This window comes from Hesperophylax consimilis, chromosome 10 (assembly GCF_061612785.1).
Source record: "Hesperophylax consimilis isolate HC1 chromosome 10, BYU_Hcon_1.0, whole genome shotgun sequence".
Lineage (NCBI taxonomy): Eukaryota > Metazoa > Arthropoda > Insecta > Trichoptera > Limnephilidae > Hesperophylax > Hesperophylax consimilis.
In genome coordinates this window covers 28,091,348-28,355,354 of record NC_142845.1, presented here as the reverse complement: position 1 = coordinate 28,355,354, position 264,007 = coordinate 28,091,348, and the positions used below count along the sequence as shown (strand labels likewise).

At 35.9% G+C, this 264,007-nt stretch overlaps 3 protein-coding genes across 7 annotated transcripts; 2 read left to right on the top strand and 1 right to left on the bottom strand.

The window, feature by feature from the left end:
- Positions 1 to 3,995: 3,995 nt before the first annotated feature.
- On the top strand, positions 3,996 to 14,415 carry ais (DExD-box helicase 52). The gene is made up of 11 exons (XM_089636212.1): positions 3,996 to 4,263; positions 4,458 to 4,718; positions 6,004 to 6,189; positions 7,398 to 7,650; positions 8,361 to 8,433; positions 8,512 to 8,721; positions 9,267 to 9,379; positions 10,222 to 10,468; positions 11,200 to 11,280; positions 11,725 to 11,874; positions 14,154 to 14,415. The coding sequence occupies exons 1-11, from the start codon at positions 4,180 to 4,182 to the stop codon at positions 14,380 to 14,382; spliced, it is 1,887 nt and encodes a 628-aa protein (XP_089492338.1). The 5' UTR covers positions 3,996 to 4,179; the 3' UTR covers positions 14,383 to 14,415.
- An 11,459-nt stretch (positions 14,416 to 25,874) lies between these two features.
- Positions 25,875 to 172,210, bottom strand: Ubr3 (Ubr3 ubiquitin ligase). Of its 2 annotated transcripts, none has more exons than XM_089636807.1 (30): positions 171,698 to 172,210; positions 78,221 to 78,434; positions 70,812 to 70,940; positions 68,827 to 68,965; positions 68,187 to 68,308; positions 66,758 to 66,899; positions 66,175 to 66,403; positions 65,184 to 65,363; positions 64,629 to 64,861; positions 63,338 to 63,493; positions 62,671 to 62,852; positions 62,132 to 62,399; positions 61,761 to 61,924; positions 60,309 to 60,561; positions 55,230 to 55,407; positions 49,179 to 49,351; positions 43,345 to 43,504; positions 42,890 to 43,092; positions 42,130 to 42,355; positions 41,328 to 41,576; positions 40,771 to 40,898; positions 39,895 to 40,050; positions 39,257 to 39,565; positions 38,335 to 38,554; positions 36,596 to 36,865; positions 35,197 to 35,586; positions 33,933 to 34,144; positions 32,990 to 33,121; positions 32,137 to 32,276; positions 25,875 to 29,411 (listed from the first exon to the last, which is right to left on the bottom strand). In XM_089636807.1, the coding sequence occupies exons 1-30, from the start codon at positions 171,912 to 171,914 to the stop codon at positions 29,294 to 29,296; spliced, it is 5,892 nt and encodes a 1,963-aa protein (XP_089492933.1). In that variant the 5' UTR covers positions 171,915 to 172,210; the 3' UTR covers positions 25,875 to 29,293. The 2 variants fall into 2 exon arrangements, with proteins under 2 accessions (XP_089492933.1, XP_089492934.1); XM_089636808.1 differs by having other exon boundaries at positions 49,191 to 49,351.
- A 2,026-nt stretch (positions 172,211 to 174,236) lies between these two features.
- orion (chemokine-like protein orion) lies at positions 174,237 to 256,473 on the top strand. 4 transcript variants are annotated; one of them, XM_089636804.1, is made up of 9 exons: positions 174,237 to 174,747; positions 181,852 to 182,110; positions 215,095 to 215,236; positions 216,405 to 216,542; positions 242,437 to 242,654; positions 244,707 to 244,799; positions 249,475 to 249,602; positions 254,068 to 254,454; positions 255,034 to 256,473. In XM_089636804.1, the coding sequence occupies exons 1-9, from the start codon at positions 174,452 to 174,454 to the stop codon at positions 255,356 to 255,358; spliced, it is 1,986 nt and encodes a 661-aa protein (XP_089492930.1). In that variant the 5' UTR covers positions 174,237 to 174,451; the 3' UTR covers positions 255,359 to 256,473. The 4 variants fall into 4 exon arrangements, with proteins under 4 accessions (XP_089492930.1, XP_089492931.1, XP_089492929.1 ...); XM_089636805.1 differs by lacking the exon at positions 249,475 to 249,602 and adding an exon at positions 246,230 to 246,354; XM_089636803.1 differs by lacking the exon at positions 249,475 to 249,602 and adding an exon at positions 246,230 to 246,354 and having other exon boundaries at positions 254,065 to 254,454.
- Positions 256,474 to 264,007: the final 7,534 nt, after the last annotated feature.

Genomic DNA, 264,007 nt, shown 5'->3' with positions numbered 1-264,007 from the left:
ATCATTTATATAGATTAAAAAGAGTAGCGGCCCTAATACAGTCCCTTGTGGAACACCGTGTTTTACTGTATCAAAATTGCTCAAACACATTCCAATTTTTGTACATTGTTGTCGATTCGAAATGTAATTTTGTAAAAGCATGAGACATTTATTTTTAATTCCAATGTTGGATATTTTATTTAAGAGAGTACTATGGTTGACTGTGTCAAAGGCTTTCTTCAAATCTAAAAAAATTGTTAGGGTTTTAATATTTGAGTCTAGGTTAGAATAAATTCTATTGGTTAAATTAAATATAGCATCGTCAGTGCCGAGTTTGGTTCTAAAGCCATATTGGTTAACTGATAGGAGTGCATGAGATTCCAGAAAATCGATGATTCGTTTTTTTATAAATTTTTCTAATATCTTGGACAATTGAGAAGTTAAGGTGATTGGTCTGTAGTTGTCTGTTTTACATCGAGGTCCTGATTTGTGTATTGGAATGATATTCGCAAGTTTAAATAAATCCGGGAAAATACTCTTACTGATACATGCGTTAAATATATGATGTAGTGGTTTGATTATATGTTGTTTTATGGATTTAATTGTAGCATTACTTAAGTTATCAGGACCATTTGCAGACCTAACGCTTATGTTATCAATATGGTTTGAGATTTCAACTTCTGTAATTTCCATGAATTCAGATAGTTCAGAGGTAGAATTTTTAGTCTCTAAATAGTCTGAGAATACATTCTGAGAGTGTAAGCTAAGAGAAGGGTTATTGTCTATTAGGGTAGATGCAATGTTTGTGAAAAAGTGATTGAAATTGTTTGCAATATCTTCAGCATTCTCTAAGATTATATTATGTTCGGTTACAATTTTTTGGGGAATTTTGTGATCCTTTTGTTTCCTGTTTGAGATCTCATTTAAGATGTTCCATGTTTTTCGTGAGTCGTTTTGTGCTTTTTGGAATTGTTCAGAATAGTACTGTTGTTTGCATTTTTTTATAAGAGTATTAAGGTAATTTCTATATATAATATAATGGTTCCTTTTGCTGTAATTTTGTGTTTCATTGTTGGTTATGCAATGGTTTTCGTTAGTTTTGTAAGATTTGAACAGTTTATTTCTATGATGTATTGATATTATTAGACCACGTGTGATCCATGGTTTTATGTGTCTATGTTTACTTTTAGGTGGTTTTCTTTGTTCATAACATTTTTCAATGTGGTTTTGAATAATTTCATAAAAGTTATTTAGAGACAGATTAGGGTCGTTATTAGAAAGCACCGAATCCCATGTTTCGGTTGTTAGTGATATGTCTAGGTCTAGTGATAGGTAATTAATTTTTGTTTTTATTTCCTGCTGGTTATTGGGATCGATGTTTCTGGGAGAATTTATAACGCAATGACCGTAGAAGGTGGGATAGTGGTCTGTAATGTCAATTTTTAAGGTAGCAGATCTATTTGGGTATTTTTTTTTGCTTTCAAAAATATGTGATCAAGACATGAATCATTAGGATGATTGGGCCTAGTAGTACTGTTCAGGTAAGATAGGTAACCTTTGGTGTACAGTAAGTTTAAGTATTCGTTTGCAGATGGATTTAGTATTGCGTTTTGTATATTTATATTAATGTCTCCCATTAAAAATGAAAAATCAAATTGATTTGAGCTATGTTCGTCAATAAAAGTTTTAATTTCGTGTATGAACAAATTTGTGGATAATGAGGGAGAGCGGTATGCTGACAAAATAGAATACTTTTTTCCTTGAGAGGTAAAGGTTGCATGGATAGCATTTGAATATTTGAAATTTGGGCTGACAATGTTAATATTAGATATAGAGTGTACATTATAAACTATGGTAATGCCATCATGAGAGGTGTGTCTAGCTGGAATTGAAAAAGAAATATAGTTTGGTAGGCTGAAAGGGATACATTCGCGCATTTGCGTTTCGGTAAGAGATATAAAATCAATTTGGAAAGATAACGAGTTTAAAAGGATACAGAACTCATCAAAATGTTTCCTAATACTTCTGATGTTCATATTTAGTACATTGAAAGATGTGTCTTCGAAGATTGAGTTTAGGTCTTGATAATTTTCGCATTCATGGTTTTCCGGGATGCTATATACTTCTAAGGAGGCCATTTTTATTGAGTCCGGGAGGTATCCAAAGAAGTTGTAGAAGTGAGGCACGGTTACTGGAGTGGAATGTCGCTCGCATCTTTGACATATATTATTGGTGAATCCTTATTTTTACGGAGAAGGACGTTCCCGTTAATATTCATGACTTGAATTCACAGAAAGACCAAAGCGAACACGTGCTCCAGCATTTGTCTCTGTGATTTTACACGCAGATGGAGGCGGCAGTTCAGATATTATTAGACCTTAATATTTAGTCAATAGCCTGGCCGGAAATCGCAATAAAAAAATTAGAAAGCCAACTTAGAAATACACCCATTAGTCGGCAGATTTAGCTCTAGACCCTCATCAAGTAGTAATTCTGAAATGGGTGTATCGTTAAGCCAGCGACCCGGCAATAAAAAAAACCTTCGCCCAAGGCTAGGCTAAATTGTAATTGTTTGAAGGTCATATTTAAAAACGTAATTTTAAAATATTTAACATTAAGTATAAATCTAAATGTAAGAGTAATTGTCAACTTAGATTAGAAATTTAATTGCAACCAGATATTAATTAAGTGTATGCATGCATAATGTTAAGATACTTAAATATATATTAAGATTTTGAACCGTAAGTTAGTCCAAATCAGCCAGACAGCGCAATCTAGCGGTGAGAATGGCGATGCCAGCGCCACGGACTCAGCCAACGCACCGAAGTGGTGTAAAGCGGAACCACTTTAGTTCCAGCACCCCACGAGAGGTGCGCTACGGTCGCCGGATTGCGCAGCTCAACAGATTCCGCAACCAAAACAGTACCCAGTCGGAGAGTGATCATCTCGCCCGCCCCTTGGGGCGGTCGCCGAGGAAGCTGCCCTCTCGGCAGTTCTCATCTCGCCTCAACAGCTGAAGACAGATTCCGCAACCAACAGTTGATTTTTTGGCACTGGAGAGTGATCATCTCGCCCCCCCTTGGGGCGGTCGCCGAGGAAGCTGCCCTCTCGGCAGTTCTCATCTCGCCTCAACAGTTAACAGTTCCCAGTCAGCACTCGACAGTTCCCATTCCGCACTCGACAGTCATCATCTTGGGAGTCATTATCCTGCCCTCCCCCTTGGAGCGGCGCCGAGGCTCTGCCGACCAGGAAACTGCCCTAGCAGAAGTTACCGTCTCTCCTCCGCCGAGAAACTTCCTGCTCTCCCCCCCTGGAGCGGCGCTGAGGCGCTTCCGACCAGGGAGCTGCCCTAGCAGGAGTTACCGTCTCGCCTCCGCCGAGAAACTTCCTGCTCTCCCCCTTAGAGCGGCGCCGAGGATCTTCCTACTAGGGCGCTCTCGCCTCTCAAGAGTCGCTGCCTGCCGACTCCGCCCTTCGGAGCCTTGGCCCAGGCTGAACTAATTCCGCTCTTCGGATCCAACCCAAGTTGCCGCTTGTGTGATGTCGGTGATAAGTGCGAACGTGGAGATCCGCGGTTCAAGATAAGAACTATAATTTACGACTAGATTAAGACTAACCCTTCTTTATACATTTTTTAAAAAATGTATAAAGAAGGGTTTTGTAACTAAGTAAATTCTTTTTTTTTTCGTTCCTCCTTTTCTTTAGCTTGAATATTATTATTATTAACTTCCCTTGAGTAGAGTTGTAACAAGCTTCTTAGCTCGTTTTTCATATAATCTAGCTACTTTTTTTAAATAAAACTCATCAACGAAAAATGACAATTCAAGAGTCATTTCTTTAGGATACGGTTATTTTTGTGTTGAAATTTTGTTTTTATACCTCAAAAATCCCTACCACCAGGATTGTGAATTTTTGGTTGGCTATACAAGGTTTTAGCTTTTTTTTTGCAACTTTTCGGGTGACGTCTTGCGCCTGGAATTTATTTTAAAAATCGAGTTGGCAAATATATGGGCAAATGGCAACACTGCAAACAAAGTACACGTGAAATTTGACAGTTGCTACTGCCGTAATTCGGTGTTTATATTGATATTTCTAGGTTATTCTGTGCACAAAAGATAATAACTGAGTCAATATAGTTGGTTGGATCAACGTAAATGAATAAACAACTAAGGTGTCGATTTTTCAACATATTGTGTGACAATGGACGCCTATGACATATTCAAAAAGCTTACTAAAGGTCTTACCTTCAAGTCGAAACTTCTCGGTAAAACCCCAATCCTACAGGTATATTTGAATGTATTTACATAGATATTTAAATCTGAAACAACACATTATTCTCAATACGCGTTATGTAAATTTTTGTTTGTACTCGACCTTATTTGTCTTCAGAAATTTTGTTTTGGGTAAACATTAACACCTACCTAGGCATTTATTATAGAAATAGTAACCTTATTTAATCACACGTGTCTCGCTCTTAGAAAACCAAGACTATTATCCCAGAATTGGAAATAAAAAAGGAAGATCCAATCAATTCAAATGGATTGGACAATGAAGATAACGATTCAATCAATGACGACATTGAAGAAATACAAACTAACAAGAAGGAAGATGAAGACGACTATGAACTTAATCTAATGGATGGCTTAACAGTCACCGAAGCCGGAGTGAAAAAGAAAAATAAGAAGAGACGGACCAAAAAAGTCACAGAAAAAAAACTTTCAGCTATTGAGAGAGAGCAGGTAAACAAGCGTACTTTTAAATCTTTATTAATATGACGTTACAATCTATACATATATATAATCTTTATTACAATATATAATATAGGTGTGCTGTAGAAATCTTACAGTGGCAAGCAAAAAGTATGTTGTATTTGGGAGGCGGGTATGGGAACCGCTGCCCCAGAAACCATTTATTGAATAACCAACACCTCTGCCACAGAACACCCCAAGTGGTTCGCTACGTTTGGTGACTTAGCAGGGGTGCGCGGGTTCTTGGGGGTGAGGTTTGTTTAGGTCTGGGCGGCGGATGCGTCTGCCCACCTACTGCGCGGCGGGCCGGATCAAGAGAGACCGGTTTTGAGACGCCTTTTGACCTCTCCGGCCGGGCTCTCTCGACCCATCGCTTTGCACCACAGTTGGATACATTGACCCCCAGATTCCTACCCACCCCTCATACCTTTTCCTCCCCAGAACTTCTTCTCCCCAGAACTTCTTCTCCTTCCTTTCCTCACAGACGAAAGACGTAAAAAGGGAAAAAATTTGCAAAGCTCATATTTGGCACGACTCGCATATTTTATGACAATTTAACACACTGATGGATAGCAGTGTTTACATTGCCGACTAAGGTAGTGCCATTAAAATATGAATCTCTCCCTAACGGGATAGGAAATTCCCGCCATCCGCTGTTGTCCACCGGGCAGCTAACCGCCGTGCTACACAACTCCTTTGTTCGTTACTACTTACTTCGAGAATAATTCGGAATTATTAGTTTTTTTTCAGACCCAACGACCATTCAGGTTTTCAGAAATTGTGTTGACAAAATTATTAGCTCGTTATATCAGTGAATCGACCTCGCTATAACAGCCAATAATTATAGAAGATAAGCCTGAATTAAAATATCGTTTTGTTATTGCTCATTATAGCCGTGATCGTTACAACCAAGTTCGACTGTATAGTATATTTGCAGCACGTTCCAGAGTGGAAAATACTCTCAGTATCACCCTGGTGTAGGACCACTCTTCCTCATCTACTTCCCCTTCCCACTACCTTAGCCTCACAACATACCCCAATTGAGGATGCCATAATCTAGCTGGCTCCAAATGATAGGGAGCAGTTGAGACTCTTGTGTGGTATTCACATTTAAAAGTATGTATATGTATTACGCCACCTTGTTTGTGAAAAAGGTAATTTGGCTTGGTCTGCCCATGGGAGTGAATGGCTCCTGGGAAGACAACATTGCCACTCCCATGGGAGTGATCGAAAAGCACAATTAGAATTTTCGATAATAATATTTTATTTTTTTTAGGCTCGTCATTTCAGAAGCGAACATGGAATCCGCGTGGTGGGTCCAGAGCCCCCGAGTCCCCTGAAGAACTTCTTCTCCCTAGTGGACAACTACGGGATACCCCAGGGGCTGGTTGACAACCTGGTTCAGTGCGGGTACATGGAACCCACCCCTGTACAGAGGCAGGCCGTTCCCTGTATGCTGGAGGTAATTATTCAATTATGTTTTGCCTGATTAGATATTGTTATCGACCGATTAGTAACTGAGTGGACACCAACATTGGTATCAAACAATTTTGGTATTTGAAAAAGTTAAATGAATTTGCGAATTATGTTTTCTGAGAGATAGGGTAGAGGAAGGGTGATAGAGATATTGAAAGAAAAGTAAATGCAGGTACCTCCATTAATGGAGGACTGAACGCGGTTGGCGCTACCAAAAACTGTCCAAAGAAGCGAAGCTAACGGTCCACAATGGAGTGCTGGTACCTGTATGGCAGTGAGGCATGGAACTGGCAGAGAACGGATGAAAGTAGATTGAATGCTGTAAACCACTGAACCATGTATGATCGTGTGTGAAACATGGAGATCTGCAAAGAATGCAAGGCTGATGTAAGCGTAAAGAGTAGGATTAAGAAAGGGTTACTCAAATGGTTTTGGGCATTTAGAGCGAATGAACAAAGAAAGGAATGCAAAGAGAATATATGACGCAAATGTGAATCGTAGTAAGTCGGGGACATCCAAGGAAGACATGGCACGATCAAGTGAATCAGATACTTTAGTCGGGCCATGTCACAAGAGTCAGAATAATAGAAGAGTATGAATGAGACGATGTATGAATATGAATGAGGCAAGGAGTGTGTGCCAAGACCGAGTTGTGTGATGGTCCATCCTCTCCGCCTACCCCTGCGGAAACAGTTAACAGTAAGGTCAATCCCACTCGGGTCGGATTTGTTGATTTTTTTTTAAGCCTATATTTTTTACTCTAGTTCCTTATTGTAGTGACTGGGTTATCATCAAAATGACAATTCAACACACCTCCAAAAAGTGATGAAACAAAAACTAGGTTAAATAGGTTACATAGGTAACTATTAAACCTAGTTTTTGTTTCATCGCTTTTAATGACTATATATCACTTTTTAAAATTGTGTGAATTTTAATTTCGATTGGAAATTCAAGGCCACATGGCATTTTATGTGTTCTTCTTTATTCTACGACTATCATCATTGGATCGATAAAGTGATTGAAGTGTTTGTGGGCGTGTCTGTTGTGTCCGAAGTGAGGTAAAATTTTCCTTAGTTTGGACACACCAGACACGCCTAAAACACACTTCTATCGGTTTTTCTCTGTAGTGTTCTTACTAGAAACTAGCATACAAATGGACAAGTGTATAATATTTCTTATATTTTAAATCTCTAGAATCGTCAGATCCTAGCCTGCGCCCCTACCGGCTCGGGTAAGACTGCAGCCTTCCTCCTGCCCCTCCTGCACGCCCTGAAGGCGCCCCAGCGGTGGCCACGAGCCCTGGTGCTCTGCCCCACCAGGGAGCTGGCCAAGCAGATATACCGGGAGGCGTTGCGTCTCAGCGCGGGGACAAACATTGTGGTCAACTTTGTGCCCAAGATCAGTCCCGAGAAGCTTGACAGCAAAAAGGCTATCCTGAAAAAGACAGGTGGGCATTATCTATGGAATTCGATGATTAATTTGTTGTATTAATAGACTAACTGCTTCCCATGTCTATGCTTAACCTTTTCACCACGTTAATTAGTTCAAAAGTTTTCAGTATGCACGCCAACACCTACATAAAATTTGTTTAAGAGAGTTGGATTAGTACTGGTCATATTTATGACGTAATACTACAATAAAACAATTCCATATTTGTAGTTTGGAAGCCAGAATTTTAATATTTTTACTGTCTCTAAGTTTAGCATTATACTAGCACAGACACATGAAAATTCAAGGGATAGTCTGAAATTTTAACAAATCAGTTCCAATTTTGAAAATGGCACTTAAATTCAAAGCGAATTTGAGTACATTGAACCAGATTTCACGCAGGTCTAACGCACAGCACAGACAACCGAAATTAGTATGCTTCATAATAAGAATGAAATTAAAACGTATAAAATTTGAAGAGATTGAACTGAAACTGGGGGAAAAGTTGTATGAACTAATTTAGTGAATTTTTGTTGCCGAAATACGTAAATTTTGGCAGATTTATAAAAAAGATTTTTTACAGATTCTCGAAAAATAGATGTGATTTTACACCAATTAAATAAAAAATTTTAAATATTGCTTTTGCTGTGGAGCACTAAACCGAAAGGACTCCAATATTTGCAATTATGTTTTCTTAATATATAATGGTAATGTTTTTTCTTTTTTCAGATTTATTAATCAGCACACCAAACAGACTGTGCTTCCTTTTAGATCATGAAACTTCTCCTCTCAATTTAGAAAGGTATAACAAAAGCAATTTAACTTAAATTTCATAAAGAACCAATAAATTAATATTATAACGTAACAAAATTATTTCTAGAGTGAAATGGCTCATTATTGACGAGGCAGACAAGCTGTTTGAGGGGAAAGAGGGAAACGAATCAGACTTCAGGCCGCAATTGGAAAAGGTTATGAATGCCTGCAGTATTGACAGGTCGCTGTCACTCTTCAGCGCCACCCAAACACCCACCGTTGTGGACTGGTGTAGGAGAAACATGGATCAGTTTCTTAATATCACAGTTGGACAGAGGTAACGCTGAAAATTTCAAAGTAATAAATTATCATAATGTTATTACAATAACCTAATTCCAAATAATTGTAGGAGTTAATGAGTTGGTAATTAAGCACTCTTCATAAATAATATTTTATGCTGCTATTGTAATACATTACATGGTAACACCAAAACAATTCCAAGTTTGAATTTGAAAGTTCTGACCATAAACAAACCACTCACTAGATTGATAACGTCGGGTTTTTTGTATGAAACAAATTGGTCCTAAAAAACCATAGATATGCCAATATATAGACAGTAAAATTCTCATTCGGAGCCTACTTATTATACTATTCACCAATGAAAAACTTTGAAAGTTTATTCCATAGACTTTCAGACTTTTTTATTGGTGGTTATAGTTAGGCAATTATATGACATCATCACAATATTTCAGTTCAAATTTTCGATCGAAGTTATACCACCCTGGTTCTGACTTCTGACAAATGGGTGGAAAGTTGGATTATTTTTATTTAATAACCTAAAGATTTTTTTATTAAATAGCTTATTATTGTATTGTATTTCAGAAATGCAGCAACAGAACTTGTAAAACAGGAGCTTCTTTATGTTGGTAATGAAAGCGGCAAATTGGTAGCATTCCGGCAGCTTGTTCAACAAGGACTCAAACCACCAGTGTTAGGTAAACCATTTTCCTATAAAATACATTACTAATCCACTAAACTCAACCCGCCCTTGAGGTGATTTTGCACAAAAACGGCACTATATAAATCATCCAAATATTATTATATCGCCAACAAGCTGTAAAAAACCAATAGATTTGGTATTTTCAAAGTATTTTTGATTGTCTGAAAAAAATTACAATGATGATGGAATTTTTATGTTGACAAATAAATCTGTTGGCTAAAGGAGCAACGGAATGAGTCAATCAGTTGACAGTCAACAACATCTGAGTACTCATTCTGCATACACTAAATATTGACTCAATCTGTTGTTCCTTTCGTCCACAGAAATAACGATTTGAAATGTGCCATTTTTGATTTTTCGCCTAAACAACATCGTTTATGTCTGTTCATATGGCGTTGTTGACGTCACGCCGGCCAACTTCGGTGACAGCCGTTTTACAAGCCAGTAGTGTTTTCTACATCATAATGACGTAGCTTGTAGCCAGTTCGAACCATTTAGGAATGTGTGGTTTTAGATCATTTTTAAAATCAATGGTTATGAAAATACTTAAATTGATCAGAATCAGAAAAATAAACATTAAATCTGTCACATGTTTTTAACGGTAACCTAGTTTGTGAAAATACCCTAATGCGACAACATTAAAACCTTACAATAGAGTGCAAAGGGAGTAAGTGAAAGAGGAAGGTTGAGAATTACCTGGCTATTTAGATCTCGCCACAAACATGGTGAAAGCCATTTCAAGCAATATTTCGTTTCTTAATGGTGGTCTTTCACCAGGGCGATACTGAGAGTACCCACCAATTTATATTATTTCAACATTGTGTTTTTTTATTTCAGTTTTTGTCCAAAGCAAAGACAGGGCTAAACAGCTCTTCAAAGAGCTATTGTACGACGGAATAAACGTTGACGTAATACACGCTGACCGAACTCAGTTGCAGAGGGACAATGTAGTCAAGAGTTTCCGCCTCGGTAAAATATGGGTCCTGATTTGCACGGAGCTGATGGGACGAGGTATCGACTTCCGCGGAGTCAATCTGGTCATCAACTATGACTTCCCACCGAGTTCAATCTCATATGTACACAGGTAACCCATTATATTATAAATGAATACTACATATAAAGGGTTTTCCAATAAGAGGTGTTATTTTAAATAGCCCGCTATTTCGGTAGATGTTACTTTTGAAGCTGTCATTTTTAATTTATATACATAATAAAATAAAAGAAGTGATAAGTGATGTGTAGTTTGTGGCAAGTGTGTGTTTATGTATGTAAAATAAATAAAAATAATAAAATAACACCTCTTATTAGAAAACCCTGTTGTTAAGTGGCGCAAAATATTGATACTGCGCATGGTTGGTTATGGAGGTGCAGAATTTCTTAATGATGCATAGCCGGTTATTTTTTAATCAGTATTGTGCAATTACGGTTAAACATGTGTATATTGTCGAGTTTATGCCCAATTCCTTGTATTTACTTAGGAAGTAATGCATTCCTTAAAGAAGGCTCGTCCCCTTTGAAATAGCCAATGTTGAACACGGATAGGAAAAAGGGATATAGAATTAATTGATTTTATATCAGTGTTTAAAGCATTGTATATTTTAGGAGCGATGAACCGGAATTGTCGTTGAGCGAATGTGTTCAGGTTATTTTTCCGCATGTAGCAAATTTAATTTTTGCCAGAGCTTTTGCTGTTTCAGCATGCAGATTTTCCACTTTATAGTTAAGATAATTAGACATAAAATTTTCTTCTTGTTAGTCTGCTTATTCTAGTTCTATATGTATTTACTGATTAAATCATCATCAATGTAATTTTAGGATCGGACGAGCTGGCAGAGCAGGACAGACCGGGAGAGCAGTAACTTTTTTCTCCGAAGATGATATTCCAAATTTAAAAAGGTAAGCCATTTAAAAAAATGTAAAATTGCTTTGCTATAACTGATTTCTTTCTGTCCGGAGCCGGTGGAACTATGGCATCTTCAATTGGGGGATGTTGAAAGGATTGGGGAAGAAGAAGGTTGGGAAGTTCCTGACTATTCAGATCTAATCACCCTCATTCAAGCAATGTTTCGATTCTGAATTACTGAGAGTATCTACTACTCTGGAACAAAGTGAGAAGTTGTTTTGACAATCTTACGAGAATTTATTTCAGATGACCAGCTCTCTACTGTTGTTGAATTCACTATGTATACTCTTGAAATGGCCTGACCTGACTAGAAAACTTATAAAATTTTTATTGGATTTTTACTGTGCCAATTTAGAATCCAAACATTGCCTTTTTATGAATAAATACAGTTTTATTTCATTTTTACATAAATATGTATACTAATTATTATTTGACAGTATCGTAGTGGTCATGAGGCAATCGGGATGTGAAGTTCCGGAATACATGTTGACTCTCAAGCAAACCAGAAAGAACAGAAAACAGATGCTCAAGTTCGCACCCAAACGGCAGGACATTTCTACCGAACTTCCCGAGAGGAGGGGTTTTAAGTAAGTACATACATGGATTATTACTTAACCCTTTCCCTGCGGGAGACGCACGCCTGCGACGCACTGTACATGCCCTGTACGCGGGTGGCACATCTGTGCGACGCAAAGTTTCTTCGGCGTTATGGGTATGAAACATGCTTGAGCACGGTAAAACTTATACTCCTAAAAAATCTCACATCTTTGCACTACTGACATCTTACGATATTTACCCATAATACGTATCCTAATCATCGATACAAAGATTTGAAGGGATCTTCCAACTCAGAGCGAAAAATGAATCAGTTTGAATTCTTCCCGCGTCTTTACACACGTTATTGCGCAGGCGCATTTTATAAGATTCTCAAACAGAGACGCTCGCCGTGTAGATTACATTGTTTTATCGAATAATTGTTTGCTTTTTCGTGGATATGAACTATTTTAATTACAGTGTACATTAATCTGTTTTATCATATTTTAAAATAAGTTCAGTTACATACATTCATTCAAACTATTGAAGAAATATAAAATTTCGTCAGTGTTAGATTATTTTCAAATAAAGATACGTGGTTAAAACTTTTTTATAGTGAAAAATCAAGTGTAAAGTTGTACAAGTTTGACTTTTTATCAATTTTTGAAAGTATTTTTATTGCCAAAATATAAAATGTCGGGTCGTGGTCTTAATGACGAAGAAATATTTGGCGCTACTTTAGAAATAGATTCAGATTTTGAAATTAGTGACAGTGACGTCGATAATAATTGCTAAGCTGCTGAAATACATGACAGCCATGATTCTGCCGTTATGCGTTGAGAACTGTTTCAAAATCACAATAAAAAAATATATTAAGTGATACATATTTACGGTGACATAATAACAGAAAAATTATTTCATTATTTTTGTAAATTTAAGTGTAGTTATTTTTTATTATATGAACCTTTTTAAGTGTGTCAATATTTCATGTATCCAGTCAAACGCGACATCGCACCCATAAATCAACCACTTACATCGCACCACAGTTGAAGAGCTCTACTCCGGTTTGTTTATAATCATGTGTATCGTTATCCTTGAAATATTAACATGGCCGCCCGGGCATACCATATCAGTTACATTATGAATATATACTTCGAATTTTTATCAAGTCCCATTGATGTGCGGATTGTTTATTTATACTTGAAAAGATAATTCAAGACATAAGCGACGTATTTTTTAAAACAAATTTTAAAATCCATGCGTGATTATTGTTTAAAGTCATAAATTAGATTGATGATAAATAGCCCCGCGTGTGAACGAAGTGATACAAATTAATGACGCATAGAAAAGGTTAAAAGCGATAAAATTTTCTTTACCTGTAAAGTATACTTAACCTTTCAGCCCTAAAATATGAATCGAGAAAATTCAACAATTTATGCTTTGCGATTTATTTTTGCGATAATATGCCGTTTTGCACTTCCTGCTTCATTATTAGCCAACTTTTCGGACAGCGTTACTGTGTTCATCATCAGAGCAGATGCGATGATGGACATCACATTTTGGCTGTGAAAATCTCAAATCATATATACCCTTTCTTTCAGAAAACGTAACTGCACAATCTTGAGCTCCTGGGCTGTTGTACCTTTGCATATGTTTTGTCCTGAACGTAACAAGTGATTGTATTAATCTGTGCTGTGTGAATTTGTTGCCGAGTATGATAAATTTATTATGAACCACGATTACTTCTATTCTATAAAACTGTCTGCATAACTCTCTGAAGCACTCAGATCGTAGGTCCAATGTACTATATCCAATGAATCAAGTTTCTTGAATGAAGTTCGTCATTGAATATGCCTCCTGGTTCCACAATATGGTATCCCTTCAAGGCGGGACATTGACACCATCAATGCATTGGCATTTCTTCGTTTCTTTTACATTACCTACAGCTTTTGGTGCTTTCGACTCAACAACTGCATGCGTCTCCTGAGGTGGCAGTGTCCTATTTATAGACCTACTAGTAGCTTCCTTTGAACAGTGACTTTCTAACCACAGTGACCACAAGTTCTATACATTGCCTAATTTCTGTTGCTATCTCCCAATCATTCGAGATTCAATTATAAAGTTACTTTTTCTCCCATATTTTGTGACTCATTAACCCTTGAAATGTTACTGTTGCGACCTATTACTGGTGTGTCAAGTGTAAAAATCCCCTAAACAGAAAGTGTTGTTTTCAGATTAGCAATTGGATACCCTGGCTCTCATCAGATATAATTTTTTTATATCCAATGGATTTGGCGCTTGAGTTGTTAAATAATCTTGGTTTTTTTTATAGGAGAAAATTTGGTGATAAACCAGACAACAAAGAATTCAAAAAGAGGAAACCAAATGAAGGAGACAACAAAAGCCCTAAAAAGGGAGACTTCAAACCCAGAAAAGTGTTGACTCAGAAAAAACCAGAATTTATGAAAAAGGCAATGGGAAACAAAAATAAAGGCGACAAGGGACTCAACAAGAATAAAAAATTTAAAAACAAGAAACAATTCAATAAGAAAGATGTATAAAATAAGATGTAAAGAAATTCATAAATAAATACAAATTTCAATTTTTAGCACATTTATTATAATTATAATTTTTGATACAAAACAACACCAAGGCACAAATTTTAAGGCCACTTAAAAAAATTATAAATTAACCACTTACAAATATTTAATCATTATTCTAAGATATTTTTATGTGACCCTATTAAATTTATAATGAACAGCCATTTTGATATAATTTCAACGGTGACCGGGTATCTCATCAAAATCACAGTTCAACACACCTACAAAAAGTGTTATAAAGTCATGAAAAGTGATGAAACAAAAACTAGGTTACATAGGTAACTATTTAACCTAGTTTGTGTTTCATGACTTTTAATGACTATATCACTTTTTAAAGGTGTGTTTAATTGTCATTTTGATTTTATATCATGGAACCAATTTCAACAATGATTTTTTAAATTTGTTCTGAAATTTTAGTTTTTAGATAAATAAGAATTCTTAATTTTTCACAAAATACAATCGGTTTTATACATTTAAATACGGATAGAAAAATACAATCACATATGCCATCATCCTGCCAAATGAAGTATGAATTTGTGTCTTACCGGTAGATTGACACAACATTGAAGAATTATATATTATCTTTACATAAACATTATGTGTAAAAATTCAAACACAGATAGAGAGAGAGAGAGAAAACAAATACATACCTAACTATACAACTCCTTCCATACAAATAGTTCTGTAGAGTATGTAACTAACATAAAAGGAAAACAGAATATAAAATGAGCTAACTTTCTTCTCCGTTTCTACATAAATCTCACCTTGTGACCAACTTCCCACAAGTGCTCTCCTCAAATTCCTATTTCTGGCTATTCTTCTGCAGTACCCTGACCTTCCCATCCTGCGTCTTCTACCATAATCAGCTCATATTGAGTTCACTTGATCATTATCTTTGTAACCCTGTCATCCAGCGTTTTTTCTCCGGCACCTACAGAATCTTTAAATGGTTTCATGCTTAGTAAATTTACATTGATATCCAAATTGATAGACTTGCCCCAAAATGAAATCTGGGCATCATTCCGGCAAGCTGGAGGCAAACCACGTGACCATATATTTGGCAATAGGTGGGTTCGAGAATGCTTTGAATAATCTACTACAGCAGTTGTACATTGACCGTTGAAGAGAGCACAAATGTTACGCTTATTTTGTCATTATGCACAATGAAATAACCAGATCTTGCGCAGATAGGTAAAGTTTGCTACGCAGCACAGTCCATTGTGGGACTGAATGTTCTTTTTAAATAATTCTCTGTCGGTGGCCGAGTTGACCTCGCGTTTGGGTCCCACTCAGGCGTAGTGTGTTCAATTCCTCGGCTGGCTAAGTCCTCCATCACAACACAAGCAACATTTTCAGCTTACTGTGGTGGTAATAGGAGATTTTCAAATATTGTCAGGTTATTCGTAACCCGGGAATGTTTGTTTTTGAAAAAAAAAAAAAAATATATGAGTGATGTGGGTAAATTATAACACATTTATAAAAGTGTCTCAACTAAATATTTTAACAAAATATTCAATTTTGGAGACAAGCCTGAAATTTTTCTTTACCTGATTTCGGATTTGTAGTTAAGTTTTTACGCAGCCAGCAATTTGCATGCCATTGTAAAAAGGACTAGTAATTCGTAAGCAGATTTTATTTTCGAGGACTGAATCGTGATATTAGAACGCGAGTTGCCTGTATACTGTCAGATTCAATAGTGACAAATCACAGAAAGGCAAATGGTCACGCCGCCTACTGCGTCCTTCGCAACTTGGTTTGTTGCCATTTCCCTGGTCTATCAATTTGAATGTGTAAGATCCATTTTCTAGTTAAGTTAAAAACATTTATTTGTTGGGCTTAAAGTCTGCTAATTTAGTTTCTTCTTTTTGATTAAGGGACAACGTCTCACTATCGTAGTAATTCTAAAATAGTTAATGATCACTTTATCTTAAATAAATAAAATATTTATATTAAATTAATACATATACCACATTACAATGAATGAAAAGCATTAAACCTACAGAACACCTGGAATTGCCTACATGCGCCTCCAATCAACACCAGCTTAAAGTATTCTTGAGGAAAACAACAAAAATAGATAAGGTAGGAAAGGCATTTTAAAATGAAAAACATTTATAGAAAAAAAGGCACCTTCTAATTTACTGCGAGATGCAGATTTTTATATCCAATATTAAGGACAAATATAAAACCATTCATAAACTGCTTGTTCATAGATGGCGCCCATTTAATTATTTTGGGAGAGAAACACGTTTCCAAGTATTCCTGAAAATATTATGATGACTTGTTTGTTTACACCTGTATATGAATATGAATAAATAGTCTGTACAAAAACTTTATTCTTTCAAGAAAGGCATACAAATACAATATTGTATCGGTGATTCAATGCAATATTCAATTTGTATGCCTTTCGTTAATGAATTGAGTTTTTATGCGAACAAAATTATTTATTTATATTCCGTATATTAATATTTTAAAGCATAACTTGTAAAAGTGTTTTTTCCTGAAATAATTAATTTAACTAAAATGCTAACTACTACTTATTTAAATTACTTTCAGTCCATTTTCATGTTCATCTGAATATGTAAATATTCTTAATTAATTAAAATGGTTTTTCAGAAATTATCGGTACTTGAAAGGAGATGATTCATACATATTCTAGAATTTAATATTCAAAGTTGTTATTTTTTAACACTGTATGTAACAAATAAACCATTTGTGTATTTATTAAATTTTCAGATCATTTGTAAGTGTATGTGCAGTGAGCAGGGGTGGTCGTGCCTCCTCTAAAATATAGTGGAAAAAAGGTGAAAAAGATGCATGTATCCATACATCCAAAATATAGGGTAACTTTAATTTAAATGTCACCATTTTATAATTTGTATGAGCCTTTGAGTTACCTACTTCAATTCAAATATTACCCATTCATATATTCATTTCTCACTAGGACTGGTTAAATAAATTGAACAAATTATTGTCTTTATATTATGTAACTCATTACACCAGTGTACAACAATACAATACAGCGATAGGGCCCGCCTTCGAGAGCCGCTGATTTCATGTAGGTGGAGGAGAGTGGGGAAGTCATACGGAATTGAAATGAACGATAGCGGATAATACATTTCCCCCCACTCGAAGAATGAAGAATGCTATATTTCACTGGTACTGTGGCGTTATACATCATATCCAATTATTCTTATTAATGACACGTGACTGGCATGTGTGAATGGACCTTTATAGTTAAGGAAGTTAACCTCGTGAATAACTTCCACCTGCCGGATGGGGACCAGTTCTGTTTTGTTGAACCAGTGAAAGGTCTTAGACGACGTGCAGAATGTTGTGTTCACGTTTATGAAATTCAGGTGTCCTTTACTGTAATCTCTCTAATGAGTCTAGGACACTTTTGAAGAGCATCTCGTTATTACCTGAAAATCAAAAAATAAATTATTTATAAGATAAAACTGGGTGATGACCAGATGAAAGTTTTCCGTTAATCATAGATTTTGGTCCATTTCAGGTTTTCAACAAATTTTAATCAGCTGATAAGCATGCTTTTCTGCTGAACACGATTTGTTCATGTATTATTTGTAAATAAATCAATCATCTTACTTCCGTCTGTTAACAGAAGATACCAAAAAAAACTTACAAACAAATACATATAAAAGTAAAGTAATTGTGGCACCCTTTATGTCGTAAGTGAAATGGCTTTGCCGTCCGTTGAAGTTGGGCATCACATTGAGGTTGTTCTTGGACGTGTAAAAAGTGGTCAAATTGTACAGATTGACCGGTGCACGGGGGGCTGTGATAATCTGTATTCCGTTGTTTGATATGTTCAGGTAACTGGCCGGGAAATTTCTCAAGAATGCGCCTGCAAATAAAACAAATCACAGCTTGAATTTTCTCTCGTTACAATTTTTTTTTTTTTTTTTGTTTTTTTTATTATTTTTTTTTTATTTATTGGACAACAGATAGATTATCCAATTACTGTACAATTCTCAATTTGACAATCTTAACACCTATGAAGATAATTATTTAACAAAAAAAACTTTAGGCTATTTAAAGAAGAATTATATATATCTAGTGCTTCTGAGATTTCATTCAATAGCACCATTCCTCTTGTCATGCTATGTTGTGCTAGAATATCTGTTCTGCCGTATGGTATTTATTCTTATTCTTCGTATGGTGGAGGTCAAAGTGGGTTGCAGAGGTTATTCAGCCGGTCGACGGCATTGTGAGTCACTTGGTTCAGCATAGAACTTTTTTTTTTTTCCATTATTTCTGGCTTTCACCCTTCAAGGGTGTTCTTGGCCATCATTTAAAATTATTGAGAAATGAAAGGTGAATTTAAATATTAATTTTATTTAAATAGGCAAATTTCAAAATTATAATGAAAATTGGAGTCGAGTTCAGACTTAGAAGAGATGAGATGTTGAATAGAGGGGAGGCAATTTTAGATAAGGCTTGATAGAAGAGAGGATATTTGTTTAGAGAGGGACAACCAAAAAATATGTGATCTAAAGTTCCCACTTCTAGACCACAGAATGTACAATCTGGGGAGTCAACAACGTGAATTTTAAAAAGATGGGAAGGAACGGAACAATGTCCGATCCTCATTCGAATGAGTGAAGAAATTTCTTTTTTGGAAAAATGAGGGAATTGCTGAAACCACGGTTTTGATGGAATAGTCCTTTGTATTGAGGTATAGCAGGCTCCCTTGGATTGACTAGCAATGTGCCAATACTCCGACCAAACATTGCGGGATCTATCTTTGATGATGGAAAAAATGTCAGATAGGGGAATGTGGTTTACGAGGGTAACAACAGGGTTGGACGCTCCTTGTTTTGCCAAGGCATCCGCAATATTATTACCCATGATACCAACATGTCCAGGAATCCAAATCAGAGTTACAGTTTTACCAGAGCTTTGAATGGAGGCTATCATCTCTCGAATAAGGCATACAAAGTGATCATCAGGATGAAGAAGAGGACTGGATTTAAGTTTTTGGAGGGAACTGAGAGAGTCGGAGAGAACGAGGGAATGTTCAAAATTATTTTTGATTATATATTTGAGAGATTCTATTATTGCAATGCACTCGGCTGAAAATATTGAAAATTGATTTGAAATTGAATGAAATATTCTGTCATTAGAATTATTGTGGTAAACGTTAATACCTATACCACAGTTAGGAGAGTCGGGAGATTTGGATCCATCAGTAAATAAAAGAGAAAAGTTGGGCCATTTAGATGAAATAATGTCATTGAACATATTGTTGACAGTTCGGGCCGGGAGATTGGAATGACTTTTAAGGATTCCGATCCCTTCTATTATTGTTGGGGATAGGGTGACGTGACTATATTTTAATTTGTATAAGGGAAGTAGATCATTTTGGATGATGTGAAGCTCTGAGAGAGACTTAAAATTTTTACAGATGTCAGGAAGAGGTTTAGTTGAAGCTCTGATTGTAGATGAATGGGTTGAGTCAATGAACAACGAGACGCTGGGGATAACCTGATGACATTTAGAATTTAAACATTTAAGAACAAATTTGTCAGCAAATAGTTGACGCCTTAAATAAAGAGGAGGATCAGAACATTCTACTTGAAGGGAATTGATGGGTGACGATTGCATCGCTCCAGTTATAATTCGCAAAGATTTAGATTGAATTTTGTCTAATTTATCAAGTACATTTTTTGAGGCAGTACTAAAAAGTGGGCAGGCATAGTCAAGATGGCTTCGAATAAGTGCGTTGTAAAGCAACTTAATGCAAGTAGGGTGAGCACCCCACCAAACGCCAGATAATGATCTGATGATATTTAAATTTTTTTCGCATTTAGTAACTAAATTATTAATATGGGAAGACCATTTAAGTTTCCTATCAAATGTTACTCCCAAAAATTTTACTTCAGAAGCGTTGGGGATGGGAGAATTTTTAAATAAAATTTGAACGGGGGGGTTTTTATGGCGGTTTGAGAAGGTGACACACTGAGTCTTTTGGATTGAAAGTTCAAGACCATTTAACGTGAGCCATGTGCAAAGGGCATTCATGGCTTCGTTAAGATATTTGACGGCGAGAGGAATGATTTTGGATGATAAGAAGAAAGCTATGTCATCTGCGAACTCAATAACTTTTACTTGTGGGGGAATAGCGACATGCATATCATATGTGTATATATTATACAGTAAGGGGGACAATACATCGCCTTGTGGTAAACCCTTCCAAATAGACCTACTTTGAGGAGAAATATCTGGAAGTTCAATGAAAATTTTTCTATCTAGAAATAGATTAATAATAGATTGGACAAACATGGGGGGGAGGCCAAGGCCTAGAAGTTTTTTTTTCAAGATTGGGATGGAAACATTGTCAAAGGCGCCTTCTATATCTATAAAGACGGCAAGACAAACTTCCTGTTTAGAAATTGATAAATTAATATCAGTACTGATGATGGCAAGGTTATCTTGAGTGGATTTTTTTTTCCTAAATCCAAATTGAGATGGAGAGAGAAGCTGTTTACTCTCGACGAAAAATTCTAATCGGTTTTTAATTAATTTTTTATAAAGTTTACTGAGGGTGGATGAAAGAGCGATCGGCCTGTAGTTGGATCCAGAATTTGGTGATTTGTTTGTTTTTAAAATAGGGATGATTATTTGACAACTCCAGTCATCAGGCATTATACCAGTCTGGAAGATTTTATTTAAGATGCTTAAGAAGTGGTTTAGAACATTATCATTACTATTTTTGATTATGCTGTAAGGTATACCATCTCTGCCTGGAGATGAGTCCTTAAATGTTGATAAACAATTTTTTAGCTCAATTAAGGTGAACGGAGAGTCTAGCCAATGATTAGACATAGGAGTATTATAGATGGGCGTTATTTCATCTAAGTTAGGTACAGAAGGGGGGGCAATTTTGTCCAAGAATTCATCGATCCATTTAGAATGAGACGCTCGAGGAGATGGTGAACTAAAGGAGGATCGAAATCTTCGGATCATAGACCAAACTTCCGAAATTGGAGTGTTCGGAGATACTGAACTGCAGAAGTTGTACCATCCGGATCTTTTTTTTGACCTCAATACCCTTTTGGCATTGGATTCAGCGTTTTTGTATATAAGATAGTACTCCATAGTCATATTGTAACGATAGGTAAGAGATTTAGCTTTCCGAATTCTTACTACTTTGGAGCATTCCTCATCCCACCAGGGAGTTGGAGGGAGTTTTTTGAGAGATTTAGTTTTAGGGGGAGGATTTGATTTATTTATTGCAGTTATGAGCATTGATTTGAAGTTATTATAATCATCTTTGACGGAAAATATATCGGTGGCGGGTAAATTGAGTAGGAACTTGTCCATATGAGATTTAAATTCATCCCATTTGGTGTGTTTTGTTTTAACCTTTGTCGAAATATGAGACTTGTCTGATTGGAAAGAAGTTTGATAAGTAATGGTGATCGGGAAATGATCACTGGAGCAAGGGTCGGGGGACACCACCCACGAGGTGAGAGAAGCTAAACTAGTAGAGCATATCGAGAGATCCACTGCACTGGGGTTTGTGCTGGGCCGTGAGATCCTAGTAGGAGATCCGTCATTCAAAAGGAAAAGGTTGGATTGATCTAGGAAATCCATCACACTTCGACCATCTTGGTCGGAGAAAGCAGAACCCCAGACGGGGGAATGGGCATTAAAATCGCCTAATATAAAGAAAGGAGGGCTTAGTTGACTTACAATTTGCAACCAAATTTGTTTATTGAAGTGGGCTGTTGGGGGAAGATAGACTGAAATAAAGGATGTATCCTTTATTTTAGCTGCAACCATTTGGAAGTCAGCATTGGGGGGTTTGATATTATTTATTGGGGAAAATGATATTGATTTTTTAATAAAAAGGGCAGCACCGCCGCCCGTACCTCCTGGGCGGTCGTCGCGGAGACAGGAATACCCTCCCACATTAAAGTGGGTGGATGAAGTAAACCAAGTCTCCGAGATAGCAGCCAAAGAAATAAAGTTGGAATTTAATAGGTTAAGGAGATCAGATTTGTTAGAAATAGCACTTCGGCTATTCCACTGAAGTATTCTGACATCCTGAAGAGTCATTTTGAATAAATGATTTCAATGTGGAAATAATAGTAGCAGCGTTGGACGGTAGATTAGTTTGAGAAGAAATGAGGTCAATTAGAAGCATAATAAGAGTTTGGATAAATGAAGAATTGTCTTGGGAGAGTTTTTCAGAAAGTTTATGAGAGTTCATTGAGGAGGGATTATAATTATTTGCACACCCATTTGTGGCATTTGAAAGAGATGAACCATTGGGATTTAAGAGCAGTGAGTTGTGTTGTTGCTGATCGTATCCAGGAGCCGGTTTAGAGATAGCATTTTTGTATGTGAATTTAGTTGAACGAGAAGAAGTTGTTGTAGAGGAGGGAAGAGGGTTGGATGAGGAGTTGCTGGATAAAGCCTCAGCAAATGATTTTTTGACAGGCGGGAATAGTTTAGAAGCCTGCAGAAAAGACAAGTTCTGAGAGGCCATAGAAATTTTGATATTTTTTTGGCGAGATTGTTCTGGGCAAGAAGTGTTGATGGCTGTATGTGAGCCTGAGCAGTTAAAACATTTAGGTGAGGAGGAAGAAGGACATTGGTCAGCTGCATGGTTTTCTCCACATTTAAAACATCTGGGTTGAGATCTGCATGCAGCTTTGGTATGACCAAAACGGCAGCAATTGAAGCATTGAGTGGTGGGATAAGTATACATTTCAACTGGTAATGAGTTGAAGAATAAATATATATGGGAGGGAAGAGATTGACCTTCAAAGGTGATAACGACAGATTGGGAGGGCTTCCAAGAAATTATACCCTCAGAGGAGTCCTTGTAATTTAGCCTCCTGGCTTTTATGGGATTGCCAATGTGTTGGGGGGTTGAAAGTGAAGACAGAATTTCTGCGATGGACAGATCGGTCGAGATACCTCTGACCAGGCCCATGCGAGTGACATTGAAAGTAGGGATATATGCCTTGAACTTTGAATTAGATGAAATGAAGATATTTTTGATGAAACTATTGGCAGCTGACCCTGAGAGGAATTCGACGGAGATTCGGAAGCGACCCTCGGCTTTTACACCTCCAGGCTTGATTGAAAGATTCTTGCTATTTGATAGGAATTTGCCAAATTCAAGAGGGTGGATGGTTTTTCCTTGCTCAGTTTTTTGGGCGTATACTATGAATGGGCCACGGGAATGAGGAGAATAAAAGTTTGTTGGAGGAAGTTGAGAAAGTGCTGGTGGGGACTGTGAAGTCGAAGGCGAGTCAAGTTTTATTGGGGAAGAAGGAGTAAATTTCCTTTTTTTGGTAGAAGTCAAAATGACAGAATCACTGTCAGAAATTTCTACATTTTCCCCGTCTGGGGGGTCCGGAGAGGGATCTGGGGGCTTTGTAGGGGGTCCAGGAGGGAAATCTTCCTCCATTATTCACAACAGTAAACAACTACAACAATAGTATGGAAAATGACAGAAGTAAAAAAGTTTATAAATATCTGGAAATCAGCAGCGAAAAGTGACTCCTGGAAGATCAGGAGGGAGAAGAAACCTCAAGGCACAACACACTACACTTTTTTTTTTGCCAGAAAGCAAAAAAGAATGGTATAAAATTATTTTTAGATAGAGCAAAACAAAACAACTGATGACAGCCAAATGTTATTGTTGCAATCTCTCTCAGCATAGAACTGCCACCAGGAAACTGATGAAGGGGACATTCTTCTACAATGTGTTCTGTTTGAATATGTCCACATATTCACAGATAAGAATCACAGTTAAGAATCCTTTTAAAAGGTCCCATTTATGCATCATATACATACAACGGATGTGACCACACTAGATGCGGTTTAATGAGATTCACGTCTTTTAGGGAGAGAAAACCCTGGCAGTTTAGAAGTTGGATCCACAAAAAGGTGTTTGTTTCCATAGTCTGCTACTGAGTTTGCCAGAGACTGTCATGATAGAAGCAGATTTTTGCTTTCAGTCCAATAGGTTTTCCTGGGGCGGCTGGCCAGGCTGTTCTCACCAGGACATGTCTCATAGACTTAACGTATGCGCAAAAGGAAAGTAGAAAGGAAAGTCAACCATGTTAGGCGCAGGTTTAGCGTGTTTTTTTTTTTTTTAAATTTTTTACATTATTCCCACACAGGAGGCAATTTCCCTCACGGCCAATGTCATCTTTGGGGATGCTTTGTGCAGGGTCTTTTGAAGGAAAGGAAGGATAAGAATTTTGAATTCGTATTATGAATTATGGTCTGAAGCAAAATCAATAAAATCTGTTAAAAAAAAAAAAAAAAAATCATCGTTCTTACGGGCACAAATGCAAGACTTGGGTTAGAACTTTCAAAGCCGCTTTCTCAGGCTCTATGTGCCCATAAGAATGATAATTTTTCCATAAATGCTACCTCTTGCAGATTTTATTATTGATTTCGTTTTAGAACATAATTCTTAGGACGATTCCAAAATTTCAAACCATCTTGCACCATATAGAGCCTGAGAAAACGGCTTTCAAAGTTCAAACGCAAGTCTTATGTTTGTTGAGTTCATTCACTGTCAGGAGGATTCGGGCGACATCGACAGCTGCCACACCTACCCCTTCCTGCTTCCTGCACAGGAACAACGTTTTACACTGATTTTGTAAGGCATATAAACTATCTATATACCTGAAATGTCTATAGCTTAGCTTGGAAATGACATTGTAAGCTGAGAGTAGTCTCATTGTAAATTTCTATTTTGATAAAATTAAAATTTTGTAAGAATCACTAGTGTTTTGAGAACTTCTTGCACAAGGATATGCAAGCATCTGATTCTCACGTCACAAACAACTAGTCGCTCGCAGCTGCCAATCATTGTAGAATTCTCGAAACGTCAAAATTAGAATGCTTTTATAACCTCACTTACAAACGAACAGTTGCTGTAGCTGTCATTCTTTGTCGACTCTTTTGTTCCTAGCATTGATCTAAAGCACCTGCAATGCTAGAAAATGTCTGACACAAGTAACGCCATGTTTAAAGTCTCGACGACGTGAGTTGCGACAACCTCGTCCAACTGGTTGTGGGAGACTGGCGTCACTGACTATTTTACAAAATGACAGCAACGTGTGCTTGTGTACGAACCTGCGCAGATGTACGGCAGTAGTTGTCTAGACACTTGATTATCTGATATATACTCCCACAGCATAATAATGTGCTCTTCATGCCATAACTAGCTCCGGGCAGTAGGCATAAGTGGAAATGATATCCATTGTGGTGGTTTAACCCTAGGAATGCAGGACTTTTTCCACGTACTATGAATATAATTTCAATTAGCCAATAAACATGCTCCATTTACTGGCATTGTCTCTGAACCAACCGTAACTTCGAAAGTAGTTCATAATTTCAACAAACCAGTGGCTTTCATTGGGACTGGAATTATGGGGGTGAAAATAAAAGCGGAGAGATAAATAGTTATGCTTTATTTGACATATTAATTTACAAAGACAAGCCAACATCGCCGGACCGCAAGCCTCGCCTCGCCTCGCCTGACTCCGCTAAACTCGTATAAAATCTTCAAATGCTCAACAACCTGGCCAACATTTTGGGCAAAATATTTCATTTTTACAATATTTAAACAATTCCTAACTCATCGGCAGTTCTGAATTACATACAATATTAATTATTTTTAACTCATGTATTTACAAATATTACTTTAACTAAACTTATAGAGTATCGCCATCGTACGCATCTGTATTACTTATCTACTCTTCCCGCCCGCCTCTAGAAACAACGCTAGCTGCACGGGACAACCCCGCTTTTACTTCATTGACTCTGACTATGTTCGCTAAATGAGTTTATTACTATGAATAAATATTATGCTGATTAAATATTACGTTAAAACTACCAAACTTCCCGTATAGTTCGTCGACGTTGAGGAAGCGGCAGAATTATTTTTTCAAGTAGTATATTTTGGGATCATTATTTCAATATTCAGCAAACAGATAACTTAAAAGTACCCATCGGATACGAACATGTTGTATCCATTGAACACCGGCGACATCGGCATAGTAATCTGAAATTTGATTTCTGTTTGTGGGATTTTTATCCTCGACACATTAGAGAGGTATTAGATCGCAGGAGCTTGGCATTTCAAAGGTTAAAATTAAAAGTTAGTTAAAACAGTATTCACAAAATATGTATTGAATAAAATAAGATTAACAAGGGTAATATTATTTCAAATTATAAAAAATGTTTATGCCCGTATCTAGGATACAATATTTACAAAAAACGTTTTAACAGCAAAGACAGCGTGGCAGGACTAAACTAATACCTTTCTAAATTGACTTGGCTCGCGATAAGCGAGATAAATGACGACAGTTAGGCGAGACAACATCTTATAGGATCTGAGCAGAGAACACGAGAAGCATTTCAGCCAATTTTCACAAAGTGAAATGAAACGTAAATTAGCCGAGAGATGCACATTTTACGTTGGCAAATACAATACATAATAGTAATAAATAAACCCTGATGATTATATTTACAGTGTTTTCGGTTTTGTCACCCATCTTCTGGATGATCAACACTCGATAATAGAGGCAGATAACTGGCACTACAGGGCAGGTTACATTACAGATTTCTCATTTTGCAAATTGTTTTATATTTACAGTGAAACTCTCTTATAAAGTTTCCTAGGGGACAGAAGTGAATAAAACCTTATAAGTGGGATAAATTGGCCCATTTTTCAATTTCAGTCGATGGACCAAAAAAATAAAACTTCTTAACAGAAACGGCTGCACGGCCTTTTCATACAAAGGTTAAATTTTTGATCGGTCGAAATTCCCAACAAAACTATATAATTATTTCTTTAATCAAAAGGTATAGCAAATATAGAGTCCGGAATACACAAATAAATAAAATAGCACATATCTGTAGTATATAGTTGCTATATATTTTAATTTAAAATATGATTATATAGTTTGGTTGGGTATTTTGGCTTCAAAACACAAATTTAAGTTTTGTATGAAAAAGTCACGCAGCCGTTCCTCATAAGCGTGAAAACTTCTTATGTGGGAACCTTTGTAAGAGGGTTTCACTGTAAATGTACCTACTTAAGTTACCTGCATAGATAATATGAAATTACAGTGATGTACGTTAGTTGCACAGATTAGTTTAGGTGTCCCTAAATATACAGAGAACAACATGGTCACAGATTGGGAAACTTTGATTAATTAAAGAGTCCATCAAGTCAAGCGACACCCCTACGGCATTACCTCCCTCGAGCAATTTGTTAATTCTTTATTTACCTAGCTAAGCTAATATCAATTAATTATTATTATTATTACATCATGTTATCATGCTAACTCCCTCCCGCTTTCACAGTGATGATGAAAAGTAAAAGCAATTCTTCAAAAAGGCCAATTTAATTATAATACATTCACAAAAAAAACGTAAAAAAAATTTTTTTTTTTCAGATTCTTCAAGAAATAATAACAGTCGACTCCACAATTTCATCGCTCATAGATATAGAATACAAAACAATATTATCTGTATAATTGTTTTTACATTAACAAATGCAAAATAGTGATGTTTCTTTTAATGCATTTATTTTTATATAACTCCACACATTAAATAAAGGAAATAATTTCTCTCAGGGCTTACATCATCTTTGTGGGGCTGTGTGGAGATTTAATTAAGAGATCAGTTATCAAGAACATGTAATGGCAATTTTATAAATTGTACTTCCTAGTTGGCGGCAAGTGACCGATGATGACATATAGTAGTATTCCCAGTTAAAGGTTGTACGTGACATCATCGTTCTAGTTTTTTGGGTCTTTTTCGTTTTCATAATAGATTTATGAGAAAGAAGATTTTTCGTCGATGACGTACATAAGACCTCTCTCTGGGACAACTATTATAATGGTAGTTTAGTTTTTATACTAACAAGACCTTACCGAGGTGTAATTTTTTGCCAATATGACAAAAGCAAAAGTCAAAATTGTGTGATTTAAGTAATATCGACACAACCTTAACGTTTTTAGACAACGGGAGCAAACTTTGAAGTTTGTCATAAAATATTCAGAAGTATGTTATTTATAATAAGTGTAAATTATATACATATTTATAAACCTTTTGGCCGCGCTAACAGCTAAGGTTTTTCAATACCCCTACACGGGACATTATCAGCAAAAAAATTTTTAAGTATTAAAAGTTGATAAGGACGTGTATTAATGCTGATTTCTTGCCATATCAACTGTTGTAACGATGGAAAAAAGGTTAAAAATATCAAGTTTTTAGAACACTTTATGACAAAACTACAAAGTTAGCAATTACAAAGTAACAGATAAATTAGCGTAGGATATAACAATGAGTTGTGATGACTTATTCATTAAATTAATTATTAATTACGACTGCAGTGAAGCAATTGTAGTAAGGTTTTAAACTTATTCAGATTATTTATTAATGCTAACAATTCTTTTTATTTTGACTGTTATATGTTGCATGAGTCGATCTGATTTTAAACCTACAATCAAAAAAGTTACTTCGTCGATAGCTCCATTGTAACACGTCTCTCTCTTTCGCATAAATGCAGCATGTAACAGAAAGAGAGGTTACAACAGAAGCATGACCATTGGCAAAACACAACATAATATATTTTTAAATCAACAATTATTCGATTTAACATATCACAAGAGAAGCTAAAACTTATAAAACTTTTATTTTAGGTATTCGAGCTGCCTCCAGATAAAATAATAATAGTGGTTAAAAGCCACGATTGGTTTGATTAGTGACACTGAAGAGATATGTGGATAGTCTGGGCTCGAATCAGTTAATCTCTTCAATGATAAGATATAACAGTATGGTGTCTAATAGCTGGCGGGGGTGTCTACAGAGAGTCCCGGTGCCAGACCCAGGTGCGCTTGGTGTGGTCGAAGCGGTGTGCCAGCCACTGTTGCTCGAGGAGCTCAAAGCGATCTTCTGACAGGTAGAGGGGCTTGCCACGTCTGAAAACAAGATCACAAAGTTAGATTGGAGCAAGATTAGAGATAAAGCTATTGGATTCAACCACTGAATATTTAATACACACTAGAAATGCCTTCCACGTAGATTTGAATGTAAAACGATATCACCACTGACTCAATACCTTTTGGTTCCTACCATTTACCATTACAATTAATAGGTCTGGATTTAGCTACACTGTTCATTACCCGAGGGTTGGTAATTCTCCAGTTCGAGAAGCTTGTTCCATGTCAATATCATCTCACAATTACTTGTTACACTCTAGCGACATCTGACGGACTCTAGAGTAAGCTTTGTGACTAGCGCCATCTATCGATTAAATACTCAACCTTATAACCATACATCACATGTACACTACAACACTGAAATAAATGTAAAGATAAAAACGAAATGTTACCGTTATGTTATTGTGTTTCAAGTGCATGTTTTATGATCACAGTCCAAGTGCATGTTTTATGACCACAGTCTGCCACCCGGCAATAATTCTACGAGTTCAATCATTCTACGAATTGCCAGGTACCTAGTACACGTCTCACGAGATCTGACACCTAATTCTTACTTCACAGAATAAAAACAAGTTTTGATGTTTCCCGCCGTCTACCAATACAGTAGAACCTCGTTAATTCGAAATCCAGCGGACATCAAAAATCAAATTAACGAATTAACGAATTCCCACGTAATTCGAAATTTTATGAAAAAAAAAAAAAAAAAAATACGCCGAAAATCGATTTTCTCAGCCGCCTCTTCAAGTCCGGGTGGTATTTTAGTTAATAAATAAATAAGTAAATTCGTATTAATACCAATTATTTCTTTATTTTCGCGTTCGATTACCGTAGCGGCCGGCCCTGTAAATTCAGATATTCGCAATAAATTCGTAAAAATGCTATATATTTACGCGTAAATCGAGATTTTGCTGCCGTTTTCGGTCGCGGCATACCCTTTAAATTGAGATATTTGTAAAAATACGATATATTTCCGCGTAAATCGAGATTACGCGGTAATTTTCTGTCGCGGCCGGCCCTTTATTTCAAATATCTGAATTTGAATTCGTAAAAATATGATATATTTCCGCGTAAAACGAGAATTCGCGGCCGTATTCCGTCGCGGCCGGCTCTTCAAATTCAGATATTCGAAATAAATTCGTAAAAATATGATATATTTCGACGTAAATCGAATTTTGTCGGCAGTTTTTCGTCGCGGCCGGCCTTTTAAGTTCAGATATTTGAAGTAAATTAAAATTAAAAATATGTCATATTTCGGCATGGATCGAAATTTTTCGGCCGATTTCCGTCGCGCCGTATTTTTTCAACGCGGATATTCGAAGTAAAGTTAGTAAAAATACGATATATTTACGCGTAAATCGAAATTACGCGGCTGAGTTTCGTTGCGGCTGACCCTTTAAATGCAGATATTTGGCGTAAACTCGTAAAACTACAACATATATCCGCGTAAAATGTATTTTCTCGGCCCTTTAAACTCCGATATTCGAAATAAATTTGAAAAAATACGACATTCCAGTGTAAATCGATTCAGATTTACAAAATAATAATACTAATTAGGACGATGTATAACCACGTAAAAATACATTTTTCGGCGTTTTACCGCCACGGCTGACTTTTAGATTCAGATTTACGAAATATTATGATTTATTTTCGAAAATCAAATTTTTTCGAATTCCACAAACAAATTTTCGTGCGCGGACAAAAATAAATTTCGAATTACGAATTAACGAATTTCGAATTAAAAAAAATTTTGTATGAAAAAATTTTTCTGCTGAAATTTTTTTGGCGAAAATTTTGAATTACGCGTTTTTTCGAATTATCGGGGTTCGAATTAACGGGGTTCTACTGTAGCACGAAAATAGAAAAAAGGCTTTTAAGCGTCTCCCGCTATCTACCAACAGTACGCAAAAGGCAGTGTCTCCCGCAAACAATGTGTTAAAAAAAACCATCATTTGGAACACACCAGTTATTAAGTAAATAAACATTGTTTTGAATCACAAGCTCGAGATCATTAGCAAATAAGTATGTACATTAATAAATAACAAAAATCATAGCGTGACATGGTACCAGTCACGTCTAGTTAAGAAGTGCTCCCGAGTGCTGAATAACCTACAACATTTCCGACATGGCTAATCACATTACAAAATTCGGTTTGGTTATAACTGTTATTATCACAATCTTCGATTACACATCTGCCCTGATGATGGAAACTGTAATAATGCTGTCTGAAACGTTGACATACCTAACATATTATATGTAATTTTGGTGCTTGCGAGAAGACTCCATTTTGTAAACTTATTCAAACAAAAAACGTGGCACAACGAAAGGAACAGCAAAACATGTAACAGTTACTAGAATACCCAGAGAAGATAATGAAAATGTCCTAAAACTATAATAATTAACCCTTGTATCTGGTAAAATGGTCAGCTCTAGCAAGCTAGATGGTGATTTAGTACCTTATTGTATGAGAGTAAGATAACTGTCAGTGTACAAGGCTTGGCGCTCGAGTCTGGGCAAGCGGCAGACTACTGAATTTGACATACGAATTCCGGCGAATTATACAGCTTGATTTTGAGCATTCAACTAGTAAAAATAACGGCAGATAGTAGTTGTTGAATAATCGATCGGCGAATTACTGAGAGAGTACTGTACATAGTTTGCAGCAGTAGATTAATTGGACCAGTAAAAGTCTAGTGTTTGGGCTTACTTGAGATCCCTGTCCTCTTCGTCATAGTCGTCTAGGTACAGTGAGCCCCACAGGCAGGCCCTTCTACCCCGCACTATGATGATGTAGGTGCTGGTCACCACCAGGAAGATGCCCGTGCCACCACCGCAGTCAATGGAGTGCTGGAATGCAAAGTTAATTTATAATTATCCAAAAAGATAAGAGAGGAGCCAGCAATCAATCCTGAAGAACACCTTTTTGTAATATGATTAGTTCTGTAACTGTTTCATAATCTAAAGGTAAAAACTACAAACAGAGATAAGATCGTCGGATCTTGATCTCTCTACATTTAAATACATAAATGAAGATTTATAATTACTATCCAAAAATAAGATAATAGAGGACCCATTAGTCAACCTTGAGGAACACCCGTTTGTAATATGATTTGTTCAATAACTGTTCAACAATCAAGTTTACAAACATAGAGGGTCATCAGATTTTGAACTCTTTACTATCACAAATTCAGGTCTGATCAATTGTTTGAATGCTTCTTTTAAAAATGTCACAATAAACATCTTGTTGCAATGGCTTTAACAATGACTACAAGTAATACTTTATTATGTTATTAACACTAGACTCTCAACAATGGTGCATTGTTCTGCCTTGATGGGAAAAAGGCTCAGGCACCCGGGGGAGCTGAATTCACAATTTGGAACAAAGAGACATCAGTAAACACCTAATTACAACGCTGATGAGCATTGAGACAGACAATGGACGTATGGTTCAAGTGCTTACGGAAGCTGTGCAGACTGTCTATGAATCAAAAATATAAGTAGTAATTCACCAGTTCTTATTGTAAAGTCCCGAGAGTCTGATAGGATTGAGAGATATTTACCTGGACAGCCTCACAAACATCCTGTTGCCTGCAGCACTGCTGCTTGAGGCACACAACCGTCCCGCAGAGCAGGCAGACGGAAGCTTCCTTAGGCACGGCACCGCATTGGGAGCAGATCCTCTCATGGTAGTACTGAAACAGAAGAATAAGTTAGACAGTGAAATATTATTATGTAATGAACAACCATTCTGCTGATGCGCTCATATCTGATTTCAGAATAAATTTAACAGTAATTGAGTTACTTTAAATTTTAAAATAAGGTAACCCTTTCTTCTCTCCAAATAAGAATCCAATCGAGCTTTAAATTGGTTTATATAAGTAGCATCGATTACATGATAAGGAAGTTTGTTCCATGCTTTCACTACTGGAAGTGTTTCCTAGGATTATTATGTAAAAGGTGTTTTGTTCATTTTTTGAGTGTCCACAGAGAATTACACTTTTGTGCGTGGTGAAGAATTCTTGAATGCCAGGGCAACTATAATGACCAGATAATATTCTGAAAGTCTCAATCAAGACATATCTTTCCTTTATTTTTGTTAATATTAGTTCCTATTGCCTTCATATTGCCGGTCTTCCAAAGCCCTTGGTATTTTTGTAAATCGTCTCTGTACTCTTACTATTAGATCTATCCTTGGCAAAATATGGACTCCATATTTGAAAAGCATATACCAGGAGAGGTCGCATATATGTTTTGTATATTTTTAGCATCATGTCTTTTGTTAGTTCAAGGAAGGCTTTCCTGATTAAATATGTTATTGAATTTGCTCTTTTGATAATGCCAGCGAAATGCGGTTCCCGTTTCAATACTTGTGATATGGTAAACTTTATGTTAATATTACTTTTCAATTGGCAGTAACTCAAAATAGTTGATAAATAAGGCAACAATGAAGGCTGCGCCCGACACCATGCCGGCCAGGGTAGTTAGTTAGTTAGCTGTACTCACTGTGAAGAGGCGGTCGTACTCGCGGGGCAGGCGCAGCAGGGCGGGCTGTTCCCAGGAGTGGTGCTGGGGGAGCAGGCGGCGGCAGGGGGAGGGACAGCGCGCCGCCGCGCCCCCCACCTGCAGCGCCCAACGCTCCACCAGCTGCTGCTCCAGGCCGCCTGAGCCCCACCAGTGGAGGCCCGCGCCTGACACCACGCCAACCAGGGTGGTTTCTGTGGAACACACAAGAAGTAGGTATAAGACAACTATCTTTCTAACGCTGGGGTGTTTCAAAGTTTACCACATTTAATTGATGATGACTTTTGATCAAACTGTGAATAGCTGACAAATATAACATAACTGTATATAAGAACAAATTGATCAAAAGCTAAAACGAATCAGTAAATGTTGTTCAAGCCTTGGAAGGATATTACTAGCCACAAACATCATATATTCATATTCATCCAATCATTATAGGCTTTGAAGGACAGATCTGACCCGGGCGTCCATACTTTTTTTCATACATGTGATTTGTTCGTCGTTGGAAAGATAAATAATTATTCTTCACAGTTTGTCTCAAATATTTACACATTGTTACATGGATAAAATTGTCAAATTATATGAAAAAAAATTGGCAAGATTTTTTCATTGAAAGTAAAAAAATTATTTATATTTTTTATTGTATAAAAGCATAAAAAGTGAAGATACAGTTTTCTTACTAATTCCCTCCACAAAAGCAAGGTCTTTTCTAAATATTGAATGCTTTCAAAATTATTTTCCTTTTTGAGTCAAAATGTCTCAGTAAGTTTTTTGTTAACATTTTCATGTTTTAAATGATTTCAAATACAAAAAATTTCAAAGATAATTTTATCTGGTTTCTAAAATGGTATGTCTTTTTATGACAATCTCAAAAATAAGAAATATGTAGCATATTCATGGAGTATTCAGAAAATTCACTGTAGGTAAAAATATTTTAAAAACCTGAAGGGTTGACAAGTAAGCTAATCAATTAACCCCATCATAATATTACATGCCACCATATTAAGATTATTTTTCTAGACGTGATTATCAAAAAAATGTGTTTGTACCTATTTTTTGTTGAGGAAGTCATCCAATAATTCATTGTGGATGTTTAAAAATACTTCAATCTCTACACATGTTTCATTTTTACTCAGTGTAAACTTATGAAAACAACAATGCATGTGATCTGCAGCTTAAGAGTTTACAGGGACCGATACTGAATTGTCTCATCTGACATCAATGTTTACATTTATGGAGGACTCACCAGGTTTGATAAACTCCAGATAGCGGAACAGGCTCTCAAATTCCAGTTCTTCCATGGCTATCTTTGGCAGTTCCTCGCCGCACAGGTGGTGACGCAGCAAGGCGGCTATCCGCAGGTATGGCAGCAGCTGCCGCTGGACATCCATCTCAGCGGCGTCCCAGTCCACGGCCGCCGGCTGGGCATCCTGGCCGGACGTCGACGGTTCCGGGGCGTCGTCATCGTCCAGCAGAGGGGACGGCAGGCAGGACAGCAGCAGCTGGGCGGAGCGGGCAAGGGCGCCCCCAGGCAGCGGGAGAGCTCTCTGCTGGCGGGAGAGGCCGAGCAGCACTCCTGCCACCACCTGGTAGTAGGTTAGGTTGTAGAGGGCGCGGATCACGCAGGTCAAGTAGGCTGGAAGGAAACGAATTATCATTATTGTAGTATGCAATTATTTAAAAGGTCTATATTTAACTGCTTGAGCCTTAATCTTATCTCCCGAGTTATGGAGATTTCCGGGCATCCGATTTCAGAATCGACTGCACTCGTTAAAAAAATTATACCTTGAATATTAATATGGAAACATAAACTGATTACTGTGGTTTAACGCTAATGAATATAACTATTTTTTATCATTTATCCCATATTTGTAAATTTAGGTAGCCATCGTTCAACTTGATAAATAAAATATCTCTTAGAAGAAATTATGAATCACGAGAATATTTCACAATCATTACGAATGTAAATATGTCATGGGACACTTTTCAACACGTTTTATTGAAACTTCATGGCACACACGATTTTTTTATTGGTGGGGGGGAAAGGGTTAGTTAAAATTGAGGTAGTTTCTGTCTCATAGGATGAGTCGTTCATCAATCAAATTTAAAAGTTTCAAGTTATGTAAAGTCTTATTCATGTATTGTTATTTACAAAGTTCGTTGAAAAAACTGACCGATGATGAAATAATAACAGAACTTGAATTTCAACTTTCAAATTTGACGAATTGTTCAAATTCTGGTGAATATTTATCAAAAATTTCAAGAAGATTGTTTAGTCCCTTGGGACAATGGTTCCTGAACTTATGTTACGGACACGGAACCCTAAACAGCCACTTGGATGTTATCGGAATGCAAGTTCCTCGCAAAAACATATTATCAATTTTATATAAAATTTTTGAGTACCACTTCCTTTTTTCATTTTGAATATCGCGCATAACACAAATTGTATCAAATTTTTAATCCAAAACCATAAAACAAGTAAAAAAATAAATAAAAACAAACATTCCGGGATTACAATTAATATACCAATATTTCATTTCATCTTACTACCATCAATACAAGCGTAACATGTTGCTATCCCACAACACCTGGATGGGAACCCAAAGCATTTGTCTACTAACCGGTCCTACAGAATAAGTACTCACATTGCTCGAGGTGGAGCGGCGCCAGCAACAGGAAGTGTATCAGCATGGCCACGGGATCCTTGAGCAACAGCGGCAGCTCCCGGTCGCCATCCCCATCGGGGGCTTGCCGGCTCGATGCCAGCGCGCTGACCAGCTGCTGCGAAGTGGCGGCAGGCGATGCCGGCCCGGCCGCAGAGGCTGACCGCCCCACGGTCAGCTGCTCCCACCACGAGGAGGCAGACCACTGGGCCAAAACGCGAGCATGCACCGCCAGTACGTGCAGAAGAGGAACTGAAATGTCATAACAATAAAGTCAATTCTGTTTTTACACAGTCAACTCGATTAACGGTAATATCCACTCTTAGGTTTAGTCGGAGTAGGAAAAAGTCAAAACTGTCAGGTGAGAATTTGTAAAACTGTGCGAAAATTATCGTGACGAGTTTTGATCAAATGTCAGAATAAAAACTATGATTTATGCATTTGTTTTCTGTTTAGCAGAAAATATATCTTATTATTCATATATATTCCCAGAATAGTCAACTTTATCTAATAAATAAATAAAAATCTCTGATTTCAGAGACAGCCGTAAAAAATATATATTTATAAGAATATATAAAGTAGTTTTATTATTTCTACATATACCTGAATACATAACCGACACAAAACACAACAATCAAAAGGTATTTTCAAAGAAATAATAAAAGTTAATGAAAGTTAGAAGCTACATTAATGAAATAGACAGTAGAATCTACAGTGACATAAGCGCAAGCAATTCTGATTTTTTCTCTTTACAGTTTTCAAAGCATAAACGTTAAAATCACATAGGAAAAAATTTCAGCATGGACCGTATTAGAGCTCACACATTTGTTAATTTTTTAAAACTATGACTTTGTTTTAGCTTCATTACTAGAGACAATTATTCTGCCGTCGTAAGCAAAACAGCAATGGGAAATTTTAAATGGTCACTTTAGGAGAATACGTGACCTTTCATGTTTATCAACCTATTATAATGAAAAATCCACCAGAATGTGACCATTTCCAGCTGCCTTTTTGCTTGTGACAGCAAATTTTTATGTCCGGGGGAAATGAAAAGATGCAGTTCCATTTTTATCAATCAAAATTCAAAATTTCAAGTGTTTTGACAGTTCGGCAGCCATTTTTTTTTTGCTTTTTCTTGTTTGTGTGAACTGAGTTAAATTTGTAGGTTAGAAAATGAACATAAATTATTCAAATAACCCAAACTAAGAACCTATTAAACTATGTTGTGCATGTTTTCCCTATCTTTGTCATTTCATTTCTTGTAGTAATTAGGTTGAAATTAAGTGAAATTTTTATAATTTGTGCATTTAAAGCGTGAAGCGGAATTCTGCAACATACTTATTCTTATTGAAGTCTCCCATTTTCTAATACATAATATATTGAAATCGGTTAAAAAGATATTTTATTTACAAGGTATTCTGTGGAACATATCCCGTGTCAAAACAGGAATTAATTTATAGTGGATTGAGAAAGAATTTGAAGAAGCTTTGGTATGCCAGAGTTGTCAATTGCAATTCCATATGGCTACTACGGTATACAGCAGCATTATATTTTCATTGTCATTGAGTCCAAACAAGCCAATTGAACTAAAGGGGAAGCTGCCCCTAGAATATAGTATAATTTTTATTTAAAAAATTTAAAATAAAGTAACGAAAATTTTTAATTCCATTTTAATAAATTTCCACACTTTCTTGGATTCAATTAGTATAATGATAAGAGACCTATGCAGTCAGGGCGGGGTTTGTATCTGGGCGGGATGGCAGCGAGGGATCCCCCTCTCTGGACCAGCTCCGCCTCGAGATTGGTGCGCGCTACTGACGCTACGAACAGGAACAGCGCCTGAGGGCCCGGCGCGCCGCCTCGCTGCTTGAAGCGCAGGGCCGTCGAGTTGGTCATGTCCTCCATGGCCTTGCCCATCGCTTCCGACAGATTGGAGGACGTCTGAAATTAATGCATTCATGTTAGTCAAGATAGTTGAGATTTTTAAAGAAGCTGATGCCTTAGTTAGAATACCGGACCCATTCGCCCCATTGATAAGCTTTTAAATATGTCAAAACAGGATATAGAACGTGGGGTGAGGTTTGTCCGGGTCTTGGTGATAGATGCGTCTGCCCACCAACAGGCAGGCCGGATCGGGAGAGACTGGTTGAGGAGACCTTATGACCTTTCCAGCAGGACTCTCAGAACATCACCTTGCAGCACCGCAGTGGGAGGGATGGATTCATACATCCGTCACTCCTGGATATACTGACCCCAGATTCCTACCCAACCCTCATACCTTTTTCCTTCCCAGAATTTCCTTCTATTCCTTAAAAGACCCTCCACACAACATCCCCAAGGATGACAAAGGCCCTGAGGGGAATTATATGCTTCTGGGTCTCCTGTGTGTAGTTAATGTTAAAAAACAAAAGATCTAATAGACGATTCACAAAAATTCTTTGAAAGACCGGTAATATGAAGATAGACTCAAGAAACTAAAATAACTTCTGCAAAGGCAGAGCAGAAAATCTTCAGAATACACATGAAAATACGCAGAGCTATACGAAAATTATCTTGATGATTGAAACAATAAAGGTGACTTGAAGGCGAATGAATCACTAAACATAACTTATAATAAATTAGCGTAATCATAGTGGTACTTACGGGCGGCCGCTGGTGATCCTTGAGGAAGTTGTGTATATCGTTGATGAGTATGTCCTGCGAGGGGGGCGAGAAGCGTGCGGGTGCCCCGCCGCCGCCCAGCCCCGGGCACAGCGGCAGCACCGAGTTGGCCAGCTGGCGGCACACGGGGCACAGGAACTCCCCCCGGTCAATGTGCAGGTTGTGAGGGCGCTGTGGGTTGGTCAGCGAGCGCAGGTAGGCCTGCAGGCACGCCAGATGCACATGGTGCCCACACGACTGCACGTGCACGCCACCCTCCCAACCCACATTGACGGATACCAACCAGGATTCCTGCAACGCACAGAATATAATATTACGTCATGGATTGGACAGTATAATGACAGCAACAATATTTTACTTGCCACTGGTAGACGTGGCAGGCATATAGTAATGTATGGATATTTCAGGCGAGTAATAATAATTTGTTATCCTTTGTTTTGTTTTTATATATTTGGCACAAAGACTGCTAAAATAATACATAGTCATAGACCGTATTGCGAAACGTTGAATTCATATTTAGTTATATCAATTATATCCAACTGATTTAGTAGTTTAATAGTGATGGACGTTTAGCTTATTTTCAAACAGCTCGTATTTTATCAGAACTTATGTATGCTCACGCTGTCGAAATGCTGATCCATCTCATGGTGGCGGCGAAAGTGGTGCGCGGCGAGTGTGGTGTCCCGCGCAGGCAGCTGGCGAACTCGCTCTGTATCGTTCAGCGCCAGCGCACCGCGGTCCTTGTCCCGGCGCCGGTGGCCCACCACCGAACTCGACTAAACACAAACAAAACAGTCAGTACACGAGTCTAGATATTATTTTAACAATCTGAAGGTGGAGAGATAAGTACATATATCAACCCTTCCTACGTAAAATATTGTATCTTCAAAATCCTGATTGTTGAGAATAGCTTTTTTAGGTGATACAGCACAAAGGAGTTATAATAAATGACAGTGTAAAAAAACTTGTTTACATATTTTTTTTGTTGATTCCCACATAAAATTTGAACAGCATCCAAACTATATACATTAAAAACTCAAAATTGCCATTTTGTGGGTTACAATAGTTTATGTAGGAGGGGTAGATATGTTGATATTAAATCACATAGCAACCCTAACGTAAACCAATAAGGATAATCTTTAACACCTATGCGGAGCTGCATTCGTGCCAGTCACCTAGTTTTGTTTAGTGGCAATTGTGCAAAATAGAACATGATGAATGAATAGGTTAGGTCAAATTTGGTGTTTGTTCTTTTTCTAACGCTCTGTTTTGTTATGGAACTAGTGTTGAGTACTTCAATCCCATACAAAAATGTAAAATGTCCCACCACCTCACAAAATACATTCTTATGAGGTGCTTAGCGCTTAGATTATAGATAAGTTTACTACGTGTGTGTATGTTATGTAGGTCTGTTTGTCCCCCCCCACCCGAAATTAATCGAGCGGATGTGACTTAGTTGCAACAGGAGAGATTAATAGAGTGTGTGTGTGGCTCACTTGTAATAGGACAACCAGGCCGATGGGATTGGTCTCTGTGCTGGGGGAGGTGGTGTTGCAGATGATGCAGTCGTACTCCCTTTCCAGGAGACACTCCTCTTCCTCTTGCCACTCCATGCTCGCTCCTTCTAAGGGATTAAATAACATTACGTTAGGAGAGGAACAATATCACAAGAGTTATAACTGCTACCGATTGTCCTGTCCCAGTGGAGATATGGCACCCTTTACTGACTTATCTTGTGAGACTGGAGAAAGTGAGGAAGGGAAGGAGATGGAAGGTTTCGAAGTATTTTGGTTATTCAGATCTGGTCATCAAACGCAAATGGAGCCATTTCTAGCAACGTTTCAATTCTGAATGGTGGTCTGTCGCCGGGGTGATACTTATCGCGTATCTACCACTCTGACTCAGTATGTTTTGTTACATTTAACAATTTGACATGGTTAGGCGTATTCCAAAGATTTAAATACAAATTAACAAATGGCGAACTAAACAGCATTCATAACCAAACAGCCTTATGGTAAATTGATATGGATAGGTTAGATTAGGTCATATTTACCCGTTTCCATTGCGCGCTTCATGAAATTATTCTGTCGCGTGGCAAAGTCCTGCATGAGCGTGCGCTGGCGCTCACGCGCCCTTCGAGTGCGCTCCTCGCGCTCTCTCTGCTCGCGCGCACGTTGCTCAGCTTGGCGCTCGCGCTGCCGTGGCCACAGCGCCGCGCGGATCGTGCCCACAGCGGCCGCACATCCAGCATCCAGCGCGCACAGCTTGCGCAGGACCACGCCGATGAAGTAGGGACCATCACCTACCACAAACATCGTACATTGAAAATACAAATAGAAAATATAAACCAACTAAAATAAATTCAGGCGTTTAGCCCAATAATCATCATCAAATATACTAATTTCAGTTATGGTCTGTGATTGTGAACTCGGAATTGTTTTGAATTTGGGAAATTGGAACAGATTGTGTCAAGAATTCAGACAAGCGATTAAGTACCTATCTATAGTATTTTAACAGAAAATTATTTTAACTCTCACTTTCAAAATTGGAACTGATGTCTCAAGTATTCAGACTACCCTGTGATTTTTCACGGGTAGTTAGCTAGTTACCCAAGCATTAGCAGCACATCTTTACTAATTTTAGATAATAAAATTTCTTTTAGCACACTCAATCTCACTGTACAATCAACACATTTGAGACAAAAGGTTAAAATACACAATACTATTTTCGAATGTGTTCAGATGAAATGTGCATTTCAAACTGTAAAAATTATTAAACATAATTTTTTTTGAATACTGCTACAACCATGTATTATTTTATGTAGACATTAAATAAATCGATTTGAAAGTTTTTACCTATCCTGTTTTCTCCAATCTTGTTCTCGCCAGAAGCCTGTCCTTCTGGCGGTCCCGGGCTCGGGGGCCCCTGGTCGGGGGCCTCCCCCTCCATGGGCTCCGGCTGGCCGTCGTCCTCCAGGCTGAAGGAGTCCAGGCAGCCCGACAGCTGTGAGTGCAGCTTCAGCAGGAGGGAGATGATGCTCTCGTTCACAGGTATCAGATTAGGTTCTTGGCCGGCGGGCGCCTGGAAATGGAAGAATGTATCATAATATGATCAATCAATCATTGGTCATCTTATTTTTTTAATTTTAATCAACTCAATTATTTGAGAACTTATCGTGAAATTACATATAAGCACATCAGTAGAATGCTGCCTGCTCATATAACTATCTCAATGACAATTCAATTTTTAAACATTCTTCAGGTATGTAGGTATCATAATATTTATAATTAAAAAAATTAAAAATCCTCCCTCCCCCTAGCTTCCCCAAAGGCCCTAAGTTTTTTTCTTTAAATGTTTCATTATTGGCCCCTAGAGTATCTAGGGAAATAGAAGTTCCACCCCAGCAGAGAATTGCTGGGATGCTGGGTTATGGTCTGAATACTCCACGATGCGATCCTATGTCTCGGAGGCACTGTTTGTGACACTGTTCCCCGATGTTATTTAGCCTGAGCAAGGTAGCTCACATCTTGGCTTGGGATGGCTATTTGTATTTCCACTCCCTTAGCGATGGGTTCGCCACACTCGCTAATGTCCGTAGAGAAAAAGATTACTCACAGCTATGGTCTTGTTGGCCTGCTGCTTAGTGGCACGGGAGCGTGGCGGCGCGGCCAGCTGCGGGGGTGTTGCCGGCGGGGGGACAGGCTGCACGCGCGCATACGGCAGGCACAGTGCTCCCCCGGCCGCACTCCCCACCCCCCCGCTCACCGTTCCTCCCGCACCCGTGCTCGGCCCGTCCTCCACGGAGAACATCTCGGAAACTGGAATTCATTAGTCATTTGAGTTTAGGTTAAGAATTGATAAGACAATGAGATTAGATCATATTTACATGACGCACCGCCCCTTTTCCAACAATAATTCTAAAATGGCTTTATTTCAGTTTTATGGCCACAAATATGTTGGTAAACATGTTGGAACTGAATTTTTAAAGGAAAATATTAATTTGTGTAGGTCGAAACCCTCCCTGGAATGTAGTGCCTTTATGTTATCATCTGATATAGATAAATGCTTACCTTCGTGTGTTGTGGTCACCATGGTCATGTCTCCAGGGGTTACCATGGTCATGTCGGTTGGATTGACCATGGTCATGTCTCCAGGGATGGCCACGGCCATCTGGGTATTGTCCGCCTCATCTGACTCGGCTGGCGGTAAGGCTAACTGATAAGCTTCCTCCTGGAAACCAAAAAAAATTATACATTATTTACTGCTATTTTTCCCTTCTTTAATCAATGACATGCCACACTGGCGGGTCAATCCGCACCAAATCATCCAGAAAATTTTGGATTTGTCACCCACCATCTCAGATTTTGATGAAACTTTAAATTTTTAATCCTTCCATATAGATAAGAAAATATACCAAATTTTACCTTCCTACCTCAACTCGTTTTTTTTTTATGGGCAGTTGAAGTTTGGGCAAAATAAGCGTTTTTACATATTCCGAGCACTCCGGAAGAGCTTGTACCTTCAATGAAAAAAAATTGTATCTTTGTCATTTATAGTGCTAATGCAATGAAAATTTTCAATATTATCAAGAAAACTATGCTGATTGCAGAAAAAAATAAATAAACCCTTTACATTTATCTACTTGACTTTTTGGGACGGAAAAGGTACTTTACAAAAAAGCAATATCTCGGGAAGGTACAGTGTTAATGAAGTAATTTTTTTTTTTATTCATATCTACAAATAGCATAGAATCACATACAAAAATAAAATTCATGGCATTTTACTTGCTTCAATAAATAAAATCCATTTTAAACTTTTTTCAAACTTTTTGTAATTTTTTTTTTATTCTTATCTACAATAAACATAGTACAACCTAAAAAAATAAAACTCCTGGTATTTTGTGTGCTTCACAGTGTAGAAACGTTTTTAAAATGAGAAATCTTAATCATACAGAATTGTTCCAAGTTTTTTAAAATCTAGATACTGTATTTGCAAATAAAAAAAGTCAAACTTATTCGGTCCTTTACAACATGCTGGTAAGCTTGCAATGTAAGCTTAAGGCACCAACAAAATAATGTACCTTGTTCCTTACCCTGAATGCATACACCATAGCAATATTTTATAACAAGATCAACTTTTTAACTCTTTTCAATACAAAGTTAACTCTTTAAAAAACAAATACAATAAAAATAAAACAGGCAATGTAGGATTAGGTTAAATGAAAGTACATTACAATAATATTGTTTACAAATAAATGTTCAAGTTCATTTTTTACTTTTATCCTTGATCTGACCCATAAGATGGTTGAACTTTTGATCAGCATGATGAACGTCTTTTTCAAGAAAGTAGTAAGCTCTTCCTGAACCTTTTGTTGTGGGAGGGTCAACGATATTAAAAATATTTTGTAGTGGAACAAAACAAATATCTTCTTTTTGATGTGGCCAGTAAAAGGATGGAGCTGGGCCAAAAGGATGCATAAACTTGATTGATACATCACACTCGTCTTCATCTTTGGAAACCACAAGTCCAAAAAACCAATGGTTGTCATATACGCAAGCTACATAAGAGTTTGTACAAATTTGTACCATACTTAGTTGCTCAGAGCGATTTCGTTCCCCACTGAAGTTAAAAATCAAAGCATAATCTGAATCTGAACTTATCCTTTTTGTGCCAACTTCATTTTCAGACAGAGGAACAAAGCAGTGGAAACCTCGAGTGCCTGGTATTGTTTTAGCTTGTGAAAAACGCTGCTGTAATTGTTGCCTGCAAGTGAATAAGCTTTCTTTTCTCAGCAAGTAAAAATATATATTTTCTACTCTCGACTGACAAAACTTAAAAGTTTTGTCTACAGTTGTGATAGTGTTGCCAGGGCCAAGTTGCAAACTTTCTCTAGTTAGAAGACGTTTTACTGTTCCACCTATTCCATCACAGGGAGATTTCCCATGACTCGTAGCAAAAAACCACCAACATGCTTTCAAGTTGAAGTCTTTTTGATGGTGACACAGATTTAAAAAGTTTTTGCAGTTTTTATATTGCGCTGCGCAACCATCAGTAAAATAATGAACACTTTGAATTTGGGGAAATTTTTGATTTAAAAATTGAGCAACAATTTTTTGAGTTTCGTAAACGAAACTTACATCATGTTCCAAGTCATCTGAAATTACACACAAGCTTGACACTGTGAGATCTTTGCCAGGCTCTTCACAAGTGTAAATTACCACTGGGTGGAGTGAACAACTGTCTTGCGTCCAGTGGTAACCCTGGACTTCATTCTGGATAACATAGGAGAAGTTTTCACTGAAGTCTAATAACACAACAGCTTCATTTATCTGAAGCTGTGCTTTTAGGGACTCTTTGAGATATTTTGATTGAGACTTTGTTATAAAAGAATGAGGAAGAAGTTTTACAAGACCAGTAGTTACCCATGCACTGTATGTAATTTCATCTTCTTGGTCCCATTCTTCAAATTTTTCTAACAAATGTTTCTTAAGATTTTCACTAGATGTTGAACACTTGTTCTTGTTCACTTGTTCACTCTATTGTTCTTTGAGCACACTAAGTAGTCCATTAAATCATTGTACGTTTCTTCACTGTCACAAGCATTAAGAAGCAACACTACATTTTGATGAATTGCACAAACGCAGACAGAATGAGAGCCTGGAGAACCTACTGGCACACACCATTTGGGACGCAACCAACAAAATTTCGAAATCCCAATTTTTGAAGCAGGGTATTCAAACTTGAAGGTAGCATAAAGTTCATTCAGTTTACAAAGCAATAGTCTTTTTTGTTCATAAACATTTTTGGTTATGCTAACTTTATCTTTTTTCCCTGGCATAACACGAGAAAATTCATCGTTTTGGTAGAAATTTTTAACCAAAGTAACTGTTCCTTGGTCTAATGGTTTTCCTTTTTTTGGATCAGGTAAAGCAATGATACCATTTTCATTTAGTAGCTCTTGTGCTTTACGAACTGAGTATTCACCAACACTGAATTCTTCAGCAACCTTTTTTCTACTCCACGAAGTTGGAGCGAGAGTTAGAAGCTGAATTCTCTCACGGCGTGTAACTTGTGTTTCCAATTTTTTTTAACCAACTCAACAAGCCTGTCCATGTCATTAGCTTTTTCTTGAATACATCTTGGTATTTTTGCATCACATTTTACTGGGGAAAATTCTTTTTCTAAAACTTTACTTACTTTTTTCTTTAAGGTTGAACAAGCAGAATCTAACTTCCGTTTAGCGTAACTAGACTTACTGTGGGATGGTATTGCATGTAGTTTAAATGGAGATTCTCCAATGTCAGTTAAAGAAGTGTTGATTTCTTGTAAAAAAATTTCTTTGTTTAAAACATTTTCAACTTCACTTATGTCTTCTTGAAAAGTGTTAAGCTCTTCAATTTCATTGTTAAGGTTTTGGCTCTTACTAATTTTTGCTCTGCATGCATTACAAATTTTTTGTCCAGGGATTGCTTTATTAGTTACTTTTAGAATGGTATTAATGTTCTCTGAAAATTCCAAGGATACTGTTCTTAAAGTTTTTGTAATTTTCCTTTTGTGGCTTTGGAACGGGTCAAAACAAGCTTTTTGAAATGTTTCATATTTATTTAAGTTAAATATTCTGTGGTGCTCACAAATGTTGAAAACCAAGTCTGTAGATACAAAACTTCTTTGTTGAATAAGCTTTTTTTCAAATTCACTTAACAAATCCACACTCGTTAATTTCTCTGACTTAGTATAACTTTTTTTGTGACATTCAGTACCATTATGTTGTCCCACACTACATTTAACTAAACTTGTTTCGATTAGAGACATTTTAACAACGTACACCATAACATGAAACAACTACTGTATTTATATAGATGATCACTGCTTTGAAGCTGACTCAGAACTAAGCATGTCAGAGGAAACAAAGCATGTAGTATCCTGCAAACTTAGTGATGAGGCAGATAGTAATTTTCATGTTCTGTCTTGTTCTTGTTGCAGATACATCATTTCCATGTAGTGACTTGTCTCTAGGACTGTTTCTTTGATATTAGTCCATTCATTCAACCTATATTACTAGCTATATACCTAAACTATAACTTGCCCAATTACAAACTAAAAATAGATATAAAAAAAATCACAAAAAGTTTAAAATGGATTTTATTTATTTTTGTATCTAGATTTAAAAAAACCTAGAACAATTCTGTATGATAAAGATTTCTTATTTTAAAAACGTTTCTACACTGTGAAGCACACAAAATACCAGGAGTTTTATTTTTTTAGGTTGTACTATGTTTATTGTAGATAAGAATAAAAAAAAATTACAAAAAGTTTAAAATGGATTTTATTTATTGAAGCAAGTAAAATGCCATGAATTTTATTTTTGTATGTGATTCTATGCTATTTGTAGATATGAATAAAAAAAAAAATTACTTCATTAACACTGTACCTTCCCGAGATATTGCTTTTTTGTAAAGTACCTTTTCCGTCCCAAAAATTACTTAAATAATTACTTTTGGTAATTTTTTAAAGTCAAGTAGATAAATGTAAAGGGTTTATTTATTTTTTTCTGCAATCAGCATAGTTTTCTTGATAATATTGAAAATTTTCATTGCATTAGCACTATAAATGACAAAGATACAATTTTTTTTCATTGAAGGTACAAGCTCTTCCGGAGTGCTCGGAATATGTAAAAACGCTTATTTTGCCCAAACTTCAACTGCCCATAAAAAAAAAACGAGTTGAGGTAGGAAGGTAAAATTTGGTATATTTTCTTATCTATATGGAAGGATTAAAAATTTAAAGTTTCATCAAAATCTGAGATGGTGGGTGACATGGCCTGGATGATTTGGTGCGGATTGACCCTGGCGGTATTTATAAATTACTTAAAAATGTGTATTGCAAATTGATTCAATAATAATTTAAGACTTATGCTATGCAATTCCACACGTCCCAAATAGATATACACATTGATTGTACAATAGATGTGAATAAAGCTTCTTTTTTTTTTTTTGTAATACAAGAAAGTCTGAAAATTCATAAAAATAAACATGTAATTCCGTGAAAAGAGCAATTTTTTAAGACATACAAGAGATCTAAAAATAAACAGTACAATGAACTTTACGAGATACAAGAAAATCAAAAAATAGATTAAAAAAATAAGCAACTAAGGACAATTATGTAAAGCGTGTTCTTGAGTGAGGAGTGGTAGGCTGCGGTAACCACCGTGTTGGCGGAGGCCATTAGCCGCATCCTGGCTCCAGTGACCCGGTGTCTCATCAGGCCGGCAAATCCTTTCGGTTGTAGTTCCATAAAATGTGCTGCTATATCTTCTGTATCCAAAAATGATTCTGTAGGCATCATTATATTGGATTCGGAGTCATGTCATCCAGCAAGTTCGGTAGTGACACCATGTCTCATAAGTATACAGGCCGGTACAAAATGCATTGAACAATGGTTTTTTTTAACATTATTGCTGCATTTGCAAAATCTGCGGGCAATCATATTAGACACTATGTTGAGGCTTCTCCTTTGTCATTCGATATCGTCATTGTCCGATAGGTCTTGATTAATAATGTGCCAAGTATTTTACATTCGTACATGTATTTATTCTCGCCTCATTAAGGTGTACGGGGACCATTTACTCGTATCTGGATTAATTCTGGCACCATTTGACACTAGTTTGTTTGACATTGGCTCATTTGACATTAGCTTGATTGACAATGGCTCATTTAAAGCCTACTCATTAACATTGGCTCATTTTGACATTTCCTCATATGAAATTGGCTCTTTCAACAATAGATCTTTGGACAATGGTTCCTTTGACAATGCTCATTTTAAAACAGCTCCTTCGATAATGGCTCCTCCAAGATTGTTTGATATCGGCACCTTATTATTAACATCAATTAATTAGTGTAATTACCTGCAGGCTCACCTCATCATCTTCCCGCATGACATAGTCGTGATGCAGCAGGATCTCCCCGGCCTGTGTGTTCACCTGCCCTTCCCCTTCCCCATCTCCAGATGGGGGCAGGGGGGAGCGCACCATCACTCCGCTGACGTCCACCACCTCGGAGGCGTCCCAGTCGGTGTCACCTGGGTAAGGACATAATAGCAAATTACTTCCAAATTCTTCATTAGAAAATTTTCACTTGGAACAGAGAACTTTTGGATAATATTATTCTTCCATTGAAGCACACATTGATGTTGCTATTTAAAACCATTTAACGATCGCAGAGCCCTCAATTCTTATCTGCTTTATTTTTACAGACTGTAAGTTCTTTGATCATTGAAGAAGATAATAATAATAAGAATATATCAAAAATCACGAAGTACCTACGAAGCGTCGTGCTCTGTCAAGCTATCGTTAATAATAGTAAACAACTTTATAATAAATCCGACGGAAGAAAAAACGTAATCGTCGTTAAAAACAACGAAAGTTTAACACGTGGTAGTGTTCTCCAGTGACTTTTTAACATTTTACCACTGTTTTTTTAATAATATAAACTATAAAATTCACTGCATCCCAAACCAAAGTGTTGTGTACAACGGATAAAGTGCGCGGATTGGCCGCTTTAATTATGAGCTCACCTTTCAGGGCTCCTATTGGTTGCGTTTGTGTTGTGAATTTGTGATACCCCTTGTTTACAATCGAAACTATCTAAATTCTCTGTATTAAATCCTTTTAAAGTGACAATTGTGCGTCGAAAGAGATTACTCTCATCTCGCAAAATACTTTTTAGTATACATTTGTGTATTTTTTCTTTTAAATAAAATTATCCAAAACCTACAAAAAAACATATCCGATAATTTCGTGAATAAAACAGAAACTTTTCGGTAAAACCGATAGTGGATTTCGTAGATACATTCATAGTGATAAACTGTTTAAAGTTATTTGTGCTCAATTAGTGCAAATATAAAAAAAATCGTGATATAAAAACTCCATACGGCGACTTTTGTTTTGATTTACATAGAGCTAGACCGATTGCCCACCTACGAATTTTCAGGCGCAAAGCTGAACAGAACTAATACTTTGTTTCAAACATTGTTTTTTTTTTATGTGTCCTTATAAAGTAGTGTTTAATAATGAATCGTCCTAAAAAACGACACATAAGCACCATGATGTCTCCTAGTCCAGAGGATATAGGAGGAAAGTGCGTCACGATTGAGGATGCGGATGAAAACAGCTCGGTTACGTCATCCAAAGGCTCGGACGTCACCGAAGCGGAATATCCTTGCGCTTCAGGAGTAGATGTGCTCAATGAAACCCAAGCACATTTGACAGCTCTTCAACTTGTGTTAGCAGAGAAGCAATCTAAGGTCTCAAAAGACCAGCAGCTGAGGATCGCTAGAAACGTATCGGAAGTTTTCAGATCCGTATCTCAGCTGTTGTTGGAGCGCGAGACGATGCGTGCGGATTTAGCTACAGTTACAGCACAACTTAGAATGGCAGAAATAAAAATACGCCACGAGAAGAGGGAAAAAAGGCACCTTGAGCAAAAAATCATACAATTAGAGTCTGATCTCGGGCCTGTAATGCGGAGAGTGGCAGTGGCAACGGAGGCTACCCTCTCTTTTGCTGACATCGCCCGAAAACAGCCATATGATGCTCACAAACCCCCACCAATCACTCAACAAGGACATCGCGTCGGACCACCAAGACCTGCCGTTTGCATCTTTCCAACGGATGCGGACGCCACAAAGGACAGTGACGGTACGAAAAAAATGATTGAAGATACAATTCGGCCATCTGAACTAGGCGTTCGGGTCACGGGAATAAAAAAAATAAGAAATAAAGGTATCTTGATCAATACGGCAACCACGGGCGAACAACAAAAGCTATTAAATGCACCTTGCTTCGACAACTCGAGCAAACTGAAGGCCCGACTACCGTCAAAGCGTCTACCGAGACTGATATTCTTTAATGTTCCCCGGGACCTGACCGACGAAGATTTTTTAAGGATGGCTCTCACTGGTATTCCCAACGTTGAAGACATTGAAGAAACTATTGCAGGCTGTAAACTAAGTCACCTGGCTGGTGCTCGCACAGGTAACGCTTGTCACCGTATCTACGCAGTACCCGCTACCGTACGTAAATTTCTAGTCGAGCAAGAGAAAGTATTTATAAGCTGGACTATTTGCCGCGTCGGAGATTTTATTGGCCTTACTGTCTGCACCAAATGCCACATGATTGGTCACTCATACAAGTATTGCAGAGATACCAAACCCACATGTGGACATTGTGCTCAACAGAATCATACTGGTGAGTCCTGCCCAAATTCCACCATCAAACCAGTTTGCGCGACATGCACCAGATTTGGTAAGCCTGCTGATCACTCAACTGGAGATAGGGACAACTGCCCGGCCTACATTGCTGCTCTCAAGAACGACCTTGCAACTATAGATTATGGAGTGTAACATACATGAGCATAAGTGCCTCACCATCGAGAATTATAATCCCGTGACGAACTCTCTACGAATAATGTATATGAACGCGAGAAGCATCCGTAATAAGTTTGATGAGATCGAAGAAAAAGTAAGAAGTTCGCGGTACATTGTACACGTGCTCGTCATTACGGAAACGTGGCTTAAGATTGGAGAGGAAAAGTTTTACTCCCTGAATGGTTACAAAAGTGTTTTTGCTTCTCGCCCCAACGAAGGAGGAGGAGGAGGAGGAGGAACAACGGCGTAGCAATATATGTGATTGATGAAGTGTGCAATTATTGAAAATTTCTCAAATGAAAATTCCTTTTTAGGTATAACGCTTAGTAGCAGTGATAGGAAACCAGTTAACATCTATGCTATCTATCGAAAACCCAACACAAATATGCAGGATTTTCTAATACATCTAGAAAAAATACTGAACGAAAGTAGACAAGATACATTAATATTCGGAGACTTTAACATTGACATATCCATATCCACACACTCTTCATTAAATTTTTGCAACATCTTACAATCTTACAATTTTTCAATACATAACAAAACATTTCCCACGAGAGTCACTGATACAAGCTGCACCTTAATAGATCACATCTTATCAAATAGGCAAAACATTCAGACTACTATATTGAATATTGATGATCCACTTAGTGACCATAATATACTTATTGTTGATTATAAGAACAACTTAAAAAAATGTTTTAATAATAGAACCAAATCCCGGATTACGAGACCTATCATCAACAGTATGTCAGTAAAATCCTATCTTCTTGATAACAATTTCACGATCAACTTAAGCAACTCAGAAGACCCTTTTAAAAGTTTCAATTATCACATTAAAAAGGCAATAGAATCAGGTACAACTACACCAAAAACAGGATTAAGAAGTCGGGTACAACTGAATACTCCGTGGTTTGATTCCAAATTAAATACATTAATCAAAGAACGAAACCAGATTCACAAGCAGTGGAAACAAGACCCTGGTAATCTTACTCTTGTAACACTTAAAAAGAGATTGAGAAATACCATTACTAATTATAGGCGAAATCTAAAACACAAATATTATGCGAACAGCTTTCAACAAAACCAAAATAACCCCACTAAAACCTGGAAAATCATAAACTCTATTCTATCAAACCGAACACATAAACCAACTAACGAAATAGAATCCCTCGTGGTAAATGACTGCGTAATTAAGGATCCGAGCCAAATAGCATCCGCATTTAATGAGTTTTTTTTCTCAATAGGAAAAAAGCTAGCAGCTACCATTCCGTCATTCCCGGATGACTGTAATACCGTATTTGTGGAACCGAAGGCTTGCCAATCCTTGTACATGGCTAGGACAAACAAAGATGAGGTACTGAGGATCATCTCTAAAACTAAGCTGAAAGCAGCACCGGGACTCGATGGAGTAACACCATCAGTTCTTAAGACTTGTAAAGAAGAATTAGCGGGTCACCTTACAGAACTTTTTAATTGGTCACTGTCCTCGGGAAAGTTTCCAAATGAATTAAAGTTAGCGAAGATAATACCTATACACAAAGGATACTGTAAAACATGTATCTCTAACTACCGTCCTATATCACTTCTATCGGTTTTTTCAAAAGTATTTGAGACCATAATCAAAGATAGACTCCTAAAATACATATCTGCGAATAATATCCTTACACCACAACAATATGGCTTTCGGAAAAATTCTAGTACTCAATGTGCCGCCTTTGATTTTATCTCCAACCTTCAACAGTATATAGACCAGGGTGAATATGTGGCAGCCATATTTATAGATCTCAAAAAAGCCTTTGATACGGTCGATCATGAAATACTCTTAAAGAAATTGGAATATTTGGGAATTGTTGGGAAGCCCCTAAATCTCCTCCGAAGCTACTTAGATGATAGATTTTGTCTTGTTGAAGTCAAAGGTGTCTCGAGTGGCTTAGGTAAAATCACATGTGGAGTGCCACAGGGATCAATTCTTGGGCCTCTGCTTTTCTTGCTATATGTCAATGACATAACTAAATGTGGTATCTCTGGAAACCTCCAACTTTATGCGGATGACACTGTAATCTATTATCACAGTACAAGCCTGAGTGACCTGGAGTCTCAAATGAATGTAGATGTCTCAATTCTAGCTAATTGGCTGCGTATTAATAAATTGAGCCTCAATATAAAAAAAACGCACTACCTAACTTTCGGTAATAAGGATTATGTGCCCATGAATATCACACTTGGAATTGAGAAGCTCCAAAATATAGAAGTCACGAAATATTTAGGGCTATTAATAGACTCTAAACTTTCGTGGAATTCCCATGTTGAGCATGTGAAATCTAAAATATCCCCAATAACCGGCGTACTGTACCGACTCCAAGGTCTTCTCTCTACATCTCTACTACGGGCCACATACTATGTGATGATTCACTCCCATCTGAGTTATTTAGTTAGTATCTGGGGCACTATTACTAAAAAACAAATATCAGAAATACAAGTGATTCAAAATCGAGCAATAAGGAATATCTACCGTCTACCGTGGGATACACATATCAAAGATATATATTTAAAGACAAACATACTTCCTTTTACGGTTCTACCTAAATACAATATCACTTGTAGAATATTACAAATCATACATAGATCCTCACACACTAACATCAAACCAGCATTTAATTCAGACATACACCAGCACAAAACACGGTCCCAAAATCTTATACACCTAGCATCGTCTACCCACACAACAAAATTTGGTATTAACTCATTACAATATATTGCATATAGACAATACAATGCATTACCTAATGAAATAAAGCAATCAGTAACTAACAAAAAAATATTAGTTAAAACGCTTAAAGATTATTTCCTGAAAATGTTTTTAAACCAGTGAATTTTCGCTCGCTTTCATATGTTGGTTTACTATGTTTCATGTGTATAGATGTCTCTCAGTATTTCTAAAATCTCTATTCTTAACAATGTATTTTTCCTTTTTTATTTATTTTTCTTTTCCTTTTCAATATGTTGTATTTTTTTAAAAGTGTAATATCCTTGTAAAATGTATTTTATGTGTCTGTACTTCCCGTAATGAGTTTTATCTCAACTCATTGGGAATAATGTCTTACTTACCATGTTTTTTGTAATACATTATAAATAAATAAATAAAAATAAAAAATAAAATAATACTAATAAATCTAAACGAAACGAATCGGCTGCAACTGGGAATCGTACCCAGGATCTTTGTCTTACCGGAACAATGGCTTTAATCACTCGGCCATTAAGACCTGATTATTTTACATAATTTTTGACAATCCCATATCTCAATTATACAATTACCATTATTATCCTAAAGTAATTCTTATTTTTTTGGCTGCTATCCATCTTGCAAGACAGAGATTCTGGATTCCATTGCGACCGTTATCTTTTTATTTTCTGTGTCTTTTTCTGTTTTATTATGATTAAATGTAACATTAATGGGTACAACTTTATTCCAATAAATGAAATGTAAGTTCTTTATAAATTGTAACAAAGCATTACGGCTAGCACTTACTGTCCGAGTTGTACTGCGCGGGGAAGTTGTCCTGGGGCGGCGGGGGGTGCGGGGGCGGGGGCACCACGCTGCCGAGGGTGGTGCGGGCGTTCTCCGCCAGACTGTCTCCGGGGAAGCTGTCCAGCAGAGTGCGCCCCCCCACCTGACTCTGCATCGAGTTCCACTGGCACAGGGATGACTAGACAAACACACACAAATTCATAAGATATAGAAGATCATTCAATATTTGCTCAGATCAAATATATAACCAATACAAAAATTCAACAAAAAATTAAATGCTTTTAACTTCTCGTATGCCGGGCCCGCATATGTGAGTGCCATACATTATTTTCGAACTTTAAAAAACAAAAACAAAAAAAAAAATTTATGTGCGATTTTAACCCTTATGTACAAAGAATTTGTATGAAGAACAAGGTCTCAATCGCTTGCGCTATTCTCGTTATTTATCCAGCAAATACCGGAAAGACTTCAAACTTCTTAAGTTAAATTTAATAAATTTTTCTGTGGAATGTCAAAACATCAATTTTGACGAGATTTTAACGGTCGTAGTTTCACAGCGCGGTTCTATTTTAAAGTGCCAAAACGAAGTAATTCATCAATAAAACGTAAGTAATGTTTTTTTTATACATAGTTAATTGTTCACGGCATATGTTTCGGTAAATTTAAAATGCGATAACTCAATATAACTGACAAAATATTACGTCAAATGTATACGCGATGTTTTGTATTGAAAAATGTCGTTTTATTTCTAGCTATGTTGCATCATATATTGTGTTATTTGATTTGTTTTGTATCTCATTTTGCAGATAAATCAATTGAGAACATATACCACAGCCTTCGATTTGTCCATATTTAGTTAATATTTTACAAAAAATAATATTCCAATGTCCCCCGCGCTAAAAAACTGTCCGAGAAATATTTTGACGTTTCTCCATCGATATTCACGTAAATATTGCCTAATCTTATAAGCATTGTACATCATTATGCAAAGAAAACTATTGAGATTGTGTATAAAAGCCCTAGTTTCGTCAATATTTAGTTAATATTTTTTAATTAAATAAATACGACACATCGGAAACCTGCACAAATACATGTGTACTGTTTATATGTATGTGTGAGAGGCCATATTGAAATAACATTCACGCATGCTTAAAATGCACGTCAAACTGCGCGAGCAGATATCAACGTTTTTTACACATTTAAATTTTGTATGGGAGGTACAGGGTTCTTACAAAGTACATTATTTATTAGAAATATTTATTTCTAATAATATTTATTAGAAATATTATTTTTTATTTATAAAAATGGTAATAAATATCACAAAATTAGATCAGTTATATAGGGTGTGCAAAAAAGTACTAACAAACTTTTTTTTTGTTTAGGTATAAAATATTTATACGCGTATTGATGATTATATTATATAATGATATACATGATTGTTTCTATTGTTATAGAATGGAGATTCCAAGACCGTCGACGGAGGAAGACACCACAGAAGAAAGATTTTCAGTCATTGCGACAGTATGTTGTGTATTAGTAGTAGTTCTATAGTGGTTGTACGCTTCATCCTTTCCAAAATTGAAAGACATTCGTGTAACAATTAATGTTTACAGTTTCAGATTCCGGGATGGCAGGCTGACCCAAGACCATCAACATCCTCTACGCATCGGGCTCCAAATACTCAGGTAATTATAATAACACTTGGCTAACTTTTACAGCGCCATTTTTGTCTTGTATTACCTCAAGGACGCTTTACATAGCTGTATATATATTTTTTTTCTTTTCTTTCTGTCTATAGGAAACCGACCACGTCGTTGCGGAGTTCTACGGATTCACTGATAGCGAGGATGAATCCCTCGCCGGTGATGTAGAACTTCCGTCAATGGTGGATATGGATGTTCCTGAGGATGAGTTGGAGCCTTTGGAGGAGGGGGAGGAGGAGAATCCAGAGGAGCAGACCTTCACCTGGTCCGAGGATTTCTCCACCTTCACGGGTCAGCGTGAGCATTTTGCCATCCTTCAGCCTGGCCCATCACCCGACGTGTTCCCTGGTTTTGGTTATTTGTTGAATGTGTATTATCATTTGTTACTTGGATTTTGTTATCTGTGATTGTAATTTGGTACTGTTTGTTGTTATTTATGGTTTTAATTATTTATTGAATGGGTGTATTTGTGCATTATTTGAATTAAAATGTTTACTGAAACAAGTGCATTGTGCATCTTTGCATTGTTTGAATTTTCGTTTCCATTCATTGTATCTTCCACTTTTGAGGAGGACAGAAACAGTGTCTAAAAATTTGAATATTATAATAATAAATTTATGTATGTGAAAAATGATTTTTTTCGCAGTCTCTCGACCAAAGATTAAAAAAACGTGTTTCATGTACCTGTTCTAAAACTGAAATAAATATGATGATTTTTTTTTTCTTATTTATTTTGAACCACACAGTATCTGAATTTAAAAAAAACGTATTTAAATAAATAAATAAATATTAACCCATTGGCCTCCGAATTGTGTACCGAAGTTTTAAATCTGCAGTGGTGTACTAAATCTTACCTAACTTTTAAACTAAACATGCAAACGAAACAATTTTTTTAAATTTACTCGTTCATTGAATTAAGGTATGCAAAAAATATATGCAGTTTTAAAAAAAATAATAATAATATGATTAAACGAGGATATAAAAATATTTTTTTTATAAAAACCATTTTTTTTCTTCTTTTTTTATAATTGGATTAAGAAAAGTTTTACATTAATCATACTTATGACCATAATATATTTTATTTCAATTTGAGCTGATGTTAGCCGCCCACCACGCATTTTACGAACAAGCTTGTCAATTCCCGAACCACACGCTATTTTAAAAAAAATTCAATGACGCTGAAATATAACAAAATTTCAATCGTAAATATCAGGAAAAAACTGTACCAACGGAGTCCTGCCAATTACTACGAAATGAATGCTTTATTATCTACAGAGCGATTGGCATTTAAAATTTTAAACACAGATGTCAATAATGTATCCCTTTTTCGTTTTTAAGCCGACGACACCAGACCCGCCGGGACGGCGTCGTTTGAGGCCAATGGGTTAATAAAAAAATATTAGCAAATTTTATTTTTATTCCTAGAGTCATGATTTTTTTGTCACCCTGTTCTTTAAAAACACATCTGTACACGGATGCCGGCGGCCATTTATAGCGGGCGAATTGACAACAATGCAGAAACGTCGCGAATTTTTATAAGGTAACCTCTTACTTCTTTCATTATTTTTTATATAAATTGATTGTGGAAATAATAGATTTGAGGTATCATCAGAAAGATAGTTTTATCTATATTATTTTAATGTAATTTTTATAATATTTCACCCAAGAAAAGTGATGAAAATTAGCTTTGTAAGTTTATCGTAGAAATGTCAAAATTTTTACGTCCCAATGAATATTTTTATTTTTAGCATTATTTATTTACAGGTTTCTTGTACAAAATAATATTATTAGTAACAACAGTTGTATAAACTACCGAAATCTGGAAGAATTGTTATCATATACTTATAAAATACGACACAAAAAAATTTTAAGTGGACACTTGACGTTTGATTTTTTTTTTGAATAAATGAAAATATTTTACATTTTCAAAGAAGTGTCAATGGCATTACTTCTTCGAAAAACCTTTGGATTATTTTTTTTCACGAGGGGTGTCTATTCAGGTTTGTGTAGAAATAAAAAAATCAGTTAATTTTCTTATGAATATATTTTTTTACATTTGTTTGCCGAATGGGAAAATTTTTACACATTTTTTTTGTTAAAGTTAGCTATTCTGGGAAAACTTGTAACAATATTATCATGTAATATATATGAATAATAAGATACATTATCTGATAAACAGAAAACAATCGCTAAATAAACAATTTCTTTGTTTTTAAACGGATGTTTGACCAAAAGGCAGGAGAGTAATATGCGCGCGGTTTTTTTCAAAAAAGCTTGGAATTTCCTGGCATACAACAGGTTAAAGATGCGCAGCCGAAGTGTTTGGTATTTTCACCAAAATACAAAGACCACAGGCTAATCGTCGCTCTAGTTCATTTTTATCCAACAGACCAAAACATAAATCGGGAGAAACAGCGCTTCAAAGATTTTTTTATGAAAAACGCATATCCAATGAAATTAGCTCATTCTAAGCATACTAAAAGGATTTAAAGTGATAGAAATTATTATTAAATGCAGAAAACACGTTTTTAATTTGGATGTAAGACAAATTGTTGGATAAACACGCTCGGAAAGTTGTTTAATTTTGGTGGACTTAAGACAAACTGCGTCTTAAAAACACATAATTTTTTTTTTTTGTTTCACAACTAACTAACTAACGATCACGCCGTTTCCTAGCAGGGGTAGGCAGAGAGGACGGACCGCCAAGCAACTCGGTCTTGGCAGACACTTCTTGCCTCATTCACATTCATACATACTCTTCTATTCTTCTGACTCTTGACATGGCCCGACTCGAGTATCTGATTCACTTGATCGTGCCATGTCTTCCTTGGGCGTCCCCGACTTCTGCTACCATTAGCATTTGCATCATATATCCTCCTTACACTCCTATCTTCGCTCATTCGCTCTATCATCCCGACATGCCCAAACCATCTAAGCGTCCCTTTCTTAATCTTACTCATTACGCTTACATCAGCCTTGCACTCTTTGCGGATCTCCACATTCCTCACACGATCAAACATGGTTTTACCACACATACGCCTCAGGGATCTCATTTCAACAGCATTCAATCTACTTTCCTCCTTTCTTTGCCAGTGCCATGCCTCACTTCCATACATCAGGGTAGGTACCAGCACTCCATTGTGGACTGCTAACTTCGCTTCTTTGGACAGTTTTTTGTTAGCACCACCTGCATTCAGTCCTCCATTAACGGAGTTATAAATAAATATATGTATAGTAAAAATAAATGCTTTCTGAGAACAACTGCATACTTAACTCAATTTCGCCAGAAATGGTCTGTTGGACAAAAACGAACTAGAGGGACGTAATGTAGCATCTACCACCAGCGCATAGAAAATTCAGTTATTATGTGTCTTACCTGAGTCCGCTCCTCCAGCTCCAAGTCGGCGGCCGCCTCCAGCAGATAGAGTGCAAGGGCCAGCAGGTGCTCCGGAGGCGGGCGGCGCCGGTGTGCGGCGCGGTGCAGCACGGCAAGCAGCGCAGCATGCAGGCGGCCACAGCGCACGAGACGACGCGGATCCAGCGCGCCTGGGGGCGGGGGGCCCGCCTGGCGCAGCGGTGGCCACAGCGCCCCGGTCTTGCAAGAGGACAGCTGGCCGGAGGATTTCACACTGGAATGACGGTTGATGTTGTCAAAATATTGTCAATGCATATTGAAGCCTTTTTGGTCTTAAGTGACTATTTAAAAATTCTTAAAACAGAAAAGGTTGATACTCTTCTCATTTCTGAGGAACCAGAGCTTTTTTGAATCAGTTTCTTTTGGAAACTTTTATCACAAAGAGATTGTAATAGAGATGGTTGTGTTAGAAATTAGGTTATTTTCCTACAGAATCTCACTCTTTCACTTCCCAATGCATTTTTTTTAACTTCCGATTTAGTTGTCCGGGTTAAATCTTCCCAAAGGAAAAACTTAACCCTTCCACTCACTTTTCCACAAATGATCATCTAGTCCAGGGGTCTCCAAACTTTTCAGCCGGAGGGCCACATTGACTACTCCAGTGAGTTCGGAGGGCCAAAACCGTTTTAATTTCTAGACACCCATATTTTCTGTCCTAGGGTGGGGGGGGGTAGACAATAGAATTTTCAGGGATGAAAATATAGCTTAAGATAACGTAGCTTTGAAGATAATTTTTGATACTCGTTTCTCAGACCTTGATATCATTGCGAATCAAATAAAGATTTTTCAAAAAAATCCTCTTGATATATTCGCGCGATACTTGTGGACGCAATGTATTGGTGCCAAGTACCTCGCCAACAAGCATATTTATTTATTCGCACGAAAAAATTCGCGGAGTTTTCGCCCCTTCTGAGCAAGGTCTTAGCCATTAGCTGTCGCGGGTCCTTGATGACACTGGTCATAAGATGTCGCGGGCCGGATGGAAGACACTGGCGGGCCGGATACGGCCCGCGGGCCGTAGTTTGGAGACCCCTGATCTAGTCAATCAACATCATGTAAATGCATTATATAAGCAAAATAAAATACAAAACAATACAAGAACAACACGTCAACTCACCAGAGATCAAATGGGAAAATAATTCACCGACTCCAGATATTTTCATATCAAGTTATGTACATATTTATTTTAAAAGAAAGAAATATTTCCATATTGTCAATATTTCAAAAACTCATATTATCATCATTGGAAAATGTTGCTTGTGCAACTATGGAAAACATAGCGAGCAGAGGAACTGAATCAACCATACCTGGATGGGAACCTGACGTATTCGTCTACTCGGCTAATAACTGGTCTATTGATTGAATAAATAATATATATATAATAAAGCTTTAAAAAGTCAAATAGAAACTTACTATGCGCTGAACCTGTCCATGGAACTCTGGAAGTCTCTCCGGTGGACGGCCCTCTGCAGGACGTGGAGCGGGTCATAGTGGGTGCTCCACACAGCGGCCTTAGGAGCAAACTGCCCCTGCTCCAGAGTCTCGGAGCCCCGCGGCGGGGCCTTGTAATACGACAGCTACAGAATACAAACAGATACAGAATTAATGAAAAGTATATTTTAGCGGATATAGAGTACACCCTGTTTGTTCTCCTCAATTTACACCAATTCTCATTCGAGTCACATATTCTCCTTACACTCCTTTCTTCATTCATTAGCTCTACATGCGCAAGCTCTCTCTCTCATAATGGACTCTAAGCAAAATAATACGATAAGTTAACAAACCTCTGTGAGCACAGTCTCAAAATTCCTAGTGTGTGCATTCCCCGATCGCTCCGGCATTAATTCCAGCAGCTGGCTGTGGGTCTTGTCCCCGGTTGCGAGCAGCGTGGACACCTCGAGGCGGGACTGCGTCAGCTCGTCGTGGCCAAGGTTGGTGCGTGACGACACCAGGGTGGCCAGCAGCGTGAGGACGCCTTCCAGCATGGCGTCCTGCTCTTGCTCCCGAACCACTGGGAGTTTGAGGAGGCTGAGCCATTCCGATACGCCGAACCTGGGAAAGTAAAGATGGATTTTTGAACACAAATTTAGTTTACTGAAGAGAAGATCTATGACGCAAGTAGTGTGTGCAGACAGACTTTTTTGTTTTCCATCCTCATCGAAGCTCCATAAGATTCAGATGGATACCATGGGACTGCATGTTTTGACACAATGTAGGGTGGTGTTTTGGAGAAACTTTATGAATCACCCATTGTCACATATACTACTTCCGTGTTCGTACCGAGTAGATGAGGTTAAGAGGTAACGTGGCTTTTAGTTCTTACGTGTTAATGCAGATGTCGAGGAACTGGTGCGTGGGCAGATGCGAGGCACACACCTGCAGGAAGTAGATGTCCATGTCCACCATGGAGTTACAGAAATTGGCCTGGATGTAGGTCATGGCCTGGCCCTTGATCTGCAGCCCGTTGCGCACCCAGATGCCACTCAGGATCTCATAGAAGAGGCTCTGCAAAAGAGATTTCATTGACATTTTAGTTTCTGATAAAACAAACAGACACCTTAGAAGCATTAAATATAACTATTGCAACATTTTGCATTTTGCCTTTGAAACAATAGACAGGAAAATGTGTCGAAAAATTCCCTCAATTCCATTTTAAGAGCTTATTATTATTATTGGACAATTTGATATTATATTTATTAATGTGAATTGTTCTTTCTTGGTAAAAGGATCATTTCATCATATTGTAGTCCTCGATCATAGCTTAATTCTGAGCAAAAGGGCTTGTTATAATCATTTAGATCCTTAAACTTAGAAAGGAATATCGTACACAAGGAAAGCTACCAAATTCCTCTTGCCGTTGGTATGATTTGATCTGGTAACCACGTAAAACAGAATGTGATACAAGAATAGTTAGGTTTGTTTCTTATTCTTCTTCAATGTTTTGTTTTATCATGGAACTGATTTGGCAAAGAAATGTGTGTGTAACCAACCTGGACCCTTAGCGGATGCATCATGAGCAGCAGAAGGGTGTCTGTATCCGGCAGCAGCTCACTGACAGACACCCCCATGTGTCGGACCGCCTGGCCAATGAAGGCGGCCAGGTAACGGTGAAGGGGGAAGTGGAAGGATGCCCTCATCACCTCCCACTAGAATAGAATAGATGATGAATTAGATAACACAGAATAATTGTAACAATACATTGAGTCATCATCACGCCGCTACATCCCAGGGCGAGATTTGACCTCCTCCACAAAATGATCCCCGCTGAACATTGCCATTCGCCTCTAATAATCAGTCCTTCAATGCTTTAGCCTACTTCAATACTCTTTCACGCAATCAGTCCACTTTTTTGAATTAAACAAAATTTAACAATTACTTTACTTCATTGAAAGCAACAAATATATTCAGAAAAGAGACATGAGTCCATTTTTCATATTTTAATGTTCCACATTTAAAATGCCGAAGTTATTGTGACACCATAAGGTGCAGAAATTCTATTTGCTTTAACTCTCCCGCACCAGAGAGGGATAATATTGCCGCTGTAACTAAAAACACAGTGTCTTCCTCGGGAGTTTCAAGGAAGACGCTGTGTTTTTAGTTACCGCGACAGAATAAACATCCCACAAATGAAAGTTTTGTGTGATATCTATACTGTTTTTTACATCACGTACACTATAATTTAGGTTATCCTAGAAAAACTATTCGGTAATCGATCCATATTAAAAAAAAAAAAATTTCTTTACAATTTTTTAAGATATTTTAAGCCCCGTACCAATAAACACGTTTTAAATTTTGAACAACTGATGGTTTCAAAATTTCAAACACATTTATTAGTAAGGCACATTTTTTAAATTCCCTACCCGAAAGGGCTACAATAATACATAAATATTTTTTACCATTTTGCATTAACAAATATTTACTGTGCTGGGTAAAGATGGGGAATGTTCGGTCAAAATCAAAATGGTAGGTATCAAAAATGATTGTAACTAATATCTGAGTGTTACTAGAAAGGGCAAAAGGATATTAAGAGATGATCGCACCGCGATATATGGGGGACCCTAGTGATCCCCTTTCGAGTGATTTACCTTTACCTTTACCTTTAGGTACATAAAGGTTAAGACCCCATTTAGCTCAGGGCCGGGCCTGCTTGAAATAGCATCCTTGAAGTCAGAATGATGAATATTAACCAGTCGAAGCTGAGTCCCGCACCGGTGCGGGAATCTCCAACATGGTGAGAGACCGATGCTCGGTATTTTATAAGCGGGCTTCCAACTATTGTACCCGCTGAATGTTGGGCGAGGTGAAGTTGATGTCCTGCAGCCAGGAGCGCAAGTAGTGCAGGCAGCAGTGGATGAGCTTGCGGGCCAATGGGGCGTGCTCGGGTCCCGTCAGGTGGGAGATGATGGACCACATGGGGTAGGCCGATGCCTCCAGTTCGCACGAGAACGCCGCATAGTACGAAGACGGCTCAAACTCCACATGGCTGCCCAGTTCACGCTCGTTCACGTTCATACCTATAAATTACATAATAATCTGAGTTTTGTACACATGGATGACATAGAAACATCACGTGATCTGTATAGTGACAGTGTTATTAGCGCAAGCGATTCTGATTTTGTTCTATCTAGAGTTTAAAGCATAAAGGTTAAATTTGCATCGCAAATAATTCCATTGTGGATGGTACTAGAACGGGTCTCCGAAGCACCATCGGCACTACACAGGACACAATTACAGAATATTTTTTTACATCAAGTTTGGTCTCTAAGGACTTTTCAAATTCATTATAGATATAATTAAGCAAAACTAATAAGATTATAACGGCGTTTGCCCGCTTACCCTGTAGCATGGAGAGGAACTGAAACCACATATTGATGAGCGTGTCGTCGCGGAGGAAGACGAGTGCCACGCTGCGGTGCGACAAGACGTTGTTGAAGTCCGACACCAGCGGCCAGTAGCAGTGCTCCTTCATCACGCGGCGGGCGCAGTCGATCACGCTGTGGCGATTGTTGTACTGGTCTGGAAAGGTTAACAACAGTTAAAGGTTAAACTTTAATGGCAGTCTGTACCAAAATCTGTACGCTGTACTAGAATAAGTTGCATGAATTTTGTTTGTTTTCAGAATCGTAACAGTACTTTATAACAAGTCCTTGATTGAGCTGCAACAAAGTCCTTGATTGAGCCTAAGGTAAGTCTTGGACATTTTGTGTACTGAATAAATCGAAAACTTGTTGCAGGTGGGATTGATTGTATGCTCATATTCATCAAATTAAAACACTTATTGGTTAACAACAACTTTCGTATTATGTACATTATATGTATTGTTTTATTAATACCTAATGAAATTTCTGAACAAAGTAGTAACGGACCAAAACTAAATTTCAGCCGAAACCAAATTTGGACTTGTTAAAAAACACTCTATACCCCAAAATCGACATTTTCATTGTTAACTTGTAAGAGTTCATTATAGATAGGTGTTAAATCCATCAATATAACAAGTAAATTGGTTTAGTTTCAGTGCTTTTTGGTTCGTTGTTATGTAACAGTTGTTCAATGTACGCTATAGATATAGGTTTCGGCTAATTTTTGGCCTAACTCGTTAGTTGGCCGAAACTGGCTGAAACCGAAACTTCAATCGGTACTGAAACAAAGCTGGTGAATGTTACTGATTTATAAGTTGGGAGAAAAGAGATGGAACGAGTTAGTGCATTTGTTTCTACACAGAGTAAAACTGGACAATCTACTTTAAAAGTGTGCAGCCAAAAAAAGGTGCTAAACAGAAATTAATATTGGTTAAATAATAAGACAAAAAAATCAAAGTTTCACAAACCGTGTAGCGTGTTCCGCACCAGTATCTTAGTCATCATGAGTTTCAGCGAGATGACCATCACGTGCAGCAGGGACAGCTGGTTGACCATGCGCAGGGCCAGCGCCTCGTTGGAGAATAGCTGCACCGACATGTGTACCACTCGGTTGCTGAGCATGTCCGGGTCAGAGGACATCTCCAGCACCAGCGGTATGCGGGCGTAATGCATCACAAATGTGCGCGTCAGGTGTTCCTGGAACATTTAATAACTATCAGTAACCTTGATAGAAGAAGTCGGGGATGCCCGAGTCAATTGAATCAAGTGAATCAAATATTTGAATCGGGTCATGTCGAGATTCAGAATAACAGAAGATTTTAGTTGAAAGAGATGATGTAATATCTCACTTTATCTAACACGAATGAAAACCCTATGACTATGAAAGAAGGGATTAGAAAGGACTACGCTATATGTAAGTCTGAATGATGGCCATTGAAGGCTGTTGTAATATCATCCAAAATTAATTTAAATACATAAAACATAACAAATTATCTGTTTGAAGAGGTTTAGTAGAACTCATACTAAAAAATATATTACGCAAGTGCATACCTTATAATCCTGGTCAGGTAACATATTGAGCAAAAAGCAGACAACGTTCTGAGGAAATTCATATTTAAATGTCCAGAAGATGAATTCTTCCAGTAGAGTAGTGTGCGTTATCTTCATGCCCAGTGCTGGAAGGTGCTTGTACCTACAAAACCAAACAAAGACACATTACATACTTAGACGAGTCCAAAACAATTCTAATAATTATGACAGTTATTATAGATATTATGTACTTTTACGTTATCTTAATGGTTACATAAAACAAATAGCTTTGTAAGGTACAATTTAATTGGGTTGGTATGGGCCATATTATAATATTATGTATACAGGGTGTATCGGCACGTACCCGACAAACTTTAACCAGCTATTCCTTAGCATATTTGGAGTAAAAAATCTTATGTGCACTTTGCTGTCCGGTAACGTTTTTTTTTAATAAAAAATTTATTATTCATATTTTCACCACATGTCACCACTGTTTTATCCTTTGATAAAGTTTGAAAACCCATCTGGCAAATATTTTATTCGAATTCCGTTGAATAATGCACGTGTGTACCTATATTGGCGCACGTTTACAGTCACAACGAAATAGCACGGCACCATTCGCCTCATTTTTAACTATTATTATTTAGTGTGTGCGAAAGAGCGAAGACGCTTTTTGACACACTTGCTTATAACAGCTGTTTAACACGAAACGCAATGCCAATGACAGTGATGTAGTGTGGAAATTTTAAATTTTTTTGTTTTTAATTGAAAAAAAAATGCTACCGGACAGCAAAGTGCCCATAACATTTTTTACTCCAAATGTGCTAAGGAATAGCTGGTTAAAGTTTGTCGGGTTAGTGCCGATACACCCTGTATAGAGAGGAACAGTTTGTGGGTAAAATATTATGTAACACCTCAAAAGAGTGCCTGAAGAGAAGTGTGTGCCAAGACAGAGTTCTGTGGTAGTCCGTCCTCTCTGCCTACCCCTTCAGTAAACGGCGTGATAGTTAGTTAGGAAGATAATATTGATAGCTCAGAAAGAAGCCAAATAGAAAATATTGAAGGGAAAGGACAGGGACCTACACCTCAAAAAACGGTACACCAGAGCCTACGTAACAATTTAATTAGTGTATTTAAGTCATATCATAGCATATAGGGAATAACTACAGCTTAGACATTTAGGAAATTCATGAATAAATAAAACAAAAGTGGACCAAGATCAAATCCTTGGAGAACACCGGAATTAGCTAAATTTGTACTTCTTGAGCCAAAGTTGCGGACAGCCTTTGATTGTCAGGTGGTCCATCATCAGGTCAGATGTGTAGAGTGTAAAGTAAGACAATTTATTACAGCAGCAAATTGACAAGAACAGGTTCATAGTAACTTTAAAGTGGAAAAATACGGGCTGGTGATGTGTGATACGGGAAGAAGGGTGAAGAATGGTACTTACTCAGGGGGTGGATCAGGGGCGGGGAAGGACTTGACGGCCACCTCGTATATCAGGTGCGACATGGCCATGTAGGTCCCGTACTCAGTCTCGGGGAATGGGGGCTCCACCATATTTCTGTACATCTGCAACAACAAACAAACAAGCAAATCAGTCACTACAAATGCAGGACTGCTAGTCAATAGCACGAAACAAGTCTTTACAAGGAATACAAAGAGAAGTGTTGCCATCTATCATCTAAGATACCATAAGTGATGGTACAATTAGTCATCGTTACAGAATCAAGGGTCAATATTCTAGGAGGTGCAGACGACTGAAATCAACAGAAGGCAGCTATGCAGCTGTGATTTGTACAGCGCCAACAGTTGTGTACTTTAATAGTATCTGTGAGCTCTGTTCAATACGCCCAGCATTTGAAAGACTAACTCCTACTTTGTGCTGTGGAGTCATTTAAGATCACACCGGTTTTATCGCATGGAAGGCCTGTTGGAATGATTCCTGTGAAGCAAAACTGAATCGTACACTTTAGGCAGGTCATTTCAAGAGTCGGAATAATAAATCAGACAGGACAGATGATGTTTCATCCTTTCTGCCAGTCAGGCTTTCCACCATACACAAGAGAAGTAAAACTTGTTATATTTACCAGAGGGTTAATGAGAGCTTTGGTCATGGCTTTTCTCATCAGCTCTCCCATATTGTTGAACTCCATCAGCATGGATACGTAACCCTCGCACTCCTGCACCGTCCTTCTGTAAGTGTCCGAATTGAACTCCGAACCCCAGCTAGAAGCAAAACATTACAGACAATCATATAGCAAACATTATAAAACTAAAGAAAGTTCGAGAGTTCTTCGTCATCTAATTAATCCATTTGAGAAACAATTATTCTAAAAATTATTATTTTTTTTTTTAATAAATTATTGTTATTTTTTTTATAAAATATTGCTGAAGTCAGCAATTAGACATAACACACTCAATGAGGACTGAACATACTCAATGTATTGGAAATTCAATACGGGTTCATTCTACAACATAAAACTAAGCTACTACACTGAAATTGATCGATTATTTTCAAACTAAAAATAAAATATTAAATAATGTGTACGCAAATCACCCGCTAGATTGCTACAAGTCAAAATTCCATCAGTGTAGCGCAAGAAGTTATTAAACCGCAGGAGCCAGCAACAGTATTCAAGAAATAAAAATACATTTTTCTTAAGGCCAACATGTAGACCAGTCTTTCTCAAAGTGGGTGATAACGCCCCCTTGAAAGAAAATTAGGGGGCGTTAAGGAAATCTAGAGGGGAGCCGGCAGACAAATTCTATCTATTAAAATCTAATGTTGCTAACTAAAAAGAGAAATTTTACTTAACGAAAGTTACTGAACGCAGCGACTTACGGCTGTTTTTAAGTGAAGTCGTCGAAATGCATCAGATTCATCCTTCACATTAGATAAGTTTTAAATTCAAAGCCTTCTTTTAATGTTAATAAAAATACTTGTAAATATGGTTTTAAGTATAAATTTTATTTAATCTAAGAATTTTGTTTTAGTATAAATTTTATTTAATCTCATTGAAACATTCTTTGATCTCAGAAATAGGATATGGGTCACACCCTATTTATTCTATCCTTATAAAAATGCATGTTTAAGAATTATAATTCCAAAAACTGTTTTTAAGATACGCAACAGATGGTAAAAAGGTAAGTAAAAAAAAAAAAAAAATATGGGGGCACAAGATTTTTTCTATCTCAAAGTGGGCGGTGGTCGAAATATGTTTGAAAACCTATGATGTAGACAATATCATACTTGATAAAGTGCCATTTTGATTTTTGTATGTAATAACCCCAGTAGAAGTAATATCCAAAGACAAAATGAATTTCTTTTTTTTTTTGGTAAACTAATGTTTTAAGACAAGGTTTTCTTATGCATAGCACAAAGGGTAACAATTATTTTACAAGCAATAATTATAACTGAAGTTTGACATATAGTCAAAAGTCCGGACTTTGAAGCTTTGTATCTTTAGTATGTACATGAATGAACAAATGTGAATTAAAATTTTGATAGAGTATGTATAATATATTATAATAATGTTATCTAGTATTGAAACCTTAGCAGAATTATAAAAAGATTTGTCTAAAAATACTGCGTTAATTTATTTTAATACCTAACCATATTTTTTTGAGATTTGGCATTTTTGCTGGGTGTTCTTTAACCTTTTCAATGCAATTTATCCCATCACAAAGATCGTTTTCACACAATGCTATGTGTTTTAGAGAAACTTTTTGGATTTCATATGCGACATCTGCATACGAAGATAGCCGCCAACAGATTGCATATTATGCGACAGGTCAAAAGGTATATGCACTATTATTATTACTATGCATTTAATGTAGTAACGGGAGTGTGAAATAAGGTCTAAGCAAGTTGATAGTAAAAATAATAACATAACATTTATATAGCACAATTTTGTGTTACTTTGGTTCAAAATAGCTCATTTAAAAACCTAGAAAGAAAAATAAAAACTCCTTTAAAGTACTGACGTAGACATAGATAAAATTTTTGCGAGATAATGGACAAAAAAAAAACCTTTGGATTTATTGGGACTTTGAGATGAGATTTGCAGCTTACCTATTTTCCCTAAAGTGCTGCAGCAACCTCAGTATGACCCGAGGCATCATGGCTTCTGCCACACACATCAGGTCGGAGGGTGCGGGGCTCTTATTGGCGCAGTTGTTGATGCCGTGGTTGCTGCAAAATCTGAAAACCAAATTTACTTTCAAACAGACGCAGATGATAGACGGGTGGATGGAGCAAATGGTACTGAAAAAAAGACAACAGACAAAGCCCTTTTTAGGGGCTTCAAAATTATGTCCTGTGTGTGCGAACCGTATCTAATTTTCTCTAATAAACAATAAAAAGTGTTAATCTCAAGTATACCAGGTAATTATGGTACAGTATATTATGTGCCTGTATGAAATATAAATAAATAAGAATAAAAACATATGTAGGTACATTTGAATCCTATAATTTCTATAAGTACCCGCTATATCCGATTTTTTTTACAAAATGATCTGAGTATGACATCTTGTTCACATTTTTGCGAGCAACAAGAGGAGCCTAAAATTGAATTTCAAAACCCTCCTTATCACGACCAAAAACCATGTTAAAACTGTGAGTGAGAAACCAAATCCGCTATATCATACAGAAAGTTACTATCAAAACGCGCTATATCGGATTCAACCAATCACAAGCAGTTATTTTGTCAAAATACAATATGGCCGCCGCTCTGACGCCACGCTCGTGTCAAAATGATCTACGCGTGTGTTTCTAAACCCGCCATGTCGGCTCAGTTGACTTTCAAAAGCCTCTATATCACGAAATGAGTATCAAAATCCGCTTTATCCATTTTATTTATCGAAATTACTTAATTATTGCTAGACATATATAGAAAAATAAATGCTTTTCGAAATTTTATTACTCCAATTCATTATATAAAAAATTGTAATGCAATTACTTATGTACGCTAGAGATGTGACAGTTTTTTGCGGTTTTCTCCAAATCAATGAAAGTTGATATAGCGGGTATAGAAATTACACGACTCATTTGTAGAAATGTATTATATATTTGTAAAGCTTTCTTGAGGTGATTTTGCACAAGAACAATGCTATACAAATCATCCAAATATTATTATTAATTGTTTTTATTGAATAACTAATTTAATTACTTCAACTTTCAATTTTATTTATTAATTTAATTACTTTAAGGCGAAGCTTAATGTCAAATTACTATTTTGATTAATCTTTATAACGAATTGGTGTACATTATGAATACAAAAAAATATGCTTTGGATAAATTGAAGGTTTTTCTATCGTTTCGCTTGAGTAGAATACAATAAAAAAATAAATTACTCAATAAAAAATATAAATGTAAACTACTAAAAAAAATATTTTTCAATAGAAATGTGTGAACACGTGAAGGAAATAACTTTAAAAAAATACAGTATTATAGCTAAGATTATCTGTGACAGTTTCACTTGATTAACTTTTTTGATTACTTTACTTTAAATAAATTTCAACATATTACAATATTACATATAACTTTGGTAAAATAATATACTCTTACCAAAAGACTGTCAAAGTAATTACATTTTTTTTAAATATATTAAGAATTATTTTATTGGGATAAGTCCTAAAAATCTACATATTTGGGTGAAATAATATTACGCTCTTACCTAACGATTGTCAAAGTAAATACACCAAAACTCTCTTAATTCGCGAAAACCTTACAGGTGGGATAAATTGAGTCATTTTCATTTCAAGGGACACAAAAAACAAAACTTTTTAAGCAAGTACAATTTATTATACACTTTCATTAGGAAAAAATCTCTTTATAAACAATATTATCCGTATACCAATCAGTCAGAATTTGTATAAATAACGATGACTGCGCTCAAACTGTCCATAAGAAAATACTGGTTCAGGAAGTAACAGTCCACCCCGTTCAAAAGTTTGTCCTTGAGATTTATTTAATTTAATTTGACTGGAAAGTGTTTCCTGCACATATTGAATTATATTGTAACATCCGACAAAGTGTTTTAAATTCTAGGAATGAAATATACTGTACCTTTTCTGTTCCCTGTAATGATTTTGGCTTGAATTAAGTTACAGCTGAAATTTTTATAGCACCGCTTTTGTGAGATATCACCTCAGGGGCGCTTTCCGTTGAAGTACATCCTCATTGATTGCATAAACATGACTATTTTTAGGGCACAATATGGTACGTTGACTCAACCCTAAGGCATCAGCAGTTGTATGTGTCTCACCGTATATATAGTGAATCTTGACAAATATTTACATTGGGAATAAGCACAGATGACTCTAATGTTCCTTCTACAAAAGGAAGTTTGCCATCTTCCAAGTCCAAAAGCCATTTAGAAAATATATTTTCACTTTCTAAAGCTCTGACATTTGTTTTTAATTGAAAAGTTTTGAAATGGTACCAAAGTGTGCTGCTTTTATGCAAGCGGCAATTAATTGTCCTCGTGAAGCACGTCGACACACTGGAAGGATCTGACGAAAGTCTCCGCCCAAAACAATAACTTTGTTACCAAAGACAGAATCACTTCCCATGATATCACGTATAGTACGCTCAATTACTTCTAAAGCTACACCTGTCATCGGTGCTTCATCCCATATTATAATATCTGCTTCCGTTATAATTTTCCGATTCTTTGATGTGACCTTACATGTTGTATTGTCCTGTAAATTGAGGGGTAAATTAAAAGCAGTATGACACGTTACCCCACCTGGAAGCAAGAGTGCTGCAATGCCTGTCCAAGCGACTGATAAAACTCTTTTACCTTTTCGTCTTAGAGTGTGAATTAAAGTTTAGTAAAGGTATGTTTTCCCTGTTTCGCCTGGGCCATCAATGAAGAAAAATTTATTGTCATCATTTTCATGTGAAAAAAACTTATTCAAAATAGAATTATATGCTTGAAGTTGTACGTCATTGAGTTTGGCAGCCATCAATTCACCTAAAGTGTTTTCAGAAATTACATTAAAATCAGATACTTGTCCAAAACTGCAACTTTCATCAGGTTCAGGTAAGCCCTGCATTCTGCAAGATGAATTCTCCTTCATGAGAATATCCTGTATGTTTAAAAGACAAAGATTAATAGCTGTTTCTTCAGCAACACCATGATGAAAAAAATCTTCAGCCGAAGATCGAAGGGATACATTGTATTAAAATTAAAACAAATAGATGTCTAAGAATTTTAGGCGTCAAATACAATGAAGCCTCCGTCATACTGCGACCATTCTCGTATGTCATCAATGAGCTTCAGTTCACGCGCCGCATCATGAAAAGTAGCTACATAGTAAATTGCCATCAACAGTTCGCAAAGATTCAAAGGATGTAGCTCCAGCCACCTTTATAAGAATCAGCCGTAAATGATACAGTTCTATATTTCTAGGAGAAATTGAAGGTATTCATCCAATGATGTTTCCGCCTCCCCGCTGTCGCCTCGTCCACTTTTTACCAGCTGTAAAGACATAGTTATTTGGTACATCTTGATAGAGAATAGAGCGTCCCTCAATATCTTGAAGATTAAATTGGAACCACGCTGTTAAATAGGTGTTCGCCCAGAGGGGAGGGAGGAACAGGTTTATTTTGTAGAGACAAAATAAACAGATTGGCTGTCGGGTAAATGTAAAGCCAGAAGTAAAATTGAGTGAGATTGATCATGTATAGATAAATAAATACTATCCAAAGAGGAACAAATTTTAACATTAATATGAGCATCATATTTTTTGCTAAGGAATGCATTATATGGAACAACAAATCGATTGTCGATACGTATATCCCGAATAACGTGATTTTCAGAAAAATTATCACGTCTCCTGTAATCTGGGTAGCCTGCGGAATTATTATCAGTAGCATCTTTAAATGATTTGGGGAATTTTTTAGAGCACTTATCGTCTACCATGCAGACTGACCTTGGATTAAGTACGCCACATGGTCCATGAATGTTATTTTTTTAAATAATACGGTACAAAGCCGAATTCTTCGGATGGGGTAGTTCTGCATATACGGCATTATCAATATCAGAAGCTGTATACAGCTTATCTTCGCTGCAAAGTGTAAACACACCATGTAGATGAGGTAGTCCTCTTTTTTGCTGTTCAATTGTATACACCCAACAAATTACCTTTCCAAAAACATGTTTCTCAGTCATATCATGAATAAATTCCTTGACTTTTAGATGGAAAACCTTGGCTACTATATCAGGCCTGTCCGCGGCCGATTGATAATGTTCCAATTCGGTTGGTATTTCTGGCCATTTGGGATTGCATGTAAAAGTTATGACGACGACAGGACGACCAAATTTACGTACCATAGCCATTGAAACTTGATAAAGTTTATTCACATGGCGTGGTCCACCAGTAAATGAAGATGGAAGAATGACTGTATTACCTGCACATACTCCTCTATCAGTGGCTAAATTTCTTACATGGTTTTGCAAACCTTGATAGCATTCCACTCTGAGGTGTCGTTGGTTTTTCCTAATGTAATCTAGGCGACCAGATTCATAAATAATGATAATAGATAAATAATGTAAGCATGAATTAAATACTGTTGAAAAAGTTTACCCGCATAATGGATTGGATTAAATATGTTTCTTCGCACTGCTAATTTACTTGCATAAAACTACATAGCAGTTACAGTATGACATTGAGCAGTACAGAAATCAGCATGATGCTTAAAGCCGGGGGTCCAACCACATTCACCTGATGGAAATAGTAGTGGGAAAACCATAGGATCTAAATGCTTTGATAAAGTTGCCATCCTTTGAAGTCCTTAACATTTTTAGGTTAAACAGCGATATCTATACCCGATGGCAAATTCCCGTCTCTGCTACGTATACCATGGCGATATCGTGAGAACTGGTTGGAGCATTTTACCTCTGATGAACGTGTAAATAATAGACGTATATCTCTCACCTGCCCACCCTCAGCCGCAATGCGTATTTCTTCTTCCTCGACAGATTCTTTTAGTTTCTTATACTGATGAGGGTTTATTTGGCGTAGTTCACTATCAATTATTTGCATTATATTTTTATAGCAATCGGCATTAGATGGATGACTCATACGCACTCTAACAGCCTCATCAGGATCGTATAGATAAAGCTGAGCATAGGAAGGTATTTCACCTGCAACTTGTATACTTCTGGAAGTGAGATGATAAACCTAACCAGAAATTTTTAAACAATATGGACCATTACCTGGGACATTAGCTATTTGCGCTTCAAATGAGGCAAATCTATTAGCACTCTTGTATTGACAAATAAAATTCCTAAAGTTTTTAGATTGACTACAATCTCCTGTCAATAATTCGGTGCTGGATAATAAGCTAAAATTTGTGGTATTATTTTTCCAGTATGACAGCAAGAATGTAACAGTTTACCTTTTTATATGACACTCTTTTGATATGACGCCGAAATAATTCTGTTCTAGAAGCACATAATTAGGATTATTGAGCACACTTCAAGAATACACTACTATCGCTTCGCTTGGTAAATTTCCCTCTCATTCGAACATTCCGAAATTCGACCAATTCTGGTAAAATATTGTCCACATTCCTTTTAGCCATAGTAATTAAATTGAAATAATAATCTGAAAACAAAATATTTCTTTTTAGCGATTCACAGGTAGTTTGTAAACAAATTTCTTGGTTATCACGTCAATAATTCTATAATTATCACATATGACACATATCAAACATTGACAGCGCATAGTGGCGCATGGGGTCGGTGTTGTAATATCAAAAAATAATTAATTACGTATTTAAGTATCGAGTGGAACTGGTTATTTTAGCAGCCGGCTTTTTAATGGTGGATTTAAATATATTATATTTATAATTATATATTTGTATATGTATATATCTAAACATTGTACATTGCTTGACACTAACTGGCTATAAAGACTTTTTGCATTGATTGGAAATCGATATACGCTGGCAGCACTGAACAATGTGTCTTTCGCGTGAATAATGATAAACGTCAAATTTCAATACGTAATTGTGGATAATTTTTACTGTAATGTAATTAATCCAATGGATTGTGAACTTTCTAAAACATATTTTCTTCGATATTATCCAAAAATTATATGAGCATCGTGTCTTAATATTCAAATCGTGTCATAATTTTCAAATCGTGTTAATTTTCAAGTTAGCGGAATTTAACCGAAACAGACAATTTAAATTTGACCAATCAGAGGGCCTACACCGTCCAGACGTTGGAGTATTAATACTATCAGATACCAAGAATATACACATTTTTGGCTTGTAGCTTCCTCTTAACTAGCCATGTGTCAGCTGATTCTATTTTCGAAATAACTTTAACTGTTTTTTGAAAAGTGTTGTTTATGTAAATTGTACTGTCTTACCAGATAATGTGTTTATATATTTATAAAAATAGTATATAATCTACCTAAGTAGTTTCCCTAGAATAGCTACATATACAGGGTTTTCCAATAAGAGGTGTTATTTTGAATAGTCTGCTATTTCGATAGATGTTACTTTTAAAGCTGTCATTTTTTGACATTTGACAAGTAGAAACTAAGCCATTAATAAAAATGGAACGATACACGTTTCAACAACGCATTGAAATTATTAAAATTCACTTGAGTGAATCAAATGCAAATCATCTTGAGTGATGAGGCCCATTTCCACCTCGGTGGCTTCGTCAACAAGCAACATTGTCGCATTTGGGGCTCGGAAAACCCAAGAGTTATTGTTGAAAAGCCTCTCTATCCTCAACGTGTGACTGTTTGGTGCGGTTTATGGTCCAGCGGAGTCATTGGACCTTACTTTTTCGAAAATGGGGCTGGAGCAACAGTTACGGTGAATGGATTGCGCTATTGAGAGATGATTAATGATTTTTTATGGCCGGAATTGGATGGTATTGATCTGGACAACGTTTACTTTCAACAACGTTTACTTTCAACAAGGCGACACTACATGCCACACAAGCAACGAAACCATTGATCTTTTACGATTGAATATCAAAATAACACCTCTTATTAGAAAACCCTGTATTTAGAGAAACAATTTTTTTTTATTGTGTCTATCGGCAATGGTAGAGCACAAGAGGTTAATTTGTGAATATGTTGCTTTGTATAAAATATTATAGGCATTTGTTATTCTGTGATATAAAATGGAGTTTAACCATTGACCTTTTCAATGCAATCTCAAGCAGCACGTTTTGACATTATGTATGTGTTTTCCTGAAACTTCATGGATAATATATGCAACATCCGTGTAAGAGGATAGCCGCCGATGATAATCAAACAGTATAAACATCGACCTAGAGCCATTGAAAGATTTTGGTTCAATAGCTTCATCAGAAGGATTAGTCACATTATGGGACAGTTGCTTCACAGAACTGATATAATAACAGAACTTGAAAATGAACTTTGAAATTTAATGAACAGTTCAAACAGCTGGCCCTTAATGAGTTGGTGAAAGAAGGTAGGACTCACCCATCTTCCTTCATGACCGAAGTGTCGCCGCAGTCGCACGCTCCCCCCGCCTGCGAGAGGAACATGTTGAAGTCGTGCGTGGAGTGGTCACCGCGCCGGAAGCAGTCACGGCAGATGCTCATGCACGGGGAGATCCCGCACGTGCGGCAGCGGTACGCCACCACGTGCGGGATCCACACCAGCCCGCACTTGGCATGGTTGTCGTAGCTCCGCACTGGAACAACCAAACAACACAACTGTTGAAATAAAGTGCCAAAATAACTGGATAAAATTACAATAAACAGTTAAGAACAAAATAAACTATGAAAAACGAGATAATGTGCCCATAAAACAATACCAGGTAAATAACGAGAATATGAGTAGAAAGTTGACAAATCATTAATGACCATGTCATTTAATAGGTATATTGTATTTATTTTTAATTCAAATTAAATAAATAAGTTTGTATACACCACTATTTAATCACAAGAATCGACATGTTTAACAAAAAATGGTTTCTTCGTCAGGATAAACATATAATAAAAATTAACAAATTATATTTATTGACGCCCTTTTTAGGGGCTTTTACATATGAATAGTAATTATACATAAGTATTATGCATAGTTATTAAGCATAGTTAATAATTATACATAGTTATTACACAACTGAACTGCCTCAGTAACAACATTTTGTCTTTGTTTAGTGATAAATTGAAACCGTCCACAGACTCGGTACCGTTTTTCTAAGTTTTTTTTCTACGCATAAATGTTAAAATACGATATAATATATTTTACACTTACATATACCTCAAATTTGTAATCTTTTCCGTAATATATTTGTGTATAACCGTTTTATACTATGTAAAACATTCATTTATGTCTTTCAGACGATATACTGCATAAGTTAGGTACATGTATAATGTTATACATGGTTTCCGGAAACTAGTGGTATTAGTGGAAAACTGGTAAAAACTACATAACGTCAACCCAGAAATTCTTGTTTTGTTAATCTAAGCATTTCGTTTTTTTGGCATTTAAAGGGTTAAAAATAACTTTTGGAGCCGGGTCTATTTTAACGCCGATATGATATCAACCCCTAGCAACCGACCTTTTAAACGCCAATATGATATTAGCCCCTAACAACTGACTTTTTAAACGCCAATATGATATTAACCCCTAGCAACCGACTTTTTAAACGCCAATATGATATTAACCCCTAGCAGTTGACTGTTTAAACGCCAATATGATATAAACTCCTAACAACCGACTTTTTAAACGCCAATATGTTATTAAGCCCTAGCAGCCGAATTTTTAAACGCCAATATGATATTAACCCCTAGCAACCGACTTATTAAACGCCAATATGATATTAACCCCTAGCAACCGACTTTTTAAATGCCAATATGATATTAACCCCTAGCTACTGAATTTTTTCAAATTTAACGTAAAAAATTCCGAATTCGAACTCGATTTTATGAAAACGAAAACACACATTAAAAATAAAGTTTTACCACAAAATCGACTTCAATCTACTCCATTCACCAGTTTCCAACTATTTTCCGGACGCCATGTATAATCCGCGCATCGCGCTAATCGACTTGACCTTGAGTGACCCCTGACGAATCTATCTCGAATTTTGACATCCCGAAACTTACTTTATTATTACTACTTTATTGGATGGCATCAATAATTGAACAGTCACTCATTTGGCTTCTCATTCTCATATAATCGCAGAGAGCGCTATAAGTCAAGACAAAGAAGACGAAAACCAGGAAGCAATCTAGTCATTTAAAAAACGTGTTTTCATTCAGGTCGAGTTTCAGGTATCGTCAAATTCCACAATATCAGAAATTCTGTTTATATGTAAACTTTTTAACTGCAAAACCACTAGGAAAAAAGAGCTTTGGCGTCATGATATTTTTAAACAAACTATTTTTATCTGGCTACGTCACTTCCATCATGAACTTTATTTAGACTACTAGAATTGAAAAAAAATGTGTTCAGTTTTGCGACTCACTAAAAACACGCGAACGGTGAACTGTGCCGTCATGAAATTTGCATAAATGTATCTGTCTGAAATTTCCAGGTCAACGCAACTATTTTCACACTATGTATAATGCCATTTCCATCATGAGCTAAGGCGCTGTGAAATATCCCATAATATAAATGCCTAAAAATAAGGATTTTGTTATTTGTTCCAAAATGTTTTGGGTGTTAAAATTCGGGCGAAACCGAATAGTAACTAAGTATTTTTTCTTGTACCATAAATTTCATAATACTTTTACTGGATAGATTTGGTTCAATCGAGGATTTAACGCGAACACTAGGATTGCAGACAGCAGTGCAAAAACCATCGTATTTATTCTATTTTGGAGACTATAAAAATATATTATAATGGCGAACGTGACTTGCCAAAACGGGAGAATCTATTTAGTCATTGCCTAAAACGTGTTTAAATCACGAAATATCGGATCGAACGAACATTCTTCTAGAAATCTAGAGAATCAGGACAAATTAATGGCGAATGCTTCTAATTCTACATTATGTTACGATAAATCGTGAGAGAATTACAAAAATATTAATATTACGTATTAGTTTCATGTCAATTCTAATATCTCATAGGTATAATGACTTTAAATATTGTGGTATGATGAAGTATAATGACTTTAAATATTGTGGTATGATGAAGTATAATGACTTTAAATATTGTGGTATGATGAAGTATAATGACTTTAAATGTTGCGGTATGATGAAGTATAATGACTTTAAATATTGTGGTATGATGAAGTATAATGACTTTAAATATTGTGGTATGATGAAGTATAATGACTTTAAATATTGTGGTATGATGAAGTATAATGACTTTAAATATTGTGGTATGATGAAGTATAATGACTTTAAATGTTGCGGTATGATGAAGTATAATGACTTTAAATATTGTGGTATAATGACTTTAAATATTGTGGTATGATGAAGTATAATGACTTTAAATATTGTGGTATGATGAAGTATAATGACTTTAAATGTTGCGGTATGAAGTATAATGACTTTAAATGTTGCGGTATGATGAAGTATAATGACTTTAAATGTTGCGGTATGATGAAGTATAATGACTTCAAATGTTGTGGTGTGATGAGGCATAATGACTTTAAATGTTGTGGTATTGCGATCATTCATACGAAAACCACTGCATATTATAAAAAAATAATATTATTATTAATTTATTAACTTTAACGTGAAATTAGAATTGCGTAAGTAATAATGAGCCTTCATGAGTGTATAAAACAGCAAAGGATAGTAAATATAAGTTAAGAACATGTGTTAATAACTACGCAAAATGAGATCCTTTTTAATTAATACAATATTGGAATGGCAAAAAATATGTATTAAAAATGTATGTAACTAACTTAAGATAGATTGTAAATGCTTATGGGTAAGTACATATTATATAAATAAATAAAGTATATTTCAAGTTGAAAAGATGTCCAAATGAGAATTGTGTAAGTGATAAACAGCTCTTATGAGCGTGCAAAAAAGCAAATAACAGAAAATAGAAGTTAAGTCATTGTATTATTTATAACAATGTAGGTAATTATTATTTTTAATCACAAAATAATTATTATTTATAAACAAAAAAAAACAATAATTATTTATAATGTTGTTTATAACAAAGTAGGTAATCATTATATGTTGTTTATAACAAAGTAGGTAATTCGTAAGGGAATTTAATGATAAACGAATAATGAAAATGTTCATCAGTGTGCAATATTATAGTGTAAATATCACAAATCGATTATCGATCAATATACAGAAAAAAGAGACATGCTTAAAACGCACATTTTATGTTAGAAATGCTTTGTAACAATGATAAGTAAGTATTTCAGTTAACGGAAACGGAAAATAATGCCACTTTACTAACAACCTAATAACCTATTTTAGGACGATAGGTTCATATTATGGTTTAAATAAGAGAAGAAAAAACTAACATTAAAACGTTGACATCTCAATAACAATGCCGCCAAGTTAACAATCATTTTAATTTTATGGAAATAACTATTAAAATTCATTATTTCCCATTTCCGGAAACTGAATTAATTACTTCTCATTATTATCTAACTACTACAAAGTTGTTAAAATAAAATGTGCGTACGTAAGCGTGTCGCTATTTTCTGTATATTTACCCGATTATTTATACATATAGCGTCGTTTGCTGAAAAATCACATTAAGGCGGTGGTGTCCATCAAAATGCACAATATTAAAAGACACGAATAAAATGATTACATACCCACTTACAAGAAATCAATTCAATTTAGAAAAAATGTAATGACTACTTTTGTATCAACCCAATATTTCTTTAACAGAAAATTTTATGAATATTTATAGAAATGTAGTGGTACGCCACTACTTGACTCGAACGTTATTCTAGAAGTTTCCAAACAAGCTTCTTGGATTTTCTTTTATTTTTTTATTTGTTTCTGTAGCAACTGGAATGTTCGAGAATGTTTTATTTTCCACCTAGATAAGCGACAACGTGAACGAAATGGTCAGTACAGTACCAGCAACCGCGACATCGATATTGAATTATTTTGCCTGCGTGACGCGCTTCGGAACATTCTCGAACCTTCCTTTCGTAAATCATTTTGCTGTAGTTTCTACGTTTAATTATTGTTTTCGGATGTATTATTAAAAACTGCTTCAGCCAAATTTCGTAGTAATTTATTAATAAAAAGAATACCGAACATAACTACAGAAATTGCTACATATACGACATGTTGTTTTGGGCGTAATAAATTAACAAGACAATGTTCAAGGTAAATTATCTCCCATTGAATCCCAAGAAAACGCCGTTATTAAAATGAAATTAACATTTTCCCAAACATGTTATTAATAATAATTAAAATACTGGCAAACCAAACTTCAATAATGAAACATAAGGTTTCGGAACTTATGAATGTTTATCGAAATTGCTACATATACGACAAGTTGTTTTAGGGGTAATAAATTAACAAGACAACATTCGAGGTGAATTATCTCCCATTGAATCCCATGAAAACACTGTTATTAAAATGAAATTAACATTTTCCCAAACATGTCATCAATAAGAATTAAAATGCTGGAATGCCAAACTTCAATAATAAAAATAAGGTTTCGGAAACAAAGGGTTTCTGGAATCCCACTGAACCCTGGATGACAGCACTCGTCTCAAGTGCGAATTACAATTATATAAATGAGAAAATCGTCAAAGAAACTTAAAAAAACAACTAGGCAAAGAATTTATAAGACCCCAAATAGGTACCTAACACATATTACACATTAGTTTCGTGAAAATTCTCCCAAGGAAAATAGACATTAGTGGCAGAAAAGGCATATGCACTATATCCACTAACGACCAAAAAAGGGTCAAATATGCATTATGCATATAATCCGATGTCTAATAGGCAACAGTGAATTAAGTGAGAATATGTTAATCCCCTAGTATACGCATTGGGCCAACGTTGGCGCCATTGTGTGAACCCTGTTGGTGGGTTGGCGCCAAGATCCTTTGATGTGTGCACAAAAACCGACGATAATCGGGTTGGCCGGTCGACGTTGGCGGCCAACGCATGCAACGAGCAATATACGCCAAGTGGTCCATACATGTTGGGTGATACACCAGCGCATTGGCCCAACGTGTACTAGGGGCATAAAGTGCTTTGTCACGGGACATTGAATAGCAAACATTAAAAGGTAGCTTAGTGAGCTTCCACTGCCGCAGGAGTCACGGTGCAAGGAACACCATCAAGCATGCCTTGTGGTTACTACTGAGGGTAAATGAGATAGGTTAAGGGAAGCTAAACGATTAGGAAATTATGACTAACGAGGATAATATTATATATTATAATACTAGCTGTACCCCGCCACGCGTTTCTGTGGCTCTGTCTGTGCAGATAGATAAACAATAGCCCATGTTGCTTTTACATCCTACAGATGACGCTGTTTAAAAAAAAACATGTTTGTCCAACAAATGGCGCTGTTTTTAAAAAAAAACATGTTTTTACCTATCACAGGTGACATCTATACAGGGTGTATCGGCAAGTACCCGACAAACTTTAACCAGCTATTCCTCAGCACATTTGGAGTAAAAAAAATTATGGGCGCTTTGTTGTCCGGTAACATTTTTTTTTAATAAAAAAATTATTATTCATATTTTCACCACATGTCACCAATGTTTTATCCTTTGTCAAAGTTTGAAAACTAGACTGGAAAACCTAAAAAGAGTGTACTATGCGATTGTTCAATCTATATTACAATATGGTATTATTGGTTGGGGAGGAACATATAATAAAATTTTGAATCCACTTAAAGTAGTTCAAAGATTGGTAATCAAAGTAATTTTGAAAAAACCATCAAAACTTTCTACCGAAATTCTTTTTACAATTTTCAAAGTACCTACAGTAAAATCCCAAAATTTAACACTTAGCTCATTCAAAATACCTATTTTTATCTAGGCATAATTTATTCTAATAACCTTCCATTAAATTTAAAAAATATCGAAAATATTCAGGAATTTCACCTTAAATTAAAAAATTACCTTAAACTATTATAAGTCCAAAATACGTTTACTACTTACATCTAGAAGTAATATTGTTTAAATCTTGTGTTGTTTCTTTATAAATTATTTACCTTAATACTAACATGTACATAATTGAACTAGAATTCCCTCACCAAACACAAGAGCATTGTCTCTTTATGATCCTGTATACTTATCTATGTAAAAATATATTTTTTCAAATATTAAATAAAAAAATTTAAAAAAATAAAAATTTAAAAAAATATATATATGTCTATCATCAAAGGGGTCATTGCATCTCATAGATACTTCACATACCGGTTTAGTACCTGACGTCACTATCGCTACATTAAATAAACTTATAATTTGATCATTTAAATCTCTTCTGCAGAATAGTGGAGAAATAAAGATACCAAGAGACCAGAATAAGATATAGGTAGCAGATGTTCTGTCTTGAACAAGACTTAACTATACGGAAGCACGCCCGCCGCTAATGCGGTAAGTCTAACGACAATTCATTGTACTACTCAGTTCAGCCATTTATATTCCATTCAATTACACGCCAACAATTATCATTATTGTATCCAAGGGAACTACCAAGTACTCGGCAACAACTACAAATACTAATAACAAAGAAATTTCAAATACTATTTTATTTAATTCAGCCGAAAACAAAGGTAAATTCAACGAGAAGTTGCGATAACAATAAATTATTATTATTTTGGCTCTTTGTCGGGTATTTCATTTTAAAAGTACATTAATTTTCATTATATTTGTAGTTGAATAGCTCGGGGCATGAACGTTGGATGTCCAACTTTGGCAGACCTAATGCAGAGCTGATTGCTCTATAATCGTAAACCGTTGATAAATAATGCACTAGGAGCGCTATCATTACATACACTGAATATTATATGTACGAGAAGAGTGTAAGACGCTTTCAGTATTGCCCTGGCGGCAGATCATCATTTTTTTTTTAAAGAAAGACAAACATTTTCGGATTACGAATAACTCGACAATATTTGAAAATCTTCTACTACCATCACAGTAAGCGGAAAATGTTGCTTGTGTTGTGATGGAGGACTTAGCCAGCCGAGGAATTGAACACGGGACGCCTGGGTGGGACCCAAACGGGATGCCAACTCAGCCACTGACCGGTTAAAACATTGCTTAAATTATCAATCTTATAAATTAAAATCGGAACATTGCTTGAAGTGCTACATATGTTTAATGAATAGATCTGAGCAGCCTTACACAACATTTAACCTTTACTACCCTGCCTCCATCCTTCAGTTTCACTATATTTCCCAAGGTGACCGGATAATTCATCAAAATGACAATTCATCACACCTTTTATAAGTGATGAAACAAAAACTAGGTTAAATAGGTTTGGTATATAGATTAGTTTTTCATCGCGTTTATTACCTTTACATCACATTTTAAAGGTCTTTCGAATTGTCATTGTGTTAAGTTATCATGAAAGCATTTCCCATAATGGTGTTGCCTTAATTCTAGAGGTTCCAATTCGGATTATTGTGTGTAGTATTACTAAAAAATGTGTAATATCACATTATATGAATAAAGCAAGCAAGAACGACTATAAAGAATATTGAAATAATTTTTAAAAATACAGTTATGGCCATAGGTTGTGGCCAATACAAATGTCAATTACCCAAGTGGATATTTCAAATATTTATTTAGTGTGTCGCACAAGATTCCTAAAATAATTCTTACGATAAACAACATTTAACGATAAACAACATTCCGTTAGAATACGAATGAATTTGAGAATTTTTAAATATGTCAAAGCCAAATATAATATTGAAAATTATATTTGAAATAATTGACAGCCATGTACAATGTCAACGTTTTACTTAGGAATTTTCTTGGACAGTTTTCGTTCAAAACTTCTAAAACCAAGCTCTGTACACTGCACATTGATTTCACTGAACTGCTATTGTAGTTGGTCATTTCCTAAGGGTTGAAAATAGAATTTTGGGCTAAACCAATATAAATAATAAAGTTTTTTCCAACTCTGCTCTTCTAGTGTGTACCAAAATTATCGGCCGCCAAAGCTTCAAAGATTGATTGGACAATGACCTATCTAGCATATTAAATAACACTGCCTAGAAGGCAAGGCATACAAGCTTGATTCATTAAATATAATAAATGATAAAGCTTTTTGTCAATCCTGCAATAAGTGCTCTTTAGTACTAAAAATTATTCGGCCGCCAATGCTTCAAAGATTGACCAATGACCAATCTAGCATATTCTATAACACTGCATACAAGACATACACACTTGATTGATCTTTAATAGTAATACATCGAGATAATGAATATGGCAGGCGCCCCCCAAATACAGGCACTGGTTAATTACAAATATCCACATGACCACCATACAGGGCACGTGATGCAGTCATAAACGAAACGTATAAATACATGGTGTGCGGAAACTAGTGGTAAAAGCAGGAAACTTGTGAATCTACATCAATCAAAGAATAAAAAATAAAATAAAAATTTCCATTTAAGCATTTCGATTTTTTTTCTTCGGCAACTTTAGTTGACTTTAACCCTTTAGGTTAAAACATTTCGGAGTCGGCTATATACAGGGTGTATCGGCACGTACCCGGCAAACTTTAACCAGCTTTTCCTTAGCACATTTGGAGTAAAAAATGTTATTGGCACTTTGCTGTCCGGTAACATTTTTTTTAATAAATTTTTTTTCATTCATAGTGACTGTTTTATCCTTTGTCAAAGTTTGAAAACCCATCGCGCAATATTTTATTCGAGTTTCGTTGAATAATATACGTACGTACCTACCTACATTGGCGCGCTTTTACAATCACAACGAAATGGCATGGCACTATTTTTAACTATTCTTATTTAGTGTGTATGAAAGAGCGAAGACGCTTTTTGACACACTTGCTAATAACAGCTATTGAACACGAGAAACAATGCCAATGACAGTGACGAAGTGTGGATTTTAATTTTTTTTTTGTTTTTTAATTAAAAAAAAATGTTACCGGACAGCAAAGTGCCCATAACATTTTTTACTCCAAATGTGCTAAGGAAAAGCTGGTTAAAGTTTGCCGGGTACGTGCCGATACACCCTGTATATACGCATTTAAAATAATAATAATAACCTAGCATTTATATAGCGCAGTTTAGTGTCATTTCACTTCAAGTGCGCTTTACGATAACAAACTCAAAAACGGTAAGTATTAGTGGTCATGTTCTTAAAATTACTCCTACAGTGAATATACATAACACATAATATACAGTTTATACAAAGCGATAACAATAACAACATGACAGGACAAAACAAAAAACATTAAAACTAAAACATAATATTGTTTTATATATAGATTCTTCTCAGAAATTAGAATCTTATGAGCAGACATTTAAAAAAGGCACAATAAGGAGGTAACCGAAACCAAATTGTTTGGAGATCAATGAGAACAATCTATATTGATCAATAATGTATCAATATAGATTGTTCTCAGAAATGAGAATCTTATGAGCAGACATTTAAAAAAGGCACAATAAGGAGGTAATCGAAACCAAACAATTACCGGAAGTTTGAGAATATGACTTTATATAAAATATTGAAATGAAGTTAAGATTTATGAATGGTAAGATTTTTTAAATACTTTTGTCTTTAAAGCCCGTTTAAATTCAGCAAAATTCTGGAGATTAGTAAGAGCTGAGGGAAGTCTATTCCAGCGGGCCTGTTATACTTAAAGAGCGATCATAGTAAACGGATAGATTTTTTCTAGGAAGTTCGATTAGACGATTACAAATATCTAGATCTGCTGACTTACATAGTAGTTGTCTACCGCTTAAGTTTTGTCGGACACATAGATCCGATATATAGGCTGGTGCCATTTCTTGCAATGCTTTGAAGGTCATTAAGCAGATCTCAAACTCTATTATATCAGGGCATCGAAGCCAGTGAAGGCGATCCCTTAGAAACGGGGTTATACGACAATACTCGTAGATGACAGTAAACCGTTGATAGGAATCATGTCGTGACCAATTTTGTTAAAATTTGACAAAAACAATTTTTGGACCCGATTTACTCGAAAACGAAAGATCAAATAAATAAAAATGTTACACAAAATCCCAAATAGACTTATCAGATTCCCGCTTGTACCATGAGTTTCCGGACACCACATAGGTGTCCGGTGGTTAAGTGCACAACCTTCGGGAGGTGATTCTACATGATGGTAGAAGTAAATAAGATAAGAAAAGTTAGTGCACTTTACCCCCGGACACCTTGTATATTATGCTGATAAATGCGGTATCGAAGAAGGTAAACTTACCTGGCCAAACGGGTTACCTGATAAAGGCTTTTAATTAATACGGCTTTTGAGCCAACGGTCATTAAAAAAAAGTTGACAGTATTTACGATAGAATAGATAATAGTATATGGGGACAATAAACTTTGTTCAGTTTTTATTTTTTTATTATTTTTCTTTTGAGAATGATAACGGCGACTTCCAAGGCAAAATAGTAAGCACTTCGGCTCTGGAACTAGAGTGCTAGGAGAAGATACGATGCGCAAGGAAATGGAAAATGTTGGGGACCCCACTAGGAAGGTATGGCACAATCGTTTGAATCAAATACTTGAGGTCATGTCAAAAATCGGAATAACAGAATACATAGTATAATTTTCTCATGTTAATACCGCAGTCCCAACCGCTCCCCGCGGTACAGTGCCAGTGGAACCATTGCATCCTCAAAAATTCTGACCACTGCTCTAAAAATGTATAATTTTAATATTTTCATTTATTTATTTAAAAAAAAAACCTCGGCTTATGACGTAGAAAACGCTACTGGCTGGTAAGACGGTTGTTACCGACGTAAGTCGGCGTTACGTCAACAACACCATATTAATTAACAAAAACGAACATGTCGCTTTGGCGGCAAATGAAAAATGACACAAATAAAACACGGGAAAAATACACTATTAGGGAATGTTGAGAGACGGGAGGGGGTGCGAAAGTGAAGGAGATGGGGATGAGGAAAATTGGGAAGTACCTATATCTTCAGGTCTACATATAAATTATGAATTAGACCATTATTCTAGTAAAATGTTTCGCAAAATCTCAATTACAAACCTGAAAAAAGATAATGAAAATACCTGACAAATTCGGTAGCACGTATTATAAGCAGGATGTTCAAGGATAAAAATCCTTCGGGGTGGTCAGCAGGGCCTTGAAGCCTATAGCTTTAACTTCCCTGAGAATCTGGTAATTTACCATCCAAACCCTAGTTTTCTAATAAGTCATAAATTAATAAGATATAGTCATAATATATATTTATGTAAATATTAGGAATTTGCCTAGTAACAACTTACACATTTGGTATCACATGATCTAGGCATTACGAATACATATATGTATATAACACGTTTCGGAGATTATTCCACACACGATGATTACACACAAGATGATTCCGCACATTGAAAACACAGATTTTACATCTCAATTTACAAACAAAAATCATATTATAAAAGTCATTTAATAACAAGACTCCAGAAATATTATTATGAACAATCACTATTATTTAAATGTTTTCAATCCTCGGGTATTTAAAATATAACAATCCAATTTCGAACACAGTTTACAATATGGATATAGTCATTAGGTTATTAGAATCTTTGTGTGCGGTATCGTTGTGTTCGGAAACGTAGTGTGCAGCATCGGAGTGCAGTCGTTAAATGCGGGCTCGTCGTGTGCGGAATCGTGATCGGAATAATCCGATCACCCCTAACACAGTGCGGTGAGATACAGACGTTCTGCCGCACTAGACCTGAGCTTGATATCCCTATACATATTCCACTAGCGGTCGGTCGGCCGGCGCGGTCCAGTGAACCCGAGGATTTGAATTATGATAATAAACTTCGGCCCGTCGCAGCCTGTCTGACCAGCTAACCAGTCAGTCACCCATCCGTGCTAATTCTTCACTCGCACTATAATTCTAAACTCTATATCGCGCTGTGTGACGTGCTACAGGCTAGGGGCTATGGCAGTGATTGCCAAACTAAGAAGTGGTCATCTCAGGGACATTCCCAAAGAGTTGGTGATCTCAGGAACGAAAGGACGACAATGGAGGGCTAAGGGGCGACGATTGCAATGAGAAGGCACTGGAAACTTCACATCGTGTGGCCATACCGCCCCCTGGGGGTGCTTGTTATACAGGGGCGGTGATGGCCTCAGAAGGAAGAAAGGAGGTTTTGAAGGGCAGCAAGACGACCGCGACATTAAAGTGGTAGAAAAACACCGACTATAACAAACAAATGTACGCATTATTATTTCAATAAAAAAATATTTCATATTAATCAACTAATCGTTTTAGTGTAATGTTTCTCCTGTATTTGAACTTAGAAAATCTAAAAATCTTTGTTAATACAAGGAGAAAAATGAGTATTGCTGATTTATTAAAATCCGGTTAAAATTGCAGGCCGTTTCTTGTAAAAGTTTTAGTACATTCCTAATAAATCGGAACACTTGCGTTTGTCCTGATAATATACAAGGATAAAATATGAAAATATTAGATTTGAAAACGTGATCCGACATTGCGATGGTACATTCGTGTTTAACTGAAAGTTAATTGGGAAACCTATCAATTTATTCGTTAAAGCAATAATTAAATGAAATCCCGTTTTTAACCGGATTACGAATAATTTTAATAGATTTTTAATAAATTAGCAATATTTTAAACACCGAGAAAACTTACTGATATAAAATACTGTCAATTTATTAAAAACCTTGTCAAATTATTCGTCTTCCTGTTAAGATTTTATATTTTTTATTTTTATATTAACTCCACACAGGAGGCCCTGAAGAAAATAATTTCCCTCAGGGCCTATGTCATCTTTGGGGATGCTGTGTGGGATTGGGACTGCAGGCCTATAACGAATGAATTGAAAGCGTTCCTGACAAAATATCAGTCAAAGTGAATGTTTTATGAGGACGGCGTGACACGTGTTCATACAAATATTGATATTGACATACTGATTTTGTCGCACTCTGTCATCATATTTATAAGGAAAAGAACACGTGTTCTCGATATATTCTGAATGACTAATATTTTTTAACAGGATTATTTTTCTCCGTGTATCAGTAAGTTCTCTTCGTATAGTAATATCACTACGAAGTGCCTGAAAATTTGGGCAATAAGTGATTGAAAAACTAGCTGAATAATTCCCCACATTTATATATGTGTAAAGCATGCGCAAGCGAAGTTTTTTTTTATTGAGTAAATTTTTTATTTATTTGTATTCTACTCAAGCGAAACGCTAGGAAAATCTTCAATTTATCTAAGGATATTTTTGGGTATTCATAATGTACACCAATTCGTTATAAAGATTAATCAAAATAGTTATTTAGCATTAAGCTTCGCCTTAATATAAGAAGCGATAATTCCCTAGAGGCAGGAAGTACGTATGAAAAATGTATATATAGTATATTTTAAAGGGGGTGGCGAGCCAAGTAAGTTTGAGAAACTCTGGGTTACAGTGTTGTGTTCATCATCTGCAGAAGATGGCGTGTGACTTTGACTCGTGTGCTGTCATGTCGCCGGAATCTAAACAACCGATGATAGCGAGTCGCTCACACAGCATTGGGTAATCGTAATCACCCAATCACGGTCAATTAGCGACTGGCACGATTCCGCTCCTTGGTACCGTCTACCATCGAGAAGTTGAATGTTTAGATATTAACGAGGTAAATAAACATGTAACCGATTCGACCTAACTCATCTAATTTATTGTGTCGGGAAGCATTAATAACTAGATCAAGTACTACAGATAGCTCGGATTGCTTTCAAGAAACCGAAACGTTTTAAAAATAACGGTAAGCGGCGAAAATATTCGGATTTTCGTGAACACGTGTTTCGACATAACGATGTATGTATATAAGTAATATAATATGTATAACGGTTCCATGATAAATCAACACATCGACAATTCAACACACCTTTAAAAAGTAATATAAAGTCATTAGAAACGATGAACAAAAATTTAAACCTAACCTAACCTACTTAACCCAGTTTCAATAAAGTTTTTGTTTCATAACCTTCCATGACTTTATATAACTTTTTAAAGATGTGATGAATTATCATTTTGATGATTTATCCGGTCACCATGTATAGTATACAAACTTTAACCAGCTATTCCTTAGCACATTTGGAGTCAAAAATGTTATGGGCACTTTGCTGTCCGGTAGCATTTTTTTTTCAATTAAAAACAAAAAAAATAAAAATTTCCACACTACATCACTGTCATTGGCATTGCTTTTCGTGTTCAACAGCTGTTATAAGCAAGTATGTCGAAAAGCGTCTTCGCTCTTTCGCACACACTAAATAATAATAGTTAAAAATGAGACGAATGGTGCCATGCCATTTCGTTGTGATTGTAAAAGCGCGCCAATATAGACACACGTACATTATTCAACGGAATTCGAATAAAATATTGCCAGATGGGATTCAAACTTTGACAAAGGATAAAACAGTGGTGACATGTGGTGAAAATATGAATAATAATTTTTTTATTAAAAAAAAACGTTACCGGACAGCAAAGTGCACATAAGATTTTTTACTTCAAATATGCTAAGGAATAGCTGGTTAAAGTTTGTCGGGTTAGTGCCGATACACCCTGTATAATAATAATATGTATGTCTCTTTTTTTACATTAATCCCACAAATTATTTTCCTCAGGACCTATTTCATCTTTGGGGATGCTGTGTGGAGTGTCTTTTTAAGGAGGGGAAGCTCTCGAACGGTAAAACGATTGCGGACTGGGCAGGAATTTAGGGATCAGTGTGTACAGGAGTGACATATGTATATATCCCTCCCACTGCGGCGCAAGGCGATGGGTCGAGAGACCAGTTGGAGAGGTCAGAGGGTCTCCCCAAACCTACCTCTCCCGATCTGGCATGACACGCAGGTGGTGAGTAGGCGCATCCTGAACACACTTCACCCGATGAACCCGGGCACTCCTTCTATATCACCAAACGTAGCGAACCACTTGGGGTGAACTGTGGCAGAGGTGTTGGTTATCTAATAAATGGTTACCGGGGCGGCGGTACGCAAACCCGCCTCCCAAATTGAAATCATGTCGAAATGCGAAAATATTCGGATTTTCATGAACACGTGTTCGGACATCGTTATAATATATTCGTAATTTACTAAAAGTTTATCAGAAAAACCTTCATTCATTCGTTAAGGCCTGCAATCCGTTTTTTAACCGAATTATCAATAATTTGAAGAGATTTTCATCATTCGTTCTTCATTTTCTCCGTGTAAAGAAAAAAAAACAAGTACAATGTACGTTCCAGATGTCAATAAAAGCTGTAATAAGAATTGTCATTGTACGTACTTCCATAGGCAAGAGGGAAAAAAACGAAGCCTGCTCTAACCCATAAGTAATTGCCACTCAAACCTAAAGTCTTTAATCAAATTCTATCTTTGATATAAATCATTGTAAATATAAACATGGAATGGATTAAAATCTTCACAACCGCCATGAAGTGTGTATTAATGGAGTAAAATATTTTAAACTTCACCTGGCTTACAACAGATAATATGAGATTATAATATCATTATGGAGATACAAACAAAGACGTGGACAGCAATCACGATACCATCAATAATGGAGTAGCAGCAAATTACAGCTAAATCACGACGCTCTCTTCTGCGACCCGGGGCGGGGTGACGATCAACATAACTAGATAATATATTGTGTTTCTTGGACACTATCATCTGCAGTAGCTGGCAATCAGGTGGTGGAAGAAAAGCCTGCCATTCTGCAACCTCAGTTAAACATGTAAGATAAAAACGATTTCTTTTTTCATTAAAAAGAAAGTCATATATTTGAAAATCTCCTACTTCCATCACAGTAAGCGGAAAATTTTGCTTGGGTCGTGATGGTGGACTTAGCCAGCCGAGTAATTGAACTCTCGACGCTTGGGTGGGAACCAGATGCGATGCCAACTCAGCCACTGACCGGACAAAGATCCATAATCCATATAAGTTATGCACATTCAACGATAAACCGAGCAGAAGGTGATGCATATTATAAAACGATCCTACAATTCTGGAGTGGCCAGTCACACACTTTACACTTACGTCTCAGCTGTCACCGTGAAGTCTATATCAAGGGCGTATTATATAAGGGGGGTTAGGGGGCTCAACTCCTCCCTCCCCATCGGCTTCAGCATTGCGTAGGAAAAAAAGAGAATAGTACTTACAAATTACATTCCTGGAAAGTACAACAATATTGTTTGTACCATCTATTTTAGTGGTCATCTAAGTTATGTTAAGAAAAGCTAAAAAAAAAAACTCTCTAGTAAATTTTCTAACCCCTTAGGAGAGTCAAACCCCCCTCCCCCCTACCATGTGATTGCTATAGATACGCCACTGGTCTACTATAATAATATATATGTAGGTATAATTACTGACAATTCTTAAATTTATTATTAGTTATAGTTTACTGAAAACTCAATAGCCATAACTATGCGTAATCATTGTTAACTTACCGGGTAAGCGGTAAGGGCAAACCCCAATTACCTAATTTACTTCACCTGGCTAATGCGTATACAAGATACGTAGCAGATAAGTTAGACAATTTAATTACTACTTCATTCTCCCGTCTCACATGATGTAATTATGTAAATAAAAGGCTGTTACATCCAAAGAATCAGTCAAACTTATATTTGCTATGTAAGCTAAGTGTTCTTCGTTTTAACATCTAAATATAAATAATATTTGATATCTTCATGGTATAATCTTTATCCAAGATCGGACAATAGGAACCGACTTGAATCTTGATAATATCTCAGCTGATATATTATTCTACTAATGCCAGTATAGTGGAACACCTCCAAAACGATACGTCTTCCTAAAAGTAATAATGAAATGGAAAACAGAAGCAAATAATATCTCGACTGCTTCTAATAATTGATCTGTTTTTACTCTAGTTAGTCAGACGTTCAGAATTCGATTTATTTCGTATTTCCTAAGTGCCGATAACAATAAATCACATTGACAACTACAGAAGCATTAATCAATAAAACTGTTGGTTGGATGTTAAAATAATCTAATCGAGGAATTTATCTAAGACTGATTTTCTCTGGGCGGCCACAAACAAACGTCAACATTTCATAGACGATTCACCTATTTCTATTTCCGGCAGCGATATCATCCCAAAAACAACAGTCAAACTTCTCGGTGTCCATATAGATTCAGACTTTTCATTTAAAAGTCAAATAAATAGGACTGTAAGCACCGGTTTTTTCACCTAAGACAACTCAAGTCTGTACGAAGAAATCTTCCTACATAAGCAATAAAACTACTTATCAACTCTTACGTAGTCTCACGTCTCGATTAGGTACTGCAACGGTATTTATGCCAGCCTTACAAAATATCAAACTGACAAACTTCGATCCGTATTTAATGCAGCAGCACGGCTCGTAACCGGGTTTTCAAAATATTCGCACATTTCAGAACACCTTTGTAACCTTCACTGGCTCAAGTGCCCTGAAAGAATCCAGTACAAATTGTGCTGGATGGTGTTTAAATCCATCAATGAAATGGCCCCACCCTACATCTCTGAACTATGCGTCCCGGAAAACACTGGTCTGAGGCAGTCAACTATTAGATCAGCAACATCATTAGCTATATGCAGACTGATGGAACCTAAGCGAAAGCCAAATAATAAGTTTTGAGTTTCGCGCTTTCGGAGTATCTGGGCCGAAGACTTGGAATAAACTCCCTTCGGAACTAAGATGCATAACAAACCCGACAGAATTCAGGTCCAAACTAAAAACTTACATTTTAGGCTCTCATACCCTTAAATTAAATATACGTCTGAGAGTAGCATTCTTGTATTGCCTTACACATTTCTTATTGGATTTACATTCGAAGCCTAGCTCCTCAATCTGTCTCATACCGAGGGACGAATCACGTTTAGGAAGATAAATTGTTATCAAATCCATGTACTGTTTTACAACATAAAATTTACTTTTCCTCTCCTAAACACGCTCATTAAAGAACATAAATATATATTATTAAAATAAATACCGAAATTAATAATGCCATTTCCAATTACATGTGTTTCAAGTATGTCATCTGCGTGCCAACTGTATCTAAATTTATTTTACAAACAGTTTTAATCTCAAGTGACCTCCCAAGTAATCATGGTCCTGTATACATATTATATTATCTGATTGTACAGAATATATACATTCTAATGCAGCATCACGTTCGTTAATCAAATGCATTGTATATATACAGGGTTTTCCAATAGGAGGTGTTATTTTGAATAGCCCGCTATTTCGGTAGATGTTACTTTTGAAGCTGTCATTTTTTGACATTTGACAAGTAGAAACTACGCCATTAATAAAAATGGAACGATACACGCTTCAACAACACATTGAAATTATTAAAATCATCTTGAGTGACGAGGCCCATTTCCACCTCGGTGGTTTCGTTAACAAGCAAAATTGTCGCATCTGGGGCTCGGAAAACCCAAGAGTTATTGTTGAAAAGCCTCTCTATCCTCAACGTGTGACTGTTTGGTGCGGTTTATGGTCCGGCGGAGTCATTGGACTTTACTTTTTCGAAAATGAGGCTGGAGCAACCGTTACGGTGAATGGATTGCGCTATCGAGAGATAATTCATTATTTTTTATGGCCGGAATTGGATGGTATTGATCTGGACAACGTTTACTTTCAACAAGACGGCGCTACGTGCTACACAAGCAACGAAACCATTGATCTTTTACGGTTGAATATCAAAATAACACCTCTTATTGGAAAACCCTGTAGTTTTGTATTAGTGATCGAAGAACTGGTACATGATGTAGGCGACAATATTTTATAATGCCATGATTGGAATCCTATTTTATGGTGATAAGATATTCAAGCAACATAAACAATATGATTGGGTAAGTATATAAATGGACGAAGAACGTTCGCTAATAGAAGCAATCTTTTATGGATCGAATGAAACCAACAACTTTACCGGCTGCGTGATATTTTGCCAATGACTGTCGGTTACCATGTGATATCGCTAAAGAAATATTATTGAAAATATTAATTTCGGTTGCGTTTCTGTCTGTAACTATCGTTCAATAAACTTTAGAACTTTGATTTGCTTTGAATATTCATTTTCAAAATTGAAACTAATTGTGGGAATAATTTTCAGACAAAGACAAACATTATTTTACTATAATTAATTCGTTAATAATTCAGTACATGTCTTTATTTCAGAACAGTCTATCTAATGCCTAAGCATTATTGATAAACCGTATAAATTCCTGAACCAAATCTTTATAAAACTAATTAAGGCGATGCACTACGTCGTATAATATTTTAAATTGAGCCGCTATCAATAACAACCCTTACGTAGATGGCGATAAGGTTTAAATTCCCGCTTAACGCCATCCGCCTGTTTTGATTTATGCAAGAACAAAAACATGGCCAAAAAGTGCCTTTTATTTTATTTTGTGGATGTTCAGGCATAAATTTTTTTTTTTCGATCATTTTATAAATAACTTAATTTGCCACATTATACAATAAAATCATAACCGAAAATGGGCTCGTAAGTAGGAGATTTTAAACTTTAAAGCAGTTTTCATATGCCTTATACATTATTTTTTTCTAGGCTTATAAAAAGACTTATCTGAAAAATACTCGATTATTTCAAAGGCCAGGATGTATTCTACTCGCAGTATTTAATTAAAGCATCTGAAACATTTCTAGGAGACCAAATTTTCAAACCAAAAACACATGATTTTGCATTACTAAGTATGGCATCGCCTTAAGCTTGAATTTTATAATTATTACCTAATCACAATATCAACTAAGCACGAGGAGATAAAATTGTGGTTAAGATAATATTTTTGATAGGAATCTCTAATGGTGGGTAGGTGGTTTGTTCGGCAAAATAATAGTTGACCTCCACCTCCGATGGTGAAGGTCACCATCAGCTGTGACCTCACTCATCGCCAAGTGTTGGTCACCAATACATAATATTATTATCAACACTCACAATATCCGCAGTTTGCTTTGCAGATTTGCACAATACACGACCAAGAGGAAAACAGTAACCGAAAACAGGTTTGGTGAGGTGAGGGGACTCTATTTTAGCTAAAAAATAAATAAATCTGTTTTATAAAGCACCCAACAACAAAATGACAATAATACTGGAACGGTGAGCTCTGGCGTCGTGTGATTTGAACAGCTTTTTCAATCATTAATGTCTAGCTCAACACAATAAGTCTTGAAGAGCTTTGAAAGATTAAGAGACGCCATTTGTTTTTTTTGAGTATTTAAAATCGGTTACTTCCAGTTGGCCATCATGAGCTATGGAGCTTTGAATACGCCTTCATTGTTCTAAGATTTAACTATAGAAACTAAGTAGCTCTGTTTATCTTACCAAAGTTTTGTAATTTTCCATTATATTTTTCCATCTTGCATGGCGGAGTGTTTAGTTTCCACTTTATTTAGTTTTGACATTGTTTCTGTTTAAGAGGTTGTGTTTTATTATGTCTTCTATTTTCTTTTTGATTTTGATTTTACTTTGACTTTGTTTTCTTTTTGATTTGGTTGTGTTCTTTGTAAAAAAATAAGAAAATAACATGTCAAGACCCAGCCGGGCGTGAATTTACAGATAAATAAATAAAATGTTTTTAAGCATCAATTAATTTTCAGAGTTTTTGAAATTAATATTGAAGTAATAGAAATGACCGCCGAAGCGGTGTAATAAAATTAAGTGGATATTATAACAATGAATTCACATATAAATTGAAAAATATTAAAAATATTGATGATGATTAAAAACGATGAACTCGTGCATCCAAATATAAAAAAATAACGATTGAATGACAACGAGCAGCAAGTAGGCACTGGAATAATTAGATTGTATGGAGCATTCCTCATCTGATATTATATCAACACTTGAGTCGGCCCGTCAGCGCTTGGCACAAAAGCCGTCCTGTGTTGTGGGTTCAGGTGATCAGCTGAGCGGTGACAGACTGACAGCAGCTGTGCAACGCCGGAGAATATAACAATATAATCCACATGATAATAATACGTATAGAACTACTGCGCTGGTAACTGCAGTCCGCACCAATGCATACACAACCTGCAAGCTGCAAGTAGTGTGCGAGTATCAAGTACGAACATGTATGTGTGTGTTTGTTCATCGGGTGTGTTCTAGGGTGGGCTGTCTATTTATATTTTTTTTAAATTTTAATTATTGAGGAATACGAGACTCAAAAGTCACGCTTTGGAATACGGATTGCATAAAAAGTGAATTGTTACTTTTGGCCATATATCACAGACCAATGTTATGAAGTACTATCTATTTTTATTTATTTATTTCCACTGATATTTAAATTACATTTTCAATTAATTAATTCCTAGCCAGGTGTACCTATAGCCTGTTTCAGGGAATTAAATGTGTATATGTGTTCGATATTAACATCGAATGTTAATTTAATTATTATTTAAGAGCCCAGAGGGCTTTTACATATAATGTAATAATAATTATAAAGACGCGCTACAGATAGAAAGAGAAAATATGTAACACAAAGAGAGATAAGGTAAGATTAAAGTAATGGGGAAAATATTCACATGTGGCAGGTATATCTTACTGGCAGTTGGATTTGAGCCTTTGAGGTGATTTTGCACAAAAACGGCGCTATACAAGTCATCCAATTATTATTATTTATTATTATTATTATTGGTAATGTACGTCTCAAAATCCTGCATTGAAATTATTGATCATAAAATCCAATCTTAGTCAAATAAATAAATCTCTAATATTGGCCATACCCTATGCATATAAATAACATATTTCATAACCAACACAAACTTAAAAATTATTTTGAGTACATACATTAGAATGACAATATAAATTTGTGACTTTTGATAATATTCTAAAATTGTTCCATGTTCAATCCTCCATACACTTGCGAGAATCATAATATCTCAAAAACAAACGAACAAAAAAACAATCTCTATACATTGACGGCCCACCCTAATATCATTCAATGAATGTATGAGCTTAGTTCATCAGGTGTGGTGCAGAGAAGCAATAAGAGGGGGGGAACCCATCGGTCAAGAACCCCTCGCCCAAAACGAATCATCCACAAGCTTTCAGTCGTTTGACACACGTGGCAAAAGGTACAAAACCGTCAAAGTAATTTAAAAAAAAGTGTCGCTATGATTATTGTATTCTTTTTCATGTGGTGCCAGGTGAATTGTTGGGTGGTTCGCTTGAGGCTTGGGGACCGGACTAAAGCACAGCGACCTTGGTTCCCCGCTTACCTTCTGCCACCTCTTCTAATACAGGCCAGGTATAATAATCTCCTAGCAGTGGCCAGTGGCTCGAACACTCTGTCTAGGATTATGGAGTGATTTCTGAATACGGTGATGTCAATTCCTCGCTGCTTTTGTGGAATTTATCTATGATGTGAAACTTATTATTTTTAACGCGTTTTTAGAGGCCGACTAGTTTTCGATATTATAATAATAATAATCATAATATTTGGATGATTTGTATAGCGCCGTTTTTGTGAAAAATCAATCTCAAGGGCGCTGTAACTGTTATGCACATAATGCTGTTGTGCGTAAAAAGCAATTTAACTGTAGTAGGGATAACGCGGGGTACAAATCCCGCAGTACCCGAAGCCAATAATGATACATCTCTTCTGTATACATAAATGGGTAAATTTGTATATTTTGTGTAGTTTTCGTTAACTTTGAAAGATTTGGTAGATACTTTCAGTATCGCCTTGGTGAAAGATCACCGTTCAGAATCGAAACGTTGCTTGAAATGACTTTAGACTTGATTGGTGACCATATCTGAATAGCCAGGTACCTACTTACCAATCTTCCTCTTCCATATCTACTCCTTTATAAATTTAGCTAAACCGAGGCATTCGCTAAAACCCGGATAAAAGAAAGGGGCTTGCATGTTTAATGTAATTTTAACCATAACAGTTGTAAGTTATTTTCTAGTTCTAGCTTTGTCAAAACTGCGCTATAAAAGATAACCAAACATTCTAATTATCGTTTATTAGTATTTTATTATCTTTCGTCTTCATCAAATACCAAACAGGGGCGTTTTCAATCAGCAGGGAGCGCCCTGCCCAGGAATTCAATTACAGACTAGATCTGATAATCCGGGAGATCACAGATAATGTCCTGCCGCTAAGAGAGCCGTTGGAACCCCACTATCTTTTAAACGTGTCTTTTATGCGAAAGAGGGAGAGGTTACAACGGAATTGTCAGCGGTATGCCTATAGAGGCACGTAGGATAAGTGAAATACCATGATCAATAAGGCAAACAACTAAAAAATCTGTTAACAAGATGTGGGTGTCAGGAATGTGAGTGACACTGTTAGAGAAACAATAAAATATGAAATCTATATTCGATGAATTAATGCGGTAGGCATTGTAGAATTAATGTAGTATGCATTGTAGAATTATGACGCCTACGTTCGATGAATTAATTTAGTAGGAAATGTAGGAATTACAGTATTTTTAATTATTATTTGGATTATTTGTATTGCACTATTTTGGTGAGAAATCACCTCAGGGGCACTGTAAAATTACGATATGTGGGTTCTGTCCTGGGCTCTATATAATTGTATTATTAACAACAGATACAGAAAACATACTTACCTGGGAGATTACTTCAGATAAACACACTTTTATTATTTTATTAGAAAGTTTGAGCTTGGAGAAGATAAAAAATTTGCATGCAGAGGACACTATATGAATTTATTTTCTATAAATCTATTGCTACTAGCGGTGTCCCCCAAGGTTCGCGCCTAGGACCTTTATTATTTATACTATTCATAGAAGACGAAGTTTTACTCGTTGCCGACCTATGTTCGACAAATTAATGTACATTAATTTACCTATTTTATATACATTATTTGATGTGACCACACATCAACGACCTACACCTAAATCATCATAAATGTTTTTCACAAAAATCGCATCGAGTCATAAAATAACAACATAACTTCTTTGATATTTCTATGTTTGATGCTGATAATTCGTGGTCGACTTCCATTATAATGATATATTGAAACACATTTAAAACTTTTTTACACTTATTTTATTTTTTGACCGTGACCAGTTTCAGCTGATTATAGCCATGTTCAGACTGGTACAATTATTCCTTTAACTATGAAACACTAAATATATGAGAAAATCCATGTAATTACAATAAAATCATTGTACACCATTCCCACTCATTCCCCAAACGTTGTATATGATCCATAGTAGCAGTCTGGAGATGGCTACTATAAGCTGAAACCGGTCACGGTCAAAAAATAAAATAAGCGGGAAAAAGTTTTAAATTTGTTTAAAAATATCATTATAACTCCTTTGGCCTGGAAAGTCGGAATAAAAGTCTCGACACGTCCCTCGGGTACAGGGGGTTCCATTGTGTGAATCAAAACTGACTGAATGTGGGAAATTTGTATCAGCCGTGAGAAAAAAGCCACTGTAGGAAGTTAATTTCCAACTGGTGGCTATTAGTAAGTCATGTTTAAGCCGAGACATCACCCTTAAATAAAGCCAGAATCTTAACGACGTAAGTGAAGCAGCCGTGCACAAAAATATGCAACACGCGGCACTGGTGGATTGGACAAACCTGCGGTTGAATTTGTCCTATCAAATATCTAAAATTATGTGGGAATCTTAACGACGTAAGTAATGAAGTGGCGTAAAAACAATATTCGGCGAAACGCTCGGCATAATGGAAGGACCTACGGTCGACTTTGCCACAGCAGGCCTAGAAAATCGATCTTTACGTGGGGTTTATTTTAATTATTTCTGATGAACGTATTACTAAAATCTTAAATGGTTCTAAAGGGATCCCTCGGGATGTTACTAATTCATCGTCTAGAAAAATAAAATCTGAAGCTTACCGCTAAGTTTATAGTTGAAATACGTTTATAAATTATCAAACCGTTTTACATAAAATATTTTAAAGAATGTCCTGTTTTTATTAACCTTAAATATAAATACATTGCATCCGTGGGGATCCCTCTAGAAACAATTGAGATTTTAGTAATACGTTCAATAGAAATAATTAAAATGTGAGCGTCGAGCAAACCCCTGTTTGTCGCCTTAAACATTGAGAAAACGTAATCTTTAGATCTGTACGTTCATCAAGATTACTAACAGTCGATTTATATCTATAACTCACTTCATTCACGGTTCTTGTCACAGTGTGAGTGTGTTATAAAGTACAATACCGCTGATAGCTCCATTGAAACTCGTCTTTCTCATAGAGACGAGTAACAGCAACAGAAAGAGAAGTGGCAACGGAGCCCTAATTGAGGAAGAGAGCTTCCTTTGAGTGTCATATCTGATTGGCGCCATGAAAATTGCATTAATAAAATTAATTTATCACAGACATAAAAATAAGGTGTGCCAATACCGGTACATAAAATATCAATGGTAATATAAAGAATCAATGATTTGATTGATTAAGGCGATTTTCAAATATAGTCAGGATATTCGTAATCCGGGGATGTTTGTCTTTCTTTAAAAAAAATGAAAATAAGAAAATTCAAGAAGATTATGTTGTATTAAGTTGATATATTACGAAATTTATGAATGTAATAGGTACGTATATAATATACGATGCAAATGTGAATGGTATCAGAAGTCAGGGACGCCCGAGGAAGACTAGTTGGTTACTAGGTACGTAACAACTTGCAATTATTATGACGGTTACAGAAATAATATCACTGTGAGCAGAAAACAGAAAGATATTACAATACAGATTAAAAAATACAAACTTCAGTTGTGTCTGTTTGCGTAACTCTGGTTCAATGAACTCAAATTTGCTTTGAATTTAAGTGTCACTTTCAAAATTGCAACCGATTGTGTGAAGAATTCAGACTAGCGATATATTACCCAGTACTTACCTATGGTAACTTTGTCATCAAAATTGGATATGATTTCCTAAGAATTCAGATTATCCCGTGATTTCTGAGTTCTGAGCTAATACATAAATAATAAGTGTCGTAAGAAAGTTACGATAATAATACTGGAACAATGCCCAGCCAATGATTAAGCTAGATAGATAAATAAATTAGTAACTCACGTTACTAATGTTCTTTTATTATCTTAAACATGAAGTTATAAATATTTAATCCAACCGAAGAATAACTAACTCACTTCAATGGAATTGGCAGAGGTAAGCACAAAATTGAAGTTGTTGAAATAAAAATGTGGTCCTGGGAGATAAAATTAACACATTCTTTGCGGGAAACGAGAAAACTCGTCATACGCCTTTTTACAGTAAGACGTTTTGTTGCGCAAAGCGGTAAGGAGCGGGAAACTTGTAAACAAGGGGTTCTAAATGGGTGCGGGGTCATGTGTTTTCTATTGTCGGCGGTACCCGATCTATTTACCTGTCAATACAATGAGTTTGAAACATAACAAAAAAAATTAATAAAATCGTTGTATGTTCCGCTCACAAATTACGCAGTTAAACGCGGTACATGCGTAAGTTTTGCAATTTGCCCCTGCATAAAGGAAAGTGTTTCGAACGCTATCACACATTGAAGCACTATCAGGTTATCGTTTTTTTTATATGTATTGAAAATTACTAAATAATCTTGAAATTTTGTATGAATAAATTTCGATATGTTATTTCGATTGTGAATTTTTTTTTTAAATTCCCAAAAATGTAGAAAGTTTTTGTTCATAAAAAAAGGAATTATACATACATTGCTAAGTAAATAAATAGAGACATCTTTTTAAAGTAAAACACTGAAAGTTTCATCGAACAATATCAAATGGATCATAAGATATGAATATTTTGCGGAAAGTCTAATTTTGGCGCTAAAAACACCCGCGCTTCGCCCCCAATTTGGCGGTAAAATGCCCGACCATATAGTGTTAAGATAATTTTCACAAAATACACATGTTTTTAAATATATGTACATAGTTGCGGTTGACATTTATTTTTATTGTATACACATTTCAGTTCTTAACAATAAAAAAATTGTTATAAACTTAATTTTTATTTTATGTCTGAACTTGCAGACGAGTAGAGTAGAGTAAAGTATGTACTACAAATTATTTACCTTGAAATGTACGTTGTTTTTACATTTTAAATTAATATTCACTCGCGTTCGTTTAGTTTATAAAAAGCGGCCCGATCCATTCGAGCCGGAATGGCTTTGATTTCGTCTTTTTGCACCAATATTGGACGGTTGGTTTGGGTGTTGGGAAAACTAGACTAGCCCGGTCACACGGAATCGGGGTAAAGATTCTCCAATCCATGCTCACAATCGCCGTCGAGAGTACATACATTGATCGAAATTCTTATTCTCGAGTCTCGTCGACGGTACATACTTACATACGTCAAAAGTCATTCCACTCGAATAACGATTGGGTCGAACCACTCGTTGTTCGAGTGGAATGACTTCGTCGAGAATCGAGGCACAGGGCGAACACTTCTTACACGTTAGGAAACTAACTCTAATTAAGTTGAAAGCCGTGGATAATAGAAATAAGGGAGACGGGCCATAAACCACTATTAGTGTGAATTAGTTCACCCATACTACTGCAAGTCCGTGCTCAGCGGTAGTCTGCCTGTTTCCATTCTATTTATAACTTTGTTTCTATCATCCGTATCTATTCCCTTTAGATATGTATCCATCAAGCCACATTTTTGGGGAAAGTTACTTTTCAGTGGTTTCATATAGAATAGTCTTCAAAGTACAAAACACTGAAAATACATTTTTATTGATTAAGGTAGGCGACACATTACACTATACGCATCATGGCTTGGGTCGTGCGCTACACCACTGCCATAAAAGATTCCGTAATAATAAATTATGGGACTGACAGTTACGCTATACAGCATAAAGTCCAATTATATCCAATTTTCCAATTATGTCCTAAATCCTGGTTCTAAATTTAGCTAATAAACAATTAGTTAATGTTAAATAAGTGTTAATCTTAAGTGACCTACCAGGTAAGTATGGTACTGTATATTATCTTGATATATAGTGTTACGTAATACAAGTTACCCTATAAAAAGGATGCACACTAGCCCCAATTTCCCCTCACTAGTTGCGACACACGCGACCAGATGGTCGAAATACGTGATCGACTTGGACCACCCACACTGCTCGCGGTCAACACGGGCGGCCCTAAGCGCGCTTCGCCAGTGCAAATCCGACCTTGGTCTTAGCAACACGGTCGCTCACGATGGCGAAAACCCCTCGCGGGCATGGCTTGCATGATTACGCAATAACGGACGCGATCTCGTTCCAGTTTAACTAGATACATTTCGCCATCAAACTAGCAATCATGTTTATTATCTCGGTTCGAACTAAACTCAATGGAGTCCCGTTCTCGTGTAAAATCCTGAGTGCATATTACCACACCATCAGTACCGCTGCTTTTTAAGCGCGGGAAACCTGGGTCAACATGATGTACCACATCTCAAGGCGAATCGTAAGCTTTCAACCTTCCCCCTTTTTCTTGTGTTCAATTCTCGTAAATTCATGTAGAATCCACGCTTTATCTGGTCGTCACAAATTAGTAGAGAGAGTTAGTAGGGAGATCTATGTCAACCTGTATTTCTCGAGACAATTAATATACCTTGTGCCTTACTACCCATGTGTTATTATTGTGTGATAAACCTACCCTTTGACCTCCTAACCGATGGACGAGCCTGATGACCAAAGAAGCTGCCCGCCCCTGATAGTACACGAGCCTCATCTCTCTACCATTTTATCTGAGCTTAGCCAATTTAATAACCAGGTTCGATTCCCGGTTTAACCAATACTTAGCACTGGCGCAAAAACGTGGTTTTTTTTGGTAATTAATCGTCCATCGGGAGGTCAAATTGGAAATAATCTTGTACTCCTTCACTCTGTTTTCATGCCTTGTTTTGTATTAACCTTTGAATAACAATGTTTTCTTCCAATAAATCTTAGCTATTCTACAAACCATCGCGTCAAATTTAAAACAACCGTGTCACATTAAAACCATTCGGTGTTAAATTACAAGTTTTACGAATCGTCACTCGACAAAATTTTAAGTACCGGTATTCCATCACAAGGTGCGCAACCAACATTTACTTCTTTTCGTACATCTCAAACATCACATAGTGATCCAAAACCACAATGGTTTACTTTCCAAGTGCAACTATTAGAGAGAATGAACTACAATAATCTACAATTCAACAGTTTCAAATCTTGTACATGATACAAAATAAATTCCTTGTTAGTGGAGCCATAAGCCAGCATCGTTCTGCAAAATACATAGACAAGGAAAACTAACGCCCTTCTGTCATTTGATAATTCCGCTTTATATGTAATAAAGGTGGGTAGAGTATCCTTTTTGAAAGAAAAGTCTTGAAAGCCGACTTACCCTTTACATATAATTGAGATTCGCGATTGACGTAAACCCGGACCCTCGGCGCTTCTCCGCAATGGCCTGTCGATTGTCCAAGGGAAAGGGAATCTTTACGAGTAAATAACCAAACACTGGTTCTGCTTAAATTCAGACAATTTGTCTCGAATCACAAACAACCCTCCAATTAATTGTTGAAAGAAACAAACAATACTCTCTCGAAATCTGCACTTTGAAATTTTTTTCGGAAGAAATTTTTTTCAAAAATTTCCTTCACTCATCTAGGACTTTGAACTTTTTCGGAAATTTTTTTCAAAACGCACAATCTCAGGGACTTTTCCACTAAAATTGCAAGGAGACCCCTGGCCGTTTTTTTTTTCTCAAATCAAAGACTTGGAAATTTTTTTCAAAAATTTTCTTCACTCATCTAGGACTTTGAAATTTTTCGGAAATTTTTCAAAACGCACAATCTCAGGGACTTTTCCATTAAAATTGCAAGGAGACCCCTGGCCGTTTTTTTTCTCAAATCAAAGACTTGGAAATTTTTTTCAAAAATTTCCTTCACTCATCTAGGACTTTGAAATTTTTCGGAAATTTTTCAAAAACGCACAATCTCAGGGATTTTTCCATCAAAAACACAAGGAAACCGCTGGCCATTTTTTTTCCATACTAGGACTTTGAAAAATTTCACAAAATTCTTCACCAACCATCACAAGCAAACCCCTGGTATTTTTTTTGAAAAACAACCAGCCACACACTCAGACAATTCTTTTTCTTCTCACAAAGTCTAAACCAACTTCCACAAAATGAATCCTCAAAACAACACCTTAGGCATAATAGCCAACATCTGCTCTCAAAGTACTCAAAGTTTAGAAAAGGAATTAAAAGACAGGAATATTTCTCCTTTCAACAAAACCAAAAACGTCCTGATTAAGTACGCAACATTCTACAACAGGAAATATATTAGGGGACTGCAATTTCAACCCGGCAGTATAATCTCTGACGCAAACAGATACAATCTACGCAGGAAACATGTTACCTTTAAGGAAAACGACACAGTTTGGAGACGCAACAACACACTTTCACAAGGTGCTTTGTACTTCTCTGCAAAACTAGCTCCTCGCTTTGTTAAAGCAAAAGTGCTGAGAAAAATCTCAGATGTAGTGTATACCCTATCAGACGCCTCTGGTAAACACATCGGTAACTACCATGTGAAAGATATTGTCAAACTAGGAAGCGTGGACACAATAGACACCACCTTCACTAGGTCACACACACATAGCTAACAAACTTTTGGCTCTACCTTTGTCCCACGAGATTTGGCCCTCGTGCAGACAAACAGCATGTCTTATCGCGTTAGTTTCATATAAAAACTCGCATTTCGACCTCTGCAAGGTAACCTTCTCATTTTTTCTAAAAACACAGAAGTGTCAACTGTGGCCTTTAATCATTTCTCACCCATACATGTACTACTATGCTCTTTTGTATAAACCTTTTGTTATTTTTGTTTCTTTGTCACACCTCACCGTGTAATGTATATAAATTGTACTCATATTTTGTACGTATCTTCTCTGGAACTGATCATTCCAGTCAAGAGACTTTTTCCACCTCCAAAACGATTGATGCTCCCGGAGTCATGACCCTGGACATCAGTTGTCAGTCGTCACCATTCTGACACTTACGACACTAAATACATAACTATTTTTTGTCATAACTACCACAAAAGTCACGTACAACATTATATGTAAATGTTTTTTTAATTCTCTCATGTTCTTTGTTCTTCACATTGTTTTTTCACATTGTTTTTTCACATTGTTTTTTCACATTGTTTTTTCACATTGTTTTTTCACATTGTTCTTTCACATTTGTTCGTCACATTTGTTCCATTGGGCTCCATCGTACATAAAACAATGACCCTTTGCAACATACACCCAATTGAGGTGAATTTTCTACCCCTGTAACTTGTAATCATAATGCGTGTGTAAATTCCAGTTTGGTATCGTCATTTGATTCATGTTTACAAAGGTGTAACAAATAAAAGTTACAATTACCTTTTTTTAAAGTTTTTTCAGTTTTGTCTAAAAAATTGAATGGCGCTCAATATTCCCATTTGCTCTAATTTGTTGTTTTTTCAGAATTTGATATTGACACGTCAATTCTGAAAAAGGTTGTTGTAAAGGAGAACAAACGCCGTTTTGTCCTCCTCATCAATAACAATAACACCTTTCGGTCACATTGAGTATGTAAAATCTTAAGATCTCAACTTTCTGACCCCAATTTGTTATATTATGTACTATATTTTGACTTAAATGACATTAATTTGCCTTGTCAAATACACCGAGCCAGGTCACTTATATTAAGTCATCCTGTGTCTCTAGGTGCCTCTTGTATCTACTTGTAACATAAAGTTCACAACATTCGTGTTTGTGGCAATTTTGGCAACACCAAGTGTGTTCCCCGTTTTGTGTTTGGTCATTTTAAGTAAGTAAAACCCTAAAAGGTCTTAAATAAACCACTACAAACCTTTTTGTAAGCAAAGAGTGAGTAAAACCGAGTAGGTCTCTTTTGCTATATGTATGTCTTGTCTAAGACATCCTTATAGGCATATGTTTTGTATTATTGCCAACTTAAAGCATAAACCCAACCAAAGGTTATGCCATCTCAACATTTTGTAAGCAAAGAGTTAGTAAAACCAAATAGGTCTCTTCTGCTATACTGTGTGTCTCGCGTAAGACATCTTTAGGCATATGTCTCGTATTATTGCCAACTAAACGCATAAACCCAACCAAAGGTTATGCCATCGTCTTTTTGATAATACCAATAGCCACTACTTGATTGTTTTTGACATTGTGTATGTATCTTTTTTCCGGTATTGAAATGGTACTTTTTTATTATTGAACGTTGATATGTTATTTTCATGATACATGAGAATGTTACAATATCCACCATGAGACGAGGGATCGTTATAAAATCTAACGCTATACATGAGAATGTTATAATATCTACCGTGATACGAGAAGTTCGTTATAATTACTTTTTTTACTGGCTTACATATACTGTGGCCAAAGAGATAATTTGTTCCATAAATGGTTATAAATATCTATGTTGTACCGTCCTTTCAATACTAGGGTTCTTTCGTAATTCGTTCAATTTCTACATGAGACGTGGAAACGTTATAATATTTACCATGATTCGTGCGAACGATACAATATCTTGTTGTTGTTTTCTTTAAATAAGTTGACACTATGTACTTGTTCTACCAGACGTAGATCATTTTACCCTGACTTGTCGCCCTTAATTGGGACCCTTTTGTATTACTCATGACACTGAGGGAAATGTCCTTCACTGTAGTGAGAAATTTTTTTGTTCTCTTCAAACAAACATGAAGCTGTGCATTCAGCAATTTTTTACGCTAACTGATACCTGTGGACTTCTTGTCAAGCGGACCCAAGAACCATCCACTATCCATTGACCATGGACTAGCCATCAGCTTCACTGTTGGTTATGAGGTATCGTGTCGTGGGAGTTAATTGAGACAGTGACACAAAACCACCTAACTCGTTGTCTGGGAGACGAATAAGAAAAACTCCCAGGTTTGTGAAGCTTGAGCAAGGGTCTGTCATGTTCTCACAAACTGTAGAAGATTAAAAACGACCCCTAATCTTTCACCAAATACACGTGAAAGATTAGATTGTTATTACTGTGTATTCTCCTTCACCTTTTCATCAAATTCATGTATATGTGTAAAGAGTTAGGAAATTTGCTGGTTGATATATTTCGTCCTCACATAGAGATCGAATTGAGAATTAGCTCAGTCACTATCAATTTTCGCTACTCAAACCCTCCATCCTTCACCCTTCCATCAAATTCATGTATATTTGTAAAGAGCTAAGAAATCTGCTGGTTGACCACATTTCGTTCTCTGAAAGAGATCGAACGGAGAATTAGCTCCATCACCAGCAGACCTTCTCGCTCAACGCCATTTTTTCCTTATCCCTCATTATTCTTGAGGTTGATTTCATGAATCTGGAAGGTGTACCCTACGCACATAGCGTATCGTCTGTCTTTAAGACAATCTTTATCCATGAAATTTGCTTCAAATATTTCCTTTTTCACCCCATTCCTAGGTAATCAACACATTTCTTGTAATTTTGAAAGTCGTAAGTTTATTTTTATTTATTTATTATTGGATAATTTGTATAGCGCCGCTTTTGTGAGATATCACCTCAGGGGCGCTTTAGTTGTTATCGCTCAAGCGCTAACACCGGCCATGGAAGGCCAACTTCTTTCAGAAACTTGGTGTTACTACGGCACAACCACCTACCTGTACCTTGTAAATCAAATAGGTAACCTCACGCCAGTCGTGATAGTTTTTTTGTCTCCCCAATCTCGGGATACTCATGGTATAGTCAGCATAATAGATCTCTCTCTACTCTCTCCTCTCTAACCAACAACGTTTTTTTGTCTTTTTGTCTTTTCTCTTGAACACAATTTGTTTCTCTCCAAACGTTTTTTTCATCATTGGTCTACCAGGCAGGTAAACTTCAAGAATTTTGACTATAATAATAACCTGTCCCCGGATTAAAAAGAAGACCAGCAGCCCTCCTCATCACCTGCAAGCTGAGCTTCACTTCTTTGCCGCCTTCACTTCCATCACTCACTTCTCTCCAATCTCTGCGTACCAAAAACACCCGACCGCACCCAAATTAGGTGTGAGTCGTGCGTGCAGTAGCAAATCAAGTTGTCTCATCATTCAAACCACATTCAAAAGAACCAACCTCAGAGCATGCCAGCTCAAGGTTAGTTATGTTCCTGCAATCAACTACCTGCCGTTGTGCAATCAACTATTTGCCGTTTGAGCAACAACCACTTGCCGTTGTGCAATCAACTATTTGCCGTTGTGCAATCAACCACTTGCCATTGTGCAATCAACTACTTGCCATTATGCAATCAACCACCTGCCGGTTGTACAAATCAACCACTTGCCATTGTGCAATCAACTACTTGCCATTGTGCAATCAACCACCTGCCGTTTGTACAAATCAACCACTTGCCATTGTGCAATCAACTACTTGCCATTGTGCAATCAACCACCTGCCGTTTGTACAAATCAACCACTTGCCATTGTGCAATCAACTACTTGCCATTTGTACAAATCAACTACTTGCCGTCGTACAATCAACTACGGGCCATTGTACAAATCAACCACTTGCCGATGCGCAAACTCAACATAATAGCCATCACACGCATCGATCATCAATCAACTTACTGGTATTACTCCATGTCTTTACCAACTTCACTTCACCTTGACAACCACTGCCCCACCACATCAGCATAATGGAATTCACGCTGGTACAACATCAGAACCCGGATACTTCTGGCCCTCAGCATCACCATCTCTCAACCACAACCAAGAAGCACAGTTCAATTTCTATGGCCCTAGTGATACTTGAGTGCAATCTCAAATGGGTCAAGTTACAGTGAAAGTGTAACTTAAATAACTTCAGTGAAATTACGTCTACTTGGTACTCAACGAACACTACGCTCTTCAAACTTAGCTTACAGACCAATGAAATTTTAGAGTCAGGTTGTTGTCTTTTCATCACTGCATAACCTTGTATGTTGTTCTTGTCATCACTGCATAACCTTGTATGTTGTCTTTTCATCACTGCATAAACTTGTATGTTGTTCTTGTCATCTCTGCATAACCTTGTATGTTGTCTTTTCATCACTGCATAAACTTGTATGTTGTTCTTGTCATCTCTGCATAACCTTGTATGTTGTTCTTGTCATCACTGCATAACCTTGTATTTTGTCTTTTCACCATTGCATAACCATATTTTTTTTTTCTCTTTGTTTTTTTGCAAATCAACACTGTTTTTTTCTCTCTCTACTCACCTCACGACAAGATGAAGAGGATTTTTAGTGCCTAAAGCTTCATTACCACGTCGCCTTTTACTGGCGGAGGGGGAATGTGTTACGTAATACAAGTTACCCTATAAAAAGGATGCACACTAGCCCCAATTTCCCCTCACTAGTTGCGACACACGCGACCAGATGGTCGAAATACGTGATCGACTTGGACCACCCACACTGCTCGCGGTCAACACGGGCGGCCCTAAGCGCGCTTCGCCAGTGCAAATCCGACCTTGGTCTTAGCAACACGGTCGCTCACGATGGCGAAAACCCCTCGCGGGCATGGCTTGCATGATTACGCAATAACGGACGCGATCTCGTTCCAGTTTAACTAGATACATTTCGCCATCAAACTAGCAATCATGTTTATTATCTCGGTTCGAACTAAACTCAATGGAGTCCCGTTCTCGTGTAAAATCCCGAGTGCATATTACCACACCATCAGTACCGCTGCTTTTTAAGCGCGGGAAACCTGGGTCAACATGATGTACCACATCTCAAGGCGAATCGTAAGCTTTCAACCTTCCCCCTTTTTCTTGTGTTCAATTCTCGTAAATTCATGTAGAATCCACGCTTTATCTGGTCGTCACAAATTAGTAGAGAGAGTTAGTAGGGAGATCTATGTCAACCTGTATTTCTCGAGACAATTAATATACCTTGTGCCTTACTACCCATGTGTTATTATTGTGTGATAAACCTACCCTTTGACCTCCTAACCGATGGACGAGCCTGATGACCAAAGAAGCTGCCCGCCCCTGATAGTACACGAGCCTCATCTCTCTACCATTTTATCTGAGCTTAGCCAATTTAATAACCAGGTTCGATTCCCGGTTTAACCATATCTTAGCAATAGTTAGTAATAACATAGATCATTGTAGAAATGTATTACATATTTGTACAGCGCCCTTGAGGTGATTTTGAACAAAAACGCCGCTATACAAATCATCCAAACATTATTATTATTATTTATACACTATAAATGAAAATGCATGGTGAGCGATATTCTGAAATAGGAAAATCCACGAACATATAGCGCGCTTATAGCGTGGTCTGTCGCAGGCTTTACGCTTTTTTAATAGTAAAAATGAAATTTGTGGTTTTTTAGGTTATTTCGAGAAAACCGTAGATGAAATTACTCAATCTTCAAATCTTTTATAATGCATATATATTTTACATCAAAATTTAAATGCATTTTACGAATTTGTAAATATTTTTGTGACCTGTAGTTTCCATTTAATTGCTTGAAGGATTTTACCGAACCACAGTTGGTATGGAATAAATAATTCTATATCTATGTTTTTATAATTTCTATTGAAGTATGTAGTAACATAAACAATATTAACTATGCATTGAGACCAGAGATGTGCTTTATTTCAAATAAATCCATTTCAAATGGAAATGCAAAATGCAAAATGGGTATTTTCCATTTTGCATTTTAAATGCTTTTCTAAAAACCATTTCGCATTTAAAATGCTTTTCTCAATGCATTTTCCATTTTAAATGCTTTTTTGCAACATTCTTCCTACTATCTCCACTCATCTTTGTTTCATAAGCCCCAAATATCAGTCGGTCCTCAACCTCGATATGAGAGATAATTTACATTTGTCAAGTTGCTCCCTGGTAGGAGCCCTGGCAATTGAGTGATACCATTACAAAAAAATACTGATTCAAATACTGAACATGGGGCCATGACGCTGTAATATTAAATGTTAGATAGCAGTTTCTATGTTTTTACGTTGGCAACATTAATCCCGGTAAGTTTTTAGATTCTCACGGCCAAAAGCATTTTTGTTGTTTGTTTTTGGGGTGTTATGCCGTGTTGCGCTAACTCCTTCTTTAGCCGACGTTTCGGACAGCGTTGCAGTGTCCATCATCAGGGCAGATCCGGTAGATCTGAAGATCTAAACAAAAAAACATTAATCCCGCTCAAATTTTTTGTAGTTTCATAATCTGTAGTCACATGAAACACCATGTTTTTGGATTTACCATCATGCAATATGTTTGTTCTACATTGATGTCCATTATTAAATGACAAAATTGTTTAAAATTTCTATAATTATTCTAATTGTTTGACCTGAGAAACCATTTTGCATTTTCAATGCATTTTGAAAATAGGTATTTTGCATTTGAAATGCTTTTCTAAAAACCATTTTGCATTTTGCATTTTCAAATGGAAAAGTTTTGACCCATTTCCATTTTGCATTTCAAATGGTTTTGGGTACCTATTTTGCACATCTCTGATTGAGACTATCTCCGTGGGGCCAAAACACCTCCCCAGTTTTCAGACGGCCATTTCGGGTTTAGGATGGTCCGTTAAATATAATCACAGAAAGACAATGATGACTGACAAGGCACTAATACAACCACAATCTTGTGTATAAACAATAATAGGAAACTGAAGACACGGAACACTAAATAATTACTTAATCAAGGTAGGTAGCTAGTAGCTACGTACGGCAATTAATAATATGGGAACTAAGAAAATGTGCTGTTTCACGAACAAATTAAACAGAGTGTGCAAAACATGAAGGAGATTGATTGGAAAGATGGTGTCTGATATATCAGGGCTAATCTCAGAAGGTACAGGAGTTGTAAGGTGGTGCGTTGATTGTCAAAGTGAGGGATATTGTCGCCTAGGAGACCTAAGTGTGCTTGAGAGATCCAAAGGGAATGTGCTGTTTCACGAACAAATTAAACAGAGTGTGCAAAAAATGAAGGAGATTGATTGGAAAGATGGTGTCTGATATATCTGGGCTAATCTCAGAAGGTACAGGAGTTTTAAGGTGGTGCGTTGATTCTCAAAGTGAGGGATATTGTCGCCTAGGAGACCTAGGTGTGCTTGAGAGATCCAAGGGCGCTCGCTAGGCACTAGTGCTGGCTTCACCCGGAGAAAAATTAATCCGGTTATAAACGGGATTGCATCGCATTGCAATCCGGTTATAAACTTTTAGTAAAATCTTAATATATCGAAACACATGGTCGTGCACTTGCATTGCCTTGGTGCTGGCCTATATAACGACGAAATGCGAAAATATGATTTTTATGAACACATGTTCCGACATCGTGGTATTATCGAGTTTCATTTTTAGGAGATGAAATGGAAAATAAATCAAAGTATAATAAATAAAACAAGTATGTTCGTTCATGCATACAGTCATTAATATGGGTGTTAAAACAAAATAAACTAAAGAGGAGTGAGTACGCGATGCACTCGTAGGAAAGTATAGAGACAAGATTTTTTAAAAAGACAAGAAATAATACAAGTTAATTATTATTAACACCAAATATATCACACTAAGTTCACGGCGTTTATTTGCAAGGTGATGAATTCTTAAAATTGGTGAGGAAATAGAGTAGTTAGTAAGTATTGAGGTTATTGTTACATTTAACAGTGGTCTTTGCTTCGAGTTTGTATGGCTTCATATGAATTAATGCCAATAATTCAGGGCTGTCAATTACAGATTTAATAATTTAGAATCGGTCTCTGTAAATAATAGTTGGATTTTGTTAAAAAATTTCTAATTTTTTCGCAATCAGCTTCAAAATATCTACATATGTAAATTATTGTAATGTCTTTGTATATTCAATAAAAATAAATTAAAAAAATGTGGGATTCACAATTAGTGGCACTTTTTTTCATTAAAAAGAAAGAAAAACATTACCGAGTTACGAATATTTAAAAAATCTCCTACCACTATTATAAGCGGAAGATGTTTGTGCAATTCATTCACCCGAGTATAAATGGTATAAGTGGGAATTCGACGCATCTGCCAACTCAGTCCACCGACCTGTCTTCACACATTTCCACGTGGGAAGGCCAGTCTGCCACTGGATTCGCTCATTGTCAATGTTGTTAATACCGAAAATAAGCATTAACAATAACGGAGGGGTGATTAAAGGGGAAAGGGGGAATCTTAAAATAATTTCTTTTAAAAAAAGGCGGCGAAATGAGCCCAAATAAATTTGAGAAGCTCCGGGGTAGATGAACTCGCCCAGCGTGACGATAAGATAAACAAATACAGACACAAAACACCGCCAACTGGCACTGTCGATATTCGTTCCAGCAGCTTTAATGAATAATATTATATTATTATCTTGTGTATCTATCATAATAATAAATATGTTTACTGAATGCATGACTGGACTGACCGGTGCTATCGGCGAAATGGTGATGCTTACAGCAGCGGTCACATTGGTGACGGGTGCTCCGGGTGACTGGATATTTTCAATCGTCTGGGCGACCATCTCGACCGTCGCCGTGTTCCGAGAGTGAATAAATGTAATAATTGGATCCAAATTAAAAACCAATAACCGTTCCATAAATCAAATATGTTTTTATTGTGATATCGCGATGGTGTCCCCACTGTCTCTATAACGATGGTGGCATAATCCTTAAGGCGAAGCTTAATGCTAAATCACTATTTTGATTAATCTTTATAGCGAATTGGAGTACATTATGAATACCAAAAAAATATGCTTAAGATAAATTGAGTAGAATACAAATAAAAAAATAAATTACTCAAAAAAAATTGGGTAGGTACTAGCACTCCATTGTGGACTGCTAACTTCGCTACTTTGGACAATTTTTTGTTAGCGCCAACTACGTTCAGTCCTCCATTAATGGAGTTACCTGCATTTACCCTTCTTTCAATATCTCTGTCAGCCTTCCCATCTCTCGTAAACATGCTTCCTAAATACACAAATTCATCTACCTGCTCCAAGTATTCCTCATTCACAGCTATATTGCACACTCTTTTCGTACTCTCTCTTTCAAACACCATTACTTTAGACTTACTTACATTCATCTTTAACTCATTCTTCATGCATACTTCGTTCATCCTAGACACGAGAGACTGCAGATCATCCATTATATTAGCAATCAGCACCGCATCATCAGCATACAACAGGCAACATACTTTCAGATTATTCAATTTTAATGCCTATTACCTATAATATAAGGTATACGAAGAATATACACATTTTGGCTTGTAGCTTCCTCTTAAGGAATTTTGGTTGGAAATAACGAAGTTTTCTCCCTCCGAGAAGCAAGGAGGGAAAGGATATGGAGGTTTAGAAGGGTGACTATTCAGATCTGGTCATTATGTTCGCTCACCAAAGCGATAGAGTACCTCATACTCTGGAACGATGTTCAAATACGCATTTTTTAACAGAAAGACAAACATTTCCGTATAATCAGTATTTCCGAAATCTAAAAATATTTTAATTTCTCGTACATCGATCATTTAAGGAGTATACTGTCCGTATACAAAATCAATATTTCATGAAGGGTGTACAATACAAATACAGAATTGTATTGAATCACCGATACAATATTGTATTTGTATGCCTTTCTTGAAAGAACTCAGTTTGTATACAAAAACAATCTATTCAAAATATTAATATTGCATACGAACGGGTGCAAACAAATAATTCATCTTAATATTTTAAAGCATAACTTGAAAAACGTGTTTTTTCCTAAATAATTCAACTAGCGCCATCTATTAACGAGCACTTTATCGATAACTATAAGTTTACCCTAAAAAGCAATAAATGTTGCTTGTGCAATATTGTAGGTCTTACCTCTACCAGAAACCAAAATATAACAAGCAGAGAAATTTAATAATCTTAATCGTACTCGCCGAGTAACGCTAAGAGATGAAAAAGCTTACCGGTCTACGAAAATCATATCAAACAATAAGGTGACAAGTTCAGAAGATAATAATATGTATGTTTGAATTAACATCTACGGACTTTCTTGGTGTACCGTAGATTAGCGCGAAAATAATAAAGTAGAACACACGAGGTCACCTTTTCAATAATGCAACGGAAAATGATACAAATTTGTATTCCTCATGACGTCAGGCGTCACGCGGCACACCGTGTCCGGAGTGCCAGTAAAGTTGCTTTCGCGGAAATTCTAAAATCATAATAACACGCGACGAACTCTGACAGATGGGTGTTATCAAGATACCAGATGCCAGTCTGTCGACAGTGCAACAATTAACAAAATGTACGTTATTATCGGAAATCAATTAATTTAGGTTTTAATAATGTACCTATTTACTTCTAAAATAACTTTTTGTTATTATTATTATTATATACTTAATCTACTTATTATTATTATGTACTTATTACTATCTACTTCATTCTCGTATTATTATTTACTTTAATTATTATCTAGCTAATTTATTTACTTCCTGTTTATTATTGTTATTTTTAATATTATTTACTTACCTATCGGTTATTATTTACCTATTTTTATTTAGTTATTTTATTTTTTCTTATAATTTATTATTCATACTATCCATCTTGTAATTGTTAGTATGGTTACCCTATGCTTGTGCCTGATAAGCCAGCACAGGTATCTTGTACTTTGGTTAACAGAAGAATATTATTCTTGCAAACTTACTATAAACGTACTGCCCAATGCTTCTTTTGTTGACAGTTTTGTTTTATTTTTCGTACATTTGTTACTATTTTTTTGTTTTGTCTACCGGTCTCGAAACGACCGTGTCATTAACTTTTCTTTTTTGGGTTTAAATTTAATGTTATTATTATACATATAAGTTTACATATATGTAATTTTTTAAATGATGTAATTGTAAAGCTGCACATCTTGATACAGGAATGCCCTAGTGAGATGTGTATGTTTTTTATGTTAAAAACTGTTTTTTGAATAAATAAATAAAAAATAAACCCTTTATACAAATAAGTCCCACATAACAGTGTAGGTGCATGTTTCTTTTTAACCTTTGGAATACACAAAAGCGATATTTGATTATAAATATTACATTCACATAGTTGATTTCAACCCAGTAGGCAATTTAGATAGTAAAATTAATTTGTTATTAACATTTATTCAAAGGCAATTAACAAAGTAGAAACTAAAGCAAAATGTCTTAAAATAAGTTGACAAAATTGACCTAACAACAAAGCACGTGACAGGTTTGCTTGTAGCAGTAATATTAATGCAATTTGTTTACCGGTATAAAGACACAGAAAAAAATCATAGAAACATTCTACAGAACAAACCTACAAGTGCTAAAAATAATCAACAACACCACAGCTAATTGCAAATGAGCGATAATTAAAATCCATCCTTGAAGTAGACCTTATCAAAAAGCAAACAATTAGCCACAATTATATTGATTGCGTTCCATTACCTACTACACGTGTTAAAATAATCAACAATCCTAGACCTCGTTAAATATCGTAAACCAGCGATAATAAAATTTCATCCTTGAAGTAGATGTTATCAAAACGCAAGCCAAAAGCAATAAGCAACAAGTCATCAGTGTATTGTATACTGTGTTCTTAAAAAGTTGTCGAGACAGACATGAAGTTAGTGACAATACCGACGAGCATCGAGCCCTTGCAGAGGTTAATGACAGGTGAGTCAGTGGTAGAGCGGTGTACCGAGCAGATTGAATGCTCCACCCAATTAGCGATGACTTCACGGCTTCCACACCTGAGCTCCTCCCTATCTATACCCTCCCTACCTGCTGCCGGTGATTCGTAATTAAGTATTTCATCATCTGCCCACGAGAATTATCTAAGTAGACATCCATCAGTAGTAGATATAATAGCGAGTGTTATGTCGATTAAGAAAAAAGGTGCGCGGAGGTAAACTCCAGCACCTTCCCGTGTAATGCCAAAACACTGAGATAAAGATGGCCGCTGTTGATGAAATGTGGCACGGTTGATTAAGGCGAAGCTTAATGCCAAATCACTATTTTGATTAATCTTTATAGCAAATTGGTGTACATTATTAATACCAAAAAATATGCTTTAGATAAATTGAAGGTTTTCCTATATTTTCGCTTGAGTAAAATACAAATAAAAAAATAAATTACTCAATAAAAAATATATATGTAAGCTACTAAAAAAAATTTTTTTCAATACAAATGAAATAAGTCTAGATCTATGGACAAGTGAAAACAACAGCTGATTCTGACAGATCCATATTTAATGACAAAAGTAGTGAAATTTAAGTAAATTTAGCAAATAATCAAAGTTGAAACATATAAACTAGTGAAAAATTTATCAAAATAATAGTGTATTTCGTGGTGACAGTGCGAAACAACTTTACATATTGCCCTGAAAAATTACGCATAACGAATTCACTGTCATTGTAAACCACAACCACAGACAATTTATGTTTTTGAATTTTTGAATTTGTGAAGAGGTTTTTTTTTTTGTCATAGACAAATAAGTTAAATTATTTTTAACTCAATAAGGGGTATTTCTGAACAACTGTAAGAAACCTACCTACAAACTAAGAAATAAATCAACCAAAATGTCTAAAACTCGCAAGGTTTGCAGTGCAAAGAAAGATACATCTTCACCTTTAGCAACCACGTCTGGCCCTATTGATTCACCGTCGGCGCATCAGTCAATGATTAACATTGACACTGACTCATTAATCAATTTTTTTGAGTCGAAACTTGAAATCATGCGCAATGAAAACAAGAAAGCAATTGACGCTGTTCAGTTAAAATTAGATGCGCTGTCTAACGAGTGGAAGGATCAATATACAAAAATTCTGGGATGTGTGAGCGTTCTCCAAGAAGAAAACTCAAACCTCCGGCAAGAAGTCCAGTCACTCCGAGATGCACAAGATGAGATGGAGCAGCGCAGCAGAATATGCAATGTAGACATCCATGGGATTCCCGAAGCAAAGGGCGAAAATTTGATGACATTAATAGAAAAAATAGGATCCAACATTAACGTCCCGCTTCCAAGTAGCTGTGTGGTTTCTGCGCATCGCGTCGCTCGCGGCCACTCCTCGCCCTCCAACCGTCCACGCAATATAGTCGTCCAGCTCTCCACAAAGCGACTTCGTGATGATGTCATCGCTGCAGCAAGGACTCGCCGCGGCCTTACCACGGAACAATTAGGATTTGGTGCTCCCACCACCAATTTTTATATAAACGAGCACCTTACATTGAAAAATAAAATCCTATTTGCCAAAACACGAGCCGCCGGAAAAGCTAACGGCTTTAAATACATATGGGTGCGGAACGGCAGTATTCTGGCGAAGAGGAACGATCTCTCTCGGGTTTTCACCATTCGCCGTGAAGGAGACCTTCAAAAGATAACCACACATGAAAACATGTGACTACAAACATGTTACTGCTGTCTTCGGTATCCGCTTTCTCACAGTATTCTGTATCCTGTAATTTGTTTCTTTCAAAGCTACTTTATATTTTTGTTTACCGCGCAATATCCCTATAACTTTAAACCAATACCATGTTTCTCACATATTCATTCACATTCTAAAATGTCAACATATTTCACATTCCTTGATCTAATAAGTAGTCTATGTTTTTTATGTAATTTCGAAGCCTCATATGCCCTGCATAATGTATCACTCGTGCGATTGTGGAATATGTCAAACGGCACTCCTACTCTGTTAAAATGATCTCATCATCATCTATATCCGTTTATTACCAGAACTGTGGTGGTATTAGGACCAAAACCCAGGAGCTACTAATTAATGTATTATCGAATAACTACGACGTTATAGTTCTAGTTGAAACATGGCTTGTAGCAAGTATAAATACGGCTGAATTCATAGATTCGCGTTACACGGTGTTCCGACGTGATAGGGACCGTACACTCACTGGTAAAATGGACGGAGGCGGTGTGTTGGTAGCAGTGCGCAAGGAGCTTGCATCTTCCCGGCTCGATGACTGGGAAAATGGTCAAATCGAACAAATCTTCATTTCTATTCCGGTAAGGTCTTTCAATCTCATCATATGTGCAGTATACATACCTCCTGCCTCACAACCTACGGTCTATGATACGTTCTCCGAAAACCTGGAATCTGTATATTCATCACAACCAAATAATACTTTTTGTGTACTAGGAGATATGAATCTACCAACTCTGACTTGGTCATTTTCCGAAGACAGCAGTCAAGGTCTCCCCTCCTCAAATACGGCTGCATCGAAAACTTTGCTTCAAGCAATGTCATTGATGGACTTACTCCAATATAACTGTATACCAAACCATAATGAAAAATACTTAGACCTCGTATTCTACAGTCGCGAAACAAATGTTAAACGTAGCAACAACCCTCTCCTCTCAGAGGATAGACACCACCCAGCCCTTGAATTTGATATATCCTTCGTAATTCAACCAAAAATCAAAAACAAAATACAGCGTAGGCGCAATTTCAGGAAAGCTAATTATGCTCAGATTAATGAGGACATTAATTGTATTGATTGGTTATCTGAAATCGCAAATTTACCAGCCGAAAAAGCAGTAGATCGATTCTATTTAAAAATAAACAGTGTAATTGATAAGCTTATTCCAGTATTGGCACGACGAAATGACAAATTCCCCATATGGTTTACTCCAGAACTTATTAGGTTATCAAGGAAAAAAGATAAAGTCTGGCTCAAATGGAAGACATATAAAGGTCTTTCTGACTATCGTGAATTTTCCTTCTTACGTGCTACATACAAAAAATTGACTTATGAAACCCGAAGGTTATTTTTTGACAACATCGAAAGTTCATTGCAAAATAATATCAAAAGCTTTTGGTCATACATATCCTCATTAAAATCATCTGATGGATACCCTGCTGCAATGTCTTTCGAAGGGCGCAAATCTAACGATGCCCAGGAAATTTGTGATATGTTCTCTGAATTCTTTAAGTCAACATTTGAACCTTCCTCTATCAATGATCCAATTATTAACATTGACCAACTCGAGGAAGTTCAGGACTCTGGACTTGCGCACATTCACACAATTAAACTAACGGAAAAAGAAGTGCAATCGAGTTTAAAATCGATAGACATAAACAAGGGTGCGGGTCACGATGGAATACCGGCGTTTTTCCTTAGATCTGCTGCGTCGTCACTGTGTGTGCCGCTTACCATAATATTTAATAAATGCCTGAGTGATGGGGTTTTCCCTGATAGGTGGAAGTTGGCCTATATTATACCGGTCCACAAGGGTGACTCGCGTCAAAGAGTGGAAAACTATAGGCCAATATCCATTCTCTCGGCGATCCCTAAACTATTGGAAAGACTTGTCCATGACAATATATATCCCCAGCTTGCTGCCAAAATTACTGAACAACAACACGGGTTTGTAAAAGGCAAATCTACCACGAGTAATTTACTTATTTACTCAAATTTCTTATTTACTAGCATGGATCGAGGCCACCGGGTAGATGCAATATATTGCGATTTCAAAAAAGCTTTCGACAAGGTTGACCACCTTATTCTTATTAAAAAAATTATGTACAACGGAATTAGAGGAAATTTATTACGTTGGTTTATCTCATATTTAACAAAAAGACAACAAGCCGTATCATTACGAGGACACACTTCTACATGGGAACCAGTTACTTCTGGCGTGCCACAGGGGTCAATCCTGGGTCCGCTGTTGTTTATTCTTTTTATTAACACTGTAACTAAATGTTTCATGCATTGTTTATATCTTTTGTACGCTGACGACATAAAAATATTTGCCATTGTTCGAAATTTAAACGATTGTCTTCTCATACAAAGCGACTTAGTAAGGTTCGAAACGTTTTGCAATGAAAACAAAATTTACCTAAGTTACAATAAATGTAAACAAATAAGTTTTACTAAAAATCACAACGCTATCAAACACAACTATTGTATTGGTAATTATTTACTCGAGCGCGTTTACTGTATAAGAGATCTAGGCGTACTTTTTGATTCCAAACTCCACTTCGATGCGCACATAGATAATATTGTGAATAAAGCTTACAGCATGCTAGGATTTGTCATCAGAAACAGCCGTGAATTTCGAAAACCTGAAACATATCTTCTTCTTTACCACACTCTGGTCCGTTCTCAACTTGAATACTGCACCTCCATATGGAATCCACTTTACGATATCTATAAACAAAATATTGAAAATATTCAAAAGAAATTTCTGCGATGCCTCAATTACAGAATGAGCGCACCCAAACGTGGGTACATAAATATGCTCTCGAGTTATAACGTCTCCACTCTATCTAACCGGCGAACATACCTTGATCTCATGACTCTGTATAAAATCTGTAACAACGTTATTGACTGTCCCGACTTACTGAAATTGATAAACTTCAAAGTACCACCCAGAGTAACAAGGCTTAACGACTTATTCCACATTAGCAGGACGCGTACAAATGCTGGTGTCAGAGATCCAATCAGAAGAATGTGCGAATCACTTAATCAAAATCAAAACCTCAAGGACTCTGACTTATTTTTTGATACACGCACTACTTTTAGTAGGAAAATAAAGACTGTTTTCCTACAAAGTTCAAAGTAAACAACTTAGACATACTTCGTTTAAATATATTTATATATTTTTTACTTTCTGTTTAACATTGTTTATCTATTTATATATATATATTTTTTGTTTTACCCTCTAAATTTTTTCAAAAATAATTTGTAAATTCTTAAAAGGATATTGCGCATTTCTTTCATATCTCTATTTGTAAAATAATATTCTTATGTATATATTTTTCCCCTATTTATAAGTGAAAATATTTGTAAATGTTTTCTGCTGTTTAAGTTAATTCGTGAGAAATAGTTTGGATGCAGGTGAATTCTCTAGTTGATGTTTCGTATATATTTTTGTCAATTGATATCTGTATCTGTTTTTTCTCCTTAATAAAAAAAAAAAAAAAAAAAAAAAAAAAAAAAAAAATGTATGAACGCAAAACGGAAACAAATTTTAAAAATACAGTATTATAGCCAAGATTATCTGTGATAGTTTCACTAGATTAACGATTTTGTACTTGAAATCGAAAGTTTCTAGACTCCGTTTGTCAAGCGATTTTAATGCCTATTACATACAATATAAGGTATACCAAGAATATACATATGTTTGGCTTGTAGCTTCCTCTTAAGGTTAAACGTTACGTTACAATTTACGCGTTCATAGATGACGTTAATTTAACAACTTTATGAAAATACACTTTTGCAAGTTATGCTTTAAAATATTAGAATGAATTATTATTTGCGCCCGTACATACGCTATATAAATATGAATAAATAGTGTTGTCCGACAAATTCAATATTGGATTGAATCACCGATACAATATTGTATTTGTATCCTTTGTATATCTATGAACGCTTTGATTATAACGTACGTTACGTTTACCCATAAGGCTCGTTTTAATCAATGAATTAATTAATAAAAAAATTGTTTATTGAAGGTTTTTAAAGATGGAATGGCATCGTAAATTAATCATTATTCCGTCCCAGTTACCTTCCAGCCCCTTACAGCGGGCTAGAGAGAAGAACGGAAATGGTTATTAAAGCAAGTCGTGACATCGTGTTCTATCCGTCCACTGCAATGTGAACAAAACGGGGAATCCAATGCTAAATGCCGCGAATAAAATTAATTTCGCTCATGCAATCCCGGCTGTGATCTTAGCGGTGACTTGGCAATGGAGGGAATTTGAGAGCTTGCCAGAAACGAAATGGGAAAAATGGCAGAATTGCGCATAGCGATTATAAGAATCGTAGTAGGTGGTCTGAAGAGTCGGGGACGTTCCGGGAAGAAGGGAATACAGATATCATGCAATATGACGAATAGAAAGATGATTTATAGAAAGTATGGCGAACATTGCTTGGTCAGCATCAGCCGTTTTTAGCGACCAGATTTTACTTCCAACCATATTCTATAGAGGGGAGATAGACTGTACCCCATCTCCTTCCTCTCCCCTCTTTCTTCAGCCTTACAATATAACCATAAATGATTCCGCAGTCCATCTGACTCCAAGAGAGGAAGATTCTCTCAGTATAGCAATGGTGAAAGACCACCATTCAGAATTAAAACGTTGCTTGAAATGGCTTTAGCCGTGTTTGGTGATCAGGTCTAAATAGCCAGGTACTTCCCACACACATTCCCATTCTCTATCTCCTTCCCCTTCCCGCTTTCTTCAACCTCACGACTTACCCCAATTGGGGATAGCAGTCTCACTGTCTCCAAACAGTTTAGGAGAATTTGGAACGCTAGTGCGGTATTCACATAAAAAAGGTAAGAAAACTTTCTGCTAGTAATGCTTAAAAATATTAAGATGTATTATTTGTTTGCGCCGGTACAGGCACAATACGAATAAATAGTTTCGTCCGTAGAAAAACTCAATTCTAAGAAAGGCATACAAATACAATATTATATCGATGATTGTATGGCGTTCTTGAAAGAATTGTGTTTTTATCCCGACAAAACTATTTATTCACCGTAAGTACAGGCGCAAATAAATAATTTATCTTAATATTTTTAAGTATAACTTTCTTCACAAATTAGCGCAATCTATGAATGAGCAGTTTATGAATAATTTCAAGTTTACCCTTAAAACGGTAAATATGATTACCTACGTAGAAAAAAAGGTCAAATTTTGTTTAAGGCGATGCACTACGTCGTGTAATATTTTGAATCGAGCCGCTATCAATAACACACCTTACGTAGATGGCGATAAGGTTTAAATTCCCGGTTAACACCATCCACCTGTTTTGATTTATGCAAGAAAAAAACATGGCCAAAAAGTGCCTTTTATTTTATTTTGTGGATGTTCAGGCATAAATATTAATTTTTTCCGATCATTTTATAAATAACTTAATTTGCCACATTATACAATAAAATTATAACCAAAAATAGGTTCGTAAGTAAGGGATTTTGAACTTTAAAGCAGTTTTCATAGGCCTTATACATTATTTTTTTCTGGGCTTATAAAAAGACTAATCTAAAAAATACTCGATTATTGCATGTGAATTAAAGCATCTGAAACATTTCTAGCCGACCAAATTTTCAAATCAAAAACACATGATTTTGCATTACTACGTAGTGCATCGCCTTAATAATATATTTTGTAATAGATCTTTTGATGGTTCAAGTCGCGGACTTTGCCTTCTACTACGTGCGGTGAACTTATCAGTCTTTATTGAAGTCTTATTACGTGCGTGCAAACAAGATATAGGTGTACCTAGAGGCGTATATTCATTTTCAAATTACATACCCAACACGCAAGACTTTTAAAAGAATTAGACATATTCTTTGACACACGTGCCATCCCTGGATTATATCTTCTCTGGCTTCCCTTGCAGAGCGACGACGATGGATATTCAATCAGTGTTGATAGCTTATGCGTACAATGTATGAATTAATGAACCCATCTGGGGAGATGAAGTATTCCGATGCCCACACGCGAGAGACGCGACAGATCCCTTTGTGTGCGACATCAGCCATCAGCCATTAGTCAATTACCATATCGCCTCTGGGCTGTGACAGGCGGGCGGCAGTCGCGCGTCGACCCGGCCCGGGTCATCGGCTTCCCAAAACACCGCACTACACTGCCGCGCCGCAACACAGCAGTGTGACAGTGACACATCTTTTGACAACCACCAAACGACTACCAACTGACCACCAATCGACCAACAAACCACGACAAGATACTCGTACTTCAAGCACAATACAGTAAAAACAATGACAGATTCACAGAAACGTAGAAAACTTACTGATAAAATACAGGGTTTTCCAATAAGAGCTGTTATTTTGATATTCAAAGAAAAATGCCATTTTTTAATATAAATGATCGAATGTTTATTTCATTATAAAGAGGAAGTTATGCCGTTAATAGTGAAAAATAACATCAGTCGAATGACCACCACGACCACGCCTACAGGACCATATCATTTTCATGAAATTTTCCATAACCAAATCGCAAAGTGGCTGCCTTATGTCCTCGATAGCCTCACGAATTCCATCTTTGAGGTCTTGAATCGACGCTGGACTGTTGGCGTAGATCTTCTCTTTCACGTGGCCCCAAAGGAAGAAGTCGCAAGGTGTTAAATCACAAGATCTCGGTGGCCAATTGTGATCACCTCTTCGAGAGATAACACGGTCCGTAAACTTTTCCCGCAAAAGATCAATGGTTTCGTTGCTTGTGTGGCATGTAGCGCCGTCTTGTTGAAAGAAAACGTTGTCCAGATCAATACCATCCAATTCCGGCCATAAAAAATCATTAATTCCTTAATTGATATTCAAAATAACACCTCTTATTGGAAAAACCTATATATTGCTAATTTAAAATATCTCTATAAATGGGATTGCGGGCCCTTAACGAAGGAATTGATAGGTTTCCTGATATTTTTATAGTAAAATACCAATGTATTGTCACGATGTCGGAACCCGTGTTCATATACATACACAACCAACTATCAGACACACTCACTGACCAATAGGACGTATGATCTGGGCAACAAGTAAGGGGGTACTATTGATATATTTACTGACTCCATTTATAGAATTAAGCGTAATCTATCAGCACATTGTCGAATCCTACAAATTAGAGTAGCGTTGGTAATGTAGTTTTAGTGATTTGTCATATCATACATGTAGTATTGTTCTAGTTTCTATAATATTTTATGTTACTGTTACACGTTTTACTAATATTATTTATATTCTACAGCTTTAAATTATTATTATTTTGTTTTTGTACAATTTTCGATATCTTACTAGATATATTCTGTTTTAAAATACGTGTAAAAGCCCGGTTGGGCGTAAAACCAAATAAAATAAACAAATAACCAAATATTCTCCATAAACGGCTGCTCGCATAAATTTATGTGCTCAACTTTTTTCGCTTCTTTTTTGTGCCCTTCTATATATATAGAATGTATATTGTTATTATAACAAATAAAAATATACATTCTGGAATAAAGTATCATTATTATTATAAACTTTTTCGCATTTCGTCATTACATATTATCAAGACAAACGTAGGTGCATGAACACGTGTTCCGATATTATTACGAACTTACTCAAACTTTATCAGGAAACGGCCTACAGTCCCGTTTTAAACAGGATTACCAATAATTTAATGAGATTCTTAATAAATAGGCAATTTTTATTTTTCTTCTTGCATGGTCAATCGCTAAGTATGCCATTTTGCACGTATATTTAGCTACATCGAAAAGAAAATCAAGTAATTTTTATAAAAACATATTTGTTTGTGCGATATCCGAATTAAAAAAAGTGCTTGTCTATCACAGATTGGTGGGTCGGTGGTTGCAATTTGTCGGTTACTTGCTAAATACCTAATCACTACGCTTCTCCCAGCAGGGGTAAGCAGAATGGATAGACCGCCAAAAAAACTGTGTTTGGCACACACTTCTCGTTTCATTCACATTTAAACATCGTCTCGTAAAAGTACTCTTCTGTTATTCTGACCTTTGTTACAAGACTGACAAGTATTTGATCCACTTGTCATGTACACTTCGGCATCCTTGACTTGTTCTACCGTTCACTTTCGCGTCATATATTCTATTGACACTTCACTCACCGTCCTTTCGTTATTAATGTCCAAACCATCTAATCATCCCTCTGTTTTCCTAGCCCTACATGATTATCACATATTATACTTCAGGGATCTCATTCACTGTATCATTTCTTCTTTATATTAGTAATCTGAAGATGACGATGTAATCGAAAACATTTCAAAAGCGCTATTTTCGAGGAAAATTAATGATTTCCATAATTTTGAACTTTATCGAAGAATTATAATATTTAAAAATCAAACAAAAAATTTGAAACAGAAGCACAGAAATTCGGTTGCATCCGGGAACTGAACCAGGGACCCCTGCATTACTCTGACCATCGAGCTATTCGACCAGGCAGGTAAGTATGTTTTTCTGTATCTGTTTTTGAATAATTATTAGAGACTAGGAATTCGTAATAAATTGTACAGCGCTTTTGAGGTGATTTATCACAAAAACGGCGCTATACAAACAAATTATTACTATCAACTTCGAAACTTTTTTAACTGTATCATACTTGAACTTCGACTAAGAACTAATTACATTATCTACATTTTTAACGCATATTTTTTTGCCGCTATCTTTGTATGCAAGATTCTACCTGAATTAAATTGAAATTTGTTTCTTGGATAAATATATCATTTTTTTATTTTAATATGCGACTCCTACTAACATAGTTTTTATAAGCCTAGGATGAATATTCAACATTTTTATAGTGGAATAATAAAAAAAAATATTGAAGAATTATTATTACGTAATTGCAAATTTGTCACTACGGATGATGACACCTAAAATACTACTATTCTATTATTCAATTGAAAATCACGGGGGAAATACGTTGGCAATTCAATCCATTATACACAATACCAGTTTGAGAAGCTCTAATTGGACACGAGTTAAAGTGAATACAACGGTGGTGAACCTTATCATGACGTAAGATTCTCTTTGTCCCGGCTGCTTTGTGCTTTAAATTTAAATAATGCAACTACTGATGTCATTCTATGTGCATTTACTAATGATACGTATTTTGTTATGCATTTTATTCCAAGATCAACTAAACATGATTCGAATTGCGTATAAAACAATGCACATATAAAACTATGTATACATATACAGTGGTACCTCGACATACGAGTGCCCCAACATACGAGTTTTTCGAGATACGAGCCGGCGAGCGAGTGATTTTTTGCTTTGAGTTACGAGCGAAATTCGAGATACGAGTTCGGTTTAGCAGGTCGGCCGGTAGCGGAAAAAGCTGTGGCCTGAAGCTGTAGCTGAAAGGATCTACGAAGAATTGGAACCCGGTATATCAGTAGAGGAGGAGATTGTGTCTCTGGAGAAATCCATGGGTCTAGGGGTGGAAGAGAGATGTGAACGAACTCGTCGAAGAGCACACCCAGGAACTGAGGACTGAGGAGATACAAGAGTTACAGTCACAAATAAATTAACATAAAGAAAAGGAGGAAAAGAATAGCCAAAGCCACAATCTGCATGCAAAATCGATAAAATAATCCCACGCGTGCAAAATCGTAGTTTTTAATAAAACTTCTGTGTTTATATGAAGTGACCTGCCAGGTAAGTATTTTTTCTGTACCTGTTTGTACATAATAAGGAATTTGAGTCCATTTAAAAAATATGTATCAACATCCACATTCAAACTTAAATACTGTATTTTTTTAAACTTCGTTTTCATGGTGAAATTAATTCCCTAAGTTTGAATATTTTTTACCCCGCCAAAACAATCACAATCCGATCGGTAAGAAGCGAGAGGGTGCGTGACGTCATCCGTACCCTGAACGTCCTGAGGTTAGTGCATTTTGTATTGGGATTTTATTCTTTAGTAAGAAATTCCAGTACATTTCTTTATCGATGTTTACTGACTAACTGAAATAAGGATTTTTTTTATATCAAAATTTCATACTGAAATTAATTGAAAACTTCAAAATTTGTGATTCTCGTCTAAACATCGCCAGACAAAGCACGTACACTGAAGTCTACACGGTATCCATTTGTGTGCCTACGTAGCTCACGCCGCGGCAGTACGGCGGGCTCTCGCCAGCGGGGCTATTGTCATTACTTTTACGTAAATTTAAATGAGTTTCTACTTACACATTTTTACAAAACAGTTAAATTGGCATGTAGGTGATTTTAATCGCGGTCGAGCTAATAATATTATTATTAATATTATTTTGTGTTGCGTTATATTATGGAATATCTTCAATTTTAGAAAACCTTCTAAAATCTCACTAGATACTACGATATAAGTTAAAACAATCGATACAACTAAAAAGACAATCAAAAATCATCTCAAAAACTCATATCAACATACCTAACCAAACAATATAAAACTATGTACAACGCCCTTGTAAGTGATTTTGCACAAAAACGGCGCTATACAAATCATCCAAATATTATTATTATTACCTATGTACCGACTTCTCCCTCTTATTATCAAAGTACGCAGGTAACAGAAAGATATGTTTAATTAATACGTTGGACTAACTTAACACGAGGTACATTTGACGTCAGATTTCTTTCGACCAATCATGGAGCGTATACATAGTAAAGCTTTTAAATCGTTTTTAAAGAACAATTTATTAATCCGGAGAGTAAAAAATATAGAAATACGTAAGTATATTCAGAATCGGTGTTTTTTGATCTATAGGAATATTAAAAATATTCTTTATTGGATTAAAAATTATTTTAAAAACTGTCTGCTTTATTATTAATAATAATAATCATTAGATAAGCGCCGTTTCTGTGAAAAAACACCTCGCTCGGGCTGAACAAATATGACTTCTTAGGCTAAGAAGCCAAGCTAAGGTAGGTCAATAAATTAATTTTCAATTAGCAGCCGTATCATGTCCAGGTTTGTCATATTTAATAATATATTTTTTTGATGATTTGTATAGCGTTTTTGGATTATTTGTACGCCGTTTTTGTGCAAACTCACCTCAAACCCGCTCGCTTATCTTCGATCTAAACTTATAAAGTAGACGTTTTCTAAAGCATAACAACTTAAAAGCTGTTCTTTTCAGAAGCACCGAGCTCTCGGAAGGGTGAGTTCTGAACTATTTCCATTTTGCTACGTGATTCCTATCTTGAGTTTCGAAATATCATAAATAAACAAAATGCCATATATTTGATCAATAAGGAAAAAATAGTGTAGAAAACAGCAGTAAAACTACTACAAACATAATAGAAGTTTCATGTATACACCACCCTGCTTACATGAACATAACAAAATAGAAAAATGGCATAAATATGCAGCAATATTTGTTATCCGCACGTTTATTGCACGGGTTTTATACCTGCCAACTTTACGGTCGTAAACAATAACAACACATTCAAAGGCCCGGTATAAAAGTCAGTCCGCATCTTCGCTATGTACGACATTCTTTGCTCAAATTTAAGCGAATGCCGCTCAAGCCTTGATAAGCTGCTTAGCTGATAGTTCTTATTTAAGACGCCGATAATAATAATAACATAGCATTTATATAGCGCAGTTTAGTATCATTTCACTTCAAGTGCGCTTTACTACAACAAACTTAAAAACGATAATTTAGTATGAATGGTCATTTTCTTAAAATTATCCCTACGGCGCGCGCGCCTTATCCAATACAGATCTAATAATGTACAGTTTATACAAAGCGATGACAAAACAAAGAGTAACAAATATCGTTGAGGCGCTAGCATCAGCATATATACACCACTCACACAGACAGTAGTTAGGTTTTACAAAGAAAAAAGAAGCACAATCCTAAATTAGAATCATAGACAATAGTGGAATATTGGTGATATCTAGGCTTAGGCCTACATAGGATTATCTCACAAGCCGCGCTAAGCTCGACATTCCAACCAAGCCGAGCTTAAAGTCAACTGATGTAGCGGGCCATAATCAGAGGGAGGTTCTTTCTTAGAATTTATTTGGAGATTCCGCGAATAACAACTGCACAGCTGTTGTACCTCGGGGTACCTGGGACAGCACGATATCACTCGGGCACTTCCCCCGACCGTGCAGACGCAGGTACCAGACGGACCATGCGCACAATGGGCACAATGGCGTCCGAAGATGCGCGCGCATAACGTGTATAAATATATGATTATAATATAATAGCGTAGTTCTTTGTCTCGCCCACTCTAGGGGGATTAGGGTTAGGATTAGGACCAGGACTAGAACTAGGGGGATTCATTTCTTCAAATATAAACCATTGAAGTGTAGAATAAAACCATCTTTCCAACATTGCCAAATCATTGTCTTTTTCGTCATTGCTAATCTTTTTGGGTAAATCCCTTTGAAACATAAACGAACATGTGCTTGTTCATAAATTCATAACCTTGAGTTTGCGTTTCTAGCTAAATAAGGAGATAAGCGCAAAAGTATTGAGTTTTAAAATTGTTAGGACATGTGAATGTGTTCAGTTTTGTGGAAGATTTTAAGAATATTTTTTGCTGATTAAGATTATCATACTAAAAATATGCAATTTTAATAAATTCATTCGTAATTTTTGATCTAAAACCGCACATTCCGAAACGGTTCCAACTGGTTACAACTTAATTCTGACATAGAAACGCCAATGTTTGTTAAGACGTATGTCACTAACATCGCCGGCGTGACGTCAACGCCGCCGAATTCACGAATAAAAACGAGAATGTCGTTTGAAACACATTTTAAAAAGTTATTCGTGAACATAAAAATACGAAAATACCTTATTGAATAAATCAAAAATGTGGAAAATATAAAATTGCATATTGACTTATTTTCCGATTCAATTTTATTTCATAGCTCAGATGTGGTGGAAATGACATCGAAAGCTGAAAATAGTTTACCTAAAAAATTCAAAAGCTTTGTAACTTCAGAGTCTTCGCTTCCTAGGTGCACAGATTTTCAGAGCTATGTAGTTAAAAAAATATACACATACATCTGTGTGATGAAATATTATCATCCAAAACCCTTGCAATTGTTCCAACAGCTCCAATTTGCTATATTTGTAGGCTTAACTAATAGTTTCAAAGTGTCTAATGTATGCGGCATGAAAATACCCTAATTATAAAGAAATTCTTGACATCAGTTCGATTTTCCACGCTGTACGGTGCGCGGTATGAAAAGCCCTAATGTTTACACAGTTCAATTATTTATTTATTTTGTATGAAACAAACAGCTTTTATATAATATACAATGATAGATATAAATATACAAGTTAACTGAAGTCAAGCCACAGAAGTTTCTTATGTTAAAGTTCATTATAAATGAAGTTTTAGTATCTTAAAATTAATTTGGTGTTAAAGGAAGGGGAGAGGAAGAGGAAAATAGGAAGAGGATAGGAGATGCTGCCGATACATTCCATACTCTCATATTAATAATCGATCGTACGCATTACTTCATATCGATATTTCTTTAGGTTATTACCAAAAATGTCAATGCTGTAAAATTTTGTATTATATTGTGCACTGTTGGGAATTTTTTCGAATGTTTGTTCTGCACGAGGGTAGATAAAATATATCAGATTGTCGGGTTGATCTAGACGGAATATGAAGATTTATTAAATTGGTAAGTTCTGGTGATTCCAGACCATTATTTTTATCCACACTGTATGGCGTGAATAAAAACTAAAATAATCACATATTTTTTATAACGATAAACTAATGTTTATAAGACAAGGTTTTTTTGTGCATGGCACAACAAATTATTATAAGCAATAATTAGTCGCCTGAAATATCCATAAAAATTGAAAAAATCTCCCGAATGTAGATGTAATGTCTCGACGCCATCTAGTGAGAAATTGAGCACTAACAAAGCCTTTCATACAAAAATAAATTTGGTTGTTTACAGGTGAAAAAATATAATAAGCAGTAATTGTTATATTGAATTATTTGGCGTGTTGGAAATAAGCCGACGTAGCTCAGTGGTCCAGAGCACCTGACCGGACATCAGAAGGCGCGGGGTCAATTCCCGTCGGCGGCATTTATTTTTACTCGGGAATTTTTTTGATTTGTATGGATATTTCAGGCGACTAATTATTGTTATAATAATTTAACAATAATCCCAACAAAATCTTTTACAAGGCATCAAAATCTCAACCGATAAAACCGCTTTCCATTATAAAAATTAAATCGTGCCGTTTAAAATCGGGTAAGCAGCCGCGACACTCTGATTAAAAATGCTGCACTTTATAAACCTGGACGCAAAAAACACGCCGCTTCAATGCAGAACTCAAAAAATTATACAGGGTGTTAAGAAGCGTACCTGATTTACTTTTTAACCTTCAATTCTAGAGTTTATTTAGAGTAAAAATGTAGATGGCCTTTTTGGTGACAGGGTATGTCATCAAAATGACAATTCAACACACCTCCAAAAAGTGATGAAACAAAAAGTACGTTAAATAGGTTACATAGGTAATTTTTAAACCTTTTTTTTCATCACTTTTAATGACTGTATCATTTTTTAAAGGTTTGTTGAATTTTCATTTTGATGAAATATCATGGAACCGGCATTATTGTCTCCGATGACTTCATCAAGGTATTGGACAGTTATGATCGGGGTGGGGTGGGGGGGGGGGTCGGGCGGTTGTTCGACTGAGTGACCATAATTTCATCCTCTGAGTACAGCGGGGGCGTGCGCTACCCCACTGCCATAAAAGATTTCGTAATAATTAATTACGGGGATGAAAAATCTATATGCATCATGGCTTGGCCTATTTTAGCATATCGCTCGCCATACAATCCCAATAGGAATGTATAACGAGCGAAATAGGCCAAGCCACGAGAATATAGCGTGGTGTGTCACAGGCTATAGTGAATTGATTGAGAATCTCGTCCAGCCATCAAAGATTGGCGGTTCCGTTGTTCATTCAATCAAGTGTCACGAAATTCAGTCGATAATGGACCGTGGTGCAGTTCCCGACAGTAGAGAATTCGGTCAAATTGATTCTCGGAGTGTTGCGACCGAAAATACAAGAATATCTCGCCCGGAACTTCGGATCGGTGACCCCGATTCAGTCAATGATGATTTATTAATCAACGATTTCCCTTATGAAGCCATTTAAGTAAAATGTTTCTATTTTATTAACCAGCTATTTACTAGTTATTGTGGGAGTACAAATACGCCGATTTGTTCAATCTCGAGGGTGAAGATGATTAGCAAGCCATATGTGAGTAAAAAGAAGAAGAAGACTACGTAACTGAAAGGAAACGTATGTCTTAATGTATGAAGGAGATAACAGTGTATGAATGAGACAGAATGATTGTGATTGCTGGGTTGCTCGTCTTTACCATAGTACCTTCCGAGTACATATAAAGCGAAACTTTGGGGGATGATATGGTTAATGAAAAACTTGACAAACAAAGTCAATATTATTTTTAATTAATTAGTTAATCAAAAAGTGTCATTCCCAAAAAGATGTGACTTAAAGGCAGTGGCGGTTCGTGGTCTTTTTAACAGGGGGTTCAGAAATTCAAGAGAAGATAAACATATCTAATTAAAATTTACTTACTGTTGTCCTTCATCAAATAGTCGAATACGGCAGCAGTCACACAACTTAAATAAAGTTAGTGGGAGGGGTACCTACATATTATTGTTTTTAAATCACTTCACTAGACACAAATATTAGATAATGAGAAAAGTTTTATAGGAATTAAATTGTTTAATGTTTTTACAGCACTCAATGTATGTTGCTAATTATTATTGTTTTTTCGAGAAGAATAATTTCGTAGAATATACATATAATAGATATTTAAAACATAAAAAAAAAAACAAATAAAGGTGGCACGAAATAAATTTACTAAGTCTACTTCAATAGGTAGTAGATTTGCAAATGCCATAAGCAAACGGTTGGAGAAATGCAGAAACAAGAAAACAAAAATATGTACAAAAATGACTACAAAGTTAAATACCATAATATAACATAAAAAATAACACTTGCTTCCCTAAAGGTCAAACGTCGACCGCGAAGTTCTCGGGTTTCTTCGGTTACATTCGTCAATGTTCGGAGGTCACGTGATAACATAACGCGTGTTCGGCGCACACAATTTGTCTTACTTTTGCAAAGAAAGACCAAATTTTGTATATGTCACCGTCATAGGGATCTGTACCGGCTAAAATTCTTTTGTATGAAGAGTTTGGCGCGGATTTCAACTCGCACAAAATTTGGAATATGTATCGTATTTTTCGGTGGCGCGGGTTTTGAAGGCGAAATTTTAATAGCGTGCTATCTATAATGTGCTTATATTATTATAAAACAAGTTTGTTTTATTTTCTCATCTTTTTAATGGGGGTTCGCCGCACAAACGCACTTTAGAGAAAACCGCCACTGCTTAAAGGGCTCTTGTTGACCCCCGTTTACATCTCATGCACCCCATTTTTTTTCTCTACGACATGGACCCCAGGCAGGTCGATATAGACCACTTTGGAAATGACTGGTATAAACAAACCTTTATAATTATTATTTCTTCCCACTCTGTCAGCTGTTCTATTTAAGATTTGAAATGAGGGTGGCCATTTTGTTATCCGAAGACGAGCATTACTCGCAAAAACAAAAATACGATTACATCGAATTTTGTTTTATTAAGCTTTTTTCTTGGAGATTATCATTTATTTATTTATTTATTTATTTAAACGCCCATTGGGCTTTTACATACATTGTTATTAGTGTTATTACATTAACTATGTGACATTGAAAAGTTTACGTACATATATAAATAAAATAGTTATTATATCTGTAGTACATAAATGTTTTACAAATAATACAGAATACCATTATGGAGAACAGTTTTTTTTCTTCTTTTTTTACTTACTTAGAAAAATAAATGGATTGAAATTAATCAGCATTTATAGGGACTTAAAATCATATTCGAATTGTTATTTAAATTACAATATTAATTTGTAAAGTTAAAACATATATATTGAAGTTAAAAAGTCATAAAAGAAAAGAGTGAAAAAACAGAAGCTAAAAAATGGGTTTTTTACTATGGAGTGGAGAAGTCATACATATCAGCAAAGTGTTTATGTAGATTTCGTTTGAGCACTGCTACGGAATCTCTAAATATATCAACAACATTACCAAATTTATTACCAAAATTTTGTATTCGATTTAACGATATGTGCGCATGATAATTAGATTTGAAATTGTTACAGAAAAAGGTGGAATTTTGTCTCGTATTTTTGGAAGGTACAAATAATTTTATTGTGGCAAGAATTTCAGGGCTGTCGATTCTATAATTAATAATTTTATTTAGTAGAACAAGGTCGGAGATAATTCGCCTATCTGATAGCGTAATCAAATTTAGTTGATGCATGAGTTGGATATAATTTATATTTTGGATTGGAATATTTAGTTTAAAGTTAATAAATCTTAAAAATTTGTGTTGTACCCTTTCAATATTGTTGGAATGTACTTTATAAAACGGGGACCAAATAGGCGAATTATACTCTACTTGACTTCTTACTAAAGATGTGTACAGTGTGTTCAAACATTCTAGTGACTTGAAGTCACATGCGGTTCTACATATAAACCCAAGCATTTTTAGGGCTTTATTTGTGATTTCATTTATATGCGGATTGAATGTTAACTGTTCATCAAATATAACACCCAAGTCCCTGATTTGAGTGACAGCTGTCAATTTTACATTATTAAGCGAATATTCATAAATTGTATGATTTCGTATTTTACAAAAACGAATGACCTGACATTTTTTAATATTAAGAAACAGAGAGTTGATGATGCACCAACGATATAGTTTATTTAAATTAAGTTGCAAAGTATAACAATCGTCTAAACTGCGTATTGTTTTATATATTTTCAAATCATCTGCGAAAAGAAGAACTTCTACATCTTTAAATATGCTAACAATATCATTAATAAATAACAAAAAAAGAATTGGTCAATCATGTATAACCTTCTCCCATAGTTTCGCGGTATGAGCGTGGAACACAGTGTACATCGTAGTACAAATAATACCAGTCATAATTACACCCACAAGAACAATTATTTACTACCCACCAACGAGAAATTTACTTGGTGGTCGATATCAATAACACAAAACGAGCTATCACCACTGACTTTAGGTTGCTTTTTCATGAGTGCCGCCTTATTCGACAGAAAATTGGATATTTTCCAGCCTAAAATAGCGTTCACCCAGATATTCGAACACAAAAAGCTTTATAAATTTCATGACGTCAGAACATAACAATCAACATTGTAACACCTAGTCAGAAAAAAAAAATAATCACCATGTTTCGCTGTGGAAAACGCCTGAAGCCTCAATAATGGAGATTTAAAATAACCTGCCATAAATATACCATTAGTAAAACCGCTTCACTACAGAGGCCATCAGATAACAATCCGACAGATCTTAAAATCATCAATCAATGATCTCATCAACTAATACAAAATAGCAACACATAATATTATATGACAATCTGTAAAAACCTACAGGTTAAATGATGAAACTTTATAAACTATAATTTATTGTACATACATTTAGGTGGGGTTCGGTTAGCAGTGTTAAAAAACTTGGTACGTTTTTTTTCACTTTTATTTTTATTCAATTATAGCATGACAACAAAATTTAGATTTTTTTGGGCTGTATTTTATCGCTTGGTAAAACCCTTCAAGTCACAAAATGAACATTTTGCGTAAGACCATAAAAACAAACTAATTAAAAGAATATTTACGAATAAACTAATTAAAAAATCTTGAAGTTCGTAAAATGGTCTGTTCAAATCTGTTCATAATTATGAGATTTGAGGATTGAAATTTTTTTCTACCGTTTTCTTGAAATAACCTAAATATAATTTATAATATTAAAAATGCCTATAATAACACGGAGAAAATTTACTGATATAAAATATTGCTAATTTATTAAAAATCTGGTAAAATTATTCGTATATCTGTTAAAAATGGGACTGTAGGCCATTAACGAATGAATTGACAGGTTTCTTAAAAAGCTGACGGTAAAACAAGAATATGTTATGGAGGTGTCGGAAAACGTGTTCATAAAATATTTTCGCAATTCGTCTTTATGTTTATTAGGATAATCGTAGCTGCGTGAACACGTGTCCAAATATATTCTGAATGTACTGATTGATAGAAAGATTTTAATAAATCAGCCATACTCATTTTTCTCCACGCAGGACAAATTATTTTACCATGCTGCACGATTCTTTATGAAACCACCGAAAAGTAACGTTCCCAAAAAAATTTGGTTTGAAGAGTTTTACCAAAACACAGTCGGTATGTACATAAAAGAAGTTTTCCATGCAATTATCTTGCTTACAAATTACAAATCGTTAAAAATAACAAGATAAAATAATTAAATTTCCTTAGAAAATGAAGTAGCATCAACTCCTTTTGAAAATTTCTACTAATTATTAGTGTACAGGGATTTCCAATAAGAGGTGTTATTTTGATATTTTTCCCGTAAAATATCAATGGTTTCGTTGCTTGTGTGGCACGTAGCGCCGTCTTGTTGAAAGTAAACTTGTCCAGATCAATACCATCCAATTCCGGCCATAAAAAATCATTAATCATCTCTCGATAGAGCAATCCATTCACCTTAACTGTTGCTCCAGCCTCATTTTCGAAAAGTAAGGTCAAATGACTCCGCCGGACAATAAACCGCACCAAACAGTTACACGTTGAGGATTGAGAGGCTTTTCAACAATAACTCTTGGATAACAATTATTTTTAATAATTAAAAACATTAATTTATCAAAAAAAAAAATAATAATAATTAATAACTCTTGGGTTTTCCGAGCCCCAGATGCGACAATTTTGCTTGTTGACGAAGCCACCGAGGTGGAAATGGGCCTCATCACTCAAGATGATTTGCATTTGATTCACTCAAGTGAATTTTAATAATTTTAATGCGTTGTTGAAGCGTGTATCGTTCCATTTTTATTAATGGCGTAGTTTCTACTTGTCAAATGTCAAAAAATGACAGCTTCAAAAGTAACATCTACCGAAATAGCGGGCTATTCAAGACAACACCTCTTATTGGATAACCCTATAGTATAGTACATAACGTGAAAAACGTCAATTTAGAGCTTAGTTATTAGTAAACCATCTAGGTATTGCCATATAAAGCAATTCAAACGGTTGCAGCCAAAACCTCCTAGATCACAGGGCCGGGACACTCATTCAAAGCATCCTCCTAACTTGAATGGGATTTTACAAAAAAATTTAGTTTTTTTTTCAATTAATTTTTTTTGAGGTTCTCATACAAGTTAGGAGACTGGTTGGATTCAGTGTCCCGGGCCTTGCGATCTAGGAGGTTTTGCTGTTTTTAAATACGTATATTTGAATTTCACATTTGTTTTCGATAATTAAATAATGCAAATCTTGGAAGCGGTAATTAACCCACTTCCCGCCTTGGTAGCAATCACACATACATAAAATACGCATTTCTCTGAAATCAGATGACATTACTGCAGTTAATATACGAAATAAATCTCGGTCCAACCGAGAAGTTGGTAGATTTATCAATTCCAGGTCCTAGGAACGTTAATTTTTTTTAAAATAAATTTTAAGACATTTAATCATAGATTAGTATAGCAAAAAAAAACTTTTTTTACGAGATGTTTTTTTTTCTTCTATATTTATTTATCATCCGACTCTGCTTACGTTAGATAGATAATCAAAAGCATTCGGTTACCTAAATAATATTGAGATGCCAACAAATTTATAATAATTGTGGACCAGAACGCGTTTATTCAAAATACATTGTAATGGTAATCAAAAAAGAATTTACGATCACTAATTTATTATTTAATGATGGCCAGAATCTTGATTAGGTGTTCAAAATATGAATTGTATACCACAACTACGATGATTACCATAATAAGATTAGGTTAGGTAATTATTTTATTACTTGTTTCAATATATTATAACCTAATAAACAGAATAACATCATTACTGTTTTAGATCAAGAATAACTTATATAGGTAGGTAAAGCTGATAATTTGTTGCTAGAACACGATTTCTTGTGGCAACACATTAATATGCATTTAAAAAACTTAAAGAAAGAAACATTCTCGGGTTAAAAATAATCTGACACTATTTTAATTCTACCCTTTTATGTGAAACCGCACAAGAGTCCCAACTGCTCCCGACTGTCTGGAGCCAGTAAGACCATGGGATCCCCAATTGGGGTATGTAGTGAGGTGAATGTATTGGGGAGGGGAAGGAGATAGGGAAGAGGAAGGTGGGGAAGTACCTCGCTATCTGGTCACCAAACACGGCCAAAGCCATTTACAGTTGCTTATAATTATACTAGCTGAAGTACCAGACATCGCCCATGCTTTACACAATTTTTCAAAAACAGACGTTCTCTTGTTTGAAGACCGAGTGGGCAAAATTTCATCATCATCGGAATAAAACTGTAGATGTGTATGAAAATCAAATCGCCCGCTACAGTCACTCTTAGTTATATAAATAGATGGTGGAGGACTTAGCTAGCAGAGGACTGAACCCGCTAAATCTGGATGGGAACCAGGCGCTTCGGCCTCCTCAACCACTAACCTGGATATATAATAAATATTTGGATGATCAAGCTAATTTCCAGAAGTAAAAGGAAGCATTAATAACGTTTAAATAACTGCGCAACTTTTGATTTGATTTTGATTGGACATCATCAAATCACTACAAATCTGATGCTAATTAAAACATAGTAAATTAATAAATATTATGGTGACCGATGATCTCTACATCTCTACACCTACAAAAAGTGATATAAAGTGTTGAAACAAAAACTAGGTCACATAGGTAATTATTAAACCAATTTAAACAAAGTGTGTTCAATTTTCATTTTGATGAAATATCATGGAACCACTAAAATATTTATTATTCCGATTTAACAGTTCGTTGTAGGGAACAAGTTCACGCGAACTCTGGCGGTAGAAAAAGGTAATATCCAACACGGCCGCCATCTTGAACCGGAACGTTACAAGCAAATTAAATAATCGAGTTAAAACAGGACATGACTACGCTCAGTCAATAATAATATTTGTATGATTTTTATAGCGCTACTTTCCTTAAAAATCACCTTTAAGGGCGTCGTAAAAAGGTTTTTCCGAGGTCAGTAAACTATATCACAATATTTTACTAAATTTAATTTACACTGACCGTACTTAATTAATGTGATATTTATTTTTCTATTTATATAACTTCTAAGATTTGAGATTAATTCATCTTCCACGAAGTGTGCATTTGCCTCGGGTCCTGCACAGTGCACACCCTCATACCTCTCAAAGGATCCACCCTATCCGATCTTGCAAGAATGATACTATAATTATACAGGGTAACTAACCAAATCAAAATAGAAACTGAATTAACTATGTATATCCATCAGATCTGCATACATTATACAAGAATGATATAATAATTGCGCAGGGTCACTAACCATACCAGGTCACATCAGAATAAAGAAGAATAACTGAAGTATGTAAGTATTTAGTAAGAGCACATGATCCTTGGAACCGATAGGGCCAGATATATTATAATCTAGATTCAGAATGCGGAGACATTCATGGTTGGAGGGAACTGTCGTGTATGCGTATGTATGTATGCGTAATTATGTATGTGTGTGTGCACAGGTGATCTCCGTGTAGCGTGTGTTGACTGCATTGGCATAGAATATTCAAGATTGGCTCTACAAGAACAGAAAATGTTCTAACATTGATTTTTGTTGAAAGAAAGAAAACGGGTCAAATCTGCTGGCTGTATCACGTCCATGGTGCGCTTTTTTCGAAGCTTTCAAAAATCCATTTTGTAGTAAAAAAAAAAAAGATACAACGCCATTTTTCAATAAGGTTTATGAAATGATGAATCTCGCGAATCCAATGCTGGTAAAGCTAGTAAATAACAGTATTAATTACCGAGTAGAAATGTCGTGATTGAAAAATGCATACCGCGAAATATAAAGAAGTAGGGGACCCCAGAAAAGCATGGCACGATCAAGTGAATCATATGTTATATACTTGCATAGAATCATATGAAAAGTCAGAAACAGATTTTGTATTAATCATTTTGCTATTTTTATATGTACACATAATTTTCATAAAGTACATATTTTCTTACTTCACAGCTATTATTGACGTTATTTCCTACATACTATTACAAACAACAAATTTAATATGACATGTACTAAATACAATATAACAACACCATGTACAATCATCTCATCTCCTGAAAAGTTCCCACAAAAAAACTCAACACATAAACACGCTACAAGGTTCACAGAAAACTTATTAATCCCAAAAGCAAACAAAACTATATTTCAAAAAGGACCACACTACATGGCCATTAAAGTATATAACAAACTTCCACGTAGCATAACCGACATACTTAAATTTAAATCATCACTAAAACATTTCTTTTAAACATGTCACTACACCTTAAATGAATACCTTACATAAATTAAATACCTCTGTTTTTAATTTATTATTTACATACATTTGTTAACATGTAATTGTTGGGTTATGTAATATAATTTGTATTTGTTGGGTTAGCTGGAAGAAATAGGATGTAACCTATAAGCTATACCCTTTGTACTCTGTATTTTTGTGCAATAAATATTTTTTTGAATTTGAATGTGGCCTTAGAACGGGGTACCCCCCCCGTATGTATGTAAGGATTAATTTCTCTATTATTTTCTTTTTGTAATCTGTAAACTAGTAAATAAATAAATAATAAAAAAAAGTACAAAGATGAATGGCGTCGTGTTTAGTAAATTATTTAATTTTGCACAAAACACTGGAATAAGTTATTTTCTTTTGCGAGCAAAAATTACAAAATGAATCTGCCATACTATGAATCACCGGTCAGCTATATGTACTAGCTGGCAGCTGTCGCAGTGCATGGCCGGGTGGGTGCCCCCCGAGCTACGAAGTATGTGCGCACCGGGTACTGAACACGGCAAGACGGTGTGCGCCGTACGAGAGCGCACGCGCTCCTCCCGCCTCCGCGCGGCGCCACGAGGAACCGGTACCTCACTCAATACTCAACTAAACTCTAACTCCTCACATTGCAGGTTAAGACGAAAGTGATGAGTATTATCAAATACCCTACAATATTAAAAACTAGCAGACTGAACCCGGCGTTGCTGCGGGTTATCCTTAGGAGATATAAATGTCTTTTTAAGATATACAATTCCCTAGTACATTATTCATATAGTTTTTTAGCCAGCGTTAGCAATGTAAGCTCCCGAAAATATTTTCTTTACAACTTGATTGCAAAATATTGACTTTTCTCTATTTTCCATAAATATAATATGCATTTTTTATAGACATAAACCTTCCTAAATTCTCTAAACGATCGTGAAAACCCTATCCAAATCCTAGATCAACTAAGCGCACAAACAGACAGACGCGGATTGCGTCTCCAGTAAAATATTGGCTCCAGTAAAACTCTGGTCACTAGAAGCTCTAGTGTAGAATACTGAAGTTGACATTCCTTTCAATGGTGGCAAATTGAATTTATTTAGTACTTGGTGGCGGTGTTTTGCGCTTCCTAATTGTATTTTGATCAATATTGATAAATTGTCCCAAAAGTAGGTTCTGCGTGTTTACGGTTTTACAGTGTTGGACATACTTCTCCGGACCCAGCCACTGCCCTATACTAAAGTCGCCTTGCGGGAACTAGTCCCGCTTGGCCCATTGCATATCATGTTTTCTCTCCTTATCTTAAAAATGTCTTACTGTAACATAAAAATTAAGAAATTGAAGCTGCACTAGCGTCTCTCAGGGAAAAGTTAAAATGTGGATATTGCAATAAGTTAGTCCAAGACGAGTAACTTTTCCTGAAGTGTACACATTTGTTCTATTAAAACCACATAACAGGAGGACAGCTGAACTGTTACTTTATATGTCACGAAGGAACCTTCTAGGATGTAGTAAAGGCTTTGCTGTCATGGAAATGATTAATGTAATGAAAAGATTATGAAGCGTTGGAAATAATATTTAAAGGTAAAGAAAACATTGCAGATATTTCAACGGAAAAGAATGACGAGAAGAAAAATTTCGCGGGAAGCGATTTTCCAAATCAGGACAGTATAAATAAGACAAAATAACACCTCTTATTGGAAAACCCTGTATATAAATAAAAAAATGTAAATGTTCGTTTGTTCAAAATTCAGAGTCTCCGAAAGTTGTTTATTTACCGATTACTTTGAAATTTTGACACAACGTAGCATTCGAATAAGCGTGTGTTTTTATATGCCTAAATTATATAGATGTCACAGGTGCGACAGGTAAAAGCATGCAATTTTTTATAAACAGCGCCATCTGTTGGACGTAAAATGAACATGAGCGATTGTTTATCTATCTGCACAGACTGAGCCACAGTAACGCGTGTCTATCTGTACCCCGATAGTTAAAAATAAATCGGCAATAATCATTTTTCCCCTTGTATATGTTGTGAACATTGCCAATTTTGGGAATGTTGTGTGGTTGGTTAAAGGAAGAAGGAGTAGGGAGGAAATAGGGAAGAGGAAAGTTGAGAAGTACCAGAAACCTTTTAGATTTCGAATCATCCATGCATCACTGCTATTTACAACAACCCATGATCTTACCCATTAGAGTGGATCGATTTTTTGTTTTTATGTTTTTCTTAGCAGCGGGGTGTGGAATGGATGCTCTATGGGGATACTTTTGAAAGTCATTATGACAGCATTAAGATATTTCGAGTGCAAGTACTGCCCCAAGTCAATTCAAATTTAAAAAAAACAGCGTGAAACTAGAAAAAGAAGGGTTTAATCTTTGCTCAATAAAAGTAGTTAAAATATAAAAAAATTTAACTTTTCATTTACTAATAATATTATCTACTAATCAAGAAGCAATAAAAGTACCATTGCTACACAAAAAAATCACAAACACTGTTAAAAAATATAGTCGAAAATCATAATAGTTATTGTATTTTATAGTTTTTCTTCGAATTCGATACTGGCACTATACGAAAAGATTCTAGCTTGTTTTGTATCCACCCTTCGCGTCTTTCAGGGCCGCAAACAGCAGAGCATGATGCCGTTACCACTTTGATGCATCTTTCCGTGGCTTGCGTGTGACAGGGCATCAATCGGAACTTACACAAAATGTAGTGGTCTGCAATGGCATCAATTATTGTCTCGCTAAATATCAGTTTTGTAAGAGTTGCTTCTGATGGTTTTTCCCAGTAGATCAAGTCAATATAGTCTTCTGCGTTGAAATTAAAAGTAGATAGCTTAAATACTCTTATTGGAGAGAACCCCAACGTAAGTTCTCTGATACTTTGAACCCGTTTAAGAGCCAACTCTCTAATCTGCCTTCGTTCGTCGTTTAACATACTAATAAGTATATTTTCGCTTGGCCAAAATACCCGTTGCGTTGAATTACGGGATCTACCACCTTTTTCAAATGCTCTGGAAGGTAACGAGACAATTTTATGGTTTCGTGGAGGTGTCTCGCCGGTTGATGTCTGCTCTTGGTTGTCTCGAAGGTAGTGTTTTTTATTTTAAAACACATCGGAGCATACACTCTTAGCACAAATTCAGTCAATATCACCTGATTTCTGTCGGATTCTTGGTTGATGTGTTAAGTCGGAGAATAGTATTGGCTGTTGTTAACCAACGCGAATGACAGATTTTACCCGGGTTTCTTTTCGCTAAGTTTTCATTACATTGTCCTTCGGCGATTGCTTTGCACATTTCCAATAAATAAAGCTGGTGTATGCTAAGGTCGTCAAGGGATTTTGTAATTTCATAAGTAAGGTTCATAGGTAAGTTGCATTCTATTGCTTGAAATTCTATTACAGGAAGATGTTCACAGTTGTTGAGTAACTTTCCTAGTTGGCCGCTAAAGCTTCTAGGACCTGTTGTTAATCCATCAAGGTATTCGAAAAGGTGTCTCAAACTTAACTCTTTAGCATGTAACTGACAGACCAACCAGTGAAGTGGATGATGGAGCTTTCCTTCAAGAAGTCGAATAATGCCAGACTTAGTTCCAGTATTAACTGCTGTTCCGTCACATCCGATAGCCACGATGCACGTTTAATCAATGGATTTTGCCACAAAATATGCAAACAATTTGTGAGCTATTGTTTTAGCATCGCTGAACTCAACGCCCATGTGGCCAATGTATTGTGAGCTAGGTTCTTTCAAAAGACTGATATGTTCTTCTATCACAACTTTTCTGCGTCCATCCTCCATAATTAATGTTTTATCCTTTGACCGTCAAACGATATGCAAATGCACAAATCAAAATGGGGCTGGTTGATGGCAGTCAGTGTGGTCTTAGTTTTGGCACGAGCACGTCGAATCTTATTAGGATTGACCACGTTTGTTAGATTGTCTGTTGTCACTAATCCAATATCTTGCAATGTAGCGCAGACGATGACAGCACCTGCCTGATCAGAAATACTGTATCGATCCAATGTTCTGGATACAACAGATAGTCCACTGTCTGTTGGATTTATTACATGAGAAGAAGGAGTAGATGAAGCAAAGTAATGTTGGTCAGTTGGAAGATCAACGTTAGTAAAACTTGAAACTGTGCTGCGAGATGTGGACGGTTGATCTAAAGATGCGTGGTGCGCGAGCGAGGCGCGAGAAAGTGGACTCGGCAATTTGTCAAATTTTCGCGGGAAAATAAATATTATCACTTTTTTTAAATATAATTATTTAAGGCGCGGAAATTTTTATTCATTATGAAATGTAAAAGTAAAAATTAAAGTATTAATATTGACACAAAACTGTTTTATAAAGGGACAATTTTTTACCAGATTTTAAATAATTCAACTGCTTTGGGGCAGTACTTGCTATCAAAATTTTAAATTGATATTTTGTATGCTTAATTGTATGTACCTAGAGCATCTATTCCGCACCCCGCGAAAACTAATTTACAAAAAAAAAAAAATTCCATACAATGGCGATCCACCCTATTACCCATACCCCAAGAATTCAGTAGGTCCCAAACAAATCAAAATTAACGCATGTGTATTTTTTTTTAAATAGAGTAACCAATGTTCAGTCGTCGTTCTAATGCTCTCAGAGTCTTGGATTTTTAATGAATGGGAATTTAGATGTGAATAGAGCACTTTAAAAAATATAAACAACCTTGACGATAATAAATTCACGATGGGACATGGCGATAAGGTCGACATGACGGGCATATGTCCAGTAACGTTTACCAACAGGAAGGTATCGATCACCTGCTTTATCTAGGAAAACATTACTTTAAAATAGAAGCTACTCTGCACTCTGCACGCGAGGAAAAGTCATTAGGAAGTAAGTACTTGTTAAATTAATTTAACAGACGATTTAACAGATTGTAGATGGTATATTACAGGGATAAGAATAATGAGTAAAAAAATAATATTAAGGCCTGCTCAAAGGCAATTTGTATTGCTAGACAAAAAATAATTTGAATATAGAAGTTGAGTTAAAAAATATTATGGCTTAAAAAAATATAATTATACATATTATACATAAATTATTTGAAAAGAATTCATGTTTTTGGAAATCAAGTTAAATAATTAAATTGGAATTTGTTGATTTCATAACGATCCGAGTGTGATTGACCGTACTGTTAACCGACAGAATCGAAGTATTTATGACGTCACGCGTACCCCGTCACATTTCGATCGTTTTGGCGGGCATTGAAAAATGCAAACTATGAAATCGACATAAAAAAGGTATTTAAGTTAGAAGGTGAACATTCATAATAAAAAATAAAAACTGGAATTCCTTATTATTTCCAAACATGTTTCAAAACTCCGATAAATAAGACAAAAAATGTTGCTTTTGGAGAGTTGTTTTGGAGAATTTGAACAATTCATCAAATTTCAACGTTCATTTTCGGGTTCTGTGAAAGTTCTATTCAAATTCTGGTATTATCTTTCACTGAACTTGAAAATCAACGTTGAAATTTGATTAATTGTTCAAATTCCCCGAAACAACCCGTCCTTAGATTGAAATAATATGGATGAAATTATGAAGGTTATACGTCTTTGAGAAATATAAAAAACTGGCATGTTCAAAATCCGCAATGAAACCAAAAACTGCGACAAACCCTTTGGCATGTTTCAAAGCTGTTATGAAAACACTGACATTGTATTTTGATAATATCATGAAACCATTTTAGGTTTGTTTCTGACATTTCAGAGCCGCAATGAAACATGTTGGCATATTTCGAACGGTAATGAAGCCCATCGGTTTGTTTGTTGTATGTTCTAAAGCAGCGATGAAACCATTTGGCATGTTTCATAGTTGCAATGAAACTATCTGGCATGTCTCAAAGTCGCAGTAAAATGGTTTTGCATCTATAAAAGCTGCGATGGAAGCATTTAGCTTTTTGCTGGCATATTTCAAAGCCACAATTTGATTGTTACTGGCATGTTTCAACGTTATCCCTAAGGGACCTCGATTATCTCGAACTGTATCAAATAAGGACGAGCAATAATTATTAAATATCCACACCGCTCAAGTCTTCTGGGAGTGGCGGTGCAAACACGCAAAGATCTCAATTTAAGGCAGGCGCCATATTAAAAAGGCTGCAATGGTCGGTGGTTTTGGTGGAAGCGAGTCGTGCATACAGCCCCAGCCCGGTGTTATCATGATTCAGTACGGCCAATAGCCGTGATTAATTTCAAACGATCAGACACAATAACCCCGGGTTCTTTTCAATGCACTTTTTTAAACTTAAAATTTTACAGTGAGGCGTTTTTTGTACGTGCTAAGACACGGCGCTAAGCTAGATTCAAGATATATTATAATATACTTAACAACAAAGAACACCTTGTATTTATACAGCTGATGAGTTACTTGCTAGATGATTAAATTTATTCACAAATATATTTAACAGAATGATACGCTTTTCACTAGCTCGTGTAATTGGATTAGTTCAACACACAAAATAATGTTTGAACTCGGTATATCAATAACATGTGCTTTCATTGTATTCTCCAATACCTTGAAGTCATACTCGTACATGTCCACGTTTATGTTCAATCAAAACTAACAAGACTCACACAATCATCGTGAAAGAGTTGTGAGCTCTTCGGATTTTGGACTCCAGATGTTATGGGTTCAAAATACGGCAAATTAAAAAAAACATTAAAAAGATAAAGTTTTCAGAGATTATCATTTGCACCTCGCTCCGTGGCTTCAAATGACTCAGCATCTTTAGTGAACAAATCGGAGCAGCCAGGTAGATTCTTCTATAACCTCCTCTTCTTTTCTCCAATTCCTTCAGATACACAACATTCCTCAGTCCGAGATGCCATAGTTCAACGGCAGTTTGGAGTTGCAACCGTCTGAATCGAACCAACAACCTCTCGACTCAAAGTGTGTAAACCATTCATAATGCATAATGTTGTAAATTGACAATAGCAATTGATTGATATCATTGAAAAAAACAGGCTACACCATATCAACATTTCTAAGGGGTCACCTAATCATTGCAACACGAGGATGCTTGGTGCGGGTCGGAAAGACAGGTATCACGGTCACCGCATCGCAATCAGTTTACTGGAAAGAGAAATGGGCGTATTGCTGCTTTTTTGGTATAATTTCATGTGTCGACTTTTCACATGGTTTCGGAGTGACCAAAAGAAGTATTCTGTTTTAATTATACCGATTTTCGTACAGTTTAAGATGGCGGGCATTATTTGACATCTGTCGTCTGTCATTGTTTTAAGTAACTATATTATGGGCGATACTGATCTATCTATCTATCACTATGCATAAATAATATAGTTTATATAGCTAGCATTTGAATAGTGAAGATACGAAGTGAGCGACCCGTCAGGTAACGTGAACACAGGTCAGGTTGCAAACCAGTTTTTTGTGGAAAACGAACTCGATTTCAGAAAAAAAATACGAGAGTCAATGTGTTCATAATACGTTAGCGGGCGTACACCCGTATACGCCAGTACTGTTCCATCAACGTAAAGCAGAAGAAGGCACATTTATGTATGTGGTTATATGTTAAATGGAGTCGGTTACTGACAATGGCAAATTACACGGACTGATGCCTCGGTAATTCCTGAATAGGACATGAGACCAGACGATTATCTTTGATGATATGGAAGGACCAGTGTGACATCTCTACAGATCGTGTAATCGTGATCAGGAGCACGCGAGGAGGAATTTCAATCATGACAGGATGCAATATTGGGCACTTGTTGACTGTTGACGTATGTATTTGTCTACTCAGGACTTCGGAGCTACAGGAAAATAGATATAGATTGCTCCAAACGTTGTTTCAAAGAAATATTAAATTTGACAAAAAAATATAAATAATGAAAAAAGTTTATCTGTTTCGAATTCTGATGGCTATTTTAAAGCTTTTAAAAAGAAGCGTTATGGCACAATTTGGATATTTGCTTGTTTAAAGCATTTTATTGTCCTTTTCTTAACTTTATTCATTTTGCTGCTTTTTATTGAACCCTCTCATTTATTATTTGTACTTAATTTTACAACATATACGCCTTAAGGCACTCATTTCTACTGCATTAACTATACTTACGCCTTCCCTCTGCTATTTTCACGCTTCACCGCTTGCATCACAATTGCTATCAAAACTCTATTATGGACTCTTAACTTCGCATCCGTTGACATTTTATAAACAACACCCTTCGATCTATCTAGTTAACAACACTATCTTCCTCCTTAACCGTTTATTTAATTATTGAATTCTTAGGTTATGTTACATTGCAAATGATCCTCCACAAACGCTTTGAGTGTCTATCGTGAAATCAATTATCTCCTAGCTAGATTCTACCATCATCGATCGAGCAACATCTTCGGCATTTTTCATTTACAATGACGGTATTAGGAAGAATTCAAATGCTGTCAGGTTATTCCTAACATAGAACGCTTGTCTGTTTTTAAAAATAAAAAAAACGTAGCAAGGTGTTGGTACAATTTAAAATGTAATGCAGCTACAGTGCATAATAAAGTAAATGGCAGGGAGAATCGCCGGCAGAGCACGCGGCCTGCGTGTCAGCGGCTCTCTCCCCGGACTTGTGGAATAATCGCTAATTACCGCCTGCTTATACGTTCTACGGCACACACACAGTGCCGAGTGCCCGCTGCCCGGTGTAGAACCTGCGACTACCTGGAGGCTAGACCCGGCGGACCAGCCCTGTGTAGTGTGCAAGCCACGTGACTAATAAGCCCCGATTTGGGTCACGACACACGCTAAACGAACTAACGAACTGGACCCAAGTCTAATGCCGACTGCCCTACTACAGGGATTCTTCACATTTTTTATAAAAGTTTAAGGTGGCACCATCGCAACGAGCCATTATCGCCAAAAGATCGTAACCGATAGTTTTTTTTTCATCATGGGTGTCCTAAAAAGCTAGAAACATCGTCTCAATATTTGAGAATACCAAATTATCACTCGAAAAATGGATTCTGTGCCCCAACTATATGTATATTTACCGTATACTACAGTGATAAAATTTAGCTTAGGCAGAATATCGTAAGGATCTCTAAAATTATAGTAAATTACTATTATTGTGTGGCTTACGATCATAAGACAATGTTTTGCATATCATACAAAACATACTTTTAGAAATAATCATACCACGAAAAACATCGCAAGCGACAAAGATTAACGAATTTATCGCTAAATAGCGGGGCAAAACAATGTAACCGTCATTTATCCTTAAAGCTGATGTAACGTAGATGATATTCAATAATATATTGATTTATTCGCTTTAAAGTCAAGTACTCTTAAATAGGTATATTCCATAAAAAATAATCACTTGTAAAATTTGGTTTTGTCGGTTACAATCTTTTGGCGATCATGGCGCGATAATCTCCAACCTTAAGTGCAACTGTATTTAGCATGTTACACGACTTGCAGATGACCTTTGGAACCGCAGTATCATAAAACGACGGTCTTTGGAAAGGACCGAATTCAACTGCAGGCTTCGTGTAGATTGAGTTTTCAAGGGGTTCTTGATTTTGGAACTTGACGTGGACCACTGGTCAAGAACCCCTGCGCTAAACGAACTTCAAAGCCGACTACGTACTACCGGATACCGTCCCAGCGGCCACCCTAGCTGCCAGCTACCAGCCAGGGAGGAGCACGTGAATATATTACAATTAAAGCGCGTGTGGTTCGTGCTCGCCACTGCTTAAAACACTTCATGGCTTCTGCTGTACATCTGCATGCTGAATGCGCACATAAACAATGCATCGACCGGTAGTGCACCGCCTCGTTTGTTTGATTCATTAATTATTATTGTATTCAAATGCTAATTGAAAGGTTTGAGATAGAAAACAAAAATTAATAGACGTTCGTTTTCTTAAAGTTGGACCATCAAACATAATACAATACATATTCTAGAGTTGTTTACTATCTTTTATTTGTGCCACACAAAAATAAGTACATAAAAAAATAAACTTCAAAGAATGATAAAGACAAGGAGATACCCTGATATACAGGGTTTTCCAATAAGAGTTGTTATTTTGAATATTAATTAAGGAATTAATCATTTTTTATGGCCGGAATTGGATGGTATTGATCTGGACAACGTTTACTTTCAACAAGACGCCGCTACGTGCCACACAAGCAACAAAATCATTGATCTTTTACGGGAAAAGTTTCCGGACCGTGTTATCTCTCGAAGAGGTGATCACAATTGGCCACCGAGATCTTGTGATTTAACACCTTGCGACTTCTTCCTTTGGGGCCACGTAAAAGAGAAGGTCTACGCCAACAGTCCAGCGTCGATTCAAGACCTCAAAGATGGAATTCGTGAGGCTATTGAGGACATAAGGCAGCCACTTTGCGATTTGGTTATGGAAAATTTCATGAAAAGGATATGGTCCTGTAGGCGTGGTCGTGGTGGTCATTTGACTGATGTTATTTTTCACTATTAACGGCATACCTTCCTCTTTATAATGAAATAAACATTCGATCATTTATATTAAAAAATTGTATTTTTCTTTGAATATCAAAATAATACCTCTTATTGGAAAACCTTATATTATTGAACCAGTTGTAGATACAGAGTTCAAGGAATTGGACTTTCCACGGGAATATATTGGGACATGTTTTCAATTTACTTTATTACTAGAATTATTATCTTTCATTCACCATATCGGCCTAAAATTTGTGAAAGTCTTTTTATTTGCATGAACTTGATAAAAACAAAGTATGCACCCTCGACGTCTGACATGCAAACACACCCGTCTATCAAATTACGTTTTATAATGGAAAAATATCTCAGCAAATTATTAATGGAAATCAGAAAAAAGAGTCGGTCAGAACTGCGAAATATGCGACAGACGTATAATCAGCAATACAATTCTGTGGATTTTCGAAGTAAATTGCAATCGTACTATACATAATAGGATTTAATACTATACGGTTATGCGACAAATACTGTTGCCCCGTTTGCCGCAGAGCGCTGACTTCAATTCCATGCCGCATTACATTCTTAAGTGCCGTCACATTCAACAGTTGGTTCTGAACTAAATTCGAGTGGGATGAAAAATTATTGATCTTTGATTCAGTGGGAAGCATATAAAATTAGACCTACATATTTATACGTTATAAAAGGAAGTTGCATAAGAATATTCTTATGATGTAGTTAGTTACTCTCCAATCAATTTGGTTGTAAAGTTATACCACTGAAAGATATATCTCTACTGTTCTCATAAACGAATCATCTAAAACAAGGCTGCCCAACCCCAGGCCCGCGGGCCACAATGTGGCCCGCGAACGAATTATAAGTGGCCCGCGTGAACCATTTTCAAAAAACCCGCCAATCCGCCAATTTGAAAAAGTGTCGCGGGCCCGCGGTAAAACAAACAATGCAGCTTGCGCGCGGTCACCAGTGTTGCCAACGAAGGCGATTTATCGCTATTTAGGCTACTCAGAACAAGAATCAGCGACGAAAAAAATCTAACCTCTTGAACTTACTTTTTAAACAAAAATACACCGGTTTTTGATATAATATTTTCTGCGTCCGAAATGAATCTTGTAGCCACCCCCCCCCCCATTGGAATTCGAAAAATTGTAGTGGGGAATCACACATGATGTTTTTGGGTGCGCGGAATTTTTTCTCAGCGAAGTTCCGCAACAACCCCCCCCCCCCATGGATTTTAAATATTTTGTGGGGAGCACTCATTTGAATTTTTTTTGTGGGGAATTATGTTTTATAGAAATTCTCTAACAACCCCCCCCCCCCCATGGAAATAGGAACCGTCAGGTATTCAGTGGCCCGCCAGTGATTCAAAATCGTCAATTTGGCCCAACTGTTAAAAAGGTTGGGCAGCCTTGATCTAAAACATATATTTTTATTACAAATGGGGTATCAGCGGGACGACCATGAGCATTTATAATGTGAATGTTGGTAGGGACATCCAACGATACACCAGTACAACGAAATATTTATTACAAAATAACTTATTATGATATGTTGAGTCCACCAGGTCAAGAGACAAGGGGGGCGATTCTGTTTCTAATTAAGGATAAGGAATTGACCTTAACCTTTAAAATTAACGATTTTTCGTCAATTGCGATTCCAGTTCTCACGGATAAGAGCGAAAAAGTCGTTATATTTTAAGGATAATTCCTTAATTCCGTAGATAAAAGCTTTATCGATAATGTCGGTAAATTGTCATCTTCCCCATCACACGCAGTTTTCACGGCGAATAAATGAATCATATTTAGTCGAGGTGAACTGTTCTCTTAACAAGTTACCGAGATTATCGCTAAAACCTTTATGGATGTGCTCGTTCTTGGGGTCCTAGGCCTTGTATCTTGACTAGGTCGTCAATGGTTGCCTTCATTTGATTGTAATTAAATTCCTAATATTGTACTTATTAATTCCATGGCTTCAAAACCTCCGTGGCTTGTTCGACTGCAGATCCACGGAGTTCTTCCGGGCTGCAGCCAGCAGGGTAAATATAGCTCTGATGGTGATGCCATTTTAAAGTATCCTAATGTAACTTAGTTTATTATAATGACAGTTGGTAGTAAAACTAATAACTAAACGTGATTGTGGAAAATGCATAGTTGCCTAAAAAAATGCATTAAAAAGCCCATTGCATATGCAGTAGGTATGCAACATTTATAAGCGCGTCATAAAAACGAATATTCCGTCATCTAAGACGTTCAAAGTCCTGATTTTTTTAAAGTTGATAATACCACAAAAACTGTTGAGAAATATGTTCAGATAAACTTTTTTTGCTTGCCAATGTCTCTATTCTTTTTTTAATTTTCAAGATATAGCATGCGGTGACCGGATAAATCATCAAAATTCAATTTGTCTTTCACAATCACGTCGCTTAGTTAGAACGTTGCCTAGGCCGTAGGGTGGTTTGTACAAGTGTTACCCACCGCCCCGCAGTGTTGGATCATAACGTGCTGTCGGGTACGTCCCGTTACATCCTATACACACGTGTTTCCACATTACAAGGCCATCGATAATTACAATAAAGATATTATCATTGGCATACACTAACGACAGAAACAATGTTGATGATCTCAAAAAGAAAAAGTTACAATGTCAGGCCGCATATTTTTCTGCTCCTAATTTAATTAAGTTCTCCGCAAAGTGGATGGACTTGGCGAAAACAAACAGTGAAACTGATATTTAAATGAAACAAAGTGCGCACTATTGATTGGCATAAAAATAATAATTAGTTAGTAATAAATCTTCTACAAACCACAGTTAAAAATAAATAAATATTTACATTCCCGAAACTGTCAAAACGGTGCCAATAATATTTGTGCAGTAACTGATTTAAAAGTTTAAAGTGGATTAAGTGTTGCGAAAAAATAAATATGACCTATCTCCACAAATTCATGGAAGAAGCAAAGGAGGTATTTAGTGAACTACTTTTCGCAGTGCAAGATCCCACCAAAAAATTTAGTAAGGACCAACAGAATATTGTGACGAATAAAGCCACGAATATACAATCGTTATTAGGTCACCTGGCAATTGAAATGTCAGAAGAATAGAACATATGATTACCCTAAAAAATAAATAAATATTGTCTAATGATTAGTCTTAAAATAAACTTGACACTTCCGACTCGATACTAAAAAAATATATTAAAATTAGTAAACTCGGAATATGTATTAAAGGCATCAAAAAATATTCCGAAACAATCATCATTGAATGATGAAAAGAGGATGCAAAGAAATTACTAATGGAGATCTCAAAAGTATAAATGTTGTCGATACTAAAGAATTATAAAAAAAAAACTACTTTCATTTTCAAGGGAATATTTAATGATTATGATAAAGAAGATTTCACTTGTGACATCATCGAACAAAATGAACAAATTAAAATTATGTCGGAAAATAGAGAACATAAACCTGTCTTCAACGACATAAACATAATTAAAAATAAATTTAATGATACATCTAACTACGGGGTCGAAGTAGATAGTAAAACCCGGAGAATACTCTTGAACAAAGAAAAAATTAAAATCGGATACCAAAGAATCTTTGCTGAAGACGCTAATCCAGTTATGCAATGTTACCACTGTCAATAATTAAGTATGGTTTAAAGACCTCTCACTATATTATAATATTGTTAGAGAGACAACGAATGGAGCCGAGGAGGACAAATAATAAGATAGTTCAGTATTTTTAGTTTCTGGTATTATGGTATCCTTACGACTTCCCTTAGAGTTTGAGGTTTCAATGGATTGAGAAAGAGATATAATTTTGGGTAGTACATCAAGACAACGCGATGGTCTTCGTTTTCTGGAAGGGAGTGTTGTAGAAACATGACTAGCATCAGATTCATAGCAATCTCCAATATTAAATATGGACTGGAATTATAATAATGCAGTCAATTTGATTGACTGACCACACGAATTTTATGAAAACTAAATATAACAAACAAATAATCTGTACGAAGTCCGCAACAGCATGTAGGTAATTCGTCAAACACAGAACACGACTATCCACTATGTAAGCACCAAGTCCGCAAGCACGCTGTCAACAACCGAAACTCACAACCGAGACTGGGATATCTCCTCTATTTATCCGGATTAATGATTAGAACACGCACTTCTAATCCGATGTAAGAAATGCAACAATAATTTCTTAAGTCCGCAACAGCATTCGTCAAACATAGAGCACGATTATCCACTACCGTAGTTCGATGACTAATCCTTTTCATCACTTTATATTACTTTTTGTAGGTGCGTTAACTGTTCTTTTTATGAGATACCCGGTCACCGGTTCAGGCAAATGTTTTAGCAACCAAGTTTGAAAAATTAAAATTAAAACTGTAAAATTCACCCGCCATAACACAGGGTCATCCCTAGCATGGAGGGTGAAATATCACAAAAACATATGTACCCTCTAAGTTTTGTATTAATAAAATAAATAAATAAAGAGAAAAGGTTGTAATTAACATAGTTGAATTTTTACTCCAGCAAAACTGGGTGGATGGTGCAATGCCTAATCTACCATATTCAAATTATAATAAAAGTAAGTGTACAGTGTGCGTGCCGCTAAAACACAGAAACCACTCCCCGTACGACCAAGGGACTTATATGGTGTGGTAGCCCTCTATCCCCATCCACGAAGAAGGTTCCCGTTTTTACCTGAAGTGCGTGCTTTTGAAGATATAAGGGCTGGAAGTTTTGCCCTCTGGAAATTTCTAGAACTGTGCAGAATATCGCGCAACATTCAGGGAATGGTCTGGAACGTTTGGGAACATCCCACATAATAACGAACTAAAAACGGGATTACAGGCAATATTTCCTGATAAACTTATAGTAAATATATAATCGCGACAATAAATTGGTTTCTCTAATCTCTAAATAGTATAAAACACTGTCAATATCCGCGTATGTCTGTTTGTGCGCTTAGTTCTTCTAAACTATTCTTGATATGGTTTTCACTATTATTTATAGAATTTCTATTATTATACTATTTATAGAAAAGCCGAGCAATGCGGGGTACACGTCAGCTAGTAATGATATAATAAAATAAAGCAAGCGTGTAAATGAAGGAAACGTGCATAAACGTGGTCGCTGCATTATCTACATCCAGAGCTCATTAATAGACGAACTGAGACACTCGGATGCAGTCACGAAATGACGTTGGTTGTGTTTGTTTTTTACATTGACTCAAGACAGATTCAATAATTTTCTGTGGAGTGTCCTGCCCAGAAGATATGTGCTATTCCTACGTTACACAGTTACCTTTTTACACTATATTGATTTCGGGGTACATTTTACCCCATGGAAGATAAACAGATAGGTGCCTCTTCGTTCAGTCTCGTTGAAGTCGTATTGATATCAAATTAGAGTAACTTCATCGGTTGTATCCATTGATACTGTATCTTTATAATATTATGGTGTAACATTATAAGTTAAATAAATAACAGAAATTAAACTCCGGACTTAAATTTAGTCGGGTCATTAAATACACGTAATGTTTCTCAATGACCGCGACCTGGCCACGGATGATTTAGATCAGAATGACTTAAAATAATTATGTAAAGTGCAGTGAAAGTTATGTACCATAACATCTTCTTTCTCGGTTCAAGATTTGTCTAATTCATATATTGGTATTAAGGTTCTTTACAACAGCATATTTAATATTTTAAAAACTCTATAGCTTAATCTGAAAATACTTTTGCGAATATAAAACAGATGCGTTTAACTGCAAATTCTAGATAGCTGTGCAAATGACGCCAGAGTTGATCCAGAGATTTTGCTGCTTCAGAAGTCACCGATGCATAGTGTTTATTAGACCCAAATACAGGGTTTTCCAATAAGAGGTGTTATTTTGATATTCAATCGTAAAAGATCAATGGTTTCGTTGCTTGTGTGGCACGTCGCGCCGTCTTGTTGAAAGTAAACATTGTCCAGATCAATACCATCCAATTCCGGCCATAAAAAATCGTTAATCATCTATCGATAGCGCAATCCATTCACCGTAACTGTTGCTCCAGCCTCATTTTAGAAAAAGTAAGGTCCAATGAGCCCGCCGGACCATAAACCGCACCAAACAGTCACACGTTGAGGATAGAGAGGCTTTTCAACAATAACTCTTGGGTTTTCCGAGCCCCAGATGCGACAATTTTGCTTGTTGACGAAGCCACCGAGGTGGAAATGGGCCTCATCACTGAAGATGATTTGCATTTGATTCACTCAAGTGAATTTTAATGATTCCAATGCGTTGTTGAAGCGTGTATCGTTCCATTTTTATTAATGGCGTAGTTTCTACTTGTCAAATGTCAAAAAAAGACAGCTTCAAAAGTAACATCTACCGAAATAGCGGGCTATTCAAAATAACACCTCTTATTGGAAAACCCTGTAGATGTACAAAACTAGATATGATATTATGTTGGCTTCACTTTATTGGTAGTCTATGAAAACCATTGCACGATAATGGTCATTTTCATGTCAAGTCCGTAAACGCGCTGTCAACAACCTAAAATCAGTATGTACATGGGATATCTTCAATATTAATCCGGATTAATTATTAGAACACGCACTTCTGATTCGATCTAACTTATGATAAGTAAATTATTTCTAGTATAGTTTTTTCAGTCTAGCGCAACCACACGAACAATCTATTGAATAAGTTCTCGCCTAGTAAACAACAAGTGTATTTCATATCGGAGATTCATCTCAGTGTTCATGAGCTAATGATGTTAAAACTACGTGGACGTATTATATAATGCATGCATGACATAATCCATTGAAGGTCGTGGGGTTACACACGCGGGGCGATCACCAGCGATGCATTTGCGGTCACGGGTCAACAATGCAGATGCAATGCGGCAATAATCAAAGTTCAAATGTAACGCAACATTGTAAGGTGGTTTTAAATAAAAAATGCATAATTTTTCGCATGTAGCAAACACTTTGTTGACATACATACATAATTGTAATGATTAGAATAAAATAACTTTGTTTTTAATACCACTTTATTATATATTTTTTTTAATATATACAATAAAGTGATGTATAAAGATTTTTTTATTCTAATTATTACAAAATATATACGTGGAAATAGAAATCAAGAAATGAGAGTTTTATATAATCCCATCATGTACAATCCTAAAATGGTTGTGGAAATGTACCACGAGGTCGAATGTTTTCACAAAAATAGACTTATACGTGTATACTCATGGTAAACTTCCTTAAACATGATAATATGAATAACTAAGCTAACCATAATTTTGGTATTATCAATTTTAAAATGAATATTTTCATCGATTTTATAAATAATAATAACTTACGTACCGAAAACAGATCTCCCATCTATCAGATAGTCTTTTTTTTAATGATAAACTAATGTTTATAAGACAAGGTTTTACGCATAGCATAAAAGATAACAAATAATTATAAGCAATATTTGTTATCCTTTATGCTATGCATAAAAACTTGTCTTATAAACATTAATTTATCATTAAAAAATAATAATATTTGACAAGTCAAAAATATTTCACCAACAAATGAAGATATAATATGTCTCGCCGCCATCTAGTGAGAAATTTAGCACTAACAAAGCATTTCCTATAAAAATAAAGTTGGTTGTTTACAGGTGGAAAAAATATAGTAAGCAGTAATTATTGTTGATTGATGTACTTGTACATACTGAATTAGTTGGCGGGTTGGAATAAGCTGACATAGCTCAGTGGTTTCAGAGCACCTGACCGGACATCAGAAGGCACGGGTTCAATTCTCGTTGGCGGCATTTATTTTTACTCGGGAGATATTTTCAATTTGTATTGATATTTCAGGCGACTAATTACTAATTATTATCAGATACTCTATTTATTCACCAATTCCAAGAATTCATCACCTTGTAAAACAAACGCTGTGAACTTATATATACTTTAGGGTGAATTGCCTAATACAAAAAAAAAACAACTTATATATATATTTGATGTTAATAATTTTGTGGGTTTCAAAAGGCAACTAATTTCAGACCTAATTGCTGGTTATTAGTTTTTATTATTTCTTGTCTTTCCTACTAGTACATCGTATACTCCTTTTTAGTTTTATTTGTTTTAAACACATATATCAACGACTGTATGCATGTACGAACATACTTTATTTATTGACCATTTCAGTTAATTTTCCATATTACTTATTATTATTTTTTCAACTGATAATTTTCTTATTTTTAATTTTTCTCTTTTATAATATTAGTTATAACCTTACGAGTAAATTATTTTCCTGTTTTCAGTTTGACTGGTTTGCAACAAACATGAATAATTTTATGCATATACGAATGTACATACTTACTTTATATTTTAAGATTTGCTTTATTTACAATATCAGCTGTTATTACTTGGATTTGATATTAATCATAGTAATTGATTTTTTTTTTATATAGTTATGCTATTATCCATGTATCCTGTTACACTTACATAAATAAATTGTCAATTTTCCTTGTAAAAGCCCGATGAATAATAAATAAATAAATAAATAATAATTCCAATTATCTGCTAAAAAGAATCATACATTTGGCACGAAGAAGGGGTGGAATCTTTAGCAAACCATCTCACTAAACTATAGGAGCGAAAGTAAACAAGAATTCTATCTACTTTAGTGACGTAGCTCCAATTTTCAATAAATCGTTTCGAAAGGTACAGGTGCAGCAAAACAGCCAGTGCAATTTTGAAGGGCCGGTATATCCCGTGTGGTGGGGGTAGGTACGCTGGAGGGGTCTCATTGTGTCGGGAGGGTTGTGACGTTTTCAGTCGTTACCATCGTCTGATTTGGACAACACCAAGGCTTCGCCTTCGTCGAGTGACGAGGCCCACTTCCACCTGTGCGGAGCAGTGAATAAACAAAATTTTATTCAATAGGGGCATCATAGTCAATATATAGTTTATCGAATTTGGGATCAAAAGAAGGTTAAAAATTAAGCTTTTGACATTTTTGACCCCAAAGACAGCAAAATGAAGTGTGTCAAGTTGTAGTTTCCGTTTGCTGGTTCGTGACAGGATAACGGACGAGGCCTCCGTAAGGCCCGGAAGGTTGATAAATGGAAAGCCGTCCCCATGGACCGGGTTTAGTGCATTGGAATTCAGGGGAGGAATTCCGGACCAACAGAGGTCAACACTCCTTACTGAGCCGATAGCATTGATTTATTGAAAAACAGACCATTGAACATGCCTTCTTTTTGTTTGATTAATGAGCACACGTTGTAGAACTAACTCTTACTAATGTAGCTAATACCTAAGCACCTTGGCTCTGGACTCAGAGGTCGTGGGTTCGGACCTCGGTGAGCCGACACCGTTTTTTATTATTTATTTATGTGTTGATTCACATATAATTTCGATCTATACAAATAAAAATGTTAATGTTCGTTTGTTCAAACTTAAATCTCCGAAAGTTCTTCACAGATTGTATATTTAACTGTTAAAAAAAACAGCGCCATCTGTTGGACAAACATAATTTTTTGAAAAACAGCGCCATTTGTTGAACTTAAAAGCAACACGCGCTATTGTTTTTCTATCTGCACAGACAGACTGGGCCACAGCAACGCGTGGCGGGGTACAGCTAGTAAATAATATACCTACAGAATAAAATGTAATTAGAAGCGATGGATATTCTCAAAATCGCCTTGATAAAATACTAACATTTAAAAGTGAAGCTATGCTTGAAATGGCTTTAGCCTTGTTTAATGACCAGGAACTGCGTAGCTTTCCTCTTGCCATTTTTCTCCCCCTCACTTCCCCCAGTACCCCAAAAAGATGTCATAGTCCCACTGACGGCGGTAATCACATAAAAAAAGGAAAAATTAATTTATCAAAAATGATTATTAATAGGTTCATGGCTTAAGGCCCCGCAGCAAGCGTTCAAAGATGGTTTGAAAGGGAGATATGTAAATACAAATGTTAGAGGGAGCGCCCTAATATTAAAAATTATAATAATTAAATATTTATTAAAACACGACTCGTTTGAAGTAGAAAAAAAATCTCTCAAAAAATGCTTAAGTTGCATTTAAAGATACAGTGTGCATTTTGTCATGCCTATAACATATTAAATAACAGAACAAAACGTGTTTTAAATAATTTTCGGACCTTACTTTGCGATTTTTTTTCTATCGAGGTAATTTAATATAATTAACGTTTCGGCATAACAAATGCATGGATATTATATATCTTCTTCTACTCTAAGCAGAATTCTTGCCTGAACAGACTATGCAATAATTACAATATTATCCAAGGTTGATATTTTCAGTTGCGAACTTACCAAATACAAGAGGTCCATAAAAGAATATTTCTCTGATGGTTCGTTAATAATGTTTATGTCTCTATTGTTTATATCTCTATTAAGATTTGATTTATATCTACAACCTCTATTATCCATGGCTATAAATGTATTGTTTTTTTAAATTTTTCGTTTATATAATCTTTGTATATACTTTTTAATTCATATTCTTTTCTCACAAATTTAATTTACTTACTCCATATTATGCTGTCTCGGTAGAGGTAATGTCACAAGGAGGAAATCCATAATTAGTTTTATTTAAGCTATAGGAATACTTTTGTACAAACTGATTAAATTTAAACTGTCGATTTCCCGAAAATTAATAAATAAAACAAAATAAATAAATAAAGTTAACATTTTTTTGGAACTTAACTTAGAGTTTCGAGAAACTTGCTATATATCGGTAGAAATTGGGTTTGTGGGGGCTTAAATTTGAACCCTTGAATACTGGAAACGAGTTGTAGCAACTGGACTACCGATATATGAAGCCCTAGCACTATGAACAGTAACCGCATGAGCTTACAGCAATTTATTATGAATATATTATATAAATCTAGTTCATTAACCTCAAAATTGATTGCCGGAGTACTGCAGTAATTATTTAAAAGTTTTTTGTTGATGTATTGGGCCTCAAAGAACAAGGTGCAAGTTAACGCGATATCAATGCGCTTATGATAAATTAAATTAATATGGGCCCAATAACCACAAAAACGGGTTTTTGACCGAGTGTCAAAACATACCAAATATTTGTGTTGTTCTGAATTAGAATAAAATTAAAATTACAAAGTTTGTAAAAAAAAATTTCAAAAATAAAAATAAACTTTTTTTCAAAATTGTAAATAGAGCTCGACTATAGCGATCTGCTGAGTCTTGTCAATTTAAGAGTATCTACTCGACACACTAGGCATAAGGACTTATTTCAATGTCACCATTCGCAAACTCGCCAATTCCTTGGCTACATAGTTGAACGAATGAATACATCCATGATATCGACATTTTCAATGTAAAGATATTATTTTTGATAATTTCATTTTATAATTATTATTTTTATGTTATTTCATCCAAATTATAGTGTAATATTTTTTTTGTTCAACCATTGTTTAACCTTTATGTACAAAATTGTAAACATTTTAATGTACCCAATATAAAAGCCCTATCCAGTCTATCCATGGGCGTATGAAAAGAGTAAATAAATAAAATTATGAAATAAATATAATACACATACACATTTTGAGGAAGTTGGGGGTTAAAGTAGTGAAAAATGATTTGAATTTTTTTTTAAGTTTATAAATATTAAAAAAATTACAATTTTAAATCTTATTTTGAAATACATAGTGTAATAAGCCATATATATATCTATGGTAATAGCTCAACATTTATACATGGTTGACATTTGTCCGATGAGAATGGGTCGTTTCTACGACACGTTCTTGAATTCAACAGTTTGGCTGTGGAACGATTTGCCAGTCTCTGTGTTTCCTCCCTTCCTCTCGTCAAAAAGACCATACACACAGCATCCCCAAAGATGACATAGGCCCTAAGGGAAATTTATTTTCTTCAAGACGTGCTGTGTGAAAAAAAAAAGTTAAGTTTTTTTCTCTTTTTAACTCGTTGAAAATAAACTAATAATTACATAACTTTTTTATCTTTTCAACCCGTTGTAGAAAATAAATTAATAATTACTTGCACATCATTTCAGAGTGTAAGATGCTCCAAGAAAGACCACCAACTGAAATGAAACATAGCTAAAATGACCTTAACTATGCTTTAGACCAGATATGAAATTCTAGGAGTTCCCAACATTTTTCTTCCCTTCGCACTGCCATCAGCCTCACAACATTCCAAATTGAGGATGCCAAATTCAACTGGCCCTGGGCAGTTGGAACTCCTCCGCAGTATCACATAAAAATGAACATAAAGACCCATTAGCTTCAAAACCTTATATGCACAGGTGTCCTTACTCAATATATTCATGTAATACTATTAAATTTACTCTACTGCAAACCATGTTCAAGCAGCCAGACTAGATAATATTATGTAGAATAAAATGTCCATAAATAAGTCCCAAGTGGGTGGTAGGGAGGGGCAAAGCAACACATACAAAATATAACATATTCTAATACATGGCAACGAGCCAGCGGACCCACTCACACTAGTATACCCTACTAAACTGAAACTCCTACTAGACTGCAGTATGCAATGATAAAGAACTTACTAGGTTAACTTACTACTCTGTGCTTGCAATATAAATAAGCTATTGAAAGAATCATGGGTCATTGGCATACTTTGGAAATCACCCCTAGAACTCTTAGTTAACTGCAGTGTGCAATAATTATGTTAGCTATGTTTTTGCAGTATAAATAAAAATAAGCTATTGAAAGAAGCGTTGATATTACTTAGTAGAACATCATAATATATATTTTTTGCAAAATTTTCTGATTTACCCATTCATTAATTTATGTACGTACACGGTCCGGTAAATTTTGAATCCTACAGCGGATTACAACCTTCTCGCTCATAAGTATAATCCGTTGGTAATAAGACTTCTTAAATAGGTTCCTAATTACTGAGGATCATGACTCCTACTCCCAATTTATAATAACATATTGTATCCGATAATAAGACATTAGTACCTATACTAGCGGATAAAAACCAACTAAAATGTTAACGGTTCTTTTTTTAAATAACAGAGGGCGCCACTTGCATTTACAACAATTCTCACTGTACAGTCATTATTATAATAATACTATCAGATGATTAATCATGATCGGTATGAGTTACTGGCAATTCAGCAGTTATACATTACATATTTACGTACACAAAGGTATTTCAACACAAAAATAAACAATATTGGGTCTCAATTTCAACGCCAACGGTAAATATATTCCATTTCAAAGGTAAAACAGTATCTATTTAATAGACTAATTCCTTGAGCAGGTGCAGACAACCGAATGCTAGTTATCGGTGCAACATATTGTTTACATTTCAGTTAAATCCAAACAACGATATGCAGGTTTAAAAAGAACAGATTATAAATAACATCATTGAGGGGCACCTATAATTAATTTATGTTCAATTATATCAAGAGCAAAGATAATACGGTTGCTGAGTGTTAATGTTTACAAATGTACAAAAATTTGTTGAAAATAATTACATGTGTGATTGTGATGTATTTTGATTGAGCATCCTTAATAATATCTTTTGTACAACACAAAAATCCTAACACATCTCATTTTTTTATTTAGATGGAATTTATTTAGTACATTTATATTTTTATCTGCCTTTTTTTGTTCTCTCAACAGGAAAATTGAGCAACTTATGTATGAACAAAACCAAATTCAATCATTATAACATATTATACATGATTGTTTGTTGAAATAAACTGAATGAAATATTCAAATATAACAGTTTTTGTTCAAAACGTTTGAAAAATACAGTAAGAGATCACTTGTTTCAGTTTGTATCAGACAAAGCCTTTAATGTAGTCACAAAGCAAAAAACCATACAGTATGATTCATTAACTTATGTCATCTTTCAATAACAAAACATGCTAAGTAATGAAATTTAATAATATACTCCTGGGATGACACCACTGTTTGTTGAGTATTTAATATTCATAAATAGAGAACATAGAATAATTACAATACCGATAACTGTGAAGAAGCTGTTATGTTTATTGACTTTACCAATTAATTTATATTGAGAATACACCCCTCCTGCCTGATCATTGACAATGACTTGTCACAATATAAAATAAATGCAGGTATAAAATAAGTAAATGTACTTATATACTACATGACATGTCATGGACGTGCTTTAATGTTATGTCATAGTTGTAATATTGATTTTCAGACGAAAATGAGCACTATTTTGTCTGCCAATGTGATTGACCTCTAAGTACTGCACATTGAAGGTTAGGTTCATCTCATAATAGGCTTCCTGTCAACCCCATTCCAACTGTTTCACAATAGGATGACATAAAACATTGACGTGTCACCGCCTGATTAAAACGAATCGATAAATACACGACGGGAGTAGTGTGTGCCTTCCGCAGAGGGCGATTACGACGGTGAGAAGTCGAGGACATTGAGGTTTTGAAAGGACAAGATAATAGGCGGATGCTCACCGATGGCGGCGAACTCGTCCGGAGTGCGGCCGCCGGCGATGAGCCAGCGGCACCAGTCGATGGTGTCGCGCTCATCGATGGCCTTGTTGGGGTGCAGCAGCACGTCCAGCAAGCGACCCAGGTGCTGCGGGGGCCCGCTGGCGCAGTCCGCGTGGATATAGGCCGCCGCGCCGCGCTTGTCCTTCCTCATGAGCACCTGCGCCGTGGTGCTGGGCATCCTGACGCTAGGCGCTGGCCTCCCCACCGGGGAGAACGACGCGAACTATAAAAAACTAGCAAACGTCAATCACTCCAACTTTTTTGACACCATGATTTTTCATAACTAGCACGCTCGTTGCTTTACGTAAGACACTGGTATTTAATGCACATTTCGAGTATATTACACATCGTGTGGCATAAATGCCAGATTCCGGCACAACCGACGCGACACAAAAACTTAGACAACGAATTGTAACGGGTGATTAGAGGCCATCAAAAATGGCATTCCAACACTTCAGAAGCGCAGTGAAAATGTGAAATCAACTTCATGTCGATCAGTGACCTTCGTTGCCAACATAGTGAGAACAAATCCATAGACGAAAATGAACCTGCTACCAACACAAGAAAAATCAGAATGGGTCATAGACAATGCTTAAAGTGGGGCAATTCTGAACGACAAGAGGTTCTAGGTTAATCGTTTTATGAATAACTTTGAACAGAAAAAAATATTATTTGATATCGATTGCTTATATTACGAATAAATAAAAGTGAAAAAGACCTAATTCCAATTAAGAATTGAAGTCAAAGGTGTTCTTTTATTTGTTTCTCATTTCATAAATCAAAAAATAATGTAATAGTGAAACGATTTACCAACCCTACTATTACTATTTATTTATTGCTTGGCCAAAAACAAATGTCACTGTAGCCTTGATAGAGATATTTTAAAAGTGATCTCTCCGTTACAGTAAGAACCTACATTTTAATTAAATACCAATTTTTCCCAGAACATTAATTAGGCTGTGCGAAACAACAAATGAATACAGCTATTTTTAACTGATAAAGTCCCATATAGAAAACTTGTGTAATTATTGTTTAAATTTAATTAATATACGAGTATATACAATTTTTTTTAAATTTCGCACAGATTTTGTAAAGTTTATTATTTATGTTTATATATTTATAAATAAGTTGGAGGGACAGTGGCCAAATGTTGACTGTCTGAAAATCTTCGCAAAATGTTTGTCACCTTTTTTGCCATAAATCGGACCTCCGGCTCCGGAGCATCCAAAAAACTATAAAAATCTACAACTTTTTCTTACGTACAAGCAGAGGCTTCGGTACTGTAGATTTTAGGATACAAAAAATAAATGGTTCGTCCGTTAGTTCCTCCGATGGCCGTCTAGACATAAAAGTTTGTTGAACTGTACTTTACTTCTTTACAATCTGTTCGCCTATGGAAATAATATGTTGTTGGGAAATAAACACGAGTAAAGCCGGATATTCTGAATACTAATCTGTAAGTAGTAGGCACTGGTAGAATAAGTTTTGGTTTTAGGGGTTTTAAACCTTATTGAGACCCCAAATTTCTCATCCAAGCAAAACAATCCACTGAATCAGCACTAAATACGAATGAAAAAATAAAACAATTAGTTTAATGACAGAACCCAATGTCTGCTAGCGAGTGTGAAACATAAATAAACCACTGACGTGTGTGAAGTGTATGGTTTATTTATGGTGCGAACTGCTGTGAAGTCAGTGATGCCATACCGCGAAAATGAAAATCGGTAGATTTGGGTGAAAAATATCGGTAGATTAGAAACGAAAATCGGTACAATTTCAGATAGAAATAGATTTTTGTGGGGTGGCTAGAAAATATTAAGAAAAACTTATTCCCCACAATATTTTAAAATTGGGGGTTGGCTAGGGAATTTTGAAAAAATATTTTCCCTTGTTAGTCCATAATAATAACAACATAGGATTTATATAGCGCAGTTTAGCGTCATTTCACTTCAAGTGCGCTACAATGGATAGAGAATTTTGAAAGGAAAAAATTCCTTACATTGTGGTATTCGGAAAAAAGTTCCCATAATTCAGATTCGCTGAATTCGGTAGATTTTCAAAAATTTCGGTAGATATTCTGCTAATATCGGTGAATCGGTAGATCTTTGTTGAAATCTGTAGATCTGCCTAAATTTCGGTAGGTATGGTATCGCTGTGTAAGGTGAATATTATGCACTCTTCTTGTACTCATACTTATACGCGATGGTACCACTACAACCTATCAACAATACACTCATTTCCTACTACGGAGGAAGTATGTTGGGAGACATATATGTAAAAAGGGATCGATAAACATTTGAACTAAAACACCAACAGAACAAATAAAAAGTCACTTGCTGCTAATGTTTGCTATCTTATTTGTATGATTAAAAGATCAGTCTGCTCAGGTTGAGCTCGTCTGTAACCAATGAGCACGCACTGAAAACTATATTATTTTAGGTAGGTACCTATGTAGGTACTTTTAATTTGAACGTAGCACATTCAAACTTTCAACAGTTTCAGAATTGTTCAGAGGCGGGCGCAATGCGGTTGGCTCGTTCACACGAACAGTTGACGACCATCTGTTGGGCCTGAAATTGACCTGACCGAATAATAGTAGTGGAAAGAGCCGGCAAAGAAGTAACTAGGCGACGAGTGTTCAGTGTTACCAGGTGGTTCAAAGTACCTACTTAGCTTGTGGATAGTTTTCTAGACGTCAGATTGGTTTACTAAATCATGGCGGCTCTTCGCTGGCTCCTGCTTGCCGCCTTGATGGTCAGCATTCCCCGTCCCGCATACTCTATAATTGAGGACATCGTGGATGTCTTGAAGCTGACCAAGGAGATTGGAGAGGGCGTATTCTCCAACTGGAAGTACTTTGCTGGGGAAGACTTAAACCTGCAGAAGGACAAGAAACTGCTGGGGGCTATAGCGCAGCTGGGCAGGAACATCAGCAGCTTGGAGACATTGGTGCAAACAGGGACTACGGCTTCTCTTTCTGCTCTGCTGCACTTTATACCACAATCCACAAGGTCAAATAAATATGCAATTATTTTTGTTTATCTTTAACTAGCTGAGGTGTACCGGGCGCTGCTCGGAGACTTTTTTTTACTTAATATAAATTAACATGCATGTATTATATATGTATATATAGGGCTGCCACCCTTCAAAAACATTAGACCCGGAGATTTTAGAAATATAGTTTTATTTAAAATAAAACTTTTTTAGTATGAATTATTTAATTTAGGTAAAATGTCATGGATTACCATTCGTAATATATTTTTTAATATAAATGACCTAGCTAGTGCTAAGCTGACTTAACACTTAAAACTATATTTTTCAATCTGAAGGGATTGTTTAAGCATCTTTTCTTGCTCAGGTTTCTTCAAAAACTTCAAAAATTCTTGGCAATTCATATTGTAATTAATCTTCACAATTAACTCTGCCTTCATCATGTCCACTGACAAGCAGTTTCTATAGTCTGTCCACAAAATTCCCATTAAAGAAAAGACGCGTTCAACAAAAGCATTGCTATAGGGATTAAAAAAAAATTCCAATTATTTTTGGCAGTTCGGTGAAGGTTGAGGTGACTTTGAATAACTGAACCCATCGTAAATCAACAGGCAATGTTGAATCACTAGATTGTACGAACTGAGGAAATACTTAGTTTAATTTTCGGGTCTCTTTATAAAGTTCATTTTCGTTCACATTTTTCAAACAAAGTGATTCGACAGCTTCCACAGTATTTTTGTAACTTACTGCACTTGTTAGATCGAATTTGGAAAAGATTTTGAATATAGAATCCTCAAAATCATAATATTTCTGTATGTATTCAAGAGTTCTCCTGTAAACCTATTGGCTCACTTTTTAATTGATCCTGATCAGAAGGCCTTAAAAACTTTATGTTTATATTATTTTGGCACCGTAAAATTCATCATGCAGTCGGCTTTCAACCTTGTCTTTTGTGTTTCTCATAATTGGGTGCAACTCAGAAGCTGTCACGGTGTTTTTTTCTAGCAATACTATGGCTTCTGTCAGAATGTTCATGTAATGATGAATGAAATATAAATAATATTCTTGTAGATAAACTTCTAGCGTCATTGGATTCGCCTTCGCCACATTCTTTCACACGAATTCCTATATTATTTTATGGCAAGTTTGCTTCACCATGACTTTTAAAATACGCTGATACAGCAGGCCACGACAATGGCACAACAGCTCTTCGCTCTGACCCGGAGATAACGATGTTAAACCCGTAGCCCGGACATGCACCATACAAACCCGTAGACTCCGGGTCAAACCCGGAGAGGTGGCAGCCCTATGTATATATATATATAACCTTTCGGAATAATTTCTCTTAATGATAGTGAAAAATCCGTTGCGTAGTTTAGAAGAACTGTTTGTTTTACACCATTCTTTCAGGATAAAATATAATTTTCCTCCTTTCTCTAATCACATTGTTATCTCACAATCCACATCCAACTTGCCCTCTGAATCATACTTATAATTGGATATTAACCATTATTTTATCACTATGGTGGTCATTTTTCTGTTTGTTCACCGAGTAATTATCGATATTGATAACAGACAGAACAACAAAACGAGGAAAAACGTGAAATTATTATAAAAAACGTCAGGATTCATGAGTACTTATTGATATTATCATTCTGCGCATGGGCAAGCCAAAATTCCTTTGTAAATATTTATTTACAGTTATAATAGCGACACCCATTTTCTGCCGACATTTTTCGTTCAGAAACCATAAATTAACCGACGGCGCTTGCTCAGTAAACTCGCAAACTCAGTAGAAATAATAAATATTTGTTCATCATGCCATACCGCTGAGAGATCAACCGCAACCCTCTCCCTCTTTCTCATAACGACGCATGGTATCAGAAAGAGAGAATACAGCGTAGCTCTTAGTTGCAGAAACATTCGTACGAGAACTGGGAATCACCGGTTTCTGGGCTTCATTACAAATATTATTGTAGGCGTACCGCTACCCAGCTCCGTTGTAACTTCTCCCTCTCCTCACGAATGCCGCGAGTAGTGATGTATAAATTTCCGGGGTATTTATTTCTGGGGAATATTCCCGGGAATATTCCCGGAAATATTCCCGTAGACGGGGAATTTTGGGATTTTTGATTTAAACAACATAATACCTCAAAAAGAATAATATTTATTAAATAAAAAATAAAATATACACACATATGGTACATATAGAGCAGGATAGATCCATAAAAACTATTCCCATATATATAGGAATAGGATCCAAGAGAAACATAACAAAAAAACACCGATCAAAATTATTTTTAAGTGAGTAGTATCTCTATATAAATGTATACTGTACAGTATTAGTAGACTATATGCACTTTATGCTAGTAAACGGTACATATAAAAAATCAATCGTAAAACTGTAAAAATGACACAACTTCACAGATCGTTACTGTTCATCTTATGATACCGATTGGACACTGACACTATCAACTTCGCTTCCACTTTCACCTTCATTTTCTTCTTCTTCTTGTTGATCCGACCCGGACGAAGTTGTTGCCGACTCAGGATTATCTACGTTTTCTTCTTCCTCAGCACAGTCAATTGGATGTTTGCGTTTGCGAGTACCAGATAGGTTTGAAACGTTATGATGCGAAGCAATCTGCTCATCCGTGGAAGAAAGGGTTTTCTTGGGAGCAACTTGAGAGCCTCTTTCAGAGGAAAGAAGTTTCCAATTGTGTGCCACAAATGTTATTTTCCCTGCTCTTTGAGTTGTTAGACGATTCCTCCGTGTTGTATGAATGCGACTAAACGTGCTAAAAGATCTCTCAGTGGCTGCTGAAGTAATGGGAGCAGTCAATATTCTTATGGCAACCTGTGACAAATCAGAACATCCGCACATCCCCTTCCACCAGGTCACTGGCGTGAAGTAATGGGAGCAGTCAATATTCTTATGGCAACCTGTGACAAATCAGAACATCCGCACATCCCCTTCCACCAGGTCACTGGCGTGATTTTATCGACACACTTCCATAGGAATGCCTTGCTCCATGATTCTTCTTTAGCCCTATAATTGGCTAAATCAACAAGAACATTTGCACTATCAACAGTCTCCATACGACTTGCTACTTGGTCAATGAATTCAAGTGTTTCAAGTTGCTGTGCGTGGCTTAGTAGATGTCCTTGGGAACCTGGATCTAGTAGGGCAACAGCCAGATGTATTGGAGCAATAGCAAATTCTTTGCGCTGCGCCGCCTTTTCGAGTATTTGCTTCTTTTCGGCATGTGACAGTAGAGACACTGGAAGAGTTTTACTTAGACTGCTCTAATAAATAACCCAAAAATTAATCACAATGATACATGGCTATGAAAATATAAATCATTCCAAATTTGAAAACAGCCGTATCCATTGTGGTAGATATCATCCATAGATATACCACTGAAACACAAGATAAGACGATAAACCCGACAGACGCGAAAAAAGTGTTTATCTTTGTCATTAGTACCTACGTATTGGGTGGAGATAATAGGAGACAGAGGGACCACGGCGGTGTGTGACATCACTATTGACTTACTACAATTTGAAGATGATGTGAAGTGCTTTGGATTTGGAATCTGGAACTGCCAAGTTTTTCAATGTCTCGTGCAATGACTAAATAAAATATTGGTCTCGTGACGTCAGTGTCAAAATAATTCTTTAGGTAGCAGTGGCGTGCATTGCTCTTTGACAAAGGTTAAATTATGGCTTTTCGTTGGCTAATCCGAAGTTGGTATTTGGAAGCTTGTTTAATTATTTGTGAAAATGCTACCAATTCCTTCCCAGGCGTTGTAAGGATTAGATAAGCCCCTTGCCAACATTAAAAAGGTAGGTTCGAAAAAGCCCAATTGGTGACCAAAAGCTTGTATATACCTGAAAGCTGGGAGAACCTCCGAGAATATAAGGCCATACATTATCAGCGCCCCTAGAGGGGGAAAAATAGACCTGCAAACCTTTGGCATAGGGTAGTTCCGGGGGAGATGGCCCTAGTAACTTTAAGACTCTATTGTGAAGGAATTATGATGAATAAAACATTTAATCACTATAGAAAATAAACTTTATTTATTAATCTTATCAAATATTAACGATAAATCACTTCAACTAATGAAAACAATATAATTTTAAACTTAAAAAAAAAACTAGGACTGGCCATCTCTCCCAGAGTGTCCGGGGTAGATGGCCATAGTGGTTGGGGGGAGATGGCCAGTACTTTTTTTGCCTTTCCCTTTGCCCTTGTGAAATTTTAACTCGATTCTTTTCTTATTGCCGCAATAAGAACACATGTCCTCAAACTCGGTGCAATTTTCATGCACCCAAAGCATGCAAATATTGCATTGTATCCAATCTTCAACTAATTGTGTCCTGTAATAATTATCACTGCAACCTCTGCAATTATCTTTTTCTCTATCTTCAGATTCACTTTCAGAGGTATCGTTGAAAACGATGGGAATTTCTTCACAACTGCTATCAGACAACCTACGAATTGTCTTTCGTTTCTTAACAGTATTTTTTCTTAGGTTTCAGTCTTAATTTCCGTTTTTATTATTTTTGTTTTTTTTTATCTTTCTTCCCTTTTTTCCTTTTCATTTTCTTTCATTTTTCGTTTTTCCATATGCTCTTCAGATGTCAAGAGAATGCTTACTTATTTGGCTCGTTTCTGAACCTGGTTTAATTTTACAGGCAGTGGAGATACTTCGTTCAGTAACCTAGTCGGTGTTGATTGGTCCAGTCTGAAAGGATGTACTTGGGCCTGAATCTGAAATTGATTGGACCTGCGCTGCATGTTCGATGTTTCTTTCAATAGGTTGCTCGATGTTCTCACTAAATGCGTACTCCGGAATGGCTCCTGGATTTAATGGGAAAACTCCTGCTGGCCTGAATCCTGATATTGCATTTCCACTTGTCGCTGATTTTCCCCAGGCTTGATTTAATAAGAAGCCAAATTGTTGTCTTGTTAGACAACGTCCGGGGTGCTGTTTCATCCATAACCTGCAGGATTTGTAGAAGAAAGTTTTCACAGACTTGAACACAGCCACATCCAGTGGCTGTAGATAGTGGGATGTGTGTGATGACATTGACAGTAAAATGATGTCATTATCATTAGCAAACTCCAGCATTTTAACTGAGTTGCAGTGTGTAGAATGACCGTCCAGAAAAAGAAGCACTTTGCCATCTGGTTTTCAAGGAAAGAAATGCGATTTCATTTATTCTAGAAATATGTCAGAGGTTATATAGGCAGATTTTTGTGACATATAAACCACTGAACCTGGAGGCAGTCTATCTTCAAATTCAGGTTTCTTCCCTTTCCCTTTCATAATACATGCAGGAGGTATAAAATTACCTTCAGCATTGCAGCAACCAATTACCGTGATCTTTTCTCCTTTTTCTGTAGACGTTGACATAGCTACAGCTTTGGAGCCTCTTTCAGCCAAAACGTGACCTGGTCGATTATTCAATTGCAAACCAAACTTTTCCATGTTGTAAATATGGCCAGGTTTATTTATTAGGTCATTATCACTGAGAATCCTCTCAAGCATTTCAAAATAAGCGTTTACTTCTGCTTTATTCATCCCTTGTCTTCTAGCATATGACACCCCTTCTGATTTCTGTAATGAAATATTGGAATTCCTTCTCAAAAACAATAATTGAACCCAATCATAGCCCGCCTTCTCAGATTTCATATTGAATCTGTGTTTAATTCCTAATTGCTCAGCATACTTGAATGAAATTCTTCTTAAATCATCGATAGTCAATGGAAAGCCTCTCGATTGCATGTCTTTTATATGCTTTCTCAGTCTTTTTTCGTTATCTGCACCAAAGGTTGATGATGGTCCCATAGATCCCTTTGTGTAGTTGTTTTGTTTAAACCTTCTTTCTAGTGTTTTTCTTGGGATATGGTAGATAAAAGAGGCCCTATAAACAGTCATCCCTCCACTTTGTACATATTCCATAGCATTTTTTAAGTCTTCTTGGCTCCAGGCACCTCGTCCAGCAGCTGCCTTCCGTATGTATTGGTTAGGCATTTGTAGAAAATATTAAATATTAAACATAAATTAAAATTAGGACATTAAATTTTATGGCTATCTCTCGCGTAAATACTATGGCCATCTTTGCCGATTGTCCGGGTGAGATGGCCACATGACATAATAAAAGCAACTTCTCAATTTATTAGTTAATTTTGAGTTTAGAACACGAGAAAGTTTTTTACTTCACAAAGAAATCACGAAAACGGGCAAAACTTTGAAAACTTTAACGTAAGTATGTTAATATCTTAACCCCTTAGTTTAAATCGAACGTGTTATTAAAAAACAATGTCAAATTACTCACCTTTCCATAATTTTTACGCACAAAACTCCGCTAATACTTGTTGCCCGTGCCGAAACGAAGCGAACTAGGTTAAAAGAAGCGCCATCTATGAATTATTCCTAGAACTTTTTTCTATTGGCCATCTCTCCCGTACGGCCATCTCCCCCGGAATTACCCTATTTTATATGTGCGTACACCGTTTGGTGTGCGCAGCGACTATAAGATTTATTAACACCAAATTCACACGGAATATTATTTTGCAAGAATCATCTTTTTTTTCGGGGATTAACGTGTTTTGAACAGTTATTAGATAAGTTAATAACTGAAGATGATACTTTTTTATACCTATAAAAAACCCAAATGGCGACCAAAACCCTTTATATACCTGAAAGCTGGGGTAAACCGGAACCTCCGAGAAGGCCAGACATCACCAGTTTGTCTTTGAGAAAGATTGGGAAAGAAATAGTATAACCTTTCAACGGTAAATAGAGTTTTACCATAGTCAGTAGTCATGTAAATTGGTTTTTTAATGTTAAAAAACTCAAGTAGCACGAGGAGCCGGCGCGCCGGTAACCCAAATGCTAATAAAAATGCGACTCCATTCATTGAGTTCGTTTGCGATCGGAAGAATTCGGGCGACATCGACTGCCGCCACACCCCCCCTCCCACATCCCACACGGGAACAATATTTTACACTAATTTTCAAGGAATGTAGCCCTATTTACATAACTCAATGTTATAACCATGCTCACTATAACAAGTTCAACCTTTTTATAATGATGTTTTTCATTTATCATCAGGCTGGAACTCCGCCTGAACGAGTTGGCCGACCTGGTAACGCGGGTCACCACCGCTGAGGCCGGCATCCGCCAGTACGCCGAAGACCCCGACTCTGTGGAGCGCCTGACCCTGGAGAACTTCGCGCAGTGGTGCGTGTCGCACGAGCCCGGCGCCGTGCTCGGCCTGCTGGAGCGCATTCATGCGCTGGTCGTGCCGGACCCCGGCGCCAACGGGCTGTTGGATCGCGGCGTGCTGGGCCTGCTCACCGAGGCTTTGAAGGTAGGCAACACCGTTTTTTTTCTCCAAAGTTTGTAGATACGGTAAAAAAAGAAACCTATAAAGTAAAATGTGCACAATTTGTGAAATGGATAAAACCCTCAACAGAGTAATTACCCCTTAATAGGTAATAGAAATAATGATGATTTTTTTTTATACCGCCGTTTTTGTGAAAATCACCTCAAGGACTCTGTACAGATATTGATATAGTACTATACAGAGTGTATCGGCACTAACACGACAAACTTTAACCAGCTATTCCTTAGCACATTTGGAGTAAAATATGTTATGGGCACTTTGCTGTCCGGTAGCATTTTTTTTCAATTAAAAACAAAAAAATTAAAAATTTCCACACTACATCACTGTCATTGGCTTTGTTTTTCGTGTTCAACAGCTGTTATAAGCAAGTATGTCGAAAAGCGTCTTCGCTCTTTCGCACACACTAAATAATAATAGTTAAAAATGAGACGAATGGTGCCGTGCCATTTCGTTGTGATTTTAAAAGTGCGCCAATATAGGTACACACGTGCATTATTCAATGGAATTCGAATAAAATATTGTCAGATGGGTTTTCAAACTTTGAAAAAGGATAAAACAGTGGTGACATGTGGTGAAAATATGAATAATAAAATTTTTATTAAAATAAAAACGTTACCGGACAGCAAAGTGCATATAAGATTTTTTACTCCAAATATGCTAAGGAATAGCTGGTTAAAGTTTGTCGGGTACGTGCCGATACACCCTGTATAGTAGTCAGAGATGTGCTTTATTTCAAATAAATCCATTTCAAATGGAAATGCAAAATACAAAATGGGTATTTTGCATTTAAAATGCTTTTCTAAAAACCATTTTGCATTTTGCATTTTCAAATGGAAAAGTTTTGACCCATTTCCATTTTGCATTTCAAATGGTTTTGGGTACCCATTTTGCACATCTCTGATAGTAGTATATACATATATTACTGTTGTACCCCGCAATGCTTCGCTATTGCTAATGTCTTTTTCGGTCGTCTCCGACCTTTTCCACCATTCAATACTGTATACCACAATGTTACTATTAAAAACTACATTACATCGACTTTAATTCGACTCTGTATCTCATTCCAGTGCACAGATATTGCGTTAAGTATTCCTCGGGCATCCCCGACTTCTTACATCATTCAACTTCTCCTTCTCCAAACACTCCTGGCACTAATAAGAACGAGCTTTTAAAAGTTCAGCGATATCGGTCGACTACTTTTCGAGTTTTGCCAGCACAAAAATACGCAGGCTTAATTTTTATACATTAAGGCGATGCCATACGTAGTAATGCAAAATCATGTGTTTTTGGTTTGAAATTTTGGTCGCCTAGAAATGTTTCATATGCTTTAATTAAATACTGCGAATACATCTTAGCCTTTGAAATAATCGAGTATTTTTTAGATAAGTCTTTTTAAAAGCCCAGAAAAAGATAATGTAAAGGCCTGTGAAAACTGCTTTAAAGTTCAAAATCTCCTACTTACGAACCCATTTTCGGTTATGATTTTATTGAATAGTGTGTAAAATTAAGTTATTTATAAAATGATCAAAAAAAAATTTAATATTTATGCCTGAACATCCACAAAATAAAATAAATGGCACTTTTTGGCCATGTTTTTTTCTTGCATATATAATAAATCAAAACAGGCGGATGGTTTTAAGCGGGAATTTAAACCTTATCGCCATCTACGTAAGGGTTGTTATTGATAGCGGCCCAATTTAAAATATTACACGACGTAGTGCATCGCCTTAAGATTTTTAATACAATAGGATTAATTAATATCATTGCTAACTTTAGACTTGACAATTTATTGTAAGAATTTATGGCTAATAGATACCATCCATCACAAGTTCGTCAATCAATAATACCAAATTATGTGTACAACACGTTTGATCGATGAACGTTATGCGGTAAAATAGGCACCTGTCTAATTTAAAAATAAAGTGTGCAAATATTACCAGCCGTAGAAGTATAAAATTTTATGAAACTTTCAAAAATGGTTTTCAAATTGTTTTTTTTTAATCAAAATAAATTATATACATACATGTTTTTATTGTGCTATGCAAAGCTTTTCAGCCTTTTGGACTCTAAGTCACTATATCAGAAGCAGTAACGTCCAGTACATTATAACAAAATTTTCATACACGACTCATTTCGGTAAGACCGAATGAGGCATGAATGAGGTATGTCAGCTTTGGCGTTCGAAGTATGGGCACCGCATATCGGATCATTGTCCGATGTGAGATATCTCGGGCCTCGGTTTTGTTACAAGCGCTCGCCGGGCACAGGTCTCCGGCGATAACTTCAAAATGCCGACACGCACGCTGAGATATTGTATAAGTCGTACCGGAAAATATAGGGAAAGCAGTGGTATACCCTGTAAGCAATGGTATATCGGTAAGTAGGGTTTTACCATAATTAGTAGTTGTGTAAATTGACTTATTAATGTTAAAAAGCCGTGGAGAATTTGCGTGGCGGCGCGCTGCCGCCGGTCAACTTCGACTTGTTCGTTGAGTTCGTTCGCGATCGGAAAGATTCGGGCGACATCGACAGTCGCCACACCCCTCTTCCTACTTCCCGCACGGGAACAATATTTCACACTGATATTGCAAGGAATGTAGACTCTATTTATATATAACTCAATGGTTAGACCATTGTAAATAGCGATTATCACAACACAGCTTCTCAGGGGCAGTACCAAAGATATTAGAAGAACGAGATGTGCTATGAGCAGTTCATACTGTGTGGAATTGTTTTGCCCAGTGTTGCCGGTTTTGTTCACCAATACTACTGCACACCTTCGCTTACGCTAAGGTATCCGCACTAATACATAGAACAGATTTCTGTGCGTACACGTCCCGATAGTATTCAAAGTACCCTAATTAGGTAGTACTCCGCCTACGGTCCGGCGGCCAACATAGCATATCTCGTTCTTCTAATATCTTTGGGCAGTACCATAGCCCCAGTATTTTATAGAACGAATTAACTGATCATCATTTTTGAGCCCCCCACTGGATTTGTTTTAAGGAGCAGACCTGTCTATCATAATTTCAAATGAATACAAAATTATTATTTAATACTCTATTGTCCTACAATGCCCTTGATGTCTTATCCACAGCTGCGAGTGATCACCTGATCATCAGGCTGGTTATTTAAAATTTTGTAATTATTGATTATTGTAATTAACGCCACTCAACATACCATTTAAACCTGTCTAATAATCGGTGTACCTAGTGGCGGTTTTCTCTAAAATGGCAGTGTCCGTAAAAAATATCTCATAAAAAAGATAAGAAAATAAAACAAACTTGTATTATAGTTTTATGCACTTTAAACAGCGCCCCATTCAAATTCCGTGCTAAAATATTCACCCATGCGAGTTATACTCCACCAGAACGAGTCCGAAATAAATCTCATAATATGTGCGTTATGGACGTGAGGGACTATGAGAATTTCTGTTCTAATAAATAGTTCCTACAAATACTAGTGGCGCCAGAGCGGTAGACCTGCAAACCCTGAGCATTTACTAGGTCAGTGTTCCGCAAACTTTTTGTGTTCAAGGTACACCTATCAAATCAAGAAATTTTAGAGGTACACCAAAGAAAAAAATCAATATTTATTTATTACTAAAATCAATATACGTAATATGAAAAGATGTTTAGTGAGAAATGTGAGCCTGTTTAACTGAGCACAGGAGATCAACATTTGAAGCAATCGTTGATAAGGCTGCTTTCATCTCTTCATTGATCGTCCTCAGGCGTTCTCTTTTTGAAAATCCCAATTCGCATAAGTAGGTTGTGGCAAATGGTAATATATTTTCAACAGCATGCTTTGAAAGCAGTGGATACTCATTTTTATATGCAGCCAAAAATGTGCTAGCTCTACTTTGGAAAATTTTAGTTTTAAGGTCCGATCAGTTTTTAACTCCATTAATTCTCTCTGCTCGTTTATCGGCAAGTGTCCAAGGGAAATTTTATCCGAGAGTGGATTTCATACCCAGTCCATACGTTGTAGGTCACACTTAGGAAAATAACAGTTCATTTTTTCTGCTAATAGCTCCAAGTGTTTCACTATCAAAGCCTGCACTTTTGTTCTGAATCGACAGCCATGCCATTTGGAAACAATTCATTACTACCATTGACAGCGTGGCTGATCCATAATACCAACTTAGCGCGAAAGCTTTCAATTTTGTCCGAGGACGTTAAAATATAAGAATTCCTACCTTGCATTTTTCTGTTGAGCTCATTTAAATTAGCTAATATGTCCGCCAGATATGCAAGTTTTACTACCCGTTCTTCTTTTTTAAACTCAGAAGCAAAATCTGAACCCTGGGCCTCCGAAAACGTCTGAGACTCATTTTTTAGCTCGTAAATCCGAAATAGCACTTTTCCGCGAGAAAGCCATCCTAATTCTGTATGAACAGAAGTGACTGATGATCTGCTCCCATTTGCTTTCTTATTATATTATCTTCACAATACCTTGAATTTTTCCGCGGCACACCAACTGATGACCACGGTACACCAGTGTGCCGCGGCACACGCTTTGCGGAACACTGTACTAGGTGACCGTGTGCGAAGCGAATATGAGATTTATTTACCAAATTCGTACGGAATAGTATTTTGCAAGATCAACATATTTTTTCGGTGATTATCGTGTTTTGAGTAGTTATTAGAATAAGTTTACAACTGAAGATGATACTTTTTTTATACATACAAACAACCCGTAAAAAAGTTATTTTACTACGTTATGCCACGTATACATACGCGAGTCGAACTGCCGAACTGAACCTCAACTTATGGGAAAAGATCGAAGCAACCGCAAATGGCGCGAAACGCCGCTTGCAGTTGCTTCGTTCCTTTCCCGTAATTCGTGGCTCGGTTCGCGTTTAAGTTCGCAAATGTATACGTACCATAATACATCTATTTTCTTTTGGTTTGAATGAGGATTGAACCTTCGTCCCCAGGGACTGAAGTCAACCGCGCTAACAACTGAACCAAATCCCGATTGGGTAAGACCGGCATTTATTTCGTGTATTAACTGCTGTAATGTCCTCCAATTTAAAAAAAAAAAGTACTTATCTGCATGTGTTTTTTTAAAAAAAAAATTTTTTATAGTGAATACCTCACAAGAGTCCCAACTGCTCCCGTCTGGAGCCAGTGAGACTATGGCATCCCCAATTGGGGGATGTTGTGAGGCTGAAGGTAAGTGGGGAAGGGAAAGAGGAAGGTGGGGAAGTACCTGGCTATTCAGATCTAGTCACTAAACACGGCTAAAGCCATTTGGAGCAACGTTTCAATTCTGAATGGTGGTCTTACACCAGGGCGATACTGGTAGTATCTTCCACTCTGGAACGTGCCGCAAATATACTATATATTATTTTAATTAAATAATTGTGAAATAACACAAATTAATCAAATAAAATTTATTTGCGCACGCCGGGTTCAAACCCGCGACCTTCGGAATGGCAGTCCAATGCGTTACCACTGGACTATGCCGGCCGTCATGGATGCGAGATTGCCACCAAATGCTTTGTAATCGGCAACGAGTCTATCTGCGTAGTTTCAGCTCGATCGAATGTCGGGAAGTGGGTTATTTTCTACTTCCAAGATTTCCATTCATTCACTCAAATAGATGTATTTAAAAAAGGAATAGTTTGTTGCGTAAATTGTGATTTCGTATTTTGAAACTGTTTTGTTAACTGGTGCAGTGATAATAAAAATAATAATGGGACAATTTGTAAAGTGCTGTTTTTTGTGAAAAATCACCTACAGGGGCCGTATAAATTCCATTATATGTAATAAATAAATAATAAAAGATGAATAAATATAACCGTGATGTGTAAAAGATTAACATGGGTTTTTTTCATGTATCTGAGAGATTTTATTTTCTCCCTCTCTTAATTTCCGATTCAACTACCAATGAGATAGGCCACGAACCGGCACTGGCTATACCTAAGCACAACATCACTACTTTGTCGACAGCATAGATATTATATATTATAAATCAGATTTGAGGTCGACTATTGCTAAGATATGGTTGAACCGGGAATCGAACCTGGTTATTAGATTGGCTAAGCTCAGATAAAATGGTAGAGAGATGAGGCTCGTGTACTATCAGGGGCGGGCAGCTTCTTTGGTCATCAGGCTCGTCCATCGGTTAGGAGGTCAAAGGGTAGGTTTATCACACAATAATAACACATGGGTAGTAAGGCACAAGGTATATTAATTGTCTCGAGAAATACAGGTTGACATAGATCTCCCTACTAACTCTCTCTACTAATTTGTGACGACCAGATAAAGCGTGGATTCTACATGAATTTACGAGAATTGAACACAAGAAAAGGGGGAAGGTTGAAAGCTTACGATTCGTCTTGAGATGTGGTACATCATGTTGACCCAGGTTTCCCGCGCTTAAAAGGCAGCGGTACTGATGGTGTGGTAATATGCACTCGGGTTTTTACACGAGAACGGGACTCCATTGAGTTTAGTTCGAACCGAGATAATAAACATGACTGCTAGTTTGATGGCGAAACGTATCTAGTTAAACTGGAACGAGATCGCGTCCGTTATTGCGTAATCATGCAAGCCATGCCCGCGAGGGGTTTTCGCCATCGTGAGCGACCGTGTTGCTAAGACCAAGGTCGGATTTGCACTGCCGAAGCGCGCTTAGGGCCGCCCGTGTTGACCGCGAGCAGTGTGGGTGGTCCAAGTCGATCACGTATTTCGACCATCTGGTCGCGTGTGTCGCAACTAGTGAGGGGAAATTGGGGCTAGTGTGCATCCTTTTTATAGGGTAACTTGTATTACGTAACACATTCCCCCTCCGCCAGTAAAAGGCGACGTGGTAATGAAGCTTTAGGCACTAAAAATCCTCTTCATCTTGTCGTGAGGTGAGTAGAGAGAGAAAAAAACAGTGTTGATTTGCAAAAAAAACAAAGAGAGAAAAAAAAATATGGTTATGCAATGGTGAAAAGACAAAATACAAGGTTATGCAGTGATGACAAGAACAACATACAAGGTTATGCAGAGATGACAAGAACAACATACAAGTTATGCAGTGATGAAAAGACAAACATACAAGGTTATGCAGTGATGAAAAGACAAACATACAAGGTTATGCAGAGATGACAAGAACAACATACAAGTTATGCAGTGATGAAAAGACAAACATACAAGGTTATGCAGTGATGAAAAGACAAACATACAAGGTTATGCAGTGATGAAAAGACAACAACCTGACTCTAAAATTTCATTGGTCTGTAAGCTAAGTTTGAAGAGCGTAGTGTTCGTTGAGTACCAAGTAGACGTAATTTCACTGAAGTTATTTAAGTTACACTTTCACTGTAACTTGACCCATTTGAGATTGCACTCAAGTATCACTAGGGCCATAGAAATTGAACTGTGCTTCTTGGTTGTGGTTGAGAGATGGTGATGCTGAGGGCCAGAAGTATCCGGGTTCTGTTGTTGTACCAGCGTGAATTTCATTATGCTGATGTGGTGGAGCAGTGGTTGTCAAGGTGAAATGAAGTTGGTAAGGACATGGAGTAATACCAGTAAGTTGATTGATGATCGATGCGTGTGATGGCTATTATGTTGAGTTTGCGCATCGGCAAGTGGTTGATTTGTACAATGGCCCGTAGTTGATTGTACGACGGCAAGTAGTTGATTTGTACAAATGGCAAGTAGTTGATTGCACAATGGCAAGTGGTTGATTTGTACAAACGGCAGGTGGTTGATTGCACAATGGCAAGTAGTTGATTGCACAATGGCAAGTGGTTGATTTGTACAAACGGCAGGTGGTTGATTGCACAATGGCAAGTAGTTGATTGCACAATGGCAAGTGGTTGATTTGTACAACCGGCAGGTGGTTGATTGCACAATGGCAAGTAGTTGATTGCACAATGGCAAGTGGTTGATTGCACAACGGCAAATAGTTGATTGCACAACGGCAAGTGGTTGTTGCTCAAACGGCAAATAGTTGATTGCACAACGGCAGGTAGTTGATTGCAGGAACATAACTAACCTTGAGCTGGCATGCTCTGAGGTTGGTTCTTTTGAATGTGGTTTGAATGATGAGACAACTTGATTTGCTACTGCACGCACGACTCACACCTAATTTGGGTGCGGTCGGGTGTTTTTGGTACGCAGAGATTGGAGAGAAGTGAGTGATGGAAGTGAAGGCGGCAAAGAAGTGAAGCTCAGCTTGCAGGTGATGAGGAGGGCTGCTGGTCTTCTTTTTAATCCGGGGACAGGTTATTATTATAGTCAAAATTCTTGAAGTTTACCTGCCTGGTAGACCAATGATGAAAAAACGTTTGGAGAGAAACAAATTGTGTTCAAGAGAAAAGACAAAAAGATAAAAAACGTTGTTGGTTAGAGAGGAGAGAGTAGAGAGAGATCTAGTGTGCTGACTATACCATGAGTATCCCGAGATTGGGGAGACAAAAACTATCACGTCTAGCGTGAGGTTACCTATTTGATTTACAAGGTACAGGTAGGTGGTTGTGCCGTAGTAACACCAAGTTTCTGAAAGAAGTTGGCCTTCCATGGCCGGTGTTAGCGCTTGAGCGATAACAACTTACGACTTTCAAAATTACAAGAAATGTGTTGATTACCTAGGAATGGGGTGAAAAGGAAATATTTGAAGCAAATTTCATGGATAAAGATTGTCTTAAAGACAGACGATACGCTATGTGCGTAGGGTACACCTTCCAGATTCATGAAATCAACCTCAAGAATAATGAGGGATGAGGAAAAAATGGCGTTGAGCGAGAAGGTCTGCTGGTGATGGAGCTAATTCTCCGTTCGATCTCTTTCAGAGAACGAAATGTGGTCGACCAGCAGATTTCTTAGCTCTTTACAAATATACATGAGTTTGATGGAAGGGTGAAGGATGGAGGGTTTGAGTAGCGAAAATTGATGGTGACTGAGCTAATTCTCAATTCGATCTCTATGTGAGGACGAAATATATCAACCAGCAAATTTCCTAACTCTTTACACATATACATGAATTTGATGAAAAGGTGAAGGAGAATACACAGTAATAACAATCTAATCTTTCACGTGTATTTGGTGAAAGATTAGGGGTGGTTTTTAATCTTCTACAGTTTGTGAGAACATGACAGACCCTTGCTCAAGCTTCACAAACCTGGGAGTTTTTCTTATTCGTCCCCCAGACAACGAGTTAGGTGGTTTTGTGTCACTGTCTCAATTAACTCCCACGACACGATACCTCATAACCAACAGTGAAGCTGATGGCTAGTCCATGGTCAATGGATAGTGGATGGTTCTTGGGTCCGCTTGACAAGAAGTCCACAGGTATCAGTTAGCGTAAAAAATTGCTGAATGCACAGCTTCATGTTTGTTTGAAGAGAACAAAAAAATTTCTCACTACAGTGAAGGACATTTCCCTCAGTGTCATGAGTAATACAAAAGGGTCCCAATTAAGGGCGACAAGTCAGGGTAAAATGATCTACGTCTGGTAGAACAAGTACATAGTGTCAACTTATTTAAAGAAAACAACAACAAGATATTGTATCGTTCGCACGAATCATGGTAAATATTATAACGTTTCCACGTCTCATGTAGAAATTGAACGAATTACGAAAGAACCCTAGTATTGAAAGGACGGTACAACATAGATATTTATAACCATTTATGGAACAAATTATCTCTTTGGCCACAGTATATGTAAGCCAGTAAAAAAGTAATTATAACGAACTTCTCGTATCACGGTAGATATTATAACATTCTCATGTATAGTGTTAGATTTTATAACGATCCCTCGTCTCATGGTGGATATTGTAACATTCTCATGTATCATGAAAATAACATATCAACGTTCAATAATAAAAAAAAGTACCATTTCAATACCGGAAAAAAGATACATACACAATGTCAAAAACAATCAAGTAGTGGCTATTGGTATTATCAAAAAGGACAATGGCATAACCTTTGGTTGGGTTTATGCGTTTAGTTGGCAATAATACAAGACATATGCCTAAAGATGTCTTACGCGAGACACACAGTATAGCAGAAGAGACCTATTTGGTTTTACTAACTCTTTGCTTACAAAATGTTGAGATGGCATAACCTTTGGTTGGGTTTATGCTTTAAGTTGGCAATAATACAAAACATATGCCTATAAGGATGTCTTAGACAAGACATACATATAGCAAAAGAGACCTACTCGGTTTTACTTACTCTTTGCTTACAAAAAGGTTTGTAGTGGTTTATTTAAGACCTTTTTTAGGGTTTTACTTACTTAAAATGACCAAACACAAAACGGGGAACACACTTGGTGTTGCCAAAATTGCCACAAACACGAATGTTGTGAACTTTATGTTACAAGTAGATACAAGAGGCACCTAGAGACACAGGATGACTTAATATAAGTGACCTGGCTCGGTGTATTTGACAAGGCAAATTAATGTCATTTAAGTCAAAATATAGTACATAATATAACAAATTGGGGTCAGAAAGTTGAGATCTTAAGATTTTACATACTCAATGTGACCGAAAGGTGTTATTGTTATTGATGAGGAGGACAAAACGGCGTTTGTTCTCCTTTACAACAACCTTTTTCAGAATTGACGTGTCAATATCAAATTCTGAAAAAAACAACAAATTAGAGCAAATGGGAATATTGAGCGCCATTCAATTTTTTAGACAAAACTGAAAAAACTTTAAAAAAGGTAATTGTAACTTTTATTTGTTACACCTTTGTAAACATGAATCAAATGACGATACCAAACTGGAATTTACACACGCATTATGATTACAAGTTACAGGGGTAGAAAATTCACCTCAATTGGGTGTATGTTGCAAAGGGTCATTGTTTTATGTACGATGGAGCCCAATGGAACAAATGTGACGAACAAATGTGAAAGAACAATGTGAAAAAACAATGTGAATAACAGATAACATGAGAGAATTAAAAAACATTTACATACAATGTTGTACGTGACTTTTTGTGGTAGTTATGACAAAAAATAGTTATGTATTTAGTGTCGTAAGTGTCAGAATGGTGACGACTGACAACTGATGTCCAGGGTCATGACTCCGGGAGCATCAATCGTTTTGGAGGTGGAAAAAGTCTCTTGACTGGAATGATCAGTTCCAGAGAAGAATATGTACAAAATATGAGTACAATTTATATACATTACACGGTGAGGTGTGACAAAGAAACAAAAATAACAAAAGGTTTATACAAAAGAGCATAGTTGTACATGTATGGGTGAGAAATGATTAAAAGCCACAGTTGACACTTCTGTGTTTTTAGAAAAATGAGAAGGTTACCTTGCAGAGGTCGAAATGCGAGTTTTTATATGAAACTTACGCGATAGGACATGCTGTTTGTCTGCACGAGGGCCAAATCTCGTGGGACAAAGGTAGAGCCAAAAGTTTGTTAGTTATGAGTGTAGTGTCCTAGTGAAGGTGGTGTCCATTGTGTCCACACTTCCTAGTTTGACAATATCTTTCACGTGGTAGTTACCGATGTGTTTACCAGAGGCGTCCGATAGGGTATACACTACATCTGAGATTTTTCTCAGTACTTTTGCTTTAACAAAGCGAGGAGCTAGTTTTGCAGAGAAGTACAAAGCACCTTGCGAAAGTGTGTTGTTGCGTCTCCAAACTGTGTCGTTTTCCTTAAAGGTGACATGTTTCCTGCGTAGATTGTATCTGTTTGTGTCAGATTATAATGCCGGGTTGAAATTGCAGCCCTTTTATGTATTTCCTGTTATGAAATGCTGCGTACTTAATCAGGACGTTTTTGGTTTTGTTGAAAGGAGAAATATTCCTGTCTTTTAATTCCTTTTCTAAACTTTGAGTACTTTGAGAGCAGATGTTGGCTATTATGCCTAAGGTGTTGTTTTGAGGATTCATTTTGTGGAAGTTGATTTAAACTTTGTGAGAAGAAAAAGAATTATCTGAGTGTGTGGCTGGTTGTTTTTCAAAAAAAAATACCAGGGGTTTGCTTGTGATGGTTGGTGAAGAATTTTGTGAAATTTTTCAAAGTCCCAGTATGGAAAAAAAAATGGCCAGCGGTTTCCTTGAGTTTTTGATGGAAAAGTCCCTGAGATAGTGCGCTTTTGAAAAATTTCCGAAAAATTTTCAAAGTTCCAATTATGGAAAAAAAAATGGCCAGCGGTTTCCTTGTGTTTTTGATGGAAAAATCCCCGAGATAGTGCGCTTTTGAAAAATTTCCGAAAAATTTTCAAAGTTCCAATTATGGAAAAAAATGGCCAGCGGTTTCCTTGTGTTTTTGATGGAAAAATCCCTGAGATTGTGCGTTTTTGAAAAATTTTCAAAGTTCCAATTATGGAAAAAAAAATGGCCAGCGGTTTCCTTGTGTTTTTGATGGAAAAGTCCCTGAGATTGTGCGTTTTTGAAAAATTTCGAAAAATTTCAAAGTCCTAGATGAGTGAAGGAAATTTTTGAAAAAAATTTCCAAGTCTTTGATTTGAGAAAAAAACGGCCAGGGGTCTCCTTGCAATTTTAGTGGAAAAGTCCCTGAGATTGTGCGTTTTGAAAAAAATTTCCGAAAAAGTTCAAAGTCCTAGATGAGTGAAGAAAATTTTTGAAAAAAATTTCTTCCGAAAAAAAAAATTTCAAAGTGCAGATTTCGAGAGAGTATTGTTTGTTTCTTTCAACAATTAATTGGAGGGTTGTTTGTGATTCGAGACAAATTGTCTGAATTTAAGCAGAACCAGTGTTTGGTTATTTACTCGTAAAGATTCCCTTTCCCTTGGACAATCGACAGGCCATTGCGGAGAAGCGCCGAGGGTCCGGGTTTACGTCAATCGCGAATCTCAATTATATGTAAAGGGTAAGTCGGCTTTCAAGACTTTTCTTTCAAAAGGATACTCTACCCACCTTTATTACATATAAAGCGGAATTATCAAATGACAGAAGGGCGTTAGTTTTCCTTGTCTATGTATTTTGCAGAACGATGCTGGCTTATGGCTCCACTAACAAGGAATTTATTTTGTATCATGTACAAGATTTGAAACTGTTGAATTGTAGATTATTGTAGTTCATTCTCTCTAATAGTTGCACTTGGAAAGTAAACCATTGTGGTTTTGGATCACTATGTGATGTTTGAGATGTCCGAAAAGAAGTAAATGTTGGTTGCGCACCTTGTGATGGAATACCGGTACTTAAAATTTTGTCGAGTGACGATTCGTAAAACTTGTAATTTGACACCGAATGGCTTTAATGTGACACGGTTGTTTTAAATTTGACGCGATGGTTTGTAGAATAGCTAAGATTTATTGGAAGAAAACATTGTTATTCAAAGGTTAATACAAAACAAGGCATGAAAACAGAGTGAAGGAGTACAAGATTATTTCCAATTTGACCTCCCGATGGACGATTAATTACCAAAAAAAACCACGTTTTTGCGCCAGTGCTGAGATATGGTTGAACCGGGAATCGAACCTGGTTATTAGATTGGCTAAGCTCAGATAAAATGGTAGAGAGATGAGGCTCGTGTACTATCAGGGGCGGGCAGCTTCTTTGGTCATCAGGCTCGTCCATCGGTTAGGAGGTCAAAGGGTAGGTTTATCACACAATAATAACACATGGGTAGTAAGGCACAAGGTATATTAATTGTCTCGAGAAATACAGGTTGACATAGATCTCCCTACTAACTCTCTCTACTAATTTGTGACGACCAGATAAAGCGTGGATTCTACATGAATTTACGAGAATTGAACACAAGAAAAGGGGGAAGGTTGAAAGCTTACGATTCGTCTTGAGATGTGGTACATCATGTTGACCCAGGTTTCCCGCGCTTAAAAGGCAGCGGTACTGATGGTGTGGTAATATGCACTCGGGTTTTTACACGAGAACGGGACTCCATTGAGTTTAGTTCGAACCGAGATAATAAACATGACTGCTAGTTTGATGGCGAAACGTATCTAGTTAAACTGGAACGAGATCGCGTCCGTTATTGCGTAATCATGCAAGCCATGCCCGCGAGGGGTTTTCGCCATCGTGAGCGACCGTGTTGCTAAGACCAAGGTCGGATTTGCACTGCCGAAGCGCGCTTAGGGCCGCCCGTGTTGACCGCGAGCAGTGTGGGTGGTCCAAGTCGATCACGTATTTCGACCATCTGGTCGCGTGTGTCGCAACTAGTGAGGGGAAATTGGGGCTAGTGTGCATCCTTTTTATAGGGTAACTTGTATTACGTAACACTATGATAACACAAACGACCCGACTTATTTGCCGTTTCTGGGGATTCACTCTAGTCGATATGCTGAAATAGGCCAATTCATGATGCTTATAGCGTCATGTGTCGCCTACCTTATGCCCAAGATGCGATGTTCGCTTTCAGAACGACCACATAGGTTAAGATCTCCCGTCCCTAATGGCCCTTCGTCCTTCAGGCTAATAAAGAAGACAACTATTTTTCGTAATTGCTTCACGTCCTGCACATAGGAGCTGTTTTGAGATACCACTTTTTGACGGCTGTTCAAACACTAACATTGTAAATATAGCTCGTAGGTTTTCCGCCAGAATTCATTTTTAAGGGTCTTATTCTTAAATACATATTATCCAATATTCTTTGTGATTCTCTGATCTCCATCTTACTACTGGTATGATATGTCTAAAGTTTTATAAATATTGGTTTTGGACCTTCTCGAGAGGAGTCTCGATTTTGAAATGCTTTTGGATACCATGGTTGCTTTTCGGTTTGCCCGAGGAACTTTCTGTCAATTGCCCGGCTTGGGTATGTCATTTTTGCAGGCGAGGTCTACAAAAACGTCAAAAACTCACGTTTTAATGAATATCACAGTAATAACATTATTTTCTTTCACGGTCAAAGAAAATAAGGTTTATTCTTATTAGCATCATCTTGGTTGTTGGTTGTATTTGATCCTTGCTTCACACGGTTATCTGAATCTTGTTATTGACGTTATCGCAAGTCCGTTGTTTCGTTATTTTATACAGCAGACACTCCCATTATTAGAATCATTAGTTCATTGTTCACATTCCAAGTAAACAGTAATCTCTCCATTGTCAGTTGTGTTCGTAACAAAGCAATTAAAGATATGTTTTTTTTGTGCTTGAGCTCTGCATTGGTTCATTATTCATTGTTTTGAAATCATAATAAATCTTTTTAGTTCAAGACGATGAAGATATTAATAACACTGCGTTAAATCTCGTTTTGCACTTCACACAGGAGTCAGATAACTCTAGGAAATGGTTTCACATTCGCTTTAAGTTGTTTTTTATGTTTCTTACGTCGAACTTGCATTATTTTACTACATTCAGTCCATCCTCTGCCAGTTCCATACCTAACTGCAATACATTATGATTTTTTATCATGACCCATATCAATAATTGCATTAATTCCTCCATTAATCGAATTGCCTCCATTGACCCTTCCGTCAATGTCTTAATCAGCTATCTCTCGCGTACATAATTTCCCGGTACACAAATTAACCCACTAGGATACATCGTTCACAACAAATTTTAAGATACATTGTTATGTTTTATTGCGTATTTGATGTAGTATATTAATTTCAACAAGTTTCATCTAGAGATTCTTTCATTACCAGTGGAGTTCACTTCAACCCTTTTCCAGAGAAGTCATTTTGCTCACAACCCATTAGTTGTTTTGAGTCCGCAATACGATTTCTGTACTGCAGTTGACATCGACAGATACACACGGTGACTGCGCAGAGATTAGAAGTTCTTATAGGAAAAATCCCTTTTAAGCTATTTTGCAGTTACTGCTTGAAGCTGTCGATTTGACTGCTTGTGATAGTCGTTTGACCCACCTTTCGTTTTTTTCAACACTTTATTTTCTAAAACGAAATCATTATAATATTTACTGATCCAATTGAATTATGGTTGGACTGATGCCCTCCACTTTGGTCCAAAAGGATATTTCAGTCAAGTACCCCTGTGACCCGGGCAACAGCACATGGCAGGGGCAGGGGGCAGGATGTGACTGATGAAGGATGAAGGGTGTCATTGCACTGATCTTTATTACCCTCTAATGCACTTGTCAGTTATCATACCAAGCAGAATGCATTGCCCCTAAGCCAAAATACTTTTGAATTGTAGGTACAATAATGTAGCGCCGCTGAGGTGATATTTCACATAAGCGGCGCTGTACAAATTGTCCAATATTATTACTATTATAGAACTTTAAAGAACAATAAAAAAACAAATATTGAAGTTCTAACAATAATACAAAAAAAAACCTTTGTCACTGGGGACGTTACATTATTTTTTGTACATTGATACTAGATATTAAATAGATAAATTTACCTGGTACTGGAACCTTAAAATGCGGTAACGTAGTGCTATTATATCTGTCACCAAACGACACGTCCTCATAAAACTCATTCTGTCTTCTTTTCTATTATGGGCAGACATATAATAACAGACTGGCAGATAAAACCCGTTGCCGAGGTTCGAAAACTTCAACGGTAGTTTTTTAAAATAACAGAGGGCGCCACTTCTGTTTACAACAATCATTAACTGTACAGTAATTCAGATACTAATCCTATAAGATTAAAAAAGCTTTCTCTTTGAATTCAGTTTTTTCCATATATGTATTATATTATGTTCAATTTTTTTTACCATAGACATAGAAATATTAAAGGTGCTCCCGTATAATTTGAAAAATATCTATGAAACAAACAAACTACCAAATAGTTCATCTGGTCAAGGTTTGCCAATTTTTTAAAATAATTATGTTTACAATGTTATTTATGTAAAACGAAAAAAAGTGAATGACAATAACATTTAATATATGTTTGTCTATATATATTTATTTTCCTTAAAAAAAATTCTGTGTACGCATTTAAAATAAACATTATTATTTGTAAATAATAAAATTTTAATATCAAACATGAAAAATGTTGTCAAAAACGCTAACCACATTTTTACTTGATTTTTACTCCATCGTAGAAAAATTGAGTGAACTCGATATTTCGAAACCACATTCGTTTTGTTTGGGGAAATTTGTAAGAAAAGTGTAACTTCACTTTTTCTCGTTCATATAATAAAATATATGCAATACTTTTTAAAGTTAAACCGTTTGTTACGATAGCGACACGAAATATGAATTATTCATTTTGGCTATTTTTAGGATTTTATTAATGGCATCCAGTAGAAATATTTCGCCAAAATAACGTATTTCCGCATGATAGAAATACTTTTATAAAATATGGACGCCCGGTCATATATGACCCTAAAACGCTGGAGGGGTTATAGAGCAAAGACGCTGATTTTTTGTTTGTTTTACGTGAATACCGCACAAGAGTCCCAACTGCTCCCAACCGTCTGGAGCCAGTGAGACTATGGCATCCCCAATTGGAGTATGTTGCGAGGCTGAAGTTAGTGAAGCTAGTTTGTGAGTCACCAAACACGGTTAAAGCCATTTCAAGCAACGTTTCGACTCTGAATCGTGGTCTTATAAAATTTACTTGCGCACACCGGCCCTGCATACTATTTACCTTGGCGATGATTCCCCTCGCTTACTTTGTCTATTTACCTACTTACACAAATAATGATATTAATTAACCACAAATTCCACATTAATAACACATTCATTAAGAGATCGAAATACAATAAATTATTAATCCTCTCGAACCCGAGATACTCAAATGAGGCCCCAAAATTAATCATCTTTGACGAGTTGCCATTTCGTAAGTAATTACAATGATATTTTCAAATACAACTGTGCCATAGACCACTTTATACCTTGCTTGAGTTACATTGATATTGTAAACACTCACCATTATATGATAACTTTATCCTATGTTGATTTTAAATTTCATTAACAAAGTTTTTAACGTTTTTTCTTCGATTTCTGTTTTTTTTTCGTACATCATACAACAAAGTATTGAAATTCGACCATTATAAACAGTAAGTAAATATATTTATGTGTAACGTATTATGTGAGAAACTATTAGACCATTATTTTTTCAGTTTTATATTGATATCTTTGCAAAAACCATTCGACCTCAAATGAGGTCTATGTGTATTAATTTATTTTGTTTATAATATTTTGTTATATAATTGAAAAATATTTGAGGGTTTGTTATTTTCAAATATATTCTAAATCATTTCTACAATACAGGCCTAAACTGAGTTTATGAATTCATAAGGATTGGAATCTCGATGAAGGTCCAATTTTGACTCTGCTTGCTCTTCCCGATGATTCCAACGATGAATTTTATTCTGGACAGTAAGACGATCATTGGGTAATGTTGTACTGATAATGTGTAAAGCAGTGCACAGAAAAAATCAAGTCTTTTGACCTTAATTTTTGCACAAACGGTTCCCTGATATTTAATCAAAATGAAAATTCAACACACCTTTAAAAAGTGATATAGAGTCAGTAAAAATTATGAAACAAAAACTAGGTTTAATAATTACTTATGTAAACTATTTAACCAATTTTTTGTCTCATCACTTTTCATGACTTTATAAAACTTTTTGGAGGTGTGTTGAATCGTCATTTTGATGACATACCCGGTCACCATCTGTATGCACATCGACTACTCCACAGGAAATGGCATTTCAGATTTTTTTTCCACAATCTCAATGTGGCAATAGTAAACGATTAGATTTTATGGCGAATGAACCCCAACAACGAACCGTTAGACTTGTAAGGGTACGTATACATTTGCGAACTGAAACGCGAACCGTACCACGAATTACGGGAAAGGAACGAATCAACTGCAAGCGAGCGGCGTTTCGCGCCATTTGCGGTTGCTTCGTTTCTTTTCCATAATTAAGTTGTGGTTCAGTTCGGCAGTTCGGCTCGCGGATGTATACGTAGCATTAGAATTTAAATTATCCAACGTTTCATCTCTCATATACACTGGATGCACTCATTCAGTCAAAAAAAGTCGTCCAACATCCTTCAGCCCAATAGGTGGCAAGAAATGAGTGAGAATATAGACTCGCTGAAAAAGTTGAGCTTAGACAAGATGGAAGGGCTTACTGGCTGAAAAAAACTGACAAGCAGTGGCGGATTAACCCTAAGGCAAAGTAGGCACGTGCCTAGGGGCGCCAGTTACAAAGGGGCGCCGGCGGGCGCCCCTAGAATTAAAAAAAAAATATATATAAACTTAATTTTGTAAGTAAGTATGCACCTGCTTACACAATATAAAAGATTATTTACTTCTGTAGAGATGCAGAGCTTCCAAAGCATACTCGCCTTCTTGATTATTCCTCCATGCCTCCATCGCATGATTTTTTAATAGAAGACCGCTCGCTCGTGGATTCGTTCGCGGGCGTTGCTAGATTGCAGGGCAAAGGGCGCAGCGGGGGCAGGGGCTAAGCGGCCGGCACCGGACTTCCGAACGGATGACGGGGTGACAGTCACACTCATCACTTTCAGCTTGGATGTCGCCGGTTGCGCGCGCTTCTATTGATTACGTACTCGCAGCGGTATTTGTGTGAATTAATTAGTACATTGCGTTTTAGTTCATTACCCAAATAATGAGTGAATTGAAGAAGAAACCTAGTGGTGCAGCTTATAAAAGGAAGGCTAAGGAAAAAGAAGAAAAAAATCAAAATATTATAAAGCATACGAAACATATTGAGACATTTTTTTCTAAATTAAAAAGTGATAGAATGAGAAGTGAAAGTGAAAAAGTTCACAGTGCGTCTTCTACCGAGTCTATTCAATGTGAAATTCCTACTAGTTCTAAACAACACGATTTGTCCATGCTGCCTACTCCGTCAGCCGTAGAAGTTGTGAGGCAGTAGCAAAATAGACTGTTTATCGTGGGATGTGACCCAGTCAAGTGGGATATCAATAACGAAACACAAGAATACATTGCAATTAATGGATTTAATCAAAATCAAAATGCAGATTTTTCATTGAGTAAGAGAATATATGAAGATAAAATCTCACGTTTTTTAATAAAAACAATGTTTGAAAGAAAGTTGTTAAATAGAGAAAAACTTCCAAGGAAATGGCTTATTTACTCTCCAAGCACAGGTAAAGTTTATTGTGGACCTTGTTTATTATTCGTTTTAATGATTGGAAGAACGCATCGAATAGATTAGAAAGCCACGAAAACTCATGTGAACATAAAACATGTATTTTGAGCTTGCAACGTAGATCTAACATTGACGGTCGTGTCGATCATGAGCTCGCCGCTCAATTTCTAGAAGAGATGACTTATTGGCGTGAAGTTTTAAAACGAGTGGTTGCCACTGTAAAATCTTTAGCATCGCGTGGTTTACCTTTTAGAGGACATGACGAAAAATTTGGCTCTCTTCATAACGGAAATTACTTAATGACGCTGGAACTCATAGCGGAGTTTGATCCGTTTTTAAGTAAACATATTGCTCAATATGGCGGCAAGGGATATACCAATTACTTAAGTTCTACAACGTGTGACGAATTTATTGAATTGATGGCAAACAAAATATTAACACAAATAAAACATGAAATCAAGATATCAAAATATTATTCAATAATAGTGGATTCAACACCAGATATTTCCCACATTGACCAATTAACTTTCGTGATCCGATACATTCAAACCGACGGTACGCCCGTTGAACGTTTTCTTAAGTTTATCGCAAATGTCGGTCACAAATCACAAGACATAGCAAATGCTATTATTAAACAATTCTCTAGCCACCCCCCCATGAATTTTTTTTTCGGGACAAATTTTATTTTCTTGAAATTCTCTAGCCACCCCCCCCCCCTCCCACGAAATTTTTATTTTCACGTAAAACCCACCTAACTACAAATTCGGCTACTTTAGGTACTTGTTAAAATTTATAATATGTGGTCGCTAGAGGGGCGCCGATGAGGTGCTTGCCTAGGGCGCTCTCAACAGTTAATCCGCCTCTGCTGACAAGCCATACTATGCTTCTAAATATGGTCTACAGTGTTGTAAAAAGAAGAAAATATTTCTTTTTTCACTAGTGTTTTAAAGATTTTAAACCGCTAATCCACTTTTATAAATGATTTTTTTGCATGTACCTACCTATAATACGCCTTTACATAAAAAAAATATAAAGAATTCAGATTCTCAAATATGTTATTTTCTTGAAACTTGCCTTCAATTATTTTGTATGGCAAAGATATAACCCCTGTACCCTTTGATCGTGCCCCATGTGAGGCACGTAGATTTAACCAATTTGTAAAAAGGTAGAAAATTTTTAATATATATATTTTTTACTTCTATATCCATTTAGACACAGAAAGTATCCTTAAACATTTTCATTTAATCATAATTCATGTTCGAAGAGATAACATACCTAGTAACCCGGTGTAAAAAAAAATATTTAGAGACGATCAAAAATTTACCATTAGAATGAACACCGTTAGTAAACTTTAAAAATCATTAAGATCTGTTATGATTTAGCTGACAAAAATGTTAAAAAAATACACATTTAAAATTAATTTTCTTGGACATAAAAACATTGTTATTTTATTTGTAATTATATATTTTTTGTCCTTTCAGTGCTTTTTATATCCTTCTCCATCTTACTTCTTTTATTTCCATAAAATACCCATAACATAAAGTTTTGGAGATGCCATAGGACTACTGGCTCCGTGCAGTTGAGGCTCTTGTGCGGTACTTAAGAGGAAGCTACAAGCCAAAAATGTGTATATATTCTTGGTGCACCTTATATCTTTGGTAATAGGCATTAAAATCGCTTGACAAACGGAGTCTAGAAACGTTCGATTTCAAGCAAAAAACTGGTTTTTATTTATTTTAAATAATTTTATAGGAAAGCAAAAAAGTTAATCAAGTGAAACTGTCACAGATAATCTTAGCCATAATACTGTATTTTTTAAAGTTGTTCCCTTTATGCGTTCATACATTTCTATTAAAAAAATATTTTTTTTAGTAGTTTACATTAATATTTTTTTATTGAGTCATTTATTTTTTTATTTGTATTCTACTCAAGCGAAACGATAGGAAAACCTTCAATTTATCTAAAGCATATTTTTTGGTATTCATAATGTACACCAATTCGTTGTAAAGATTAATCAAAATAGTGATTTGGCATTAAGCTTCGCCTTAAGTTTATATCCAGTTACCGTTGGAAATTCATCGGACGACAGCACTGACAATAAATAAATATTATATCTGTATTGTGTTTGGATTGTGTAGTTAATTTCTAGAATGTCATAGTTTTTGTTTTAATCAAAATGAGGTTTCGGTAAAAAATATATAAAGCGTGAATCATTGTAAATGCCTCGTTAAGTAGTTTCTTGTATCGAGGTCAGTGCAATGTTCAAGGGAAGTGGATCGATTCATGTTTTCATTATAAATCACGAGTCAGTGCAACTGAATATCGATTGTAATTTAAATTTTATCATAAATAATAAATAACTATTCGAGTTTAAATAAAAGATCCTTCTTGATCAAAGAATTTCGTGAACTTGTTTCGTGGTACTTACATACGCCTTTTGTTTATTAACTCCCCCTGAATATATTTCACAGTACTTAGGCCTTTTGTTTATCAACTCCCCCTGAATACATTTCGTGGTACTTAGGCCTTTTGTTTATAAACTCCCCACTGAATATATTTCGTGATATTACAGTATATTAACATAGGTATACCTAATGACAAGTATTTATTTGAACACAGGAACATCAAATTTACCCTTTGAAAGGTATTTGGTAAAATGTGGTTGCTAACATGAGAAATTTCTCCTGTTCATACACAGATCTAGAGATTCACATTCCGTTAGGTAGTTGTAGAATGTATTTGAGAATTCAGTTGATATTTACACAAAGTAGGTACCTACCTACAGTAAATACAAACATGTAATATACGTTACCTCGTTAGAAAATTCTGTTCTGAGACAATCAAAGCAATCGTCTTCTAACACTTTAGAAAATTACAATTACTTAACTAATAAAAATTAACTCATTTATTTCCTTTAACTGAAGGTAGATACTCTGATGGGTGCAGTTGATGATTTCTAGATAAGTACACATAACCATATAAAGTAAAAAAAGTACTTGGTACTGTAATTTTTAAATTCCTGAAAAATGCCAAAAATACCTACGTCAGTATATTGTTATAAAAAAGGATAATGAATGACTCATTAGAAATTTCTTCCTGCTAATAATATTTTGTGTTAAATCTGCTAAATACAGTGTCCATTTAGCTTACATTTCAATGACGCATGTCTATATTAGTTTATAATATTACTCGCTTAGTTTTGGCCAGAGAGCCATTTACTTAACCTTAACAGCATTGTTTATCTGGTCAATGTTTTATCTTGGTAATTGTACTTTTTACACCAACGCTGTCGAATCAACAAAGCGCCGTAACGCTTCCTTTGTTGACTACAAAGAGACGAATTCTACCACTGTGCGGTGTCTGTCAGATTTCAGAATCATTTTTACATGAACCACTTAAAACTTGTTTATCAAAAAATTACAATAGCATAAGGGCAGTGTTTACATATTTTGTGGTGTTTATTTTTTAATCAAATCAAAATAGCGATGTTGTTTGTTTACACGTTTAATCAAAACACGGCACGTTGTTTGGCAACGTAGCCGCGGGTTTACAGCTTATAGTAGTAGGGGTCGAAGCAATAATTTCTCATCACCGTCACACCACACACCGCACACACCGTCATTTGCAGTCAGTCCGCTTGAGACCTTTCAGTTGGCCAAGCGCGCGCTGCTTGCCACGTACCGCTACCTTTGTTGTCTATCAGCTGCGAGCTACATTCTGTACATTCCGCGCACATACTCCTTTGTGCAGGTGGCAATACTCCTGCGGAGACTTTGGCTTGTTGTGAAAGTTAGACATGAGGAGATTCCTCGAATCAGCGGCTTACAGCTGTAGTAGGTAGTGACTAACGAGGTAATTGGTTTCGCTAACTACCGTCTTCACAGTGACACAACTAACACAGTGCACAAGTCGACACAGACAGTTCGGGAGACCCACTCGTATACTACGGTCGTGCAGCGCGAGTGTAATAAACAGTGACAAAGTTAAGTGCGCTGCCTAATTTACATAACTGGCGATAGTGATTGACACTTGATCCCCTCTGAAATCAGCGCGGGCCATGAAGGGCCTCGTCTGGGTGAGTGTGCTCCTGTGGGCAGTGGTGTCGGTGAAGCTGGACAAACCAAAGGCGACAGGTCTCACGCAAACCTGCCAGTTGAGGTATAACTTGCTGCAGACAGAGCTAGAGCTGTGGGAGAACGTAGCGGACCCGCGATGGCAAGAAGTCCGCGACAAGAGCGACCCAGGGCCAGATCAAGAACTAGGCAAGATGTTTAAAGTCTTCTGCGACAGTGTCGAAGCGGCCTTTCCTTTCAGTCATTTGGAAGAGACTGATCCTAAAGATGAATCTTGGGTTTGGGCGAAGCTCAGCTCTGAGCGTGCCGGGGTGGACCGTTTGTTCGAGAGCTTCAGGCGGTTCCTGGCGCAGCCCGGGCCAGGCGGTAAAGCTTGGGAAGACCTGGCGGAGACGATTTTGGAGGATCCCACCAACTCTGTACCCTCGGCGCTGGACCGCATGAACCGTCTAGTTGCGCACTCCAACTTCTATTTGCAGGCCCTGCAGAAGCATACCAAAGGAAATGTAGGTTTTCATGTCAATTATTAAGTGATAACAACGTCTTTTAATTCTTCACACAAGTCGTGATACATAAAATATCTTTACTTATCAATGCGATTTATTGAATCGCCGCGATAGACATGAATCAAAACTGTTTATTTAAATAGATTTTTTTATGTCGCCGTATTTGTAAAAAAAACGAACATAATCTCTCTCAGAACTTACCTACGTCGGATGAGAAATATTGAACTTACGACTGACTTCGACTTACTTACGTATTTATAACATATATAGTATAAGCAAGTATCAATTAATTCATGAGTGTTAATGCCACAACTGCCACAATTGAATTGCCATTCGTCCCCTTACTGTTATTGCTCATAATTTGAATGCACTAATTTGCAATAATTTATAAATTGGTTTTAGACGGATGCACCACTCCGCCCAATTAATATTGCAGATACAGGGGGATATGATGAAATATCGCACACTGCGCAATATATTGAAATATCTAAATAAAAAAGAGGTGCGGATAGGTTAGTTTACCAAGTTCCCATGAAAAGCTTATCAATGAATATATTATATCGAAGGGATTTGTTATTTATGTTAATGTCAAATGCAAACATATCGCAACAACTCGAGCAAAGTAGATAACAATATTTGTAAAGGTCTGCAAGTGCCGGAACAGTAAATTAATGTGGAAATATTAATAATATACCTACGAGTAATACCTCTACTGTAGCCTGTAGGTAATATGTTCTTACATTCAGCAATATTCCCCGTTATACAGGGTGTATCGGCACGTACCCGACAAACTTTAACCAGCTATTCCTTAGCATATTTGGAGTAAAAAATCTTATGTGCACTTTGCTGTCCGGTAACGTTTTTTTTTGATAAAAAATTTATTATTCATATTTTCACCACATGTCACCACTGTTTTATCCTTTGTCAAAGTTTGAAAACCCATCTGGCAAATATTTTATTCGAATTCCGTTGAATAATGCACGTGTGTACCTATATTGGCGCACTTCTACAATCACAACGAAATGGCATGGCACCATTCGTCGCATTTTTAACTATTATTATTTAGTGTGTGCGAAAGAGCGAAGACGCTTTTTGACATACTTGCTTATAACAGCTGTTGAACACGAAACGCAATGCCAATGACAGTGATGTAGTGTGGAAATTTTATTTTTTTTTGTTTTTAATTGAAAAAAAAATGCTACCGGACAGCAAAGTGCCCATAACATTTTTTACTCCAAATGTGCTAAGGAATAGCTGGTTAAAGTTTGTCGGGTTAGTGCCGATACACCCGTATAACATAGACCTACCCATCTACTTTGTATTTGAATGTAAAAAAATAATGATTCGTTTTTATGATTAATTGTTTTGTGAACGGTTGTGCATAATCGTAATGTTCTACAAGTGTGTCGTAATATAGAAAAATACAATTTCACTTTGCACAATAATTGATTGTAGGTAATTTCTTTTAGTAATTTTAAATTTATTGCGCGAAAATGGTGAGCCATAATTCCATCCTAACTAATATTATAAATGCTAAAGTGTGTTTGTTTGTTTGTTTGTCCTTCTTTCGCGTCGCAACGGAGCGACCGATCGACGTGATTCTTTGAGGACTGGGAGTGATATAGACTACTTTTCATCCCGGAAAAACATTTCACCCCTGTGGAATTATATTTTGTACAGTAATTTGTTCCCAATACCACATGAGCGAAGCCACGGGTAAAAGCTAATAAGCTAAATAATATTATTCTTTATCCAAATACCCCCAAAGGGATGCGACTACTCGTAATAATTGGAATTGATTTGATTTTCTAGTTAGGGTTGTTTTCTGCTTAGGTCTTGACATATTAATACTGATCATTTTTATGAATTTTCACACTTACTTGTATTAAAAAAATCTTTATATTCATATATCTACTGTACAATCGATGTTTATAATGGGACGTGTGGATTGCACTAACCTCCCCACATCCTAGAACATAAGTGATGATTATTGTTATTAAAATAAAGGCTAGTTTAAAAAAATCGTTAACCACTCGGGCCACGTAGTGCTCTATTTGTCACGAAACATTAAAAGCTATTTGAGTCACGTTGTGCTATATCTGTAATCGGCTGACACTTCATAAAACTCGTTCTGTCTTTTTTTATTTTTGAAAGAAAGAAAACTCGTGTCAAGCTTTCTATTTGCATTTCAAAGTTTATAATATATTTTCGATAATTTTAAACTGAAAGACAAGCGGGAATATTTCAAAATAAATATATAATATTAGATTATCAGACCCGATAGGTTAAGGTTGTTTGGGTTACACATTACTAGGTTAAAATACTTGTAGATGGCTTCTATCAGTGTCTAAATGTGTTCTGAATTGGGCAATGTACGGGCTCGGAACGGGTCTGGCTGAATTTTAGGGCCGAACTTCAGAATATCGGTTCTAACTGCAATACAGGATGTTTTTAGTTTAAGTTCGTAATATATGAGATATGTTCAAGAATAAAGCAATGGAAAAATTGCGTCGATTCCTCACATATTTTAAAGACTGATTTCTCAACATAGGTATACTAATACTAAGATATTTGGGTAATAGTCATTTTGAACAAGAGAAAATTTAGTGAAGTCAAGTCAGTTATAACGAGATATTCAAGAAATTTTCCACTCATTGTCGTATACAAGGATGTTACGAAACTTTTTTGTTTTCTTATAAAATTATTTACAAAATAAATAAAAACCAGTTTTGTGCTTGAAATCGAACTTTTCTGGACTCCGTTTGTCAAGCGATTTTAATGCCTATTACCTACAATATAAGGTATACTAAGAATATACACATTTTCGGCTTGTAGCTTCCTCTTAATGTACTTACCACAAATTAATATGTAATGTTCCTTCTTACTGAAGATTCTTTAAGATGTTTGGAGGACGAAAACATGTTTGCGGACAATTCTTAACAGTTGTGCGTCCGCACACTTCACACCTTAGAGGGAACATTGTAAGTCACCCTGTATAATATCAACAATTTTTTATTGACGCAATAATATAGCCGTCATGATTGCCATATTTATATTTTCCAGGAAACACGTAAATGTATTGAATATTTTCACCACCTGCAAACAGTTGCGTAAACATTACGTGAAATCGGATTAATACCATTAAATTATTTACATTTTTTACACGTTCGCATTTAAAATTTATCAATTTTTGCTAAACACGAAATTAATGTAAATAATACATCACAAGTTAAGTTAGTAACATAATGTGAAAAGTATTTTTTATGGACTGTCAAAAATGAAAACATTGAATGCAAATACATAAATGCTTTAGTATTTTTTTTATGCTTAAATATCTATTCTCAGAATGATAAAATACATTATTTGGAATCCATTTCTGATTTGAAATCCACATAATGAATTGAATTAATTTATGTAGATTAGGCCCAGGCGTAACTCTCGTAACCTTTTAATCTTTCCCACATTGAAACAATTGAAAAAGTAGTGTATTCAAGAAAGTATTGGTGATGTTAGAATCTAAAGAAAACAATATAACGAATAAATATTCGGCTAGATACGGTATTAATAAAACGACGAAAAAGTGTTGTATTCAGCAATTTGTCTTTGGACAACCGATATGCGGTTATTGTAATAAACCAAACGGTGGGATGCATGATAATTCTCGTGTTTCACACTAAAACCGGGGTTTAGTCATATCTATTCAGCAAAACATCTTAAATATGTGTATTTTATTGGACAGAGTTGAATATATTATGCAGTTTTGTCTAAATATAAATTTGGCTAAATATCGGCTTCAGTATCAACCCGTCCTGCCAAAGCGACAATGACCACTTCTTGAAATAGGCTGTAGCCACAGACATAGGAATTAATATGTCTATGGCTGTAGCCTTATTGTTGTAGTTTTCCTCGAGACTAGATCAAACAATGAAAAAAATTATCAGATATATTTTTTTTTTCACACATATATTTTTTTCGTGAAAAAATTGTTTTGGTTTTCACTAAAAATGTTGCATATTCGTTTTCTAAACTATATAATGTAGGCGAGGAATTTGCTTCATAACTTATTTTTAAACATCGACATTAAAAAAAAGTGTGCAAGCCTTGTGTGTCGAGTTGGTACTCTTATGTTGACTAGAGCTCCGAATTTACAATTTAAAAAAGAAGCAGAGGTCAATACTCGTTGGCTACGGTCCCTCGATTCTCTTTCAGTCCTTCAATCCTCTTCCACGCAGTCTAACCACTCAGCCTGCTGTGGGTGGTTTATTTATGTTCACTTCCACCGGGACACAGTTTCGTGTTCTGAAGTGGCCTGTAGTTTTTGTTGTCTTTACATTATCTTCAAATTGTTTACAAGTTGATTACCACTTTGTTCTCACTGTCATGTTTTTCCTTTATTTGTAAATATATTAATTTCTGTTATTTATTTATTTGATTTGGTAGAGTACATGGTGTATCGGCACGTACCCGACAAACTTTAACCAGCTTATTCCTTAGCACATTTGGAGTAAAAAATGGTATGGGCACTTTGCTGTCCGGTAACATTTTTTTTAATAAAAAATTTATTATTCATATTTTCACCACATGTCACCAATGTTTTATCCTTTGTCAAAGTTTGAAAACCCATCTGGCAATATTTTGTTCGAGTTTCGTTGAATAATGTACGTACGTACCTACGTTGGCGCGCTTTTACAATCACAACGAAATGGCACGGCACCATTCGTCTAATTTTTAACTATTTTATTTTATTTATTTTTATTTTTGTTTATTGCAGAAACAAACAGTACATAATTACATAGATGACAATAGTTACAAAATTATAAAAGTTAGTACAATAATTGGTACCAATGACATGTCGCTGACATATATGCATATGAGTTATATTATACATTTATTATTTATTTTGTGTGTACGAAAGAGCGAGGACACTTTTTGACACACTTGCTAATAACAGCTGTTGAACACGAGATTCAATGCAAATGACAGTGACGGAGTGTGGATTTTTTATTTATTTTTTGTTTTTAATGGAAAAAAAATGTTACCGGACAGCAAAGCGCCCATAACATTTTTTACTCCAAATGTGCTGAGGAATAGCTGGTTAAAGTTTGTCGGGTACTTGCCGATACACCCTGTATAGTTTCGCCACATTAAATTAAATTTTTCTCCGCCCAAAAGATGTTCGGTTGAGTATTTATGTTTGGCAGTGGAGTATTTTTTTATAAAGTTTTTGTACATTGAAAACTTGAAAGTTTTTTTTTTTTTTTTTTTTCTCCCATCGCAGTCTTTGGGATCTACAGAATTTGCGATGCTCTGTTAGATCTTCAATTCATGGTTACTTTTAATTGTGTATGGCCCATAATATTCTAGGGTAGGTCCAAAGATTTGAGACAATTTTGCAATTTTTTTTCCTTCATTTTGAGTTAGGCGCCGTGTTTCGTTCACAGCCGTCGGTAAAGTATCCACTGCTGATTTTATTGTAGTTTCTCTTTTGACGTCCGATTTTGTTTAATATATAATCATTGACGACTAAATAATTTTTATCAGGAAGATTCAAAACCACAGGAAGCGGTTTAGAAACAATTTATGGTATTATTATCTCCTTGTTATTCCGTGGGTGTCTCGGAAATGTGCGCATAAATTAAATGGTTATATATGAGAGATCCAACCCTACACATTCGTACATGGAGTATTTGTAGTAGGTACCTAATGGTTTTTAGATTATGCGCAACAACTTCCTTTTTGACAACCTCTCGGCACAGCGATAAAAACCTTGACCCTGAGATCAGAGGTTCAAAACACGACAACCTTCAATTAAAAATAAATAAAATGATTTATTTTTTAATAATTTATGTAATTATTGTTTTTATTTATGCATTGTTGCTACGGAATATACCTAGTTGTTATGTTTTATAACAACACGGATATTAATGAGTTTTTGATTAATCTTTATAACGAATTGGTGTACATTATGAATACCATTAATTAAATTAATTAATTATTTTTCCATTTGATCTCTGGTGAGTTGACGTGTTGTTCTTGTATTGTATTGTATTTATTTTGCTTATATAATGCACTTGCATAATGTTGATTGACTAGATGATCATTTGTGGAAGAGTGTGTGGAAGGGTTTAGTTTTTCCTATGGGGAAGATTTAACCCGGACATAAAATCGGAAAAGACAATAAATATCCTAAAAAAAATAGTTAAATTATTTTTTAATATTAATATTAATATTTGTGTGGTGTTTCGATTGTTAGAGAACGACACTTGTGTGTTTCGCAATAGGAAAATGTTATAATTTTCTTTTATTTTTCGACCAAGGAGAAATAAACGATTATTTTTCTCATAATTTTTTTTATTATCTTGGCGATGCATAACGTCGTGTAACATTCGGGATCGGGCCACTGACAATAACACTCCTTACCAGCCGCCCGTTTTGATTTGTCCAAAAAAACACCTCCAAATAGTGTTATTTATTTTATTTTTCGAAGTTTAGGCATAAATATTTTCATGCTTTACGATAATTTTCTAAAGAATTAAATTTTCCACATTATGCAATTGGAGATTTTGCACTGTAGCAGTTTTTATAGGCCTTATACTTATTTTTTTTGGGCATAAGCCCATTTATGCTCGGTAATTTCAAAGGCCAATATGTGTTCTACTCTCAGTATTCAATTAAAGTTTTTTAATATTTCTAAGCGATAAAATTTTCAAACCAAAACACTTGATTTTGCATTACTTCGCCTTATGGAGTTTTCTGCATTATCCCTTCCTCCTTTAATATATCTCGGATCAGAATTCCATCTCTCGTAATACCTCATTCGCACTATTCTTTAGTGACCCGAATTCGTCCAAGTAAAATGTTGTATTAGTTGGATTAGATTAGGTATTTTGGATAGGTAGTTAAAATGTGCAACAAACATGACATTATTCCTTATTATGTTTTTAAAAGTTTCTTTATGGAGGTTTCAAGAGTTCACATTGTACTGTTTTAACCATTGAGGAATATAAATGGAGCTAATATTGGCGTTTGAAGTGTGGGCCACAAACATCGGTTAGTTGTCCGCTGTGAAATACCACGGTCTTCAATCGGTTACAAGCGCTCGCCGGGTACAGGTCTTCGGTGATAAGTGATAACTTAAAAATGCCGACAAGCACGCTGAAATATTGTACAAGTTGTACTGGAAAAGTTAGGGAAAGCAATCGTATAACCTTTCATCGGTTTAAGTTTCGTAAATAGGCAGTAATTATTAGTTAGTATGCAGTAGTTCGTAGTTACCATAAGCAGTAGTCGTGTAAATGAGCTTTTTAATGTAGAAAAACTCAAGGAGCAATTGAAGTTGGGGTGCTGGTAATCCAAATGCTCTTTGCCCTGGTGCGGCGGGCGGTCACCGGCCGCGGCGGCTCCGTTCGTTGAGTTCGTTCGCGGTCGCAAGGATTGGGGTGACATCGACAGCCGCCACACCCCCCTTCCTACTTCCCGCACGGGAACAATATTTTACACTAATTTTGCAAGGAATATACTTTTTTTTTATAAAAAAGAAAGACAAACATCCCGGGTTACGAATAACCTGACAATATTTGAAAATCTCCTACTACCACCACAGTAAGCTGAAAATGTTACTTGTGTTGTGATGGAGGACTTAGCCAGCCGAGGAATTGAACACACTACGCCCGAGTGGGACCCAAGCGCGATCTCAACTCGGCCACCGACCGAGTTACTATTCTATATACGTCTCTATTTATATAACTCAATGATTTTAACATGTTATTTAGTGTAAATCGCACTTGAGGTAAACTGTCTTATTTTAAGCCCCCGCTTTCCTAATTTTTACCTTACCTCTTGAATACTTGAAGTTCCTAAATTTAATAATATATATGTTATATTTGAAGATAATACCAGCGCCCTTGAGGTGTTTTGCACAAAAACGGCGCTATACAAGTCATCCAAGTATTATTTTATTATTATTATTAATATCTATAAATTTGTAATGCCGAAACGTTAATTAGGTACACGAAATTCCCCCGATAGAAAAAAAATTGCAAAGTAAGCTCCGAAAATTATTAAAAACACGTTTTGTTCTGTTATATCTATATTAAATATGTTTCAGGTGTGAAAAAAATCACAGTATATCTTTATATGCAACTTAAGCATTTGCGGACAGATTTGTGGTCTATTTCAAGTGTCGTGTTTTATTAAATATTTTCACAATTTTCTCGTTTTTATTATTTATTATTATCGTTTTTTAAATATTAGCGCGCTCCCTCTAACATTCGTATTTACATTCTCCCTTTCAAACCATCTTTGAACACTTACTACAAAGCCTTAAAGCTATATAAAAATGATTTGTTATTTTTTTATGCTTTGTTGTGATTCTTAGATCGGTAAGTAATTTTGGTTTTTTGCTGTGTGTGTAGGATGCGAACTCCCACCTGTGTAGTCTGCAGCAGTCACCCCACCAGCTTCTATTCAACATGTACAATACCATCGCCCTCACAGAGATCAAGGGGTACACCATGATACAGTTCTCCTGGATGCTGCTGAAGATCTACGGGAAAGGTTAGTGTTGAAATTTTATATTACGGAGAGAAATCGTTTTTTGCCCTCCACGATAAATTCAAAGGCCTTATCAAAACAATATTTTAATAATATTTTATCGATTTGCCTCTCTTTATATCATGGTGATATAAAGAATTTTGGCAGCGATTAAAAAAATCCCATTTTCAAGAACACGTGTTCCGACACCATGATAATATATTCGTAATTTATTAAAAGTTTATCAGAAACCTGTTAATTCTTTCGTAAGGCCTGCAATCCCGTTTTTAACCGGAATTACTAATAATTTTAAGAGATTCTTAATCAATTGGCAATACTCATTTTTCTCCGAGCATTGTCCCACAGGCTCCGGACGCATGCGAGGTATTCACAAAATAAATTCATTTACAATGTTTTATTAAATTTAGGTCATGTCAGGTCAGGTCAGGTCAGGTCAGGTCAGGTCAGGTCAGGTCAGGTCAGGTCAGGTCAGGTCAGGTCAGGTCAGGCCAGGTCAGGTCAGCTTGGCTTGGGTTAGGTTAGTTTAGGTTTGGTTAGGTTAGAAGACATAAAATCAAACTAGTTTTACTGGACTCACCTTGACCTCAGTTCTGGTCCATACATTTTTTAAATACATACATATCGTAATATAATCATAACGTATTATACTAGCGCAGACCAATGAAAAATCACGGGATAGTCTGAAGTCTTGACACATCAAGTTCCAGTTTTGAAATACAGTTCATTCACACAGTCAGTTCCGATTTTAAATGACACTTAAATTCAAAGCAAATCTAAGATCATTGAACAATCGACAGACAGACCCGCAATCGAAATTAGTATTTTTGGTTATCTTTTGTTAGTTAGGCTGAAGAACCAACTTTGAACTGTTGGATTTTCTACCAATAGTTTTAACGTCTTGTTTTATTGCACAATGTGGCTAATTTAGTTCTCCTGAATTCCTAACGAATGGAAAACATTAAAAAAATTGAGCTCGCAAAACTTTTGCCAATTTCGAGAGGTCGACGCGACATAGTCGTTTCAACCTAACTCGACCAACGCAATGATTATATGGCTTCTCCAGACTTTCCGAATCTTCATCAGAATATACATAGCTAAGAAAAAAACCGTCTAGAAAATAAAATTATGTGTTCTGTGCTTGTATCGCTTATGTTTGTGTCTAACCCTCCAGGAAACTTCACCCGCGAATCCGATCTGATGAGAGAAAGGTTCCAGGAGCGCACCACCCTGTCTTTGGCCGCCGTGAAGAGTGCTCTGAAGGACGCCAGTCGTGAGATCTGGAGGTGTGATCCTCAATATCATGAAGAAGGTAGGTCATTTCTTTATTTTCTTCACATCTATTTTGTCGTATTTGTATAACTATAGCTCTGCCACTAAGAGCTCCGTTGTAACATATCTCTGTGACCTCCATTATCAGCAGCTTATCGTCAAATAGGTATCAATGAAGTAATTATTTTACAAGTAATAATTATTCGCCTGAAACACTCATCCACATTGAAAAATCTCCTGATAAAAGATACACAGAGTTTCAAACGCCCGTCCGCAGTATCCAATGATACTGGGTGCGAAGCAATTGAAAAACAACCAATGTTCCACATACGACAAGCATGTAAAATTAAAAACCGACATATGTTTATGTCACCATCTCTTTAAAACATATAATATTCATCTTCCTGTCTCCCTCACGGCCATGACCTAAGCGTCCCTAAGTTTTCTTCAGGACTTAATTTTTACTTCGACGAAAGACATAGTGCCATCTCGTTTATTCTATGACGCGCATAGAGATAGAAAATACCAACTAAGGGACATTCTTCAAATTTACCCAGCGAATCGTGAGGACTTGAGAATGAAATCTTCTATTAGAGACAACAGATGTCACTGTTCGACACTCTTCGCCGCCGCTCGCAGCATTGCTGTTTCGCGGTACATTTAAAATAAATTAAGAATAAGACCAGTTGTTTTTATGCACATAATTTATTATTATTGTGTCTTATAATTTTGGGGGGTCAAACATCAATTGACCTAAGGGAAGAACCGCCACTGGTACGCCCATTGATGTATTATATTTAAATGCGACATGAAGCGAAAAAATAGTTTCCACTTTCCAGTCATTTCAACCTTACCTCGGCCAGCGCACAATGGGGCCGCCGACCTCGAAAGTCATCAAATCAGTGGTTGCAATTAAATCAAACGTTTATCGATTCTTAGTTCCGTACGAACAAGTCATTTTAACCTTACCCCGACCAGCGCACAATGGGGCCGCCGACTTCGAAATTCATCAAATCAGTGGTTCCAATTACATCAAACGTTTATCGATTCTTAATTCCGTACGGAAAAGTTAAGAAAAAAGAGTAAAGCTGCTGCCACACGCAAAGCTCACATCAACAGATAATATAAAGCACAATAGCGCTCGCCATACAATCCCATACAGACCCGACACACGTAAAAAGATAACGCGCTATAAGTGTGGTTCTGAACTTCGCTAACCGAATTTATTTTACGTAACCGCTCCCGACGCGATATTTGAAAAGTATGCGTCCCTCTCTCCGCCGTAAAAAGGAGAGGGGGTCATTTTAATTGCGGAGCTACCGACTAAGTTCCGTGTTCCCTTTGACAGCCATGACATAAGCAGCCTAATAATGCATTTCTTATTTATTATGTTAGCTCATATCGTCATGTGTGCTAGTAAATTTAGAAACATAAAAAAAACTTTATTTGGCAAACATACTTAACATATATTTAAAATATAAATATAATCAATATTTGAATTTGAAGTAAACAAATTTTCGCCCTTTCAAAATTAATCATATTTTTAACTCAGTATGTTTATATGGTAATATCATTCGGTTTTTTGATAAAGTTGGACGGCCTGATACCTACATAGAGAAGCTTCTAGTTTGTTCGTTTGTTGATTGTTTTCAATTGTTTTCCTGGGTAATCTGGTTTGCTCTCGTCAGCTCTCGTGCTCTCTTCTCGTTCCCTGCCCTGGTGTTGGTCCTTGCCGCCTTTGCCTTTGACATTTTTGGAAATCGACTTGAGCTTATTTTACAATAATTTATTATATGTCGCTTTCGTCGATCGGCGTGCGAACTGCGAATTTCCTGATTCGACGGAGAGGTTATGTCAGGTTATGTGAAAATGCGCTATTTACGCGCAGATTGTTTAAAATCTAAAAAGTTTATAAATAGCATTTATAATTATATAGTTGGCGGCATCATCATCTGAGGATGAGCTGTCCAACAGATCCAGCAATAGGCGACAAGTATCATCCATTTCGAAAACGTGCTCAAGCTGTCAGTAAGTAAAGTTGTCACTTTGACAGATGAAATTATGTTCCTCGGCCACTCTCGAATTCAACTGACCCCCTCTCCTACCATAGGAAGAAATATTTGATAGCGTCGTGTGTCGGTAGAAAAGATGATGCGCTGTACATTAACTTTTGATGTGAGCTTTGCGTGTGGCAGCAGCATAAAACTGTCTTAGGAATGTCTCACATATTTTTTAAAAATAATTATAAATTAAGTTAGTCAAAACGCTGACTCCATTTCACATGCTATTTTTTCGAGTAATTTATTTACAACTTACCTAGAATAGATGGTCTTCACAATCTTGTGACAATATATTATCGTCATTACTACTTGGTTCAACAGGTTTTCCAATAAGAGGTGTTATTTTGAATAGCACGCTATTTCGGTAGATGTTACTTTTTGACATTTGACAAGTAGAAACTACGCCGTTAGTAAAAATGGATCGATACACGCTTCAACAACGCATTGAAATTATTAAAATTCACTTGAGTGAATCAAATGCAAATCATCTTGAGTGATGAGAACCATTTCCACCTCGGTGGTTTCGTCAACAAGCAAAATTATCGCACCTGGGGCTCGGAAAACCCAAGAGTTATTGTTGAAAAGCCTCTCTATCCCCAACGTGTGACTGATTGGTGCGGTTTATGGTCCGGCGGAGTCATTGGACCTTACTTTTTCGAAAATGACGCTGGAGCAACAGTTACGGTGATTGGATTGCGCTATCGAGAGATGATTAATGATTTTTTATGGCCGGAATTGGATGGTATTGATCTGGACAACGTTTACTTTAAACAAGACGGCGCTACGTGCCACATAAGCAACGAAACCATTGATCTTGTACGATTGAATATCAAAATAACACCACTTATTGGAAAACCATGTAGGTACTATCGAAACACCCGCTTGACTTTTATTAACCTTTCGTTTAGTACGAATGTATGAAGATACATTGATTTCAGATTTTTTTTTCTCCCAATCCAGACCGAATATAAATTGGTAGTTATTTCGTTATCCAATTGGTAGTATTATTGGCTTAGCGCTCTATTTTTTTCATTCGATAATAGCTACTCGTTATTGCGTTAGCTATGTTTTGTATTTTGAAAGGTGATTTTTGTAGTGTCTTGATTTTTGAAGACACGTTTTTATTTGTAAAACTTTATGTTGACTTATGTTTTAAAATGGTGTATTTTTTGTATTGGTTCATTGTGTACGGAACACACCTTTATAAACCTAAAATTCTTTCAAAGTATTGAAAAAAAAAACTACATCCAAATATTTCTAATAATTCTACTAGGTACTGTTAACAGGTTAAATATGTTTTATCATTGCCAGTTCATTGCGTTGCTCAGCTGTGTGTTGTAGCAAGTGTCGCCATTTTACTTCTGCTGAAGATGTCGTGATCGTTACGAAGTCACAGGGTAACTTTTTTTCTTAGGTTCTTATAAAGTTTATTCGAAGGAAATCACCTTTTATCTTTTTACCTTATAACATTGTTTTGGTGACAAGCTTGGGCACTTGAAATCAAAGCGAGAGCTTCATAAGCAATCACGACCGAAATTTTTCTTTTAAGAGCTTTTTTGTAAGTGGCGTATGTGTTGTAAAACCGGTTCCATGATAACTCAACACAGTGACAATTCAACACACTTTTAAAAAGTGATATAAAGTCATTAGAAACGATGATTTTTTTTAACCTAACCTAACATAACCTACTTAACCCAGTTAATAAAGTTTTTGTTTCATCACTTTCCATGACTTTATATAACTTTTTAAAGATGTGATGAATTATCATTGTGATGATTTATCCGGTCACCGGTAAAACCATGTATGATATCAGTGCAAGGGTGATGTAAACTTTAAAACTAACTACTTTTTTTTAATATAGCGATCACATGATTTTATGAATTTCTGTCGACGCTCTAATTACGGAGCGCAATGAATATATTGACCACTCCAGAATGTCATGGTCATTTTCAACCAAACAAACATTTTCACTTAGCGTTAATTAACGCACATATTCCTAATGAATTTCTACCTATCGACCGCTGTAAACCAAGCATTACTCGCTTGATAACATTTTAAAAACGATTACCAAAATATATCACATCCACACTACCAGATGATTATTTTTCATATCCACATTACCAGACTATTATTTTTAATCGCAATTCGAAATATGCGTACATAAAACTTATGCATATCATGACTCGTACTTTTGCATTCCGTTATTAAAAGTCATCCTACAATATGTGGGAAAACAAAGGCGTTTGTAGCATAAGCAATAGATTCAAAACAAAGGGCCCAATAGCCATACCAATCAATGAACGACGAACAAATGAACAATCACCGCTCAGCACCACTACCTTTATTTAGGTATGAAATGATACAATATATTAACCCTTTATACTCAATTTTTTTTTTTAATATGGTATACCAGATACTCCATAGAGTGTAATGTGAAAATGTGAGGAAAAATTACGATATTTTTTGTAAATTAGAAAAATATCTTTTTTGGTAAGGCAGTAAATAAAGTAGTTTGTTAAGAAATATATATTTATTATCATATAAGATTGTCAGTAAAATAATAATTTACTTTTTCTAATCTTCCGTAAACGTAAAAAATGATAAATTGCGTAGTTATCATAAAACTGGAACCTTCTTTGTGTTTACAGCAAGGTGCTTTGCCAATATGAAAATAAATGGGAAAAAAATCGCCTGTTGTTGAAGTTGATTTAAAACTCATACACGGAGAAAGATGAGTATTGCTAATAGAATTATTAATAATTCGGTTAAAAACGGGATTGCAAGCCATTTCCTGATAAACTTATTGTAAATTACTAATATATCGGAACACGTGTTCATGCACCTGCATTTGCCTTGATAATATAAAATGACGAAATGCGAAAATACTCGTATTAGGATTCACATGTTCCGACATCGTGATAATACCGTCGTAGTTTAATAAAAGTTTATCAGTTTTTTATTCATTCGTTAAGGGCCTGCAATCCCGTTTTTAACAGGATTAGGAATAATATGAATTGATTCTTAATAAATTAATATTACGAGTACTTATTTTTCGCCGTGTAGAATACGTACTCCTTTTCCGAATTTGGGAGTCAAAAGCTCCCAGCTTCTATCATAGCGCTAAGCAAAGGTAACATTAATAATATAATCAATAATGTGAAGATTTTGATAAACTTGTCAAAGTCTACTGTACGCAAAAAATAAATTTGGTTTTAACTTAATTACTACAAGAAATAACTATTTATGTGATGGGAGATGGAAAAGATGAACTCAAGTTCCATTTTTTGTCAATCAAAGTTAAGTTTGAAGGTTAGGAAATACGCATAAATTATTAAAATAACTTCTTCTATGTATATGTAACTAAACTTTAAGCATCTGTTGACAAGCCAATTCAATTGGCTTAGCAGGAATTGTTTGTTGATATGTATGAAGAGGAAGCTACAAGCCAAAAATGTGTATATTCTTGGTATACCTTATATTGTAGGTAATAGGCATTAAAATCGCTTGACAAACGGAGTATAGAAACGTTCGATTTCAAGCACAAAACTGGTTTTTATTTATTTTGTAAATAATTTTATAAGAAAGCAAAAAGTTAATCAAGTGAAACTGTCACAGATAATCTTAGCTATAATACTGTATTTTTTAAAAGTTGTTTCCTTTACGCGTTTAATTAGAAAATATTTTTTTAGCAGCTTACATTTTATTTTTTATTGAGTATTTTATTTTTTATTTGTATTCTACTCAAGCGAAACGATAGGAAAACCTTCAATTTATCTAAAGCATATTTTTTGGTATTCATAATGTACACCAATTCGTTATAAAAATTAGTCAAAATAGTGATTTAGCATTAAGCTTCGCCTTAACTATTCATTCAATAATAAAAAATAATAATAAAATAACCCAAACTAAACAGTAAAAGCCTATTTTATGCATGTTTACTTAAATCCAATGCTTAAATAGTTGTCTCCATTAGATAGAGAAGTTGAAATCAAGTATTGTTTTTTTTAAAGAGCCTTTGGATACAGCGGAATTCGACAAGTTTGCCAGATTTTTTTAATGACAGGAGAGTTATAGAAGTGACAGAGGAATCCAAAATTAAATAAAAAAATATATCCGGCATGTATACCTACCATTTTGTAATTATTTTTGATGACCAATATTACGTGCGCGTAGAGAAAACAGGAAACAAGTATTTTTCTGTATGGTAACTCACATTGATATATAATTGAGTAAGTAGGTAGACACATACATTAATTTAATAATGCATTAGCTCAAGCCCTTGAAAAAACACGGGGTATTATAATTGTAGGGTTCGTGAAGCTGGAAGTATTTATAAAAAAAATATTTGCCTCTATTTACCTTTCAAAAACAAACGTTACCAGAAATTTATCTTTCGAATGAACATCGTTAGTAACTTGAAAAATTACAAAGCAGTAATTGTTGAATGAAACACTAGTATATATTGAATTCTTTCGCGGATAAGAGATAAGCCGCCATAGCTCAGTGGTCAGAGCTGTCGACCGGAAATCGAAAGGACACGGGTTCAAGTCCCGTTGGCGTCATGTATCTTTTATCAGGAGATTTTTCAATGTGGATGAGTGTTTCAGGCTAATAATTATTGCTTATAAAATAAATGTATTAATTGTATTGCATTACTAATCGTGTGTTAAATTGTAAAATCCCCTAAAAAGAGCGTTAATAAATTAATAAATAAACGTCGTACCTACATCTTGACAAATAATACTATGTTCTTCTTATTGATGTATTATAATATTACTATAAACGAAAAATTAGCTAAAATTGATAAGCTAGAAATGGAGGTCTCAGAATTAAAACAAACAGTTTACATGTTAGAGAGGGGAAACGACGAAAGGGACCAGGAACTTCTATCCAACAATATAGAAATACATGGAATGCCTGAGACCACCAATGAGAATCTACCTACCATGATGTCGAATATCGCGACAGTCATTGGATGCCCTCTCCATCAAAGCGACATTGAATACGTTAGCAGAATCAGTAAGCGCCATCGTACACAAGTCACGACAGATGGACGTCCGGGTAACATAATCGCCAAATTCACCTCCCGCAAGAAGAAGGACGAATTTGTCGCAGCCATCAAGAAAAGAAAAGGAATCACTACCAAGGCCATCGGGATGGTTGGAGCTGACCAGAGGATCTTCGTCAACGACCATCTCACGCGGAAGAATAAATCTACATTGAGGTGCGCTAAAGCCTTTAAAAACGAAAACAACTATCAGTTTTTATGGATAAGAAGTGCAAAAATCTACCTACGGAAAAACGAAACATCACCACCCATACACGTCTCATGCGAATTACAGCTAAAAAACCTTATCTAACTACCATTGCAATGTTAAACCACCTATCCTCTCATAACTACTATTTTTTTCGTATTTTTTTTCATAATTTTTTCAACATCACCCTTTTTACATTAACCCCACATGCTAATAATTACACTAACTGCTCACTACTACATTCTATAATATACTCACTCACTTTAATTGATAATAATAGTATGTTGTGCTTTGCTAAGCCCAGTGGACTCATGACTAATAACGTAACTCTAGAATATAATATTCTTAAAATATATTCTACAGAAACCGAACATAATAATGTAATTACCGAAAATTCTCAATGCATGATTCATTAATAATTTTTTATCAAAATTCAAGAGGTTTGCGCTCGAAAACACTGGAATTTCATCAAAATATACTGCTCAATAATTATGACTTGATCTTCATTACCGAAAGTTGGTTGGTTGATAGTATCCGAGATGAGGAATTATTCGATAATCGCTATTCTGTTTACAGAAATGATAGGGATATACACCGCACTAGCAAATCAACTGGCGGAGGCGTACTCATAGCAATTAAAAAAGAATTTTTTGTTACCCCTCGCTCTTGGAAATCAGACGCTGAGGATATCTGGATAACTGTCAATACATCAAAATCGAATCGTCATTGTTATAATATTCATATGTGCTGCGTATATTTACCTAGCGTCGGTCCAAAATTAACATCATCAGAAAGATTAGCATTATTTACTAGTCATACCAATACTATTTCTGACTTAACAATCCGTTTTCCCAATGACAAGTTTTTAATCATTGGCGACTATAACATGCCCAATATCGAATGGAATAATCAACAAATGCCAAGTAATAGAGATCAATGCGCACTCGCGTTACTTAACTGCTTATCTTTTGCAAATTTAACCCAATTTAACCATTTACCTAACAAATACGGTCGAATTTTGGACCTCGTCTTTTGTAACACTTCAGTTAATGTGTCGCTTGCCGACCACCCATTAGTTAAAGAAGATGCTCATCATAAATCATTGATTGTAGAACTAGAATTTCCATCCACTACTGCAACCCTCTCAACTCCTCGAACAATAAAATTATTCCATAAAGCAGATTATGCAGAGATCAATGAGAGACTGAAAGAAACCGACTGGTCAACCGTTATAAATGCACCAGATGTAAATACAGCGTTAAATTCGTTTTATGTTATAATTGAACAGATTATCGAAGCGTTTATTCCTAAGAAAGTTGTGAAATCTGGAAAATACCCACTATGGTACACGGCAGCCTTAATAAAAATAACAAACGAAAAATTAAAATTCTTTAGAAAATGGAAGCGCCATCGAAACCCCCTTGATTATCTCTCATTTTCATTGCTTCGCAAAAGGCAAAAAACAGTCGCTTCAGCAGCTTACAAAACCTACATTTCTACAATAGAATCCGGTATACAGCACAATGTTAAAAAAATTTGGTCCTACGTCAATTCTCAAAGATAATCTCCTGCCATCCCTGATCATATGATTTACGGTGAAAAAACTGCTAATGACAGTAGAGGAGTAGCCAACTTATTTTCTGAGTATTTTGGATCTGTATTTTCGAATGCTCAACCTGCACATACAAGCAATGCCAGTCTTTGCTCTAATTCAAATAGCATAATCAACTCAATCGAGATCAATGAAGACATCACATTCAAATCTCAAGTCCATTGATATCAAAAAGGGACCAGGGGATGATCAACTTCCAGGGATTTTCATAAATTATTGTAGTAAACAATTGACACCCCCCATTTTTGTTATTTTCAAACTATCGCTATCCGAAGGAACATTTCCCGACAAATGGAAAACAGCCCTGATTACCCCAATATATAAAAATGGCAGTAAAAATGATGTCTCGAACTATCGACCTATATCCAAATTACCGATACTAAGTAAAGTATTGGAAAAAATTGTTTACGATCAATTATATTCTATTATCTCACCCTCACTCTTAAATAATCAACACGGCTTCATGAAAAATCGCTCAACAACTTCAAATCTTGCATTTTTTACAAATTTTCTTCATGCTCAAATGGATATGCGATGCCAGGTAGATGCCATTTATACGGATTATTCTAAAGCATTTGACCGTGTTAATCATTATATTCTTTTACAAAAGTTATTAGGTCTAGGAATTCACGGTGACCTCTATAGATGGATCGCATCATACGTCAATAATCGGCACCAAATCACGGTTGTCAATGGTTTTGCATCTTGCTTAACGGAAATCATCTCAGGTGTGCCCCAGGGATCGCATCTTGGACCACTCTTATTTAATATTTATATAAATGACATTTCCGTATGCTTTAAAAATAGTTACTTTGTTTTATACGCGGATGACATGAAAATTTATAAAGCTATACAGTGTTTATCCGATTGTATGGAATTGCAAAGCGATCTTGATAATTTGTGCGTATATTGTGAATCAAATTTATTGTCCTTAAACATATCTAAGTGTCACTCGATTACATTTACTAGAAATAAAAACAAAATCATCTATCCATACAACTTGAATAACAAACCTTTACAACCTATGTCTACGTGTAAAGATCTAGGTGTTTACTTAGATAGCAAATTAATTTTTGACAAGCACATTGAACACATTATTTCTAAATCCTACAGAATGCTAGGTTTCTTATTAAGAATATGCAAAGTTTTCAAAAGTGCTAAGACTCTGAAAATTTTGTTTTGTTCATTGGTCAGAAGTCCACTGGAGTATGCTTCCACAATATGGAATCCTCAATATAAGGTATACATAGATTTAGTAGAAAGTATACAGAATAAATTTTCGAAACATTTACTCAAGAAATACAACAATACTACAAATAATATGTTAACTTTACAAAAAAGACGCACATTGTCAGACCTGTTGTTTCTACATAATCTGCTAAATAATAAAATAGATAGTCCCGAATTACTATCCGTCATTGGTTTAAATGTTCCAACGAGGCGTACCAGGCACACTACACTATTTCATATTGAAGCCAACAATACCAATGCAGCAAACAACTCAGTAATTACTCGCGCAATCACAACATACACCCATTACGAAAAATTACTACATTTAGACATCTTTCATGATTCCTTTCTAACATACAAAACTAACTTATTAAATTTCTTAGCATGACAAATTTCAAAAATATTTTCACATCATTTTTCAAAACTCCTATGTATTAACAGTCAATTACAATTCGTGAGCTTATTATAATTCTTATTTTCAATTCATTTATTATTATCTATCCACACACTTCCTTCCTTTTATAACAATCTCAGGCGAAATTACGTAATGACATTTTATGGACATACGTAATAGGTACTACAACTATGTAATAACTAAAAAATTTCTAACTGTATCTTATTGTACTGTGTATGTCTTAACAAATAAATAAATAAATAAAATAAATAAATAAATTATATTTATCTTCTTATTGATGTATTATATTTATCTTCTTATTGATGTATTATATTTATCTTCTTATTGATGTATTATATTTATCTTCTTATTGATGTATTATATTTATCTTCTTATTGATGTATTATATTTATCTTCTTATTGATGTATTATATTTATCTTCTTATTGATGTATTATATTTATCTTCTTATTGATGTATTATATTTATCTTCTTATTGATGTATTATATTTATCTTCTTATTGATGTATTACTGACATTGGCACTAACCCGGCGTTGCTGGGGGTTATCATTAGGAGATAGACATATACCACGCTGGACTATTCTGTAGGCCTTTTTAAGATATACAATTCCGTAGTACATTATTTTGATGTATCTCTTATGGTTTAGCCAGCGTTTGCAATGTAAGCGCCCAAAAATATTTTTTTTACGACTTGATTACAAAACATTGACTATTCTATACTTTCTATAAATATAATATGCACGTATTATATACATAAACCTTCCTAAAGAAATTATCTAAAATACAGTGAAAACCCTATCAAAATCCTTGGTAGTTTAGAAGAACTAAGCGCACAAACAGACAAACGACTCTATTTTATTATATTTAGAGATGAGACGTGAAGCGAAAAAATAGGTTCTAATTTTACGTTTACGTTCTACGTTTCTACATCTACGCGCATTGCGCACCGATTATCGCTAGTGGAACACGTTTCGAAAAGATATTAGTACGTAATAACGCCTATAATTGTATAGCTTGATGATTCTTCTAGGTATTACAGGACCAATAAAAAAACTGAATTGTAAAAAAATTCGCCTTGTCAATCATTAATTTCAAAGAATATGACCACATTTAGTTTTTTTGTTGCTGTAGTGAATTCATTGAAGTTGTTTTACCAGAGCGTAATGTTCAGTCTACCATCAGGTTTCTGGGATATTTTGAGATGTAATCGTTCCTACGAATTGGCATGATGAATGCAAATAATCGGCTAATTGGGGCATGAAACATTATTCACTTCCTCATGTCTGCCTTCAGTCTGGAGGTAATTGCTCACTGGAAAATCTTTACTGAACTCCAGAATTCATATTTCTTATTTCTGTGGATTTCCAGATTTGCTAGTGACGCAACGATTTATACTTTGATGTTAACGATTACAATTATGTATTTAATCGATAACCGTACTTATACTTTCAATAATCGAACAATTGAAAAAAAAAAAACGTTCTACAGAAAACAGGGACAACTAGGTAGGTACCTATATATTTATTTTTTATCAGTCAAATTTATAGAGGGACAGAAAAATAATATGATGGAAAGTTGTACGATTATTATAATCGGTTGGTAAATTAGTGGTAAAGCGATTAGTGCATAAATTTCATTTCAACAACTCTTTTTTAATAATTTGTATACATAATAATCTCAAAGATTACTGCGGTTATCGTGCATTGCAATGCTGAAAGATAATCGACTATCGGTAATTGGTACAACTAGTGATGGATAAATTACATTATTTTTGGGGAATATTCCCGAAACGGGGAACAATGCGATAATTTTCATATAATGTGAAATCCAGATTAGGCCCTTCTACAACGAAATTTCATATTAAAAAAATAATTATAAGCAATCATCCATCAAGCAAGCAGTCATCCGAAATACTAATACAAATTGAAAATTTCTCCCGAGTGAAAATAAATGCCGCCAACGGGAATTGAATCCGTGCCTTCTGATGTCCGGTCAGGTGCTCTGTATCCACTGAGCTATTTCGGCTTATTTCCAACCCGCCAAATGATTCAATATGTACTAGTACCTCAATAAACAATTACTGCTTATTATATTTTTTCACCTGTAAACAACCAACTTTATTTTTGTAGGAAAGGCTTTGTTAGTGCTAAATTTCTCACTAGATGGCGTCGAGACATATTATATCTTCATTTATTGGTGAAATATTTTTGACTTGTCAAATATTATTATTTTTAAATGATAAACTAACGTTTATAAGACAAGGTTTTATGTATAGCATAAAGGATAACAAATAATTATAAGCAATAATTATCCTTGTCTTATAAACGTATTTAAAAATAATAAAATTTCATATTATTAACAAAGTATCATATTACTTAGAGCATGTTGAGTGTTGAGTATGGAATTTTTTCAAATGTCAACATGTTGATAATTGTGGCTGGCCGATAAGCGTATGATGCACATCAGTAAGTACTGCAGCACTCTCATTCGAATTATGAAATTATTGAATTATGTCTCGTGTGACGTCACAACACATATATTATATGTATATGTTTTACCCAAGTTTACTTTGAAAGCTCATAACTTCGCCATTTTGGGAGATATCGAAAAACTAATTTCACTGTCAATTAACTTTTTAAGTACCTATAATACATATTCACCAGATAAAGAAAATACAATTCAGAGAAACTTTCGTAATAAACAAAATAAATTCCCGAATTTGGGAAATTTATATTAGGTCGAGGAATATTCCCGTTTGTACATCACTAGGTAGAAAATAGTAATGTTAATTCAGCACTACTTAATAAATTATTTTACATTTTTTTATTGTTGCTCATGCCTAAAACGCAGATTTCTGGTGTGTGAATTTTTCCCTCTGTTGTACCCATTTTTTAATTGTCATAATTTACTGACTAGATTCAGCGTTCCGAGAATCTGTTAATCTTTTCTAATTCGGCGTAAAAAAATTCAAAGAAAATTAATTTGTTTCAACGAAATAGATAAGTTATTGTTGCCGTATGTTCTACAGAACTACAATTTAACTATGTGTACATTACATATATTGTACTACGTTTCCCATATTCGTACAATCCTTATACAAATAATATACAGTTAGCATTCGATGCATATGCATAATATACGTACTGTAGAACAATTTGCAACGGTTGTTGAAACGAACACATACATTTTTTATTTGTTTATACTTTCACGGCAGAGTTACGTATTCTAAATTTAGATGAGTAATACGTGTTTTCCAATAAGAGGTGTTATTTTGATATTCAATCGTAAAAGATCAATGGTTTCGTTGCTTGTGTGGCACGTAGCGCCGTCTTGTTGAAAGTAAACGTTGTCCAGATCAATACCATCCAATTCCGGCCATAAAAAAATATTAATCATCTCTCGATAGCGCAATCCATTCACCGTAACTGTTGCTCCAGCCTCATTTTCGAAAAAGTAAGGTCCAATGACTCCGCCGGACCATAAACCGCACCAAACAGTCACACGTTGAGGATGGAGAGGCTTTTCAACAATAACTCTTGGGTTTTCCGAGCCCCAGATGCGACAATTTTGCGTGTTGACGAAGCCACCGAGGTGGAAATGGGCCTCATCACTCAAGATAATTTGCATTTGATTCACTTAAGTGTATTTTAATAATTTCAATGCGTTGTTGAAGCGTGTATCGTTCCATTTTTATTAATGTCGTAGTTTCTACTTGTCAAATGTCAAAAAATGAAGGCTTCAAAAGTAATATCTACCGAAATAGCGGGCTATTCAAAATAACACCTCTTATTGGAAAATCCTATATAATATATTGTAATACTAGCTTTACTACCCGGATTCGCCCTATATTCAACTGTATTTTTGAATACAAATACGCGAAAAATCTCGAGCCTAGCCTCGAATTATGAGAAAGGAACGAAGCAACAGTAAATGGCGGGAAAATAGATTTTGTTTTCTTCATTGAATGAATAAATGAATGAAACAGAATCTTGGAAGTGGAAATTAACCCACTTCTCGGCATCCGATCGTCTGAAACTTTGCAGATAGGCTCGTTGTCGATGACAATGCATTCTAACTGGCACTCCTACACACACCTGCCCAATGGTAAATGGATGACATTATATTTAAAAATTTACAGAAGTTAATATACGAAATAAATGTCGATACTATCCAATTAGGATTTGGCTTAGGTGTTAGCGGTGTTGACTACAGTCCCTGGGGAGGAAGGTTCAATCCTCAGTTAAACCAAAAAAATGTTGAAAATGTTTTCTTATTGAACAATAATTGAAAAATATTTAGGTTATCTACAATATTGCGTGTTTTCTTATTACTTGACGGTTAGATGGATATTTCAAAGTTCCATAGCTCCTGATGGAAATGAAATTACAAGCGCAAAATATTTGCATTGACCTAGTAATAAATATACTACACACTACAAAGGTGTGAAAATTTGACAACGTCCTCGATATAACTAACTGTTCGAGAGTTTTTAGTTAGACATGCGAACAGATTTTTTACTTTGTTGCCAAAATGAATAAGCCCCACAGACATAGGAATTAATAGACGAGAAGATAATGGCGAGGGGTAAAATCAACTGTTGAAGAACGAAGGGGGTTAAGCTGACTGTGATTCGTCAATAGATCAATCTGACAGTAAATAGGCATCTCGCATTATAATATCACCATTTAGTTCTTAAAAGTAAAATCTGCTTTTGAATGAATAAACATTTTTACATGGGAGCGCAAATTACTCGCCACGTTATGAACTAATTTGCGAAGTCCAAATTCGGCAAAGTAAATTTCTTCTGTTTGCAGAGTCGTAGTTAGTTTCAGAGTATTTAGTTAAAACACTTTTACAAATGTTTCATAATTTACTTACCCCAGTAAACAACGATGAGCACACTTGAGAATCGCTACATTGTGATGTGATAGTATATGTTTCTAAAACTGATCCATATAATACGGTGTGAATAAGCTTAAAATAAAGTAAAATAATGCTTACTTATGGAATGTAATACGACAATTGGGTTTATTCTCTTTTTCACATCTATTTTTACAAGTTTTCATATCACAAGTCAACATTTTGCCGTGTTATTTCGTAAAATGAACCGATGATGCCTCGACCATAGTTCGCACAGGAATGATGACGTCACGTTTTCAAATTTCACTTGAGGCCATACGCGAGCCCAGCCGGCTCCAATGGAACCGGTATGGGGAGTGGGGATAATACGCTTTTAATCACTTAGGGCAGGTCTACTAATATTCATATGTCTATGATAAGCCCACTTTATTTTTGAAAATTTTACGACTCAGAGCTCACCATTTGAGAGTTTTTTGCTAAATATACTAACTGATTGCAGCTTTATGGTTGAGATCAACAAACCCACAAAGCCTGCGACCTTTACCTTTCTTATTTACGACTAATAGATTACGGAATCAATTTTTCTAATTAGATGAATATGCTTTCAAAAATAACTTCTCGCGAATTATACAAATTGTGGCCTTTCGATTTCAAAGCAAACGATGCATTTTTCACTGTGTGCATGTTCTTTGTTATTAAAGTTATTATATTACAGAATTTTGTATTGCGCTGACGATGCTTGATGACTGAAATAATTACAGTAACGTGCTCTATGGAATTTTCCTTGTTTCAGCGGTCGTTTGACACCGATTACAATGAATTTAACAATTACAGAAATATCCAATTTAAGGCGATGCATTACGTCGTGTAATATTTTAAATCGAGCCGCTATCAATAACACCCCTTACGCAGATGGCGATAAGGTTTAAATTCCCGTTTAACACCATCCGTCTGGTTTGATTTATGCAAGAAAAAAACATGGCCAAAAAGTGTTTTATTTTTATTTTATTTTATTTTTTGGATATTCTTTTTTTTTATTTTTTTATAGTGAATACCTCACAAGAGTCCCAACTGCTCCCGTCTGGAGCCAGTGAGACTATGGCATCCCCAATTGGGGGATGTTGTGAGGCTGAAGGTAAGGGGGGAAGGGAAAGAGAAAGGTGGGGAAGTACCTGGCTATTCAGATCTAGTCACTAAACACGGCTAAAGCCATTTGGAGCAACGTTTCAATTCTGAATGGTGGTCTTACACCAGGGCGATACTGGTAGTATCTTCCACTCTTCCATTCAGGCATAAATATTAAAATTTTTTCCGATCATTTTATAAATAACTTAATTTTAAACATTATACAATAAAATCATAACCGCAAATGGGTTCGTAAGTAGGAGATTTTGAACTTTAAAGCAGTTTTCATAGGCCTTATACATAATTTTTTTCTGGGCTTATAAAAGGACTTATCTAAAAAATACTCGATTATTTTAAAGGCCAAGATATATTCTACTCGCAGTATTTAATTAAAGCATCTGAAACATTTCTAGGCGACCAAATTTTTAAACCAAAAACACATGATTTTGCATTACTACGTAGTGCATCGCCTTAATGTCTTAAAGTTTCTTGAAAAAATATAAATTTACGGTAGTCTCTTTTATATTTATTTTGTAACCAAATCATTATTTTTGAATCGTAAAAAATACCTTGAATGATTTATTTTCTTTATTCAGAGACATGGTTATTACAATTATTAGGTATTTTTAGACCACCAAGCTAGGCACATGCCCGTCTTGTGGTGGTGGTTGATTATATATACAGTACATTAAAATAATATTATTAATAAAATATAGACTTGCTTAGAACAAATACATTCATTAGGCCCGGACTAGTAGAAACGTGGAACGTAAACGTAAAATTAGAACCTATTTTTTCGTTTCACGTCGCATCTCTAAATAGTTTAAAATAAAGTCGTCTGTAAAGTTGTATGTTCTTCTGAACTACCCCACGGTGTATATAGTGTATATATGGTATGGTAGGGAAGTATACAGGGTGTATCGGCACGTACCCGACAAACTTTAACCAGCTATTCCTCAGCAAATTTGGAGTAAAAAATGTTATTGGCGCTTTGCTGTCCGGTAACATTTTTTTCCATTAAAAACAAAAAAAATCCACACTCCGTCACTGTCATTTGCATTGTTTCTCGTGTTCAACAGCTGTTATTAGCAAGTATGTCAAAAAGTATCCTCGCTCTTTCGTACACACTAAATAATAATATTTAAAAATAAGACGAATGGTGCCGTGCCATTTCGTTGTGATTGTAAAAGCGCGCCAACGTAGGTACACACGTGCATTATTCAACGAAACTCGAACAAAATATTGCCAGACGGGTTTTCAAACTTTGACAAAGGATAAAACATTGGTGACATGTGGTAAAAATATGAATAATAAATTTTTTATTAAAAAAAAAATGTTACCGGACAGCAAAGTGCCAATAACATTTTTTACTCCAAATGTGCTAAGGAATAGCTGGTTAAAGTTTGTCGGGTACGTGCCGATACACCCTGTATATATTATATTTATAGAAAGTATAGAAAAGAATACAAATTATTCTAAACTAGCTGAAATCCCAGGCGATGCCCGGCAGTTTTTAGAAATATCGTGTAGACAGTGACCTTCCTCTTGTTTTGTTTCTTATTGTGAGGCTGAAGGTAGTGGGGAGGGGAAGGAGATAGGGAAGAGGAAGATGAAAGTGGGGTAGACCTGGCTATTCAGATCTGGTCATCAAATGCAGATGAAGCCATTTCAGCAACGTTTCAATTCTGAATGGTGGTCTTTCATCAGGACTATTGTTAATTTATGAAGAATCTCTTCAAATTATTGGTAATTCCGGTTAAAAACGGGATTGCAGGCCTTAAGAAAGAATTAACAGGTTTCCTAATCAATTAGATTTATTATGATGTCGGAACACGTGTTCATGAAAATTCGAATATTTTGCTTTTCGTTATGATACATTATCGAGGCAAATCGCCTTGCAATTGCTAATATATTAGGATTTTCATTTTCAACACGTGTTCCGGCATCATAACCAAACTTTATCAGGAAACCTGTTAATCCATTCGTAAGGCCTGCAATAATTTGAAGAGATTCTTAATAAATTATCTTGATGTCAAGAGTCAGAATAATAGAAGAGTATGTATGAATATGAACGAGACAAGGAGTGTATGTCAAGACCGAGTTGTTTGGCGGTCCATCCTCTCCGCCTACCCCTGCGGGAAAACGGTGTGATTGTTAGTTAGTATTTTACTCCATGTGTCTTCCACTTTAAAACATGCCGCAAATATATTATAATATTTACATATATATTTTGTTGTGATACAACACAAATTAATATAATAAAATTTACTTGCACGCCGGGATTTGAACCCGCAACCTCCGGATTGCTAGTCGAGAACCTTAACCCTCGACCACGGAGACCGTCAGAGTAAGGTTCAATTAAGTTTCGGGAATATCAGGTGGGGTCCCCGTAGACCCCCTGGGAAATGGGCACCACCCCGCCACTGCATTAAATTATACACAAATTCACAACCAACAATAATTTTATGTTGAGTTGACTGACTAATGGTTCATTACGCACATTGCGTTATCTAGCTGGCGGATTGTTTATATTTAAATAATAAATATAACATGTATTCAATTATGTTTATGATAGTGCAATTTCCACGACTTGTGTACGCAGTTATTAAGTGTGTCAAGAAATTCACAGTGGATTTGCTAGTAGACCTGTCCCGATAATGTTGTAATATGTGCCCTAAAAATGCTCCTAGTATATTAGAATATATTTTATCAGCTTGGCAAGGATATAATGTATCTTAACACATTCTTTGTGGGAAACGAGAAAACTCGTCATACGCCTTTTTACAGTAAGACGCGGGAGACGAGTTTACTCGTTTTGTTGCGCAAAGCGGTAAGGAGCGGGAAACTTGTAAAAAAGGGGTTCTAAATGGGTGCGGGGTCATGTGTTTTCTATTGTCGGCGGTACCCGATCTATCTACCTGTCAATACAATGAGTTTGAAACACAACAAAAAATTAAAAATAATAAAATCGTTGTCGCGTATGTTCCGCTCACAAACTACGCAGTGAAACGCGGTACATGTGCAAGTTTTGCAAAGTGCCCCTGCATAAAGGAAAGTGTTTCGAACGCTATCACACATTGAAGCACTATTAGGTTATAGTTTTTTTATATGTATTGAAAATTTCTAAATAATCTTGAAATTTTGTATGAATAAATTTCGATATGTTATTTCGATTGTGAAATACTGTTTTACTATGATTCCCAAGAAAGTAAAAAGTTTTGGTTCATAAATAAGGAATTACACATACATTGCTAAGTAAATAAATAGAGACATCTTTTTAAAGTAAAACACCGAAAGTTTCATCGAAAAATATCAAATAGATCATAAGATATGAATATTTTGCGGAATGTCTAATTTTGGCGCTAAAATGAAAAAAAAAACACGCGCGCTTCGCCACCAATTTGGCGGTAAAATGCCCCACCATATATGTAGTGTTAATATTATTGTAGCTTGTCGTTTCATCACTTAAAATATGTTTATTTTATCTAAGAAAAAGTGTATCACAAAATTCCAAATGTCATAATTTCGATTTTCAATGGTCATAGCATAGACATATGAATATTAGTAGACCTGCCCTAAGTGATTAAAAGCGTATTATCCCCACTCCCCATACCGGTTCCATTGGAGCCGGCTGTGCTCGCGTATGGCCTCAAGTGAAATTTGAAAACGTGACGTCATCATTCTTGTGCGAACTATGGTCGAGGCATCATCGGTTCATTTTACGAAATAACACGGCAAAATGTTGACTTGTACTATGAAAACTTGTAAAAATAGATGTGAAATAGAGAATAAACCCAATTGTCGTATTACATTCCATATATAAGCATTATTTTACTTTATTTTAAGCATATTCACATTGTAAAATATGGATCAGTTGTAGAAACATGTCTGGACGCGAAACAAAAAGCTGGTTGGTTGCTGGGAAGTAAATTATGAACATTTATAAAAGTGTCTTAACTAAATACTTAAACGAAATATTCGACTCTGAAAATAGAACCGAATTTTTTTGCCGAATTTGGACTTCGCAAATTAGTTCATAACGTGGCGAGTAATTTGCGCTCCCATGTAAAAATGTCTATTCATTCAAAAGCAGATTTTACTTTTAAGAAGTAAATGGTGATATTATAATGCGAGATGCCTATTTACTGTCAGATTGATTTATTGACGAATCACAGTCAGCTTCACTCCCTTCGTTCTTCAACAGTTGATTTTACCCCTCGCCATTATCTTCTCGTCTATTAATTCCTATGTCTGTGGGTCATAGTAAATCTGTTTATTTACAGGATAGTCTCATTTTTACTGTGAAGAATGCTTATTCAGCTGGAAAATTAAATAAAACTCGAGAATATTGTTTTCATCAATCTATCTATATAAATAAAAATGTAAATGTTCGTTTGTTCAAAATCTTAAATCTCAGAAAGTTCTTCACAGATTGCTTTGTAATTTTGACACAACTTTGTATTCGAATATACGTTTTTGTGACAGGTAAAAACGTGTTGTTTTTTTAAACAAACATGCTTTGTTGGAAAACAGCGCCATTGGTTGGACGTAAAAGCAACACGCGCTATACTTTCTCTATCTTCACATAAAACTGAGCCACAGCAATACGTGGCGGGGTACAGCTAGTTTTATTGTATTTTTTATAACGTTTCTCAGAATATAAGAAGTTATCTTGGGGATATTATCTAGGATCGATATATATGTTTTTATAAATATATTCACATTACTAGGGTCTATACTCTATGGCATACTAAGTGTTGAGGAGAGATTGGAAATGAATGAAGGGTAGTAGAAAGGAATGAGCAAGGTTATTTTTTATTATTATTTCAGCATGATTGTGAGTTGTGTGACCGCGCATCACACAATCTGCTAATAATACAAAAATTAATACAAAACAAAAGTGTACGATAAATAATGAATAAAATATAATAACATATTCAAAATAATATTTTTAGTATTGGTACCTATTATTTTATACATTATGCTCCCACCTATCCCACGAACGCTTCCACTAATAGTACTCTAAATGATGCTCTAAAAAAATATGGAATTTTTCAGTCTTGTTTGCGAAAGCAAAGCTTCGAAGCGCTGCAATAGTGCGGGAGCAACGTTTTAATATATTTTTTCTAGTGGACTCGTAGTTTACTTGGTGTAATATTTTGCCCAGTCTAATTATCACTGTGGCCGGGTGAAACAAGGTCAAATCTTTGATTAGACGGGGAATCCCCAATAATTATTATAACTTGAGACCAGAGATATCTACCGACTTCGATATCGCGCAGAAAATCTACCAATTTTTTTCCTTTCGAAATTCTCTACCCATGGAAAATGTGGGGAATTATTTTTTCGTTGTTTATTTTTTCATGGATTTTAAAATATTGTAGGAAATAAGTTTTTCGTGATATTCCTGTAGCCACCCCCCCCCCCCCACGGATTTGAGTAGTACTAATAGTAGTCATCAGTAATGATTACTATACTGTACCCCACACAAATCCAATTTGAAATTCTGGCGATTTTCGTATCTAATCTACCGATATTTTTCACCCAAATCTACCGATTTTTATTTTCACGTTATGGCATCACTGCTTGACACTGTTAAATTACAAAACTTTTTATACTATACTGTCGCACACTGCTAATATTACTAAGGCTTTAGGCAATGTCCATTTTAAAAATTATTATATGTCCCAACTACTCCCCGCTGTCCCAATTGAAGCTGGGAGAGGAAGTTGTTGGGTAAGAGGAAGTTAAGGAAGTACCTGGCTGTTAAGATCTTGTCACTAAACATGGCTAAAGCCATTTAAAGCTACGTTTCGATTTTGAATGGTGGTCCTCTTTCTCCTTTCCTTCCCACTACCTTCAGCCACCACATATCCCAATTGCGGATGCCATAGTCTCACTGGCTCTAGACAGTTTGGAGCAGTTTTGTGCGGTTTTATATACTATTGTGAAGCATACATTATGCATCTGTAACGGTTCTTTAATAAAAAAATGGGATTTATTACAGTAGCTGTATTCACGACATCGCCCCAGATTTCAACACTTTTTAAGAAATCGTATTTTTTTTACTTAACTAAATGGCGTAAGAGAATAACAGAACAATTTTCAAATTTTATGACGTCAGAGTTCACCGTTAGAGAGTTTTTTCTGAGATGAACAGAATGTCAACTTAATTGTTAATTTTTTTCTTTAAAGACTTTGTTGAAAAAAATCTCATGTAATAATAACTAATTTTTTGAATACACCTATTTGAATTTCAATTTTGTTTTCGCTAATGAATTAATTCAAATCTTGGAAGCGGAAATTAACCTACTTCCTCAGCAGATACAAATAAATGCATCCCATCAACTTTTGATGTAAAGCCTCCGCATTCCCAATTTCTACCGATTACAACAAGTTTCTCTTTAACTCTTTAAGTTTTTAAGTTCTAAAAAAAAAATCTTATTTTTAAAGATAATATCTATACATTTGTTGTGCTAAAACGTTAATTATTTTAAATTCCTCGATACAAAAAAAATCGCAAAGTAAGCTCCGAAAATTATTTAAAACACCTTTTGTTCTGTTATTTAATATGTTATAGGCATGAAAACATTCACACTGTATCTTTAAATGCAACTAAAGCATTTGTCGAGAGATTTTTGATCTATTTCAAAGGAGTCGTGTTTTATTAAATATTTTCACAATTATTATTGTTTTTTTAACATTAGCGCGCTCCTTCTAAAATTCGTATTTACATATCTTCCTTTCGGTTCCATGCTAACTCAACACAGTGACTATTCAACACACTTTTAAAAAGTGATATAAAGTCATTAAAAACGATGAAAATATATTTTTTTAACCTAACCTAACCTAACCTAACCTACTTAACCCAGTTAATAAAGTTTTTGTTTCATCACTTTCCATCACTTTATATAAGTTTAAAAATGTGATGAATTATCATTTTGATGATTTATCCGGTCACCCTTCCTTTCAAACCATCTTTGAACGCTTACTACGGGGCCTTAATCACGTACACATACGCGGACATAATATATATCTCTGAAATCGGACGAAATTACAGCAGTTAATTTACGAAATAAATGTCAGTTCTACCGATCGGCATCTGGCAAGAATTTTTTTTTATTCCTAAAATTATTATAATATTATTAAGACTTAAAAAAGACATATTACAAAAAAAAGGTTTTTTTATAGTCTATGTAAGAGTTTTTTTTCAAATATTTCTGGCTTTCATCCTTCAAGGCCATCAAGGGCCATCATTTCAAATTACGGAGAGAGGAAAGGTGAATTTGTATATTAATTTTGTTTAAATTGGCAAATTTCAAAATTATATGGAAGATTGGAGTCGAATTCAGACTTAGAAGAGATGAGATGTTCAATGGAGGGGTAATTTTAGATAAGCCTTGATAGAAGAGAGAGGATATTTGTTTAGAGAGGGACAACCAAAAAATATGTGATCTTTATGTTCCCACTTCTAGACCACAGAGTTTACAATCTGAGTCAAGCACATGCATTTTAAAAAGGTGAGAACGGAACAATGTCCAATCCTCATTCGAATAAGTGAGGAAAATTATTTTTTTGAGAAATGGGGGAGTTGTTCAAACAACGGCTTTGATGTGATATTACTTTGTATTGAGGCATAGCAGGCTCCCTTGGACCAGCATCTGGCAATGTGCCAATACTCTGATCAAACATTGCGGAATGTATCTTTAAGGGTTTAAAAAAATGTTGGAGAATTGTACACCAATATATTACAAGTTTAGAATCACAAGGGCCTATCTACAAAAACACAGTTTTGAGATAAACGCAAATAAAAATTAGAATGCTCATATGCCCAAGTGCCCAACTGATATCACCAACTATATCTCTTAAACGGCTGTATGTACGAGATAGAGCTTCGTATCACTAATAGATGTGATTAAGGCATTACCGAAACCAAGCTTAACTCAAAACACCAGTTTTTGTAGCTAGGCCCCCGTGATTCTAAGCCCCCGAAAGGTACCTACACTCTACAGTGAATGAGAAATAGTAAAAAAAAAAGTATAAATAAGTATGCAGAGCAATAACCATTATTAATATACCTAATAGGTGGATGGTATTGTGTTGCCCAGCCTTCCCTGGGTTAAACATTTGGTCATGTTTTGTTTATATCTATGTAGGTACCATCTGGGAGGAAGTGTGGGCAATGTAGATTAATTATTAAATTTGTAACTGCCCAACAAACTGATAATGCGGAGCTTTTCGTAATTTATTAATTTATTAACCTAACCTTACCTCAAACAGGCTTGTCCTAGTGAGGTTAAAAATTCTAACATAAAAAAAAGATACAATGTAAAGAAAGAATAAACAATAAAAAACAATTAATTATTACCAATCCTGACGAACACCCTGGTAAATTAAAAAAAAGTGCCCTTAAGTTATAAGTTTCAAACCAATTACCTTTCCTTCTCTACTTCTAAGTTATAAGTTTCAAACCAATTACCTTTCCTTCTCTACTTCTAAGTTATAAGTTTCAAACCAATTACCTTTCCTTCTCTACTTCCTTCTACCTCACAACATTCCCTTAATTATTGAGGATGGTAGTTAAGTAAGTAAGCACAATGCGGGTGTAAACTAAAGTTTAGACTGGAATTCAATACTTCGCTTCTGTGAAAGTACTATGAAACAATTTAATTACCCCCCTAAGATCTTTGCACATACCCAGGGCCTGTCTTATGTGGGCCGCTCCGAGCGCCGACTTGTCAAGGTGCCAAGGAGCCGAGGCGTTAATGATAAACTAACACCTAACAAAGCGCCCTTGAGGCTTTTACTAGAGCCAGGCGCCGTTTGGCTCAGTGGTGGTCCTGAACATATAGCTGTGACACCGCTGGATAGTACATTCCTACTGGCTCCAGGCAACTTCGGACTCTAGAATAGTAATCAAAACAATAAAATTAATCGTCTATTGTTAGACCAAGAACAAAAGGCTGTTCCCTAACATTTCCTGAAACGAAGGTGAGTGCGGTGTGGCAAGCTACCAACGAATGCCAGCGAACTACTAATAAATCAGGTCCTTTCTGCGCACCTTTGTTTGCTTGCAGTCCAACTATAATATTATAATGTCTTGATACATTTCATCACATGGATGGTTTGAAAACTCGGCTATCATGGGGAGCATTCATTTCTATGTTCCCGCTGGTTATCTACATCACTGACAGAATAGACTGTTTTATCTGCCAGCCTGCAGGACTAACTTGCCGATGGTCACGCCGGTTGGGAGGCAATCTTGTTGTTGAACAGAATCAATTCGGATAGCGACATATTTAGCTTCAATGAAGTTTAACTTTATTTACTATTTTATATGTTTTTAAAATAATAAAGAATATTGAATTGTGTTGCAGGTGAGACGTTTGTGGCACTCACCCGCCTGCTGCAGGGCTACGTGGAGAACGAGGTAGACATGAACGCGGACAACACGTGCCGTGAGAACTGTGCCTACTACAACTATGCCAAAAATCACGGTTGCTTCAAGGACCAGTTCTGCTCCCGCCAGCCGGCTTGCAAGGGCAAGATCCTCAACTGCCAGTATGTTGACTCCGACATGTGGATCTGTCCAGCGGTAAGACAAATAATCAACTAAATATCTGACCTGCTTAAGTGTCGTGGCTAATTTGAAACCCTGGTGTCCAAAAATCATCGCTGTTACAACCCTTGGAGTGTTCTTGCCGCCCGTAGGAAACACCTTCACTCCAGCTGCTTTGCTAGTGAAAGATCCTCAACTGCCAGTAAATTGACTCGTACATATGAATCGGTCCAGCGGAAAGACCATAAGGATCACAACCATAGATAATTGAAATAAGAAAGATTTGGCGTGGAAATGCCGACTCTTGCTTAGCTGCAACCAAACTGCATGGATAAATTTGGTTTCGAACATATAACAATATTATGTATAAGTTTTATTTTTATGTGTATACCGCACAAGATTCCCAACTGCTCCTGACTGTCCGGAGCCAAAGATACTATGGCATCCCAAATTGGGGTACAGAGGAAGGAGATTGAGATGAGGAAGGGGAAAGTTGGGAATCTGACTTTTCAGATCTGGTTACCAAATGCAACTAAAGCCGTTTCAAGCGACATATAATGGTCCTTCACCAGGGTGAAATTCGTAAGTAACAATATTTTGCTCTGAGAAAACAATTTATTGAGCTAAACGGCAAACAAATTTATGGTAACTGTTTTATTTGAACTAATAGAAGTTACAACTGAACGAGTTATTGTTAATTCCTCTAATGTTTAAATTATTCTTCAATATTATGTTTTGGAATTGTTCACAAACTATTATGTTTATTGAACGCAAACAATGGAACTTGTTTTATAATGATATATGCACTGTTAACCTTCTGCGCCACTGAATCACGCTAGAGGCAGTCATTACAAAAGTGAGATAAGTCAGAAAATCTCGAGCCTGCATAAACACGTTTGAAGCTCAGATATCTGGACTTGCTGTATCAAAAAGATCTCGTGGAAATCCCAGTGAAATGTTTTTTATCCTCATGTTGAAAATATTGGTGTGGTAAACCATATACAGTGGTGCCTCACACAACGAACTTAATTCGTTCCAGGAGCAAGTTCGTTATGCGAAAAGTTCGTTATGTGAAACGCGTTTTCCCATAACAATACATGTTAAAAAAAATAATTCGTTCTGTAGCATAAAATATGGTAAGATGACATAAAAAAAGATAAATTTTTTGTTATTATTTTTATTTAGATACATCTAAAAACATAATGAAAAAAACACACATTTTTTAATTTTAAGAAATAATCGAATCTTGCACATCTTCATCCATTTTCCGCCGATGGTGCAGTGAAAAACCTGTCCAAAGTCGTTTGTTTCTCTCTTTTCTTCAACATCTGCCGGAAATAACGGACAAGAGTATCGGAGTACAGGTCGTTGATCCTGTTTGCTTCAGATTGTTTCAGCTGTTTGATTTTATTACATCCTTGTTTTTCAAAATGGTGAAAATGGTGGTCTTGTTGAGGCCAAACTCTTTGACGAGGTCACACTGTTTTACCCCACATTCACTCCTTCTAATTATTTCCTGTTTCATTTCAAGAGAAATCACCTTCCTGCTTTTTTTAGAACCCATCATATAAAAAAAATGTTGAGTTTATCTTAAAAGGACGACTGCCGTGATACGTGTGCGATTTAATTCGTAATGAAGAACGATTGCTGCGATACGTGCGTAAGTTAAGCGTACTACGCAGTGACTAACGAGTCTAACGACTGCCTGCGCGGGAGGATGCAATTAATCGGCAGTGATCGTAGAAGATCGGGCGACTTCGTTGTGTGAAGCGAAGTTCGTTGTATGAATCGTGAAATGAACGAAAAGGAAGTTCGTTGTGTGCAGCATTCGCTGTGCGAGGCGTTCGTTGTGTGAGGCACCACTGTAATATGTAATTTGCATACATCCAATTCCTAATTCTATTTGGATTTTTTTGTGGGTTAACAACCAATTTATTTGCAATCCAAAGCTAATTTTTTTACATTTCCGCTTGGTAAGATTTTTATCGCTGAAAGGTTATAGTATCAAATTTATTTAATTTTGTCGGTTTCCTGTTATGAAGCATTTATTTTTAATTCAATGTAATCACAAATGATTTTGATTTTCAGTCTCGCAGCAGTGAGAGGCGCTATGAATGGATTGAGTACGAAAATCAGAGAATCCTCGGTAAAAAGGGAAGCTGTATGACCGGAACATCCAAGGTAACATATCTCAATACTTTCACCTTTTTACTAGGTCCATTCAGGGCCGGCCCTAAATTAGTAGACACCTAGACAGGTGATCAATGTAATCAATAATATTTGGATGATTTGTACTTTTGTGTAGTGCGGTTTTTATGAAATATAATCTCAAGAGTAATGTATTAGGACTGTTAGGTGTTAGGTATTATCAGCACCTTGTAAATTCAGCGCCTGGAGCGGACTGCTCCAATTGTGCCCGCATAGGGCCGACCCTGAGTCCATTATTAAAATCCTCTTTATTTTGAACTAAACAAAAATTATATCTTTCCTCTTTGGTCTTTATGTAAACGAATAAGTTAAATAGAAATGATCTCTGTGGAATAGAGGCAAGAAATTTGACTCTGGGTCGGGGGTGGCGGGTTTAATTTCTGACAAGAAAAATAAAAGAATAATAATAAAACATGGTGTCCGGAAATGCATAGTACAACCGGGAAACTGATGAATCCTACATCACTAAAAAACTATTGGAGCCGGGTCTACGCTTCGATGCATTAAACAGCTGATTAACCCTCTAGCGAGAGACCAATCATGTTGAAATTTTGACCTAAAAAATTCCAACTTCAGACTCAATTTACTCGAAAACAAAAGCTCAAATCAAAAAAAGTTATACATAAAAATTGCCTTCAAATGTGATTCAGATTCACCAATTCCCAGCTTCTATTACAAGCGGCAACATTATTGTGGATTTACAACAAATGTTGTGAGCTAATGAATGTTGTATAATTAGTGATTAAATAAATATAAATTAATAACAAATGATAACCCCGGTTATAGGTATCTGTGACCCGAGTGACTAAAAACAATAATTTATTTGACAAATTTCTAAAACCACACTTTACTTTCTGATCATTTTAATTATTTTTATACCTTTATTGATAGTTATTACTAGTCAATTTATGTAGTCCTATTACGGAAATTTGCCAATGATAGAAATCAGTAATTTTCTCTTAGTAACTATTTAATAGAAGTTATTAAAAGAACACCGTGACTTTGTGTAGGTACATCACTTTATTTATATGAACACGCAATCGGTTTAAGAACAATAATAATTGTGCCTTCGTCAGCCAAACTTCTTTGCAGTTTGTCCTGGCCAGACAAAGGCATGTTTGCGCTAGCTTGTTCTTATAAGTAAAGAGATGTAGGTACATAATGTAGCAGCGTTTCATTTATAGCTTTGTTCCACTTATGTATTTATTTTAGACCGGTGTGGTTTCACGCTACCGGCGAAACGGAACGTTGAAACTGGTCCGATAAAGTAAATATGTGGAATATATATTTAATATGTAATTATCACGTTATTGTATAATATAACAGTATTGTGGGGTGTTTGGGAAGTATCAGTTACCAGGAGTACAGAGAATGCGTGGTGGTCGGTTGTTGGTTGTGCGTAGGTAGACTCGTGGTGGCGTTGGCTGTTCTGGCACTGTTCCTACTGCATGTGCATCTGCGACCAGGAGGGCAGCAACTCGGACCGCCACTTCAGTCTGCGCGAAACTTTGGCCGACGTCAACAACAAGTTAGTCCAGGGATGGATCTCTGTCTTCTTCCTCCTTCCTCCTTCCTCCTCATCTCCTACCCACCAGCCCTGCTTACAATCAATGAAGTGCAATATGATGTAACAGCATGTAAAGTAGGAAGGGGATTGACATAACCTAACTTTGTGCAACGGTATTGTAAATCAGTGTAACTTATACCTAACTTGTGCAACTGCGATTCAAATCTGCAAAGTTATTTCTTAACCACTCGAGTGATGAAGATTTCCAGGTGATCAGTTTACGATTCAGCCATTCGATTTAATTAATATCATACCTCTAAATATGAATATGGATACATATGAACTGCTTACTGCAACATAACGCCAATTTATCCACCCAGATTTCACCATATTTTTAAGGTTTATAAAAAAAAATTAAAAAATCTTTATTATTAATTTTAATTCATAAAAATCACTTACCTAAATTTGGGTAGCCATCGCTCGAGTGGTTAGCTCTCCGCAGCGCCCTTGAGGTGTTTTTGCACAAAAACGGCGCTATAAAAGTCATCCAGGTATTATTATTAGTGTCTTAGGTTGGGGTATTTCAAACACCATCGCATTTCATGACTGTCTATCGATGATCAGAATTTAGAATGTCCCTTTAATCAAAGATTTTCATTCCCATTTCCGCTTTGGATCAGATTATCATCAGCTAACATTTATTATAAAAGCATGACCGTTTTGCTTGACATCTGATCACATAAGTCGAAATGGCTTAAAAACTTTATCACGGGGTTGATTATTGACTTGACGGTCATCAAATGTGATGTACTTTGAAACACCCAACCCTTAATTTTTCGAGCACGTCTTAGTGAAGCAAACAAAAACATTGCGTTGTCATAGTATAATGTTAGGTTGTTTTATTCCACCCTAATGTAAAGGCTACTTCAGTTCATTAGCAAGGCTTAATTAATAATAATTATTATTGATATGTAGTTTTCCGGATGAATAAGCTTGGTTTTGTTCGCTTATTGCCACTTATTTGACACGCAACTTTTGCTACTGCTACTAATCTTGCGTGTACAATTTTATCAATCCGTCATACAGTATAACTGACGCCAATACTTCTTGCTTTGTGTCCTATTATACTATATGTAATCCTTCTTATTTCTAAAATGTTATTATTGAAATAATTAACTCTTGGAGTGCCGACGCAATTTTTTTAGCCTAATAGTTTTCCTAATTACTTTTATTAATTTGTTTTTGTAAATTGTACAGTCGTTCCAGACAATGTGTTATATAATATATTTGTAAAAATAGTATATAATCTACCAAAAGTAGTTTCTCCAGAAGAGCTCAGAGAAACGATTTCTTTACTGTTCCATATGGATAACGCGACGAAGTTAAGGAAATTTATATTTTCTCACACATTTATAGAATGACCAACGTTTGGTAAGGAATTTGTTTACGTGCATTTGTCCTGTGGCATTTAAAGGATGATGTGTAAAGTTTTTTTTTCTCAAATTTCTCAAAAGTTACAAATTTGCTAAACTTTGTTTACATGTGCAACCTAAATAATTATTAAATTAAATAATTATTTGTTCCCAATTTATTAATAACTAACGAGAGTAGGCACTGTCAGGGCTGACCCTAAGCCAAACGGCGCCTGGCGCTAGTAAAGATCTCAAGGATGCTGTGTTAGGTGTCAGGTTATTATCAGCCCCTTGGTGCCTTGACAAGACGGCGTCCGGAGTGGACTACTCCAATTGTGCCTGCACAGGGCCGGCCCTGGACACTGTTTATATTTTATCTCGATAAAAAGCGTTGCGACTCTTCTAACGAGATCAGTTATCTGACCACTTTTGTGAAGTCAGCCTTTCATTTGCAAATCCTTACTGTCAATGTCACTAGCGTGAGTGCCTAATACTTGCAATAACTTCGATACTATTTGAGTTACATACAGATAACTAAGATTGCATTTTGAATCTATCACGTCCATTTCCTGTGTAGTGTATTATAATATTATCCACTCAAGCGATAGCTACCCAAATTGGAGTAGCATTGCTTATGCCCTTGAGCGATCGCTACCCAAGTTTGGGTAGCTGTAGGTAGGAGATTTTTATGAACTCAAATTTTTATAAAACACTTAAAACTATGGGATGAATGGTGAAGTACAGGTGAATATATGTATATAGATTGATTAATTGCCTTTAAAGCACAGTAAGCAGTTTATATGTTTCCGTATTAATATTCGGAGGAATGATTTTTGGAATGAGCGCGGCCGAAATCAAAATTGAACGCCCCGTAACCTCAATCTCTATCGCTCAAGGCGTTTTTTTTGTAAAATATGTTACCGCTTGAGTTGTCTTGAAATATTGTGCACGCATTTCGCTTATATTATAAATAATATATTTTTAAATATTATATTTAGCTTATATAAGGTGAGTAAATAATTTAATATGTAAAACGCTTTGAAATATTTTTTTGTCTTTATTTTACAATATCGTGTCATTTGCAAGCCCCGTATTTATGACTATTGAACAGAAAAAGGCAGCAGCAATTGTCTGGTATATTGGTGATGGTAGGATTTCCATAGGTGCTAAGTGACATCACTTACTTTGTTTCCCAAGGAATTGTGTCTTTGTGGTGTATGGTATTGGTGATAGTAGGATTTTTACAGTGACATCGCATACTTTGTACTCACCCAGTAGCAGTATGGGCCTTTCACATAGGAATGGAATGTTTTGCTACTGGGTGCTTTTATAATTTCTACAGCAACGGCACGGCAACGGCAATGACAACTGTGTTTCATTTCTTTAATATGAGGTAGATTTGTGATAGTGATTACATTTTTCCTTTGGGGGCAGCAGATAAACGTAAATTGTTTGTCTCATTTTCAACAGCTCATTCGTCAATACATTAGTATGTCAGAATATTAATGTAGTGTGTAAGAAAGAGCTGCAGCATTATTGTGATAAAGATCACATGCTTCATACTTTTTTGCACTATCGCCGTACCGTTGCCGTAATTATTATTAAATCGCCTATTGTGTGGTATATTTCTATGGATGGTGCTAGGGTTAACACTTGGAGTGTTGTACGTATATCACAAGTGAACGGATTGCTTTGCTATTGTGTGGGATATTGACGTATGTGTGCGCAGGTGGATTCGTGGTGGCGGTTGGACCTGTTCCACTGCTCGTACTGCCTGTGTATTTGCGACGAGCCGGGGCCCACCAGCGATCGCCACTTCAGCATGCTCCCCGCCGAGGCAGACTACACTAGCAACAAGTCAGTGTCCTCTTTCTGTCTTCCACCAATCATGTTCAGACACATTTAGTATGGTGGCGGTGACTATCACTTCTTCATCATATCGACTAGATTTTAAACCTTCAATCATTGATGAAGATAATATCAACAAGTCGCAATGAAAATATGAAACAAAAGACACAAAAAATACAAAGGTAACGGTCGCAACTAGGACACAAACAAAGGTGCTAAAGTCGTACCGGAACTTAGTCCGAGATGCGACCATTACATTTTTGATTATTTATTAACGACCATTTTAGAGGCTTTTACGCATGAGCAGTAAATGTATTTATTATGCGTAACAATATAGTATTAATATACGTAACTAAATTGCCTCAGTAAAAATCTTTTATATTTATTAAGTGATTTTTTTTTTTTTTTTTTTTTTTAAAAGAAAGGCAAACATTCCCGGGTTACGAATAACCTGACAATATTTTAAAATCTCATACTACCACCACAGTAAGCTGAAAATGTTGCTTGTGTTGTGATGGAGGACTTAGCCAGCCGCTAAATTGAAGATGTCCACTGACTCCCTATAGTAAATTTCTGGACTAAAATAAATCCAGACTACGAATTAGAATCTGAAAGCTTATCTATGTAAGCAATTCTGTATTATCAAATGCATCATTTAGAATTTTATCTAGATTTCTATATTAAATTCAGTAACTGAGTCAGTGAAAATCCTTCTGTCCTACAATTTAAACATACCTATTCATTTTATTTTAAAGAGTGTCGTAGTTCAACAAAAAATGCTGGAATACTAATTTTAAAACGAAAGAATTTATTTTGTATTATTTATATTCTTTCAATAGCTGGTACATGAATATTGTAATGTGGGTTCCAGATGGGAGAATTATTCTCATGTTGACTTCTACACTTTTCTGTGTCTGTATGTTTCATATTTTCATTAAGAGTCATTGATATTATTTATGTCAATGATTTAGTTGTTTCGCAGAATTTGAACAATTCATCAAATTTCGTCGTTCATTATCGGGTTCTCTGAAAGTCCTATTCAAGTTCTGTTATTATATCATTATAGGCTAGTTGGCTGACAGAAATGAAATAATAACAGAACTTGGAAAAATCTTACACAGAACTTGAAAATTAACTTTGAAATTTTAAGAATTGTTCAAAATCTCCGAAACAAAATAAACTAAATATCACAATGAGGTTTATAAGCTCAATAACTTCCGCAATTGAAGTGAAGATTTTAAAACAATTATAACTAAGAGAATGATGCCTTGAGCAACGCTCACATTGTATTTATTAGTTTTTCAAAAAGATATGGCCGCCAAAAAAGTGCCATGATCGCACGAACCAGTGAAAAGTTAATTTTATCAAATCACTGTTTTGATCACACAAAAATTTTTGTCTGTTGGACAAAAATATCGATAAATAAAAAAAAAACTTTTCCATAACTTTATTTTGAAAGAAGGATAAATTGTTTATTTTCCTATAGAAATTATCCGAAGTAGGCACTGTGTACAGATCGAAATAATAAGATGACAAAATGCACAATTTTTTAATGGATCCACTACATACTGGTACATGAATTTACGAGTACCTTGCTGTAATTTTTCTGAAATACACAATTTTGTCATATTTGTTTCAAAAGCTGTTTTTACACTTCATAATATCAAGGGTCGGTCCTGAGTCAAGCGGCGCCTGGCGCTAATAAAAACATCAAGGACGCTGTGTTAGGTATTATCAGCGCCTTGTCTTCTTGGTGGCTGGCCTTGATAATATCTCTAATCAATGAGTTGCCTTGACTGTTATTCTTCAGTTAGCGGTGGTGGATTTCAGACAGAGGGTACTGTGCATATATATTGTCTTTGCTCATAATTTTGCTTAATTGCTTTGTTGCATTGCATGACGCCGTTTTGCCTGCACGCAAGTGCTTTAATATTAAAAGTGTCCATTATCTTTTAATTGCATGCTTTATCAATAAATCTTATCGAACTCGAACCTATATAAATTTTGAATAATTTAGCCGAGTTTTGTACCTATCGCGAGTATTTATTTATTTATTATAATGGATAGTTATTGACAGCTTATCGAGGGGATGGTGAAATACCCCATAACGATAATACTTATAATGACTTGTAATAACTTATAAACTTAACATGAATAAAAAATATATTTTTTTAATAATCTGTTTTGTACAGTGGACTGTAAGCTGACTACATGAAAAATCAATGTTTCTCTGTGACTGATGTTCTTAAAAATTACTTCTTATTAAGTATATGCACTTCCCTTTGCACAAATTAATAATTGATCTTAACATCAATAAAATTGTCCTAAGAATTTAATTAAAACCTAAGATCATTTTTAACCTGATTTACACATATCGTCGCCGTAGAACTCAAGGAAGCCAAGCCGCAAATTTGACAATAGTGAATTAAGTATACAAAAGCTTTATAATCAAAGATGCCGTGGTTAATGGATTTGAGATACAAAACACCCCATTTATGACTATTTTGTAAATTGCCGAGAGACGTAGCACACACACGTTAAAATAGTCAATGGCGACAAGCCGCATAAGCCTTTTGATCTCCGAATAATTTATTATGTGTGGCTTAACACTGTTGACAACCGAAACTTCTCACGAAATTTGAGGCCAGTCACGCTAACCAACGCGAATTCAACGACGATTTATAGTCTGATCTTCCTCTAACTCGGCAAAAAAGACAGAGAAAAAACTAACCTGTCGGGTTGTTGAAATATTATTGACACCAAGTTATGAGTAAGATTATGAAAAGGACTCTTATGCTACGTATACATAAGCGAACATGCCGAATTGAACCTCAAATTATGAGAAAGAAACTAAGAAACTGCAAATGGCGCGAAACACTGCTTGCAGTTGCTTCATTCCTTTCCCGTAATTCGTGGCTCGGTTCGCAAATGTATACGTACCATTAGATGGTTTGGGCATGTAGAGCGAAAAACCGAAGAAAGAAGTGAAAAGAGAATATTATATGAAGCTAATGCAAATGGTAGAAGAAGACGGAACGCCCGAGAAAGACATGAAACCAAATACTGATATCGGGCCATGTCAAGTCAGAATAACAGAATGTTTATGTATGAATGTGAATGAAGCAAGCAATGACTAGACCGGGATGATTGGCGATCCATCCTACCTTATACTTATTTACTATACTTACCTCTTCGAGGAAATGGAGTGGTGGTTGATTTTGGTTAATAGATTTTCCTTTAGAGAATCTCCACAAATCCTCAGTGGTCAACAGGCATAAGAGATCTAACTCTTTTGAGTACCACACACAAGTGTGCTATCTTTAACATCTGTTTAACCCCTCCGACTTTTCGCGAACTTGAAGCTAAGATGTCTTTACCGAAATGTCAATTTCACGAAAACGTTGTGTTATTACCGCCTCACAATCAAAGCTCTATAAATGAAACATTACTGAACGGAGCCGAATAGTAAAAACTGTTTTAGAAAGGTTACAAAATAGGCTTTCAAATTGTTGTATCATAAATAAATATTAACATTTGTAAATATTTTAATTTAGAATGGAAACATGAAAAAATTGTAAAAATGACTCACCTGTAATGTTTTATGTAAAAACGATACTAAAATCACGGATAATGTAAAAAAAAAACACTTATTTCATCGTACAAATGTACAATAAACAATTCTGTCACTTCACTTTTTGACCATTTCATACAAAATATATTTTTAAAAAAATAATTAAACTTGCGAGGCGGGTCGGCACGTCAAACGGCTTTCTTGGCGTCGTTTTACGATTTGGCGGGTAAAATTTGCTTCCACTGAGTAGGTCTTTTTACGGGTTTCTATGGATAACTTTGAATAGAGATGTGAAGCTTCATTCAATACGAATATTCTACTTTTTGTTTTAGGGATGTCACTAGAAGAATAACGGAGTTATGACGATTTTTGTGGAAACACACGCGTTGACGTGTAAACACGCTTATTGTACTTGACTGCTATCGTTATTTTATCGTGTATATCTGCTTACGTTGCTGACCGGTTAATACAATATTCAATGGTCAAGAGATATAAAGCACAACTTTTATAATAGTACTTTTTGTAGTTATTCAATCAAAATAATAAAAAGATGACATCACAAGGAATCTATGTTTAACCATTCTATATGTATTTAAACACAAAAAATGTTACTTTTTTGTCATCAAAAATTTTTGTTCACTGTTTTGTCACCTTTATGATTATGTGGCTTGGCTCCCTTGACATCTTCGTCGACGTTATGTGATCTATAAAATTTCACTAAAACACATACATTGTGTCAAAACGTGCTGCGTGACGAGATAGATTGCGTTGAAATGGTTAAGAAAGAATTTGCTATCATCTTGAAATGTAAATACATAATAATAAATTCTTAAATGTTGTGTTTTAAATGTTATAAATTAGCATTAATTTTATATACTAATCGCAAAATTGTTCTGAAAGTAGGGTGGTCACGGGTCTCCGCTTCACCAAGGTCAACAAGGTCATCCACCTACAGATAAGCGAAGGTACACTCTTGCCCCGCGGCAAGATTGACACCGCCAGCATCCGCTGGAAGGCTGTGGCCCCCATTGATCCTGGGTCTTCCAAACTCGTGAGGGGGAGGGATTATCACACAATGTCCTACGAAGAGCGCAGCATTGACCTGGACGACCTGGAAGGACCAGTAGGACACCTGCTGACCGGGGTCAGATTGCGCAAGGTCGGGAGCCATCTGAACTTTGAGATTAGGACGACCCCGTTCAACTTTACTTCTGGCAAACTGCTGCAGCCCAAGGAGAGGAGTGCTTGGATTAGTAATGATAATACTGATGCTGCTACAAATAAACCAAGGTTTTCTTTTTCATTGTTTTATAAAACTAAATGACCTCCTATTAAATATAAATCATTCCATCATTATGTACTTATGAGTATTGTCGCTTCTCGAAAAATTCTCTTTACTGTTTTTGTTTGGTGTTTGAATGTTACTGAAAGAGTAAGCCCCCACAGGAGAGCAGCTTCATATAAATACTAACCAAAAACATTGTATACAGAAAATTTGGAAACAAAATCAAAACATGTTAGCTAGGAGAATTAACTCTTTGTGTAGAGTTGATATTGTCTTTTTCCTTCTTGGACTAAAATCATGTTTTTAAGATTTTTCACTACCTATCTCCTAGATCCCAAAATGTTATAACTCAGTTTGGTGAATGTGGAAGATACCAACTATTGGAAGACTACCATTCTGAACTAAACGTTACTTGTAATGGCTTTTAGGTATGTTTAGGAAGATCAGATGTGATTACTCAGGCACTTTCTTAACCTTCTACTCCTCTCCCACTTCCTCCACCCTCACTTTTTTTCCAAAATTAAGCATTGTGTAGTCCCACAGGCAGTGTTAATCACATAAAGACTAATAATTTTCTCCTTTAGGACCCGCGTGCAACTTTTCAAACCCGACATCCCGACTAGAAGCGTGGCGGGCTCTGTGCCCGACTCGCACACAGACCAGTTCCTGGAGTTCACGCACTCGGATTTAGACGCTGATGCTGCCCAGAGCACTGTGCCGTTCCTGGACGCCCAGGCCGCCGCGCCTTTGCTGGCCGTGCCTCTGTCCGGCGCCGGACTGTTCCACAAGGGCCGTCCGCATTACGGAGGCTTCGTCGCACCCAAAGTCTTCACTTATGACTTCTCTCAGCATATGGAACCGGTCTTTCCAGCGGTCGAAGAGTTGAAAGATAGTAAGTTTGTCTTTTAAAACTACCAAAGGTGTTTTTTGAAGGTCACACATTTATATTTTAAATAAACCAGAAAGAAATTCTTTTGAACTCACAGATCCAGATGTGTTTTCTGAAGGATAAATGTTTGTAGTATAAAGGAACCAGGTGTGTTTTCTGATGTAATTGATTACTGTAGACATGTCATATTTTTACAATATCAACGAAAAATGTGGTAGAACAAAAATCCACACGCTCAACATTTAATTCTTTATTAAAATGTTTGGGCAGTTTAGTAAGCTCACCGTGGCTTACATATTGCATTAACGTGCTTGGCTTTCCACTTACTGACTGTTGCAATTTTTCGTATATAGCAAGGATTTCTATTCTATCACTTGCACTGTTGGCCGATTTACACGTTGGGTTAGAATAGCGAAGTGATTAGTGTACAAGGTGTAAACACTTACTAATACAGCAACAACACTACAGTATGACATCTTACTACTTACACACTTAAGTTAGCACTTGTCACTAATCACTTGCTACTATGTAATTGAAGTAAAAATCGGCTGTAAGCCAATTGAATCCTTATGTGAAAACGATTCTACTGTAAGAGTCAGAAAATGATACAGACAGTGCATGCATTTATCACAATTAAAAAATAATTACATTCTAGAGAATTAATCAATTATTTTTATCTGGCAACATTCTCCACACTAAAAATAATTCGTCTGCCTTCTAAAAATTAAAAGGTTTCCCTTTCAAAATGACTGGAATAGATATTAGTTTTTTTAAATTTGTTTTAAAGAAAATACCTTGAGTTGATTCTAATCATGTGAATATTACCGTCAGATAATCAATGTCTGTGCGGTTGTACTGTGATAAAAAGTGAATTTGCTCAGTACCATATTAGATAGTAATTATTATCCTATGATTTAATCTAATTTTGTAAATAAATCAATACTAATTAATTTTTAGCATTATATAAACACATTGTATAGAGATATCATAAACACCATTCAAACTGCATAAAAATACATATTTGTATTTTAAATTGAAATGAATTTTTTTTTTAAATCCATGATTTTTATTTGTGAAATTTTCAAAAGGTAAATATTATATTTAATAAAATACCGTAAAATTGTCTTTTTCTTTATACTTTTGAATAAATAAAAAAAAAAAATTGTTGTAATTTCTTTGTCATTTTCCATGTGGACCCAGGGCCGGGTTCAGAAGGGATAAATTACTGGGCCCGGGGCTTGTGAATGGGCCCGGGGCCCGAGCAATTGCAGTACCTAATTTTAATGAATTGTTCTTGAAATGATTTATCATGAAAACGTAACTATATACGGAACAGTTACATCGTACAGCTGGTAAAGAGAATAAATAAATGTATCTATATACACTGTGTCCAGAAACTCATAGTACAAGCAGGAAACTGTTGAATGTACATCACATTTTGAGTTGACTTTATGGTATATGTTTTTTTGGTTCGAGCTTTAGTTTTTAAGTAAATCGAGTTGGAAGTTTTTAGGTTAAATTTGTAGACCCGGTTACAAAAGCTTTTTTTACCCTTTGAAACCTGTTGAAAAAATTCTAACGCCCAGATTGAAAAATTTATTTTATTTTAGGGTTCTCTATGTGTTGTAGATTTACCAGTTTACTACTTTTACTATGAGTTTGCAGACACCGATTATATGTCATCCAATTATTATTAAGGTACATCCTATTAACCTTCCAGCGGGCGCACTGTTGTAAAATTTACGACAGACGCGCCTTATCGCTTCCCCCACTCTTACCACTTAGTCGTAAGCATCGAGCTTCGAGATATGCTAGAGTCAAATCAAATGTCAATCATTTACCGCAATATATAAGTGCTGAATTATGGGATCAAAGTGAATTACGGTCGGACAGTTGAACCGATAACAAAAGAAGAAAATAGAAACTTTCCAAAACGCGGTGTTTGTCGGTTGTGTGCACTGGATAAGAAAAGATCCTCAGCATCAATGAAGTGTTGCCGTTGCCAGTCCTTTACATGCAAGAACCATTCTTCAGATGAGGTGGATTGTAACAATTGTAAGGATGAGAATTTTGATTCTGACTAAATATGTCGATAAAATATTTGTTTTGAAATATTAACATGTTTAGAGTGTTGCTTCGGTTTTTTTTGAGAAAATCAAATAATTTTTTTTTAAGTGCTGCCTATTATTATTTTTCATAACCTTAAAGAAATTCCCTAACATTTGTATAAAGAAAACGCTACTCATATGGAGAAAAATCGATGACGTAAAATTTACGACAAGCGCCCGCTCAAGGGAAATTTCTCAACGCGCCCGCTGGAAGGTTAAAGAGGTACATATACATATTGGGGGTTCTTCATAGGGGCAATGGGGTCTGTCCCCACTAGATATTCCCGAAACCTACTTCAAAAGGAACTGCAGTGAAAAATGTTATGCTAAAATCAGTGTTTAATGCAGCAGCACGGCTCATAACCGGGGTTTCAAAATATTCGCACATTTCAGAACACCTTCGTAACCTTCACTGTGCTAGATTTTGTTTAAATCCATCAATGAAATGGCCCCACCCTACATCTCTGAACTATGCGTCCTGGAAAACATTGGTCTGAGGCAGTCAACTCTTAGATCAGCAACATCAGCAGCTGTAGGCAGACTGATGGAACCTAAGCGCAAGCCAAATATTAAGTTTGGTGATCGCGCTTTCGGAGTATCTGGGCCGAAGGCTTGGAAAAAACTCCCTCTGGAGGTAAGATCCATTACAAATCCAACGGAATTCAGCTCTAAACTAAAAACTTACCTTTTTAAGCTGTCATACCCTTAAATTAAATATACCATTCCTGAGAGAAAGTCCAGTTATATCCAATTTTCCAATTACTTCCTAAATCCTGTATCTAAATTTCGCTAATAAACAATTAGTTGATGTTAATTGAGTGTTAATCTCAAGTTCCCTACCAGGTAAGTATTGTTCTGTATATTATCTCCATATATAGTTAGTAATAACATAGATCGTTGTAGAAATGTATTATATATTTGTACAGCACCCTTGAAGTGATTTTGCACAAAAAAGGCGGTATACAAATCATCCAAATATTATTATTATTAAAAATATATATTCACACTACTCCGCCATGCGTTGCTGTGGCTTAGTATCTCCATGCAGACAGGGAAACAATAGCGCATGTTGCTTTTACGTCCAACAGTTAGTGTTTTTCTACAATAGCATGTTTTCCAACAGATGGCGCTGTTTTTCTAAAAGCAGTTTTTTACATGTAGAAAATACGCCGTATGGTTGGTACGACTGAACCTGCAATTTCATCACAACCAGTCTACGTGAGTAATATATCGATGAAGTACATTGTATACAACATATATGGGCAACCGCCAGCCTACAGTAGGTTATGAGCGGCTGTCGGCGCATGAATTCCCTCCCAGTGATTCTGCGAAGCTCGTATACGCACCAAAGGATTACAAGCAGGGCCCACCCCCTCCGCGCTACATACTGCAACACACCCGATGGAACGGGAACGGATTTCGGCAAAGCTCGTAGGCACAAAATATTCCGATTGGGGCACACTAATTCCGTCCCCTTCTGCGCCGCATTTCGTTTTATAACACCCGATTGGAACTTGGAACATAAAACATAAGTGCATTTCGGTGTAGAAGACGGTTTTGTTTGACAGTTGTGAATATCGCTTTTAAATTTGTGACAATGTCAGGGGTTATGTTAAGAAAAAGAAAAGTAGATGCAGAGTGTCGTGAGTTTCAAGACAAGTGGACGGAGGATTATTTCTTTATCCTGAATAATGGACAAATACGAAAAAATAAATTAAAAAACCCTGAAAAACCTTATAATACGTAAGTTGAAGAAAAACTTGGATTCCCAGCAGGAAATGTTTAACAAGCAAATAATGCAATACGATTTGGCATTATCCACCAGCAAAATCTGTGTGCAAAACAGATGAAATTCAAGAATGTTATGGAAGTAGCAGTAGTCAGCATTAATTTCATTAAGTCACATGCACTTAATCACCGCCAGTTTAAGGTGTTTTTGGAAAACCTACTTTAAGACTATAAATGTGTCTTATTACTGTTATTACTATGAGGTGGTTGAGTAAAGGAAAATATGTTATATGATTATAGACAAGACATTGCAGATTTTATGGACATAAAAGGAAACACAATTAACCGAATAAAAGATAGTCAATGGACGTGTGATTTAGATTTTATATTTTACTCTATTCAAATTACGTAGGTTCTATTCTGGCGAACTGTGGAAAAAAAATGGGTATTTAGGCATATTTCTTTAAATAAAGAAATATTTTTTTTAAAGGTTAGGTTATTATAGGTTAGGTTAGGTTAGGTTATGTTATGTTATGTTATGTTAGGTTAGGTTAGGTTAGGTTAGATTAGAATAGGTTAGGATAGGTTATGTAAGATTAGGTTAGGTTAGGTTTTTTTACAAACAAAAATCTTAAAAAATTGTTAAAAAAACTTAATACCCTAATTTAATTTCCAGTGTTCTGCCAAAATAGTGCCTACCTAATATGCGTGAATTAAATGGTACATACTAACGTTTCTTCTAGCTCTAGTCTAGAAATTATTGGAAATGGTTGTCATCCCATACAATTTTCATTTTACGTAATTAAAAATTAGATTAAAATTAAAATTTCCTTTTTAATTAATTACCTTTTATTAAATGAATCAAAAGTTTTATTTAAAAATCGTATTAAGCGTGGCCAGCGATCCCAAATATTTACCCAACTTTCATATCAGGGTTGTCAATTCGTGTAGAATTGCAGGGAATTTCTAAGATTTTCAAGAATTGGGTTTTTTGCGGGGAGAACTTTTTTGTGTGGAAAATGCAGGTCTTTTGGGCATTTCTTGATTATCCAACCATATTGAAAAATAATATTTACAATAGGTAATTGTGAGAACGCACTACATTTAAAAAAGGCAAAAGGTTCAAAAAGTCTATTTTTGAAGCCTGAACGAAAGAGAAAATCCGAAAATGACGTTGTTAAAAAACCAATTCTAAAGAATTTTGTTTCATTTTGGAGGTAAAGGAACTTGTGGGGATTTTATGGGGAATTTTGAAAATCTCTATTTATATTATATCGGGTATTTGAGAACGAATGCGTTGGTAACTCTGGTCCACATTCACATTTGAACCGATGAAAATATTTTAATGCAGGTTTTGACTCCAGTAAATTATTTATCAGGTGCGATGGATGCATTTTTGCGCTCTGAATACAACAACATTAGTGACCGAGATGCCAACATTTTACCCATGTTAAAAACGAGCAATATTACGAATAAAAAATGTCTCGACTCGCATACGAAATACAGCGCACGTTGAAAAAAAAAGCTTTTTGAGACTGGTCATCAGTGACGTCATAGATTTGATGCGTTTTTTTGGCGACATGAAAAATTAAAACTTTGAAAATAATTTTAACTACTAAAACTAACTAATATACTGGTATTCAAGTTAGAAGGATGAATTAATAAAGATAAAATAAAAATGGATTGGAGTTCCTTATAAAAAAACCTACATATTAGAGGTGAGGCGTATTTATAGTACCCAGTAAAAGTACCGGGTATTTTCATGCGATACTTTGTACTTGTGACAAATCTCCAAAATACCTGATTCCAAAATACTCAGGACTCATACTGGGACTAAATATTTTTAATAGGTACTTTTACGAGGTATTATTGATAGGTATTTTTGATAGGTACATTTGATAGGTATTTTTAATAGGTACCGTTGACGTGTATTTTCAATAGGTACTTGTACCAGGTATTTATGATAGGTATTTTTAATATGTATTTTGATGGGTATTTTTAATAGGTACATTTACCAGGTATTTTTGATAGGTATTTTGATGGGATTTTTAATAGGTACATTTGATGGGTACTTTTAATAGGTATTTTGAACCAGCATTTTTGAAAAATGTGGGGAACTTTTCGACAGGGAATTTCGTAGCCACGGATTTGAAATATTACTGTGGGGAATCACATATTGACTTTTTTGTGGGGAATAACCTTTCACAGAAGTTTTATAACAACGCTCCCCCATGGATTTGAAATTTTTTGTGGGGAATTATTATACATCTGAAATTTTTGTGGGGAATTATGTTTCACAGAAATTCTCTAACAACCCCCCGATGGATATTTCGAATAATTATTGGGGGAATCAATTTTTCGTAGAAAATTTGTGGGGAATCTGTGGGCAGAAATTATGTGAGTACAGTTTACAAATTACATATTCTTAAACAATCATCAGGTCGGTATAAAATACTTTAATTTGTAACCGGTATTTTTTTTGTACCTGTATTCATTATACCCAGTAACAAAAATAATCACAGGGCCCACCTCTACTACATATATGTGTTAGCGATGTGATATATGTGGATTCATTGGCTTTAAACCACAGTAAGCAGTTTATATATTTCCCATAGACGTATGAATATTAGTAGACCTGCCCTAAGTGATTATAAGCGTATTATCCCCACTCCCCATACCGGTTCCATTGGAGCCGGCTGTGCTCGCGTATGGCCTCAAGTGAAATTTGAAAACGTGACGTCATCATTCTTGTGCGAACTATGGTCGAGGCATCATCGGTTCATTTTACGAAATAACACGGCAAAATGTTGACTTGTACTATGAAAACTTGTAAAAATAGATGTGAAAAAGAGAATAAACCCAATTGTCGTATTACATTCCATATATAAGCATTATTTTACTTTATTTTAAGCATATTCACATCGTATAATATGAATCAGTTGTTACTATCACATCGAGAAACGTCTGGACGCGAAACACAAAGCTGGTTGGTTGCTGGGAAGTAAATTATGAAAATTTATAAAAGTGTCTTAACTAAATACTTAAACGAAATATTCGACTCTGAAAATAGAACCGAATTTTTTTGCCGAATTTGGACTTCGCAAATTTGTTCATAACGTGGCGAGTAATTTGCGCTCCCATATAAAAATGTCTATTCATTCAAAAGCAGATTTTACTTTTAAGAAGTAAATGGTGATATTATAATGCGAGATGCCTATTTACTGTCAGATTGATTTATTGACGAATCACAGTCAGCTTCACTCCCTTCGTTCTTCAACAGTTGATTTTACCCCTCGCCATTATCTTCTCGTCTATTAATTCCTATGTCTGTGATATTTCCGTATTAACATTAGGAGGTATGATTTTTTGAATGAGCGCTGCGCAGCCAAACCCGAATGCCCGGAAATCTCCATCGCTCGAAGCACTTGGTAAACACCTAATCGCTCGAGAGGTTCAACTGTATTTTTGTCCATCTCTTGACTTCATTGTATACATACAGATTTCTATTTCACCTTGAATCAAAAGCTTCTCTATAACATATTCACGATTTTTTTAAAAGTTTAATGTTTTTTTTCTAGATAAAAGAAAATTATACTTATTTAACTAGAAATAACTAATACATTACATAACAATATTATTCACTTTCAGTGTTTTGATGATTGAGCATAGGAACAATTTTTTTTAAATTTACCTACATATTTTTCATTTTTAATTTTGTCTGGAAGGCAACTATATTATGTTGCCCCCCTCGTAACCAATGGATTGCTTGCCATAGGGAGTATGCATGGCGTTTAAATATATTTTATAGTGTTGCCGTGTAAAGTGTGTGTGTACTTGAGTTCTGTATTTGTATGTATGAGTTTATTATTTTTTTGTAAATAAGGAGACATGCATTATACATATAATTTTATCAATGTTAACAGTTTTATTTCCATATATAATTTTTTGTCAATGTTCTTAGTTTGAAGTGAAATAGCTATTTGATTACTTTGTTTTGTGTCACCTGTAGTTCATTTATATATGTTTCATTTACGTTTCCCCAGATTTCAATCAAGTAGTTTAAATGTGAATGTACGAGGCTGTAATAAATATTTTTTCTAATTTTATTTGTTAACAGATATGATAAACAGCTAAATACGCTAAATAAGGGGTAGATTATATCTTTAAGACGTAACCGGGCGTTGATTTTTCCATACAAACGTAGTCCCCATTTATCTTTCTGGATTTTAACCCTAGAGCAAATATTTTTTAACATTAAATAGATATCGGCGACTTGCGTGTCGGTACGTTTTGTTTTTTTTTGATAAATTGCTTCTTATAGAAGTTATGACCTTCCAAAAATCAATAAAATTGCCTGATTTAAACGCAGTCAAAAGACGTTCAGTCTACAAACTAGACAATATATTTTGAAAAAAAACAAAACGGTCCGACATAGAATAGTTTCTTCTTATGTAGTTGGTAAAAAAAATTGAAAATCGGTTAACTTTTGGAGGAGAAAAATGGGGAATACAAAACCTCGATTTTGAAGATTTCATTTAGGTATTAGTAGAGCGAGCTGCATGTGTCCCTTTCGCACAGTATTCGGGAGGTAATGGTCGGGGGGACAGGGTTTAGATAAATACGTATGTATTTGTGCGAAGTGATGTCACGTAGTCATAAATCGATATTCGATATTCTAGTGTTGTGTTGTCCCGAGTGATCGATGTTTTTTTTATTATATTTTCCGTTTGGTCACTTTTGTGTTTGTTTGGTGAAGTATTCCGATATTCTTACTTTAATTTCATATGTTTACGTAAAATAATATCTGTAAAAAAACATCCGTTACGGCCAGAC

What these genes read in the sequence shown, in the direction of transcription:
- ais (XM_089636212.1), top strand. Translation starts at nt 4,180, where the DNA reads ATGGACGCCTATGACATATTCAAAAAGCTTACTAAAGGTCTTACCTTC. An exon ending in CAGCTATTGAGAGAGAGCAG is followed by an intron (nt 4,719 to 6,003) that starts GTAAACAAGCGT and finishes TATTTTTTTTAG; the next exon opens with GCTCGTCATTTCAGAAGCGA. An exon ending in CCCGAGAGGAGGGGTTTTAA is followed by an intron (nt 11,875 to 14,153) that starts GTAAGTACATAC and finishes TTTTTTTTATAG; the next exon opens with GAGAAAATTTGGTGATAAAC.
- Ubr3 (XM_089636807.1), bottom strand. Translation starts at nt 171,914, where the DNA reads ATGCCCAGCACCACGGCGCAGGTGCTCATGAGGAAGGACAAGCGCGGC. An exon ending in TTGAGACTGTGCTCACAGAG is followed by an intron (nt 61,925 to 62,131) that starts GTTTGTTAACTT and finishes TGTATTCTGTAG; the next exon opens with CTGTCGTATTACAAGGCCCC. An exon ending in AGCTGGAGGAGCGGACTCAG is followed by an intron (nt 55,408 to 60,308) that starts GTAAGACACATA and finishes GTGTTTGTCTAG; the next exon opens with TCATCCCTGTGCCAGTGGAA.
- orion (XM_089636804.1), top strand. Translation starts at nt 174,452, where the DNA reads ATGGCGGCTCTTCGCTGGCTCCTGCTTGCCGCCTTGATGGTCAGCATT. An exon ending in TGCTCACCGAGGCTTTGAAG is followed by an intron (nt 182,111 to 215,094) that starts GTAGGCAACACC and finishes CTGTGTGTGTAG; the next exon opens with GATGCGAACTCCCACCTGTG. An exon ending in ACATGTGGATCTGTCCAGCG is followed by an intron (nt 242,655 to 244,706) that starts GTAAGACAAATA and finishes TTTGATTTTCAG; the next exon opens with TCTCGCAGCAGTGAGAGGCG.